Source organism: Natrix helvetica (assembly GCF_964273705.1).
Source record: "Natrix helvetica genome assembly, chromosome: 1".
Classification (NCBI taxonomy): Eukaryota; Metazoa; Chordata; class Lepidosauria; order Squamata; family Natricidae; genus Natrix; species Natrix helvetica.
The window spans coordinates 357,862,386-358,150,743 of record NC_138548.1 but is presented as its reverse complement, the minus strand read 5'-3'; the positions used below and the strand labels follow the sequence as shown (position 1 = coordinate 358,150,743).

The window sequence follows — 288,358 nt, the reverse complement described above, 5'->3', positions numbered from 1 at the left end:
GGAATCTGTGCTGTTATATCACAACAAATCTCAAGGACTGGAAACACAGCACCCCTCCAGGTAGCCCTCACTAAGTGGAGACAAGTCAATGTCTTTGTTCACTTCATAGAATATCAGGCGATTTGGAACAGACTCCTTACTTTCCACTTAATATTTATGCGTCTGCCAGGACCCATTGAAGGGAAAGTCTGGATCACAACAGTCATTGGATTAAATCCATTGAAACACAGACTTCTCAAATATGTGAAAACTGCCTTTACCCTTGGTTTTGAGACGAAGCAATTGGCAATAAAGGATTTCTATGAACCCAATTTCTTTATGTACCCACAATCATTTCACTGTTCTTTTTCAAAAAAGGCTGTTTCTGTCAAAGGACGGAGAAGATGCACTGAGAAAATACCACTGGAGACCAAACAGAAAAGAAACACAATTCGGAAGCACAATTTCCACCATTTTTACAGTGTCATTAAAACTCTGGCCTATGCCTTGAATGCGGCGTATTCCTCTAGAGCCAGGAGGAGAAGGAAGGAAGGCAAAAAGACATTGGGAGCTTCAAGGCTGCAGCCATGGCAGGTATGGATTCCCGACAAGTATCCATGCAACTTAATTTACTTTGAGAAGGAATCCAAAGGAGAAGGAGGGGTACCATCTCAAGCTTCTTGTGCTACAAGAGGCCAAAAGATTTGGCTAAAGCAATCACTCAGGTCATAATATTCCAAAGAGTGGGAACTATGCTGGATAAAGTTTGAACACAGTTGAATCTAAATAGGATATATGCATGATTAAAAAAAAATTCCTATCTGTGTGGTTTCACAACTAGCATCTTAGAATTTAATCTTCATAAATCTGAAGTAGTCTCTTAGACCATCCAGCTCCATGATGGCAAACCTATGGCACACATGCCAGATGTGGCACTCAGAGCCCTCTCTCTGGGCACACGTGCCGTTGCCAACTGGTCTTAATGCGCGCATGCGCACCGGAAACCGGACGACCAGCTGGTCGGCGCTCACATGCACACCAGGCAGCCGCTCTTCCGGTTTCCAGTGTACATTCTGATTTCAGCACTCAATGCCGAAAAGGTTCGCCAACACTGAACTAGCTCATCCCCTTCCTTCTGTAGGAATCCCAGTTAAAGCATTTTTGACTGGCGGCTGCTCAGTCTTTGCATTAAGACAATCAGTGAAGGGGAGACTGAACTTGTCTTGTACACTGACTTAGCACTTAAACTTAGCACTTAAAAATGTTCTCTTAATGTAGTCTTACAATAAAGTAGAATTAGCTAATTTGGTCATGGTTCCCACTTGGTCTACCTGAGAGAAAATTAGCCTGACAACTTTCTTCTTGACAAATCCATGCTTTCTGGCAATCACCCTGTCCCCCCCCCCCCAGGAGCTTATAAATATTCTCTTTGTTTCTTTGTCCAATTTATTTGAAACCTTCTCTACAATATTCCTTGCAACTGACAAATTTTGTCAGTTATATTTTTTTTTCAGAACATCTGAAGTGTTCAAGATCACGTGAAGTGTTAATACCACTTTATAATGCCTTGGTAAGGCCACACTTGGAATACTGCATTCAGTTCTGGTCGCCACGATGTAAAAAAGATGTGGAGACTCTAGAAAGAGTGCAGAGAAGAGCAACAAAGATGATTAGGGGACTGGAGACTAAAACATATGAAGAACGGTTGCAGGAACTGGGTATGTTTAGCTTAAGAGAAAGAAGGACTAGAGGAGAGATGATAGCATTGTTCCAATATCTCAGGGGTTGCCACAAAGAAGAGGGAGTCAAACTATTCTCCAAGGCACCTGAGGGCAGGACAAGAAGCAATGGGTGGAAACTAATCAAGGAGAGAAGCAACTTAGAACTGGGGAGAAACTTCCTGACAGTTAGAACAATTAATCAGTGGAACAGCTTGCCTCCAGAAGTTGTGAATGCCCCAACACTGGAAGTCTTTAAAAAGATGTTGGATAGCTATTTGTCTGAAACGGTATAGGGTTTCCTGCCTAGGCCGGGGGTTGGACTAGAAGACCTCCAAGGTCCCTTCCAACTCTACTATTGTATTGTATTGTATTGTATTCTATTGTATTGTATTGTATTGTATTGTATTGTATCTATTGTTGGTATGATTGAGAATTTTTTTTGAACCTTTCTTTCTCAGTTTGGAAGAGAAGTGTAAAGAGTGTTCTCCCATCTAAGAGTATTTGCAAGTTAGAAGAAAGATGAAAAAAGACAACAAAGGATAAGTTACTGACTACTGTTTTTAAAATTCCCATTGCAGTTCCACCCCTTCCTGAAGAAAAATGAGTTTCGCAATATTTCTGACATAAAACTGTACTTGAACCAAAATGGTGATTTAAGAGCTGATCTGAAGATCTCAAGCTGGATATTTTTCCCCAAGAATGACCCCATCATAGGGAAACTGGTAACTTTTGAAAAACAGAAGCTTATCATCATCCAAGATCATCTGTCACAGCTAAAATTTCACAATAAGGTAGAAGAAATATTGATGTTTCCCCCTCCCCCCTATTTTCCAAAGTTCTGACCCATTTTAATTGGGGTAAGGTCTATGTACCATGGCTTAATGTTGAAATGGAGAAGTTCTGGGAAAATGGTAAGAGAGACCTTCAGTGCAAGCTTTGCTTGCTCCCTGTCCTCTAATAGCAAAGAAGAAGGCAATTCTGTGGACCAGTCCTTGAGTTCAGGTTTGGACTGAATCCGATGAAATGGAATTCTGGATGGAAGTCCTTTTCTCTGTCAATGGTGTAGGAAGAAAAATCCATCTGATTCCATTCCAAGCTGGGAGAAAGGCACAGGAAATAAAATGGAGGCTAATTGAAAAGAAGGATTCCATTTATTGATGAGCAGAACCAGCATATGGTTCTGGGACAGCTGACAAATTGGTTTGATGAGTGCAAGGATTATTATACAGTTTCTGTGATGCTGCTGGGGTTGTGCAATGTAGTGAGCTCTGGGTCTTTTGCTATTCTGCTGTTGGGGTTTAATCCTATTATGTCCTAAAGGTCATGTCCTGTTCTTAGAATTTGGGTGGAGGAGAGGGATTTAAATTTTAATCCCATCAGTGGGGGGTGAAGGTGTTTTGTTTGTGAATAGGCTGGCCCAGTGTTTCTCAATGGGTACAAAATATCCATCTCTAAAGACTTCAGGCATCTGCTGGAGCCTGTTAAGAAAGACTGGAGCTGCTTTCTGCCTTTAAGAACATGTTTCCCCATTTTTCCTTTGGGGAAATATAATATTCTGCCTCTCTTAATATTTCCCAAAATATTTCATTCTCTAGGACTGGGTGTGTGTGCACATGATTACTTCTTACAATGGGAAATAAGCTTTGAAATTAGGATTCACCTAGTCTTGGTTGAGGCCAATGTCCCATGAAAGAGCAGGGCAAGATTCTTTTAACCAAAAGAGCAGAGCAAGATTCTTTTAACTAATCCGGACTTGGTCAGAGTTATCCCTGCCTCTCTTTCACCCTACTAGGATAAAAGGAATAGGTTTTCTGTTCTTTCAGATCATATGGAATCATAACAGTCTGATGTGTGTTAAAGCCCAGCCCCCGAAAACAGGAGCACTGAAATATAACTTTGACTTTGCATTAATACCTGAAATAAAGATCGACAATTTGCAATCTGCTTAGATTTGGCCTTTGACATTGTAGGAAGTTATCACCCAGCCCTCTACCAGAAAAATGAAATATCCTAGGAAATATTGAAAAGGCAGAATATTATATTTCCCTGGATGTAAAAAGGAAGAAACATGTTTTAAATTGAGAATAGCTCCCTGTATCTTCCTGCCTCCACCCACTTTGTCAATGGGCCATTAAGAAGGCCAAGCCAATCCCTTTACATAATAAAAGAGTTCTCCCCTTCAGCTCCAGGGAGATGGGAATGAAGGCATGATAATATAAGCCTTTACTCAACTGACCACATGGCATCTGAGAACTCTGAGAATTCAACCAAACCTGGACTCAGCCTAGAGAGTTGCCCCTGCATGGGCCCATGTGAGTCTGACAACCAATCAGAGTACATTTCTTACACAGGAACAGGAAGCAGAGAGGTGGGACTGAACAGGTTATAAAAAGCCTAGCAAGCCTCTTCTCTTCCCTTCTCTTCTTCTCCCCAACATTGAAGCACCTGATCTACCTTTTCTGTTCAGGACTCAAGCCATGCGGTCCTGTCCACCATTAAAACCATCTTTCCAAGCAGCCTCCATGTCTCCAGTGTCTTTTTCCCCACTTGGAGCCGAACCCAGAGTTACATTTATTTCAACGACATGTAAGGGGGCATCTCATCTGGAAAACCCCTGCATGCAATAGTTCATCTTGATTGTTAGCTGCCTCAAGCCTCGGGGGGGGGGGGGCTTCAAATGTAGCTAATAATAAATTTGGTGTTTTATTTCCATGCCTGCTAATGGGATCTAATTGCAGTTTTTCAACAGAAAGGATCTTTTCTTGGATACCTAAATGGGCCTTAGTAATATTGCTTTCCAGTGATGGGTTTCAAAATTTTTTAGAACCTCTTCTGTAGGTGTGGCCTGCTTTGTGGGAGTGGCTTGCCGGCCATGTGACTGGGTGGGAGTGGCTTGCTGGCCATGTGACTGCGTGGGAGTGGCTTGGCAGTCATGTGACTGGGTGGGTGTGGCCAACTTTTAAAATGTGGTGAAACTCACTTAACAATGCTCTTGCTTAGCAACCAAAATGTTGGCTCAGAAACTCTGGCATTTGAAGCACGCAAGTCTTAATGCTGTCAAGTTACAAGACCCTTGCATCCCTAACCCTTTAGAAAAAAAAACCCAGGGGTGTTCAAACTTGACAACTTTAAGACTTGTGGACAACTCCCAGAATTCCTCCTCTTGCTCTTCATCTTGATGATGGGCAGATGGGCAGGGGGGAGGGAGCTGGAACCGGTTCTAAATGGCACTGTATAATTTGTGGAACCTCTTCCATAGGAGAGGTTAGAACTGGCAGGAAACCATCCCTGTTGCTTTCCAATACAAGGTTGACATTCATGTCCCATGTGCTTCAGCAAAAGGTGCCTTTTTGAGGGACATGGACTCATGGTCTCACCTCCAGCTCACCTCAGTACAGTTCCAGAAACTGAGCAGTGACTTTTAGTCTTATTTCAAGAACATGCTAGTATAGCTAGCATGTTTTCTTTCAAATTCCTTGTTTCTCTGCTTAGTCTCTTCCTCAGTCCAAATGTGTGGAAAATTGTCATCCTGGATTCGTCAAGTGGAAGCGAGAAGGAGAGCCAATCTGCTGCTATGACTGTGTTCCTTGCCCAGAGGGGACCATCTCCACTCAGGAAAGTGGGTGAGACCAAAAAAAGGGGGCAGGCCTTGTAGAAGTGGATTCATCCAGAGCATTTTCATAGTGCAAGTTAAAAAACAGATGAACGCTCAACTGTTTTCTTGTTTATTTCCAAAATGCACAATTTCTTACCTAAAGCGAAGAATAGACCTTGAAGAAGACTGTAGTAAGACAAGACTCGCTAAGCTTTACTACTGCCAGAGAAAATATTTCTTCTGCTTTTTAGTTTGGATCTGTCCTTCCACATTTATCTTTCAAAAAACATCAGAGTTCTTTGAAACATAACAAATTGTCTTAGGTCCATTTTCTGGTAGGATTGTTGCAATCCATTCTACATAAGCTTCCCCTTCAATATCACTGGAAAATGTCACTGGTTCATAATGAGGTAGTGAGGAAAGTTATGAATGCAAATAATTATGCCCAATATTAACACTGGTTCCTGTAGTCATTCCATACTATTTGGAGGACTGCCTTTCTCTGCCAGCCAACTAAATTTCGCAGGATAGACTTCCTCTGAGTTCACTATAGAGTTTTAAGAAATGCCAGCTAGGACAGAGGAAGCATGCCTAGAAACATTAACTGTTTCATTTTTTTAACCTCTAATTATGTAGCTTCCTATGAAGGCTTTGCTCATAACAATGGAAATCTTTGTGTCCAAGAACTTTCCCCAATTTGAATGACCTTAGCAATGTACAGAGAGGCAGAGGCAGAGGCAGAGGCAAGGCAGAGAGAGACAGGGAGACAAACAAATGCACACATACGCACAAACATACACAGAGATTATATTCTTTGTTTTGGTTCAACTGTTAAAAAATGCTTCTTTGATAATACTTACAATACAATACAATACAATAGTAGAGTTGGAAGGGACCTTGGAGGTCTTCTAGTCCAACCCCCTGCCTAGGCAGGAAACCCTATACCGTTTCAGACAAATAGCTATCCAACATCTTCTTAAAGACTTCCAGTGTTGTTAACTTCTGTTATAACTTCTGTTATTAGCTGTTGTCACAAGAAGGTGTTTCTTGAAATATAAAAGGACAGAATGTTAAATAACTATTGCCTTTTCATTTTCTCAGATACAGAAAAATGTATCAAGTGTCTGAATGATAAATATCCAAATGTGGACAGGGTACAATGTATCCACAAAGTTATATCTTTCCTGTCTTATGAAGAACATCTGGGCATCATCCTTGTGTCTTTTGCCCTACTCTTATTCTTAACAACAGCCCTTGTTTTAATCATATTCATTAAATATAGAGAAACTCCCATTGTCAAAGCCAACAACCGGGACCTCTCCTACATCCTCCTGGTCTCCCTCCTGCTTTGTTTTTTGTCTTCTTTTCTCTTCATTGGTCACCCAAGGAAGGTCACCTGCTTTCTACGACAAACAGTGTTCAGCATTGTTTTCTCAGTTGCCGTTTCTTCACTCTTGGCCAAAACCATCATGGTGGTGCTGGCTTTCCTAGCCACAAAACCAGGAAATCAAGTGAAGAGATGGTTGGGGAAGAGCTTGGCCAACTCCATCATCTTTTCTTGTTCTTCCATCCAACTTATCACCTGCTCCATCTGGCTTGGAGTTTCTCCCCCATTCCCTGACTCTGATTTCCACTCCCAACCTGGAATGATCATCTTGCAATGCAATGAGGGCTCTGTGGTCATGTTCTACATCGCCCTCAGCTATCTAGGCTTTTTGGCTGCAATCTGTTTTACTGTGGCTTTCTTGGCCAGGAATCTGCCTGGGGCCTTCAATGAAGCCAAGCTGATCACTTTCAGCATGCTGCTCTTCTGCAGTGTCTGGGTGACTTTTGTGCCCACCTACCTGAGCACCAAAGGGAAATATATGGTGGCTGTGCAGGTCTTCTCCATCTTGGCCTCCAATGCTGGTCTGCTGGGCTGCATCTTCATCCCCAAGTGCTATATTATCATTCTGAGGCCAGACCTGAATACAAAGGAGCAACTTACAACCAGAAGAATTGTAGAAATGTGAGACAGGGAATGTCATCTCTCAATATGTTCCATCAGGTTAAACATAGAAAATAATCCAAAATGTTCTCCATACATGAGCCGGGCCAATGATTTTGCTTGAAATAATTAAAGGGAACCTAGAAAATATTTTCTCCATCCTAGTTCAGTAGAATTGCAAGATGGCCACTGGACTCTTTGGAGCAATCAAGGCAGTATATCTGTCCTCTGCCCTTAGCCCAGCTAATCCTGAAATTCCACCCCCAGGTTTTTGAAACATATCATTTCTATAATGGGGATTTTGTGGCTAAGCCAGCAATAATTTTTTTTGAACCAGGAGGACTCAAGAATTCAGCACCAGCAGCTTGAGGAGTTGCAAATAGAATATTCTGGATTATCCAACTGGCTTACAACTATTATGTAGAAGCTAAGCAAGGGAGGAATTAAAATACAGTGTCATAAGATTTCTAGAAAATAATTCCTAATCAATGTGATGGTTGAACATTCCAACCATGGTTTATGGGAAAGAAGTAAGATTTGAGCATAAAACCCAATCAGATGTTGCAATAATTCCCATATCTCCATGTTCTAATTGTGGCAGCCACCATTCCACTATATTTAAAATGAAATAGCCCTTTCTTCTTTCGACCCTTTGTATTCCTTTAAAATTTGCTGGTTTTTCTTATATCAATGAAATAAGTTATTTGAGAACGATATCCAGAATTAATGCAAACCTCAAGAACATACTTGAAACAGAAAACCCATGAGAGCATTCATAACGGAATTCTACCTGTGTCTTCTCCGAAGTGTTCCTTTTCTCTGAATACTGAAACTCTGAAGAATACCCAACTTCAAAAATTGCAACTTTATTTTCACCAACTTCTAACTGAAATGTAGCTTTCGTTGTTTTGGGTTAGTGGGTTAATAAAACAATATATTATTATGTTACCTATTTGTTATATTTTAACAGTGGTATTTGCATCAGGAAACTGCCTGTCTCGCAGCTTTGGCACTGCCTTCCCCACCCCCACCCCCAACCTCCTCCTTCAGGTGATGCCTCCTCCACAGGAGGTGGGATTATAACAGGTGATGATTGCAAGGTGTGCCACGTGGTCACCAAAAGAGTGATTGATGCACAAATGGATGGCGATGATGGGGTGCTCTGCAGTTGATGGCAGGGAAGCAGAGCAGGAGCTTTAGATCCAGTTTGAGGAGGGGGGGAAGATAAAAAGAGACAGAAGGGGAAAAAATTGAGAGCCCACCAGAGAGAGAGAGAGAGAGGGGGGGGGAACAAAAAAGAAGAAAGAGAGCCAATGGTGGCATGGCCTCTGCTCATTGGGGGAGGAAGTGGCCTGCTGCCTGGCAATGGGGTGGAGCTCCTGCACACCGAGTGGGGAGGGGAGCTGCCCACCACCTGGCCATCGGGTGAAGTGGCCTCTTGCTCTCTCCACACCAGCCTTTGGTGAATTATCTCATGCAGCTAGTTGTCCCTTATAGATAGCAGCCAGGGAGAGCTTTCCTGCAGGGAATCACAGGCAGCAGGGGATGGCGGGGGGACAAGGGTTGGGGTCGGGCCAGCAGTGTATGGATGCCTGGGTGTGTGTGGAGCCTATGGCAATGCAAGGCTGATGGTGGGTCAGCTGGGGTGGGGGGCCCACAGTGGGTTGGCTGGGGTGGGGTTTCCAAGGTGAAGTAGCCACGGCAATGTGACAGTGGGCAATTGTCCTCGATGTGGGTCAAAGTTGAATTTTCCCTTGCGTTCTGAACAACTCTAGTCATTGCCCAGTTAAAGTCACAAGAGGATCGTGGAAGATTGAGAAGTGGAGTGAATGACATAGATGCAACAAGCCTCCCAACCTAAAATAGACTTGCTACTTTACACACAATCCTAAAGGGTGCTCTTATTTAGAAGTGGGAAGGGACATGAGATCAGTCTCACAACATTTACTCTACAGAGGTGCGCTAGCTGTTTTCCCTGGTCACACATGGAAGATTGTGAATCCTATGGCTGAAACCAGTTTCTATGGACTTAAATGCAGGACCAGAAAATCAATAAACGAGGCTCACTGCAATTATTATTTATTCAGTGTACACTGGAGGAATTTCTCTCCAGAAAATAATGGGAGGGAATCCTACAGACAAAAGGATGCATTCATCTTTATACATTTAAGAAAAGGACGACAAATATATATATGAATATTTAATAGATCATGTAAGCATGAATATTCATAACTAGCAAGCCTTGGCTTATTTCCCAGCCCTACCATTTCCCAGCCCTACTATTATCCTGTTTCCCTGAAAATAAGACCTCCCCAGATAATAAGCCCAATTGGGCTTTTGAGCACGTGCACTAAAATAAGCCCTCCCCTGAAAATAAGTCCTCCCTGAAAATATTGCAACATAGCAACAGCCATGAGGTGACTTCACTTGCCGCATCCTGCACCTCCCCAAAAATAAGGGGAGGGGCCCCCCAAAATAAGGGGAGGAGACCCTCAAAATAAGGGGACCTCGCCAAAAATAAGGCCAAATGCTTATTTTTGGGGTCAAAAGAAAATAAGACCCTGTCGTATTTTCAGGAAAACGTGGTACTATCCTCAAGAAAGAGTTGTCTAAATCAAAAGAAACATATCACTTTCATTGCCATAGCGGATTTGAAACAATGTAGAGAGAAATGAGGGTTTCAAGATTGCCCCATGAATTCCTTCTATATTTCTAACTTGTAACATACTCCCACTCCTTTAAGAACTTGTTTTCCTCACAATCCTATCTTCCAGCTAACTTTTAATTATTTCACGCAAAATTGTTCGCCCCTCTAGTATGGAGTACAGCTTGGATCATTTTCTAGGTTTCACCTGCTGGGACATGTTAAGAATTGAAATTCCTCTGTCTTGCATTTATATATTTCTTTAAGCTGCTCCTTTGTATTCAGATCTGGCCTCAGACCGATGATGTAGCAAGTCCAGGCAAGTCCGAGCCGAGTGGGGCAGCAGGCAATGGCATGCACCTGTATGGCTGGTGCAAAGAACAGGGCAGCAACGGCAGCAGCTTTTTCGGCGTGTTTGACAGCTCCGGGAGTTTTCAGTGGCCTCCACCCCAGAGCTTCCATTCCTGTGCAAGAAATGAATTCTGATTGGTGGTCAGACTCCCAGGGGGCGGGGTGTGTGTGTGTCTTAGCTAATTTTGTAGGCTACATGTCTTTTGAGTCCCAAGCTTAAGAGGATGGACTTAACCTGTTTCTTGTCTCAAGGTGGTTATGAGAAATTTCTCTATCCTGGTGAAGTATAGCAATAGCAATAGCACTTAGACTTATATATTGCTCCATTTGTGTTTTACCGCAACCTCTGAGCAGTTTACAATGTCAGGATATTGCCCATGTCACGATGTTAAAAAGTTTGCTAGGCCTGAACTGCCTGAATTGACACTCAAGAGTTAAACTAAGAAAGCTTTATTGCGCAGGTCATAAAACAAAAAAAGGTTCTTATCTGAAAGTGATTTATTGCGCACGCGTTACACATTCCAAAATTCCTCCCTTCTTTGTTCGGCAGCCAACTTTTGGCTGAGGAGCTTTCATTATCAAAATGTAACCTTTAGTTATTTCTGTATCATTTATTTTTTTTATTTTATTATTAAAGTTTGTTTATTAATTAGAATATTTTCTTAAAGACTATTTCTTTTCTAAATATCTCAAAAGATATGCGGAAGGGAATCAGCCACGGTCCATCGATCTCCAACAGGGTGTTTTTCCCCTGACAACTTGGTAGCAGAGGATGGTTTTTGATGGTACAAGCTGAGATGACTACAATTTATGGCTGTATTTTCTCTTCGCGCTATCTTAAGATAACCGACTAAGCCTAATTAGCCATGTCGAAGAAGAGAAAGAAAAAGAAAGATGGGGCGAACACAGATGAATCAGCTTCCTCTGACAAAGAGGCTCCCTCGGACACAGAGAAGCAAGATCAAAACGTATTCCAGGAGCAACAAGGTGCCGAGCCAGAAATGGGGGAAGGAGTTACAGAAGGCAAGATCTACGGACTGAGGTCAGTAAATGTCCCTCATTATCAAGATACAATTAATGAACGGCAAAAGTCTAAACGGCAACTGCCGGCAGAGGAAAAATCCTCCCACGCAGAAAGCAAAGTTTATGAAATTCCCCCAGATGGTGAGCAAGAAATGCAAAGCTATCTTGATCAAATAGAACGTTTAGAAAGATATGCTAAGGAGGCGAGAGTGTGTTTTGAGGAGATAAGGCGAAGTAGAAGAAGCTCCCCCACTCCCAAAATGTCTGAGGACGCCATCTTGTCTTCTTCAAAACAACAGCCTAAGACACACCCCACAGAGTTCATTGGTCAATTAGAACAAAGAGACATGTACACGTCACCGAGGTCACGTGGTCCCTTTGAGTCAATTGAACTTCAGGCCATGTATAGAGGGCTGCAGCCAAGAAGTGAAGCTGCACTGCCATCTGCTGGCGGAGAAAAATCATTACAGCAAAAGATGATGAGTTTTAAAGAATTAGCTATGAGTTTTACAGAAGCCCAAACTTTGCCATCAAAGGTTAAGTCTTCAACACCCCCTGGCGGCGTTGAATCCTCCCTAGATGAAAAAAGGCAAAGCCAAAGGCGAATTCGAGGAAGCCAATTTGATGTTGCCACGCAAAGGCCAATGATGCAACCCCAGCATCCCCTGGTTCAACAACCAGCTTTGCAACCAGAGCAACAAATTGTTCCTCAGCAGGTATTCACAGTCACCCCCTTGACTGGTGAGTCCAAATTAAAGGAGTCAGGAGAGAATTATAAAGCCTGGGTCAGTGAAATTGCGCTCTTGCTTCGAAGAGAAGGCACATATTCCATGGTTTTTAATCCTCCTCCTCCACCGTGGATGCCTGCAATAAGAAACCTCGAAAACAGAGCAATCACGACTTTACTCATGTCAATGGAAATTGAGATCCAAGGTATCTTTCCACCTGATGCAACTGCCCAAGAAATATGGGCTATTTTGGAAGATTGCTACAGGCCCGTTTCAATTGAATCCTCATGTTTGCTCATGTCTGAGTTCCATGGTTCGAAGTTGAAACCTGGTGAACGAATTGGTAGACATTTGACCAAACTGAAAAGAATGAGAAATGAATTGAGACAAAATGGCCATGTAATCGATGATATCCAAATGATTAGCATCATCATTAACTCATTGAATTATGAATGGAAAGATGCTGTTGCAAAGATTAACTACGTGCCTATTGCTCAACGCACAGTTAACCACGTTTGCAGACTTTTAGTGGAAGACGAAGCTATCAGGTTAGCTACCCCACATCTGCAACGGCCTCCAGCACCAAAGGCTCCAGCCAGACGTCCCTTCCGAGGAAGAGGCTACGCTCCAAGGATGCCAAAATGCTACACCTGCAACCGTGTGGGACATGACACCCGGGATTGTCCCCAACGAGTTCCAGCTCCCGCCACGTACCAGCCCAGAGGAACAGATTCCAGAGGCAGAGGTAGAGGCGGAAGACAAGGTCGTCGTGGTCCAAGGCGTGATTCACAAGCTCCGCTTGCAACACTGGCCATAACCAACGTTCCACAACCTGATCCAAAGTTCGACAGACGTCTTTTGTGGACTTTAGATAGTGGAGCAGCTGTGCACGTTACCCACAGAAGGGAACTTTTCACAGAGATGGGCGAACCAGAGCCCGAGTATCGAGAATTGTATTCCTTCACCAACCACACTTGCAAGGTTATGGGAAAAGGAACTGTTTACATTGAAGAGCTCGATATACACATCCCTGATGTTTATTACATACCTTCAGCAACCAGTAATTTGCTTAGTCAAAGTCACTTGTCTAGAGAGTTAAAGTTCCAGGTTCACCACCTCGAAAAAGCAAGTTACTTAGTTAAAGATGGTGATATTGTTGCTGAAACCATGCTGATTGGTGGTGTTTATTACTTAAAGCCAAAGCCTAAAGGGCAAGCACAGGCAAGTATGCAAACTCCAAAAAGGCACAACGCAGACCCAGAGAGAGTTGTCCCAGAGAGAGAAAGCGTTACTGTGCCAAAGGCTCCTAAAGCCCAACAAACAAAGAAAACAGAAACAGATTGCTCAAAGCAAGCCTGAGGGTCCTCATGAAACTGTTAATGTTGAGAATTCACTAACTGGTAAACCTTTGCATTCCAGGTGTATTCACAAGTGGCACAGAAGATTGGGGCATGCCAGTTTCCGTGTTCTTAGAAAGATGCCGGAGTTCGCAAAAGGTTTGGATCTAAAGGGGTGTAAGGTGTTTTTGGATTGTGCCGTTTGCAAAAAGGCTAAATCCAAGGCGGCTCCAGTTCCAAAACACGCTACACGCCGGTCAACACGCATTTTTGATTTGGTACACACTGACATAGTGGGTCCTTTCCCACCAACACTTGGTGGCAGAAAGTATTTTTTAACAATTGTAGATAATCATTCTAGATATGGATTTGTATATCCTATGAGAGAGAAATCTGAGACCTTTCAGATCTTTAAAGACTTTGCAGCGTTTGTTTCTACACAATACCAAGTTCGCATCGCCAGAATCCAGAGTGACCGTGGTGCAGAATTCATGTCTCAGCGTTTCCAGGACTGGATGCATAAGAATGGAATTCTTCATCAGACATCTGCTCCATATACACCGGCTCATAACGGAGTCGTAGAAAGAAGACAAGGGGTTCTACAAACCATGATGCGTTGTCTTCTAGAAGATGCCAATCTCAGTAACGCATACTGGGGTGAAGCAATCAAATATGCAAATTACATTGTCAACCGTACTTGGAGCAGTGTAATCAATCAAACTCCTTTCTACATGCTGTATGGCTACAAGCCTGATCTCAAGAACCTCCACATTTTTGGTTCATATGCTATGGTGAACACTCCCTTAAGTCAAAGAAGAAAGGGAGGTACAGTAGCAAAGAGACTGAGATTTATGGGTATTGATGATAATTCAAAATGGTACAAATTCATTGATACTAAACATGTGATTGTCATTTCACAATCTGCTAATTTTGAGGAAGATATTGACTGGTCCAGGATTCATTCCAATGATCCTGAAGTTTATTTTCCTAGAGATGGTGTTCCAGATGCCACGCAGCCTGATGACAATTCGCAGGCAGATATTCCTTCTACCAGTTCTTCACAACCTGATGTTCCGTCTTCGCAACCCGCGGATGCTGATGCTAGCGACGAACGTGAGGACGAGGATGATGATGATGAAGAAGAAGAAGACTGGTCTGTTGTTCCTAGACGCTCCAAGAGGGCCACAAAAGGAATCCCTCCACAACGTTATTCATGGCAACTGACAAAAACACCAGTACCTTTGATTTGCAACGTTACTCTTCCTCCAGAGACATTCACACAAATCAAACAGCTTCCTGATTCAGAACAAGACAAATGGTATGATGCAATGCAGGATGAAATGGACAGTTTAAAGAAACTTAATGTATTCACACCTGCAAAACCTCCAGCAAACAAGAAAGTCATTGGCACCCGATGGGTCTACAGAATCAAGAAGAAACCGAATGGTGAGTCTTTATACAAAGCCAGACTGGTAGCTCAGGGTTTCGCTCAACGTTATCCTGAGGACTACACAAACACTTACTCACCAACAGTCAGAACTGAAAGTGTAAAAATTGCTTTAACCACTGCAACTATTCTTGGTTTAGAAGTTTTCCAATTTGATGTGGACACAGCTTATCTACATGCAGACCTAGATGAAGAGATCTACGTGAGAAGCCCTCCAGGATTCCGAAAGCAAGAAGGGGATACCTGGTTCCTGAACAAAAGTCTTTATGGTCTGAAACAGTCAGGTTTAATGTGGTATTTATGTCTTACTGACAAACTAAATTCAATGGGCTTTATTAAGTCCGAAACTGATGAATGCGTGTTCACAAAAAGATCTAACAATGCATATGAGATAATTCTTGTTTATGTTGATGATATTGTTTATATTGGTCCAAATAAGAAAATGAGTGAGATTTTTGCTAAAAGTTTGCAGAGATACTTCACACTAAAATCTTTAGGACACATTAGCACTTATTTAGGTGTTCAAATTGAAAAGACACAGAAGGGGTTTAGTCTTTCACAAGAGGAGAAAATTGACCACATTCTACATCATTGCAACATGAAAGATGCTAGCACAACAAAGACACCCATGCAAACAGATTTTCACAACTTAACACATGAACCAAGTCCTGAGTTCGAGGATCAAACACTTTATCGTTCAGTCATTGGTTCACTATTATACATTAGTAGTTGGACCAGACCTGACATCGCACTTAGTGTTAATCTTTTATCACGACACGTAGGTAAGGCAACACAATTTCATTGGTCATGCATTAAGAAGTTGTTGAAATACCTAAAACACACTAAACACATGAAGTTATTGCTAGAACCAACACACACTGATCAACCAAAGCTGATTTGTTTTGTTGATTCCGACTGGGCGAGCGACAAGAAGTCACGCAAAAGCACTTCTGGTTACATGATGTTCCTAAATGGTTGTCCTGTTTACTGGCAAGTGAGAAAACAGAGTTTTGTTTCATGTTCATCTACTGAAGCTGAATATGCTTGTGTTTCAGATGCTTGTAATTCTCTAACGTGGTTTGATGCTTTGATCACAGATATCTGGACACGTCCGATTCGACCAATCACCGTGATGGAAGATAATGTATCTGTGGTTTATATTTCTGAGTCACATTTTACAGGTTCTAGGTCCAGACACATTGACATTCGTTATCAAAACACAAAGCAATTAGTTAAGCAAGGTTTTGTTAAATTGCAATATGTTTCTACACATGATCAGATCGCAGACATGCTTAACAAACCACTTGCCGCAAATCAACACGAGTATCTGCGAAAGAAGATGTGCCTTAATTGATGATTTGATGACGTCAGCCCAGACTAGCAAAAGAAGGGGTGTCACGATGTTAAAAAGTTTGCTAGGCCTGAACTGCCTGAATTGACACTCAAGAGTTAAACTAAGAAAGCTTTATTGCGCAGGTCATAAAACAAAAAAAGGTTCTTATCTGAAAGTGATTTATTGCGCACGCGTTACACATTCCAAAATTCCTCCCTTCTTTGTTCGGCAGCCAACTTTTGGCTGAGGAGCTTTCATTATCAAAATGTAACCTTTAGTTATTTCTGTATCATTTTTTTTTATTTTATTATTAAAGTTTGTTTATTAATTAGAATATTTTCTTAAAGACTATTTCTTTTCTAAATATCTCAAAAGATATGCGGAAGGGAATCAGCCACGGTCCATCGATCTCCAACAGGGTGTTTTTCCCCTGACAGCCCACCCCTCCAATAATGTGGGTTCTAATTTTATTGACTTGGGAAGGATGGAAGGCTGTGTCAACCTTGAGCCAGCCTGGTTTGAACTCCGGACTGTGGTCACAGTTAGACTGCAATACTATTGCAGTGCAATACTGCATTCTAATCACTGTGCCAGCATAGCTCCGATATGTATGTTGTGTGAACATCGTTCTTGCGGGAGGAAAAGGAGCCCTAGCTTATTTCAGTGACAAGTTACTATTCAACCTCTCTCCACAGAATTCATGTACTTCAGGGTTCCAATAATTCACTGATCCATTGCCCAAGAAGTGCAACTTCAGAGAACAAATCAGGGTTAAATGTTACAAATGTCAATGCAGTCATTGGTGAAGTGACCAGGTTAAGTGGATTGTATGGATGTGATTCGGTATCCCAGAGTTTGGACTGATTATCAAATCCTTACCTAAGGCTGCCCAGGAAAAGAACTCAAGTTTTTTTGGTAGTTAAACTAAAGTTTGCAAATGGGAGTAAAGATAGAATATCAGGTAATTTGTTTGGTTTGGTGTTTTTGTTTTGATAAACATGTTCAAGAAAACAAAACTTTTCACACCACTGGACTTGGCAAATGTCTTTTTCTTTCTCCAACTATATGCAAGTTTTTACTAACTACTAGTTTTTATTTTGGGGCCCTCAATACACATATTTGCATGCCCCACAACCTTCAGATTTAAACCCAATCTGATTTTTAATGATTTACAAAAAGTGTGCTACATTTAGCATGTTTTTTTAACATAACAGAAATGTAAATAATGGAAGATTTAAAAGATATGTGTGTGTGTGTGTGTGTGTGTGTGTGTTTTGTATTTGTACTGATAAATAAATAAAGGGAGACTAGTATAGATCTATTTCAAGCTAATTAGCTCTCATCAGCTAGCCATACCCTTACTGGGATTTGAACCTGGGCTGTATTATATATTAGGCAGGAGTCTTAGCCACTAAGCCACAGGTTCTCCTCCTTATCAGTTGAGCCAGGGAAATAGGTATGTATTTGTGTTACAACCCCTGGTATGCCCAAATATGGGAGGAAGCTCACGATTCCCTCTTTCTGTCCTTCGGCTCATTACAGAAGACCATGGCAGGCAGAAAACCTGAAAAAAATAAGAAGGAGAGCCTGTGGCTTAGTGGCTAAGACTCCTGCCTAATATATAATACAGCCCAGGTTCAAATCCCAGTAAGGGTATGGCTAGCTGATGAGAGCTAATTAGCTCGAAATAGATCTATACTAGTCTCCCTTTATTTATTTATCAGTACAAATACAACACAAATATAAAAAGGCAACATTAAAAATAAAAAGATGGTTTTCTGCCTGCATGGTCTTCTGTAATGAGCCGAAGGACAGAAAGAGGGAGTAGAGAGCTTCCTCCCATATTTGGGCATACCAGGGGTTGTAACACAAATACACACACACACACACACACACACACACACACACACACACACACACACACACATATATATATATATATGGTCTAGAATTTTAAAAAGTGTATTATTTTAGGCAACACGTCTTTTTTTTCAGTTAAACACATGACTCTGGAAAGTAGGGGAGACAGATTTATTTGGTCACCTTATCCCAAATTTCAGGGCATTCTGAATTGACCTTGGAACTGATGGAAACCCTTGATAGAATATCAACAAACACATAGAGATGTCTTGTGTAAACCATCTGAATACTCAGACAAGCTTTATTCTGAATAAAGCTCCAGCTATGAGTAAAGTGGGAGAGATCTTTCAATTTCTCCCTTCTGCTGAGAGTTGTTTCTTGAAGGAAGTGAGGGAAGAATAGGGAATGTCCCACCAGCTTTCCTTCCTCCCCTGTTTGGGCTTTAGCACCCACTTTTTCCCTGCAATAGGATGTTGCAAAGAATCCTAGCCTCTAGGCAGCTTCCAGAGAAGTTGGGCTCTTCCTGCAGCTCCCCAGCTAAAATTGGATAGCAAAGCCTTTGAGATGACCTCCTGCCTTTTTCCTTCATAGATTCTTTCCCATTCACATGGCAGACTTCCCATTTGGAATCCAGCAGATCCTGTGGCTTATTTGGATGAGAGATTTGGTCTCTCATCCAAATGTGGTCTCAGGCTGTTTTCTACATTGTTTCCTGGATCAAGTTTTCATAGAGAGTGTTGAGTCTTCCAGGTGCTGTTTTGTGGTGGGGTCAGTCCTTTTGGGACATGTCCAGAAAGGGCGTCTAGTTTTGAAATAAACAATCACCAGCCAAAACTCCCAAGAGAAAACAATGGTAATTTTATTTACTACTTTGCAAAAAGGGTGCACCACGCACAGAGTGTACAATGGACATACCTTAAATCATCAATATATTTTCTTTATATTCCCTATTGCCATTACAAATTTACTCCCCACCTTTTCCTCATTGCTTGGTACTCAGGCCATCACAATCTATCCAAAATGTCTAAAGTGAATACATTATCTCCGCTTCTGATTACATCTCCCATTACTTCAGTTCTATTGCCCCCTGCCATTATTTACACATTACCTTTTATGGAACTGGTTCCTAGAGGTTGTCTCTAGCAAATTCTGGTTAAGACCAGTTTTTAGTGTAGCAAGGACCTCTGATCCTAGCTCCTACCTACAGTTCCCAAGTTTCAGCCTAGCTCATGAGATTAGAAATATATGGTATTTATTTTCTTCACAGGCTAGCATGTCTTCTGTAGTTTCTGTCCAGAAAGGGTATTGGGAGAGTGATAATTCAACACTGAAGTCATAGAATTCTGAGGCTCTACAAGGATTATGATGTCATCTAACATCTGCAGACATAACTGGGGAAGGTCCTTCAGAGTCTTGCCACAGGGGGTCATATGCATTTTCTTAACACCCAGCTCTACTACCCTCAACTAATTTCAACAATGTCATAAAGAGAAAGAGCATGTTCACACAGACTTAGATTTCCCTATCCATTCCACCTAAGGGGGGGAAAACTCCTTCCCCCTCCCTTTGGGGGAATCTCATCTCTTCTGCAGCTGTCTTATGCTAATATAACTATCTCGTTTCTTATCCTGTGCTTCACTAGTTGCATTGTAATTTTAATCATTAATTTCTTTATTTTACTGCTTGATGATTATGTTAGAATTTAATTTCATTAGTTCTGCACTATTCATAATTTATTTCATGTGATTTTAAATAATATATTTGTCAAACTGATGCAAAGGAAGCATTCAAGCCCAACAATAACTGCATTGAAAAAAGTAAATGTCGAGAACCCTAAGAAACAGTATTAATATTACTTCCTTATTTTTACTTTTAGATGTTCCTTGGTGTTTAGATCTGGCCTCAGGATGATAATGTAGCATTTGGGGAAGAAAATGCATCCCAGCAGTCCAGCACTGGAGGCCAAGATGGAGAAGACCTGCACAGCCACCATGGACTTTCCTTTGGTGCTCAGGTAGGTGGGCAGGAAGGAGATCCAGACACAGCAGAAGACCAACATGCTGAAGGTGATCAGCTTGGCTTCATTGAAGGCCCCAGGAAGGTTCCTGGCCAAGAAAGCTACAATGAAGCAAATGGAAGCTAAGAAACACATATAGCCAAGGACAACATAAAACATGGTGACAGAGCCTTCATTGCACTGAAGGATGATTACTCCAGGTTGAGAGTGGAGGTCAGAGTCAGGGAAAGGAGAAGAAACTGCAAGCCAGATGGAGCAGATTATAATTTGGGCAGCAGAACAAGAAAGGATGATGGCATTGGCCAAGCTCTTCCTCAACCATCTTCTCACCCTGTTCCCTGGTTTTGTGGCCAGGAAGGCCAATACCACTGTGATTGTTTTGGCCAACATAGAAGACACAGCTACTGAGAAGACAATGCTGAACACAGGTTGTTGGAGAAGACATGTAGTTTTTCTTGGTTGTCCAATGAATAAAAAGGTGGACAAAAAACAAAGCAAGAGGGAAACCAGCAAGATGTAGGAGAGGTCACAGTTGTTGGTTTTGACAATGGGAGTTTCTCGGTATTTAAGAAATATGATTAAAACAAAGCCTGTGGTTAGGAACAAGAAAAGGGCAAGGGAGGTCAAGATAAGGCCAAGATGTTCATCATAGGAAAGAAAGTTTCTTCTTTTGGGGACACATTGTATTTGGTTCTTGGTTGGAAATTGGTCATCTGGGCACTTGGTGCATTTTTCAGTATCTGAGAAAAAAATATTTCTTTTATATCTCTTTTCATATTTCAATTAAATCTTCTTTGGACAAGAGCTGATACTGAGAGACAGGAAAGCCATTGCAAAAGGTGTGTAAATAAATAAATAAATAAATAAATAAATAAATAAATAAATAAATAAATAAATAAATAAATAATAAACAAATAAATAAATAAATAAATAAATAAATAAATAAAGGGAGACTAGTATGGATCCATTTCAAGCTATTTAACTCTCATCAGCTAGCCATACCCTTACTGGGAATTGAACCTGGGATGTGTTACATATTAGGCAGATTTGTTAGCCACTAAGCCACAGGCTCTCCTCCTTATCAGCTAAGCCAGGGAAATAGGTATGTATTTGTGTTACAACCCCTAGTGGCTAACACAACCTGGGATGTGTTACATATTAGGCAGATTTGTAGTGGCTAACAAATCTGCCTAATATGTAACACATCCCAGGTTCAAATCCCAGTAAGGGTATGGCTAGCTGATGAGAGCTAAATAGCTTGAAATGGATCCATACTAGTCTCCCTTTATTTATTTATCAGCACAAATACAACACAAATATAAAAAGGCAACATTAAAAATAATAATATGGGTTTCTGCCTGGATGGTTTTCTCTGATGAGCCGAAGGACAGAAAGAGGGAGGAGTGAGCTCCCTGCCATATTTGGGCATACCAGGGGTTGTAACACAAATATGTGTGTGTGTGTGTGTGTGTGTGTGTGTGTTGTATTTGTGCTGATAAATAAATAAAGGGAGACTAGTATAGATCTATTTCAAGCTATTTAACTCTCATCAGCTAGCCATACCCTTACTGGGATTTGAACCTGGGCTGTGTTACATATTAGGCAGATTTGTTAGCCACTAAGCCACAGGCTCTCCTCCTTATCAGCTGAGCCAGGAAAATAGGTATGTATTTGTGTTACAACCCCTGGTATGCCCAAATCATATATTCAACAATAAAAACAAGAACAAAAAGGAAAACTCCCCAAAAGAGAGATTCCTAGCATCACACAACCATCCTTCACTTAGAAAACTCACCACAGGAAACAGGAAGTGACTACTGTATGAATAAGTCTCCTAAGTCCAGGAAACAGCAAGATGGTGCACAAGTAGAATCTGTTTAAAGATTCCTCTAGACAAGGCTGTGGGATCTGGCAGGTTGAGAGCTGTGAACCATAAACCCAAAGCTTTTGCTGTGACCCAGCAAAACAGATATAGTGCCCTTGCTGACCTTAATGGGGACACTAAAGAGATAGGTCAAGGCAGTTGTGATAATGATGACTCAAATAAGCAGGGGATCGTGGTCCAAAACGAAGAACTTTCTTCGGAAAGGCGAAAAGGGGAACCAGGTATCACACATCAGTCGCAGAAGAAGATCAAGGTATGTAAAAAGAGAAGTCACCTTCTGGTTGGTGATTCAATCGTAAGAGATGTTAATTTAGGAGAGGATAAGGAGGTTTTAAAAGAGGTCAGGTGTCTGCCAGGTGCTACTGCCAGCAGAGACAAGAGGCGTATTCTTAAGATAGTCAAGAATGCAAGTAAGGACTGTGACGTTGATGCTATTATACATCTTGGCACTAATGATCTATCCCAGAAAGATGTACTTTCTGTGCAGAATGATTTCCAGAACTTGGGGTATGAACTTAATAGTATAGGTTGTAGGCTTATCTTTTCAGAGGTTTTACCTGTATATAAGGAACAAAAAGGGAAGGGCCAGCGTGTAGCAGAGTTTAATGTTTGGCTAAAGGAGTGGTGTAAAAGGGAAGGCTTTGGTTTTATTAGTCATGAAGCCTGTAGCTGGTCCAATGAAAAACTGTACAAAAGAGATGGGTTGCACCCATCCAAGAAAGGAACTGAGTTACTTGGCATTAAATTCACAGATTTTCTTGATAAACATTTAAACTGAAGAGCGGGGACAGAGAATTAATAGATACAGAACATCTCTGTCCCCAGCAAACTAAAATTCATAGGGTTATAAATGCATGTAACATAGATGTGTGTGTGGGTAAGATTATCACTCCTGCTGTCAAGCAAAACCAAGCATGTAATAGTGATTGTCATACCATGTGCATGAATCACACAAGTGGCAAGAAAATAGGGGCAGTCAGGCATAATACAGGTTATGTAGACAGTAAACACAAGGTCAATCAAAATGGACTCAAATGTCTATATACCAATGCACAGAGTATGAGGAATAAACAGGGAGAATTAGAAATTCAAGTAAAAGAGGGCAGATATGATATTATTGCCATTACAGAAACTTGGTGGGATGAAACTGACAAATGGAACATACAGCTAGAAGGATTTAAATTATTTAAAAGAAATAGACCAAATAAAAGAGGAGGTGGAGTTGCACTATATATAAGAAATAACTATGTCTCTACAGAAATAGAGCACAACAATAATGAGAACTATCTTGAATGCATTTGGGTCAATATTAAAGGTTGTGGGGGAAATGACATTGCCATAGGTCTATACTACAGGCCACCCAACCAAGCAGAGGAAGAAGATGAACTTTTTGCTAGTCAGCTAACTAAGGTATGTAGGAAGCACACCACAATAGTAATGGGAGATTTTAACTACCCTGACATCAACTGGGAAACAAACTCTGCACCAAGTGGAAGATCCAACAGGTTCCTAACAAACCTAGCAGACAACTTTGTTTTCCAAAAAGTAGAGAAGGAAACAAGGGGATCAGCCATACTGGACTTAATTCTCACTAACAGAGAGGAAATGATAGAAGGTGTTGAAGCCATAGGAACCCTGGGGGCAAGCGACCATGCAATATTGGAATTCAACATTATCCAAACACAAGTAGTAGAACAAAGTCAAACTAGAGTCTTGGACTTTAAGAAAGCTAATTTCAATAAACTTAGAGAGAGCTTGGGAAAAATTCCATGGATGAGAATCCTCGAGGGGAAAACAACTCAAGAAGCTTGGGAAATTTTGAAAAATGAGATTAGAAAAGCCCAGTCTAACACAATACCAATGAAGAAGAAAAACAACAGCTCCCAAAAGAAACCAGCATGGCTGCATAAACAACTATCTGACAAACTGAAAGACAAAAAAAGTAAGTATAAAAAGTGGAAGGAGGGGGACATAACTAAGGCAGAATATCAGCAAATAGCCCGAGCCTGTAAAGATGAAGTGAGGAAAGCTAAGGCTCACAATGAAGAAAGGCTTGCCACAAAAGTAAAAATTAACAAAAAAAGCTTCTTCCAACATGTTAAAAACAAGAAAAAAGTTAAGGAAACAATTGGTCCATTGCTAGGAGAAAGTGGCAAGAAGGTGACAAGCAACAGGGAGAAAGCAGAACTATTTAACTCATGTTTTGCATCTGTCTTTACACAAAGGGATAAAACAGTCCAACCTATCAAAAGCAGCACCACAAAATTAGGAACACAAATTGAAATAGGGAAGAAAATGGTAAGTGAGCACCTGTCTACCCTAGATGAGTTCAAATCACCAGGACCGGATGGATTACACCCCAGAGTTCTGAAGGAACTAGCAGACGAGATCTCAGAACCACTGAATTATATCTTTCAGAGATCCTGGAACACCGGGGAACTACCAGAGGACTGGAAAAGAGCTGATGTGGTTCCCATCTTCAAAAAAGGGAAAAAATTAGATCCAGGAAACTACAGACCTATCAGCCTAACCTCAATACCAGGAAAGATTCTGGAAAAAATAATCAAGCAACGAATTTGCGAACACCTAGAAGCAAACAAAGTAATAGCCAAAAGCCAACATGGATTTGTCAAAAACAGATCATGCCAGACTAATCTTATTGCATTCTTTGATAATGTGACAAAATTAGTGGACCAGAGGAATGCCGTTGATATAGTTTACTTGGACTTCAGTAAGGCTTTTGATAAGGTAGACCATAACCTACTACTAGATAAAGTAGAAGAATGTGGGTTAGACAGCATCACCACCAGATGGATTGGTAACTGGCTGACCAACCGCACTCAACGTGTAGTTCTCAATGGAACTGCATCTACATGGAGGGAAGTATGCAGTGGAGTACCCCAAGGCTCTGTTTTAGGCCCAGTACTCTTCAACATCTTCATCAATGATTTGGATGAGGGAATAAATGGGGAACTCATCAAATTTGCAGATGATACCAAGCTGGCAGGAATAGCCAACACTCCAGAAGATAGGCTTAAGATACAGAAGGATCTTGACAAACTTGAACATTGGGCACTATCTAATAAAATGAAATTCAATGGTGAAAAGAGTAAGGTTCTACATTTAGGCAACAAAAACGGAATGCACAGGTACAGTATAGGTGATACCATACTCAGTAGTAGTAACTGTGAAAGGGATCTTGGAGTCCTAGTGGACAACCATTTAAATATGAGCCAGCAGTGTGCAGCAGCTGCCAAAAAAGCCAACACAGTTCTAGGCTGCATCAACAGAGGGATAGAATCAAGATCACGTGAAGTGTTAATACCACTTTATAATGCCTTGGTAAGGCCACACTTGGAATACTGCATTCAGTTCTGGTCGCCACGATGTAAAAAAGATGTGGAGACTCTAGAAAGAGTGCAGAGAAGAGCAACAAAGATGATTAGGGGACTGGAGACTAAAACATATGAAGAACGGTTGCAGGAACTGGGTATGTTTAGCTTAAGAGAAAGAAGGACTAGGGGAGACATGATAGCATTATTCCAATATCTCAGAGGTTGCCACAAAGAAGAGGGAGTCAAACTATTCTCCAAAGCACCTGAGGGTAGAACAAGAAGCAATGGGTGGAAACTAATCAAGGAGAGAAGCAATTTAGAACTGAGGAGGAATTTCCTGACAGTGAGAACAATTAATCAGTGGAACAGCTTGCCTCCAGAAGTTGTGAATGCCCCAACACTGGAAGTCTTTAAGAAGATGTTGGATAGCTATTTGTCTGAAACGGTATAGGGTTTCCTGCCTAGGCAGGGGGTTGGACTAGAAGACCTCCAAGGTCCCTTCCAACTCTACTATTGTAAATTGTAAAGGCTGCCCCCTGCATGTCAGGCTGAAGCTGAGAGTCTAGGAGGACACACCCACCCACCAAATTTTGCACCATTTCCATTCAGAAGAATGTTACATCCAGAATGAGAGATAGCTTATCACTAGTCCCTGCAGGGCCAAAAAGAGAAGGCCACTCCATCTTCCCAGAGTTGACTCAAAGTTGATTCCTCCTATCCAGATCCATACTACCTCAATGTGTTTGACCAGCATCACAACCATAACACTTGCCCAGTTATAGATGGTGTACTGATGCTACCACACCTCATGGTTCCAAATGACCTCATCTAGCAGTTCTTTGTCAATGATAAAGAAGAAAGGAGAGAGACCGAAGACCTAAGAGATGGTCCATTGCAGAAACCTAGGGCTTGTTCTCTGTCCTTCAATAATATGAAACCATCAATGAAGAAAGGAGAACTTTTGGAAACCACTGCCTCCCACTCCAATCCCCAATTATCCAGTTTGTTGTTCAGCTGACCCAGAAACAAACTCTGAATGTCACTTTTCAAACCTCCTTCTGAGCAGCTTTACAATTTAAAGCAAGAGTCTCCAAAGTTTGCAGCATTAAGACTTGTGGACTTCAACTCCCAGAATTCCACAGCCAGGCATGCCCAGTTTGGAGACTCCGATTGTTTTTCTCCTTTGCTGAATCTCCCGGCTGAAAAGTGAGTTTCCTTCTAAAGCCTCCCTCTTTCCTTCTTTTTCTTTCCCTTTCTTTCTCCCTTCCCTTCCTTCCTTCCTCCCTCTCTCCCTCCCTCTTTCTCTTTTACTTTTTAAAACCTTTTTTCCCTGCTGGTTTGCCTGAAGACTTTAATTTTTTTTTAAAAAAAGCTTCTGATGATCGCACGCCTCACAGCTGAGCCCTGCTATTGTCAGAAGCTTTAAAAAAAACTTTTTAAAGGCTTTTTTCCCCTGCCGGTTCAGGCAAACCAGCAGGAAAAAAAGGCTTTAAAAAGCTAGGCTAGTGCGAATGCTGCTTACCTGCGTATAGGCAGGACTGAGGAGGTGGCAGTTCTGTGGATCCACATGGCGAAGGTGAGGCAGGGCGAGCGTGGGAACGGGCAGGACAGGCCAATCAGTGTAATAAAAATTGCTCGGTGCATGCGCAGAAGCAAAACCCAAGATGGCGCCACCTACGGTGCCACTGGGAGAACAGGTTGGGGGCTTGGCCAAACTACCATTACTACCAGTTCGGTCCGGTGCGCCAGATTTCTAGTAGCTATTCGGCTTTACTGGACCGAATAGCTAGGAACCCACCTCTGGTTTTGTACCTTAGTACCAAGCATGCTTTCAAACAACCTCTGAAAAAGTTTGGAGACTAGATGAAAGTTGTCTAGCACAGTTTGGTCCACGTATGGACTTCTGAAAAAGGTGTGCACTGCCCCTGCATTCAAACCAGATGATTATACCACTCTTAGGAAAGAGGCATTTCTATTCCAAATGTGGATTTAGCCTGCCAGAAATCTTTCAAGAAGTCGGGGATCACCCAGTAAGAGGGACCCTTTTCACTGGTTACATCTTGTGTAACACCTTGATGTATTCCATTCCTACAATCTTGCTTTTTTTTAAAAAAAAAGTTTCATTACTGTAATCTAATTCTGGAACATTTAACTGCTTGTTTTATTGTAGTATGCTGCCAAAAAAAAACCCACTTTCTGTGAGTTGGGTGGCTGTATAAATTTGATAAATAAATAAATAAAATGTGTTATATAAACAAAAAGAACGTGAATTCCTAATGGAATGGAAGAAGATAAATCAAGTTTTTTAATCCATCTTTGCACAGTATTTAGTTTTTGGAAATGAGAAAATAAAACAATCTATCTCCAGTATTGATTTAGCAACAATTTTAAATATTGAATGATTTCCACATTGGTATAAAATGGATGAATCCAGTGTGTTTTTCTTTTGGTGTCACCCACCTTCCTGAGTGGAGATGGTCCCTTCTGGACAAGGAATGCAGTCATAGCAACAAATTGGCTCCCCTTCCCGAATCTGCTTGAAAAATCCAAGATGACAATTTTCCACACATTGGGACTGAGGCAGAGACTAAACAAAAAAACAAACAACAACAACAATGAATGCCAAAGAAATTGTATTATAACTCAACATCCAAGGAAATGCATGTAGACATGAACATTACCAAGCAGTTTCTGGGCTTTACTTAGGTAAATATAAAATCTCTAATTGCAAATTGTTGTAGGAAATACAGCAGATTCTTCATTTGGTTCTTGCCTTTTACTTCTGGCATATCAAATTGCAATAATGGACTTTTCTTCTTAATAAAGCCTGGCGTGATGGAATTGAGAAAACATTGAAACATTTAGTAAGTGAGTTCTTCCTTATGGCTGTACTAACATGAATTCCTCCATTCTTTAAAGTATGATGATCTATTTTTACTAAAGTTTGAAATAAACTTTATTCTAAATAACCTATTCATTTCTATGGTGTTAGACATTAAAAATACAGTGACATTTTTGATAAAGAAAGAAACTTCTCATCCGCACAAACTAGGAAAGGTTTCTTTTTTCCCCTTTGAAAGTTGTCCTAAAAAGTTTCCCAGTAAATATACAAAGGAAAAATTCCTTACAAATTAGGGTGGTCAATCTTAAAGGAGATGTTCTTTGTTTATTATTATTATATACTTTATTCATTAAACATGAAACTCCCCTAACTGAACATTCAAAAATAAATTACAAATACCAGTGACTGGTGCTAATGGTTGATACGGTTTGCTGCCAGCGTCATAGGTATCAACCAAGGACCTTCTTAAAATATAAGATGTTCCGAGTAGCACAGTTTTTTGTAGTTCCGCTGGTGTTATTGCAGGAAGCTGCAATTTGTTTTTGTTTTTTCCCCAAGTTTTATTGGTTTTAAAAGTTTTACAGGAACAAAGGGGGTTAAATGGTTATGGAACATTTTGACAGCTACATCATGCAGGGGAGGAGAACCCCCCCCAGGTCTCACAACTTTTACAAAAAAAAGTAAAAAATTATGAACATTTACATAGATATTAGCAGTTTTAAGTTTAACACAAAATCTTCAATATGTTTCAATTCACTTTTGTGATCTGAGTCTTCTTGTTGTCGCTCCCTCCCCGAAGCTGCAATTTGTTGATGTATCTTGTAAAATTCTTGGACATGGTGCCAAGTGCCCCGATGACAATGGGTATCACTGTTAAATGCTTCATCCATAGCCGTGTAGTTTCAATGGCCAGGTCACGATATTTTATTATTTTTTCTAGTTCTTTTTCTTCGACTCTGGCATCTCCAGGAACAGCGATATCAATAAACTGTACACTTCAGGCCTCTACAACCGTGATATCTGGCGTGTTGTGCTCCAAATGACGATCCATTTGTATTCGAAAGTCCCACAAGATCTTCATCTTCTTATTTTCGATAACTTTTTCCACTTTATGTTCCCATGACTTTCCGGATATAGGTAAATCATATTTTTTACATAATGACCAGTGGATTAATTTAGCAACTTGGTTATGTCTAGCTTTGTAATCAGTTTGTGCGATTTTGCTGCATTCGCTTATTAAATGTGAAACAGTTTAGACTTTATTATTGCAAAGTCGGCAGTTTGGGTTGTCAGTGGATTTTTGTACCTTCGCTTTCATGGCATTAGTTTGTAGTGCTTGTTCTTGAGCAGCCAGTATTAAACCTTCCATTTCTTTCTTGATAGTTCCCATCTTAAGCCATGTCCATGTCAAGTTGTCATCACATTTTCCTTCAATGTTTTTCAAGTGCTGTCCATGCAAAGCTTTGGTTTTCCATCTATTTAATCTGTCATCCAGCTGTTTTTCCTTATAGTCTGCCTATGTTTCTGTTGTTTTTATGCTGTTCTCCGTTTTCACAGCCTGCAGCAATTTTTTCTGTACGTTCACATAATCATTCAAACTTCGTTTTTCTTCTTCTACAGTTTGATGGATTTGCAATAGCCCCCTGCCCCCTATTTTTCTTGGCAGGTACAACCTGTCGATGTCACTTCGTGGATGTAAAGCGAGGTACATATTCAAAAGTTTGCATGTTTTCCGGTCCAAGTTTTCCTGTTCAGCCAGAGTCCAGTTGATGAATCCAGCTGAGTAGCGTATCACTGGAACTGCCCATGTCTTAATAGCTTTAATTATGTTTCCAGCACTCAGCTTTGATTTTAATATTTTGCGGACTCTCCTGATGTATTCCTTTTGCGTTGACTCTTTAACTTTTCCATTCAAGATGTTATCTGCTTCCAATATGCCTAGGTACTTGTATCCATCATCCTTTGCTAATGCTTTCACTATATTTCCATTTCCCAGTTCTATTCCTTCTGTTTTTTTTCATTTTTCCTCGCCATATGGATAATATAGCACATTTTTCAAGCCCAAAGTTCATTTTGATGTCACTGCTGAACAGTTAAATTGTGTTGAATTAAGTTCGGTGTGGCTTTTTGCATACATTTTTAAGTCATCCATGTATTGTAGATGGTTTATATTTCCATGTTGGCATGAGATTTGGTATCCCAGTTTTTTGTTTCGTAGGATTATTGTCAGTGGAATTAATGCAATGTTGAACAGTAGTGGTGAAAGTGAATCCCCTTGGAAGATTCTTCATCTGATGTTGACTTCACCAATGTTCACCCCATTTGTTGTTAGAACTGTTTTCCATTTTTGCATATTTGCTTTCAAAAATGTACAGATATTTTTGCTGATTCCAAAGTTTTCCAGACAGGTGTTAATCCAGCTGTGCGGTAATGAGTCAAAAGCCTTCTTGTAATCAAGCCACGCCATATTTAAATTTGTTTTTCTTTGTTTTGCATTTTTTAGTACCATTTTGTCTATGAGCAGCTGATCTTCTGTTCCTCTTGATTTTTTATAATTTCCTTTTTGTTCTACTGGATACAAACTGTTTTCCATCAGATGATTGAATACTGAATTTTTCAGTATCCTTGTAAAAAGTTTGACCGTTGTTGGCAGACAAGTAATTGGGCGATAGTTGCTTGGTTCTGTGCCTTTTTCTGGATCTTTCATTATCAAGTATGTTCGGTCAGCTGTTAACCATTCTTCACTTGTTTCATTTTGAAGCATTTGATCAAATTGAGTGGCCATGCGATGATGGAGGCTTGTCAGGTGTTTTAGCCAGTATCCATGCAGTTCATCCAGGCCAGGTGCACTCCAGTGAAATTTTGCTGCATCCACTGATCAAGTGATCAACTGTCTCATCGGCGACCGACAGCAAATGTCACAGAGATGACATTTGCTGTTGGTGGTAACATGTTGAATTTTTGCCTTCATGCAATTTGTGGCTAAGGCTTGTCCAATTTTCAGCTCGCTTCTCAATTACTTCTTTCTTATATTCAGCTTTTGACTTGGTTGTCTTCAAAAGGCCTTCTTTATTTACTTCCTTAATCATTGGTTCTTCAGTTTTCTGGATGTAATCATTCAAGCTGTGTCTTTCTTCTTCCACAGTCTGTTTTACTTGTAGGAGTCCTCGACCACCCTCTGCTCTTGGTAGATACAATCGGTCAACATCACTTTTAGGGTGCAAAGCATGATTCATTGTCATTAGCTTCCTTGTTTTTCTGTCCAGATTGTCCAACTCCATCTGGATACAGTCAATTATTCCTTCGGAGTATCGAATCACAGGTATAGCCCAGGTATTTGTGGCTTTTATGATGTTTCCTCCACTCAATTTGGATTTTAATATCTTGTGAATTCATTGAATGTAGTTGACTTCATTATGCATTAAGTCAGAGGCCTCTAAAATCCCCAAGTCCTTGTAGCCTTCTTCTGGCCTTCATCGTTTCTTTATTCTCGTTCTATTCCATCATCTTCTATGACCTTGCCTGGTTTGGTTGCCATTGTTGCACATTTGTCAATTCCAAACTGCCTACCAATGTCTTGGCTAAATTCTTTTGTGCTTTCAATTAATAAATTCAGTTCAGCTGTTGTTTTACCAAACAGCTTCAAATCATCCAGGTACACCAAGTGTGAGATTTTCAGTCCTGTTCGTATTCACAGTTCACTTTCTTCAAAATGGTTGTCAGTGGTAGCATTGAGAGTATAAAAAGTAGGCGTGAAAGGGAATCGATGATGATGATGATGATGATACTCTTTGGTGAGATTCACAGCCTTTGGGTCTGGTTGGTAGCTCAACAGCTCGAGTCCTAACCAAGGACCTAGGAACTGTTAAGGTAACGTCGGAGGATATAAGCTGTTCCAAGTAGGGCGGTTGTTTGTAGAGTCAGAATGTTCAAGTCCAATAAATATAGAATTTTCAAATAGTGAGGTAGTCCTTTGGGTATTGCTCCAAGGACTCCAATTACAATCAGGACAACACTCGATTTCTTTTTCCACAGTCGCTCAACTTCAATTTGCAAGTCCCGGTACTTTGTGATTTTTTTTCTTGCTGCTTATCTTCAATTCGCACATCACCAGGTATTGCAATGTCAATGAACCATATTTTTTTTTCTTTTCAACTATTGCTATGTCAGGTGTGTTGTAGGCCAAGTGCCTGTCAGTCTGGATTCTGAAATCCCACAAGATCTTGACTTTTTCATTCTCTAGAACAGAATTCCCTGGGAGTTGAAGTCCGGACATCTTCAAGTTGCCAAGGTTGAGAAACACTGCTCTAGAACCTTCTCAACCTGATGTACCCAGTGGTGTTTGCTGTACTCAAATCCAAACTTCTGGCACAATTTCCAGTGAATGGTCTTAGCAACGCGGTCATGGCGTTGTAGGTAGTCAGTTTGTGAACTTTTTTATTATTATTATTTTCATTTCCTCAATTTATACAGCTGCCATGCTGGTCAAATAAGAGCAAATCTAACTGCCACATTTCTAGGACAGGAGCAGAGGTAGTATTCTGCCAGTTCACCCCGGTTCAGATGAACCGATAGCGGCGGCAGTAGGTGGCTCCACCTATCTGCTCAGACGTCATCATGGACACTCTGTGCATGTGCAGTAGGGCCATGCGCAAGTGAAGCAAGCACACACACACACACACACACACTCCACGTTCCAAACTGGTAGCGAAGATAAGAGGATTTCATGCCTGGACAGGACTGGAGATGAGATGGAGATGACAAACTGAGGATAAAAGGGGAAATCAGGTATCCTTCACTGCAGCACATGGGACATGAATATGTCCCTCTGTGGGAAAGGGATGCTTCTAAGGCCCAATTAGGTGTTCCAACCCCCCCTCCATGCCTGTGAATAAACCAGAACACAGGCTTGGCTGTTTGCCACTGTTTAATTACTGAGATAACGAATCCTTTGGCTGAGAGCCCAGACAACTCACGTTCAATGGAGCAACCCAGATAATTCAAAATGGAGCAACGCAGATAGTCCAAACGAGCAGACACGGCTAGAATACATAAATTTTCTTAACTACTAATTCGAACAGTTGTTTCCTGCAAATGTCCCCTCCCAACGCCTCACCTATAATCTCTCTTGGGAGGGGCCAATCCACAACCACCTGTGCTTAATCATCTTCTGTGAGTCTGCCTACAGAGTTGCTGCTTCCGTTTCTCAGCCCTTCTCAATCTAGCATCAGGGACAAACTGCCTTTGATCCTCCCCACTGCTCCATGCCTCAGGCGCCTCCTGGTGGCCAACCAGCCTCTCTGGTCCCTGCTCTGAGTCTGAACCCTGCACAGGGTCCTCCGCATCGTCCAGGGCAGACTCATATGGTTCCTCGCTATCTGAGTCCATCAGCAGCTCAACCGGAACATGCTACACCACAACAGTTAGGTAGTGAATGCCCCAACACTGCAAGTCTTTAAGAAGATGTTGATAGCCATTTGTCTGAAATGGTATAGGGTTTCCTGCCTAGGCAGGGGGTTGGACTAGAAGACCTCCAAGGTCCCTTCCAACTCTACTATTGTATTATTGTATTGTATCCAAGAAAAGGTCATTTCTGGTGAAGGACTACAATTAGGTGACACTGACTAGCATGGAAAGGCAGATCCACATTTAATACTACTTAAATTTGGAACTCCCTTTTGCTCAGAGAGACTTAAGGTAGATAAAAATCAAGAGAAGCAACTAGATTTATGGGACTGTCACAAGAAGTGTCCTCTAACAGCCAAGGGCCAAATCTAAATTGCATTTTTTTTCCAAATTGCCCCAGATCACATATCAGGAAGGACTTTTCTTTAGGTCAAAATCATGTTACAATGACTTCAGTTTTTAGAGTCAGGTTATCATCTGACCAGCATTCTGATGTCATGTGGACTGAAATGATATCATGTGAACTGCAAGCATTGAGCCTCCTCCTTCCTAAGAGCAGATGACCTACTGCAGTATCCCTATTGCAGTATCACCCCAGTAGGTTGTAAAAAAGGCATGGAAAACTTTGACCCGATCCGGATTGCTTAAAACCATAAGAGAATATGGACCTGCCCTTGAAGGGATACTGCTTCCAACCAGGACAAGGGGAATCCTAATTCCAAAGCTTAATTCCCAATTGGCCCACAGGACCTCTCGCCAGGCTTAAATTCGGTTTCATTGTATGAAGTCCAAACATGAACTTGGGAACTCCTCAATTATTATTATTATTATTATTTTGCTAATTGTAAGCAAGGATGAATTGAGGCTATCGGAATCACAAACTTCAGCACTAGAAGGCTCTCTCACCAGTTTTATAGAGATACCAGTTTGCAAATTGAATCTCCCCAAAAAACCCTGATTTGAACCCTAAAGAATTGTCATCCAGCATTCCATGTTTGACATTGGTCAATATTACTGAAGTCATCCAAACAGTCTAAGACAGGGGTGTCCAAACTTGGGAACTTTAAGACTTGTGGACTTCAACTCCCAGAATTCCCCAGCCAGCATGCTGGCTGGGGAATTCTGGGAGTTGAAGTCCACAAGTCTTAAAGTTTCCAAGTTTGGACACCCCTGGTCTAAGATGACTATAAGTGTTATACTCCCACATTCAATCCTCAGTCATTCACCTTGGGGACTAGTCTTAGCCCAATTGAGATGGGTCCTAAGACACTGGAAAATAGAGAAAATACAGCAATACTTCACCCACCTTATTGAGCAGCTTCAGCTTTGACACAGTATCTTTGTCGATAATAAGTCTTCGTCTTTCAAAACTCCCCAGAATCTCTTCCAGAGGCTCTTTCTTGGGATGAACCACCCAGGTCATGAGGCTCAGATCTGCTGCTATCTCCCCATTTTGGTCCAAGTATAGTTTCTTCTGGGAAATATTGCAAAATTCGTTCTTGTTCAGAAAGGGATGAAACTAAGAATGGAACATGCATGAATTTTAAAAGCAAAAAACGTGGTTTCTTATCTAACCGCATGGTCTTCTCACATTCAAATCCTCCTTCTGCAGTTTGAAAATATGCTATCTTCAAAAATAAAAACACAAAAGTTCAGCAAAATATGTCAATCATATATTGACAAAATATGTATTAGAATAAATAACTGTCAAGGGAGGCAGGGGAGGCACAGCCTCACCACTGTCATCATGAAAAGAAAAAAAATGTAAAAGGAAAAAGGCGAGAGCTGAGGTCAGGCTGAGCTAGTTGCTGCCTCACCGTGGATGACTCTGCTTAACTGTTTAAAAAAACCTCTAAAAAAGCGCCCTCTACTCTGAGGCAGGAGAACTGCATGCCTCCTCTAGTCTGACTTTAGGCGTTTTATGATCACTTGAGCAGAGTTAAGCAAGGGTTAAAAGCCTAAAATTCCTGATGTAGGGGAGGCACGTAGTTCTCCTGCCTCATAGTAGAGGGCGCTCGTTTGGGTGGGGCTTCTTCAGAGGCAAGAGCAGAGTTGAAATCCTCTCTGAAACAGCTGGAAAAGGTACGTGTGGGTCAGAGGGAGGGGGAGGAATTTAAACTTCAAACTTCAAAGTGTAGTTTGATTGCAGGCAGAGTCACGTTGCCTTTTCAAACCTGTAATCAGTGAAGCTGGGCTGGATCCTTCCGGGGCTGGGGGAAAGTGTGTGTAGTCCAATCCAACGTGTGTGTGTGTGTGTGTGTGTGTGTGTGTGTGTGTGTTTGAGAGAGGGGGGAGGGAGGGAGAGAGAGAGGAAGGAGGGGAAGGGAGAAGAAAAAGAAAAAGAAAGAAGGAAATTTCTTTCGCAAAGGAGAAAAACAAATGCTGTCGCTTTAAATCGGAACTGAGCATGCCTGGCTATGGAATTCTGGGAGTTGAACTCCACAAGTCTAAAAAAATTTGAAACCCACCACTGGGTCAGTGCCTCACCAGTCATAAACCTCACCGCAAGTCACTGGTAATATCACAACCACAACTTTTTGCTTTCACACAACAGTATGCACAAGCCATTTCTGTAAGAATAATAATATCTAGTTAACAAAATCAAATTTTCCTTTCCTTTTTTTTTTTTTTTTTTTTTGTTCGTTGGAAGCACAAAATCCGGAACAAATTTCAGAATAGAAACAAGGTTAGATATATTCTCTTCTTTGGATAAAAGAACCGGTTTGACAAATCTCTGTTTCTTTGATGGGTTTCCTTTTCCTTTGGGTTCCTACTCAAAGTTTGATGGATCCTTGTCAGGACCTCATACCTGCCAGGGCTTCAGCCTTGGAGCCCCCAAACACTCTTTGCCCCCCTTTCTTCTCTTCCCACATCTGGAGAAATAGGCAGCATTTAAGGCATGGGCCAGAGCCTTAATGGCACTGTAAACATATTGGTTATTTGTGATCTGGATCCTGTTCCTTTTCTTTTGAGTCCCCAGTGGTGCTTCCTGGATGCACCTTCTCCGCCCTTTGACAGAAAAGACATGCTTTGAAAAAGAACAGCAAAAAGTCTGGTCCTGAAACTGAGGTTCCAGAAAGAAAACTGATTCATATGCATTCTCTTTTGCCCTTTTTTTTGCTTGCAAAGAAGAGGACCAAATGCTATGGACGTATTTGAAAACTTTCTGCTTTTTAATCGAATACATTCCCAAAGTTGTCGTGATCCATACTTTCCCTTCAATGGGTCCTGTCAAAACTTTAAATGTTAAATGGAAAGGAAGAATTCGGTCCACAAGGGAATCATAGTCCATGAAGTGAACAAAGACATTGACTTGTTTCCACTTAGAGATTGTGTCCCTAAATGTTGCTGTAGGTCTAGTTGTTGAGAATCGTCCAGATATAACAACACAAATTCCATTCCCAGCAACCAAAGGAGTAAAAGTCCTCATGAAATCCTCTCCATTCTCTGTGTCTGAAGCAAAGAGACCAATCAAGGTCCATCTGAAATGGAGGAGAACTTGGACAATCCCTGGATAGTGGAAGCCTTCTTTGGGCAGCATTTGGTGGAAAAAAGGGAACTGAATTTTATCACTCAGAGCCTCTGAAATAATTTTATAACGGATCTGAAAAAAGCAATGAAAATGCTGTTATATTTGGGGTCAAATCAAGTCCAAAATATTACCTTTTGATAAATCTGTCTTGATTCTCATGCAAATATATTGTTTGTTGTTCATTAACCCTTAGTCCGTATCAAGGTACAGAATATAAAACAAGATCTTATATAAAAATCAAATAAAGAAACGTATTAAGAAAAAAATAGGAATAAAGAATGCAAGTCATATTTTTTTTTCTCCAATTTATCAGAATCAGACCAACCTAGGAACATCTCAACTGAACTGTTTTGTTTAAATAAAGGATTGAATTGTATGCAATTTTTGAATCATTATAATGCAAGGAATGTTTTACTATAGGGATGCCAATAGATTGTTTGTTTAATGTGCAGTCCAAAATACAACTCTCTCTGTTTCTTATACAACTGACATTCAAATTAGAGGTGGTATTCAGCCAGTTCTGACTGGTTCTGGTGAACCGGTAACGGAAATTTTGAATAGTTCAAAGAACTGACAAATACCACCTCTGGCTGGCTCTACCCCCATCAGGGACGTGCGGTCAGGGGAGGCAGGGGAGGCAGAGCCTCACCGCTCTCATCATGAAAATAAAAAAAGGGAACAGGGAAAAGGCGCTGAGGAGCCTTCTGCACATGTGGGCCGGGAATGGGACCACGTGTGCAGGAGGCTCCTCTAGCCTCAGCCTCCCTCCTGCACACGTGGTCCCATTCCCCGCCTTCCTGAGTCAACATGAAGGGGACCGCAGAGCATGAGCCGCGGTCCCGTGGAGCACGCTCCGTGGTCCCCTTCATGTTGACTCAGGAGTCAGGAAGGAGGGAAATGGGACCACGTGTGCAGGAGACTGAGGCAGCTTCAGCCTCCTGCACATGTGGTCCCATTCCCCGCCTTCCTGAGTCAACATGAAGGGGACCGCCGCTCGCGCTGATGATGTCACCAGCCATAATCCTCACCGCACGTCACTGACTCCCATCTATTCGCTGCCTCCCAAGTTCCAACTGATCGGCATCCCAGCTGATCAGCTGGGCCTTCTTCTATTGCCCTGCACAGGAGAACGGAGCTGGAAAAGAGGTTAGTGGGGTAGGGAAGGAATGGGGATTTTACAGTATCTTTGCCCTGGAGTGGGGTGGGAAGGGAAGGGAGATTTTACAGTATCCTTCCCCCAGGAGTGAGGAGGGAATGAGGATTTTGCAATATCTTTCCCCTGCCATGCCCACCAAGCTACACCCACCAAGCCATGCCATGCCCACAGAACCAGTAGCACAAAAAAAAATGAATCCCAACCCTGATTCAAATAATACATTTGTTGCATCATTTATCTCTAGAGCTCCACAAATACAAGTTTGTTCATTATAAGGAACTTGGTTCAATCTTCTATATTTAACCATTGGGTCCAACTGCTCCAATCTTGCTTGAATAAATATTGGACTTAAATGTTTAGGCATTCCTGTGTTGAAATAGCCATCTGTCTGAAACGGTATAGGGTTTCCTGCCTAGGCAGGGGGTTGGACTAGAAGGCCTCCAAGGTCTCTTCCAACTCTACTATTGTATTGTATTGTAAATACTTAGCAATTTGGAAGGTACTTTTGTACTGTCTCATCCATTTCATTGTGCCAACTTTTCTGAGGGTGGCTATAACTTTCTCTGCTTTGATATTTTGGATTCTTTGTGCAGCAATATTTTAGCTTATTCCCCAGTGTGCAGTAGTAGCACCCAAAGCAATGGAGATGCTGTCAGGAGAGGATATGGCTGCTTTGATTCTTGCCTGCTCTCTACTGTGCATTCTGATTCCCAGCCATGACACCTCCAATGGCTATGGTGAAAAGCAATTCCATAGAAAAGTTATCGTTGAGTCTATCGCTCACCCACCACCAACCCATTCCCTTTACCAGATTGAAAACACAAACACAAACCTGGGGGACTTTGTAGGTGCCTATGAATGTTGACATCTGGATGGAGATGTCCCTTTTAGCTCCATCAACAAGAGCCAAAAGGTTGTCACTTACTCCACAGCTGTAGTTGGGAACATTGGCTTTACCAGTAGAGAGCATATCCATCAAGGCATCTGAAGTGCCAATTGCATTAAAACAGTTGTCATGGATGTTGTAGCCGAGAGTGAGATTGTGCAAGAGCTGTGAATTCTTGTTGACCAGTTGAATTGCAAAAATATATCAGAGGATTCTAGATTGATCAGTAGATAACTTACTGTAAAAAGATGTTCATTTTAATAACAATCAAAATTATCAACAGCAACAATGAAATGCTTTGTTTATTTATCCCTCTTTCTCTCCAGAAGCCTATTGAGTCTCAAACCAATACTGTCCAATAGTAAAAGGAAATGATAGTCACCAGTTACCATTTAATTTTTATCAGCATTTCGAAGATAAAATGGAAATTGTCCTCCACTAAGTCACACAGATATCATTATTGCAGTAGTGCTGATTTTCATTTGTCCGATAATTAGGATTCAAAATCATTAAAGTAAAACCACCGGAAAAGGAAGAGGATATTTCATAACTGACCCAGAAAAACAATTATTAAAAATATCATCCTCTGATCCTTTAAGTATCAGATATTCAATGTCAAGAAGCAGTTATAAAAAATATGGAAATGGACTGACCAAAGGCATCTACAACTATTTCTATAATTTTTATTTTCATGTATTTATTAAACGGTTATGACGCCCATCTTCCCCACCATAATTACTTTAAACAAAATGCTGTATTCAAGTAATGAATTTCACCGGGAAATTGAGGGAATGCAACTCCATCACACTGAACGGCTTACTAGATATGCTGACTATAAGGAGCCATGTTGAACAGCAATGTCACACGGGATATTTTTGAATCACTGGTGACTACACTAATGAGATGGTCTCCTGGCCTGTAATAACTCCATGGTTTTTTTCCGTTGTGGTGACCCAAACTCAGTGGGCACTTCATGCTAAGCTTCAAAGAGACTGGCGGACACATCAGCAACACCAAAAGCAGAAAGTTCAACTTCATAGGTCTGAATCAATCCCCTTTCTTCTTCTAAACAATAACGGAAGAGTTAAAAGAATTCCAAGCACTGTCACAAGATGGAAATGCCAGTGGCTTTCCTGATACAGATAGAGACGAACTGAGCTTCACCTGGAAAGGAGAGAAAGCATATTTAACAGCATAGTACCCGCCTGCCCTAAATATTGTGCCACACAGAGTGTAAACTGAGTCATTTATCTGTTTCTGATGCAAGATTCCTTCCATGTTGCATCAGTCAGATACTTATCTCAAAGGCAATCACTGGAGAAGTAGCAGAGGCCGTCTTAAAGACTGGAATTATGAAAATTACAATGAGGAAGCAACTTCTCTTGGGATCCTGAAGTTTGCCTAGGGCTCCATGTGCTAAGGGATAGCTGGAGAAAAACATGTTAGTGCAGAGTCATAGATACAACCCTGAGGGCAGTGTTCTGTAGTGGTTGGGGTCAGGGATGGTACACACCCACCTTCTCTAACAGTTTGCAAATGTGAGCATGCACGCATATTTGACAGTGGTCAGACTTCTGTGCTTGCACTTTTAGCTAAAAAAAAGGCCTAAATGGGATGCCATAGAGCCGGGGTGAGGGGGCGGGGCCAGCCACAATTTCCGCTACCAGTTCGGGTGAACCGATCCGAACTGGCAGAATACCCCCTCTGGTTATGGTCCTCCCTATAGGACGGTGATGGCGAGTGCCTTTTCAGCACTGAGTGCCCGAGTGCATGCGCATGCCGGAGCACTGGAAACCTGAAAACCAGTTGGCCACAGTGCATGCATGCTTGTTTTTTGGCCATGTTTTTGGCTGTTTTCAGGTTGATTTTCGGGCCATTATTCTGTTGTTTTCAAGCCAAAAACAGCCCGTAAAACAGCCAAAAAACAGCCCAGGAAACGGCCTGTTTTTGGGGGGCTGTTTTTCAGTGCTCCAGTGCCTGTGAATACCAGCTAAATGCTGAAGATACCTGGAACGCTGTTACCTTCCCACCAAAGGTGGTTCCTATTTTTCTACTTGCATTTTTTACATGCTTTTGAACTGCTCAATTGGCAGAAGCTGGGACAAATAACTGGAGCTCGCTCCGTTACACTGCGCTAGAGATTCAAACCGGTGAATTGCCAACCTTTCTGGTTGACGAGCTCAGCATCTTAGCCACTGAGCTACTGCGTCCCTCTGTGGTGCTAGTACCTCTTTATATTGCACTGGTTACATCACACTTGGAATACTGAATCCCGTTTTGGTCACTGGGATACAAAAAGAATGTTAAGACTCTAGAAACAGTCCAGAGAATTGCAACAAAGAGGTTTAGATGGCTGGAGGCTAAAACATATAAGGAATGGCAGCAACTTGGTGTCTAACAGAGAGAAAGATTAGGGGCTGCCACTATTTGAGGGGCTGCCACAAAGAAGATAGAGATCACCAATTCTCCAAAGCACTTAAGGGCAAGACAGAAGTATCAGTATTATTGTCTAGAGCAGTGGTTCTCAACCTGTGGGTCGGGACCCCTTTGGGTGTCAAATGACCCTTTCACAGGGGTCGCCTAAGACCATCGGAAAACACATATTTTTGATGGTCTTAGGAACCAAGACACCGCTCCTCTATGGTTGGGGGTCACCACAACAAGAGGAACTGTATTAAAGGGTCACGGCATTGGGAAGGTTGAGAACCACTGGTCTAGAGATTCTCAGTCATCCAAGTCATGGTTGTCCCAAAGGTGTTTTTTCAAGAGGCAACTGGACTTTCTGGTTTTACTTTGAAGATGTTTTCCTTCTCATCCAAGAAGCTTCTTCAGCTCTGACTGGATCAGTGGTGGGTTCCTACCAGTTCAGACCGGTTTGGACCAGTTCAGACAAACTGGTAGTGGTTTGGCAGCCTGTGTCACTGGAACCAGCAGCAACCCAGGCCTGCCATGCCCCCAAACCAGTTTCCCATCTTGTTTTGCAGTTCTGTGCATACACAGAACAATTTGAATTGCACTGCGCATGTGCACGCAGCATGCATCAAGCATGCGCATGCGCGAAGCACGCACATGAGCAAACCGCCAATTGTTTCTTAGCCTCATGACATTTAATTATTGATTGCAATTATTGTTGGTTTGTAGCAGTGGTGGGTTTCAAAAACTCTTCCATTGCATGCACTGCATTGGGATGAAACCAGCACACAAAACAATAAAGACAACTACTTACAGAGGGAAGATTACTGCCTTGCTGGTCTTCTGCACCACCACCTCACCAACTTGCTCCAATAACCCGCACAAAGGAGAGACACTGAAAGCAAGACTTTAATTGCATGGACTGCATTAGGATGAAACAAGCATATGAGCAAACCGCCAGTAGTGCCTGCCAGAACCCACCCCTGGACTGGATGGTGGGGAATGGAAGGATTGAAAGAGTATGAACAAGGAGTCTGCAAGGGGTATAAATTTCCAGAAGTGATGGGAAATGAAATTTCACTTCCATCATAAGGAATTTTAAAATCAGCTTCAATTTAGAATTGAAAAATGGAGATCTAATAGAAAAGAAAAATCACACCACCACCCCCAAAAAATCTTACTGTTAACGTTAGGGAGGGTTTGAGAATATTTGCATTAGAAGACAAGCAGGACTAAAGTTGTGTCATCAGTAGAGAGCTTAATCAAACTCTCCATAGCTCTGGGTGACCTTCCTCAGCAGTCTCTGGAGATGCCATAATGAAGTGCAGAAGAAGTCAATTACCTGGGTGTTGAACTATTTTCCTCCAGCAACACTTTCTGGACATGTCCTGAAAGGAGGGACCTCACCACTTCAACCTTAGACTGTCTACTGTGGACCTCACCCCATACCTAACAGGTCCATAAAGGGGGCGTTCATAAGCGCGCCTACCGTCTCTGTCCTACTGTCCTCATTTATTTGTACTCATTTCCTTTGTTCATGTCCATGTTTATACGTATGCCTGTTATCTCGTACACGTTTGACAAACTAAATAAATAAAATAAATGAACACCCTCAGGGGTGTATTTGTGATTTTTTTTTCACTTAAATGCTATTCTCCAGCTGACTCTCTGCACTTGGAATCTTGAAAGAACTTCGAGATCCCCAGTGGATAAATTATTTCTCACTGTATTTATCAGCACCCTGTCTTCGAGAGATCTTCTGCTACAGTGATTGCCTTTTGATGTGAACCTCAGACTGAAGGAACAAGAAAGCTATCTAACACCAGGAAAGGATAAATGCCACAGGCCACGCTTTGCGTGACACAAAGTTTCAGGGACAGCCAGAGACTGTGCTCTGGAATGTACTTTTTCTCTCCTTTCCAACCAAGTTGGGTTTGTCTCTGTCTGAATTGGGAAAGTTGTTTAGAAACAGGAAGGGGATTTTTTCAGTCCTATAAATTATGAAGCTTCTGCTTTTAATGCTGCTGGTGTCTCATGCAGTCTCTGAGAAGCTTAGAATGAAATGCCCGCTGAATTTTGATATCGGGGATGGGGAAAAACCGTGGAACTTTTACAGGCCAGGAGACCATTTCATTGGTATAGTCACCACAGAAACAACATCATCGCCTAGAATGTTGCCTTTCAATGTGGCTCCTTCTAGTCAGTCTCGCTCGTAAGTTATTCCGTGTGATGGGGTTGCATGCCCTCCGATTGAGGTCCTAATACCCTTTATTTCACTTACTTCAATATTGCCGGACCTGTCTAATTCCTTGAATCCATCCTGATTTTCATAGCTTTCCGCTTTTGTCTTCTTTTGTGGAAGAGACTCAAAAACCAAACGTGAGGCAAATAAAACCAGATTATTTATCCATTCTTAGTCAGTACTCACTTCATCTCTCGAATACTGAGTTTGGTTTAAAAGAATGATTGAAAGGGTTGTAGAGCCCTCTTCCCATCTCATTTCCATATTTATATAACTACTCATAGATGCAGTATTCAACATTTGATCCTTACAGGAATAGAGGATGACTTTATCGGTTACTTACGCAACATCCTCTTGGTTTCATGGTAGTTACTTTTATAACTGAATGGTTTTGAATACAGGTTACTGGGTAGAAGAATATTAGGACGGCATATGGTATATTTGTGATTCTTAACTGGGGTGGAGGACTCCCTCCATCCCATCTTCTCAATGATCATAAAAATTACCTGCGATTGAGTGGCTATCATTTGCCTTTAGCTTTGGATCTATATTGGCTTAAGGCATAGTAGGCTTGTGGAGACAAAGAGGAGTAAAACGGGAAAAATAGTTTTGTAGTTTCTCTTGATGATGAGGTTAATAACATGAACTTTTTTTTTTACAGTAGGACAAATTATTTTAAACAGCTAATCTTGATTTTGGCCATTCAAATGGTCAACCAGAACCCCCAGCTACTGCCCAATCTCACACTTGGCTACAACATCCATGACAACTATGCCAGCACCCTTGCCACTTCAGAAGCCTTGCTGGACATGCTCTCTACTGGACAAGCCAATGTCCCCAACTACAGCTGTGGAAAGAAGGAAAATCCTTTGGCTCTTCTTGATGGAGCTAAGAGGGAAACCTCCATGCAGATGTCAACTTTAGTAGGCACCTACAAAGTCCCACAGGTTTGTGTGTGTCTTTCTCTATCTGGTAAAGTGAGTAGGGACGTTGTGGGTGAGCGATAGACGCAACCATAGTTTGTCTATGGAATTCAAGGACTGATTTTCATCATGACCTTTATTGGTGTCAAGGCCATGGATTGAGATACACTGTGGGGAGGGCGGGGAAAGCATTCATGTCCTCTTATGACACCATCCCCATTGCCTTGGAGTTTCTGCTACACACTTGTGACAGGTGAGGAATATAAAGAAAGCATAGCAACTACTGGCCAATTCATCTAATAGATACTGTGGCTAAAATATATGCTAGATTCCTCTTGAACAGAATGGAGACTGGATTATTTGGAAAGCGTATTCCTTGCAAAAGAACAAGCAAGCTTTAGAGTCAATCCACTGTTCGCAATTGCTTTGTCTTGAAACACCCAATTGCAAAATATGTCAGTCCAGGAAAACACTGATTTGCTGCCTTTATATAACTCACTGCAGCATCCGACATACTAGACAGAGAAATATTATGCAGGATTGTCCTTAAAATAGAACTACAATGTTTGCCTTTGATCCAAGCTTGATCCAAGCATGTGTATGAGAGCTTGGTTTGGACTCATGAGAAGTAGGATTAATATTTTTCAAGAATGCACTCAAATGCGTTCTTCAATCACTGCTAGACTGGGGATCAGCAACTCTTGGTTTTGGAGCCGCATGTGGCTCTTTCATCCCTTTGCTGCGGCTCCCTGTCGCTGGTTGGCTCCACAATTGATAGGGCTTTTGGTTCGGACAGGTAGAGGAAAAAGGATACGCCACCAGAAGGAGATTCTATGGTGAGGGAACCAGACTTCTTGTCGGCTCCAGAATTGAATGGTGGGCTTCCAGTTAGGACCTTTGTAGCTCTTTGAGCATTTAAGGTTGCTGACCCCTGATCTAGACATTAATGACCATTACTTACCAGGGTGAAAGAAGGATTATGGAACACACTAAATACATATGGTAGCACCTTGTTATACTCTGAGAATATGATATGATGCCCAGAAGTTGGGTTCTGTAAATTATTGAGAAGATTTAGACAATACTCTCTAATAACTGCTCCGTGTCCAATCAAAGGGTCTTCTGACTAATAGTTGGTATTCATGGATACATTCTGCCAGTCTTCTGGCTGTTTGTCCTATGTAGTGTCTGTTGCAGTCCTTACACTCTACGTTCGACAGGACTCCTGTGTTTTCTTCTTCTGGGGCTGGTGGATATTTTGGAGGGCTTTACTTGATTTGTGTGCTGCAATAATAATAATACCATGTTGTTGTAATAGTTGGTTGGTGGTTTCTGAGATGTTGTTAATATACAGCAGTATTATCCTTTTCACAACTTGTGTTAATCGTGCTACATTAGGTTGGTTGGTCAGGGAGTTTTTGATGAAGCTGTATTGATATCTACTTTGCTGGAAGATGCTGTACAGATTATCTGTTTCCTTTTTTGTGATGTTCAGAGTTTATGTTCAGTGTTCTTTACCCTCCTATCATCAGGAAGGAGATACAGAAGCATAGGCAGCCGCACAAACAGGCTGAAGAACAGTTTCTATCTGTGGGCTGTCAGACTCCTGAATGTGAAATAACACTATAACTACTTGCAGGGCTGGCGCAATGTATAACATGTTCACATTGGTGCAATAGGACTGGGTGTTTGTTAATATGATTTACTGGATTATGGATTTTCTGTCTTCACTGTGAATTGTATAGTGTTGGTGAGGGAGGTGCACTGAGGGAGCGGAACACATCTCATTGTACATATGTTGTGCACTGACAAATAAATCATTATTATTATTTATTATTATTATTATTATTATTCAATTGTATCACAGCGGCCAGTTGTTTCGCTGGATTTGGCATTGATTACTAGTCGGGCCCCATCCAGGGGCCTAGGACGTCGTAATGTATTTTCGTAATATACGTGCAGATCCAAGCAGTGCAGCTTTTTGCATTTGACTGATGGTGATTTTGTCAAGTTTTAACTGTTTTAAATGTAATTCCAGTGCTTTTGGAATAGCACCCAGTGTGCCGATTACCACTGGAATTACCACTGCTGGTTTGTGCCATAATTGTTGAATTTCAATTTTTAGGTCCTGGTATTTCGCGATTTTTTCATGCTCCTTCTCGTCGACCCTGCTATCACCTGGTATTGCGATGTCTATGATTGTAAACTTATTTTTCTCAACCAGTGTGATGTCTGGTGTGTTATGCGCCAGTATTTTGTCCGTTTGTATATGAAAATCTCATAGGATCTTGACCATCTGATTTTCGGTGACTTTTTCAGGCTTATGTTCCCACCAGTTTGTTGTTGTTTTAATATTATAATTTTTGCATAAATTCCAGTGGATCATTTGTGCTACTGAATTGTGCAGCAATTTATAATCAGTCTGTGCGATTTTTTTACAGCAGCTGAGTATGTGGTCAACAGTTTCATCAACTTCTTTGCGGAGTCTGCATTTGGCATCATCAGAGGATTTTTCGATTTTGGCCTTAATGGCATTTGTTCAGATAGCTTGTTCTGCGCAGCCAGGATTAGTGACTCTGTTTCTTTCTTTAATGTACCTGCTGTTAACCATAACCAAGTTTTTTCACTGTCCACTTTATCTTTTATTTTTTCCAGAAATTGACCATGCAATGCTTTGTTCTGCCAACTCTCCATTCTTGATTTTATCACATCTTTTCTGTATTCTTGTTTCGTCTGTTGGGCCTTCAGTAGATTTTTGTTCTTTACTTCGATTAATAGATGTTCTTGACTTTCTTTTAAATAATCAGCCAGTGCGTGTTTTTCTTCTTCAACTATTTGCTTCACTTGTAATAATCCTCTACCACCTGATTTTCGGGGCAGGTATAATCTATCAGTGTCACCGCGTGGATGTAAACTGTAGTGCATTGTCATTAGTTTCCTGGTTTTTCGGTCCAAAATGTCCAAATCAGCTTGTGTCCAGTTAACTATACCAGCTGTGTATCTTATAACTGGTATTGCCCAAGTATTTATGGCCTTGATTGTATTTCCACCATTTAATTTAAATTTCAAAATTTTCCTAACTCTGTTGGTGTACTCTCTCCTGACAATAGTTTTTACTTTTCCATGTTTGATGTTATCCAACTGCAGAATGACTAAGTATTTGTAGGCTTCATTTTCATTGCATTGAATTAGTTGGCCATTGGGCATTTCAATTCCCTCACACGCAGTGATTTTGCCCCTTTTTATGGATACAGTGGCACATTTTTCCATGCCAAACTGCATTGAAATATTGGTGCTGAATACTCGTACTGTGTCAGTGATTGGATTTCTATTTCTGACTTACCATAGAGTTTCAAATCATCCATATATAATAAATGCGAAATTTTTTCAGCTTCTTGACTGTTTGGTAGCCTAATTTCACTTTTTTTAAGATTACCAATAGCGGGATCATCACGATGATGAAGAGAAGAGGTGAATAATAATAATAATAATAATAATAATAATAATAATAATAATAATAATAACAACAACAACAACAACAACAACAACAACAACAACTACAGTTTACATCCACGTGGTGACACTGAGAGACTATACCTGCCCCGAAAATCAGGTGGCAGAGGATTATTACAAGTGAAGCAAATAGTTGAAGAAGAAAAACACGCACTGGCTGATTATTTAAAAGAAAGTCAAGAACATCTATTAATCGAAGTAAAGAACAAAAATCTACTGAAGGCCCAACAGACGAAACAAGAATACAGAAAAGATGTGATAAAATCAAGAATGGAGAGTTGGCAGAACAAAGCATTGCATGGCCAATTTCTGGAAAAAATAAAAGATAAAGTGGACAGTGAAAAAACTTGGTTATGGTTAACAGCAGGTACATTAAAGAAAGAAACAGAGTCACTAATCCTGGCTGCGCAAGAACAAGCTATCCGAACAAATGCCATTAAGGCCAAAATTGAAAAATCCTCTGATGATGCCAAATGCAGACTCTGCAAAGAAGTTGATGAAACTGTTGACCACATACTCAGCTGCTGTAAAAAAATCGCACAGACTGACTATAAAATGCGGCACAATTCAGTGGCACAAATGATCCACTGGAATTTGTGCAAAAATTATAATATTAAAACAGCAGCAAACTGGTGGGAACATAAGCCTGAAAAAGTCGTTGAGAGTCAGATGGTAAAGACCTTGTGGGATTTTCGCATACAAACGGATAAAATACTGGCGCATAACACACCAGACATCACACTGGTTGAGAAAAATAAGGTTACAATCATAGACATCGCAATACCAGGTGATAGCAGGGTCGCCGAGAAGGAATATGAAAAAATCACGAAATACCAGGACTTAAAAATCGAAATCCAACGATTATGGCACAAACCAGCAGTGGTAATTCCAGTGGTAATCGGCACACTGGGTGCTATTCCAAAAGCACTGGAATTACATTTAAAACAGTTAAAACTTGACAAAATCACCATCAGTCAAATGCAAAAGGCTGCACTGCTTGGATCTGCACACATATTACGAAAATACGTTACGACGTCCTAGGCCCCTGGGTGGGGCCCGACTAGTAATTAATGCCAAATCCGGCGAAACAACTGGCCGCTGTGATACACTTCTGTTGATGCAATAATAATGATAATAATAATCAATTGTATCACAGCGGCCAGTTGTTTCCCCGGATTTGGCATTGATTACTAGTCAGGCCCCACCCGGGGGCCTAGGACGTCGTAACGTATTTTCGTAATATACCTGCAGATCCAAGCAGTGCAGCTTTTTGCATTTGACTGAAGGTGATTTTATCAAGTTTTAACTGTTTTAAATGTAATTCCAGTGCTTTTGGAATAGCTCCCAGTGTGCCGATTACCACTGGAATTCTTGTCTAAATAATACAATAATACAATAGTAGAGTTGGAAGGGACCTTGGAGGTCTTCTAGTCCAACCCCCTGCCTAGGCAGGAAACCCTATACCGTTTCAGACAAATGGCTATCCAACATCTTCTTAAAGACTTCCAGTGTTGGGGCATAATATCCAACCTTGAAACAAAAAGACCACTTCCACCCACAATGAGTAAGCAAGCCCCCAGAATAAAAAAATGTGAGCAAACCCCATTCCCTACTAGCGCTGATGAAGTTATCGAGTTTGGTAAGGAAACATCTGCAAGAAAACAACCAAGCTCAGAAAATACCAAGGAGCCTGCATTTCATCAATGATCTTTAAATATTCTCCTCCATCATAAAACTCAAATTTATGGTCTTTGAAAATGGCATCATAGCCATAAATGGCTGTTTTTGATGATGGGCCAATAGAGTGAATTGGCATCTTTCCTTATCTAGGGGAGATTTCTCTGAATCTAAGCCCCCCTCTTCATTAAAGGAAGGGATTTAGAACAAGGGCTTAAGTATTTTCTATGTGGTCAGAATTCAACAACAACATATAATAGAGGCATTTATTTGAACAAAACTATTCTTGGCAATTGCATGGGCCAGGTTTCTCCATATCATGCAATCTTGTAGTAATTTGTTGAGTTGTTCTGTGCTCTTGCTGGTGTCAGCTTTGATGCTGTCAGCTGTCCAGCCACCGTGTTCTTTCGTGGCCCGGTTTCCTTTTACTGCTAATGTGGCACAGAAATAAGATTTCAATTATTTATTCTTTTTTTCTTTTTAACTTATTTTTTGTACAGTCTTGCTAATCTTTTGTATTCTGTATTTTGTTATATACTGTATCTTGATACGGTTTGAGTAATTAACAGTATACTATTCTACTATGTTCATGAGTAGCAAGTTGGATTTATTAAAATCCAGTATTTTGGACTTGATCTGACCCCAAATACAGCATAGCATTCTTCATTGCTTTTGCAGATCAGTGATGTAATTCTTTCAGAGACTCTCAGTGCTAAAAGTCGATTTCCTTTTTCCTACCGGATTCTCCCCAAAAAAGGAATCACATATCCAGCAATGGTCCAACTGCACCTTCATTTCAAATGGACCTTGATTGGTCTCTTTGCTTCAGACACAGAGGAGGGAGAGAATTTTATGAGGACTTTTATTCCTATGCTTCCTGTGCAGGAAGGGGTGGGAGAATACGAAGAAAGCGCTGGAAGAAGCTGCTGAGGAATATAAGAAGAAAGTGGACCAACACCAATCTCTTCAACCCTCCTTCCATGTAGGAGATCCACTTTTTCTATCAACCAAATACATAAGACTGAAACTGCATAGCAAGAAGTTAGGACCTAAGTTTTTAGGGCCATTCCCAATAATGAAAGTAATTAACCCATTGACAATTCATCTTATCCAACTCAGCATTCTAGGGAAAATGCATCCTGTTTTCCATTGTAGCCTGCTGAAGCCAGTCCTCGGGTGTACATTGAGACGATAGGTGGTACCTTGCTCAACAGTAGTAACTGTGAAAGGGACCTTGGAGTCCTAGTGGACAACCATTTAAATATGAGCCAGCAGTGTGCAGCAGCTGCCAAAAAAGCCAACACAGTCCTAGGCTGCATCAACAGAGGGATAGAATCAAGATCACGTGAAGTGTTAATACCACTTTATAATGCCTTGGTAAGGCCACACTTGGAATACTGCGTTCAGTTCTGGTCGCCACGATGTAAAAAAGATGTGGAGACTCTAGAAAGAGTGCAGAGAAGAGCAACAAAGATGATTAGGGGACTGGAGGCTAAAACATATGAATAACGGTTGCAGGAACTGGGTATGTTTAGCTTAAGAGAAAGAAGGACTAGGGGAGACATGATAGCAGTGTTCCAATATCTCAGGGGTTGCCAGAAAGAAGAGGAAGTCAAACTATTTTCCAAGGCACCTGAGGGTAGAACAAGAAGCAATGGGTGGAAACTAATCAAGGAGAGAAGCAACTTAGAACTGAGGAGAAACTTCCTGACAGTTAGAACAATTAATCAGTGGAACAGCTTGCCTCCAGAAGTTGCGAATGCCCCAACACTGGAAGTTTTTAAGAAGATGTTGGATAACCATATGTATGAAGTAGTTTAGGGTTTCCTGCCTAAACAGGGGGTTGGACTAGAAGACCTCCAAGGTCCCTTCCAACTCTACTATTGTACTGTATAGAGACGGCAGACCCAGCCACCTCCCAAACCTATAGTGGTGCAAGGAGAAATCGATTATGAAGTAAAAAAGATTTTAGACTCTAGACTGTAGAGGTCAGTTGCAATATTTAGTTCATTGGAAAGGGTACGCTTTGTCTGAAGCTACCTGTGTGAAGAGTTGGGATGTGAAGACAGATAGACTAGTAAAATAATTCCATGATAAACACCCTGATAAGCCAAAGGGTCCCCCTGGGGGGGGGGGAGGTGGTTAAGGTTTTGATTTTAACCCCTTGTGTTAATCTCATTACAGGACGTGATCTTCTGATGGGGGGGGCAGTCTGTCAGGCCTGGAAGCCATCTTTCGCATTGGGCCTTCAGGCCTGCCACATTTAATGCTGTGGGGAAATGGGAGGAGGGATTATGTGGAGTATGGGATATATATAGTCACAATAACATTCTTTTCTCAGATAGTCAAGGACATCTTGTCCCGCACCTGGAGGGGTGTGATTGGGAGGCACCTCCAGTTGGGGAGGTGCCTGATTGGGCCATGTGACAGGCATGTGGGTTGCTGGGTAGGGGCTTGGACTTTCATTTGGGTGGGGAAAACCTGGAAGCTTTCAGATCCGGGTTTTCCCAGATGGGCCAATGTGACATCTCTAATAAAATGGAACTTTGAGGAACTTCAAGCCTCGGAGTCGTTTTTCATTGGGGGTGTTACTTGGAACCCTGACACAAAAATGATTAGATGGCTGGAGGCTAAAACATAAGAGGAATGGCAGGAACGTGGCATCTCTAACCTAACAGAGGGAAGGATTTGGGTCTGCCACTATTTGAGGGGCTGCCACAAGGAAGATACAGCTCACCAATTCTCCAAAGCATTTAAGGGCAAAACAGAAGTATCAGTATTATTGTCTACAGACATTCTCCAGGTCATGGTTATCCCAAAGGTGCTTCTTCAAGAGGCAACTGGACTTTCTGGTTTTTCTTTGAAGTTGTTTTGTTTCTCATCCAAGAGGCTTCTTCAGTTCTGAATGGATGGTGGGGAATGGAAGGATGTAAGGAGTATAAACAAGGAGTCTGCAAGGTATAAATTTTCAGAAATGATGGGAAAGGAAATTTCACTTCAGGCATAAGGAATTTTAAAATCAGCTTCAGTTTATAATTGGAAAAAAGGACAGCTAATAGAAAAGAAAAATCACCAAAAAAAAACCTCCTACTGTTAACGTTAGGGGGGGTTTGGGAATATTTGCATTAGAAGACAAGCAGGACTAAAGTTGTGTCATCAATAGAGAGTTTAATCAAACTCTCGATAGCTCTGGGTGACCTTCCCCAGCAGTCTCTGGAGACGCCATAATGAAGTGCAGAAGAAGTCAATTACCTGGGTGTTGAACTATTTTCCTCCAGCATCACTTTCTGGACATGTCCTGACCAGAGGGACCACAGGAGGGTGTATTTGTGATTTTTTTTCACTTAAAGGCTATTCTCCAGCTGACTCTCTGCACTTGGAGTCTCGGAAGAACTTAAGGATCCCCACAGGATAAATTATTTCTCTCTGTAATTATCACCATCCCATTCACATACGACTGAAGGAACAAGAAAGCTATCTAACACCAGGAAAGGATAAATGCCACAGGTCACTTTTGTGTGACAGAAAGTTTCAGGGACAGCCAGAGACTGTGCTCTGGAATGTACTCTTTCTCTCCTTTCCAATGAAGAACGGTTTCTCTCTGTCTGAATTGGGAAAGTGAGAGTGCTTTGAATTCATAGAATTCTTCTTGTTCTTGTTTAGAAACAGGAAGGGGATTTTTTCAGTTCTATAAATTATGAAGCTTCTGCTTTTAATGCTGCTGGTGTCTCATGCAGTCTCTGAGAAACTTAGAATGAAATGCCCACTGAATTTTGATATCTTAGATGGGAAAAAACCGTGGAACTTTTACAGGCCAGGAGACCATTTCATTGGTATAGTCACCACAGAAACAACATCATCGCCTAGAATGTTGCCTTTCAATGTGGCTCCTTCTAGTCAGTCTCGCTCGTAAGTTATTCCGTGTGATGGGGTTACATGCCCTCCAATTGAGGTCCTAATACCCTTTATTTCACTTACTTCAATATTATCAGGCCAGTCTAATTCCTTGAATCCATCCTGATTTTCATAGCTTTCCGCTTTTGTCTTCTTTTGTGGAAGAGACTCAAAAACCAAACGTGAGGCAAATAAAACCAGATTATTTATCCATTCTTAGTCAGTACTCACTTCATCTCTCGAATACTGAGTTTGGTTTAAAAGAATGATTGAAAGGGTTGTAGAGCCCTCTTCCCATCTCATTTCCATATTTATATAACTACTCATAGATGCAGTATTCAACATTTGATCCTTACAGGAATAGAGGATGACTTTATTGGTTACTTACGCAACATCCTCTTGATATCATGGTAGTTACTTTAATAACTGAATGATTTTGAATACAGGTTACTGGGTAGAAGACTATTAGGACGGCTACAAATAATGGTGTATTTGTGATTCTTCACTTCTTAATTGCTTAAGACACAGTACACTTTTGGAGGCAAAGATGATTAAATTGAAAAATAATGTTGTTGTTTCTGTTGATGATGAGGGTAATAACTTAAATATTTTTTAACAGTACGGGACATTATTTTAAACTGCTAATCATGGTTCTTGCCATTCAAATGGTCAACCAGAATCCCCAGCTACTGCCCAATCTCACACTTGGCTACAACATCCATGACAACTATGCCAGCACCCTTGCCACTTCAGAAGCCTTGCTGGATATGCTCTCTACTGGACAAGCCAATGTCCCCAACTACAGCTGTGGAAAGAAAGAAAACCTTTTGGTTCTTGTTGATGGAGCTAAGAGGGAAACCTCCATGCAAATGTCAACATTAGTAGGCACCTACAAAGTCCCACAGGTTTGTGTGTGTCTTTCTCTATCTGGTAAAGTGAGTAGGGAGGTTGTGGGTGAGCGATAGACGCAACCATATTTTGTCTATGGAATTCAAGAACTGCTTTTCACCATGACTTTTATTGATGTCATGGCCATGGATCGAGATACATAATTTTTTTTTGGGGGGGGGGGGGAGCATTCATATCCTCTTATGACACCATCCCCATTGCCTTGGGGTTTCTGCTACACACTTGTGACAGGTGAGGAATATAAAAAAAAGCATAGCAGCTACTGGCCAATTCATCTAATAGATACTGTGGCTAAAATATATGCTAGATTCCTCTTGAATCGAATGGAGACTGGATTATTTGGAAAGCGTATTCCTTACAGAAGAACAAGCAAGCTTTAGAGTCAATCCTCTGTTCACAATTGCTTTGTCTTGAAACATCCAATTGCAAAATATGTCAGTCAAGGAAAACACTGATTTGCTGCCTTTATATAATTCACTGCAGCATCCGACATACTAAACAGAGAAATATTATGCAGGATTGTCCTTAAAACAGAACTACAACAGTTGCCCTTGATCCAAGCTTGATCCAAGCACATGTATGAGAGTTTAGTTTGGACCCATGAGAAGTAGGATTAATATTTTCCAAGGGGTAGCTCAAATACATTCTTCAACCACTGCTATTTGGTTTAGACATTACTTACCAGGATTAAGGAAGGATTCTGGAATACACTAAGGAACTAAATACATATGGTAGCACCTTGTTATACTGTGAGAATATGATATGATGCCTAGAAGTTGGATTGTGTAGATTGTTGAGAAGATTTAGTTTCTACTCTCTAATGGCTATGTTGTACAGGACTCCTGTTTTTTCTTCTTCTGGCACTGCTGGATATTTTGGAGGGCTTGATTTGTTTGCTACAATGATACCATGTAGTTGTAATTGTTTGTTGGTGATTGTGGAGATGTTATTAATGTACAGCAGTATTATCCTTTTCACAACTTATGTTAGTTGTGCTATATTAAGTTAGTCAATCAGGGAGTTTTTGATGAAGCTGTGTCGATATCTACTTTGCTGGATGATGCTGTACAGATTATCTGTTTCCTTTTTTGTGATGTCCAGGGTTTATGTTCAGGGTTCTTTACCCTCCTACCATCGGGAAGGAGATACAGAAGCATAGGCAGCCGCACAAACAGGCTGAAGAACAGTTTCTATCTGTGGGCTGTCAGACTCCTGAATGTGAAATAACACTATAACTACGTAGTATGATGGAATTGCAGGGCTGGCACAACAATGTGTTTATGCTTGAACAAAACTATTCTTGGTGATTACATGGGCCAGATCTCTCCACATCATTCAATTCCTTGAGTTGTTCTATGTTCTAGCTGTTGTCAGCTTTGATGGTGTCATCTGTCCAGCCACCGTGTTCTCTCGTGGCCTGGTTTCCTTTTACTGATAATGTGGTACAGAAATAAGATTTACCTTATTTATTCTTTTTTCTTTTTAACTTATTTTTTGTACAGTCTTGCTAATATTCTGTATTTTGTTACATATTGTATCTTGACATGGTTTGAGTAATTAACAGTATATTATTCTACTATGTTCATGAGTAGCAAGTTGGATTTATTAAAATCTAACATTTTGGATTTGATCTGACCCCAAATACCACATAGCATTCTTCATTGCTTTTGCAGATCAGTGATGCAATTGTTTCGGAGACTCTCAGTGATAAAAGTCGATTTCCTTTTTTCTACCGGATTCTCCCCAAAAAAGGAATCACGTATCCAGCAATGGTCCAACTGCTCCTTCATTTCAGATGGACCTTGATTGGTCTCTTCGCTTCAGACACAGAGGAGGGAGAGAATTTCGTGAGGACTTTTCTTCCTATGCTTGTCCGCAATGGAATCTGTGTTGTTATCTCACAACGATTCTCAGCAACTGGACATACAACACCTCTCAGGGATCCCATCTCTAAATGGAGACAAGTCAATGTCTTTGTCAACTACATAGAGCACGTTAACGCTTGGGACAGAATTCATACTCTGCAGTTAACGTTTGAAGGTGTGCCAGGATCTATTGAAGGGAAGGTCTGGATACTGGAAAGCATCGACCATTTGGTATTGGGGCAGCAGAGACTTTACAAATATGTCCATAGTATTTGGAGCTTTGCTTTTCAGGAAAAGAAAAGACCAGAGGATGATCCCTTTGGGAACAAACTCTTTGTGCAATTGGACTATAGATATTTTCGCTGTTCTTTTTCCAAGCATGTTTTTTCTGTCAAAGGTCAGAAAAGATGCATCCAAAGAGCACTATTGAGGCCCGTAGAGGAAAGGAGAAGGATATGGATCCCATTTCACCTCCATCTACACAGTGTTATTAGGACTCTGGCTTATGCCTTGAAAGCTGCATATCTGTCCAGATCCAGAAGCAAGAAGAATGAAAGGACATTGGAGGCTCCGAGGCTGCAGCCGTGGCAGGTATGGAGTCCCTGCTAGGATCCATGAAACTTCAAGGGAGAAGGAGAGGAACCTTCTCACCCTGCTTATGCTACCAAAGTTCAACAGCTTGGCCAATCTCATCACTCAGAGAATAATATTGTGGGGATAGGGACAAGAGGTTTTGACTGAGCCAGGCAGGACCAAATAGCTTCTGCTTGCATGGATCTTCATCAAGAAGATCCAGTAATTTCACATCTTTAGTTCTGGGTGAGGCTGCTGCACTAACCTTGAGAAACCTGGTCCACATCCTTTCCTAAATAGACACCTCTTACAGTTGAGTCATCAACCAGAAGGTGTCTTCTCTTTTTTATATATATATAGATGCGGTGGCTCGGTGGCTAAGATGCTGAGCTTGCTGAATAGAAAGGTCGGCAGTTTGGTGGTTCAAATCCCTAGCACCATGTAACAGAGTGAGCTCCCGTTACTTGTCCCAGCATCTGCTAATCTAGCCATTTGAAAGCATGTAAAAATGCAAGTAGAAAAATAGGAACCACCTTTGGTGGGAAGGTAACAGCGTTCCGTACACCTTCAGCATTTAGTTATGCCGGCCACATGACCACGGAGACGTCTCCAGACAGTGCTGGTTCTTCGCCTTTGAAACGGAGATGAGCACCGCCCCCTAGAGTCGGGAATGACTAGCACAAATGAGTGAGGGGAACATTTACCTTTACATTTATTCCCCCCCTCATGGATGATTTGCAACACCTGATGCAGACCTTTCCTTCTCCAAGACAACATCTTCCTCGTGGGCCACAATCCCCTGCCCAGTTGTGTCATTATAATCACAAACAGCTGAACCTGCCACTTTAGAATCCCTGTTAAGTTCAGCAAGAACCCTACAACTATTATGCACAGACACCCCAAAAGCATCATGTTTATGGTCTACAGTTCTCGCTCTGCCAGATTCAACAATTTTGGTACCATCTTTCTCACGCGGGGTCTGTGTGGAAGTGGAGGTTGATAGCGTGGCAACTCAAAAGAACACACCAACTGAGTCAGACACCTAATTTCTGTCCAAAGAGCACAAACCAAAGACACTAGACCAGCAATCTGTCCATGTAAACTAGCAATCTGTAGCTCTTCGGTTTAGAAATGGAGGAGCACCGCCCCCTAGAGTTGGGAATGACTAGCACATATGTGCGAGGGGAACCTTTACCTTTATCTTAAAAGAAAGATCCAAATGTAAAAACCCTACCTGGGACAAGAAACCAAATTTCTGCTTTTAAACTTCTTGGAATTTTCTATTCTAGTTCCATCCATTTCTGGAGAAGAATGAGTTTTGCAATATTTCCCATAGGAAATTGTACTTGGACCAAAATGGAGATGTAGCTGCAGATCTGAACGTCATAAGCTGGGTGCTTCTTCCCAGGTTGGATCCCATTGATAAGCAACTGGGGACTTTTGAAAGGCAGAGATTTATTATCCGTAGAGATATTCTGTCATGGTTAAAGTTGCACAATAAGGTGGGAGAAATATTGATGCTCCTATGCGTTAACCAGTTTGCAATGTTTTTTATAGCCTTTAAGAAAACTTTGGGGATCCTACCAGTCATATGTTTCTTTCTTCATCACATTTATCCTATTTTTTAAGAAATCTAACAGAATGTAACTTTAATAACTCTTTTAGAAAAAAAATATTCTAACATTTAACCTGAATACACCATCATACTTTAAAGTCATGGATACATGATGAATGGAGGAATTAATGTTAATACAATCCAGTGGTGGGATTCAAATATTTTTACTACTGGATCTGTGGGTGTGGCTTGGGGGGGCGTGGCTTGGTGGGCGTGGCTTGGTGGGTATGGCAGGGGAAGGAATCTGTAAAATCCCCATTAGATCCCCACTCCAGGGGAAGGATACTGTAAAATCTCCATTCCCTTCCCACCCCACCAACCTGCTTTCCAGCTCCGTTCTCTTGTGCAGGGCAACAAAAGAAGACCAGCTGATCAGCTGGGACTCAGGAGGCAGCAAATAGATTGGGGGTGGGGCCAGCCAGAGGTGGTATTTGCTGGTTCTCCGAATTACTCAAAATTTCCAGTCAAAACTGGCTGATACAACCATGAAAAAAAACCCCACTGGTTGTCAATGCTTCAAACTTTTGTTAATTCCATCTTTCCAGACTTAATTAAGTAGAAAAGTCCTTTATTCCAAAAACAAAAGGGATTACTAAATGAAGAATCTGTCAGTGGTTGCATCTTCTACAGATATTTGTGACTAGTTAGAGAGTTCGTATTAACTATGTGAAGCTACTACTTAGCATCCTGGAACTAAGGAGAAACTTCCTAACAGTGAGGACAATTAACAAGTGGCCTTCAGAAGTTGCGGGTGCTTCATCACTGGATGTATTTAAGAAGAGACTGGACTGTCACTTGTCTGAAATGGTATAGCAGGCAGGTTGCCTGCTTGAACAGGGAGTTGGACTAGAAGACCTCCAAGATCCCTTCCAGCTTTATTCTGATTAATGTTCATGTTCACCTCCGTTTTCCAGGGATAGTGAATTCTAACATTTTTCTTTGGCATTCATTGTTTGTCTGCTTAGTCTCTGCCTCCGTCCAAATGTGTGGAAAATTGTCATCCTGGATTTGTCAAGCGGTCTCGAGAAGGAGAACCAGTTTGCTGCTATGACTGCATTCCTTGTCCAGAAGGGACGATCTCCACTCAGGAAGGTGGATGACTTCAAAGAAAAGAGCAGGTTTTGTGGAAGTAGATTCATCCAGAGTATTTTCTTGAAAGTCAAAGGTTAAAAGATGTGTTTTCCCATTGAGGATTTCCATCCATGGAAACCTCAGCAAGCACTCTCCAAGTTTGTTGAAATCAGCTCTCTTAAAGCCCAAGTCAGGATTTTATTTTATGTTTGTTTCCTTGTGATTAACTGATTAATTACTAACCACTAACACCGTAGATTCCTATTACCACTGCTCCAGTGATAAGTCCAGATTATTTTCATTGCAGCTTTTTCTACCAGGATCCTAAATTTTATTAGATAGACACCCTGAGTCCAGTATATTAAAAAGTGCTGTACTGCAGGCCTCAGAAAGTGTACCTAAAAAGATTAACTGATTCATTATTATCCTCTAGTACTGTGGTGTTAGTTTCAAAATGTTCCATGTATAAGTTTGCGATTGCGGGTGAGAGGGGTGATCCCATGGGTGCTCCTTCTATCTGTTTGTACCTGTTTGTATCTTTGTCCATTATGAATGAAATATGTGTTGGTTAGGCAGTGGTTGGTCAGGTCCAGGATGTGTTTAGGGGGGTTGTGTTTGTTCTGGATAGCTGTCAAGGCTTCTTTTATAGGCACTTGGGTGAAGAGGGATATTGAAGCTCATGAGTAGATCGCTGGGTTGTAGGTTTTGTTTCTTTATTGTTTCTATGAAGGGGAGTGAGTTTTGTGCGTGTGAGGTGATGGATTCTGAGTAGGGTTGGAGTTGTTTGGTGAGGAATTTGGCAAGATTCTGTAGAGGTGTACAGAATCCTCTACATATATATGATACCCAGATATATGCATATATTCTTATTATATTTATTTATTATATTTATTTTGGGAAAATGTTAAAAATGCATTTGGAAATGTCAACTGTTCTTAAACTGTGAATTGAGAGATTGTTAGAAAATAATCATTTTGTTATTCTCAGATATGGAAAAATGCACCAAGTGTCTGGATGATCAATATCCAAATGAGGACCGAGTCCAATGTATCCCCAAAAATATAGCCTTCCTTTCTTATGAAGAACATCTGGGCATCATCCTGGTCTCTTTTGCCTTAATTTTGTTCCTAAGCACAGGCCTTATTTTAATCATATTCATTAAATACCGAGAAACTCCCATTGTCAGAGCCAACAACCGGGACCTATCTTATATCCTCCTGGTCTCCCTCCTGCTTTGCTTCTTCTCTTCTTTTTTCTTTATTGGTCAACCAAGGAAAACCACCTGCCTTCTACGACAAACGGTGTTCAGCATCATCTTCTCAGTTGCAATTTCTTCTCTCCTGGCCAAAACGATTACTGTGGTGCTGGCTTTCCTGGCCACAAAGCCAGGCAACCGAGTGAAGAGATGGTTGGGGAAGACTTTGGCCAACTCCATCATCCTTTCTTGTTCTTCTGTTCAAATTATCATCGGCTCCATCTGGCTGGGAGTTTCTCCCCCATTCCCTGACTCTGACCTTCACTCCCAGCCTGGAGCGATCATCCTGCAATGCAACGAAGGGGCTGTTGTCATGTTCTACATCAGCCTTAGTTACATGGGCTTTCTGGCTGCCATCTGCTTCATTGTAGCTTTCCTGGCCAGGAATCTCCCTGGGACCTTCAATGAAGCCAAGCTGATCACCTTTAGCATGCTGGTTTTTTGCAGTGTCTGGGTGAGTTTTGTGCCCACTTACCTGAGCACCAAAGGGAAATATATGGTGGCTGTGCAGGTCTTCTCCATCTTGGCCTCTAGTGCTGGTCTGCTGGGCTGCATCTTCATCCCCAAGTGCTACATCATCATTCTGAGACCAAAACTGAATACAAAGGAGCAGCTTACGGCCAAAAGAAATGTAGAAATGTGAGACAGAGGAATTGTAAGTCTGAACATTTTCCAACAATCCACACCTAGAAAATGGCCCAAGTATGTTCTCTATGCATAATGGGCCAATGTTTTTGTTTGAAATAATTAAAGGGTGCTTGGAAGATAGTGATCTTTTTTAATCCTCAAGGCACTATATCTGTTCAGTGTCCTTAGCCTATCTTAAGTCTGAGATGCCTCTCCCAGGTTTTTGAAACATGACACTTCTGCAATGGGAATCTTGTTGATATGCCAAAAAGGTCACTTTGTCCATCTCAGCAGGTTCTGTCAATTTCAACAACCATTCCTTCCTAGTGGGTGGTGCTGAACCTTCACAACTTTCTCCCTATAGTAACCTTGTCACAATAATCATGAATTGAAACAATCTTACATTAATTGTTTATTCATCAATCCTCAAACAAAACATTTGGACTTAAATGGAATAGTTATCTTTAAAACCCTCTGTTATCATATATGGATACATAGAGTTTGATATACATACATAGATATATAGAGTTTGAAAGCATTTTTACAGCTTTTTACATATCTACCAAGGATGATATAATGCCTCTTTATGTTGTTCATCTTTACAACTCTACAAGGCTTTCCAGTAAAATGCCCATGACATAGTCTCCGGAAGTCTCAATTAAACTGACTTGAATTCTATAACCTTGATTGTCTTTTTTTGTATGCACCATGGCACACATTAGAACGAAATTCTGATGCACTGCTCTCAAAAATAAGAAAATTATGAGGGTGATAATAATGATAATAATGATTTATTTATTTATTTTTATTTATTTATTATTCGTATTTATAGACCGCCCCCTCTCCCGAAAGGGACTCGGGGCGGTGTACAGTCACTAAAATGCGTTATAAAATACATACATAAAACAGTTAAATAATTAAATACGTAGGTGGAGGAGGTTGCAAGACTGTATATAGAATAATAAATATAGTACATTAAAAACTCTAATAACCCAAAAGTTAAAATATTACCCAAAATTACCCATTAAAATATATCCATCGGGAGGTAAAAACTAAGAATGTGCCAGGCCAGCTAATCGAAACAGGTGAGTCTTTAATTTTTGACAGAAGGAACGGAAGTCAGTGGTAGTTCTAATGTTGGGGGGGAGGTCATTCCAGAGGGTTGGGCCCATCACAGAGAAGGTCCTACCCCTAGGCGTCGCCCGCTGGCACTGCCTAGTGGACAGCACCAGTAGTAGTCCCTCCCTGTGAGAGCGGATTGGTCGTAGGGATGTGTGCGCGAGGATAAAGTAAAGATTCTATTCTATTCCCGGTTGAGGAAAGTCTGCTCCAGATGTGAAATCCTCTATTTTAGAGGATAACAACAATACTAATATAATAATAGCAACAGCATCCAAAAATGCTAAATTATACAAAAGGACACCAAGACATATTCATATACATACACATACATACTGTCAGACCTGAAAGCCACCTTTTGCATTGGGCCTTCAGCCCTGCCACATTTTCTACTGTGGGAAAATGGGAGGGGGGATTATATAGAGCATGGGTGATATATAGTCAACATTTCTTCCTCAGAGAGTCAAGGACACCTTGCCCTGCAGCTACGATGGTGTGACTGGGAGGCATCTCCAGTTTTGGATGGTGTCTGATTGGGTCGTGGGATGGACATGTGGGTGCTGGGCAGGGACTTTGTTTGGGTGGAGAAATTCCCAGCTGTGCCAATATGACATCTCTAATAAAATGGAACTTTGAGGAACCTCAAGCCCTGGAGTCTTCTTCCATTGGGGGTGTTGCTTGGAACCCTGACACTTACACATACTGTTCTGTCCCGTGATTCCAATGAGTATGCAGACACAGGCTTGGCTGTCTGCCACGACTAATTACATAGATAAAGCTACCCCTTGGCTAGGAGCCTAGAAAGTTATCTTCAAGAACCCAAGATAAAAGTTACAGAATGCTTTCTCAACGGCTCGTCTAATGGACTGTTGTTTCCTGCAAAGATCCCCCCCCCCCGTCGCTCAACCTATAAACTTTTTTTTGGGGGGCACACCCTTAGCCAGCTGTCCTTACTTCCTTTTTTGACATCTTCTCCACAGCTGTTCCTTTCTCCTATCAATTCGATACCTACTCACATCTAGGACAACCTCTCTCTGTTCCTCCTCACTGCTCCCTGACTCAGATGCCTTCTGGTGGTCAACAGGTCTCTCTAGTTCCTGCTCTGACTCCAAACACCCTCCAGAGTCTTCCTCATCTTCCAGAGCAGTCCCATAATGGTCTGAGCTGTCAGAGTCCACCAACAGCTCAGCCGGCCGCTGCTGAGCCACAACACATACACATACACATCTCAGTACATCTTGAATTCATAGCAGAAAAAAACAGTCTTGAAAATTGAAAAGGTTGATACAAGGATGAGAAGATATGTGGGGAAGAGCTTGGCCAACCCCATCTTCCTTTCTTGTTCTGATGCCCAAGTTTTCATCTGTGCCATGTGGCTGGGAGTTTCTCCCCCATTCCCTGACTCTGGCAACCATGTTTTACGTTGTTCTAAGCTATTTGGGTTTCTTAACTGTCATTTACTTCACAGTGGCTTTTCTAGCCAGGAACCTGCCTGGGGCCTTCAATGAAGCCCAATTGATAACTTTCAGCATGCTGGCCTTCTGTGGTGTCTGGATCTCCTTCCTGCCCACCTATCTGAGCACCAAAGGAAAATCCATGTTGGCTGTGCAGAACTTCTCCGTTTTGATCTCCAGTGCTGGACTGCTGGGCTGCATCTTCTTCCTCAAATGCTACATTATTATCCTGACATCAAATCTAAACACTAAGAACATCTAATGATAAAAATAGGGACCTGATAATGAAATTGTTTCTTAGCCTCATGACATTTAATTATTGATTGCAATTATTGTTGGTTTGTAGCAGTGGTGGGTTTCAAAAAAATTTGGAACCTACTCTGTGGGTGTGGTCTGCTTTGTGGGAGTGGCTTGCCAGCCATGTGACTGGGTGGGAGTGGCTTGCCGGCCATGTGACTGGGTGGGAGTGGCTTGCCAGCCATGTGACCAGGTGGGAGTGGCTTGGCAGTCATGTGACTGGGTGGGAGTGGCCAAGACAATGTCACTGAATTCTTTGCTCCAATGGATGAACTACAATAAGATTAAAATAAGTACAAAAACAATAAAACAGCTACTTACAGAAGGAAGATGGCTGTTCTTGCCAGTTTTCAGTGTCACTGACTCCAATGAATGGGCTGCACAAAGAAGAGACACAGAAATGAACTCTCCCATGTGCTGCAGCAAAAAGTCCTCCCTTACCCTTTTTGAGGGACAGGTTCTCATGACCTCACCTCCATCTCTCCTCACTACAGTTCCAGAAACTAGGCAGTCAGTTTGAGTCTCATTTAATCCACACGAGACCCACGTGAATTGAACAAGCACAAAAACAAATACACAAAGAATATCCCCTGAAATACTGACAGCCCTAATTTGTAAGGAATATTTATTTTGTATTTTAACAGGGGGATTTGCTATGGACTTCCTTCAAAAGGGAGCTATTTTGCAATGTTTTATCTAGTTCTTAACAAGTTTCTCTAGGTCCTTATTACAATATGATATCTCAGAAACAAACAAGAGGAACTAAATGACGAATCTGCTAGTACCGTAGTTGTATTTACCACAACTGTTAGGAACTGATTGGAGATTTCACATTTATTGAAGTGAAGTCCAGAAACAACTTGACTAATGTTCATGTTGACCACAATTTTCCAAAGATGATGGGTCCTAACGTATTTTCTTTGGTGTGCCTTGTTTCTCTTCTTAGTCTCTGCCTCAGTCAAAATGTGTGGGAAATTGTCATCCTGGATTTGTCAAGTGAGCTCAGGAAGGAGAACCAGTTTGTTGCTATGACTACATTCCTTGTCCAGAGGGGACTATCTCCACTCAGGAAGGTGGGTGACACTGAAGGAGAGGATCCTACATTCATAAAGACCATTTTATACAATACAATAGTAGAGTTGGAAGGGACCTTGGAGGTCTTCTAGTCCAACCCCCTGCCTAGGCAGGAAACCCTATACCATTCCAGACAAATGGCTATCCAACATCTTCTTAAAGACTTCCAGTGTTGGGGCATTCACAACTTCTGGAGGCAACTTCTGTTCCACTGATTAATTGTTCTAACTGTCAGGAAGTTTCTCCTCAGTTCTAAGTTGCTTCTCTCCTTGATTAGTTTCCACCCATTGCTTCTTGTTCTACCCTCAGGTGCCTTGGAGAATAGTTTGACTCCCTCTTCTTTCTGGCAACCCCTGAGATATTGGAACACTGCTATCATGTCTCCCCTAGTCATTCTTTCTCTTAAGCTAAACATACCCAGTTCCTGCAACCGTTCTTCATATGTTTTAGTCTCCAGTCCCCTAATCATCTTTGTTGCTCTTCTCTGCATATTTTTGATAAATATGAATGTTAAAAACTCATCTAAACTTAACTATCTTGTTCTCGTTCTTTATTTTCAACATGCCCCAATTTCTTCAATAACAGGGGATGGGGAATAAAAACAGAATCTTAAAGAATGAGGTGAAAAGAAATAGTAGGACATGGTGGATTGGGCAAGATGATTTCTGCCAGAGAAAGTATCTCTTCCATTTGCCAGTTTGGAAGTGTCCTTCTATCTTTATCTTTCTCAGGGACATCTGAATCCTTTGTAACTTGAGAAATGCTTTCAGATCAATTGCTTTTGCTCACCTAAACCATTGCTGGCCAAGAGGTACACAAATCATTCAATGAATAAGTCGATCTTTATGAGGATCATAATGCTTTATCAGTAGAACTATCCAATTGGGAGGACCAATGGAGGGAGAGAGGTTGGTTTCAAGGAACAAATGTAAACCAAATGGATTGGCCATAAAAGCCATCAAGAGGCTATCAGTATAAAAGAGAAGGAATGTGAAATAAATAGAATATTTAGAATAAATAGAATATACTATTCCATTTACGGTAACATCCGTACACTATGCATGCTGGGCAGGTGGTTTTTTTTTTATTAATTATTTATTTATTTTTCTTTAAAAAGGACAAAACAACACATACAGAACAAGAGCAAGGGGGAAAAAAGAAAAACAATTTCATCAAGCATGTCGTTTGGTTACAAGTTTTTGTGCAGCAGTTTTTACAGTTAAGAATAAAGTCACTGGTTATCCATTAAACATAACTAAATATTTCATTGAGCATTGTGTGTTCAGATTACCATTAGTATTCTTTCATTGGTGACAGCCCTTATTTCCTTAAATCCATAATTATCTATTAGGTAACAGTAAGTCTTTATAGAATTATAGTATCACCAATCTCTAAGAAATAAGAATAAGGATTAAATAAAAAAATTCCCATTAATTCATATTACACATTTCTACTTTCAGTTAACCATAAAATTTTCAATCATCCGCAACTCCAAATATAATTTTCCATTGTTAATTATCAATCCATGTAGTCATCAAGTGTTTCAATTTACATATGTATCCATTGTTCATTACATCATCATTAATCCATTTTATATTATAAGATAGTCACTACCTACAATTATACCTAACGATTTAAATCATCCCACTCTTATACATTAAGTACATTATTATTCTTCATATATCGTATAAGTAAGTGTTGTGGCCCAGCAGGAGCCGTTGGAGTTGCCACCAGACTCCGACAGCGAGTGTCCCTCTGAGTCGGCTCAAGAGGAGGTGGGGGACCCTGGACAGGGTTCTGACGCTGAGCAGGGCGCAGAGAGGCTGGTTGGCCACCAGGGGACGCCTGAGGCATGGAGCAGTGGTGAAAGCCAAAGGAAGGGGGCTCCTGATGTCATGCCTTGGAGCAGTGGGGAGGAGTCACAGCACAGTGAGTCAGACATCAGCAGTGAGCTATTAGATGCTCGTTACTGAAGTGCTACCCGGCAAAAGGAGCAATTGAGCAATTACAGGAGGTAATGGCTCTCAGCTGCTGATAATTAGACACCTCTCCAGACTATAAAGGGACTGCTTGTGGACACACCCTTTGCAGGAATCAACTGATCATTGGAGTTGGAGAAGCTCAGATCTGTGTCATACTTTGGCAGGCTGGATTGCTGCCAAAGGGTTTACCTGGATTGCTGCCAATCTGTTCCCTGGACCTTGGCAGGCAGGAGGGCTGCTAAGGTGATTATTTGGAGCTTGGTAGCTGGATTGCTGCCAAGGGGTGTCGCTGTAGCTGGATTGCTGCCCAGAGTGCTATCTTGACCTTGGCAGGCTGGATTGCTGCCAAGGTGGAACCTGTATGTCAATAAACATCTGGAAGAGACTTTGTGTCGGAGTGACTTGGTATACCAGAGCGAGGGGGGGTCAGAATAAGTAAGTAATCTATTTCATAGTAAAAAATTAACATAGAAAAAAAGAAAAAAACTTTCACAACATTAAATATAGCTTTCTATTATTACATATAAGATAAGATAAAAAAAACTGCTGGGCAGGTGTTGTTGTTGTGCTGCATCCAGAAGCTGTATAGATCTGCATGGGGAGGAATAGGCTTGAACACAACCCTAGCAAGATGTAGTGACTTTCTGTTTTTGTTTCCCTAGGGCAGTGATGGCTAACCTTTTTCTAAAGGTGCGCCAAAACTGCACATGCAGGCTATCGCGCGGTCACATATGCCCAGCCACCTGTACATGTGTGGGTGACCCCACCCCCACCTGCGCATGCATGTGTGAACCCGCCCCCCACGCATGCATGCTCCATGCAGGGCGCGTTTTGTTTTGTTTTTTAAACAAAATTTAATTGGTTTTTTTATATTTTACGAAGTGAAAAGGTAAGGAAAAGGTTACAAATTTTGGCAGCTGCGAAATGCGGTAGGTGCACCCCCCCCTCCAAACTCATAGTATACATTTGCATAAAATTCAATATTAAGTAATAACATATAGTCAGTGTGGTAAATTCAATTGGTAATTTCGATCAGTTTATATCATGTGACTTTTCTTACTCATTTGTGTGATCTGAGCTTTCTTGATGTCGCCCCATCTCCCCCCGCTGGCAGAGCTCCGGCCCCTCTCGTGTCTTGTATGTCTGTTGAGGAGTCTTCTGGTTTTTCTAGGAGTAGTTTATTTTTCTCCATAAAGGCCTGCGCCTCTATGGGTGTATTAATTCTAACTCTTGTCTCCTCCCAGAATATTAACATATCTTCAGGCATCAACCATCTAAACCACACCCCCTTCTGGTATAATTTATTCGCCAATTGCGAATAATGTTTTCTTTTTTCCCTCACTTTCTTGGGGATCTGTTTCAGGATGGTTATCTCCTTATCTTTGTATGTCAAGGCTTGCCCCCTTTGTGCATTCAGAATTTCATCTCTTGTGCTTTTCCTAAGAAATTTAATGTGTACCTCCCTGGGGACATTGTGTGTTCTAGCGTAAGCTGAGTTCACTCTATAAGCCAGGTCTATTTCCCACCCCATCTGTTGTTTCTCCTTCTGAATATACTCAGCCAAAATGTTTGTCATGATGTCCTTCATCATCTGTCTCCATCACGTTTTGGAATCTAAGATAAAAGGACATTCTCTCAAACTCTATTTTCATTTGTTGGGTGTCAAGTTCTTTGTTTCCCTTCTGCACACCCTCTATCCCCCCCCTCATCTCAGCCGCCCCATCCTCCAAAAGATCCAGTCTCTGTGAGTTCTTATTAATTTTATCCTGGTTCTCTTTAATTTCTTCTTTCATCTCCTTCAGTTGTCTCTTTATTTCCTCTTGTCCCTGTAGAATTTGCTGAAACATTTGATGAAACTCCAAGTCCGTAGATTTAGGTTGCTTTAGGGCTGTTAACGTTGATTGTGTACTAGGACTGGAGGTTGCAGATGTCGGGGCAGAGGCAGCAAAGCCTGACTTTCCAGGAGGTGGTCTTTTAGATGCCATTGTTTATAAAGTAAAGAGTCCAGTCAGTATAGAAAAGGATCAGTCAGAAGGGTAGAACAGCCAGGAGAGTCCAGGAGACAGAGGATCCAGGCAAAGGGGAATTTTCTAATCACCCTGGCAGAAGAGCAAAAGTTTTTCACTCCAGGGAGTTCAAAAACAAGCAATCAACAAGAGAGTTGTCCGAGTAGCACGGAGACAAAGACCGGAAGCCTGAAGTTTGGAAGGTGGAGTCAAGTTTCACATTTCATAAAGACAACGGAAGTGTGCCATCTTGCCCTGCCAGCTTCGGGTTTTGAGGCAACAGATAAAGTTTTCAAAGTTCAAAATTCCCAAAGCTTCCAGATCTCATTATATTATAAGTTTAAGTCCGAAAATCCACTTAGTAAGGGTGTGGCATCTTTGGTTTGGCTCTTCTCCTCCTCCTTCCCTTGGGGCTGAGAGCACACTTGTTTCCAGCCGCTTGTCCAAGGGGGGGGAAATCCCCCTCCCCTCAAGCCGCGCCTCTCCAAGTCAAGCCGAAAAGTAAAGTTTGCACAACTGACAAATTTTAAAGTTAGTAATGGGAATGGAGGAAGTCTACGCCTCACCGCACTGCCGCCGCATCCTTCAGCTTTCTTTATCTCCGCACAGCCTCACAGCGAAGACGCTGGAGCATCTCCCCTTCGTGCTCCTCGGTGCCTGGAGTGAAGCGGGAGCCCCCCGCCGGCCGCCGCCGATCCAGGGGTCCCCCCGCCGCGAATGCAGGGCACGTTTTTGTCCTCCCCAGGCTCCGGAGGCTTACCTGAACCCTGGGGAGGGTGAAAACGGCCTCCCTTGGCCCTCCGGAGGAGCCATATTTGCTGGCATGGCAGCCCTCCGCTCCGGTGCGCATGAGCGTGCTGGCCAGTTGATTTTCAGCCTTCCGGAGGGCCGGGGAAAGCCATTTTCGCCCTTCCCAGGCTTCAGGAAAGCCTCCGGAGCCTGGGGAGGGTGAAAAACAGGCCCAATGGGCAAACCGGAAGTTTGGCAATAACCTGCTTTATGTTTCACCTCCTGCCCTAGTGAACATCCTCCCTTTGAATTCCAGTGCGGCCCAATTCTTCTAAAGGTCTGAAGACCCAGTTCTCCAAAGTGTTGGGATAAATTGCGGTCAATGCAGGATCAGAATGTGATGGGTTGTATATATTGAGGGGGGAGATTGCCAGCTGGGAAACTATCCAAGGTTTTTTTTTATGTTACAATACAATAGCAGAGTTGGAAGGAACCTTGGAGGTCTTCTAGACCAACGCCCTGCCTAGGCAGGAAACCCTATACCGTTTCAGACAAATAGCTATCCAACATCTTCTAAAAGACTTCCAGTGTTGGGGCATTCACAACTTCTGGAGGCAAGCTGTTCCATCGATTAATTGTTCTAACTGTCAGGAAATTTCTCCTTAATTCTAGGTTGCTTCTCACCTTGATTAGTTTCCACTCATTGCTTCTTGTTCTACCCTCAGGTGCCTTGGAGAATAGTTTGACTACCTCTTCTTTGTGGCAACCCCTGAGATATTGGAGCACTGCTATCATGTCTCCCCAGTCCTTCTTTCTATTAAACTAGACATACCCAGTTCCTGCAACTGTTCTTCATATGTTTTCGCCTCCAGTCCCCTAATCATCTTTGTTACTCTTCTCTGCACTCTTTCTAGAGTCTCCACATCTTTTCTTACATCGTGGTGACCAGAACTGAATGCAGTATTCCAAGTGTGGCCTTACCAAGGCGTTATAAAGTGGTATTAACACTTCACGTGATCTTGATTCTATCCCTCTATTTATGCAGCATAGAACTGTGTTGGCTTTTTTGCCAGCTGCTGCACACTGCTGGCTCATATTTAAATGATTGTCCACTAGGACTCCAAGATCCCTTTCACTGTTGAGCAAGGTACCACCTATACTGTACATTTCGTTTTTGTTGCCTAAATGTAGAACCTTACTCTTTTCACCATTGAATTTCATTTTATTAGATAGCTGAGAACAACATAAAACATGTAGCTGAGAACAACATAAAATATGGTGAAATAAATAAAAATATCAAAAGTGTTATAAAAACAAAGTAAAATCCAAGATAAACCTCAAACAATAAAATAAATGAAATAATAATTGATATCTTATGTTTTTTTTAACTGTTGGTAGTCCTGCATTTCTTCATCACACAGTTTAGCCAATATTTGACTTAAGCAATCCTTCAAGAGAAGACACATATGAGCTATGTATGGCCCTTAGGGTGCTGTAAGCTTTACATGTACCTTCAAAGTTAGTTAGGAAGAACTAAACCTCATCTCCTTTATGGTTCTTCAGGAATTAGTATTCCCATTCAACTGAGGTCTGGGTTATACTGGGTAGAGATGAGTTAGTGAGGATACTGTGATTTTGCGATTTCAACAGTTCTGATTGGTGTTGTGCTCCTCTTTCTCCTGATAAAATGGGATGAGGAAAGATAAGCTATGCTATGCTATGCTATGCTATGCTATGCTATGCTAGGCTAGGCTAGGCTAGGCTAGGATAGGATAGGATAGGATAGGCAGGGGGTTGGACTAGAAGACCTCCAAGGTCCCTTCCAACTCTACTATTGTATTGTTACTCTGACTTTTCAGGCTAGGATAGGCTAGGATAGGATAGGCTACGATAGGATAGGATAGGATAGGATAGGATAAGAAAAGATTAGATGAGATGAGAGACAAGACAATAAGATAAGATAAGGCAAGAAAAGGCAAGACAAGACACTGTGAAATAAAGAAACATTATGCTTCTATAACATCTAGGCAAGAGAACTAGAAGTTACAGCTGCTGACATAATTTCTTTGCAATTTCACCTCTAATGACTTTGAAGACCACCAAAATCTGCTAGTAAACCCTGAACAGTATTACAGAATGACACCCCATAATTTCATTTTATTCAAAAGATTAAAATACAAAATACAAAAGGAAAAAAATAAACAGCGTCAAAAAAACCCTAGACAAAAACATTTAAAAAGTGAATTTAAAAAAAAGGATAAAAACACATATTATCCCTTGTAGTTGAAGGCTGACTTGGAACAGCAATAGCTTCCTTCTGCTGCAAGCCAGGTCCAAAATTTATATGTTTGTGCAGTACACCTATTTGCAACCCAACTGACCTGTCCATACATTACATATCTGAAAGAAAAAATAGTTAGCAGGTTAAACAATGAAGTTAACATTCAAAGCACTCTGTTAGCAGTCTGTTATTGTAGTTCATTTGTAAAAAGTTTACAGTTTCTTATTTCTTATTTATCTCAGGTCACAAGTAGGCTAAGGGAAAAGGACAGATATATTCCTTTGAGGTTCAACAGAGCTCTGTGGATATTTTGAATTCCACTGGACAAATATCAGGGAACTTCCAGATGTCCTTTAATTATTTCAAGCAAAATTGTTGGCCCACTTATGTATGGAGAACAACTTGGGCCATTTTCTAGGCATGGCTTGTTAGAAAATGTTTAGACTTTAAATTCCTGTGTCAAATTTTTACATTTCTTCTGCTTGTAAGCTGCTCCTTTGTATTCAGATGTGGCCTCAGAATGATAATAAAGCACTTGGGGATGAAAATGCAGCCCAGTAGCCCAGCATTGGAGGCCAAGATGGAGAAGACCTGCACAGCCACCATATATTTCCCTTTGGTGCTTAAGTAAGTGGGCACAAAAGTCACCCAGACACTGCAGAAGACCAGCATGCTGAAGGTAATCAGCTTGGCTTCATTAAAGGCCCCAGGGAGATTCCTGGCTAAAAAAGCCACCATGAAGCAGATAGTAGCCAGGAGGCCCAGATAGCTTAGAGTGATGTAGAACATGACAACAGACCCTTCGTTGCATTGCAAGATAATCTCTCCAGGCTGGGAGTAGAAATCAGAGTCAGAGAATGGGGGAGAAAATCCCAGCCAGATGGAACAGATGATAATTTGGACAGCAGAAGAAGAAAGGATGATAGAGTTGGCCAAAGTCTTTCCCAACCACCTCTTCACTCGGTTTCCTGGTTTTGTGGCAATGAAAGCCAACACCACTGTGATGCTTTTAGCCAAGAGAGAACCAATAGATGTTGAGAAGATAATGCTGAAAAATGTTTGTCGGAGAAGACAAGTCATGTTCCTTGGTTGGCCAACAAAGAGAAAAGAGGACAAGATGCAAAGCAGGTGAGAGACCAGGAGAATGTAAGAGAGGTCCCGATTGTTGGCTTTGACAATGGGAGTTTCTCGGTATTTAATGAATATAATTAAAACAAGTCCTGTGATTAGGAACAAGGTTAGGGCAAAAGAAACCAGGATGATGCCCAGATGTTCCTCATAAGACAGGAAGGATCTAACTTTGGGAATACATTGGATTTGGTTCTCATTTGGATACTCATCATCTGGACATTTGCTGCATTTTTCCGTATCTGAGAAAACCAAAAAGCAAGAAATACGTTCTTAAGACAAAAAGTTATAACAGGAGCATTTTCCAAGGTGCATTTCTTTAAAATCTCCACAGAAGAAAGATAAGAAGAACACTATTTTTAGAATATCCATGTAGCTAAGATCTATAAACTTGGAGAAACTCCTAGCAGCTGAAGGATTTCCTGTGTAATGTGATGGACTTTCAAATGAAGCCACATTATTAAAGGTAAATAAAGAATCAGTTTAATTTCTAATTAATCAAGTAATCAATCAATCAACTAATCAAGGAGAGAAGCAACTTAGAACTGAGGAGAAATTTCCTGACAGTTAGAACAATTAATCAGAGGAACAGAATTTGCCTCCAGGAGTTGTGAATGCCCCAACACTGGAAGTCTTTAAGAAGATGTTGGATAGCCATCTGTCTGGAACGGTATAGGGTTTCCTGCCTAGGCAGGGGGTTGGACTAGAGGACCTCCAAGGTCCCTTCCAACTCTACTATTGTATTGTATTGTATTGCATTGTATCTTTCTAGGCATACTTCGTGAGTACTGCTAGATGACACTTCTTAATATGCCTATCTTGTGCAATTTGGCTGGCAGTGACAGCTAATCCTGAATGGCTTGAATGGATATCGAGAGCAATAGTAATATGAGTGTAATGAGATGCACCCACAACTGTGCACACCCTCTCACTATGGACCAGCAAAACACTCCTGTGATTGTCAAAGGGAGGACTATGTGGGAAATATTGCAATAATCCTTCCAGGAGTTGAACCTAAGACAATTCCTCAAGTTTGAAAGAACTCAGATGTTAGCAATAGCACTTAGACTTATATACCGCTTCATAGTGCTTTTACAGCCTTCTCTAAGTGGTTTAGAGAATCAGCATATTGCTCCCCCAACAATCTGGGTCCTCATTTTACCCACCTCGGAAGGCTGAGTCAACCTTGAGCCAGTGAGGTTTGAACTGCGAAAGTGCAACTAGCTGTCACCTGAAGTAGCCTGCAGTACTGCACTCTAACCACTATGCCTTTTTCTGTTCCTGGAAAGGTGAACAGGGGAGGATACATCCAAACTAAAAAGCAGAAAAGGTATTTGCTCTGTAGTAAAGGTTGCCCAATCCACCATACTCTCTTACTTCTATCCAGCTCCTCCTTCAATATTTCTTTGTCATTCCTCTCTTTAGATAAGAAATTTGGAAGAAAAAAAAACAATAAAACATTTAAGCTAAAATCTGTCTTTTAACCGGCATTTTCATGAAAATGCTTTGGATGAATCCACTTCTACAAAGGTTGCCTTTTTCCTATTTTTGTGACCAACCTTCTTGGGTGGAGATGGTCCCCTCTGGACAAGGAATGCAGTCATAGCAGCAATCTGGCTCTCCTTCTCGAACCCGCTTCAAAAATCCAGGATGACAATTTTCCACACATTTGGACTGAGGCAGAGACTAGGCAGAAAAAGCAAAGAATGCCCAACAAAATGTGTCAGGAATAACCATCCATGGAAAGAACATAAGGCAATTAGTCTCTGAGCTTCACTTAGGTAAATATTAAATTTCTAACTAGTTCCGAATGGTTGCAAGGGATGTAACTATTGGCAGATTGTTCATTTAATTACTCCCTTTTGCTTTTTGTCATCTAACATTCCATTAAAGGACTTTTTTTAAACATCTGTAAGGATGGACCTAATAAAGGATTTAAGCATTAATTGACAATTATACAATACAATACAATAGTAGAGTTGGAAGGGACCTTGGAGGTCTTCTAGTCCAACCCCCTGCCTAGGCAGGAAACCCTATACCGTTTCAGACAAATAGCTATCCAACATTTTCTTAAAAACTTCCAGTGTTGGGGCATTCACAACTTCTGCAGGCAAGCTGTTCCACTGATTAATTGTTCTAACTGTCAGGAAATTTCTCCTCAGTTCTAAATTGCTTCTCTCCTTGATTAGTTTCCACCCATTGCTTCTTGTTCTACCCTCAGGTGCCTTGGAGAATAGTTTGACTCCCTCTTCTTTGTGGCAACCCCTGAGGTATTGGAACAATGCTATCATGTCTCCCCTAGTCCTTCTTTCTCTTAAGCTAAACATACCCAGTTCCTGCAACCGTTCTTCATATGTTTTAGTCTCCAGTCCCCTAATCATCTTTGTTGCTCTTCTCTGCACTCTTTCTAGAATCTCCACATCTTTTTTACATCATGGCGATGTATTATGTGGTGTTCCTCCTCATGGCTGCATTAACATGCATTTCTCCAAGCTTCGTGTAGCCGTGATTTTAAAGTTTGATGATCTTATATTAAGTTTAAAATATTGTAATGGACTTTTACTTTTTTTTATTCTATTCAATTTATTAAAAGAAATAAAACTGTGATGAAGAAAGAAACTTGTAAGCAGTAAAATCTGCAAAGGTTTCTTCTAGAGCATATTAAAGATTGCAAACCCAATTTCCCCCCTTGAAAGTAATCCAAAACCATCTTCCAATTAAACCGTAATGGAAAAATTCCTTACAAATTACAGCTGTCAACATTAAAAGAGGTTTGTTTGTTTGTTTGGATGACACGCTGGTGAATTAAGACCAAAATTGACTGTCTGGTTTTTAGAATTGGAGCGAGAGGGAATGGAAGCGAGGTTATGAGAGCCTGTCCCTTAAAAAAGGGTAAATTAAGCACCTTTTACCACAACAAGTTGAACATGAGAATGAAATGGAGTACTTCTAAGGCCCAGTTTGGTATCCAAGAACAGCTTTTTAAAAATAAAAATAAAAACTTAGTTAATTTTTGGTGATTAATAAGTAGAACGTTGTAGCTGCTTATAGAATGTTTTTGTTTTTAAAATGTTTATTCATTAACAAATAACCCATCATGACAATAATAATGAAATAATAACTCTAACTGGTAAAAACAATTTGGATATAAACTATGATATGGGACCTGGGGAAAAGATTTACTAATTTTATTAATATATATTTTTTGTTTAGATTTTGTTATAAAGATGTAATCTCTCCTGGGTACTTATAAATTCTAGCAATAAATTTCTGTCTAGATTTATTATAATATAAATATAAATGATTCTAGACAAAAGCACGTTTAAACAAATATAGTTAAATGAGAATGATGGTATAAAGATTCTTGATTTTAAATGTACAATTCAATATGAATGAAATATAAAGAATGATTGTAGTAACGCACAAAATTTATTTGTAACCAATCGACATGCTTTCTGGAAGATGTAATGAAGAATGTTTTTGTGTGTGTGTTTTGCTTAATTAAAACAATAAAAAAGAAAAAAGAAAAGACAGATCTATACTCATTATTACATTTGTAGCCTCCTTTTTCCCCAGAGAGTCTTAAGGAAGCTAACAATCAAGATAAACAATTGCATTCAAGTGGTTTTCAGATGAAGTGCCTTCTAACAATCCATGGGACAAATCTAAGTAGCATTTCCTTTCAAATTTTCCCTTGTTACTTCTGATATGAGGAAGGGCATTTCTTTGGATCAAACTCCTATTTTATTGCTTCAGATTTCTGAGTCAGGGAACATCAGAACACACATTAGCCGTAGTGGCAGTCACTGTTCACTGCCAGGAGTTCAATTCTGAGCACCTTAAAGTTGACTCGGTCTTCTCGCCTTCCGAGGTCAGTAAATTGGGGACCCAGATTGTTGGGGGCAATATGCTGACTCTGTAAACTATTTAGAGAGGGCTGTAAAGCACTGTGAAGCGGTATATGAGTCTAAGTGCTATTGCTATTATTATGATTTCAAGTTAACTGAAAATCTTGAACCTTCTTCCTAGGAGCAGAAAGTCTATTATTCTATTTCAATGGGGTGATAGACAAGTATGCATAACTCTGGTCTGTTTAAGGACATCACAAGCTATGAACCTGCACTTTCATGGATCAGTTTTCCCCAGGCAGGACAATATGAAGCATATTTCCTACTTGGGCCAATGGAACCTCTAACCAGTCATGATTACATTCATCCAATTCAGTCCAAACCTTAATTCAGGCACTGGTTAAAAGAACCTGAGGCTATTAGCAATGCAAACACCAGCACCTGAGGATTTCTCACTAGTTGGACAGAGATTCTAAATTCTAAATTATAGAAGACATACAGAAGGACCATGGTCTGTACCCTAAAGAATAAGCATGCAGTATTATGCAGTGATAAAGGGACGTGGTGGTTCAGTGGCTAGGACGCTGAGCTTGTCGATCAGAAAGGTCAGCGGTTCAGCAGTTCAAATCCCTAGCACTGCGTATCGGAGTGAGCTCCCGTTACTTGTCCCAGCTTCTGCCAACCTAGCAGTTCGAAAGCATGTAAAAACGCAAGTAGAAAAATAGGGGCCACCTTTGGTGGGAAGGTAACCACGTTCTGTGTGCCTTCGGCGTTTAGTCATACCGGCCATATGATCACGGAGACATCTTCGGACAGCACTGGTTCTTCAGCTTTGAAACGGAAATGAGCACTGCCCCCTAGAGTCGGAAACGACTAGCACATATGTGCAAGGGGAACTTTTACCTTTACCGTTATCATGCAGTTAGACATGGTTGAATCAGTCTAAAACAGTGTTCCATAGTATAGCATCTGAAGGACACCTTCGTGACTAGTACTAACCCCACCCCTCAGCATTCTATGAAAACTACAGGTTTTCTCCTCCATGCGTCCAACTTTCAATGAAGGTCATCTACCATTTTAACTAGAGTTAACTCACTTGAAACAGTGAGTTAATCTTTAGGAAAAAAAACAGAAAACACAGCAATATTTTACACCACCTTGTTAAGCCACTTTAGATCTGAAAAAACATCTTGGCTAATAATAAGTTTCTGTCTTTCAAAACTCCCCAGTGGTGCTTGGATAGGATTCCTGTTAGAGAAAACCAATGAGACCATGATTGCCTGATCAGCTGTTACGTCTCCTTTTTGGTCCAAGTACAGTTTCTGCCATGAAAGATTGGAAAACTCATTCTTCTCCAGAAATGGGTGGAACTAGAATAGAAAGCAGAAACCTTGGTTTCTTATCACGCATGGTCTTTTCACATTTGAATATTTCTTCTATGACTTTTTAAACATGAGGATATCCTAGGAGAACAATTGTTAACCACTGTTTTCGTAAGTGAGTAAACACGTTTTTGGAAAATTGTCAATATATTGACAAAATATATAATTGGCAAAATTCAGTTGACACATTTGGTGAACTATAGGGAACATTCTAGAGCAGGTGTCAAATAAATTGAACAAAACAGCAACAGCAAAGATTATTCATAAAGTTCTTGAAAACAACAGGGTGATTACCACAAAAGATAGATTTTTTGTGATGAAAGTTACCAAGCTAATGTTCTCTAGAAATGAAAGCTAATGTTCTCTCAGACTTGAAAAATGACCACATGAGGGAATTCTACTTTTTGAGCACTACAAAGATAGTTTTGCAAAGATAGTCTCTCTCTAACTCTTTTTTCAGCCTGAAAAGTTTGGGAAGAACATAGGGAGCTGCCTGTTATGCAGCTACAAGTTCCCTGCCCCCTTATCTGATCATTCCCTAGAAAGCATCTCTTCTCTCCATCCCAAAAATTAGTCTCACACATCACTGCACTTCCTTAATAGATAATTTGAATGATGGTGATATACCCTGATTTCAGCAAAATATTAACTGTTTTGTGATGTGATGATTGAAGACGCAAGTGATATGAGGACTCGATGCTATGATAATTAAGTGGATAAAAAGTGTCTTAAAATTACCGAAATAATTTTAATCCTTCTAATCTTTCTCATAATACTAAGTAGTTACAAATAACAATTAGGCCTCAGTCATTTTCATCATCTATATTATCATTAATACAGTAGACTCAATAAATGACCATTTTGTGGCGCAAGATTTATACCAATTCTTAGATAAAGTTAATTTGAACTTGTTTTAAAAAATATCAAATTGCCAAAAGATATTTGTGACTTCCTGATAGAGAAAGGTGCATGAATAAAATTCAATAGAAAAATGTGACATTTTTAGCAAACCCCTGATACTGCATTAATATTACACTATAGTTAGAATTCAATATAGTTACTGCTCTGGGATAGAAGCTGTTTTTCAGCCTATTTGTCCTTGTTTTTATTGTCCTGTACCGTCTGCCAGATGGTAATAGTTTTAAAAAAAGGGTGCCCAGGATGAGATGGATCTTGATCTGGGAGCTAAAAATCAGAAAGCTAACACAATGTCTTAGTAGAAGGGAGGATACAGCACTCTTCCAATAACTGAGAGATGTTGCACAGAAGATTTAGATCTGTTCACTGCTATTCCATAAGGTCACATAGAGAAAAATTAATTCAGTCACAGGAGAGGATTACTGTATAAATGAACCATACATACAAGAATATTTCTAAAGTTGCAAAAATCCTTTAAAAATTAACAGTGTTTAATAGGAAACTATATCTGGTGCTGATTTGTTAGTAAAGTATCCCCTGAGCAATTAAATCTGTTGGTTTTTTGTAGCACAATGAGGTTGATATGGTTCTCCTCCTCTTCCTCCTTTGCTTTCCTTCTAAAAAGAATTTACTTTGATGGGTCCTTGTCTGGACTCCATACCTGCCATGGCTGAAGCCTTGTCACCTTCCTAGTCCATCTGGATCTGGAGTCATATGCAGCCTTCAAGACATGTGCCAGAGTCATAACCATAATGTAAATGTCGTCAATATTTGGGATCTTCAAACTGTTTCTTCTCTGTTGGGTATTCAATGGTGCTTTCTGGGTACATCTTCTCCGGCCTTTGACAGAAAAGACATGCTTTGAAAAAGAACAGTGAAAAGACTGATCTTCATACTGGGGATCTAGAAAGAAATAGGGTTTGAAGGCACCATAATTTGGCTTTCCTTTGGGCAGAAAAGCAAAGCTCCAAATACTATGGATGTATTTGAGAAGTCTGTTCTCTTTAATTGAATACACTCCCAAAGTTGTGGTGATCCAAACTTTCCCTTCAATGGGTCCCGGCAAACTTTCAAGTGTTAAATGGAAAGGACGAATTCTGTCCCAAAGATGAACATTTCCCATGAAGTGAACAAAGACATTGACTTGTCTCCACTTAGATAGGGCATCCCTGAGGGGTGCTCTATGTTCAATCATTGACAATTGTTGTGATATAACAACACAAATTCCATTCCTGACAAGCACAGACATAAAAGTCCTCATGAAATTCTCTCCATCTTCTGAGTCTGGAGAAAAAAGACCAATCAAGGTCCATCTGAAATAGAGGAGCAGTTGGATAATTACTGGGAACTGGATCCCCTCTTTGGGGAGCATCAGGTGAAAAAAAGGGAATTCGCTTTTATCAGACTGTGCCTCTGAAGCAATTTCATAACTGATCTGTAAAAGCAGTGAAAAATTCTGTGTTATATCTGAAGTCAGATCGAGGGCAAAATCTTAGCTCTTAATAAATCCAACTTTGTTCTGATATCTTTATTAGAATAGTTTTTTGATTACTGTATTTTTCGGAGTATAACTCACCTTTTTCCCTCAAAAAAGAGGGTGAAAATCTGGGTGCGTCTTATACACTGAATACAGCATTTTTTGGCCTCCTGAAACCCCACCACCTTTGCAAAAATGGCCGTGCATAGCCTTTAGGAGGCTTCCAGAGTGTTCCTGGGGGCTGGGGAGGGCAAAAATGAGTGAAAATGGGCCATTTTTATACAATACAATGCAATAGTAGAGTTGGAAGGGACCTTGGAGGTCTTCTAGTCCAACCCCCTGCCTAGGCAGGAAACCCTATACCGTTTCAGACAAATGGCTATCCAACATCTTCTTAAAGACTTCCAGTGTTGAGGCATTCACAACTTCTGGAGGCAACTTCTGTTCCACTGATTAATTGTTCTAACTGTCAGGAATTTTCTCCTCAGTTCTTTTGCTCATTTTTGCCCTCCAGCCCCCAGGAGCACTCTACAAGCCTCCTAAAGGCTATGCATGCCATTTTTTGACAAAAAAAATAGGCCCATTTTCACAAAAAGTGGGCCATTTTGGGGAGATCTGCCGAGTACAAAAGCTTTTTTTTTTTAATTTGCCCCTTCAAAATCTTGGTGCGTTTTATACTCTGGTGCGTCTTATACTCTGAAAAATATGGTAGTCATTGTTTAAAATATTAACCACATTAAGCAAATATAAGTGAGGCCATCTGTCCAACAGCTAAAGCTTGACCGACTGGGTCATGAAACAGGACAATGATTCTAAGCACACCAGCAAATCTATAACAGAATGGCTGAAAAAGAAGAATCAAGGTATTGCAATGGCCCAGTCAAAGTCCAGACCTCAACCCGATTGAAATGCTGTGGTGTGACCTCAAGAGAGTTGTGCCTAAACAAATTCCCAAAACCCTGAATGAACTGAAGCAATGTTGCAAAGAAGACTGGGCCAAAATTTCCCCACTTAAAGATGTGAGAATACTGATAGTCTTACAGAAAATGTTTACTTCAAGTTATTGCAGCTAAAGGTGGGTCTTACAAGCTATTAAATCATAAGGCGTACTTAGTTTTTCACACATGACTTCTCCATGTTTGCTTCCTTTTTGTAAAATAAGTGATGGTGTGGTATAATATGCCATGTTCATCTCAGGTTGTATTTACCTACTTCTTTTTTTATTAAATTTTTTTAAATAAATTTTACAATTATCACCCCCCTTACCCTTCCCTCTTCCCACCCTCCCTCCCCCCGACCTCCCAGAGCAAAATACAGGGTATAAACATTTAACAACCATATGCTAACATAAGCTAACTAATTTTAACATGTTACTATTCTTATGCTTTAACTCCCCCTTTATTAAACTAACTTTGAATAAATTGTAGTGTTCTTTATGCCTTCATTCATAAGCTAACTGAAATTTTTTAGTCCGGTATTTGTTTTGAATATAGTCAATCCATCTTCTCCAGTCCAGCTTGTACTTCTCATCCGAATGATCTTTCAAATACGCTTAAATTTTGGCCATCTCTGCTAAGTTTGCAACTTTTAACGTCCATTCTTGGATAGTGGGCAACTCTTCCTTCTTCCAGTATTGCGCCACCAACAATCTTGCTGCCGTCGTTAGGTTCAAGATCAGGTTAGTCTCTATGACAGTACAGTCTGCAACTATACCTAACAAAAACAACTGGGGTGCAAACTTTATCCTCTTTTTCAACATATTTTGAATAACCCACCATATTTAGATCGAAAAAGGCTAGCCTGTATGTATCCAAATTTACAATCTAAATGTTGGAGATGTTTGTGTTAATGCCACGTACTACCATATTTGGTGGACTTGTAAAAAAGTTAAAGCATTTTGGATAAAAATGTGGTCTTTACCTTCTTTTAAGAACGGCTAAGGACTACATGATTTTTTACAATGTCCTCATACATAAAACCATAGAATTCAAAGAGGGTGTGCTTTTAAAGGAGAATGTTTGTAGCTCAGAGTTGAAGTGAGATGAACTTCAGCTCTCTGAGCTTGATCGTTTTCTTGCAAATGTTTCATTCAACACTCATGAAGTTACTTAAATAAAATCAATAGTCTCCTAGAATCCTAGGATTGGAAGGGAGCTTGAAGGCCTTCCAGCCCAACTCTCTTCTTGAAGAGAATTTATAGCATTCAGGACAAATGGTTGTTCAATCTCTTCTTGAAAATATCCTATGATGGAGCACCTACAGCTTCACAGGGCAAGTTATTCCACTTCTTATTCTCAGTGTGGTTCCATGAGTTTCCACCCATTATTTTTCCTTGCCCTCAGGTTTGGAGAGTAAGTCTACCCCTCTTGTCTGTGACCACGTCTCAAATATTTGAAGATAGCTATCTTGTCACCCCTAGTCCTTCTCTTCCTTACACTAGACATACTCAGTTCCCTTAACTGTTCATTGTATGGTTTAGCAGCCAGATCCTTATCATATTTGTGGCTCTACTCTGTACTCTTTCTAAAATCTCAGCATCTTTTTTGTATTTTGTATTTTGGTGACCACCATGTAATATTTCACATCTGTCCTCACTAGTGCAGGATACAGCAGTGCCATCACATCACTTGACCTTGTACTATCTTTCTGTTGATGCAGCCTACAACTCCATTGGCATTTTGGACATCTGCAGCTCACTGCTGGCACATATTATAATGGTGATTCACTAGGACATCAAGATCCCTCTCACAGTTACTACTGTTGGCCGGGCACTATTGGTTCTATAACTGTGCATTTCGATTTTCTTGTGTAGGTCTAGGAAGTTACTTTTCTAACCACAGAATTCCAACTTGTTGAATAGGCTCCAGTGCTAAAAACTATCAAGATCCTTCTGAATCTTTAGTCCAACTTACAATACAATACAATACAATACAATAGTAGAGTTGGAAGGGACCTTGGAGGTCTTCTAGTCCAACCCCCTGCCTAGGCAGGAAACCCTATACCGTTTCAAATTACAGGCAATTCTTACAAATTACAGGCAATTCTCACCAGCTAGGTGTTCTCCAAATTTGATGAGATCCTTTCTTTCCCTTCATCTGGTCATGAAGATGTTGAAGAGAATTACCACTAAGATGGAACTTTGGTGTACCCCACTGTTGTATGCTTCCCTCCATGTAGTTCCATTGACGACTACATCCTGAGTATGGTTGGTCAATCAAACATCTGTCTAAAACCTGTTTCTTGTTTAGCAAGAAATTATTTCTTCATCTACCCATTCTGAACTCTACTTCAAGAAGAGCTTATTGTTTATTTTTTACAATATCTACTAGACCAGGGGCCAAAATTTTATTCAGATCAGATTAACAAAGTTGGAAGGGACCTTGTAGGTCATCTAGTCCAACCTCCCCATCCACCCAAGCAGGAGATCCTACACCATTTCTGACAAATGGCAATCTAATCTCTTCTTGAAAGTCTCAAGTGATGAAGCTCCCACAACTTCTGAAGGCAAAAGCTTTTCCGATTGTTGATTGTTCTCACTGCCAGAAAATTCCTCTTTATTTTTAGATTGAATCTCTCCTTGGCCAGTTTTCATCCATTATTCCTTGTCTGGCCGTCAGGTGCCTTGGAAAATAGTTTGACCCCCTCCTCTCTGTGGCAGCCCCTGAAATTTTGGAACACTGCTATCATGTCCCCCTTGGTCCTTCTCTTCACTAGACTAACCATGCCCAGTTCCTGCAACCATTGTTCATATCGGGGAGTCCCTTCGGGGAGAGGGGGCGGTCTATAAATTTAATTTAATTAAATTAAATATGTTTTAGTCTCCAGTCCCCTAATCATCTTGGTTGCTCTCCTCTGCACTTTTTTCTAAAGTCTCAACATCTTTTTTTAAAGTGTGGTGACCAAAACTGGATGCAGTACTCCAGGTGTGGTCTTACTATGGCTTTATAGAGTGGTATTAGTACCTCACTTGATCTTGATTGTTAATGCAATTTAGGATTGCATTGGCTTTTTTAGCTGCCACTGCACACTACACGTCCTTTTTTATATATAGAAAATATTATTGCCAATTTGCACCCAACCAGATATAGGAGGCCTTATTTATATATGTAAATCAGCTTGCCAATAAAGAGACCCACAAGTTAGGATATTGTTTGAATAATTCAGAAAGTAGAATATCCTCTTTTGGGGGTCTATAAATAATAAATATTTATTTCTTAGCCGCACCCTCTCCCGAAGGACTCGCACTTCAAGTCTTTTATGTCAAATGTCATCATGCCTACATTAGGATAAAAAAAAATATTTGACACGTTGGCTAATATGCTTGTACTTTTTAAAATAAAATGGTTAATTCAAGCTGGTGGCTACTAAGGATCTGTAAGCCATATAAGTTTATCAAAAAAGGTAAAGTAATCCATTGGGGCTCTACATGGATCTGGGATTTGGTCTACATTGAAACAATTATTATTTTGGCTAAGATGGTGTATAGAATGTAAGCTTTTCATCACTGCTTCAACTTCCTATTGCACAGAAGAACCTTTGATTGAAAACAGAGCCACTCCTCACTTCTCTCCTTCACAAGTGTGCTCCCTCCCCACTGTGGTTCCCAATCCCCTGTCATGAGACATACAACGTCCAGAATGAAAAGCAGCTTTTAAATTTCATAGAAAAGATATGGTTTTATTACTCACTCACTCACTCACTCATTCACTCCACTCGTTTTATCAGATATGGAAACACACACACACAAACCTGTGGGACTTTGTAGGGGCCTACTAATGTTGACATCTGAGTGGAAAGGTCTTCAAGAGCTCCATCAAGAAGAGCCAAAAGGTTGTCCTTCCTTCCACAGCTGTAGTTGGGAACGTTGGCTTCTCCAGGCGAGAGCATGTCCAGCAAGGCATCTGAAGTGCCAACTGTGTTAAAACAGTTGTCGTGGATGTTGTAGCCAAGTGTGAGATTCTGCAGGAGCTGGTGATTATTGTTTACCAGTTGAAAAGTGTAAATAAAGCGTTGTATTTCCAATTTACCCAAAGGTAAACTAGTGTAAAATAATGCTCATGTTAATATCAGCATCATGAACAGCAGTAATAAAAATACTGTTTTTATTTAATCCATGTTTTCTCTACTAGCCTACTTAAGACAATATTGTGCCAAAACCAGAGACAAATGATAGTCACCCTTAACTGTTTAATATGTGTAAGTGTTCAGTTAAAGGGGTGGAGATAGTCCTCCACCAAACTTAAAAAGCACAAATACACCATAATATGTAGCAGTTCTAATTTTCATCAGCCCAGTAACCAGGTTGCAAAATAACACAATCACTAAAGTAGAACCATCATAAAAGAAAGAGAAGGTTTCATAAGTGGCCCAGAAAAGCCATTTTTTTTAAAAAAATCATCCTCTATTCCTATAAGGATCACTATCAATGAGAGCTCGATCCATATAAAAATATGAATATGAGTTGGGCAGGAGAAGCTGCAATCAGTACTTTAAATAAAAGTCAATATTCAAGTCATAAATTCAGGATCAGAGGGCAGTAAGAAAGAAGTGTGGACTTCCTTCAAGTTTATTTTTTTCCTGGGCATCTATGAATTTGAGTTTCTTCCATAGAAGAAGACAGGAAATGTAAGCCATGAGAATCAAAACAATTCAGGAAATTAGGCAGATTCTACAATGTAGAAATAAATGGATCAAGAAGAGGAGAATGAGAGAGTTAGAATTGCAGATGGAGAGAATGCATTCCCATCGCACTAAATGACTTACAAGTGAGGCTGACTAAAAGGAGCATGGTTGAAACTCGGCATTATATGCAACATTTTTGTTATAGAGGTGACTATACTAATGAGATGGTCTCCTGGCCTGTAATAGCTCCAAGGCTTTTTTCCATCCCAATGCTCGAAATTCAGCAGGCACTTCTTCCTAAGCTTCCCCAAAACTGGCTGGGACCCTAGCAGCATCAGAAACAAAAACAGGAGGTCCATAATTCACGGGACTGAATCAATTCCCTTCCTGTTTCTGAAGAAGAGTTAGAAGAATTCAAAGCACTCTCGCAAGTGGGAAATGCCAGTGGCTTTTTCCTGATTCAAACAAAGACAAAACCAGCTTCATTTTGGAAAGCACAGAAAGTTACATGCAAGAGCTCAGCCCAGTTCATGCCCCAAAATTTGTGGAACACGGAGCATAACCTGAAGTATTTACCCTTTTTCTGATATAAAATCCCTTCCATGTTGCTTCAGTCTGATGTTTACATCAAAGGCAGTCACTGGAGAAGTGGGAGAAGAGGCCTCAAAGACCAGGATGATGATGTTTACAGTGAGAGGCAATTTGTCCTCTGGGGCTTCCGAATTTCTTCCTAGGCTCCCTGTAAGGAAAGGCAGCTGGAGATCGGCCTGTTATTGAAAAATCACATTTACACCCCTGGGGGCACCATTAAGTAGTGGTTGGGTACCTTCCTGTCAGGACATATCTAGAAAGCGATGCTGGAGGAAGTCACCCTTCTGCTGTCCTTCAATATGGTATCTTGTCTCCAGGGACTACTGTGGAAGGTCACCCAGAACTATGGAGCGTGATTGTTGGGGGGATTCAAATTTTTTTTGCTACTGATTCTGTGGGCATGGCATGTCTTTGTGGGCGTGGCAGGGGAAGGATACTGCAAAATCCCCATTCTCTCCCCATTTCACTAACCTGCTTTCCAGCTCCGTTCTCCTGTTCAGGGCAGCAGTGCGATCTCACAGAGTTGGCCTCCTCAGGGTGCTGTCGGCCAGACAATGTCGGCTAGCGACCCCCAGGGGGAGAGCCTTCTCTGTGGGAGCGCCTTCCCTCTGGAATGAGCTGCCCCCAGAGCTTCGCATAATCCCTGACCTCCGGTCCTTCCGACGCGCCCTAAAAAGTTGGCTTTTCCAGCAAGCCGGCCTGGCCTGTTAATTTTATCTAATTTTTAAAATGTTAGTGTTGTATTAATTGGGTTTGTTTTTTTGGATTGTTTCTAATTTCCTTTTTAACTCTTGTAATATGTGTTTTTTAATGCTGTACGCTGGCCTGAGTTCTTTGGGAGAAGGGCGGCATATAAATCCAATAAAACGAACAAAACAAACAAACAGCAAAAGAAGATCAGCTGGGAGGCAGCAAGGGCGGGGGCAGCCTATTTGCCGGTTCTCCGAACTACTCAAAATTTCCAGGTGTTGGCTCCTGCATGAGGCAATCTACATTATAATAATAATAATAATAATAATAATAATAATAATAATAATAATAATAATAATAATAATAATAATAATAATAATAAAAAAATTATTTCTTAGCCGCACCCTCTCCCGAAGGACTCGGGGCGGCGTACAATAAAACACATAAAAAACAATATGGACAATACACACACAGAATAAACGAACACGCGTACATGGAGGAGGTATGAAGATAAGAAAAGACAGTTAAAACATAGTTTAAAATCCCCTAATAAAAGTCTAAAAGTAACAAAAATTAAAAAACCCGTCAGGAACAGTGTGAACGAACTATGGTTGAGCCAGGCCAGCTACTTGAAATAGGTGCGTCTTGAGCTTTATCCGGAAGGCGTGGAGGTCAGAGGTAATCCTAATATCCGGGGGAAGGTCATTCCACAGGGCTGGGCCCGCAACGGAGAAGGCTCTACTCCTAGACGCCGACCCCCGACATTGTCTGGTGGACGGCACCTGGAGGAATCCCTCTCTGTGCGAGCGAATTGGTCGCAGGGATGTATGGGGCAGGATACGATCCCGCAAGTAGCTAGGTCCTGAGCCATGGAGCACTTTAAAGATTGTTATCAAGACCTTGAAACGCACCTGGTAGACCACAGGGAGCCAGTGCAGCTCGCGCAGGAAAGGTGTCACATGGGAGTACCTTGTACTCCCCATAATTACCCGCGCGGCCGCGTTCTGGACCAACTGTAGTCTACGAGTGCATTTCAAGGGAAGCCCCATGTAGAGAGCGTTACAGTAGTCCAGGCGAGACGTCACCAGCGCATGAGTGACTGTGCGCAAGGCATCCCGGTCCAATAGGGGGCGCAATTGGCGCACCAGGCGAACCTGGTGGAACGCCCCCCTTGCCACGGCTGTCACATGGTCATCCATGGACAGCCGAGCATCAAGGAGGACGCCCAAATTGCGCGCCCGCTCCACCGGGGCAAGTTGAACGCCCCCGATGGCCAGAGATGGAATTAACTGGTTGAACCGGGGGGCCGGAACCCACAGCCACTCAGTCTTGGAGGGGTTGAGCTTGAGTCGGTTGTCATCCATCCAGACCCGTACGGCTTCCATACACCGGGACATCATTTCGACGGCCTCGTTGGGGTGGTTCGGGGTGGAAATGTACAGCTGAGTATCATCAGCGTACAGATGGTATCCCACCCCGAAACCACGGATGATCTCACCCAGCGGCTTCATATATGTGTTGAACAGGAGCGGCGAGAGGACCAACCCCTGTGGCACCCCACAGGTAAGGGGGCACAGAGTCGACCTCTGCTCCCCTGCAACACACGTTGCGTCCGGCCGGAAAGGTAGGAGCCGAACCACCGTAAAACGGTGCCCCCGACCCCCAACCCCTCCAGTCGGCGCAACAAGATACCATGGTTATGATTGGTTGCTAGGTGTAAAAGGGGGAGTTTCCCTTTTTTCCCGCCTTTTATTTGTCTATGGTCTCTGTATGCTGCTCTGAGATTTACCTCAGGATGTAGTGATGTGCCTATTTTATTTGATGTAAATCTAGAGTAGAAGTTAAATTTATATAAAACTACACGTTCATTTCAGAGGCTCTGACTTCATTTGGATGCCGGCTGCACAATTCCCTGACAAAACAGCCAGAAAAGATAGGCCCAGAATACCTCTTGATGTACTAATGTGCCTATCTTATCAGAATAGAAATATTGAGGCATCAGAGGTATAAGATAACCTCTAATAAAATTGTGTTTTTGCCTAAACGATAGTTGACTAATGTGATAATTATGTTTGATATTTGAAACAATATAATGAAATGTGATAATTATGTTTGATATTTGAAACAATATAATGTGATAATTATGTTTGATATTTGAAACAATATAATGAAAACAAGCAGGAATGATATTTCCGGACATAATGATATTTCCGGACATAAGAGAAGGCCTTTGACAATTTGGATAGGCATTGTCCTTTCATGGCTATTTTTATTATCCATGGAACGCTGTTCCATATGTCTCATACATGTCACGTGATCCTATAACATCTGTTTATGACTTATTTAGGTTCTTATAATACAATACAATACAATAACAGAGTTGGAAGGGACCTTGGAAGTCTTCTAGTCCAACCCCTTGCCTAGGCAGGAAACCCTATACCGTTTCAGACAAATGGCTTTCCAACATCTTCTTAAAGACTTCCAGTGTTGGGGCATTCACAACTTCTGGAGGCAAGCTGTTCCCCTGATTAATTGTTCTAACTGTCAGGAAGTTTCCCCTCAGTTCTAAGTTGCTTCTCTCCTTGATTAGTTTCCACCCATTGCTTCTTGTTCTACCCTCAGTTGCCTTGGAGAATAGTTGGACTCCCTCTTCTTTGTGGCAACCCCTGAGATATTGGAACACTGCTATCATGTCTCCCCTAGTCCTTCTTTTTCTTAAACTAGACATACCCACTTCCTGACATTCTTCTTGAATGTTTGGCTAGATAAATCATTTTTCCCTTGATAGTTACTGACTGCTGGGCACAAGAAGGAATAAGTTTAAATATAAAGCTATTTCCAAACTTGATTTGTGGGGAAACTCCCGAGGGGAAAGGGAAATACATGCTGCCTAAAGAACTATGTGCTAAAAGGAGCAGCAGCCTACAGCTGCATAATAGGCCAAAAAGAAACTTAAAAACAATGTGTCCCAATGTATCAGGCTGTTATTTATTACTTATTAAATTTATACTGCATACTTCCCATCTCACAGTTGGAGGCAAATTCTTTAACTATATAACTGGAAATAAATCATATCAACTGTACTTCTTTAATTTAAATTAAGATGTACCAAAAAAAACCCACCCCGTTTTAGTTTTTGTCTGGGACCTTGTCATTCCATAGGGAAACAGAATTTGGCATCTTCACTAGAGAAATTTTTTTGCATGTAGGTTTATAGAACTCTTCATCTGAAGCTCCTTCCATAGAATATGTATGCATACAAATTTATGGTGAGGAACCAGGGACATAAACAATATTTTCAATATTTCTCAATATTGGGGAAAATACTTTCTCAATCCTATTGGGTTATCTCTAGTCACCATCTCACACAGTAGATCTAAATTCAGTTATTTCATCACCATGAAGTAGTAACTGTGATTCCTTTGTGAATTGCAGCACTTTCTAACGTGGCAGATACTTCCCAACCATTCCTGCAGTGATTGTACTAACTTTATTTCAGGCCCTGCAGTTTTCCAAAATCCCTTTCCTCAGTTGATACTTGACTGTTGTGGCCCAGCAGGATCCGGTTGAGCTGCTGATGGACTTGGATAGCGAGGAACCATATGAGTCTGCTCTAGACGATGTGGAGGACCCTGGGCAGGGTTCAGACTCAGAGCAGGGACCAGAGAGGCTGGTTGGCCACCAGGAGGCGCCTGAGGCATGGAGCAGTGGGAAGGATCAAAGGCAGTTTGTCCCTGATGCTAGATTGAGAAGGGCTGAGAAACGGAAGCAGCAACTCTGTAGGCAGACTCACAGACATTGATTAAGCACAGATGGTTGTGGATTGGCCCCTCCCGAGAGAGATTATAGGTGAGGCGTTGGGAGGGGACATTTGCAGGAAACAACAGTTCTAATTAGTAGTGAAGAACATCTGTCTGTGTATTCTAGTCGTGTCTGTTCGTTCGAAATATCTGCATTGCTTCATTTGAACTATCTGGGTTGCTGCCAAGACTCTATTGTACGTGAGTTGCCTGGGCCCTCAGCCAAAGGATTCTTTATCTCAGTAATTAAATAATGGCAAACAGCCAAGCCTGTGTTCTGGCTTATTCACAGGTGGAGGGGGGGTCAGAACACTTGACTATTTTTGATACCAAAATTATCCGTTTACTGTTTTATTTGGAGTAAGAACAAGGAAAGGGAAGGGAGGAGAACACCACACGTTTAATACATACAGCCTCTGTTTTATTTTTTTTCCAATTCAGCATCAGTGAAATCTCATTCTCTTTACAGATTTCTTCAACAGCTATTGCTGTTGTTTGCATTCCATTTAGAAGCAAGGGTGGAAGGTCAAATTGTAAAAAGAGTAAATAAAACAAGAAAATCTAATAAGAGATTCCTGCCTGTACATCTGCTCTACTGAAGGAATGCTGACCACGTTTTCTCTTGTTGAGACAAAGCAGTCGTATATTGATCAGATGGAGTTGCTTCAAATGATTGGGAAATCTGCATATGTTAAATAATAGGCTGGACAATTTACTGAAAGAGCAATTAATGCCCTTAATCTCCACTGAAACTTACTTTTTTGTTTTTAACCTCCTACTTAACCAAAACAACAGGATTTGGGATCCCCCTTTTTCCGGTTTGCACTAGAAAGCAATGTATGCATGCATATCTAATAAGGTCTAGCATTTATTTCATTATTGCTCAAATAGTCCTTGCATGAGATTTTAGACTACCGGTAGTCCTTGACTTACAACAGTTTATTTAGCGACTGTTCAAGGTTACAACATACCGTATTTATTCGAGTATAACGCGCACACGTGTATAACGCACACCCCCTAATTTTCGATTAAAAATCGGTATAAAATTTTGTTTCACACCAAGCATTGTCATTGACAAAAAAACGTTGTTGAACACGTGCGGCCATGATAAAAATCATTTATTGACAACGTAAACTGGTATAAACACAATACCGAAATAAAATTACCGGTAACAATATTTATTTAAAATGCTTCAAAGTCAGATTCATCATCAGATACACTAAAGAGTTGTTCCCATTCTTCTCGAGTTAATTTTTCATCAGTGTCCCAGTTGGAACATCTGTTTCTCCAGTTTCTTCGCTTTCTTCTGAGTCTGAATTCCACAGCAAGTCGTCTTCTGTGCCGTCCATTTTATTGCTGATGCCTGTCTTCAAAAAACTCTTGATGATCATTTCTTTTGGTATGTCTTCCCATGATGTTTTAACCCAGGATGTCACGAGAGATAGGCCAGGTTTCTTGAGGTTTCCTTTTGCAGTCAATTCTTTGTCGTCGGATTTCATCCAGGTAATCCACTTTTCCCTGACTCTGTCTTTGAAGGGTTTGTTTAAAACGACATCTAGTGGCTGAAGAATAGAGGTTAGTCCACCTGGAATCACAGCTTGAAATGTTTTTAGACTTTTCAGTTTGTCCTTCACAGTGTCTGTCAGGTGTGAGCGGAACTGGTCCCATACAAGCATGGATTTCTTCAGTAGTGCGCCTGGTCTAGTATTCCAAACTTTATTTAACCATAAAATGATGCCCTTTTCATCCATCCATCCTTTAGGATGACAATGGATCACGACACCTGGTGGAAATTTAACTCCTTTTGGAATAGTCTTTCTTTTAAAAATCACCATTGGTTTAAGTTTAAAACCGTCTGCCATACAGGATAACACAACGGTAAAATGAGTTTTCTCATGGCCTGTGGTTCTAATCTGGACTGTGTGCTTCCCTTTGCTGTCAATTGTCCTGTTGCCTGGTAGGTCAAAACACACGGGGGTCTCATCCATATTGCCTATCTGTGAAAGTTCAAAATTAATCTGCTTGCATTGGTTGATTATAAAGGTATGGAATGAAGCGATCTTCTCTTCTAAATCATTAGGCAGCTTCTGTGCTATCTTTGTTCTCTGGCGTATTGCAAGTCCATGCCTTTTCATAAACTTTTGTGTCCATCCATTAGAGGCTTTGAAGTTTGAATCTTTGCAAAACTTTTGGGCTTGAAGTCTAATGTGGAGTGATGTGACGATGTACCCACTACTTCTTTGGTCAATGATCCATTCATAAAGTTCCTTCTCCATGTCTGGGTCCATGGCTTGTCTCCCTCGTTGTGCTTTTTTTGTTTTATTCATATCTTTCAGGACGACTTTCTGTTTTCTCCATTCTCTAACATTCGTCTCTGGTACAGTGAATTCTCGGCTAGCTGCTCGATTTCCGTGAATTTCAGCATGATCAACAACTTTGAGCTTGAATGAAGCGTCATATGCAGAACGTTTTCTCTTGATAACCTGAGTTGCCATCTAACGGGTACCAGTATATCAATTAAAATATGAAGAACACTGAATTACTGTACGCAAAACACTGAATTGTACAAAAGCAATGCTTGCCGTAACGTGTGAGCGAGGCAAGGAAATGAAGCGGCGACCATACAGCGGATAGAGTTTGGGCCGCCCACTGTACGCGACGAGGGGACGTTTTTTTTTTCTTCACCCTCGCGTACAGTGAGCGGCTGCAGCCCGGAAAAGGCGCAGTACGAATTTACAATTCGCCTGCGCCCTCAATGGACCGGCCGCCACTGCCACCCCACCCCAGCCCTCGTTTATAACGCGCACCCAAACTTTGATTTCTTTTTTTGGTAGAAAATTTTGCACGTTATACTCGAATAAATACGGTAACTGGAAAAAAACTGATCATTTTTCACTTAGGTCCATTGAAGTATCCCCATGGTCACATGACCAAAATTCAGGTGCTAGGCAACTGACACATATTTATGAAGGTTGCAGTGTCTCAGGTCATTTTGTAACCTTACAATAACCAAAGCCAATAGGGAAGACAGAATCAATCAACAACTGTGTTACTAAGTCAACAACTGCAATGATTTGTTCAACAAATGTGGCAAGAAAAGTCATAAAATGGGCAAAACACATTTAATAAATGTTTCACTTACAATCATAATTGAGCTCAATCATGATCATAAATCGAGAACTATCTATAGTGGACTGGGATATGGGCCATCTTCTTTTACTCACCCTCAGTTTGGGCCTGCTTATCCTCTCAATTGCAGTCATAAGCTGAGGACTACCTGTATTTCTACTGTGTTGAAATACAGTAGAATACACTGTATTTCACATGCACGTACAATTTCATTTCAAATACACATTTCCTGTGTTGATATGGCTTCTCCTGTATTTGGATCTTTCTATGGCAAGTAAGAGTGTAACTCCTTACACAGCTCTTCACCCCATATGGATCCCTTTATGGGAAAAGATCACAATTCGTCTTGTGGTCAAATAAGACTACTACTACAATTTAAGCTCTTTCCACCCTCCATGCATTGATATGGCTTATCTCCTGTGTGGATGCTCTTATGGGAATTAAGATTACTGCTACAATGAAAGATCCTTCCAGACTACATACGTTGATATGGCTTCTCTGCTGTGTGGATCCTCTTGTGGGAATTAAGACCGTTACTACGAGCAAAGCTCTTTCCACACTCCATGCATTGAAATGGTTTCTCTCCTGTGTGGATCCTCTTGTGGGAATTAAGAGTACTGCTACAAGTAAAGGTCTTTCCACACTCCATACATTGATATGGCTTCTCTCCTGTGTGGACTCTCTTGTGGTAAGACAGACCACTACTACAACTAAAGCTCTTTCTGCACTCCATGCATTGATAAGGCTTCTCTCCTGTGTGGCACCTCTTGTGGCTATTAAGATAACTGTTACGAGTAAAGGTCTTTCCACACTCCATGCATTTATATGGTTTCTCTCCTGTATGGATCCTCTTGTGGATATTAAGAGCACCAGTACAAATAAAGGTCTTGCCACAGTCCATGCATTGACATGGCTTCTCTCCTGTGTGGATCCTCTTATGGATATTAAGAGTACTGCTACAAGTAAAGCTCTTTCCACATTCCATGCATTGAAATGGTTTCTCTCCTGTGTGGATCCTCTTGTGGGAATTAAGAGTACTGCTATAAGTAAAGGTCTTTCCACACTCCATGCATTGATATGGCTTCCCTCCTATATGAATTTTTTTATGGGAGGTAAGATTAGAATTCCACTTAAAGCTCTCTCCACATTCCACACATTTATACGGCTTCTCTGCTATGTGGATGATCTTGTGGGAATTAAGATTACTGCTACGAGTAAAGTTCCTTCCACACTCCATACATTGATAAGGCTTCTCTCCTGTGTGGATCCTCTTGTGGGTAGTAAGATTACTGTCATAACTAAATGTCTTTCCACACTCCATGCATCTATAAGGCCGTTCTCGTGTGTATTTCCTTTCATGAGTTCTAAGAGAGTGATTATCACGGAAGGTCTTTCCACACTCCCTGCAGGTATATTGTTTCTCTTCTGAATGTGTCTTTTTATGGGAAATGAGATGATCAGATTTATTAAAGTTCCTTCCAAACTCCATGCCTTTATATGGTTCTTTTCCTGTATTGTTGATTGTAAGGTTAGGAAGCAAACTGACCTGAGGAAAGCCTTTTTTAATTCCACTATGTGATCTCTTTGTTTCATCACTCTTTAGTTGCATCTGATCTGCAAACTTCCCTTTTTCCTTTTTCGGCTGGGTTGCTTGGCATTCTTCTTTGTCATTCTTATTCTCTTCCCCCTGTCCATTAAAGCCTTGAAAAAGAAAAATGAAAACTGTTGCAAGTCTAGGGGAATGATCAAACCTTTTCTTTTGAAATTTAGCAAAATATAGTTTGGCGGTTTTGCAGGAAAACATGAAGATTCCAATCTATGATGTTACAAAGATAGATTTCCAAGTGGGCTCTCACCAATTCTCACACACGTTGGAGGACATCCCAACAAAACTAAGACAAATGCCTGATCTAATCTTTGAGCGTCACTGTATGTGAGCCCTTTGGTGACCTGGGACAATTCCATGGGGCCACAAACTCCCAAAGGGCTTTGGATACTGTACAATGCTGGGGCAGCAGCATACCCACCAGCTGCCCAACTTCAAAGAAAAGCCTCCATCTGTCTGCAGAGCAGAATCTTTGAAAGTCAATAAAACTTCTGGATGGCAATAGCTTCCCACCCTCAACTTAGAATAATGCCAAACTCAGAACAAAACTGGGCACATTTCAGTCAGTTTAAAGCACCAGGCTAGAAACTGGGAGACTGTGAGTACAGGTAGTCCTCAACTTACAGCAGTTCATTTATTGACCATTCAAAGTTATAATGGGGCTAAAAAAACTGACTTAGGACATTTTTTTACACTTATGACCATTGCAGCAACTGCGTTGTCATGTGATTTAAATTCAGATGCTTGACAACTGGTTCAGATTTATGACGGTCTCAGGGTCCTGGGGTCGTGTGATCCCCTTTCGCGACCTTCTGACAAACAAAGTCAATGGAGGAGCCAGATCCACTTAACAACCGTGTTACTAACTTAACTACAGTGATTCACTTAACAACGGTGGCAAGAAAGGACATAAAATGGTGGAAAACACCCTTAACCAATTTCTTGCTTAGCAACATCAATTTTGGGGCTCAATTGTGGTCATAACTCGAGAACTGCCTGCACTAGTTCTGCCTTAAGCCTGAATTCTGGCTGGGTGACTTTGGGCCAGTCTCTCTCAGCCCAAACCATATCACAGCGTTGTTGTTGTTGGAGGACAATAGGAAGAGGGAGGAGTCCTGGATGTGTCCACTGCCTTAACTTACTTGCAATAAAGGCAGGATATAATTAAAAAGTGATATTTTTTATCAGAAATTTCTAAGCCCTCCACCCACCCATCCCTTCTCTATGTTACTGACGACAGATGGGATCTTACCCAGATAAGACAGATTCCTTGAATTCTCCAGCATCACTTCCCCATGGAGAGCTTTTTGGGCAGGATCCAGCTGAGACCACTCCTCCTTGGAGAAATACACAGCCACTTCCTCAAAAGACACGACATCCTGAACAAGGAAACAATTTTCCCTATTAACAGATAATCCCAAGCATAATTTGACAGTTTTCTTCCACCAATTGAAGCAGAGAAACCCTATGAACAAAATGGGCATCTTCTGCAGAATTCAGAATGGAATCACACGGCTTTTGGCTGATGGCACAACTGAAGCACATTTCATCGCACTGGGAGGATTGTGATGCCTTTCAGTGAAACCAATTAAACTTGGTTGATTGATACTTATCACTGCCTCCAATTCTTCCTAGAGTGGGTAGTAGGAAACACAGGGGAAATCAATGTGATATTTTTGCCAAAAGACTGCTTTATTCACTGAGGGATCAACTCTGTCCCCTACTCAACACCTTCATGGAAGAGTTTGACGAGCTTGTAATGTTGTAATGACTCTGGGAGACAGGAGGAAGATCTCAGGACAAGACAACATCTGGTCAATGAAATCTGAGCCTGAAGCAGGATGGTCGAAAAACCTTATCCGAACGGACAGGTAGGTTAAGCCAGGTGTGAATTTTCAACAATCTGATCTAAAATTTGTCTTGCTCTCAAAACAGCAATATTATAAATTGAATATTATACAGAATAAACTGAATCTTACCTGAGGCAGAAGTTCAGCTACTCTTTCAGCTCTATCACAAAGAGAAGGTGGTTCTAAAAATACTAAGGACAGATTTCTATTATCTGTGAGACAGAAAATGATAGAAGCAGACTGTTAAAAGAGAGAGAGAGAGATTCCGCTCAAGATGAACAAAACAATCAGATGGATGGATGTCCAAACTTCATATCCCATGGAAAGACCTTCTGTTACCTGATGTGATGTCCTGATTTTGACCTTCCTGGAAGCTCTCCCTGAATAGCAGCTCCTGAGAGGATTTCAATGAATCTTTCCACCCCTGGGGAAACTCGGTGATAGCTTGCAAGGACTTGTGGACAAGATGTGGCACGAGAAAGATAGGAAGAGTAGAGAGATAGTAATGAATTATCAATACTTAACACTCAGCCTAGCAGACACCAATATCCATCAGTTAAGCTGGAAAGCAGAATAGAAAAATTGACCCAAATTCAACCTCTGAAGAATAGAAGAAGAGATCTTAGCAGAATCCCAGAAACTTCTGCCAGAGAAACATTGACAAATTCAGAAAGATTCTCTATATACGTTCTCATACCTGCAACTCTCCTTGCATCTTCTCAGACTCCTGGGTCAGCAAGAAGCCTTCAGCCAGGGCCACCGCCTGGGAACTGGTCTCCGCTCCACACTCCCGCACCCATTGCTCCATCTCTGGGGGAAGGACAGCCAGGAACTGCTCCAGGAGCACCAGGTCCAGCATCTGAGCCTTCGTGTGTTTTTCTGGCTGCAGCCACTGACGGCAAAGGCGGTGAAGGTGACTGCAAACATCTCGGGGACTTTTCCCCTCCTGGAACTTCACTTTTCTGAAGTCACAGAATTGGACCTCTGAACTGCTGGCTTCTTCTTCTTGGCTCTTCTGCCCAGGACTTGCCCCATTCTTCCCACAGCTCCAAGGCTGAGCAGCTGGAGGACCTTTTCCAGCTCCTGCATCTCCTGGGCTTTGTCCCTCCATCTTCTCTCTGGTCTCTAATCCACCACCAAAATGGACCCATGCATCTCCCCAGGTCTTCCTAATCACGAGAGGTCTGGCCAAAGCTCCTAACGCCATTCAGCCCAATTCCTTCACAAGATACTTTGGTCTCCAGAGGAATCAGGAAAGATCTTCTGCTTACAGAACTGAAATGGAAAACACAAGGATGATCAACAGGGGAGGAAATCTGAATATTGAGCATCCTCTTCCACAAATAAATAACAAACAAACAAACAACCCAAATTCTTATGAACCTACCAAGTTCTGCAATGGGTTATTTTGGGGGGGAGGGATATTATTAGATATACTTATTTATGTTTGGAGAAAGTTTGCTAGCATCTTCTGCCTCAACTTGTATCAAGGGATCAAAATATTGGATAAATACATTCAAAATATGTTTGGGTTTCTATTTCCTAATTATTTATATCAAATCATTTCTGTTGCTGCCTACAACTCTTTGCACAATCCAGCTTATGTCTCCAGCCACACACACACACACAAAATCATGCCAGAAGCCAGAATTAAGAAGCCACCATCCAATGAATGGCCCTTCTTGTAACAGGTTCTTTGTTTGCCTGCCGGCAGAGACGCCAAAGAGAACGTGGGGAAAGGCAGGAAAGGAGGAAAGCGGGTTCCAGTCCTTACACGCCTTGCCCTCAACTCTTCACACACGGAACTGCAGCCTTGCATACAAAGGCAACCGGGGGGACTTTGGCCGGTGGCTTCTCTGGGCCCAGGAAAGGGGAGGCGAGGGAAAAACCCTTCTGGAAAAGGGCCGAGAAACCTGCAGGAAATTCTCCAGGAATCAAGACATTCTGCGTGTTTGGGGAAGGCAGCCTCTCCCTCTCCCCGCATGCAGAGGGTTGCCGGAGGAAACGGAGGGTCGATGGGTCCCCTCTTTCTGGCGACCCCGATTTCCTTCCTGGAGAAAACGCGGCAGGTGCTGCCCTGCGTGTCCCTTTCTTCCACGGGGTGGCAGGGGAACATGGGACCTCGAACTCTCCCTCCCTCCCTCCCTCCCTCCCCTTTTCGCCCCTTGGAGCTTGAGGAAGCTTTGCGTGCTCCAGGCTCCCCTCCAGCGTCAGAGGAAAGAGCCCCACTCACCCCGAGTCTCGCCTGGATCTCCACCCGAGAGAGACTCCCTTCCAGCCTCTCGGCCTCCTGGCTCAGCCGAAGCTTCTCAGCGGAGGGAAGAAGAATCGGACGCCGCAGAAAAAGCAGACACGCTCCCAGCCTTTCCCGGGAACTTTTGAGTTCCCGAAAGAGCCAGGCGCATGCTCAGTTCCCTCCGGATGGGGCTGCCCCTCCCTTCCAAGCGCTGACGAGGGAGACCCCTGGTGGACTCTGGGCGCTATTGCCAGGGGATCCCGCAAAGGCGCAGAAGACCAGAGCAGGTTCCACGGGGGCCAAGGATGATGGGCATGGGAGTGGAAGGAAAGCGGCTCTCCACAAGTCTTGCCTTTCCAAATAGGTGGCCGATTCTATGCAGTTTTACAACTTCCTCTTCTTAATGTCTGGGAACTATGTGTGGTTTGTGGGCATTGAGGAAACCTTTGTTGAAGCTCGTTTTCTTGAGTCAGAAATAAGCAAAATCATTAGTCGTTCCGAATGCACCTCAGGAGATCTCCTCCTCCCTTCTCTCGTCCTGTGCTGAAGGTGATCCAGGCAGGCTATGCGTGGGAAACCCTCCCTCTTCCCTCAGGCTCAGAATTATGGGAGTTGAAACTCAGACAGCTTTATTTTTTCACTGTCTGCTCACTTTGGATCAGCCTTCCTTGAAATCAGCCTCTCCTCATTCATTCCCTGACTAATAACATAGAAAATAGATTGGGTTCTTGCTTGACTTAGCAATACAGCCTTTCCCTGCCTTTTCTTTGAGCAAGGAATAGCTCAATTTTGGGGAGCACAATTTCACTTACTCTCAGACTGTTGGTTCAATCCTGGCTTTTGAGGGGTTTTCTTTGACTAAATGTCCCCACTGCAAGGTTTTGAAGGGCAAAATACAATGTGCTGTGTAACCCAATAAGATTAACTCTTCTAGGATATATAAAGATGATCTAAAGTAGTGGCTACCACCAACAGTGGAATGGTGCCAACTTGTGATATCACAAAGTAGAGTTGGATAAGCACGATAGCCCAGAAGAGGACCAGTCCCATATGTTTTCCTTTGAAAAAGCCACATCCTCACATTTACATGAAATCTCTACATTCTCCTGAACAGCTGAACTATTGGGAAGGTTCTGGGTTCAGGAGGTTGGGTTGGCCATGTTTCAAAATGTTGCTTCTGAGACATTTTCTCCCAATACTGCAGTATTGTGAAAAGGTCCATATTTAGAATGTCCTACAAGTCACGGCTTGTCATGTCCTTCTCTCTCCTTTGTCTGTAAATGAGGGAACAAACACCCTACAGGAACACATTTTTAGAGATTTTCTTTAAACCTTCCAACAGTTAAAATCTTACTTACAGCTGCATTTTAATCTCTACAACTTCCGTCTGTTAGAAAGGTGTCACAATATAATGGATCCCAGATCTTTTTTGATGACCGATTACATTTATGGTCTTGAGGCAAAGTCAAAACCTGTCCCACACAAGCTGGCAAGAGAGGCTTGATGCAGAACCCATCAGCCCCATTATTCTGGCTGGTGGATTCCAGAAGACCCTTCTCTGATGTTGTTCCTGCCTTCTGGAATGTCTCCCGCACCCATGTGACATCAGACCCATTGATGAGAAGCTGATGGAAAATCAATTTACCCAGATAACTCCCAGTAGGAGGTACACCTCCATGTATCAGATCCCATCTTGGGATCCACAAAAGGCAGCAAACTGCTTCAAAGAAGACCAACAGGTGATGCTCAGAGAAAGAGCTGCAGAAGGAAAAAACTCTGTGGCGCAAGGGGTTAGTGTATCTAGCCATCATGCAAAATGGAAGCTTTGCCTCCGGGCAGCATCCTGATTTCCCCCCCCCCAAAAAAAAATCCCAATTAATCTTTAAAAACAATTAAGCCACTCTTTACAGGACAATTAGAAGACACTATGGGGGAGTACTAGTGTCATTAGTAGTACGGAGCCTCAAGAAAAATAGCAATGGCATAGTAATAGCATTGCAATCAAAAGTTGCATGTGCCAGAAGACAGGAATCAGCACCCTGGATAGCTCCCCATGTGGGCTACTCCTGATTAGATTAATGGTCCCTAAGAAAGGCACCATTCCAGTGCTGGTCTGTGGCCAATAGAATTCTCAAGAGAGGTGATGAGTATTACTCTCCCATCTTACATTCCAGAGGGTAAAATTAATATTTAAATCCGAGCAAGAAAAAGAATTGAGTGTGGGAATTGAAGGCCTCATCTGAAGACCTCCATGCAATAATAATCCATTATCTTCACTTCTGGATTATGTCATGGAACAGGGCGTCCCTGGGTGGGTTCAAACCCCCAACCTTCCATTTAACAGCACCAACCTCTTACACCAGAGAGATTGGGCACGGGGCTTGGGGTCAGTCTCCCTCAGTCGGAAGATTCGTATCTGTGCTACAGCTGTTTCTTGGTTTTCGTAATGTAGCTACTTTTCTCCCACCAAAAACAAAAGCTGGGATGAAAACCTGGTCTGGTCATGTTGCCTGCCCATCTGATAATGGGAGAGAGGAACACCCTGGGTCTTCTAACTAGCGTATCTTATTGCTGTTCAGCCAGTCCCACCTATGGATGTTCAAGTTGAGGGAATTTAGGGGGAGGCCTGTGTTGGGTCTCTGTGGCGCAAGGGGTTAGCACATCTGGCTGTTAACCAGAAGGATGATGGTGTGAGCTCATCCAGGGATGGCCTGCTTGTTGATTCCAAGATGAAAGGGGTGGGATACATCAGGCTCTTCCTCAGAGGGCTCTGATTTTTCTCAGTGCTTTTTCTAACTAAATATTGGGTTACCTGCAGCATGAGCTTTCCCTTTCAGAATGCAAAGAGGATGAAGACACCCAATCAATTTAGGGTGGTTTCCCTTTCAGGCAAGGTTAAGGCAGCTCATAGGAACTTGTGCTGGGAGCTCTCCAGGGTCCTGAAACAGACACCCTTTCTCCCAAAACAACTATTCTTTGGTTTCTCTCATTGTAGAATAGGATAGGAGTTAGAAGGGACCTTGGAGGTCTTCTACTCCAACCCCTACTCAGGCAAGAAGCCCTATACCATTTCAGACAAATGGTTGTCCAACCTCTTCTTTAAAACTTCCAGTGTTCAAGAATTCACAACTTCCGGAGGCAAGTGAAAACCTTTTGTGATCTTCTGACCAACAAAATCAAGGGAGAAACCAGATTCATTGAACAAATGTCTTACTAATTTAACAACTGTAATGATTTGCTTAACAACCGTGGCAGGAAAAGTCATGAAATGGGCAGTGGAAAGAAGTAAATTTCCCCAACAAGGAATTGACAAGCAAGCTAACATTAAGCAGCCCAACAAAAGAACCTCTTATGATCAACCCCACCAAAAGTGAAAGGGCAAGCCACTAAAATGTAAACTGAGAGCAAACCCCACTCCTTACTAGCACTGTGATGTCACCTAGTTTGGGTAAAGAAATGCCTGCAAAACTACTAAACTCAAGAGAGCACCAGGGACCTCTCATCTCACTCAGCAAGAAATATTATCCATCTGTATTCTGTATGTCATACAGTCCTATAAAATCTGTTTATGACTCACCTACCTTCTTCTTGAATGCTTGGTTAGTCAGTCATTTTCCTCTAAAATAATCTTCCTTGACAGTTACTGCCTTTGGACAAAGCTAGTAGATTTAAAGGTACGGCTATTTGGGAATCCCCTTGAGGGACAAGGGAAATAGATGCTACTCAGAGAACTATCAATTAAAAGGTGGAGGAAAATGCAGTTGCGTAACAGGCAAGGAAGGAATCTTAAAAACAAGATATTGATTGTTTTTGATATATCAGACTGTTATTTATTATTTATTTATTCAATGCATATGCCCTCCAACTTGCAGTTAGAAGCAACTTTAAGGAACGGCAGATTTCTACCTTCAGACTTGCACGATTTTATTAATACAGCCTTACAACAGAACACAATCGCTTTACAAAAGAGTTAGCCTATCTGGTCATGATTCCGCTCTGGCTACCTCAGAGATCTGACAGCATATTGCTAAACCCTCTTTTCAGTAAATGATTTCAATCTGGCGTGAGATTCCAAAAAACAAAGTAGCAGTAATTCCTTAGTGAATTGCATCACATCCTAATGTAGCAGATCTCTACCGCCAATTCCTGCAGTGATTGCCCTAACTTTATTTCAGGCTCTGCGGTTTTCGAAAGTCCCTTTCCTCAGTTGATGCTCGACAGCTTCTGATGCCAGAATACTTTGAATTCCCCTTTTCCTTTGAGATATATCGACCGCCTGTTGTATGATGACACCAACTGTACTTCTTTAATTTAATCTAAGGCTACAGGTATATGTACACCACCACCACCCAAAAAACAAACAATTTTAGATTTTGTCTGGGACTTTGTCATTCCACAGGAAAACAAAATTTGGCACCTTCACTGGAGAAAAACCATGTGTGCTTATAGGACTTCCCACAGTTGTGGCTCCTTTTCAGAACTCTTCATCTGAACCTTCTTCCATAGAATGTGTATACGTTTCTATATGAAGAGGAGCCAATGACACAAACGTTGTTTTAGACTGAAAAATACTTTCTCGGTCCTTTTGTTTATCTCTAGTCACTGCCTCACAGTATATCTGAATTCAGATATTTTCATCAGCTATATTGATATGGCTTCTCCTGTTTGTGGACCTTTTTATGGCAAGTAAGAGTGTATCTTCTTCGAAAGCTCTTTCCACACTCCAGGCACTCATATGGCTTCTCTCCTGTGTGGATCCTTTTATGGGAAGTAAGATCACCATTCTTCCTAAAGCCCTTTCCACATTCCATACATTGATATGGCTTCTCTCCTGTGTGGATCCTTTTATGGGAGGTGAGAGCACAATTCCAACTAAAACTCTTTCCACATTCAAGACATTCATACGGTTTCTCTCCTGTGTGGATCCTCTTGTGGGAATTAAGACTACTGCTACAACTAAGGTTCTTTCCACACTCCATGCATTGATATCGTGTCTCTCCTGTGTGGATCCTCTTGTGGGAATTAAGACTATTGCTACAATTAAAGGCCTTTCCACACTCCGTGCATTTATAAGGCTTCTCTCCTGTGTGGATCCTCTTGTGGGAATTAAGATTACTGCTACAATTAAAGGCCTTTCCACACTCCGTGCATTTATAAGGCTTCTCTCCTGTGTGGATCCTCTTGTGGGAATAAAGATTACTGCTACAATTAAAAGCCTTTCCACACTCCATGCATTTATAAGGCTTCTCTCCAGTGTGGATCCTCTTGTGGGAATGAAGATTACTGCTACAATTAAAGGTCTTTCCACAATCCATGCATTGATATGGTTTCTCTCCTATGTGATTCCTTTGACAGATTGTAAGAGAGTCATAACAACAGATGGTCTTTCCGGATTCCATGCAGATATATTGTTTGTCTTCTGAATGTGTTTCTTTATGGGAAATGAGATGCTCGGATTTATTAAAGCTCTTTCCACAATCCATACTTTTATATGGTATTTCTTCCGTATCGATGATTGTATGGTTAAGGAGACGATTGGCCAAAGGAAAGCTTTTTTTAATTTCACTTTGTGATCGGTTTGTTTCATCAATCTTTGTTTGCATCTGATCTGCAAAATTCCTGTTTTTCTCTGTCAGATGGACCGGTTGACATTGTTCCTTACGATTCTTTTTCACTCGCTCATTATAGCCTTGAAAGAGAAAAATGCAAAATGTAGCAAACTACCCTGTTTCCCCGAAAATAAAACCTCCCCGGATAATAAGCCCAATCGGGCTTTTGAACGCATGCACTAAAATAAGCCCTCCCCCGAAAATAAGCCCTCCCTGAAAATATTGCAACACAGCAGCAGCCATGAGGTGACCGTGTTCACCGCCTCCTGCACCTCAAAAATAATAAGACCTCCCTGAAAATAAGGCCAAGTACTTATTTCAGGGGTCAAAAGAAAATAAGACCCTGTCTTATTTTCAGGTAAACATGGTAGGAAAATGATCAAATCTGAATTTTAGCAAAAGAATCATTAATATATTTTGGCTGTTTCGTTACAAACACAAACATTTCAAACTACGATGTTTCTAAAGACAGATTTCCAAGTGGGCTCCCACCAATTCTCATGTATCAAAATTGGATGATATCCCAAAGAAACTAAGACAAATTATTGATCTAATCTTTGAGAGCCAGTGTGGGCGAGCCCCTTGGCGACCCAGGACAATTCCATGGGGTCACAAACTCTCAGAGGGCTTTGGACACTGTATAACGATTGGGCGGCAATATACCCACCAGCCCCCCAACTTCTAGTGAAAAATCTCCATCTCACTGCAGAGTCAATAAAATTTCTGGATGGCGATAGCTTCCCACCCTCAACTTAGATTGATACCAAACTCAGAACACAAGTGGGCACATTTCAATCAGTTTGGTCCAATGGTTAAAGCACCAAGCTAGGAAATGGAAGATTCTGAGTTCTAGTTCCATCTTAAGCATGAAAGCTGGCTCGGTGACTTTGGGCCAGTGTCTCTAAACCCAACCCATATCAGAGCATTATTGTTGGGGGACAACAGGAAGAGAAAGGAGTATGGTTGTGTCCACTGCCTTGAGTTATTTGCAATCAATAATAAAGGCAGGATATAAATAAAAAGTGATATTTTTAATCAGAAATTTCTAAGCCTTCCACCCACCCATGCCTTCTGTAGGTTCCTGAGGACAGACAGGGGTTCTTACCCAGGTAAGCCAGATTCCTGGAATTCTCCAGCATGACTTCCCCATGGAGAGCTTTTTGGGCAGGATCCAACTGAGACCACTCCTCCTCTGAGAAATACACGGCCACTTCCTCAAAAGACACAACATCCTGAACAAGGAAACAAATTTCCCAAGAAACACATAATCCCAATGTGACAGTTTTCTTTCACCAATTGAAGCAGAGAAATCCTATGAACAAAATGGGAATCCTCTGCAGAATTCAGACTGGCTGATGGCACCATTGAAGCACATGTAATCACATTGGGAGGATTGTGATGCCTTTCAGTGAAACCAATTAAAATAGTTTCCTTGGTTAATTGATAGTTGGGCATTAAACCCACTACTTATCACTGGCTCCAATTCTTCCTAGAGTGGGCATTAGGAAACACAGGGGAAATCCATCTGATATTTTTGCCAAAACTGCTTTATCCGCTGAGGGATCAACTCTTTCCCCTACTCTACACCTTCATGGAAGTGTTGGGACAGATTGTAATGTTAGTGAGAATGACTCTGGAAGACAGGATCTCCAGTCCAGACAACATCCAGTCAATGAAATCTGAGGCTGTAACAGCAGGGCGGAGAAAGCTTATCCGAATGGACAGGTAGGTTAAGCCATGAATTGTCAACGATCTGATCTAAAATTTGTCTTGCTTGGAAACAGCAATATTATAAATTGAATATTATACAGAATATAATGAATCTTACCTGAGGCAGAAATTCAGCCACTCTTTCAGCTCTATCACAAAGAGAAAATGGTTCTAAAAAGAGTAAGGACAGATTTCTATTACCTGTGAGGCAGAAAATGGTAGAAGGAGACTGTTAAAAAAGAGAGAGAGAGAGAGATTCCACTCAAGATGAACAAAACAATCGGATGGATGTCCAAACTTCATATCCCATGGAAAGAGCTTTCGTTACCTGGTTTGATGTCCTGACTTTGACCTTCCTGGAAGCTCTCCCTGAATAGCAGCTTCTGACTGGATTGCGGTGAATCTTTCCACCCCTGGGGATATTCGGTGATAGCTTGCAAGGACTTGCAGACAAGATGTGGCACAAGAAAGAAAGGAAGAGTAGAGAGATAGACATGAATAATCAATATTGAACACTCAGCCTAGCAGACACCAAAGTCCTTCAGTTAAGCTGGAAAGCAAGAATAGAAAAATGGACTCAAATTCATCCTCTGGAAGAAGAGTAGAAGAAGAGATCTTAGCAGCTCATAATCCCAGAAAGTTCTGCCAGAGAGACATTGACAAATTCAGAAAGATCCTCTTTAGAACTGCCAAGATTACATTCTCATACCTGCAACTCTCCTTGCATCTTCTCAGTCTCCTGGTTCAGCAAGAAGCCTTCGGCCAGGGCCACCGCCTGGGAACTGGTCTCCGCTCCACACTCCCGCACCCATTGCTCCATCTCTGGGGGAAGGACAGACAGGAACTGCTCCAGGAGCACCAGGTCCAACATCTGAGCCTTGGTGTGTCTTTCCGGTTGCAGCCACTGATGGCAAAGGAGGTGAATCTGACTGCAAACATCTCGGGGACTCTTCCCCTCCTGGAACTGCACTTTGCTGAAGTCACAGAATTGGACCTCTGAACTGCTGGCTTCCTCTTCTTGGCTCTTCTGCCCAGGACTTCCCCCATTCTTCCCACAGCTCCAAGGCTGAGCAGCTGGAGGACCTTTTCCAGCTCCTGCATCTCCTGGGCTTTGTCCCTCCATCTTCTCTCTGCTCTCTAATCCAGCTCCAAAATCTCCCCAGGTCTTCCGAATCACGAGAGGTCTGGCCAAACTTCCTAACGCCATTCAGCCCAATTCCTTCACAAGATACTTTGGTCTCCAGAGGAATCAGGATAGATCTCCAGCCTACAGAATTGAAATGGAAAACACAAGGATGTTCAACAGGGGGGCAAATCTGAATACTGAGCATCCTCCTCCACAACCTCCTCCACAAATAAATAAAGCAACAAACAAATAAAACAAATCTTATGAACCTACCAATTTCTGCAAAGGTTTTCTTTGGGGGGGGGGGGGTATTATTAGATATACTGACTTATGTTTGAGGAAAGTTTGCTATCACTCTTATGTCTCAACTTCTATCAAGAAACCAAAATATTTGATAAATACAATTAAAATATGTTTTGGGTTGCTATTTCCTAATTATTTATATCAAATCATTTCTGTTGCTGCCTACAATCCTTTGCACAATCCAAATTTATGTCTCCAGTCACACACAAACAAAAATCATGCAAGAAGCTAGAATTAACAAGCCACCATCCAATGAATGGCCCTTCTTGTAACAGGTTCTTTGCCTGCCTGCAGGCAGAGACGCGAAAGAGAACGTGGGGAAAGGCAGGAAAGGAGGAAAGCGGGTTCCAGTCCTTACACGCCTCGCACTCAACTCTTCACACACGGAACTGCAGCCTTGCATACAAAGGCAACCGGGGGGACTTTGGCCGGTGGCTTCTCTGGGCCCAGGAAAGGGGAGGCGAGGGAAAAACCCTTCTGGAAAAGGGCCGAGAAACCTGCAGGAAATTCTCCAGGAATCAAGACATTCTGCGTGTTTGGGGAAGGCAGCCTCTCCCTCTCCCCGCATGCAGAGGGTTGCCGGAGGAAACGGAGGGTCGATGGGTCCCCTCTTTCTGGCGACCCCGATTTCCTTCCTGGAGAAAACGCGGCAGGTGCGGGGCTGCCCTGCGTGTCCCTTTCTTCCACGGGGTGGCAGGGGAACATGGGACCTCGAACTCTCCCTCCCTCCCTCCCCTTTCCGCCCCTTGGAGCTTGAGGAAGCTTTGCGTGCTCCAGGCTCCCCTCCAGCGTCAGAGGAAAGAGCCCCGCTCACTCTGAGTCTCGCCTGGATCTCCACCCGAGAGAGACTCCCTTCCAGCCTCTCGGCCTCCTGGCTCAGCCGAAGCTTCTCAGCGGAGGGAAGAAGAATCGGACGCCGCAGAAAAAGCAGACACGCTCCCAGCCTTTTCCGGGAACTTTTGAGAGCCAGGCGCATGCTCAGTTCCCTCCGGAAAGGGGCTGCCCATTTCTTCCAAGCGCTGACGAGGGAGACCCCTGGTGGACTCTGTGCGCTACGACAGGGGATCCCGCAAAGGCGTAGAAGACCAGAGCAGGTTCCACGGGGGCCAAGGATGATGGGCACGGGAGTGGAAGGAAAGCGTCTCTCTACAAGTCTTGCCTTTCCAAATAGGTGGCCGATTCTATACAGTTTTACAACTTCCTCTTCTTAATGTCTGGGAATTATGTGTGGTTTGTGGGCATTGAGGAAATCTTCGTTGAAGCTCGTTTTTCTCAATTTCTGATCAGCCTCAGAAGTTGGCAAAATCCCTTGTTGATGCACCTCAGGAGATCCCCTCCTCCCACCTCCTGCTCCCCCTGTGCTTAAGGTGATTCAGGCAGGCTATTTGTGGGAAATCCTCCCTCTTCCCTCATGCTCAGAATTCTGGGAGTTAATTTTTCACTGTCTGCTCACTTGGGATGACTAGAATTCCTTGACTGGTAGCTTGAAATCAGCCTCCCCTCATTCATTCCCTCACCAATAAAATAAAAAAATAAAATGAGGTTCTTGCTTGTTCCTGCCTTTTCTTTCCACAAGAAGTGGCTCCGATGCTGAGAAAAAGATGTGTTTTCTACCCGATTTCGAAACTTTTGTGTGTGAGGCAAATGTGGTAACCACTACATCATAGAAACGACAGGTATGACCTTATCACTTTCCGGCCATCTCAGTCTGGTGATTGCAGCATCACAAGAGTTAATTATATGTTATTCCTTATGCTTTGTCTCCTTCCAGAGCTGAGGAGGTAGAGTGACGAACCAGAGAGCACAACTTCACTTACTCTCAGACTTTTGGTTCAATCCTGGCTTTTGAGAGATTTTTTTTTTGATTAAATGTTCCCACTGCGAGATTTTGCAGAGGTGGAGGGGCAAAGTATAGGGTGCTGTGTAACTCAGTAGGATTAAACACTGCTAGGATATATAAATGATCTATAATAGTGGCCACCAATAGTGGAATAGAGTTGGATAAGCACGATAGCCCAGAACAGGATCAGTCCCAGGTCACATCCTCACATTTACATGAAATCTCTACATCCTCCTGAACAGCTAAACAATTGGGAAGGTTCTGGGTTCAGAGGGTTGGGTTGGCCATCTTTCAAAATGTTGCTTCTGAGACATTTTCTCCCAATACTGCAGAGTTGTGAGAAGGTCTGTATGTAGAATGTGCGTACAAGTTACGGCTTGCCATGTCCTTCTCTCTTTCGTCTCTAAATGAGGAGGAGCAAATCCTGCAGGTATACATTTCTTACAGATTTTTCTTAAAACCTTCCAACAGTTATAATCTTATTGACAGCTGCATTTTGATCCCTACAACGTCCATCTGTTTGAAATATGTCACAGTAAGGTAGATCCCAGATCTGTTTTGATGACTGATTACATTTGTGGTCTTGAGGGGAAGTCAAAGCCTGTCCCACACAAGCGGGCAAGAGAGGCATGATGCAGTAATCCCCATTATTCTGGCTGGTGGGGTCCAGGAGAAGACCCTGCTCTGATGTTGTTCCTGCCCTCTGGAACATCTCCCCCCCCCATGTGACATCAGCCCCAACCCTCCTGACCTTTCACAAGGGCCCAAAGATTTGGCTCAGCCAATTGAATAGAAGCCCCAATGGGGGAGCATCACAGTGGAAGTGGTTGATTGATCCCACCTCTGCCACATCCTGACCCCACCCTCTCCATAAGTATATATGTTCAATTTACTTTTACGATCATAAGCTCCCCAGAGTTATCATGTGATAAGTTGGGAGGCCAATAATTTGTATAAATAAGTCAGACGGTGGGACCTCCAGAAGATGACTGACACTCTGGCATCAGCCATGACAAATACATTCACTCCCTAGGAATATGAAATTGATTCACCCAGAGAATTCCCAATGGGAGGTACAGCTCCGTGCGTATAGATCCCATCTTGGGACCCACAAAAGGCAGCAAACTGCTTACTCCAAAGAAGACTAGCAGGTAATGCTCAGAGAAAGAGCTTCAGAAGGAAAGGACTCCATGGCGCAAAGAGTTAACGCACCTGACCATCATGCAAAGTGGAAGCTTTGCCCCCTGGCAGCATCCTGATTATTTTCCCCCAAAATCCCAATTAATCTTTAAAAACAATTAAACCACCCTTTACAGGACAATTAGAAGACACTATGGAAGAGTAGCAGTGTCATTAATGGTACTGAGGTCTAGCATGGAAAAATAGCATTGGATTGCATAATAGCACTGCAAACAATACTTCTATGTAGCAGAAGACAGGATTCAGCACCCTGGATAGCTCCCCGTGTGGGCTACTCCTGATTAGATTAACCGTCTCTAAGAAAATCACCATTCCGCTGCTGGTCTGTGGCCAATAGAATTCTCAAGAAGGGTGATGGGTATTCATTTCCCCATCTTACATTCCAGAGGGTAAAATTTATATTTAAGTTCTAGCAAGAAAAAGGATTGACAGTGTGAGAACTGAAGAAAAGCTCCATACAATAACAATCCATCACTTTCACTTCTGGATGATGTCATGATGTCATTATGTCAGACCATTCCTGGGTGGGTTCAACCCCCCCATCCTTCTAGTTAACCGCCACATGCATTAATACCTTGTACCACAGAGATTTGGCACAGAGCTTGGCATCAGCCTCCCTCAGTCGGGAGATTCATATCTGTGCTACACCAGTTCTTTAGTTTTCATAATGTAGCTACTTTTCTTCCACCAAAAACAAAGCCTGGGATGAAAACTTGGTCTGGTCATGTTGCCTGCCCATCAGAGAAGGGCAAAAGTTAAAAGGTATGGTGGCCACGTGTGCAAATACAATCAAGATATAAGAAAGATGCAAGAAAGTAAATATTTAATATTAAAATATTAAAATGGAAGAAGAGCAAGTGAAAGAAACAATGATAAGATGGGCTAGGAATTTTGGTTATCCAATTGAACTAGGTAAATGGCAGAAACTGTGGGATAAAAACTGTAAATTAACAATGTGAATGGCATATAAGGAAAATCTATACAAAATGATTTATAGGTGGCATCTTCCGCCAGCGAGACTCCCAAAAAGGTTTGGAATACTTTTTAAAATGGGACTTGTTTTACAAATAGCTAACTGACAGAAACAGAGCTTAGAAACTAAAAAGATTTAAAAGATAATAAAATTTTTGTATTGAAAATTTTTCCAAGATGGATAAACTAATTGTATTACTACTTTGTGATTAATGTTGATGTTTATTATTGTTGTTGTATCTTTACTTAAAACTAACCGTGCCCAGACAATATGCTGTTCAGATAGATATGGAACCTATCTATGTAGGTCTGAAAAACATCTAAATCAAGAGACCACAAAGGACCCCTCATCTCAACCCTGTTCTACAAATACTATCATATATATTCTGTATTTCATGTAGTCCTATAAAATCTGTTTATGACTCATCTAGGTTCTTCTTGAATGTTTGGCTAGTCAGACAGCCACACTTTCTATTATTCATTTTCTACTGTGGGAAAATGGGAGGGGGTGTTATATGGAGTTGGTTGATATGAAGCCATAACAACATTCTTCTTAGAAACTCAAAGTTGCCCTTCGTCTTCGCACCTGGCCGGAACTGGATGGGTGGAAGCTGCCAGCCTGGCAGTGAAAGATTGGACCATGTGATAGATCCGTGGGTATAGGGGCAGGATCTTGAACTTTCCACCGGGTGGGGAAACCTGGAAGCATTCAGATTCGGGGTTTCCCAAATGTGCCCACGTGGCTCTCTTAATAAATTTGAATTTTGAGGAATGCTTTGCCTCGGACTCTGATTTACTTTTGGATTGTATTTGGAACCCTGACATCTGAATTCAGTTATTTTCATCAGCTGTATTGATATGGCTTCTCCTGTGTATGGATCTTTCTATGGCAAGTAAGAGTATATCTTCTTGGGAAGCTCTTTCCACACTCCATGCATTGATATGGCTTCTCTCCTGTATGGATCCTTTTATGGGAAGCCAGACTACCATTCTGTTTAAAGCTTTTTCCACATTCCATACATTTATATGGCTTCTCTCCTGTATGGATCCTTTTATGGGAAGTAAGATCCCACTTCTTCCTAAAGCCCTTTCCACACTCCATACATTCATATGGCTTCTCTCCTGTGTGGATCCTTTTATGGGAGGTGAGAGCACAATTCCATCTAAAACTCTTTCCACATTCAAGACATTGATATGGCTTCTCTCCTGTGTGGATCCTCATGTGGGAATTAAGATGACTGTTACTAGTAAAAGTCTTTCCACACTCCATGCATTGATATGGTTTTTCTCCTATGTAGATTAAGTTCTGAGAATTAAGATAACTGCTACAGTTAAAGGCCTTTCCACACTCCATGCATTGATATGGTTTCTCTCCTTTGTGGATCCTGTTGTGGTAATTTAGACTAGTGCTACAGTTAAAGGCTTTTCCACCCTCCATGCATTTATAAGGTCTTTCTCCTGTGTGATTCCTTTGATGGATTGTAAGAGAGTCATAACAACCTAAGGTCTTTCCACATTCCATGCAGGTATATTGTTTGCCTTCTGAATGTGTGTTTTTATGAAAAACGAGATCCTCCAATTTATTAAAGCTTTTTTCACAATGCATGGACTTATATGGTATTTCTCCTGTATCGATGATTGTATGTCTAAGAAGCTGATTAGCCAAATGAAAGCTTTTTTTAATTTCACTCTGTGATCGGTTTGTTAAATCCATCTTTGTTTGCATCTGATCTGCAAAATTCCTGTTTTGCTCTGTCGGATGGACCGGTTGACATTGTTCCTTACGATTCTTATTCACTTGCTCATTATAGCCTTGAAAGAGAAAAAATGTAAAATGTAGCAAACTGGAAAAATGATCAAACCTTTTCTTTTGAAATTTAGCAAAAGAATAAACAATGTATTATGGCTGTTTTCTTGCAAATATGAAGATTCCAAATACAATGTTTCCAACGACAGGTTTTGAAGTGGGCTCCCACCAATTCTCATGTATCAGAATTGAGTGACAGCCCAACAAAACTAAGACAAAATGCCTGATCTAATCTTTGAGAGCCAGTGTGTGTGAGCCGCTGGGTGACCTGGGACAATTCCATGGGGCCACAAACTCCCAAAGGGCTTTGGACATTGTATAATGCTGGGGCAGAAACATACCCACCAACCCCCATTATCTTCAGTGAAAAATCTCCATCTGTCTGCGGAGCAGAATCTTTGAAAGTCAATAAAACTTCTGGCTGCTAATAGCTTCCCACCCTCAACTTAGAATGATGCCAAACTCAGAACACAATTGGGCACATTTCAGTCAGTTTTGGTCCAATGGTTAAGGCACCAGGATAGAAACTAGGAGACTGTGAGTACAGTCTCCAACTTATAGTAGTTCATTTAGTGACCATATAAAGTTACAATGGGACTGGAAAAAGACTTAAGACCATTTTTCACACTTATGACCACTGCAGCATCCTCCATGGACATGTGATTTATATTCTGATGCTTGACAACTGGTTCATATTTATGACTGTTACAGTGTCCCGGGGTCATGTGATCCCCTTTTGCGACCTTCTGACAAACAAAGTCAATGGAGAAGCCAGATTCACTTAACAACCATGTTAGTAACTTAACTGCATTGATTCACTTAACAACGGTGGCAAGGGCAAGAAAAGTCATAAAATAGGGCAAAACTCACTTAACAAATTTATTGCTTAGAAAGATTAAATTTGGGCTCAATTGTGGTCGAAACTTGAGGACAACCAGTCCAGTTCTATCTTAAGTATAAATGCTGTCTGGATGGTTTTGGGCCGGTCTCTCTCAGCCCAAACCATATCAGAGTGTTATCGTTGGGGGACAAGAGGAAGAGGAAGGAGTACTGGTTGTGTCCACTCCCTTAACTTACTTGCAAAAAAAGGTAGGATATAAATAAAAAGTGATCTTTTTATCAAAAAAAATTTAAGCTATCCACCCACCCACCCCTTCTCTACATTTCTGAGCACAGACAGAAGTTCTTACCTAGAGAAGCCAGATTTCTTGAATTCTCCAGCATGACTTCCCCATGGAGAGCTTTTTGGGCAGGATCCAGCTGAGACCACTCCTCCTCTGAGAAATACACGGCCACGTCCTCAAAAGACACAACATCCTGAACAAGGAAACAAGTTTCCCAAGTATAATGTGATAATTTTCTTTCCCCGATTGAAGCAGAGAATCCATATGAACAAAATGAGCAACTCGGCAGAATTCAGAATGCGAACACACCACTTTTGGGTGATGGCATAATTGAAGCACATTTCAACACACTGGGAGGATTGTGATGTCTTTCAGTGAAACCAATTAAAATAGTTTCCTTGGTCCATTGACAGTTGGGTATTAAACCCACTACTTATCACTGGCTCCAATTGGTCCTAGAGTGGGCAAAAGGAAATACAGGGAAACTCCATCTGATATTTTTGCCAATGGACTGCTTTATCCACTGAGGGATCAACTCTTTCCCCTACTCCACACCTTCATGGGAGTGTTTGAAGAGCTTGCAATGTTAGTGAGAATGACTCTGGGAGACAGGAGGAAGATCTCGGGACAAGACAACATCTGGTCAATGAAATCTGAGCCTGAAGCAGGAGGGTGGAGAAAGCTTATCAGATAAGACAGGTAGGTTATGCCAAGTGTGAATTTTCAATGATCTGATCTAAAATTTTCTTGCTTGGAAAAAGCTATATTACTCATTGAAAAAATATACAGAGTAAAATGGAACAATCCCAAGTTTCGTAGACCTTTCCAATATTTCTCCTCTTACCTGACACAGAAGTTCAGCCACTCTTTCAGTTCTATCACAAAGAGAAGGTGGTTCTAAAAATACTAAGGACAGATTTCGATTACCTGTGAGACAGAAAATGGTAGAAGCAGACTGTTAAAAGAAAGAGAGATTGATTCTACTCAAGACGAACAAAACAATCATATGGATGGATGTCCAAACTTCATATCCCATGGAAAGACCTTATGTTACCTGGTTTGATGTCCTGACTTTGATCTTCCTGGAAGCTCTCACTGAATAACAGCTCCTGAGAGGATTTCAATGAATCTTTCCACCCCTGGGGATACTCGGTGATAGGTTGCAAGGACTTCCGGACAAGATGTGGCACGAGAAAGAAAGGAAGAGTAGAGGGATAGAAATGAATTATCAATATTGAACATTTAGTCTAGCAGACACCAGTCCATCAGCTAAGCTCAAAGCAAGAATAGAATAATTGGTTCAAATTCATCATCCGGAAGAAGAATAGAACAAGAGGTCTTAGCAGCTCAAAATCCCAGAAAATTCTGCCAGAGAGATATTGACAAATTCAGATTCTCTTTAGAACTTCCAAGATTACATTCTCATACCTGCAACTCTCCTTGCATCTTCTCAGACTCCTGGGTCAGCAAGAAGCCTTCGGTCAGGGCCACCGCCTCGGAACTGGTCTCCGCTCCACACTCCCGCACCCATTGCTCCATCTCTGGGGGAAGGACAGCCAGGAACTGCTCCAGGAGCACCAGGTCCAACATCTGAGCCTTGGTGTGTCTTTCCGGTTGCAGCCACTGACGGCAAAGGCGGTGAAGCTGACTGCAAACATCTCGGGGACTCTTCCCCTCCTGGAACTGCACTTTTCTGAAGTCACAACATTGGACCTCTGAACTGCTGGCTTCCTCTTCTTGGCTCTTCTGCCCAGGACTTGCCCCATTCTTTCCACAACTCCAAGACTGAGCAGCTGGAGGGCCTTTTCCAGCTCCTGCATCTCCTGGGCTTTGTCCCTCCATCTTCTCTCTGGTCTCTAATCCAGCACCAAAATGGACCGATGCATCTCCCCAGGTCTTCCTAATCACGAGAGGTCTGGCCAAAGCTCCTAACGCCATTCAGCCCAATTCCTTCACAAGATACTTTGGTCTCCAGAGGAATCAGGAAAGATCTCCAGCCTTCAGAACTGAAATGGAAAACACAAAGATGTTCAACAGGGGGGCAAATCTGAATGTTTCCGGTTGCTTTTTCCTAATTATTTATATGAAATCATTTCTGTTGCTGCCTACAATCCTTTGCACAATCCAACTTATGTTTGTAGTCACGCGCACAAAAATTCATGTGAGTGCCTGTCTGAATCGATTCAGCAAGGAGCTCAACCAACATTTGAATTTCTAGTAAGACTCTTACTAGAAGGGTAGGCTTTTTAGGTTGCTTTTTAATTTTTATTATTGTACAGCCTAACATTTAATCTGTTTTTAGGGGTATTTAAGATTATTTATTTTGTACATGGTTTTTAGCTTGCTGTCTGTACACTGCCCCGAGTCCCTTCGGGGAGAGGGGGCGGTTTATAAATTCAATAAATTCAATTCAATTCAATTCTGGGCAACAGAACCCCATGAACCTCCTGGCCCAAACCCCTGGGTGAATTCCAGAAGCCAGAATTAAGAAGCCACCATCCAATGCATGGCCCTTCTTGTAACAGGTTCTTTGTTTGCCTGCAGGCAGAGACGCCAAAGAGAACGTGGGGAAAGGCAGGAAAGGAGGAAAGCGGGTTCCAGTCCTTACACGCCTTGCCCTCAACTCTTCACACACGGAACTGCAGCCTTGCATACAAAGGCAACCGGGGGGACTTTGGCCGGTGGCTTCTCTGGGCCCAGGAAAGGGGAGGCGAGGGAAAAACCCTTCTGGAAAAGGGCCGAGAAACCTGCAGGAAATTCTCCAGGAATCAAGACATTCTGCGTGTTTGGGGAAGGCAGCCTCTCCCTCTCCCCGCATGCAGAGGGTTGCCGGAGGAAACGGAGGGTCGATGGGTCCCCTCTTTCTGGCGACCCCGATTTCCTTCTTGGAGAAAACGGGGCAGGTGCGGGGCTGCCCTGCGTGTCCCTTTCTTCCACGGGGTGGCAGGGGAACATGGGACCTCGAACTCTCCCTCCCTCCCTCCCCTTTCCGCCCCTTGGAGCTTGGCGAAGCTTTGCGTGCTCCAGGCTCCCCTCCAGCGTCAGAGGAAAGAGCCCCACTCACTCCGAGTCTCGCCTGGATCTCCACCCGAGAGAGAATCCCTTCCAGCCTCTCGGCCTCCTGGCTCAGCCGAAGCTTCTCAGCGGAGGGAAGAAGAATCGGACGCCGCAGAAAAAGCAGACACGCTCCCAGGCTTTTCCGGGAACTTTTGAGAGCCAGGCGCATGCTCAGTTCCCTCCGGAAGGGGATTGCCGATCCCTTCCAAGCGCTGACGAGGGAGACCCCTGGTGGACTCTGGGCGCTACGTCAGGGGATCCCGCAAAGGCGCAGAAGACCAGAGCAGATTCCACGGGGGCCAAGGATGATGGGCATGGGAGTGGAAGGAAAGCGTCTCTCTACAAGTCTTGCCTTTCCAAATACGTGGCCATCATCTATGCAGTTTTACAACTTCCTCTTCTTAATGTCTGGGAACTAAACACAGAGGAAATCTTCGTTGAAGCTCCTTTTCTTTTATTTATTTATTTATTTATTTACCGTGCTTCTAGACCGCCCCCTCTCCCAAAAGGGACTCGGGGCGGTGTACAGTCCATGCAAAATATATCAAAATACAATAAAAATTGAATATGTACAGTTGGAATGGAGGAGGTTAAAAATGGAATTAAAAGAACTGTACAAAGCAATATATATAAATATAGGATTTTGAACCCCTAAAACACACACAATAAGTTAAAAACAATACCCCTAAAATAACCAGTTAATACATTTGCCAGGAGGGACAGTTGTAATTATGCCAGGCCTGCTAATCGGAACAGGTGAATCTTCAATTTTTGCCGGAAGGAGCGGAGGTCAGTAGTGGTTCTAATGTCGGGGGGGAGGTCATTCCAGAGGGTTGGGCCCATCACAGAGAAGGCCCTACTCCTTGGTGTCGCCCGTTGGCATTGCCTAGTGGACGGCACCAGGAGAAGTCCCTCTCTGTGTGAGCGAATTGGCCGCAGGGATGTATGTGGGAGGATGCGATCCCGCAAGTAACTAGGTCCTGAGCCATGGAGCGCTTTAAAGATGGTAATCAGCACCTTGAAACGCACCCGAAAAACCACAGGTAGCCAGTGCAGAAACTGGCAGAATCCTTGGCCGATGCACCTCAGGAGATCCCCTCCTCCCACCTCCCCCTCCTCCTCCTCCTGTGCTGAAGGTGATCCAGGCAGGCTATGCGTGGGAAACCCTCCCTCTTCCCTCAGGCTCACAATTCTGGGAGTTGAAACTCAGAATACTCCTGGGGTCCAACAAGGTCAGCAGTCATCGTAAAGGGTTGCCTGGCAAAGCGAATATCAAGCCAGCCATGCACAGAGAGTCCTCGACTGGCAACAATTCAGTGACCCTTCAAAATCACCATGAAAAAAAAAGGATTCATGACCATTATTCACACTTACGGACACTGCACCATCCCCATGGTCCTGTGGTCAAAATTCAGACGCTTGGCAACTGAGTCAGCTGTTCCGGAGGGAATGGGGATTTTGCAGTAACCTTCTCATGCCATGCCCACTCAGCCACATCCACCAAGCCACGACCACAGAACTGCTAGTAAATAATTTTGAATCCATCACTGGTAATGTCATAACCTTTTGCAATCTTCTAATAAATAAAATCAAAGGAGAAGCCAGATTCTCTGAAAAAACATCTTACTAATTTAACAATTGCAGTGATTCACTTAACAACTGGGCCAATAAAAATTGTGAAATGGGCCAAAATTCACTCAACAACTTTCTCCTCTACCAATTGAAATTTTGTGCTCAATTCTGGTCGTAGGTACGGCCCAAAAACAGGACCAAAACTGGCTGAACAATGGGCCCTAAATGGCTGAAATTTGGACCCAAAATGTCCTGGAAAACGGTCCCAAAGCAGACCAAAAATGGACCAAAAATGGACCCAAACTGAGCTGAAATCTGTCCAAAATGGCTGAAATGAGCTGAAAAACGGGCTGAGAAATAGGCCAATAATGGCTGAGAAAATGGCTCAAAAATGGTGAAAGTATTAGAGCGTACACAGAGTATAATTTAATTCCGCTTTTGTTAACCTAATGTGCTCCATTGTTAACCTAATGTGCGAACTGCAAAGATAAAGCCTCTAGGCAAATTGCCAAGCTTAGCCTAGCTAAAGTAACTTCTTGTGAAATGCAAAATGTAAATTCAGCCTGTGTGCTTGTAATTTAAAATGTGTATTCTCAGCAACCTAATGTGAGACAGCATTCCCCAACAAAGTTCTGGGCTACATGCCAGAAAATGTATTCTTTTCTTCCTTTCTAAGGTCCATTGTGTTCAAACCGCTGAGAAAATCATGAGGTTTGCATGATATGAAATAATGTTTCTAACACTATGACGATCTGTGCAAACTCTATGAACTATAAGAAGTTTGAGAAAGTTTTTTCGGGCCGCCTGATTTTTCTCTCTCTTCCTCCTCCGCATAAAGTGGGAGATTAAAGGTCACCCACTTTTGCTTTCTGCAGAAATAAAAGCTGGTTATCAGGAGGCTCGTCTTCAGAGCTTCATTGGATTCATTAGATTCTGAACTGAACTCAAAAACCTTACAACGGCAAAACTGTCAGAGTTTGTTGCAGAAAAATCAAATCCAGAAAGCACACACAGATAACTGATTCAGCTGGATTCTGTCACTTCTTTATATACATATTAACAGATGAATAAATGTACAATACCAACAGTAGATTCTTTCAACATGGTAAAAGTTACAAGCAGAACACAAGCAGGAGAGAACAGTTTCATTTCAGAGTTCAGAGCAGGCAGAGATCAGTCTTGTTTCAGTTTCAATTTTCAGCACAGGCTCAGATCTGTTTAAGCTCCCATTGGCTGACTTAGTTGATATGCCTATTCATTGACTCTCCCAATCATGAATACCATGTCTCTCCCAATCATGAATATTCTAACAAAAACTAAGCTCAGAGTCAACAAAGGACCTCTCATCTCAACCCTGAGATACAAATATTCTCCAATATGTATTCTCTATGTCATGTAGCCCTATAAAATCTGTCTATGACTCATCTAGCTTCTTCTTGAATGCTTGGCTAGTCAGTCATTTCCTCTAAAATAACTTTCCTTAATAGTTACTGTCTTTGTACACAGTTAATAGATTTAAGGGTATAGATACACTATATTGCCAAAAGTATTCGCTCCCCCATCCAAATAATCAGAATCAGGTGTTCCAATCACTTCTGTGGCCGCAGGTGTATAAAATCAAGTACCTAGGCATGCAGACTGTTTTTACAAACATTTGTGAAAGAAGGGGTCGCTCTCAGGAGCTCAGTGAATTCCAGCGTGGAACCGTGATAGGATGCCACCTGTGCAACAAATCCAGTCGTGAAATTTCCTCGCTCCTAAATATTCCAAGTCAACTGTCAGCTGTATTATAAGAAAGTGGAAGTGTTTGGGAACGACAGCAACTCAGCCACAAAGTGGTAGGCCACGTAAACTCGTCCAACATCAGTGTGTGTGACCTCACAAATGCACTTCTGGAAGAATGGTCAAAAATTCCCATAAACACACTCCTGAACCTTGTGGACAGCCTTCCCAGAAGAGTTGAAGCTGTTATAGCTGCAAAGGGTGGACCGACATCATATTGAACCTTATGGATTAGGAATGGGATGTCACTTACAGTAAGTTCATATGCGAGTAAAGGCAGGTGAGCGAAGACTTTTGGCAATATAGTGTATTTCCACAGCACTAGGAACTTGTAAAGGTTTCTGAGACTCACCTTGAAGGATAAGGGAAAAATATGCTACTCAAAGAAATATCAAATAAAAGGTGGAGGAGTATGCAGCTGCATAACTGGCAAGGAAGGAATCTTAAAAACAATCTATGAGATTGTTATTTATTATTTATTTATTAATTCAATGCATATGCCGTCCATCTCACAGTTAGAAGCAACTTTAAGGAACAGCAAGTTTGTACTTTCAGACTTGAAAAAAATGTATTAATACAGTTTTACAACAGAGTAGGAATAGTAGTAGTACAATAACCTTACAAAAGAGTTAGACTGTTTGGCCCTGATTCCTCTCTGGCTACCTCAGAAATCTGACAGCATATTGCTAAGCCCTCTCTTGAGTAAATGATTTCAAGCCGGAGTGAGATTCCTAACCCAAAGTAGTAGTAATTCCTTAGTGAATTGCATCACATCCTAATGTAGCAGATCTCTACCGCCAATTCCTGCAGCAATTGCCCTAACTTTATTTCAGGCTCTGCGGTTTTCAAAAGTCCCTTTCCTCAGTTGATGCTCGACAGCTTCTGATGCCGGAATACTTTGAATTCCCCTTTTCCTTTGGGATATATTGACCGCCTGTTAAATAATCACACCAACTATACTTCTTTCATTTAATCTAAGACTACAAGTACATGTACCCCAAAAAATCAATCTTAGCTTTTGTCTGAGACTTTCTCATTCCACAGGAAAACAGAATTTGGCACCTTCACTGGAGAAAAACCTTTGCATGTGTGTTTCTAAGACTAGCAACAGTTTTGGCTCCTTTCAGAGCTCTTCATCTGAACATTTTTCCACAGAAGTTGTATCTGTTCAGGTTTGTGGGGAGGAACCAGTGACACCGATAGTTTAGATTGAAAAATACTTTCTCAGTCCTATTGGTTATCATTAGTCACCATCTCACACAGTAAATCTGAATTCAGTTATTTTCATCAGCTGCATTGATATGGCTTCTCCTGTTTGTGGATCTTTCTATGGCAATTAAGAGTGTATCTTCTTCTAAAGCTTTTTCAACACTCCATGTATTCATAGTTTTTTTCCCTTTGTATGGATCATTTGATGATCCGTAAGATCACAATTCCTCCTAAATCCCTTTCCACACTCCATACATTTATATGGCTTCTCTCCTGTGTGGATCCTTTTATGGGAGGCGAGAACACCATTCCACCGAAAGCACTTTCCACATTCCATACATTGATATGGTTTCTCTCCTGTGTGGATCCTTTTATGGGAGGTGAGATCAAATTTCCACCTAAATTTTTTTCCACATTCAAGACATTGATATGGTTTCTCTTCAGTGTGAATTCTCTTGTGGGAATTAAGGTTACTGCTACAATGAAAGGCCTTTCCACACTCCATGCAGGTATAAGGTTTCTCTCCTGTGTGGATCCTCTTGTGAGAACTCAGATGACTGCTACAATGAAAGGTCTTTCCACACTCCATGCATTGATAAGGCTTCTCTCCTGTGTGGATCCTTTTGTGGGCATTAAGACGACAGCTCCAATTAAAGGCATTTCCACACTCAATGCATTTATAAGGTCGTTCTCCTGTGTGATTCCTTTGATGGATTGTAAGAGAGTCATAACAACAGAAGGTCTTTCCGCATTCCATGCAGGTATATTGTTTGTCTTCCGAATGTGTTTTTTTGTGGGAAATGAGATCCTCCGATTCATTAAAGCTCTTTCTGTAATCCATGCATTTACCGGTATATGGTATTTCTACCGTATCAATAATTGTACGGTTAAGAAGACAATTGGCCAAAGGAAAGCTTTTTTTAATTTCACTCTGTGATCGGTTTGTTTCATCCATCTTTGTTTGCATCTGATCTGCAAAATTCCTGTTTTGCTCTGTCGGATGGACCGGTTGACATTGTTCCTTACGATTCTTATTCACTTGCACATTATAGCCTTGAAAAAGAAAAAATGTAAAATGTAGCAAACTGGGGAAATGATCAAACCTTTTCTTTTGAAATTTAGCAAAAGAATAAACAATGTATTATGGCTGTTTTCTTGCAAATATGAAGATTCCAAATACAATGTTTCCAACGACAGGTTTTGAAGTGGGCTCCCACCAATTCTCATGTATCAGAATCCGAACAAAACTAAGACAAAATGCCTGATCTAATCTTTGAGAGCCAGTGTGTGTGAGCCGCTGGGTGACCTGGGACAATTCCATGGGGCCACAAACTCCCAAAGGGCTTTGGACATTGTATAATGCTGGGGCAGAAACATACCCACCAACCCCCGTGATCTTCAGTGAAAAGTCTCCATCTGCCTGAGGAGCAGAATCTTTGAAAGTCAATAAAACTTCTGGAGGGCAATAGCTTCCCACACTCAACTTCGAATGATGCCAAACTCAGAACACAACTGGGCACATTTCAGTCAGTTTGGTCCAATGGTTAAGGCACCAGGATAGAAACTAGGAGAGTGTGAGTTCTAGTTCCATCTCAAACATGAATGCTGGCTGGGTGACTTTGGGCCAGTCTCTCTCTCAGCCCAACCCATATGACAGCGTTGTTGTTTGGGGAAAACAGGAAGAAGAAGGAATATTGTTTGTCTCCAAAGCCTTAACTTATTTGCAAAAACCAATAAAGGCAGGATATTTTAAAAGTCAACTTTTTAATCAAAAATTTCTAAGCCCTCCACCCAGCCAAACCTCTAGGTTCCTGAGCACAAACAGAGGTTCTTACCCAGGTAAGCCAGATTCCTGGAATTCTCCAGCATGACTTCCCCATGGAGAGCTTTTTGGGCAGGATCCAGCTGAGACCACTCCTCCTCTGAGAAATACACGGCCACTTCCTCAAAAGACACAACATCCTGAACAAGGAAACAAGTTTCCAAAGTAATAATCCCAAGAATAATGTGAGAGTTTTCTTTCCCCAATTCAAGATGAGAAATCATATGAACAAAATGGGCATCCTCTGCAGAATTCAGACTGGCTGATGGCACAACTGAAGCACATTTCAACACACTGGGAGGATTGTGATGTCTTTCAGTGAAACCAATTAAAATAGTTTCCTTGGTCCATTGACAGTTGGGTATTAAACCCACTACTTATCACTGGCTCCAATTCGTCCTAGAGTGGGCAGAAGAAAATACAGGGAAACTCCATCTGATATTTTTGCCAATGGACTGCTTTATCCACTGAGGGATCAACTCTTTCCCCTACTCTACACCTTCATGGAAGTGTTTGAAGAGCTTGTAATGTTAGTGAGAATGACTCTGGGAGACAGGAGGAAGATCTCAGGACAAGACAACATCTGGTCAATGAAATCTGAGCATGAAGAAGGAGGGTGGAGAAAGTATATCAGATAGGACAGGTAGGTTATGCCAAGTGTGAATTTTCAATGATCTGATCTAAAATTTGTCTTACTTGGAAAAAGCTATATTACTCATTTAAAAATATACAGAGTAAAATGAAACCATGCCAAGTTTCGTAGACCTTTCCAATATTTCTCCTCTTACCTGAGGCAGAAGTTCAGCCATTCTTTCAGCTCTATCACAAAGAGAAGGTGGTTCTAAAAATACTAAGGACAGCTTTCTATTATCTGTGAGACAGAAAATGGTAGAAGCAGACTGTTAAAAGAGAGAGATTCCACTCAAGACGAACAAAACAATCATATGGGTGGATGTCCAAATTTCATATCCCATGGAAAGACCTTATGTTACCTGATTTGATGTCCTGACTTTGACATTCCTGGAAGCTCTCACTGAATAGAAGCTCCTGAGAGGATTTCAATGAATCTTTCCACCCCTGGGGATACTCGGTGATAGCTTGCAAGGACTTTCAGACAAGATGTGGCACGAGAAAGAAAGGAAGAGTAGAGGGATAGAAATGAATAATCAATATTGAACACTCAGCCTAGCAGACACCAATGTCCAAGCTGGAGAGCCAGAATAGAATAATTGCCCAAAATTCATCGTCTGGAAGAAGAATAGAACAATAGATCATAGCAGCTCATAATCCGAGAAAGTTCTGCCAGAGAGACTTTGACAAATTCAGAAAGATTCCCTTTAGAACTGCCAAGATTACATTCTCATACCTGCAACTCTCCTTGCATCTTCTCAGTCTCTTGGGTCAGCAAGAAGCCTTCGGCCAGGGACACCGCCTGGGAACTGGTCTCCGCTCCACACTCCCGCACCCATTGCTCCATCTCTGGGGGAAGGACAGCCAGGAACTGCTCCAGGAGCACCAGGTCCAACATCTGAGCCTTGGTGTGTCTTTCTGGCTGCAGCCACTGATGGCAAAGGCGGTGAAGCTGATTGCAAACATCTCGGGGACTTTTCCCCTCCTGGAACTTCACTTTTCTGAAGTCACAGAATTGGACCTCTGAACTGCTGGCTTCTTCTTCTTGGCTCTTCAGCCCAGAACTTCCCCCATTCTTCCCACAGCTCCAAGGCTGAGCAGCTGGAGGACCTTTTCCAGCTCCTGCATCTCCTGGGCTTTGTCCCTCCATCTTCTCTCTGGTCTCTAATCCACCACCAAAATGGACCCATGCATCTCCCCAGGTCTTCCTAATCACGAGAGGTCTGGCCAAAGCTCCTAACGCCATTCAGCCCAATTCCTTCACAAGATACTTTGGTCTCCAGAGGAATCAGGAAAGATCTTCTGCTTACAGAACTGAAATGGAAAACACAAGGATGATCAACAGGGGAGGAAATCTGAATATTGAGCATCCTCTTCCACAAATAAATAACAAACAAACAAACTAAATAAATTATTATGAACCCACCAAGTTCTGCAATGGGTTTTTTGGGGGGGGAGGGCGGAGGGATATTATTAGATATACTTATTTATGTTTGGAGAAAGTTTGCTAGCATCTTCTGCCTCAACTTGTATCAAGGGATCAAAATATTGGATAAATACATTCAAAATATGTTTGGGTTTCTATTTCCTAATTATTTATATCAAATCATTTCTGTTGCTGCCTACAACTCTTTGCACAATCCAGCTTATGTCTCCAGCCACACACACACACAAAATCATGCCAGAAGCCAGAATTAACAAGCGACCATCCAATGAACGGCTCTTCTTGTAACAGGTTCTTTGTTTGCCTGCAGGCAGAGACGCCAAAGAGAACGTGGGGAAAGGCAGGAAAGGAGGAAAGTGAGTTCCAGTCCTTGCACGCCTTGCCCTCAACTCTTCACACACGGAACTGCAGCCTTGCATACAAAGGCAACCGGGGGGACTTTGGCCGGTGGCTTCTCTGGGCCCAGGAAAGGGGAGGCGAGGGAAAAACCCTTCTGGAAAAGGGCCGAGAAACCTGCAGGAAATTCTCCAGGAATCAAGACATTCTGCGTGTTTGGGGAAGGCAGCCTCTCCCTCTCCCCGCATGCAGAGGGTTGCCGGAGGAAACGGAGGGTCGATGGGTCCCCTTTTTCTGGCGACCCCGATTTCCTTCCTGGAGAAAACGCGGCAGGTGCGGGGCTGCCCTGCGTGTCCCTTTCTTCCACGGGGTGGCAGGGGAACATGGGACCTCGAACTCTCCCTCCCTCCCTCCCCTTTCCGCCCCTTGGAGCTTGAGGAAGCTTTGCGTGCTCCAGGCTCCCCTCCAGCGTCAGAGGAAAGAGTCCCGCTCACTCCGAGTCTCGCCTGGATCTCCACCCGAGAGAGACTCCCTTCCAGCCTCTCGGCCTCCTGGCTCAGCCGAAGCTTCTCAGCGGAGGGAAGAAGAATCGGACGCCGCAGAAAAAGCAGACACGCTCCCAGCCTTTCCCGGGAAGTTTTGAGTTCCCGAAAGAGCCAGGCGCATGCTCAGTTCCCTCCGGATGGGGCTGCCCCTCCCTTCCAAGCGCTGACGAGGCAGACCCCTGGTGGACTCTGGGCGCTATTGCCAGGGGATCCCGCAAAGGCGCAGAAGACCAGAGCAGGTTCCACGGGGGCCAAGGATGATGGGCATGGGAGTGGAAGGAAAGCGGCTCTCCACAAGTCTTGCCTTTCCAAATAGGTGGCCGATTCTATGCAGTTTTACAACTTCCTCTTCTTAATGTCTGGGAACTATGTGTGGTTTGTGGGCATTGAGGAAACCTTTGTTGAAGCTCGTTTTCTTGAGTCAGAAATAAGCAAAATCATTAGTCGTTCCGAATGCACCTCAGGAGATCTCCTCCTCCCTTCTCTCGTCCTGTGCTGAAGGTGATCCAGGCAGGCTATGCGTGGGAAACCCTCCCTCTTCCCTCAGGCTCAGAATTATGGGAGTTGAAACTCAGACAGCTTTATTTTTTCACTGTCTGCTCACTTTGGATCAGCCTTCCTTGAAATCAGCCTCTCCTCATTCATTCCCTGACTAATAACATAGAAAATAGATTGGGTTCTTGCTTGACTTAGCAATACAGCCTTTCCCTGCCTTTTCTTTGAGCAAGGAATAGCTCAATTTTGGGGAGCACAATTTCACTTACTCTCAGACTGTTGGTTCAATCCTGGCTTTTGAGGGGTTTTCTTTGACTAAATGTCCCCACTGCAAGGTTTTGAAGGGCAAAATACAATGTGCTGTGTAACCCAATAAGATTAACTCTTCTAGGATATATAAAGATGATCTAAAGTAGTGGCTACCACCAACAGTGGAATGGTGCCAACTTGTGATATCACAAAGTAGAGTTGGATAAGCACGATAGCCCAGAAGAGGACCAGTCCCATATGTTTTCCTTTGAAAAAGCCACATCCTCACATTTACATGAAATCTCTACATTCTCCTGAACAGCTGAACTATTGGGAAGGTTCTGGGTTCAGGAGGTTGGGTTGGCCATGTTTCAAAATGTTGCTTCTGAGACATTTTCTCCCAATACTGCAGTATTGTGAAAAGGTCCATATTTAGAATGTCCTACAAGTCACGGCTTGTCATGTCCTTCTCTCTCCTTTGTCTGTAAATGAGGGAACAAACACCCTACAGGAACACATTTTTAGAGATTTTCTTGAAACCTTCCAACAGTTAAAATCTTACTTACAGCTGCATTTTAATCTCTACAACTTCCGTCTGTTAGAAAGGTGTCACAATATAATGGATCCCAGATCTTTTTTGATGACCGATTACATTTATGGTCTTGAGGCAAAGTCAAAACCTGTCCCACACAAGCTGGCAAGAGAGGCTTGATGCAGAACCCATCAGCCCCATTATTCTGGCTGGTGGATTCCAGAAGACCCTTCTCTGATGTTGTTCCTGCCTTCTGGAATGTCTCCCGCACCCATGTGACATCAGACCCATTGATGAGAAGCTGATGGAAAATCAATTTACCCAGATAACTCCCAGTAGGAGGTACACCTCCATGTATCAGATCCCATCTTGGGATCCACAAAAGGCAGCAAACTGCTTCAAAGAAGACCAACAGGTGATGCTCAGAGAAAGAGCTGCAGAAGGAAAAAACTCTGTGGCGCAAGGGGTTAGTGTATCTAGCCATCATGCAAAATGGAAGCTTTGCCTCTGGGCAGCATCCTGATTTCCCCCCCCCCCCCAAAAAAAATCCCAATTAATCTTTAAAAACAATTAAGCCACTCTTTACAGGACAATTAGAAGACACTATGGGGGAGTACTAGTGTCATTAGTAGTACGGAGCCTCAAGAAAAATAGCAATGGCATAGTAATAGCATTGCAATCAAAAGTTGCATGTGCCAGAAGACAGGAATCAGCACCCTGGATAGCTCCCCATGTGGGCTACTCCTGATTAGATTAATGGTCCCTAAGAAAGGCACCATTCCAGTGCTGGTCTGTGGCCAATAGAATTCTCAAGAGAGGTGATGAGTATTACTCTCCCATCTTACATTCCAGAGGGTAAAATTAATATTTAAATCCGAGCAAGAAAAAGAATTGAGTGTGGGAATTGAAGGCCTCATCTGAAGACCTCCATGCAATAATAATCCATTATCTTCACTTCTGGATTATGTCATGGAACAGGGTGTCCCTGGGTGGGTTCAAACCCCCAATCTTCCATTTAACAGCACCAACCTCTTACACCAGAGAGATTGGGCACGGGGCTTGGCGTCAGTCTCCCTCAGTCGGAAGATTCGTATCTGTGCTACAGCTGTTTCTTGGTTTTCGTAATGTAGCTACTTTTCTCCCACCAAAAACAAAAGCTGGGATGAAAACCTGGTCTGGTCATGTTGCCTGCCCATCTGATAATGGGAGAGAGGAACACCCTGGGTCTTCTAACTAGCGTATCTTATTGCTGTTCAGCCAGTCCCACCTATGGAGGTTCAAGTTGAGGGAATTTAGGGGGAGGCCTGTGTTGGGTCTCTGTGGCGCAAGGGGTTAGCACATCTGGCTGTTAACCAGAAGGATGATGGTGTGAGCTCATCCAGGGATGGCCTGCTTGTTGATTCCAAGATGAAAGGGGTGGGATACATCAGGCTCTTCCTCAGAGGGCTCTGATTTTTCTCAGTGCTTTTTCTAACTAAATATTGGGTTACCTGCAGCATGAGCTTTCCCTTTCAGAATGCAAAGAGGATGAAGACACCCAATCAATTTAGGGTGGTTTCCCTTTCAGGCAAGGTTAAGGCAGCTCATAGGAACTTGTGCTGGGAGCTCTCCAGGGTCCTGAAACAGACACCCTTTCTCCCAAAACAACTATTCTTTGGTTTCTCTCATTGTAGAATAGGATAGGAGTTAGAAGGTACCTTGGAGGTCTTCTGCTCCAACCCTCTACTCAGGCAAGAAGCCCTATACCATTTCAGACAAATGGTTGTCCAACCTCTTCTTTAAAACTTCCAGTGTTCAAGAATTCACAACTTCCGAAGGCAAGTGAAAACCTTTTGTGATCGTCTGACCAACAAAATCAAGGGAGAAACCAGATTCATTGAACAAATGTCTTACTAATTTAACAACTGTAATGATTTGCTTAACAACCGTGGCAGGAAAAGTCATGAAATGGGCAGTGGAAAGAAGTAAATTTCCCCAACAAGGAATTGACAAGCAAGCTAACATTAAGCAGCCCAACAAAAGAACCTCTTATGATCAACCCCACCAAAAGTGAAAGGGCAAGCCACTAAAATGTAAACTGAGAGCAAACCCCACTCCTTACTAGCACTGTGATGTCACCTAGTTTGGGTAAAGAAATGCCTGCAAAACTACTAAACTCAAGAGAGCACCAGGGACCTCTCATCTCACTCAGCAAGAAATATTATCCATCTGTATTCTGTATGTCATACAGTCCTATAAAATCTGTTTATGACTCACCTACCTTCTTCTTGAATGCTTGGTTAGTCAGTCATTTTCCTCTAAAATAATCTTCCTTGACAGTTACTGCCTTTGGACAAAGCTAGTAGATTTAAAGGTACGGCTATTTGGGAATCCCCTTGAGGGACAAGGGAAATAGATGCTACTCAGAGAACTATCAATTAAAAGGTGGAGGAAAATGCAGTTGCGTAACAGGCAAGGAAGGAATCTTAAAAACAATGTGCATTGATATATCAGACTGTTATTTATTATTTATTTATTCAATGCATATGCCCTCCAACTTGCAGTTAGAAGCAACTTTAAGGAACGGCAGATTTCTACCTTCAGACTTGCACGATTTTATTAATACAGCCTTACAACAGAACACAATCGCTTTACAAAAGAGTTAGCCTATCTGGTCATGATTCCGCTCTGGCTACCTCAGAGATCTGACAGCATATTGCTAAACCCTCTTTTCAGTAAATGATTTCAATCTGGCGTGAGATTCCAAAAAACAAAGTAGCAGTAATTCCTTAGTGAATTGCATCACATCCTAATGTAGCAGATCTCTACCGCCAATTCCTGCAGTGATTGCCCTAACTTTATTTCAGGCTCTGCGGTTTTCGAAAGTCCCTTTCCTCAGTTGATGCTCGACAGCTTCTGATGCCAGAATACTTTGAATTCCCCTTTTCCTTTGAGATATATCGACCGCCTGTTATATGATGACACCAACTGTACTTCTTTAATTTAATCTAAGGCTACAGGTATATGTACACCACCACCACCCAAAAAACAAACAATTTTAGATTTTGTCTGGGACTTTGTCATTCCACAGGAAAACAAAATTTGCCACCTTCACTGGAGAAAAACCATGTGTGCTTATAGGACTTCCCACAGTTGTGGCTCCTTTTCAGAACTCTTCATCTGAACCTTCTTCCATAGAATGTGTATACGTTTCTATATGAAGAGGAGCCAATGACACAAACGTTGTTTTAGACTGAAAAATACTTTCTCGGTCCTTTTGTTTATCTCTAGTCACTGCCTCACAGTATATCTGAATTCAGATATTTTCATCAGCTATATTGATATGGCTTCTCCTGTTTGTGGACCTTTTTATGGCAAGTAAGAGTGTATCTTCTTCGAAAGCTCTTTCCACACTCCAGGCACTCATATGGCTTCTCTCCTGTGTGGATCCTTTTATGGGAAGTAAGATCACCATTCTTCCTAAAGCCCTTTCCACATTCCATACATTGATATGGCTTCTCTCCTGTGTGGATCCTTTTATGGGAGGTGAGAGCACAATTCCAACTAAAACTCTTTCCACATTCAAGACATTCATACGGTTTCTCTCCTGTGTGGATCCTCTTGTGGGAATTAAGACTACTGCTACAACTAAGGTTCTTTCCACACTCCATGCATTGATATCGTGTCTCTCCTGTGTGGATCCTCTTGTGGGAATTAAGACTATTGCTACAATTAAAGGCCTTTCCACACTCCGTGCATTTATAAGGCTTCTCTCCTGTGTGGATCCTCTTGTGGGAATTAAGATTACTGCTACAATTAAAGGCCTTTCCACACTCCGTGCATTTATAAGGCTTCTCTCCTGTGTGGATCCTCTTGTGGGAATAAAGATTACTGCTACAATTAAAAGCCTTTCCACACTCCATGCATTTATAAGGCTTCTCTCCAGTGTGGATCCTCTTGTGGGAATGAAGATTACTGCTACAATTAAAGGTCTTTCCACAATCCATGCATTGATATGGTTTCTCTCCTATGTGATTCCTTTGATAGATTGTAAGAGAGTCATAACAACAGATGGTCTTTCCGGATTCCATGCAGATATATTGTTTGTCTTCTGAATGTGTTTCTTTATGGGAAATGAGATGCTCGGATTTATTAAAGCTCTTTCCACAATCCATACTTTTATATGGTATTTCTTCCGTATCGATGATTGTATGGTTAAGGAGACGATTGGCCAAAGGAAAGCTTTTTTTAATTTCACTTTGTGATCGGTTTGTTTCATCAATCTTTGTTTGCATCTGATCTGCAAAATTCCTGTTTTTCTCTGTCAGATGGACCGGTTGACATTGTTCCTTACGATTCTTTTTCACTCGCTCATTATAGCCTTGAAAGAGAAAAATGCAAAATGTAGCAAACTACCCTGTTTCCCCGAAAATAAAACCTCCCCGGATAATAAGCCCAATCGGGCTTTTGAACGCATGCACTAAAATAAGCCCTCCCCCGAAAATAAGCCCTCCCTGAAAATATTGCAACACAGCAGCAGCCATGAGGTGACCGTGTTCACCGCCTCCTGCACCTCAAAAATAATAAGACCTCCCTGAAAATAAGGCCAAGTACTTATTTCAGGGGTCAAAAGAAAATAAGACCCTGTCTTATTTTCAGGTAAACATGGTAGGAAAATGATCAAATCTGAATTTTAGCAAAAGAATCATTAATATATTTTGGCTGTTTCGTTACAAACACAAACATTTCAAACTACGATGTTTCTAAAGACAGATTTCCAAGTGGGCTCCCACCAATTCTCATGTATCAAAATTGGATGATATCCCAAAGAAACTAAGACAAATTATTGATCTAATCTTTGAGAGCCAGTGTGGGCGAGCCCCTTGGCGACCCAGGACAATTCCATGGGGTCACAAACTCTCAGAGGGCTTTGGACACTGTATAACGATTGGGCGGCAATATACCCACCAGCCCCCCAACTTCTAGTGAAAAATCTCCATCTCACTGCAGAGTCAATAAAATTTCTGGATGGCGATAGCTTCCCACCCTCAACTTAGATTGATACCAAACTCAGAACACAAGTGGGCACATTTCAATCAGTTTGGTCCAATGGTTAAAGCACCAAGCTAGGAAATGGAAGATTCTGAGTTCTAGTTCCATCTTAAGCATGAATGCTGGCTCGGTGACTTTGGGCCAGTGTCTCTAAACCCAACCCATATCAGAGCATTATTGTTGGGGGACAACAGGAAGAGAAAGGAGTATGGTTGTGTCCACTGCCTTGAGTTATTTGCAATCAATAATAAAGGCAGGATATAAATAAAAAGTGATATTTTTAATCAGAAATTTCTAAGCCTTCCACCCACCCATGCCTTCTGTAGGTTCCTGAGGACAGACAGGGGTTCTTACCCAGGTAAGCCAGATTCCTGGAATTCTCCAGCATGACTTCCCCATGGAGAGCTTTTTGGGCAGGATCCAACTGAGACCACTCCTCCTCTGAGAAATACACGGCCACTTCCTCAAAAGACACAACATCCTGAACAAGGAAACAAATTTCCCAAGAAACACATAATCCCAATGTGACAGTTTTCTTTCACCAATTGAAGCAGAGAAATCCTATGAACAAAATGGGAATCCTCTGCAGAATTCAGACTGGCTGATGGCACCATTGAAGCACATGTAATCACATTGGGAGGATTGTGATGCCTTTCAGTGAAACCAATTAAAATAGTTTCCTTGGTTAATTGATAGTTGGGCATTAAACCCACTACTTATCACTGGCTCCAATTCTTCCTAGAGTGGGCATTAGGAAACACAGGGGAAATCCATCTGATATTTTTGCCAAAACTGCTTTATCCGCTGAGGGATCAACTCTTTCCCCTACTCTACACCTTCATGGAAGTGTTGGGACAGATTGTAATGTTAGTGAGAATGACTCTGGAAGACAGGATCTCCAGTCCAGACAACATCCAGTCAATGAAATCTGAGGCTGTAACAGCAGGGCGGAGAAAGCTTATCCGAATGGACAGGTAGGTTAAGCCACGAATTGTCAACGATCTGATCTAAAATTTGTCTTGCTTGGAAACAGCAATATTATAAATTGAATATTATACAGAATATAATGAATCTTACCTGAGGCAGAAATTCAGCCACTCTTTCAGCTCTATCACAAAGAGAAAATGGTTCTAAAAAGAGTAAGGACAGATTTCTATTACCTGTGAGGCAGAAAATGGTAGAAGGAGACTGTTAAAAAAGAGAGAGAGAGAGAGATTCCACTCAAGATGAACAAAACAATCGGATGGATGTCCAAACTTCATATCCCATGGAAAGAGCTTTCGTTACCTGGTTTGATGTCCTGACTTTGACCTTCCTGGAAGCTCTCCCTGAATAGCAGCTTCTGACTGGATTGCGGTGAATCTTTCCACCCCTGGGGATATTCGGTGATAGCTTGCAAGGACTTGCAGACAAGATGTGGCACAAGAAAGAAAGGAAGAGTAGAGAGATAGACATGAATAATCAATATTGAACACTCAGCCTAGCAGACACCAAAGTCCTTCAGTTAAGCTGGAAAGCAAGAATAGAAAAATGGACTCAAATTCATCCTCTGGAAGAAGAGTAGAAGAAGAGATCTTAGCAGCTCATAATCCCAGAAAGTTCTGCCAGAGAGACATTGACAAATTCAGAAAGATCCTCTTTAGAACTGCCAAGATTACATTCTCATACCTGCAACTCTCCTTGCATCTTCTCAGTCTCCTGGTTCAGCAAGAAGCCTTCGGCCAGGGCCACCGCCTGGGAACTGGTCTCCGCTCCACACTCCCGCACCCATTGCTCCATCTCTGGGGGAAGGACAGACAGGAACTGCTCCAGGAGCACCAGGTCCAACATCTGAGCCTTGGTGTGTCTTTCCGGTTGCAGCCACTGATGGCAAAGGAGGTGAATCTGACTGCAAACATCTCGGGGACTCTTCCCCTCCTGGAACTGCACTTTGCTGAAGTCACAGAATTGGACCTCTGAACTGCTGGCTTCCTCTTCTTGGCTCTTCTGCCCAGGACTTCCCCCATTCTTCCCACAGCTCCAAGGCTGAGCAGCTGGAGGACCTTTTCCAGCTCCTGCATCTCCTGGGCTTTGTCCCTCCATCTTCTCTCTGCTCTCTAATCCAGCTCCAAAATCTCCCCAGGTCTTCCGAATCACGAGAGGTCTGGCCAAACTTCCTAACGCCATTCAGCCCAATTCCTTCACAAGATACTTTGGTCTCCAGAGGAATCAGGATAGATCTCCAGCCTACAGAATTGAAATGGAAAACACAAGGATGTTCAACAGGGGGGCAAATCTGAATACTGAGCATCCTCCTCCACAACCTCCTCCACAAATAAATAAAGCAACAAACAAATAAAACAAATCTTATGAACCTACCAATTTCTGCAAAGGTTTTCTTTGGGGGTGGGGGGGGGTATTATTAGATATACTGACTTATGTTTGAGGAAAGTTTGCTATCACTCTTATGTCTCAACTTCTATCAAGAAACCAAAATATTTGATAAATACAATTAAAATATGTTTTGGGTTGCTATTTCCTAATTATTTATATCAAATCATTTCTGTTGCTGCCTACAATCCTTTGCACAATCCAAATTTATGTCTCCAGTCACACACAAACAAAAATCATGCAAGAAGCTAGAATTAACAAGCCACCATCCAATGAATGGCCCTTCTTGTAACAGGTTCTTTGTTTGCCTGCAGGCAGAGACGCCAAAGAGAACGTGGGGAAAGGCAGGAAATGAGGAAAGCGGGTTCCAGTCCTTACACGCCTTGCCCTCAACTCTTCACACACGGAACTGCAGCCTTGCATACAAAGGCAACCGGGGGGACTTTGGCCGGTGGCTTCTCTGGGCCCAGGAAAGGGGAGGCGAGGGAAAAACCCTTCTGGAAAAGGGCCGAGAAACCTGCAGGAAATTCTCCAGGAATCAAGACATTCTGCGTGTTTGGGGAAGGCAGCCTCTCCCTCTCCCCGCATGCAGAGGGTTGCCGGAGGAAACGGAGGGTCGATGGGTCACCTCTTTCTGGCGACCCCGATTTCCTTCCTGGAGAAAACGGGGCAGGTGCGGGGCTGCCCTGCGTGTCCCTTTCTTCCACGGGGTGGCAGGGGAACATGGGACCTCGAACTCTCCCTCCCTCCCTCCCCTTTCCGCCCCTTGGAGCTTGAGGAAGCTTTGCGTGCTCCAGGCTCCCCTCCAGCGTCAGAGGAAAGAGCCCCGCTCACTCTGAGTCTCGCCTGGATCTCCACCCGAGAGAGAATCCCTTCCAGCCTCTCGGCCTCCTGGCTCAGCCGAAGCTTCTCAGCGGAGGGAAGAAGAATCGGACGCCGCAGAAAAAGCAGACACGCTCCCAGCCTTTTCCGGGAACTTTTGAGAGCCAGGCGCATGCTCAGTTCCCTCCGGAAAGGGGCTGCCCATTTCTTCCAAGCGCTGACGAGGGAGACCCCTGGTGGACTCTGTGCGCTACGACAGGGGATCCCGCAAAGGCGTAGAAGACCAGAGCAGGTTCCACGGGGGCCAAGGATGATGGGCACGGGAGTGGAAGGAAAGCGTCTCTCTACAAGTCTTGCCTTTCCAAATAGGTGGCCGATTCTATACAGTTTTACAACTTCCTCTTCTTAATGTCTGGGAATTATGTGTGGTTTGTGGGCATTGAGGAAATCTTCGTTGAAGCTCGTTTTTCTCAATTTCTGATCAGCCTCAGAAGTTGGCAAAATCCCTTGTTGATGCACCTCAGGAGATCCCCTCCTCCCACCTCCTGCTCCCCCTGTGCTTAAGGTGATTCAGGCAGGCTATTTGTGGGAAATCCTCCCTCTTCCCTCATGCTCAGAATTCTGGGAGTTAATTTTTCACTGTCTGCTCACTTGGGATGACTAGAATTCCTTGACTGGTAGCTTGAAATCAGCCTCCCCTCATTCATTCCCTCACCAATAAAATAAAAAAATAAAATGAGGTTCTTGCTTGTTCCTGCCTTTTCTTTCCACAAGAAGTGGCTCCGATGCTGAGAAAAAGATGTGTTTTCTACCCGATTTCGAAACTTTTGTGTGTGAGGCAAATGTGGTAACCACTACATCATAGAAACGACAGGTATGACCTTATCACTTTCCGGCCATCTCAGTCTGGTGATTGCAGCATCACAAGAGTTAATTATATGTTATTCCTTATGCTTTGTCTCCTTCCAGAGCTGAGGAGGTAGAGTGACGAACCAGAGAGCACAACTTCACTTACTCTCAGACTTTTGGTTCAATCCTGGCTTTTGAGAGATTTTTTTTTTTGATTAAATGTTCCCACTGCGAGATTTTGCAGAGGTGGAGGGGCAAAGTATAGTGTGCTGTGTAACTCAGTAGTTTTAAACACTGCTAGGATATATAAATGATCTATAATAGTGGCCACCAATAGTGGAATAGAGTTGGATAAGCACGATAGCCCAGAACAGGATCAGTCCCAGGTCACATCCTCACATTTACATGAAATCTCTACATCCTCCTGAACAGCTAAACAATTGGGAAGGTTCTGGGTTCAGAGGGTTGGGTTGGCCATCTTTCAAAATGTTGCTTCTGAGACATTTTCTCCCAATACTGCAGAGTTGTGAGAAGGTCTGTATGTAGAATGTGCGTACAAGTTACGGCTTGCCATGTCCTTCTCACTTTCGTCTCTAAATGAGGAGGAGCAAATCCTGCAGGTATACATTTCTTACAGATTTTTCTTAAAACCTTCCAACAGTTATAATCTTATTGACAGCTGCATTTTGATCCCTACAACGTCCATCTGTTTGAAATATGTCACAGTAAGGTAGATCCCAGATCTGTTTTGATGACTGATTACATTTGTGGTCTTGAGGGGAAGTCAAAGCCTGTCCCACACAAGCGGGCAAGAGAGGCATGATGCAGTAATCCCCATTATTCTGGCTGGTGGGGTCCAGGAGAAGACCCTGCTCTGATGTTGTTCCTGCCCTCTGGAACATCTCCCCCCCCCCATGTGACATCAGCCCCAACCCTCCTGACCTTTCACAAGGGCCCAAAGATTTGGCTCAGCCAATTGAATAGAAGCCCCAATGGGGGAGCATCACAGTGGAAGTGGTTGATTGATCCCACCTCTGCCACATCCTGACCCCACCCTCTCCATAAGTATATATGTTCAATTTACTTTTACGATCGTAAGCTCCCCAGAGTTATCATGTGATAAGTTGGGAGGCCAATCATTTGTATAAATAAGTCAGACGGTGGGACCTCCAGAAGATGACTGACACTCTGGCATCAGCCATGACAAATACATTCACTCCCTAGGAATAGGAAATTGATTCACCCAGAGAATTCCCAGTGGGAGGTACAGCTCCGTGCGTATAGATCCCATCTTGGGACCCACAAAAGGCAGCAAACTGCTTACTCCAAAGAAGACTAGCAGGTAATGCTCAGAGAAAGAGCTTCAGAAGGAAAGGACTCCATGGCGCAAAGAGTTAACGCACCTGACCATCATGCAAAGTGGAAGCTTTGCCCCCTGGCAGCATCCTGATTATTTTCCCCCAAAATCCCAATTAATCTTTAAAAACAATTAAACCACCCTTTACAGGACAATTAGAAGACACTATGGAAGAGTAGCAGTGTCATTAATGGTACTGAGGTCTAGCATGGAAAAATAGCATTGGATTGCATAATAGCACTGCAAACAATACTTCTATGTAGCAGAAGACAGGATTCAGCACCCTGGATAGCTCCCCGTGTGGGCTACTCCTGATTAGATTAACCGTCTCTAAGAAAAACACCATTCCGCTGCTGGTCTGTGGCCAATAGAATTCTCAAGAAGGGTGATGGGTATTCATTTCCCCATCTTACATTCCAGAGGGTAAAATTTATATTTAAGTTCTAGCAAGAAAAAGGATTGACAGTGTGAGAACTGAAGAAAAGCTCCATACAATAACAATCCATCACTTTCACTTCTGGATGATGTCATGATGTCATTATGTCAGACCATTCCTGGGTGGGTTCAACCCCCCATCCTTCTAGTTAACAGCCACATGCATTAATACCTTGTACCACAGAGATTTGGCACAGAGCTTGGCATCAGCCTCCCTCAGTCGGGAGATTCATATCTGTGCTACACCAGTTCTTTAGTTTTCATAATGTAGCTACTTTTCTTCCACCAAAAACAAAGCCTGGGATGAAAACTTGGTCTGGTCATGTTGCCTGCCCATCAGAGAAGGGCAAAAGTTAAAAGGTATGGTGGCCACGTGTGCAAATACAATCAAGATATGAGAAAGATGCAAGAAAGTAAATATTTAATATTAAAATATTAAAATGGAAGAAGAGCAAGTGAAAGAAACAATGATAAGATGGGCTAGGAATTTTGGTTATCCAATTGAACTAGGTAAATGGCAGAAACTGTGGGATAAAAACTGTAAATTAACAATGTGAATGGCATATAAGGAAAATCTATACAAAATGATTTATAGGTGGCATCTTCCGCCAGCGAGACTCCCAAAAAGGTTTGGAATACTTTTTAAAATGGGACTTGTTTTACAAATAGCTAACTGACAGAAACAGAGCTTAGAAACTAAAAAGATTTAAAAGATAATAAAATTTTTGTATTGAAAATTTTTCCAAGATGGATAAACTAATTGTATTACTACTTTGTGATTAATGTTGATGTTTATTATTGTTGTTGTATCTTTACTTAAAACTAACCGTGCCCAGACAATATGCTGTTCAGATAGATATGGAACCTATCTATGTAGGTCTGAAAAACATCTAAATCAAGAGACCACAAAGGACCCCTCATCTCAACCCTGTTCTACAAATACTATCATATATATTCTGTATTTCATGTAGTCCTATAAAATCTGTTTATGACTCATCTAGGTTCTTCTTGAATGTTTGGCTAGTCAGACAGCCACACTTTCTATTATTCATTTTCTACTGTGGGAAAATGGGAGGGGGTGTTATATGGAGTTGGTTGATATGAAGCCATAACAACATTCTTCTTAGAAACTCAAAGTTGCCCTTCGTCTTCGCACCTGGCCGGAACTGGATGGGTGGAAGCTGCCAGCCTGGCAGTGAAAGATTGGACCATGTGATAGATCCGTGGGTATAGGGGCAGGATCTTGAACTTTCCACCGGGTGGGGAAACCTGGAAGCATTCAGATTCGGGGTTTCCCAAATGTGCCCACGTGGCTCTCTTAATAAATTTGAATTTTGAGGAATGCTTTGCCTCGGACTCTGATTTACTTTTGGATTGTATTTGGAACCCTGACATCTGAATTCAGTTATTTTCATCAGCTGTATTGATATGGCTTCTCCTGTGTATGGATCTTTCTATGGCAAGTAAGAGTATATCTTCTTGGGAAGCTCTTTCCACACTCCATGCATTGATATGGCTTCTCTCCTGTATGGATCCTTTTATGGGAAGCCAGACTACCATTCTGTTTAAAGCTTTTTCCACATTCCATACATTTATATGGCTTCTCTCCTGTATGGATCCTTTTATGGGAAGTAAGATCCCACTTCTTCCTAAAGCCCTTTCCACACTCCATACATTCATATGGCTTCTCTCCTGTGTGGATCCTTTTATGGGAGGTGAGAGCACAATTCCATCTAAAACTCTTTCCACATTCAAGACATTGATATGGCTTCTCTCCTGTGTGGATCCTCATGTGGGAATTAAGATGACTGTTACTAGTAAAAGTCTTTCCACACTCCATGCATTGATATGGTTTTTCTCCTATGTAGATTAAGTTCTGAGAATTAAGATAACTGCTACAGTTAAAGGCCTTTCCACACTCCATGCATTGATATGGTTTCTCACCTTTGTGGATCCTGTTGTGGTAATTTAGACTAGTGCTACAGTTAAAGGCTTTTCCACCCTCCATGCATTTATAAGGTCTTTCTCCTGTGTGATTCCTTTGATGGATTGTAAGAGAGTCATAACAACCGAAGGTCTTTCCACATTCCATGCAGGTATATTGTTTGCCTTCTGAATGTGTGTTTTTATGAAAAACGAGATCCTCCAATTTATTAAAGCTTTTTTCACAATGCATGGACTTATATGGTATTTCTCCTGTATCGATGATTGTATGTCTAAGAAGCTGATTAGCCAAATGAAAGCTTTTTTTAATTTCACTCTGTGATCGGTTTGTTAAATCCATCTTTGTTTGCATCTGATCTGCAAAATTCCTGTTTTGCTCTGTCGGATGGACCGGTTGACATTGTTCCTTACGATTCTTATTCACTTGCTCATTATAGCCTTGAAAGAGAAAAAATGTAAAATGTAGCAAACTGGAAAAATGATCAAACCTTTTCTTTTGAAATTTAGCAAAAGAATAAACAATGTATTATGGCTGTTTTCTTGCAAATATGAAGATTCCAAATACAATGTTTCCAACGACAGGTTTTGAAGTGGGCTCCCACCAATTCTCATGTATCAGAATTGAGTGACAGCCCAACAAAACTAAGACAAAATGCCTGATCTAATCTTTGAGAGCCAGTGTGTGTGAGCCGCTGGGTGACCTGGGACAATTCCATGGGGCCACAAACTCCCAAAGGGCTTTGGACATTGTATAATGCTAGGGCAGAAACATACCCACCAACCCCCATTATCTTCAGTGAAAAATCTCCATCTGTCTGCGGAGCAGAATCTTTGAAAGTCAATAAAACTTCTGGCTGCTAATAGCTTCCCACCCTCAACTTAGAATGATGCCAAACTCAGAACACAATTGGGCACATTTCAGTCAGTTTTGGTCCAATGGTTAAGGCACCAGGATAGAAACTAGGAGACTGTGAGTACAGTCTCCAACTTATAGTAGTTCATTTAGTGACCATATAAAGTTACAATGGGACTGGAAAAAGTGACTTAAGACCATTTTTCACACTTATGACCACTGCAGCATCCTCCATGGACATGTGATTTATATTCTGATGCTTGACAACTGGTTCATATTTATGACTGTTACAGTGTCCCGGGGTCGTGTGATCCCCTTTTGCGACCTTCTGACAAACAAAGTCAATGGAGAAGCCAGATTCACTTAACAACCATGTTACTAACTTAACTGCATTGATTCACTTAACAACGGTGGCAAGAAAAGTCATAAAATAGGGCAAAACTCACTTAACAAATTTATTGCTTAGAAAGATTAAATTTGGGCTCAATTGTGGTCGAAACTTGAGGACAACCAGTCCAGTTCTATCTTAAGTATAAATGTTGTCTGGATGGTTTTGGGCCGGTCTCTCTCAGCCCAAACCATATCAGAGTGTTATCGTTGGGGGACAAGAGGAAGAGGAAGGAGTACTGGTTGTGTCCACTCCCTTAACTTACTTGCAAAAAAAGGTAGGATATAAATAAAAAGTGATCTTTTTATCAAAAAAAAATTAAGCCATCCACCCACCCACCCCTTCTCTACATTTCTGAGCACAGACAGAAGTTCTTACCTAGAGAAGCCAGATTTCTTGAATTCTCCAGCATGACTTCCCCATGGAGAGCTTTTTGGGCAGGATCCAGCTGAGACCACTCCTCCTCTGAGAAATACACGGCCACGTCCTCAAAAGACACAACATCCTGAACAAGGAAACAAGTTTCCCAAGTATAATGTGATAATTTTCTTTCCCCGATTGAAGCAGAGAATCCATATGAACAAAATGAGCAACTCGGCAGAATTCAGAATGCGAACACACCACTTTTGGGTGATGGCATAATTGAAGCACATTTCAACACACTGGGAGGATTGTGATGTCTTTCAGTGAAACCAATTAAAATAGTTTCCTTGGTCCATTGACAGTTGGGTATTAAACCCACTACTTATCACTGGCTCCAATTGGTCCTAGAGTGGGCAAAAGGAAATACAGGGAAACTCCATCTGATATTTTTGCCAATGGACTGCTTTATCCACTGAGGGATCAACTCTTTCCCCTACTCCACACCTTCATGGGAGTGTTTGAAGAGCTTGCAATGTTAGTGAGAATGACTCTGGGAGACAGGAGGAAGATCTCGGGACAAGACAACATCTGGTCAATGAAATCTGAGCCTGAAGCAGGAGGGTGGAGAAAGCTTATCAGATAAGACAGGTAGGTTATGCCAAGTGTGAATTTTCAATGATCTGATCTAAAATTTTCTTGCTTGGAAAAAGCTATATTACTCATTGAAAAAATATACAGAGTAAAATGGAACAATCCCAAGTTTCGTAGACCTTTCCAATATTTCTCCTCTTACCTGACGCAGAAGTTCAGCCACTCTTTCAGTTCTATCACAAAGAGAAGGTGGTTCTAAAAATACTAAGGACAGATTTCGATTACCTGTGAGACAGAAAATGGTAGAAGCAGACTGTTAAAAGAAAGAGAGATTGATTCTACTCAAGACGAATAAAACAATCATATGGATGGATGTCCAAACTTCATATCCCATGGAAAGACCTTATGTTACCTGGTTTGATGTCCTGACTTTGATCTTCCTGGAAGCTCTCACTGAATAACAGCTCCTGAGAGGATTTCAATGAATCTTTCCACCCCTGGGGATACTCGGTGATAGGTTGCAAGAACTTCCGGACAAGATGTGGCACGAGAAAGAAAGGAAGAGTAGAGGGATAGAAATGAATTATCAATATTGAACATTTAGTCTAGCAGACACCAGTCCATCAGCTAAGCTCAAAGCAAGAATAGAATAATTGGTTCAAATTCATCATCCGGAAGAAGAATAGAACAAGAGGTCTTAGCAGCTCAAAATCCCAGAAAATTCTGCCAGAGAGATATTGACAAATTCAGATTCTCTTTAGAACTTCCAAGATTACATTCTCATACCTGCAACTCTCCTTGCATCTTCTCAGACTCCTGGGTCAGCAAGAAGCCTTCGGTCAGGGCCACCGCCTCGGAACTGGTCTCCGCTCCACACTCCCGCACCCATTGCTCCATCTCTGGGGGAAGGACAGCCAGGAACTGCTCCAGGAGCACCAGGTCCAACATCTGAGCCTTGGTGTGTCTTTCCGGCTGCAGCCACTGACGGCAAAGGTGGTGAAGCTGACTGCAAACATCTCGGGGACTCTTCCCCTCCTGGAACTGCACTTTTCTGAAGTCACAACATTGGACCTCTGAACTGCTGGCTTCCTCTTCTTGGCTCTTCTGCCCAGGACTTCCCCCATTCTTTCCACAACTCCAAGACTGAGCAGCTGGAGGACCTTTTCCAGCTCCTGCATCTCCTGGGCTTTGTCCCTCCATCTTCTCTCTGCTCTCTAATCCAGCACCAAAATGGACCGATGCATCTCCCCAGGTCTTCCTAATCACGAGAGGTCTGGCCAAAGCTCCTAATGCCATTCAGCCCAATTCCTTCACAAGATACTTTGGTCTCCAGAGGAATCAGGAAAGATCTCCAGCCTTCAGAACTGAAATGGAAAACACAAAGATGTTCAACAGGGGGGCAAATCTGAATGTTTCCGGTTGCTTTTTCCTAATTATTTATATGAAATCATTTCTGTTGCTGCCTACAATCCTTTGCACAATCCAACTTATGTTTGTAGTCACGCGCACAAAAATTCATGTGAGTGCCTGTCTGAATCGATTCAGCAAGGAGCTCAACCAACATTTGAATTTCTAGTAAGACTCTTACTAGAAGGGTAGGCTTTTTAGGTTGCTTTTTAATTTTTATTATTGTACAGCCTAACATTTAATCTGTTTTTAGGGGTATTTAAGATTATTTATTTTGTACATGGTTTTTAGCTTGCTGTCTGTACACTGCCCCGAGTCCCTTCGGGGAGAGGGGGCGGTTTATAAATTCAATAAATTCAATTCAATTCAATTCTGGGCAACAGAACCCCATGAACCTCCTGGCCCAAACCCCTGGGTGAATTCCAGAAGCCAGAATTAAGAAGCCACCATCCAATGCATGGCCCTTCTTGTAACAGGTTCTTTGTTTGCCTGCAGGCAGAGACGCCAAAGAGAACGTGGGGAAAGGCAGGAAAGGAGGAAAGCGGGTTCCAGTCCTTACACGCCTTGCCCTCAACTCTTCACACACGGAACTGCAGCCTTGCATACAAAGGCAACCGGGGGGACTTTGGCCGGTGGCTTCTCTGGGCCCAGGAAAGGGGAGGCGAGGGAAAAACCCTTCTGGAAAAGGGCCGAGAAACCTGCAGGAAATTCTCCAGGAATCAAGACATTCTGCGTGTTTGGGGAAGGCAGCCTCTCCCTCTCCCCGCATGCAGAGGGTTGCCGGAGGAAACGGAGGGTCGATGGGTCCCCTCTTTCTGGCGACCCCGATTTCCTTCCTGGAGAAAACGGGGCAGGTGCGGGGCTGCCCTGCGTGTCCCTTTCTTCCACGGGGTGGCAGGGGAACATGGGACCTCGAACTCTCCCTCCCTCCCTCCCCTTTCCGCCCCTTGGAGCTTGAGGAAGCTTTGCGTGCTCCAGGCTCCCCTCCAGCGTCAGAGGAAAGAGCCCCACTCACTCCGAGTCTCGCCTGGATCTCCACCCGAGAGAGAATCCCTTCCAGCCTCTCGGCCTCCTGGCTCAGCCGAAGCTTCTCAGCGGAGGGAAGAAGAATCGGACGCCGCAGAAAAAGCAGACACGCTCCCAGGCTTTTCCGGGAACTTTTGAGAGCCAGGCGCATGCTCAGTTCCCTCCGGAAGGGGATTGCCGATCCCTTCCAAGCGCTGACGAGGGAGCCCCCTGGTGGACTCTGGGCGCTACGACAGGGGATCCTGCAAAGGCGCAGAAGACTAGAGCAGATTCCACCGGGGCCAAGGATGATGGGCATGGGAGTGGAAGGAAAGCGGCTCTCCCACAACTCTTGCCTTTCCAAATACGTGGCCATCATCTATGCAGTTTTACAACTTCCTCTTCTTAATGTCTGGGAACTAAACACAGAGGAAATCTTTGTTGAAGCTCCTTTTCTTGAAGATCAGAGTCAGAAACTGGCAGAATCCTTGGCTGATGCACCTCAGGAGATCCCCTCCTCCCACCTCCTCCTCCTCCTGTGCTGAAGGTGATCCAGGCAGGCTATGCGTGGGAAACCCTCCCTCTTCCCTCAGGCTCACAATTCTGGGAGCTGAAACTCAGAATACTCCTGGGGTCCAACAAGGTCAGCAGTCATCGTAAAGGGTTGCCTGGCAAAGCGAATATCAAGCCAGCCATGCACAGAGAGTCCTCGACTGGCAATAATTCAGTGACCCTTCAAAATCACTATGAAAAAAAAGGATTCATGACCATTATTCACACTTACGGACACTGCACCATCCCCATGGTCCTGTGGTCAAAATTCAGACGCTTGGCAACTGAGTCAGCTGTTCCGGAGGGAATGGGGATTTTGCAGTAACCTTCTCATGCCATGCCCACTCAGCCACATCCACCAAGCCACGACCACAGAACTGCTAGTAAATAATTTTGAATCCATCACTGGTAATGTCATAACCTTTTGCGATCTTCTAATAAATAAAATCAAGGGAGAAGCCAGATTCTCTGAAAAAACATCTTACTAATTTAACAATTGCAGTGATTCACTTAACAACTGGGCCAATAAAAATTGTGAAATGGGCCAAAATTCACTCAACAACTTTCTCCTCTACCAATTGAAATTTTGTGCTCAATTCTGGTCGTAGGTACGGCCCAAAAACAGGACCAAAACTGGCTGAACAATGGGCCCTAAATGGCTGAAATTTGGACCCAAAATGTCCTGGAAAACGGTCCCAAAGCAGACCAAAAATGGACCCAAACTGAGCTGAAATCTGTCCAAAATGGCTGAAATGAGCTGAAAAACGGGCTGAGAAATAGGCCAATAATGGCTGAGAAAATGGCTCAAAAATGGTGAAAGTATTAGAGCGTACACAGAGTATAATTTAATTCCGCTTTTGTTAACCTAATGTGCTCCATTGTTAACCTAATGTGCGAACTGCAAAGATAAAGCCTCTAGGCAAATTGCCAAGCTTAGCCTAGCTAAAGTAACTTCTTGTGAAATGCAAAATGTAAATTCAGCCTGTGTGCTTGTAATTTAAAATGTGTATTCTCAGCAACCTAATGTGAGACAGCATTCCCCAACAAAGTTCTGGGCTACATGCCAGAAAATGTATTCTTTTCTTCCTTTCTAAGGTCCATTGTGTTCAAACCGCTGAGAAAATCATGAGGTTTGCATGATATGAAATAATGTTTCTAACACTATGACGATCTGTGCAAACTCTATGAACTATAAGAAGTTTGAGAAAGTTTTTTCGGGCCGCCTGATTTTTCTCTCTCTTCCTCCTCCGCATAAAGTGGGAGATTAAAGGTCACCCACTTTTGCTTTCTGCAGAAATAAAAGCTGGTTATCAGGAGGCTCGTCTTCAGAGCTTCATTGGATTCATTAGATTCTGAACTGAACTCAAAAACCTTACAACGGCAAAACTGTCAGAGTTTGTTGCAGAAAAATCAAATCCAGAAAGCACACACAGATAACTGATTCAGCTGGATTCTGTCACTTCTTTATATACATATTAACAGATGAATAAATGTACAATACCAACAGTAGATTCTTTCAACATGGTAAAAGTTACAAGCAGAACACAAGCAGGAGAGAACAGTTTCATTTCAGAGTTCAGAGCAGGCAGAGATCAGTCTTGTTTCAGTTTCAATTTTCAGCACAGGCTCAGATCTGTTTAAGCTCCCATTGGCTGACTTAGTTGATATGCCTATTCATTGACTCTCCCAATCATGAATACCATGTCTCTCCCAATCATGAATATTCTAACAAAAACTAAGCTCAGAGTCAACAAAGGACCTCTCATCTCAACCCTGAGATACAAATATTCTCCAATATGTATTCTCTATGTCATGTAGCCCTATAAAATCTGTCTATGACTCATCTAGCTTCTTCTTGAATGCTTGGCTAGTCAGTCATTTCCTCTAAAATAACTTTCCTTAATAGTTACTGTCTTTGTACACAGTTAATAGATTTAAGGGTATAGATACACTATATTGCCAAAAGTATTCGCTCCCCCATCCAAATAATCAGAATCAGGTGTTCCAATCACTTCTGTGGCCGCAGGTGTATAAAATCAAGTACCTAGGCATGCAGACTGTTTTTACAAACATTTGTGAAAGAAGGGGTCGCTCTCAGGAGCTCAGTGAATTCCAGCGTGGAACCGTGATAGGATGCCACCTGTGCAACAAATCCAGTCGTGAAATTTCCTCGCTCCTAAATATTCCAAGTCAACTGTCAGCTGTATTATAAGAAAGTGGAAGTGTTTGGGAACGACAGCAACTCAGCCACAAAGTGGTAGGCCACGTAAACTCGTCCAACATCAGTGTGTGTGACCTCACAAATGCACTTCTGGAAGAATGGTCAAAAATTCCCATAAACACACTCCTGAACCTTGTGGACAGCCTTCCCAGAAGAGTTGAAGCTGTTATAGCTGCAAAGGGTGGACCGACATCATATTGAACCTTATGGATTAGGAATGGGATGTCACTTACAGTAAGTTCATATGCGAGTAAAGGCAGGTGAGCGAAGACTTTTGGCAATATAGTGTATTTCCACAGCACTAGGAACTTGTAAAGGTTTCTGAGACTCACCTTGAAGGATAAGGGAAAAATATGCTACTCAAAGAAATATCAAATAAAAGGTGGAGGAGTATGCAGCTGCATAACTGGCAAGGAAGGAATCTTAAAAACAATCTATGAGATTGTTATTTATTATTTATTTATTAATTCAATGCATATGCCGTCCATCTCACAGTTAGAAGCAACTTTAAGGAACAGCAAGTTTGTACTTTCAGACTTGAAAAAAATGTATTAATACAGTTTTACAACAGAGTAGGAATAGTAGTAGTACAATAACCTTACAAAAGAGTTAGACTGTTTGGCCCTGATTCCTCTCTGGCTACCTCAGAAATCTGACAGCATATTGCTAAGCCCTCTCTTGAGTAAATGATTTCAAGCCGGAGTGAGATTCCTAACCCAAAGTAGTAGTAATTCCTTAGTGAATTGCATCACATCCTAATGTAGCAGATCTCTACCGCCAATTCCTGCAGCAATTGCCCTAACTTTATTTCAGGCTCTGCGGTTTTCAAAAGTCCCTTTCCTCAGTTGATGCTCGACAGCTTCTGATGCCGGAATACTTTGAATTCCCCTTTTCCTTTGGGATATATTGACCGCCTGTTAAATAATCACACCAACTATACTTCTTTCATTTAATCTAAGACTACAAGTACATGTACCCCAAAAAATCAATCTTAGCTTTTGTCTGAGACTTTCTCATTCCACAGGAAAACAGAATTTGGCACCTTCACTGGAGAAAAACCTTTGCATGTGTGTTTCTAAGACTAGCAACAGTTTTGGCTCCTTTCAGAGCTCTTCATCTGAACATTTTTCCACAGAAGTTGTATCTGTTCAGGTTTGTGGGGAGGAACCAGTGACACCGATAGTTTAGATTGAAAAATACTTTCTCAGTCCTATTGGTTATCATTAGTCACCATCTCACACAGTAAATCTGAATTCAGTTATTTTCATCAGCTGCATTGATATGGCTTCTCCTGTTTGTGGATCTTTCTATGGCAATTAAGAGTGTATCTTCTTCTAAAGCTTTTTCAACACTCCATGTATTCATAGTTTTTTTCCCTTTGTATGGATCATTTGATGATCCGTAAGATCACAATTCCTCCTAAATCCCTTTCCACACTCCATACATTTATATGGCTTCTCTCCTGTGTGGATCCTTTTATGGGAGGCGAGAACACCATTCCACCGAAAGCACTTTCCACATTCCATACATTGATATGGTTTCTCTCCTGTGTGGATCCTTTTATGGGAGGTGAGATCAAATTTCCACCTAAATTTTTTTCCACATTCAAGACATTGATATGGTTTCTCTTCAGTGTGAATTCTCTTGTGGGAATTAAGGTTACTGCTACAATGAAAGGCCTTTCCACACTCCATGCAGGTATAAGGTTTCTCTCCTGTGTGGATCCTCTTGTGAGAACTCAGATGACTGCTACAATGAAAGGTCTTTCCACACTCCATGCATTGATAAGGCTTCTCTCCTGTGTGGATCCTTTTGTGGGCATTAAGACGACAGCTCCAATTAAAGGCATTTCCACACTCAATGCATTTATAAGGTCGTTCTCCTGTGTGATTCCTTTGATGGATTGTAAGAGAGTCATAACAACAGAAGGTCTTTCCGCATTCCATGCAGGTATATTGTTTGTCTTCCGAATGTGTTTTTTTGTGGGAAATGAGATCCTCCGATTCATTAAAGCTCTTTCTGTAATCCATGCATTTACCGGTATATGGTATTTCTACCGTATCAATAATTGTACGGTTAAGAAGACAATTGGCCAAAGGAAAGCTTTTTTTAATTTCACTCTGTGATCGGTTTGTTTCATCCATCTTTGTTTGCATCTGATCTGCAAAATTCCTGTTTTGCTCTGTCGGATGGACCGGTTGACATTGTTCCTTACGATTCTTATTCACTTGCACATTATAGCCTTGAAAAAGAAAAAATGTAAAATGTAGCAAACTGGGGAAATGATCAAACCTTTTCTTTTGAAATTTAGCAAAAGAATAAACAATGTATTATGGCTGTTTTCTTGCAAATATGAAGATTCCAAATACAATGTTTCCAACGACAGGTTTTGAAGTGGGCTCCCACCAATTCTCATGTATCAGAATCCGAACAAAACTAAGACAAAATGCCTGATCTAATCTTTGAGAGCCAGTGTGTGTGAGCCGCTGGGTGACCTGGGACAATTCCATGGGGCCACAAACTCCCAAAGGGCTTTGGACATTGTATAATGCTGGGGCAGAAACATACCCACCAACCCCCGTGATCTTCAGTGAAAAGTCTCCATCTGCCTGAGGAGCAGAATCTTTGAAAGTCAATAAAACTTCTGGAGGGCAATAGCTTCCCACACTCAACTTCGAATGATGCCAAACTCAGAACACAACTGGGCACATTTCAGTCAGTTTGGTCCAATGGTTAAGGCACCAGGATAGAAACTAGGAGAGTGTGAGTTCTAGTTCCATCTCAAACATGAATGCTGGCTGGGTGACTTTGGGCCAGTCTCTCTCTCAGCCCAACCCATATGACAGCGTTGTTGTTTGGGGAAAACAGGAAGAAGAAGGAATATTGTTTGTCTCCAAAGCCTTAACTTATTTGCAAAAACCAATAAAGGCAGGATATTTTAAAAGTCAACTTTTTAATCAAAAATTTCTAAGCCCTCCACCCAGCCAAACCTCTAGGTTCCTGAGCACAAACAGAGGTTCTTACCCAGGTAAGCCAGATTCCTGGAATTCTCCAGCATGACTTCCCCATGGAGAGCTTTTTGGGCAGGATCCAGCTGAGACCACTCCTCCTCTGAGAAATACACGGCCACTTCCTCAAAAGACACAACATCCTGAACAAGGAAACAAGTTTCCAAAGTAATAATCCCAAGAATAATGTGAGAGTTTTCTTTCCCCAATTCAAGATGAGAAATCATATGAACAAAATGGGCATCCTCTGCAGAATTCAGACTGGCTGATGGCACAACTGAAGCACATTTCAACACACTGGGAGGATTGTGATGTCTTTCAGTGAAACCAATTAAAATAGTTTCCTTGGTCCATTGACAGTTGGGTATTAAACCCACTACTTATCACTGGCTCCAATTCGTCCTAGAGTGGGCAGAAGAAAATACAGGGAAACTCCATCTGATATTTTTGCCAATGGACTGCTTTATCCACTGAGGGATCAACTCTTTCCCCTACTCTACACCTTCATGGAAGTGTTTGAAGAGCTTGTAATGTTAGTGAGAATGACTCTGGGAGACAGGAGGAAGATCTCAGGACAAGACAACATCTGGTCAATGAAATCTGAGCATGAAGAAGGAGGGTGGAGAAAGTATATCAGATAGGACAGGTAGGTTATGCCAAGTGTGAATTTTCAATGATCTGATCTAAAATTTGTCTTACTTGGAAAAAGCTATATTACTCATTTAAAAATATACAGAGTAAAATGAAACCATGCCAAGTTTCGTAGACCTTTCCAATATTTCTCCTCTTACCTGAGGCAGAAGTTCAGCCATTCTTTCAGCTCTATCACAAAGAGAAGGTGGTTCTAAAAATACTAAGGACAGCTTTCTATTATCTGTGAGACAGAAAATGGTAGAAGCAGACTGTTAAAAGAGAGAGATTCCACTCAAGACGAACAAAACAATCATATGGGTGGATGTCCAAATTTCATATCCCATGGAAAGACCTTATGTTACCTGATTTGATGTCCTGACTTTGACATTCCTGGAAGCTCTCACTGAATAGAAGCTCCTGAGAGGATTTCAATGAATCTTTCCACCCCTGGGGATACTCGGTGATAGCTTGCAAGGACTTTCAGACAAGATGTGGCACGAGAAAGAAAGGAAGAGTAGAGGGATAGAAATGAATAATCAATATTGAACACTCAGCCTAGCAGACACCAATGTCCAAGCTGGAGAGCCAGAATAGAATAATTGCCCAAAATTCATCGTCTGGAAGAAGAATAGAACAATAGATCATAGCAGCTCATAATCCGAGAAAGTTCTGCCAGAGAGACTTTGACAAATTCAGAAAGATTCCCTTTAGAACTGCCAAGATTACATTCTCATACCTGCAACTCTCCTTGCATCTTCTCAGTCTCTTGGGTCAGCAAGAAGCCTTCGGCCAGGGACACCGCCTGGGAACTGGTCTCCGCTCCACACTCCCGCACCCATTGCTCCATCTCTGGGGGAAGGACAGCCAGGAACTGCTCCAGGAGCACCAGGTCCAACATCTGAGCCTTGGTGTGTCTTTCTGGCTGCAGCCACTGATGGCAAAGGCGGTGAAGCTGATTGCAAACATCTCGGGGACTTTTCCCCTCCTGGAACTTCACTTTTCTGAAGTCACAGAATTGGACCTCTGAACTGCTGGCTTCTTCTTCTTGGCTCTTCAGCCCAGAACTTCCCCCATTCTTCCCACAGCTCCAAGGCTGAGCAGCTGGAGGACCTTTTCCAGCTCCTGCATCTCCTGGGCTTTGTCCCTCCATCTTCTCTCTGGTCTCTAATCCACCACCAAAATGGACCCATGCATCTCCCCAGGTCTTCCTAATCACGAGAGGTCTGGCCAAAGCTCCTAACGCCATTCAGCCCAATTCCTTCACAAGATACTTTGGTCTCCAGAGGAATCAGGAAAGATCTCCAGCCTTCAGAACTGAAATGGAAAACACAAGGATGTTCAACAGGGGGGCAAATCTGAATACTGAGCATCCTCCTCCATACATAAATAAACAAACAAAAAACAAACAAAGGAAATTAATTTGAACCCACCAACTTCTGCAATGGGTTATTTTGGGGGGGGGGGTATTATTAGATATATTTATTTATGTTTGGGGAAAGTCTGCTAACACTCTTCTGCCTCAACTTCTATCAAGGAATAAAAATATTGGATAATTGCATTTAATATGTTTCCGGTTGCTTTTTCCTAATTATTTATATCAAATAATTTCTGTTGGTGCCTACAATCATTTGCACAATCCAAATTTATGTCTCCAGTCACACACACACACAAATCATGCCAGAAGCCAGAATTAACAAGCGACCATCCAATGAATGGCCCTTCTTGTAACAGGTTCTTTGTTTGCCTGCAGGCAGAGACGCGAAAGAGAACGTGGGGAAAGGCAGGAAAGGAGGAAAGCGGGTTCCAGTCCTTACACGCCTTGCCCTCAACTCTTCACACACGGAACTGCAGCCTTGCATACAAAGGCAACCGGGGGGACTTTGGCCGGTGGCTTCTCTGGGCCCAGGAAAGGGGAGGCGAGGGAAAAACCCTTCTGGAAAAGGGCCGAGAAACCTGCAGGAAATTCTCCAGGAATCAAGACATTCTGCGTGTTTGGGGAAGGCAGCCTCTCCCTCTCCCCGCATGCAGAGGGTTGCCGGAGGAAACGGAGGGTCAATGGGTCCCCTCTTTCTGGCGACCCCGATTTCCTTCCTGGAGAAAACGCGGCAGGTGCGGGGCTGCCCTGCGTGTCCCTTTCTTCCACGGGGTGGCAGGGGAACATGGGACCTCGAACTCTCCCTCCCTCCCTCCCCTTTCCGCCCCTTGGAGCTTGGCGAAGCTTTGCGTGCTCCAGGCTCCCCTCCAGCGTCAGAGGAAAGAGCCCCACTCACTCCCGAGTCACGCCTGGATCTCCACCCGAGAGAGAATCCCTCCCAGCCTCTCCGCCTCCTGGCTCAGCCGAAGCTTCTCAGCGGAGGGAAGAAGAATCGGACGCCGCAGAAAAAGCAGACACGCTCCCAGCCTTTTCCGGGAACTTTTGAGAGCCAGGCGCATGCTCAGTTCCCTCCGGAAGGGGATTGCCGATCCCTTCCAAGCGCTGACGAGGGAGACCCCTGGTGGACTCTGTGCGCTACGTCAGGGGATCCCGCAAAGGGGCAGAAGACCAGAGAAGGTTCCACGGGGGCCAAGGATGATGGGCATGGGAGTGGAAGGAAAGCGGCTCTCCACAACTCTTGCCTTTCCAAATAGGTGGCCGATTCTATACAATTTTTCAACTTCTTCTTCTTAATGTCTGGGAATTATGTGTGGTTTGTGGGCATTGAGGAAATCTTTGTTGAAGCTCATTTTCCTCAAAATCAGCCTCAGAAATTGGCAAAATGCCTTGTTGATGCACCTCAGGAGATCCCCTCCTCCTCCTCCTCCTGTGCTGAAGGTGATCCAGGCAGGCTATTTGTGGGAAATCCTCCCTCTTCCCTCATGCTCACAATTATGGGGGTTGAAACTCAGAAAGGCCTTAATTTTTCACTGTCTGCTCACTTGGGATGACCGGCCTTCCTTGACTGGTGGCTTGAAATCAGCCTCCCCTCATTCATTCCCTCACCAATAAAATGGAAAATATAAACATGTGTTTTTTACCTGATTTTGAATCCTTTGTGTGTGAGGCAAATGTGATAACCACTACACCATAGAAACAACAGGTGTGGGCAGCTCTCAATCAGCATGCCCTTATCACTTGGCAGCTGTCTCACAATTGCAGCATTACAAGAGTTAATGAGATGTTATTCCTTATGCTTTGTGTCCTTCCAGAGCTCAGAGGGTAGAGTGAAGGACAGGGGAGCACAGTTTCACTCTCAAACTGTTGATTCAATCCCGCTGCAAGATTTTTGAGAGGGGAGGGCAAAATACAATGTGCTATGTAACATAATAAGATTAACACTCTTATATATATTAATGATCTAAAATAGTGGCCACCAACAGTGGAACATGAGATATCACAAAGGAGAGTTGGATAAGCATGATAGCCCAGAACATGATCAGTCCCTGGTCACATTCTCACATTTACGTGAAATATCTACATCCTCCTGAACAGCTAAATAATTGGGAAGGTTCTGGGTTCAGAGGGTTGGGTTGGCCATCTTTCAAAATGTTGCTTCTGAGACATTTTCTCTGCAGTGTTGTGAGAAAGTCTGTCTGTACAAGTCACGGCTTGTCATGTCCTTCTCTCTTTTGTCTCTAAATGAGGCGAAAAAATCCTGCAGGTATACATTTCTTACAGATTTTTTTAAACCTTCCAACAGTTATAATCTTACTGATAGCTGCATTTTGATCCCTACAACGTCCATCTGTTTGAAATATGTCACAGTATGGTAGATCCCAGTTCTTTTTTCATGACTGATTACATTTGTGGTCTTGAGGGGAAGTCAAAGCCTGTCCCACACAAGCTAGCAAGAGAGGCATGATGCAGTAATCCCCATTTTTTTCTGGCTGGTGGGGTCCAGGAGAAGACCCTTCTCTGATGTTGTTCCTGCCCTCTGGAACATCTCACTCCCCCCCCCATGTGACATCAGCCCCAACCCTCCTGACCTTTCACAAGGGCCTAAAGATTTGGCTCAGCCAATTGAATAGAAGCCCCAATGGGGGAGCATCACAGTGGAAGTGGTTGATTGATCCCACCTCTGCCACATCCTGACCCCACCCTCTCCATAAGTATATATATTTAATCTACTTTTACAATCGTAAGCTCCCCAGAGTTATCACGTGATAAGTTGGAAGGCCAATCATTTGTATAAATAAGTCAGACGGTGGGACCTCCAGAAGATGACTGACACTGTGGCATCAGCCATGACAAATACATTCAACTACCTGGGAATACGAAATTGATTCACCCAGAGAATTCCCAGTGGGAGGTACCGCTCCATGCGTATAGATCCCATCTTGGGACCCACAAAAGGCAGCAAACTGCTTACTCCAAAGAAGACTAGCAGGTTATGCTCAGAGAAAGAGCTTCAGAAGGAAAAGACTCCATGGCACAAAGGATTAACGCACCTGACCATCATGCAAAGTGGAAGCTTTGCCCCCTGGCAGCACCCTTTATTTTTCCCCCAAATCCCAGTTAATCTTTAAAAACAATTAAACCACCCTTTACAGGACAATTAGAAGACACTATGGAAGAGTAGTAGTGTCATTAATGGTACTGAGGTCTAGCATGGAGCCTCAAGAAAAATAACATTGGATTGCATAGTAATAGCACTGTAAAGAATACTTGCATGTGGCAGAAGACAAGATTCAGCACCCTGGATAGCTCCCAGTGTGGGCTACTCCTGGTTAGATTAAGGTTCCCTAAGAAAATCACCATTCCACTGCTGGTCTGTGGCCAATAGAATTCTCAAGAAGGGTGATGGGTATTCATCTCCCCATCTTACATTCCAGAGGGTAAAATTTATATTTAAGTTCTAGCAAGAAAAAGGATTGACAGTGTGGGAACTGAAGCCCTCAGTTGAAAAGCCCCATACAATAACAATCCATCACTTTCACTTCTGGTTGATGTCATGATATGTCATTATGTCAGACCATTCCTGGGTGGGTTCAACCCCCCATCCTTCTAGTTAACCGCCACATGCATTAATACCTTGTACCACAGAGATTTGGCACAGAGCTTGGCATCAGCCTCCCTCAGTCGGGAGATTCATATCTGTGCTACACCAGTTCTTTAGTTTTCATAATGTAGCTACTTTTCTTCCACCAAAAACAAAGCCTGGGATGAAAACTTGGTCTGGTCATGTTGCCTGCCCATCAGAGAAGGGCAAAAGTTAAAAGGTATGGTGGCCACGTGTGCAAATACAATCAAGATATGAGAAAGATGCAAGAAATTGTGGTTTTTATAAAGCACCAATGGAACTCGATCAGATATTACTAGGTACAGATGAAAAATTATATATACAGTATATATATATATATATATATATATATATATATATATATATATATATATATATATATATATATATATATATATATATACACACATACAGTATATATATATATATATATATACAGTATATATATATATATATATATATATATATATATATATATATATATACAGTGTATATATATATATATACAGTGTATATATATATATATACAGTGTATATATATATATATATATATATATATATATATATATATACACAGTGTGTATATATATATATATATATATATATATATATATATATATATATATATATATATATATATATATATATATATATATATATATATATATATATATATTTGTGTTACAACCCCTGGTATGCCTAAATATGGGAGGAAGGTCACTACTCCCTCTTTCTGTCCTTCGGCTTCATCACAGAAGACCATGCAGGCAGAAAACCATATTCTTATTTTTAATGTTGCCTTTTTTATATTTGTGTTGTATTTGTACTGATAAATAAATAAAGGGAGACTAGTATAGATCTATTTCGAGCTAATTAGCTCTCATCAGCTAGCCATACCCAGTATATATATATATTGTTAGCCACTAAGCCACAGGCTCTCCTCCTTTATCAGCTAGGCCAGGGAAACAGGTATGTATTGTGTCACAACCCCTGATATGCCCAAATATGGGAGGGAGCATACTGCTTCTCTTTTCTGTCTATCGGCCCACCCTAGGGGCCATCCAGACAGAAAGCCATTTTTTTAATGTTGCCTTGTTACATTTGTGTTGCATTTGTGCTGATAAATAAATAAAGGGAGACTAGTATAGATCTATACTAGTCTCCCTTTATTTATTTATCAGCACAAATGCAACATATGTGTGTGTATGTATGTGTGTGTATAGATATATATATATACACACACATACACCCACAGACACATATGTATCGAGAGAGAGGAGAGGAGAGAGAGAGAGAGAGAGAGAGAGAGAGGAGAGGTAGAAGGAGGGAGGGAGGGAGAGAGATTGAATATTAAAATGGAAGAAGAGCAAGTGAAAAAAACAATGATAAGATGGGCTACAAATTTTGGTTATCCAATTGAACTAGGTAAGTGGCAGAAACTGTAAACTAACAATGCCAATGGCATATAAGGAAACTCTATACAAAATGTTTTATAGGTGGCATCTTCCACCAGCGAGACTAGCAAAGATGTTTGGAAATTTGTCAGCTAAATGTTGGAAGTGTAATCAGATATACCAGGTTTATATTACCATATGTGGTGAAGATGCCCAAAGGCAAAACAATACTGGACATACCTGGTTAGAAAAAAATGATAAAACAACACATAGATTAGAAACCAGCAGTATTGTTGTTGGGTATATCACCAGAACAGTATAATAAAGGGAATAAATACTTAATTTTACATGTTAATGGCAGCAAGAATTGTGTTTGCACAACAATGGGAAAAAAGAAGAGATCCTTACAGAGGAAAGTGTTACAAAAAATTTTTAGAATATGCTGAGATGGATAGATTAACAATTTAAAAAAAGAAAAGAAAGAAACAGAATACTTTTTTAAATGGGGCTTGTTTTACAATGGCTAACTAACAGAAAGTGGTTAGAAACTAAAAAGATTTAAAAGATGATAAAAAAAATTGTATTGAAAATTTTTCAAGATGGATAATTGTATTACTACTTTGTGATTAATATTGATTTGTTTATTATGATTATTGTTGTTGTTATCTTTGCTTAAAACTAACTGTGCCCAGACACGTCACGATCGCCACGATGTAAAAAAGATGTGGAGACTCTAGAAAGAGTGCAGAGAAGAGCAACAAAGATGATTAGGGGACTGGAGACTAAAACATATGAAGAACGGTTGCAGGAACTGGGTATGTTTAGCCTAAGAGAAAGAAGGACTGGGGAGACATGATAGCAGTGTTCCAGTATCTCAGGGGTTGCCACAAAGAAGAGGGAGTCAAACTATTCTCCAAGGCACCTGAGGGTAGAACAAGAAGCAATGGGTGGAAACTAATCAAGGAGAGAAGCAACTTAGAACTGAGGAGAAATTTCCTGACAGTTAGAACAATTTATCAGTGGAACAGAAATTGCCTCCAGAAGTTGTGAATGCCCCAACACTGGAAGTCTTTAAGAAGATGTTGGATAGCCATTTGTCTGACACAGTATAGGGTTTCCTGCCTAGGCAGGGGGTTGGACTAGAAGGCCTCCAAGGTCCCTTCCAACTCTACTATTGTATTATTAACACGCTGTTCAGATAGATATGGAACTTTTTATGTTTATTTTTAAAAATATATCAATAAAGGGTATTTTTTTAAAAAAAAAACAAGTTAAAATGCATGTGCCAGCCAAGATTGGAACCTGAGTCCCAGATTCATGATGCATGATGCCCCTATATCACTGGCACAGCTGTTGAGATTCTGCCTCAAGATAAGAAATATTTATGTCCAAGATTTATTTTCACATGTAATAGTGGGAGAGAGGAACACTCTGGGTCTTCTGACTAGTGTATCTTATTGCTGTCTAGCCAGCCCCAGCTATGGATGTTCAAGCTGATGGAGCTTACGGGGAAGCTTGTGTTGGGTCTCTGTGGCGCAAGGCACGTCTGGCTGTTAACCAGAAGGATGATGGTGTGAGCTCAGCCAGGGATGGCCTGCTTGATGATTCCAAGATGAAAGAGGTGGGATACATCAGGCTCTTCCTCTGAGGGCTCTGATTTTTGTCAGTGCTTTTTCTAACTAAATATTGGGTTACCTGCAGCATGAGCTTTCCCTTTCAGAATGCAAAGAGGACGAAGACACCCAATCGATCTGGGATAGTTAATGCAACTCATAGGAACTTGTGCTGGGAGCTCTCCGGGGTCCTGAAACAGCCACCCTTTTCCCCAAACCAGCTATTCCTTGCTTTCCTCTCATAATATAGAATAGAATAACGGAGTTGGAAGGGACCTTCAAAGTCTTGTAGTCCAACCCCCCACCCAGGCAGGAAGCTTTACACCATTTCAGACAAATGGTTTTCCAATCTCTTCTTAAAAACCTCCAGTGTTCGAAATTCACAACTTCTGGAGGCAAGTGATTAAACTTTCGTGATCTTCTGACAAACGAAATCAATGGAGAAGCCAGATTCACTGAATAACCGTCTTGCTACTTGAGCAACTGCAGTGATTCGCTTAACAACTGTGGCAAGAAAAGTCGTAAAATGGGTAAAATTCACTTAACAACGGGAAATTTTGTGCCCAATTCTGGTCCTAAGTAGAGGACTATATGTATTCATTCTCTTTTTTCTGATCCCTACAAAAAGGGGGAGACGACCACAGAAGGCGGCAGGAGGTTGGTCTTGCTGGGAAGGTCACTGACATAGGAGAAGGGACAGAGAAAGTTCTTCTGGCTGAAACAAAGGGTCAGATGTTAAGTCATGTGTGTTTGGGAATCGTTCTTTTAAGTATTCGTAGCACCCCCTTGGAACCAATTATGGGACCACTGCTGTCTGTTGTGGTATCTGAAAGGCCCGCAAAGAAGAAACAGGAATCATCTACAACATAGAGTGTAAGGACTGCAACAACCACTATGTAGGATAAACAGGCAGAAAGCTGGCAGAACATCTCCATGAACACCAACTACCAGTCAGAAAACATGATGAAAACTCTTTCATTTTACAGCTTGTGGATAGATTTAACCATAATTTGAACTGGGAAACTGTGACCATCCTGGACAAAGCCAAGTCCAAACCTGCTTGGGAATCTCTAGAAGACTGGCACTCTAACAAATTAGCCATCAGTAGACCCATACAGTAGATATAAACAATGTCTACGTTCTATGCAAAGCAGATAATCCAGAAGCCAAAAGGGGAACAAAAGGACCAAAACACTTCCTCACCAGCAATCAGCACCTACATGATAACAGGAACTCCAAAATTAACAGAGAACAGCAATCAAAAACGAAATTCCCCAAGCAAGGAACTTCCAAGCAAGCAAAATATTAAGCAGCTCAACCAAAAAAACTCTTAGGACCAACCCCACCAAAAGTGACAGGGCAAGCCACTAAAATATAAACTGAGAACAAAAACAACTATTACACCACTGATGACACCTAGTTTGGCTAACGAAATGTCTGAAAAACAACTAAGGACCTCTCATCTCAACCCTGAGCTCCAAATATTCTCCCATATGTATTCTGTATGTCATATTCTGATATCATGTCATATTCTGTATGTCATATTCTGATATGTATTCTGTATGTCATATTCTGATATCAGAACAACTACAGATCTCCGCTTCTTCCGCAAGAAGCTAAAAACCCACCTGTTCAATTTAGCCGGCCTGGCCTAATTCCAGCTTCCCACCCCATGCCTGTATTTTTAAATTCGATGGGCTGGTTTTAGGTCGTGTCTTAATTTTTAATAACTTGTACAGGGCTCTAGGTTTATCTGGTTTTAAGAGTATTTATTATGTATATGGTTTTTTAATATGGTTCCTGTACACCGCCCCAAGTCCCTTCGGGGAGAGGGGGCGGTCTATAAATCAAATGAAACTTGAAACATGTAGTCCATCTAGAATGCTTGAATGCTTGGCTAATCAGTTATTTTTCCCTAAAAAAATCTACCTTGATAGTTACTGCCTTTGGACAAAGCTAGTAGATTGAAAGGTATAGATATCTCTTTGTATCACATCCCAACCCAAAGTGGCAGATCTTTACTGCCCATTCCTGCAGTGATTGCCCTAACTTTATTTCACGCTCTGCAGTTTTCAAAAGTCTCTTTTCTCAGTTGATGCTCGACAGCTTCTGATGCCAGAACACTTTGAATTCCCCTTTTCCTTTGGGATATATAGACCACCTGTTAAACAATCACACCAACTGTACTTCTTTAATTTAATCTAAAGATACAGGAACATGTACCAACAAGAAAAAAATCAATTTTAGCTTTTGTCTGAAACCTTGTCATTCCACAGGAAAACAGAATTTGGTGCCTTCACTTGAGTTTAATCTTTGTATGGCTCTCTACTACGCAAGCCCAAGATGGTGTCCTGTCACGTTTGAGGGGAACTTCGGGGAGATGATTGTCCTTCTTGGGGCTTGCCTATCCCATCGTTGGTTCCAGGTCCAGCTATGAGAACTTCCTGGGACCTTGGGGATACCCTTGAGCTGTGATGTCCTGCCTTATAGCCGGAACATTGTGAGTGAAATGGGGCGGTTGGTGGTGAAAGGAGAATGGAGAGCGTCGGCTGCCGGCGTGGGTGTGATCAGCAGCTGCAGCAAGACACCCGGCCTGGGGTCTCTGCAGCCGGCGTAGGTATGGTCGGCAGTGGTGGCGGGACGCCCGGTCTGGGGTCTCTACAGCTGCCGCTCCCCACGTCGTGGTGTTATCCCGGTTGCTCCCCCCCCTCCTCCTTGCTTAGAGCCCCAGTAAAGACATTACAACTATGGTTTCAGTGCCGTCATGCAGTGGAAAAATTTGGCTCTAAGGTTTTGGCAGAACAACAATTGACCACAGAGCCTCCACCTAATTGTGAGCAAGTAAAAATTCTTCCCCCAAAATCATCTTTAGTTGGACTTTCAGCTCCTGACGGGGAGGTTAATTCTTCTGCTTCTCCACAGTCAGAGGAGCAATTAGCAAAAGAGGAGGGGAAGAAAGAAGATATGTTTTCTGTCTGTCCACCTAAATTGATTCCACAAGATCATGAAGTAATTGGCTTAAAGGATTGTTTTTCTTCTATCCTTCTTTGCCCTGCTTTGCAAGAAAAGTTTGACTTTACTGCTGGTCAGGAAAAGTCCGTCTTCTGTGTGCCTGCCTCTTACCTCCCTCCACCTCCCCCTCTTCAGGAAGAGTCTGTGCCGGTTTATGGCAAGCAGCCCTTCTGTAATACCAGGCAAAAGGCTACTGAACTGTCTCCTGATTTTGTTAACAGATTGCAGGATGGTTTAAAACAACAAATAGCTAATTCTGAGGCTCAGATGAAGTTTTTGGTGAAATTAGCAAAGGAGAAAGCTACTTCCAAATGCCGGAGGGCAATTATTGGTCTTGGGAATGATCCTGATTTGGCAGAAATGATTAAAGCATGTCAAGATATAGGAACAGCCTCTCATCAGGCTAATTTATTGGCAGCCGCTTTCTCGCAAGGCAGCAAACCTCAAGGGATGAAGCTAAAAGCAAAATGCCCAAAGTATCAGATTTATGTTGCAGAATTGAATCCTTTTCGTAAGCGTCATCCATTGGCTTTAGTATATCACTATATGGATGATATTTTAATTGGAGCCCCAAAGATACCACCTAATTGGCTTTCAGAAATACAAAATGATTTGACTGTTTATGGGTTGCAATAATCTAATCCCTCGACTCTCCTGGCCGGTTATTTTAAATTTTGGGATATTTTAATTTGGTTTTAATCACTGATTAATTTTTGCACTATTGCACAGACTTATGTTTAATTTATTTTTATGGGGTTTTGTAATTGTTGTATATAATGTATTTTATTCTGCCTGTACACCGCCCCGAGTCCCCTTGGGGAGAGGGAGCGGTTGACAAATCCAATAAAATGAAATGAAATGAAATGAACTACACACTCCTTATCTGTATTTGGGTCATAAGATGTTGCATTCCTATTCTGCCCCGGCATTTCCTTGTTTGAAATTGCCTAACGTTATGTCACTAGTTAATTTACAACAGTTATTGGGTACTCTTAATTGGGTAAGGCCATATTTTTCTTTGCCGACACATTTATTGTTTGAATTACTGACCAAAGGAAAACAACCTGGAGATGTTATCGTGATTTCCTCAGCTGCATTTGCCGCAGTTGAGGAGATTAATGATCTTTTGAGGATTCAATTTGTGGATCGCATCCCTCATAAAAATTGTTAGCTAACTCTTTTAATGCTTTTAAGACAAAAAGACTCCGTTTCAAAATGTTTTGCCATTTTTTTTAGCCAGTTGTTGAATTAATAACCTTGGGTTTGTTGTAGAAATTGGACTGACTTAATTAATATTATTTTTCCTATTCCAAAATCTGATTTTCCATTTTATTTTCAGAAAAATGTATCTCTTCAGTGTGCTTTAACTGACTATGTGGTCTATATTTCATATCATTTGCCTAAAGATCTTCGGCTTGAGTGTTTAATGACTTTTCTTTTCCTGTTCGTCCCTTACTTTCATTTTCTCCTCTTTCACAAGCTATTACGGTGTTTTTCAAGTGGAGGGCGAATGAGAGGAGTAATTGCTTATAAGGACTCTCATGAAAGTTTCCTACCCTGCAAAACAGTTGTTTCTGCAACACTTAAAATTGTTTGTTGCTATTTTAGCTTTTCACATCTTTTCTCAACAAGCTTTTTAACTAAATTTCTGACTTTCATTATGTGTGTCAATTTATTTTTTTATTTTTTAGATATTTACATCATATCCGGGATAGATTCTAACCTTATGGCTTTGTTTTTAACCTTGCAGCAACTATTCTCATATATGCAGTAATTTGTTTTTTCTAGGACCTTTTCCTTAAAGCAACACGTCAAGCCATTGTGGAACGTGCTACTTGGTCCTTTAAGGACTGTCTTCTCAAACAAATAAAAAAGGAGGGATCTCGGGTACCTAACAATTTGGTGTACCCCAATTTGGCTAATTTGGCATAGGTAACATAATAAGATTTAAAAAGTTTGTTTGCCTCCCCCGCTAGGGGGACGATGATATGCTGTGCTTGCTTCTACAGGTCCTTGTGGATTCCGGCACGTGGTGTTTGTCTAGCTAAGGATATCGTGATACCAGTTCCCAAATCCAGTTCTAGAGATGACCAAAGTGACTTTACAGACAGCACAGTGGCCAATACGATCTTGTCGGACCAGCTATCCAGTGACCAAAGCGCAAGCAGTGCTGAAACATGTGGAACAAATCCCCGAGAACTTATGCGCTGCCATTTTTGTCAAGTCCTTAGTCATCATTTGTTTATGTTTACTTGTTAATTGCTTTCCTTTATCGATAGCTTCTGTCATCTCACCCAAAAACTCATTTGAACAATGACTGAAGTAAAAATCTATGGGTGCAGTTAGCTAACAGTACACACACTGATGTCTCTTGCTTATCTGAATTGTACATGGAACATTTACTTTCTACATGCTTGGATCCTGTTTGAATCCTGTCTGCAGTAATTCAACACTTCACTGGTTTGATGAAAACTTTAAGACTATATCTGGTTAGGAATTGATTGCCTATGATCTGCCCCCTGATGCAATTGCTTTGTATACACCGATCGCAGTTCCTGAGAATACAACGTGTGCAAAAGAAGTTAATTGTTCATCTTCAAGTAAAAAGCCTTACTGCCTTCATATTAGTTCACCTACTTTAAATTGTACAGCTTTTGAGGTTTCCTTTCACTTTGCTAATGTTTGGCTTCCACAAGCATGGTTTTTTACATGTGGTCACAAAACTTTTAATTACATTCCTGCTAATATTAGTGAAGCGCAATGTTGCTTTAGCTAGTTAAGTCCTGTGTTGCTTTCCAAACAGCAACTTCAGACAACACTTGTGACTCTGAGATAGCTTTACTTAATAAAGTAGAATATGTAGCATTGGCTATATTTATAGTGGGTATGCCAGCGCTTGTTGCTTGCGCTTATTTTAATATTAATGTGGTTGTATGTAATTTGGTAAAAATAATTAATGCTATTTTTTTAGCTATTTTAGCAATTAACCATGAGCTACAAGCTTTGCATAAAGCTATTTTGCAAAATCGTGCTGCTATCGACTATTTGCTTCTTTGCCAGCATATGGGTTGTGAAAGTTTTGATGGGATGTGTTGTTTTAATCTTTCCGATGAATCCAGAATTATTCAGCGTCAGCTCAATATTTTACATAAATTGGCCTCTGATTTGAAAATTGATACCCTAGGATCTTGGTGGGAAAGCTTTTGGGCTTGGTTACCCACAGGTCTGTTGGGAAATATCCTACGTTATTTAGTTATTATCTGTGCTATTTTAATTGGCGGGTGCTATTTTGTTCAATGCCTCCCCTCCCTTTGCAAAATGTGCATTACAGCTTGTTGCCCTAAACCCCGTCCTACATTGCCTCAGGGTCAGGTATATGCCCTGTATAAACAATTGCAGGGGTGTTCCTCTCCTGAAGGGTAGCCCCTCCAAACAAAATAAAAAAGAGTGAGATGTGGGAATGAGAGGTAAGGCTACGTAAAGGCATGCGTAGGAAATTACCATGATCTCAGTAGCTGGTTATCTTGGATACCTACAAGTTCACCTAATTAGCAGAACCAGATGCGGGAATAAGGGAAAGGTGATGCACAGCGGTTATCTTTAGCCCATTAATTCACCTTAGCAAAGGCATGAGTCAATTTTGGCTTGAGTAATCTTTCTGATTTCACTAGGGAAGATTTGGGGGAGGAAACCAAAGTAATGTGTTGTTGCTCTGTGCTTTGCTTGTAAAAACTTTATAAAAGCCAAATAAACTCTGCAAGAGGCAGACAGATATTTTGGACACAAACTGCGTGATTGATTTCTGAAACCTACAGTGACACCACTGGTTTTAGACTGAAAAATACTCTAATTGTTTATCTCTAATCACCGTCTCACACAGTACATCAGAATTCAGTGATTTTCATCACCAGTATTGATATGACTTCTCCCATTTGTGGATCTTTCTATGGCAGGTAAGTGTGTATCTTCTTGGAAAGCTTTTTCAACACTCCATTCATTCATAGGTTTTTTTTTTCCTTGTATGGATCTTTTTATGGGACGTAAGACGACATTTCTTCCTAAAGCCCTTTCCACACTCCATACATTGATAGGGCTTCTCTCCTGTGTGGATCATCTTGTGGTTTTTAAGACTACTGTTCAAAGTAAAAGTCTTTCCACACTCCAAGCATTCATATGGTTTATCCCCTGTATGGCTCCTTTTATGATAAGACAGATCACAATTCTTCCTAAAGCACTTTCCACATTCCATACATTTATATGGCTTCTCTCCTGTGTGGATCCTTTTATGGGAGATGAGAACACCAATCCACCTAAAACGCATTCCACATTCCATGCATTGATACGGCTTCTCTCCTGTGTGGATCCTGTTGTGGTAATTAAGACTATTACTACAAGTAAAGGCCTTTCCACATTCCATGCATTTATAAGGTTTCTCTCCTGTATGGATCCACATGTGGGTATTAAGTTGACTGCTAAGAGTAAAGCTCTTTCCACATTCCATGCATTGATATGGTTTCTCTCCTGTGTGGATCCACATGTGGGAATTAAGTTGACTGCTACAAGTAAAGCTCTTTCCACACTCCATGCATTTATATGGTTTCTCTCCTGTGTGGATCCACATGTGGGCATTAAGACCATTACTACGAGCATAGCTCTTTCCACACTCCTTGCATTTATATGGTTTCTCTCCTGTGTGGATCCTCTTGTGGGAACTAAGACCATTACGACGAGTAAAGCTCTTTCCACATTCCATGCATTGATATGGTTTCTCTCCTGTGTGGATCCTCTTGTGGGAATTAAGTTGACTGATATGAATAAAGGTCTTTCCACACTCCATGCATTCAAACGGTTTCTCTCCTGTGCGGATCCTCTTGTAAATATTAAGATAAGTGTTACTAGTAAAAGCCTTTCCACACTCCAGGAATTGATATGGGTTTTCTCCTGTATGGATCAAGTTGTGGTAATTATGTGTCTCTTCATGGGAAATGAGATGCTTGGATTTATTAAAGCTCTTTTCACAATACATGCACTTACATAGTATTTCTTCCGTATCAAGGATTGTATGGCTAAGGAGACGATTGGCTGAAGGAAAACTTTTTTTAATTTCACTTTGTGATTGGTTTGTTCCATCAACCTTTGCCTGCCTCTCATCTGCAAACGTCCTATTTTTCACCTTTGGATGGACCGGTTGACGTTGTTCCTTACAATTCTTATTCACTTGCTCATTATAGCCTTGAAAGAGAAAAATATAAAACGTAGCAATAGAAATTTGAAATTTAGCAATAGAATCATCAATACATTTTTGCTGTTTTGTTGCAAACATGAAGATTCGAAACTATGATGTTCCCAAAGACAGATTTTGAACTGGGCTCCCACCAATTCTCATGTATCAGAATTGGGTGACATCCCAATGAAACTAAGACAAAATGCCTGATCTAATCTTTGAGCGATAGTGTGTTTGAGCCGCTCAGGGACCTGGGATAAATCTTTGCGCCACAAGCTCCCAAACGGGTTTGGACACTGTATAATGCTGGGGCAGCAACACACCCACCAGTTCCCCAACTTCATTGCAAAATCTCCACCTGTCTTCAGAGCAGAATCTTTCAAAGCCAATAAAACTTCTGCTTGGCAGTATCTTCCCATCCTCAACTTAGAATGATGCCAAACTCAGAACACAAGTGGGCACATCTCAGTCAGTTTGGTCCAATGGTTAATGCACCAGGCTAGAAACTGGGAGACTGTGAGTTCTAGTTCTCTCTTAAGCTTGAATGCTGGCTGGGTTACTTTGGGACAATCTCTGTCAGCTGAGCCCATATCACAGCATTGTTGTTGGGGGACAAAAGGACAAGGAAGGAGTACTGGTTGTGTCCTCTGGATATTTTAAAAGTGTGATATTTTTTATCAGAGATAATATCTAAATTTCTGGATGGCAAAACCTCCCCACCCCCAGAACCCAAGCGGGCATATCTTGGTCAGTTTGGTCCAATGGTTAACAATATAAACATAATGATGAGAATAGCTGGGAATCATAACCAGGTGTACATCTCGGCCAAAAGTAGGCTGGGTGAGTGGGTGGGGGGGTTAAAAATACAATTATTATATAGGTATACTTTTTTCTTTTAAAAAAGGAGGAAGATATATGTTAAAATTAAATACGTATATTGAAATGGAATTATAAATACCATCAACATAAAATGGAGCTCACTCAGAGGCTGAAATACACCAAGTAAATGAGAGGAAGAGTGCGAAGTAGAGGAGAGAGGTAAGGGAAGAAGAGAGGGATAAGAGAGAGGGCAGGGGGGGGGAGAGGAGGAGAGAAAGAAGGAGTGGAAAGGGGAGAGAGGAGAAGGAGAGAGGAAGGGGAAGTAGAGAAGAAAAGGACGACAGAGGGAAGAAAAGAGGTAGGGAGTAGTAGAGAAGGAGAAGAAAGTAATGGATAGGGTACAAATACGGTGTATGGAGAACAAAAGAGCCAATAATCATTTTTGGGAAAGGATAGTAAGACGAATTGATGTAAACATTTAACAATATAATATAGTGTTGGTTATGTAATAGTATACATGCGGTTATTTGTTATGAAAATGGAAAAAAATAAAAAGAAACTTTATTTTTAAAATGTGGCAAAATTCGCTTAACTTTGAGCCAGTGTCTCTCAGCCCAACCCATATCAGAGAGTTGTCGTTGGGGGAAAATAGGAAGAGGAAGGAGTACTGGTTGTGTCCACTGCCTTGAGTTATTTGCAATCAATAATAAAGGCAGGATATAAATAAAAAGTGATCTTTTAATCACAAATTTCTAAGCTCTCCACCCACCCAGGCCTTCTCTAGGACCCTAAGCACAGGCAGAGGTTCTTACCCAGGTAAGCCAGATTCCTGGAATTCTCCAGCATGACTTCCCCATGGAGAGCTTTTTGGGCAGGATCCAGCTGAGACCACTCCTCCTCACAGAAATGCACGGCCACTTCCTCAAAAGACACAACATCCTGAACAAGGAAACAAGTTTCCCAAGAATAATGTGGCGGTTTCCTTTCACCAATTCAAGCAGAGAAACTCTATGCATAAATCATTAAAATCAAGCCTAAGTAGAATTCTGAACCCAGGGAAGCAGAGATCTAAAGAAGAATTTAAAGAAGAAGAAGGGGGGCAAGACAACGAAAGGGGAGAAACGGAGGGAAATAAAAAGCAGACAAAAAAAAACTCCATCAGTCTTAGCAGTGGTTTAGGGGAAACTGTAAAAAGAGGAGGTGTCCCAACAAAAGGGAACAAAAAGCAGACAAAAATGGTTTTGGAAGTTGTTAGTGGCATAAGGAAAATTGAACTAGGAGACTATGCCCCAACAAAGAGAAATATAAAATACTTTGGCTTGGGGAAAATTGATGGGAGTGCAGGTGTTAAAATAAAGAAAAGGGAGAAGACAGGAACAGAGAAGTGGGACAAAAGACTTACTAGGAAAAAATAAGATATCTAGATATGGGAAAATATAAAGCAAGATAAGGGTTTTATTCCTAAATATGACAATAAAATGGAGTTGCTAACTGGTTGAACATAATAATGGAAAGATAACTAAAAAAGACCAAAATATATGGAATATGGACAAATATGAAACTGATATCGGGAGGTTATAAAGCAGAGGTTTGTGTTTCACTTTTATACATAATGAAACTGAGTTGCAAATTGACTGAAAATGACAACAAAAGGATAACTAAACATGGGTTAAAATATATGAAACATTGATATATATATATAAACTTTTAAGATGATGAATAAAGTGAGATGTTTACTGTTTGTCATTTTACATAATAGATTAAGGGAATTGCAATGAACATTGAACAGTGAAGTTTGTCATTTAACGACAATTTAAGGGTAATCTAATCCAAGATATGGCAAAATGGAGAGGGAACATGGAATATATCTACAATGGGAAATTACTGAGATTTAAAGACCGAATCACAATTTGGGGGCACGTAAGGATGTATAATTATATAAAGATGATGATGAGAATAGCTGGGAATTGTAACCAGGTCTATATCTCGACCAAAATTAGGCTGGGAGGGGTTAAAAGGACAATGACTATATATGTATACTTAAAATTAAATACGTATATCAAAAAGGAACTAAAAATACCATCAACATAAAATGGAGCTTGCTCAGAAGCTGAAATGCACCAAGTAAATGAGATGAAGAGTGGGAAACAGAGGAGAAAGAGGGAAGAAGAGAGGGATAAGAGAGAGGGCAAAGGGGGGGGAGAGGAGGAGAGAAATGAGGAGTGGAAAGGGGGGAGAGGAGAGGAAGGGGAAGTAGAGTACGGAAGGATGACAGAGGGAAGAAAGGTAGGGAGGGGAAGGAGAGAGGGAGAAAAAAGTGATGGATAAGGACAAATATGGTGTATGGAGAGCAGAAGAGCTAATAATTGTGTTTTGGGAGTTGATGGTAAAATGAATTGATATAAAAATTTAATAATACAAAATGATGCTGGCTATGTAATAGTATACATGTGGTTATATGTTATGAAAATAAAAAAAAAATTACTAAAAAAAATGGGCATCTCTGCAGAATTCAGATTGGCTGATGGCACAACTGAAACACACTTCGTCACACTTGGAGAATTGTGATGCCTTTCAGTGAAACCAAATAAAATAGTTTCCTTGGTCAATTGATAGTTGGGTATTAAACCCACCAGTTATCACTAGTTCCAATTCTTCCTAGAGTGGGCAGAAGAAAACACAGGGAAAATCCATCTGATATTTTTGCCAATGGACTGCTTTATCCACTGAGGGATCAACCCTTTCCCCTACTCCACACCTTCATGGGAGTGTTTGAAGAGCTTGAAATGTTAGTGAGAATGACCCTGGGAGACAGGAGGAAGATCTCAGGTCAAGACAACATCTGGTCAATGAAATCTGAGCTTGAAGCAGGAGAGTTCAGAAAGCTTATCAGAAAAGACAGGTAGGTTATGCCAAGTGTGAATTTTCAATGATCTGATCTAAAATTTGTACTACTTGGAAACAGCAATGTTACTCATTAAAAATTATACAGAATAAAATGAAACCATGCCCAGTTTCGTAGACCTTTCCAATATTTCTCCTCTTACCTGAGGCAGAAATTCAGCCACTCTTTCAGCTCTATCACAAAGAGAAGGTGGTTCTAAAAATACTAAGGACAGATTTCTATTACCTGTAAGACAAAAAATGATAGAAGCAGACTGTAAAAGAGGGAGACAGAGATTCCACTCAAGATGAACAAAACAATCATGTGGCTGGATGTTAAAACTTCGTATCCCATGGAAAGAGCTTCTCTTACCTGGTTTGATGTCCTGACTTTGACCTTCCTGGAAGCTCTCCCTGAATAGAAGCTCCTGAGAGGATTTCAATGAATCTTTCCACCCCTGGGGATACTCGGTGAAACATTGCAAGGACTTGTGGAGAAGATGTAGCACGAGAAAGAAAGTAAGAGTAGAGAGATAAAAATGAATTATCAATATTGAACACTCAACCTAGAAGGCACCAATGTCCATCGGTTAAGCTCAAACCCAGAATAGAAAAATGGACCCAAATTCATCGTCTGGAAGAAAAATAGAACAAGAGATCTTAGCAGCTCAAAATCCCAGAAAATTCTACCAGAGAAACATTGACAAATTCAGAAAGATTCTCTTTAGAACTGCCAAGATTACTTTCTCATACCTGCAACTCTCCTTGCATCTTCTCAGACTCCTGGGTCAGCAAGAAGCCTTCGGCCAGGGCCACCGCCTGGGAACTGGTCTCCACTCCACACTCCCGCACCCATTGCTCCATCTCTGGGGGAAGGACAGCCAGGAACTGCTCCAGGAGCACCAGGTCCAACATCTGAGCCTTGGTGTTTTTTACCGGCTGCAGCCACTGACGGCAAAGGCGGTGAAGCTGACTGCAAACATCTCGGGGACTTTTCCCCTCCTGGAACTGCACTTTTCTGAAGTCACAACATTGGACCTCTGAACTGCAGGCTTCCTCTTCTTGGTTCTTCTGCCCAGGACTTGCCCCATTCTTCCCACAGCTCCAAGGCTGAGCAGCTGGATGGGCTTTTCCAGCTCCTGCATCTCCTAGGCTTTGTCCCTCCATCTTCTCTCTGCTCTCTAATCCAGCACCAAAATGGACCCATGCATCTCCCCAGGTCTTCCTAATCACGAGAGGTCTGGCCAAAGCTCCTAACGCCATTCAGCCCAATTCTTTCACAAGATACTTTGTTCTCCAGAGGAATCAGGAAAGATCTCCAGCCTTCAGAACTGTAAAGGAAAACACAAGGATGTTCAACAGGGGAGGGGCAAATCTGAATACTGAACATCCTCCTCCACAAATAAATAACTCAACAAAAAAAAAATTCATATGAACCCACCAAGTTCTGGAATGGAGTTTTTTTTTATGGGGGGGTGTATTGTCACGTTTACTTATACATGTTTGGGGAAAGTCTGTTAGCGTTCTTCTGCCTCAATTTCTATCAAGGAATCAAAATATTGGATAAATGCATTTAAAATGTTTTGGGTGGTTTTTTCCTAATTATTTATATCAAATCATTTCTGTTGCTGCCTACAACCCTTTGCATAATCATTATGTCTCTAGTATTAAAAAAAAAAAAAGAATTATGCCAGAAGCCAGAATTAACAAGCGACCATCCAATGAATGGCCCTTCTTGTAACAGGTTCTTTATTTGCCTGCCGGCAGAGACGCGAAAGAGAACGTGGGGAAAGGCAGGAAAGGAGGAAAGCGGGTTCCAGTCCTTACACGCCTTGCCCTCAACTCTTCACACACGGAACTGCAGCCTTGCATACAAAGGCAACCGGGGGGGACTTTGGCCGGTGGCTTCTCTGGGCCCAGGAAAGGGGAGGCGAGGGAAAAACCCTTCTGGAAAAGGGCCGAGAAACCTGCAGGAAATTCTCCAGGAATCAAGACATTCTGCGTGTTTGGGGAAGGCAGCCTCTCCCTCTCCCCGCATGCAGAGGGTTGCCGGAGGAAACGGAGGGTCGATGGGTCCCCTCTTTCTGGCGACCCCGATTTCCTTCCTGGAGAAAACGCGGCAGGTGCTGCCCTGCGTGTCCCTTTCTTCCACGGGGTGGCAGGGGAACATGGGACCTCGAACTCTCCCTCCCTCCCTCCCTCCCCTTTCCGCCCCTTGGAGCTTGGCGAAGCTTTGCGTGCTCCAGGCTCCCCTCCAGCGTCAGAGGAAACAGCCCCACTCACTCCCGAGTCTCGCCTGGATCTCCACCCGAGAGAGAATCCCTTCCAGCCTCTCGGCCTCCTGGCTCAGCCGAAGCTTCTCAGCGGAGGGAAGAAGAATCGGACGCCGCAGAAAAAGCAGACACGCTCCCAGCCTTTCCCGGGAAGTTTTGAGTTCCCGAAAGAGCCAGGCGCATGCTCAGTTCCCTCCGGATGGGGCTGCCCCTCCCTTCCAAGCGCTGACGAGGGAGACCCCTGGTGGACTCTGGGCGCTATTGCCAGGGGATCCCGCAAAGGGACAGAAGACCAGAGCAGGTTCCATGGGGGCCAGGGATGATGGGCATGGGAGTGGTGGAAGGAAAGCGTCTCTCTACAAGTCTTGCCTTTCCAAATAGGTGGCCGATTCTATACAGTTTTACAACTTCCTCTTCTTAATGTCTGGGAACTATGTGTGATTTGTGGACATTGAGGAAATCTTTCTTGAAGATCAGAGTCAGAAACTGGCAAAATCCTTGGCTGATGCACCTCAGGAGATCCCCTCCTCCCACCTCCTCCTCCTCCTGTGCTGAAGGTGATCCAGGCAGGCTATGCGTGGGAAACCCTCCCTCTTCCCTCAGGCTCACAATTCTGGGAGTTGAAACTCAGAATACTCCAGGGGTCCAACAAGGTCAGCAGTCATCGTAAAGGGTTGCCTGGCAAAGCGAATATCAAGCCAGCCATGCACAGAGAGTCCTCGACTGGCAATAATTCAGTGACCCTTCAAAATCACAATGAAAAAAAATGATTCGTGACCACTTACTGGAACCAATTAAGGCTGAATTGCTGTCTGTTGTGGTTTCTGAGATGCCCCCCCCCCAAAAAAACCAGAATCAATAGGGGTATCAAACTCAACACCTGCGGGGTTCTTAAATGCAGCCAGAGGTGCCGGCCTGGAAATTTGGCTGAAAACAGGCCAAAACCAATTAAAAAACAGGCCGAAAACTGCCGGAAATAATGCCACAAACCACCTGTACAATGTGGTTAACAATGGAGCTCAAAATGGCTGAAAATACTGGCTGAAAAATCAGGCCCAAAACAGGCCAAAAATGGACCGAAAACAGCAAAAGAACCAAGCTCAGAGACCATAAAGGACCCCTCATCCCAACCCTGAGCTCAATATTCTCCCATATGTATTCTATATTTCATGGAGTCCTATAAAATCTGTCCATGACTCATCTAGGTTCTTCTTGAATGCTTGGCTAGTGAGTCATTTTCCTCTAAAAGAACCTTCCTTGGTAGCTACTGCCTTTGGACAAAGCTAGTAGGTTGAAAGGTATAGATATTTCCACAGCACAGGGAGCTTGTAAAGGTTTGTGGAAATCCCCTTGAGGGTCAAGGAAAATACATGCTACTTAGTGAAATGACAAATAAAAGGGGTAGGAGTATGCAGTTGCATGACTGGCAAGGAAGCAATCTTAAAAACGATGTGCATTGATATATCAGACCGTTATTTAATTATTATTTATTCAATGCATATGCCCTGCCTCTCTCAGTTAGAAGCACATTTCGCAATGGCAGATTTCTACTATCAGATTTGCACAATTCTATTAATACAGTTTATTTCCTGTGTGCATCCTTTTATGGGAAGTAAGATAACAACTCTTCGTAAAGCCCTTTCCACATTCATTGCATTTATATGGCTTCTCTCCTGTGTGGACCCTTTTATGGGAGGTGAGAGCACCACTCCATCTAAAACTCTTTCCACATTCCATGCATTGATATGGCTTCTCTCCTGTGTGGATCCTCTTGTGGGAATTAAGACCATTACTACAAGTAAAGCTCTTTCCACATTCCATGCATTGATCTAGTTTCTCTCCTGTGTGGATCCTGTTGTGGTAATTAAGACTATTGCTACAATTAAAAGCCTTTCCACACTCCATGCATTGATACGGTTTCTCTCCTGTGTGGATCCATTTGTGGGTATTAAGATGACGGATACAAGTAAAGGTCTTTCCACAGTCCATGCATTGATATGGCTTTTCTCCTGTATGGATGAACTTGTGGTTTTTAAGACTATTTTTATATGTAAAAGTCTTTCCACACTCCAAGCATTCATATGGTTTATCCCCTGTATGGCTCCTTTTATGGTAAGACAGATCACAATTCTTCCTAAAGCTCTTTCCACATTCCATACATTTATATGGCTTCTCTCCTGTGTGGATCCTTTTATGGGAGCTGAGAACACCACTCCACCTAAAACACTTTCCACATTCCATGCATTGATATGGCTTCTCTCCTGTGTGGATCCTCTTGTGGGCATTAAGACCATTACTACGAGCATAGCTCTTTCCACACTCCTTGCATTGATATGGTTTCTCTCCTGTGTGGATCCGCTTGTGGGAATTAAGGCCATTACTACAAGTAAAGGTCTTTCCACACTCCGTGCACTGATATGGTTTCTCTCCTGTGTGGATCCTGTTGTGGGAATTAAAATTAGTGTAACAATTAAAGGCCTTTCCACACTCCATGCATTTATAAGGCTTCTCTCCTGTATGGATCCTCCTGTGGGAATTAAGACGAAAGATACGAGTAAAGGTCTTCCCACACTCCATGCATTGATATGGCTTTTCTCCTGTATGGATGAAGTTGGGGGAATTAAGATTATTACTACAGTTAAAGGCCTTTCCATACTCCATGCATTGATATGGTTTCTCTTCTGTGTGGATGCTCTTGTGGGAATTAAAACTAGTGCTACAATTAAAGGCCCTTCCACACTCCGTGCACTTATAAGGTCTTTCTCCTGTGTGATTCCTTTGATGGATTGTAAGAGAGTCATAAGAACAAACAGTCGTTCCGCATTCCACGCAGGTATATTGTTTGTCTTCCGAATGTGTCTCTTCAAAAGAAGTGAGATGCTCAGATTTTAAAAAGCTCTTTTCACAATCCATACATTTATATGATATTTCTTCCATATCGATGATTGTATGGCTGACCGAAGGAAAGCTTTTTTTAATTTCACCTTGTGATCGGTTTGTTTCATCAATCTTTGTTTGCATCTGATCTGCAAAATTCCTGTTTTTCTCTGTCGGATGGACCGGTTGACATTGTTCCTTACGATTCTTATTCACTTGCTCATTACAACCTTGAAAGAGAAAAATGTAAAATGTAGCAAACTCGGAGAATGATCAAATCTTTTCTTATCAGGTTTAGCAAAAGAATCGTCAATATATTTTGGCTGTAGATATAGTTTTCAAACTACGGTGTTTCCGAAGACAGATTTTGAAGTGGGCTCCCACCAATTCCCATGTATCAGAATTGGGTGACATCCAGGGGGGAGGTTCAATTTTTTTTACTACCGGTTCTGTGGGCGTGGCTATGTGGGGAGGACATGTGACTTAGTGGGTGTGGCCTGCTTGATGTCACTCACGCACATGCAGTCACATGCCCCCAACCTAGCCACGCCGACAGAACCGTGAAATTTTTTTTTGCCTGCTGGGAGGCTGGCAAAGAATCCTTGGTTTCCCCGCTGCCGCGGCTCTCAGCGCTCGCTTCCCTTACCGCTGACTGCCACTTGCCCCTTCGCCATTTTCCCAGCCAGCTGCCCAGCTAAGCAGGGCAGGCGTGGCCCAGGCTGCAGCCAGCGAGGAATGGGCGGTAACGCTCCATCCCACAGGGGCAGTGGTGGCAAGCGGTAAGGAAAGTGAGCACCGGCCAGCATCCCTTGCGTTCTGTCTTGAGAGCTGCGGCAGCAGGGAAACCAAGGATTCTTTGCCAGCCTCCCAACTGATCTGTCCCATCCAGCCCCTCTTACACACACACACACACACACCACTTGCGGTGGTGCGAGGCGAGTGCGGCCAGGGAGACATCTGGGAGAGGGAGGAGAAGGCCGTCCGTTGCAGAAGCTCGGCTTTCTCCTCCCCCTACCCAATTTCTCCCCGGCCACACTTGCCTTGCGCCGCGGCAAGCAAGGCGGCTCTCAAAGAGAACAAAGCGGGCACGGGCACTTCTTCCAACAGCCGAGGAAGGAAGAGGAGCCGAGGCCTCAGGTGCTGGAAGAAGCGCCCGCAGCTGCTTTGCTCTTGTTGAGAGCGGCCTTGCAAAGTGGGGAATTTTCTGACATTTTGTACGGCGGCTTTCAAAGAGAACCAAGTGGACGCAACCGCTTCTTCCAACAGCCAAGAGCAGAAGAGGAGGCAAGGCCTCAGCTGTTGGAAGAAGCGACCGCACACGCTTTGTTCTCTTTGTGAGCCACCTTGCAAAATGGGAAGTTTTCTGACATTTCGCAAGGCGGCTCTCAAAGAGAACCAAGTGGGCGCAACCGCTTCTTCCAACAGCCGAGGCCTCGGCTCCTATTCCTTCCTCGGCTGTTGGAAGAAGCACCCATGTCCGCTTCGTTCTCTTTCAGAGCCGCCTTGTTTGCCGCGGCGCGAGACAAGCATGGGAATTTTTTGACATTTTGCAAGGCGGCTCTTAAAAGAGAACGAAGCGGGCACAGCGCTTCTTCCAACAGCCAAAGACGACAGAGGAGGCTGTTGGAAGAAGCACCCGCAGACGCTCTGTTCTTTTTGAGAGAGGCGACAGGCGGATGTCCTGGGACTGCTGCACATGTGCACCGCCTACCCTCCTGGAGCACTTTCTTCCTTGTCCCACCGCCGAAAGGAAGAATTTCCCGTCATCCATTGGTGCCCCCACGGTTGATTTGGCTGGGGGAATGGGCCCCCGAAGGCAGGGTGTGCTCTGCCTGTGTTGTCTTCGCTACTGCTGCCAGGCTCTTCCATGCAGAATTCCCCAGCATGGCACAGTTCTGGGATGGCAGGTTATTCTTTCTTTCGGCAGCGGGAGAAGGAAGAAAGCACTCCAGGAGGGCAACCAAACATCCAGAGGCTGCTGCACATGTGCCCATCCCATTTCTGCAAAGGTACAGCCCCCTCCTGCTGCAGGCCGATCCAAAGAGGGGATGGGGATGCTGCAGAAAAGGCTGCCTTCCACCCCGGCTTGCGTGCCTCATGTGCAGGGTCCGCAGGACTTTGGGTTCCGAAACAGCCCACTGGTTTCGCACCCGGCCACCTGCCTGCTCTCTTTGCACATCAGTCCGTCCGACCACCTGCACAACTCCGGGAACTCGGTGACAATACGGAGATTATTATGAATCAGTTACAGCATCATTAGGAAACTTAATACTTGTGTAGTCCGGAGTTCTGCGGGGGGGAGGAGACTCGGCCACGGCCAGCTCCACGCATGAGGGGCTGCTTCCCACCCATTGGACAGCCTGGCTGGATGCCCTCAGAAGGCAAGCGGGCATGGCGGACCACAGGTAAGGCTACGTGGAAGGCAGGGAAGCATGACAAGGCCGCGGGGAATGGAGTAGGCTGCTTGCTTCTTTCCTCGCAATCCTGACATGCTCCCCTGCCTTCCACATACTCTTCCGCTTCCCTGCCTTCGCAAGCTGGCCACAGGGACGCTAGGAAGGCCAAGTGGAAGGCTGAGAAGAAGGCAGGGGCACCTAGCTAAGCCGCAACTTGCAGGCTTACCTGGCAGACAGATCAGGGGTGCAGCGCTTCAAGCAGGCAAGCTACAGAACAGAGACTGGGCGGGGTAGGGCGTGCGAGCAGTGACCGGGGAACAGGTTCGGGCGCGTGGCCAGACTGCCATTACTACTGGTTTGGAATGGTACACCAGATTTTTACCTCCTCTTCATGCGAACATCAGCCCACCTCTGGTGACATCCCAACAAAACTAAGTCAAATGCCTGATCTAATTTCTGAGCGCCTGTGTGTATGAGCCGCTTGGCGACCTGGGACAATTCCATGTGGCCACAAACTCCCAAAGGTCTTTGGACACTGTACAATGCTGGGGCAGCAACATACCCACCAGACCCTGCCAACTTCAAAGAAAAATCTCCATCTGTCTGCAGAGCAGAATCTTTGAAAGCCAATAAAACTTCTGGCTGGCAATAGCTTCCCATCCTCAACTTAGAATGAAGCCAAACTCAGAACACAATTGGGCACATCTCAGTCAGTTTGGTCCAATGGTTAAAGCACCAGGCTAGAAACTGGGAGACTGTGAGTACAGGGAGTCTTCAACTTACAGCAGTTCATTTCGTGACCTTACAAAGTTACAATGGGACTGGAAAAAGTGACTTAACACCGTTTTTCACACTTGTCACCATTGCAGAAACACTGTGGCCATGTGATTTACATTCAGAAGTTAGACAATGTATTTAGGACGGTTACAGTATCCCGGGGTCGTTTGATCCCTTTTTGCGACCTTCTCACAAGCAAAGTCAATGAAAAAGCCTGATTCCCTTAACAACCAAGTTACTAACTTAAACTGCAGTGACTCACTTAACAACAATAGAAAGAAAGGTGGTAAAATGGGGCAAAACTCGCTTAACAAATTTCTCGCTTAGCAACATTAATGTTGTGGTCATAACTCTGGACGTAACTCAAGGACTACCTGTACCTTAAGCATGAATGCTGGCTGGGTGACTTTGGGCCAGTCTCTCTCAGCCCAAACCGTATCAGAGTGTTATTGTTGGGGGAAAATGGGAAGAGGAAGGAGTACTGGTTGTGTCACTGCCTTAACTTACTTGCAAAAAATCATAAAGGCAGGATATAAATAAAAAGTTATCTTTCTATCAAAGATTTCTAAGCCCTCCACCCACCCATCCCTTTGCTACATTTCTGAGCACAGACAGGGGTTCTTACCCAGATAAGCCAGATTCCTTGAATTCTCCAGCATGACTTCCCCATGGAGCGCTTTTTGGGCAGGATCCAGCTGAGACCACTCCTCCTCAGAGAAATACACGGCCACTTCCTCAAAAGACACAACATCCTGAACAAGGAAACAAGTTTCCCTATTAACATTATTCCAAGAGTAATGTGACAGTTTTCTTTCCCCAATTGAAGCAGAGAAACCCTTTGAACAAAATGGGCATCCTCTGGAGAATTCAGAATGGGATCACACGGCTTTTGTCTGATGGCACAACTGAAGCACGTTTCATCGCACTGGGAGGATTGTGATGCCTTTCGGTGAAACCAATTAAAAAAGTTTCCCTAGTCGACTGATGGGTATTAAACCCACTACTTATCACTGCCTCCAATTCTTCCTACAGTGGGCAGAAGGAAACACAGGGGAAATCCATCTGTGTTGGAAGTGTTGATAAGAGCTTATCATGTTAGTGTAAAAGACCCTGGGAGACAGGAGGAAGACCTCAGGTCAAGACCAATGTTCCCTCTAATTTTTTTTCAGTGTGAGCGGAGAAATATAGTGTTTGAGTGGCACATTTTCATGCCTGAGCATCTGAATTTTTTTCATAGATGTCACCCAAGACAACAACGAAATCAGTGTTATTTGAAACTCAATTCTACCATGTAAATATCCATTAAGTAAAGAAATCTCCCTATACAGCTAGTCCTCAATCTACGACCATAACTGAGCCCAAAGTTTCGACTGCTAAATGAGACATTTGTTAAGTGAGTTTTGCCCCATTTTACCACCTTCCTTGCTACATACAGTTAAGTGAATCACTGCGGTTAAATCAGTAACCTGGTTGTTAAATCAATCTGACTTTCCTACTGACTTTGCTTGGCAGAAGGTTGCAAAAGGCGACCCCAGGACTCTGCAACCATCAAAAATATGAGGCAGTTGCAAAAGATCCAAATTTTGATCATGTGGCCATGGGGATGCTGCAGTGATCATAAGTGTGAAGAACAGTCCTAAGTCACTTTTTTCAGTGCTGATGTGACTTTAGTCATTAAGTGAACTGTTGTAAGTTGAGGACTACTTGTATTCAAGTTCAATGCATGACTTTCTATGGGAAAAGGATCAAAACTCCCCTCTATCCACATTTTCCATACTATGAATTACTTTATATGCTTTATACTTTCCCCCTTACTATCCAATAGTCTGCAGTGATATTAGCAAGTTATGAATAAATTACCAATTGATGTAGATTAGCAATTGGGGCACATAAAGAAACAAACAAAAAGGGGGGAGGAGGGAGGGGGAGGAAGGAAGGGAGACACACACACACACAAACACACACACACACACACACAGAGAGACAAAAAAGGAAAGAGAAGAAAGAGAAAAAGAAAGGTGAGAGGAGGGAGGGAGGATAAGAAAAAGAGGCAGAAAAAAGAAAGAGAGAGAAAGAGAAAGAAGAAAGGAAGGAAGAAAAAAGGAAGGAAAGAAAAAAGGAAGAAAGAAAAGAGGAGAAGGAATAGAGGCCAAAAAAGCAAACAAGGAAAAGTAGGAAAAACTTTCACTGGAAAACACTATTTTTCCATCAGCGCAAAACTTTCCTAAACAAGGTTAATTTTCCGGATTTTGAGTTTCTGGTCTAGGCGGACCAAGAAGCCTTTGTTTTCTTTTTCTTTCGAGCAATAAAATCAAATAAAATCCACGGAGCACCAGCTCGACTCCCCCTCCCTGCCAAAAAAACCTCGAGCCCCAATGCTCTGAACGCAGAGGCTGGATTCAGACAGGTGCCCACCCGGCGTGGGTTTCCACTTGCTTGCATGGCGAGCACCTCCCGCACATCCGCATCTCGGAAGCGGAGGAAACAGCGGGGAGCCCAGCCATGGGGACTTGGCCGACAAACCTCCACGGAAGCATCCTCCGCACGTCCCGCGGAGAGTTTGCTGTTGCCGCTGCTCCCCCCCCCCTCAATAACTTTGATCCAGGAGGGAATGGCCTCCCTGTCAATCAGCCACGCGCCGGCGGAGGGAGCCCAATCATAACCCTAGGCAGCCACATTTCTATTGACCAAATGCCCGCCTTCCTCTGGGTGTGTCCAGGCACTATAATATCCCGACCGAGCTGATAGAAGCCTCCTAGCCGCCTGCAGCTTGTCCATCATGCTAAAGATCCCTGCGCGGCAGTTGGAAACTGCTGCGCTGTGTTTTGTTGCCACCTGCGCATCCGCGCACCCGCGCAGCTTAGAGGGAACATAGGTCAAGACCACATCTGGTCAATGAAATCTGAGCATGAAATTGCAGGATGGAAAAAGCTTATCAAAATGGACGAGTAGGTTATACAGAATAAATTATACAGAATAAAATGAAATCATTTCAGGTTTTGTGGACCTTTCCAATATTTCTCCTCTTACCTGAGGCAGAAGTTCAGCCACTCTTTCAGCTCTATCACAAAGAGAAGGTGGTTCTAAAAATACGAAGGACAGATTTCTATTATCTGTGAGACAGAAAATGGTAGAAGCAGACTGTTAAAAGAGAGAGAGAGAGATTCCGCTCAAGATGAACAAAACAATTGAATGGACAGATGTCCAAACTTCATATCCCATGGAAAGAGCTTCTCTTACCTGGTTTGATGTCCTGACTTTGACCTTCCTGGAAGCTCTCCCTGAATAGAAACTCCTGAGAGGATTTCGATGAATCTTTCCACCCCTGTGGATACTCGGTGATAGGTTGCAAGGACTTCCGGACAAGATGTGGCACGAGAAAGAAAGGAAGAGTAGAGGGATAGAAATGAATTATCAATATTGAACACTCAGCCTAGCAGATACCAAAGTCCATCTGCTAAGCTTGTTAGCAAGAACAGAAAAATTGGCCCAAATTCATCATCTGGAAGAAGAATAGAACAAGGGATCTTCGCAGCTCATAATACCAGAAAATTCTGCCAGAGAGGTATCGACAAATTCATCAAGATTCTCTTGAGAACTGCAATGATTACTGTATTTTTCGGACTATAAGACGTTCTGAGGTATAAACCGCACCATGATTTTGAAGAGGTAAATTTAAAAAAAAATAGTTTTTCCACTCTGCAGGCCTCCCAAACCCTCTGCACGCCTAATTTGTTGCAAAGGGGAAAAAAGGGCAGGCAGAGCTTTGGGAGGGTTGTAGAGTGCTCCTGGGGCTAGGGGGGGTCAAAAATGGCACATTTTTTGCTCATTTTTGCCCTCCCCAGCACCCAGAAGCACTTTGCAAGACTCCCAAACCCTCTGCACGTCCATTTTTGCAAAGGGGGGGGGGTTTCCCAGGCCAAAAATACAGAACCTTTGGCACACGCACATTTTCACTCTCTTTTCTGGGAGGAAAAGGTGCATCTTATACTCTGAAAAATATGGTATATTTTCACACCTGCAACTCTCCTTGCATCTTCTCAGACTCCTGGGTCAGCAAGAAGCCTTCGGCCAGGGACACCGCCTGGGAACTGGTCTCTGCTCCACACTCCCGCACCCATTGCTCCATCTCTGGGGGAAGGACAGACAGGAACTGCTCCAGGAGCACCAGGTCCAACATCTGAGCCTTGGTGTGTCTTTCTGGCTGCAGCCACTGACGACAAAGGTAGTGAAGCTGTGTGCAAACATCTCGGGGACGGATCCCCTCCTGGAACTGCACTTTTCTGAAGTCACAGAATTGAACCTCTGAACTCCTGGCTTCCTCTTCTTGGCTCTTCTGCCCAAGACTTCCCCGATTCTCCCCATCGCTCCAAGGTTGAGCAGCTGGATGGGCTTTTCCAGCTCCTGCATCTCCTGGGCTTTGTCCCTCCATCTTCTCTCTGCTCTCTAATCCACCTCCAAAATGGACCCATGCATCTTCCCAGGTCTTCCTAATCACGAGAGGTCTGGCCAAACCTCCAAACGCCTCTTCCCTCACAAGATACTTTGGTCTCCAGAGGAATCAGGAAAGATCTCCAGCCTTCAGAACTGAAATGGAAAACACAAAGATGTTCAACAGGGGGGCAAATCTGAATATTGAGCATCCTCCTCCACAAATAAATAAATAAACAAACAAACAACCCAAACTCTTATGAACCAACCAAGTTCTGCAATAGGTTATTTTTAAGGGGGGGGGGGCGTCTTAATAGATATACTTGTTTATGTTTGGGGAAAGTCGGCTAGAACTCTTCTGCCTCAACTTCTATCAAGGAACCAAAATACTGGATAAATACATTTCAAACATGATTTCCTAATTATATCAAATCGTTTCTGTTGCTGCCTACAACCCTTTGCGCAATCCAAATTATGTCTCTAGTCAAAGAAAAAAAAACATACTAGAACCCAGAATTCACAAGCCACCATCCAATGAATGGCCCTTCTTGTAACAGGTTTTATTTTATTTATTTAGTTTATCTTTGTTTGCCTGCCGGCAGAGACGCCAAAGAGAACGTGGGGAAAGGCAGGAAAGGAGGAAAGCGGGTTCCAGTCCTTACACGCCTTGCACTAAACTCTTCACACACGGAACTGCAGCCTTGCATACAAAGGCAACCGGGGGGGACTTTGGCCGGTGGCTTCTCTGGGCCCAGGAAAGGGGAGGCGAGGGAAAAACCCTTCTGGAAAAGGGCCGAGAAACCTGCAGGAAATTCTCCAGGAATCAAGACATTCTGCGTGTTTGGGGAAGGCAGCCTCTCCCTCTCCCCGCATGCAGAGGGTTGCCGGAGGAAACGGAGGGTCGATGGGTCCCCTCTTTCTGGCGACCCCGATTTCCTTCCTGGAGAAAACGCGGCAGGTGCGGGGCTGCCCTGCGTGTCCCTTTCTTCCACGGGGTGGCAGGGGAACATGGGACCTCGAACTCTCCCTCCCTCCCTCCCCTTTCCGCCCCTTGGAGCTTGAGGAAGCTTTGCGTGCTCCAGGCTCCCCTCCAGCGTCAGAGGAAAGAGCCCCACTCACTCCGAGTCACGCCTGGATCTCCACCCGAGAGAGAATCCCTTCCAGCCTCTCGTCCTCCTGGCTCAGCCGAAGCTTCTCAGCGGAGGGAAGAAGAATCGGACGCCGCAGAAAAAACAGATACGATCCCAGCCTTTCCCGGGAAGTTTTGAGTTCCCGAAAGAGCCAGGCGCATGCTCAGTTCCCTCCGGAAGGGGATTGCCCATCCCTTCCAAGGGCTGACGAGGGAGACCCCTGGTGGACTCTGGGCGCTACGTCAGGGGATCCCGCAAAGGCGCAGAAGACCAAAGCAGATTCCACGGGGGCCAAGGATGATGGGCATGGGAGTGGAAGGAAAGCGTCTCTAAACAAGTCTTGCCTTTCCAAATAGGTGGCCGATTCTATACAGTTTTACAACTTCTTCTTTTTAATGTCTGGGAACTAAAAACAGAGGGAAACTTTTTTGATGCTCCTTTTCTTGAAGATCAGAATCAGAAACTGGCAGAATCCTTGGCTGATGCACCTCAGGAGATCCCCTCCTCCCACCTCCTCCCCCTCCTCCTGTGCTGAAGGTGATTCAGGCAGGCTATGCATGGGAAACCCTCCCTCTTCCCTCAGGCTCACAATTCTGGGAGCTGAAACTCAGAATACTCCTGGGGTCCAACAAGGTCAGCAGTCATCGTAAAGGGTTGCCTGACAAAGCGAATATCACGCCAGCCATGCACAGAGAGTCCTCGACTGGCAATAATTCAGTGACCCTTCAAAATCACAATGCAAAAAAAAGGATTCATGACCATTTTTCACACTTACGGAGGTTGCACCATCCCCATGGTCCTGTGGTCAAAATTCGGACGCTTGGCAACTGAGTCGTGTTTATGACAGTTACAGTGACCCATGGTCGTGTCATAACCTTTTGCGATCTTCTAATAAATAACGTCAATGGAGAAGCCAGATTCTCTGAAAAACCATCTTACTAATTTAACAACTGCAGTGATTCACTTAACAACTGGGGCAATAAAAATCCTGAAATGGGGGGGGGAATTCATCACATCCTTAGTGAATTGCATCACATCCCAATGTAGCAGATCTCTACCGCCAATTCCTGCAGCCATTGCCCTAACTTTATTTCAGGCTCTACAGTTTTCAAAAGTCCCTTTCCTCAGTTGATGCTCGACAGCTTCTGATGCCAGAATACTTTGAATTCCCCTTTTCCTTTGGGATATATCGACCGCCTGTTAAACAATCACATCAACTTTACTTCTTTAATTTAATCTGAGGCTACAGGTGGACAGATACAAAAAAAAAATCAATTTTAGCTTTTGTCTGGGACTTTCTCATTCCACAGGAAAAGAGAATTTGGCACCTTCACTGGAGAAAAACCTTTGCATATGTATTTATAGGACTTCCTACAGTTGAGGCTCCTTTTCAGAGCTCTTCATCTGAACCTTCGTCCACAGAATATAAACGTGTTCAGGTTTATAGAATAGAATAGAATAGAATAGAATAGAACAGAATAGAATTCTTTATTGGCCAAGTGGGATTGGACACACAAGGAATTTGTTTTGGTACATATGCTCTCATGGTACATAAAAGATACATTTGTCATGAATCATAAGATTTAATGATAGTCATAGGGTACAAATCAGCAATCAAATCATATTAGGAATCAATCAATATAAATCATAAAGATACAAGCAACAAAGTTACAGTCATACAGTCATAAGTGGGAGGAGATGGGTGATAGGAAAAATGAGAGGATTAATAGTAGTGCAGTCTTAGTAAATAGTTTGACAGTGTTGAGGGAATTATGTTTAGCAGAGAGATGGCCTGTGGAAAAAAACTGTCCTTTTCTGTAGTTGATCTGGGGTACCGTGCGCTTCAGCGTCGTTTTGAGGGTAGGAGTGGAAACAGTTTATGCTCATGATGTGACGGCTCAGTAGATATTTTCACAGCCCTCTTTTTCACTCGTGCATTGTACAGGTCTTCCATGGAAGGCAGGTTGGTAATAATCGTTTTTTCTGCAGATCTAATTATCCTCTGAAATCTGTGTCTGTCTTGTTGGGTTGCAGAACCAGTGACACGACTGGATTTAGACTAAATAATACTTACTTTCTACGCTTTAGCCAGTATGTTCCATCTCTGGCCATTGGGGGTGAACAATTGCCCCCGGTGGACAGAGCGCACAATTTGGGCGTCCTCCTAGATTCCCGGCTGTCGCTGGATGATCATGTGACAGCCGTGGCTAGGGGGGTGTTCCACCAGGTTCGCCTGGTGCGCCAATTGCGCCCCCTATTAGAGCGGGACGCCCTTCGCACAGTCACTCATGCCCTGGTGACTTCCCGCCTCGATTACTGCAATGCTCTCTACATGGGGCTCCCCTTGAGATGCACCCGAAGGCTACAGCTGGCCCAGAATGCAGCCGCGCGGACAATAATGGGGAGTACTAGGTACTCCCATGTAAAACCGCTCCTGCGCGAGCTGCACTGGCTGCCTGTGGCTTTTCGGGTGCGTTTCAAGGTGTTGATTGTCATCTTTAAAGCGCTCCATGGCTCAGGACTTAGTTATCTGCGGGATCGCATCCTACCCCACACATCCCTGCGGCCAATCCGCTCTCACAGAGAGGGACTCCTCCGGGTACCATCCGCTAAGCAATGCGGGCGGGCAGTGCCCAGGAGTAGGGCCTTCTCTGTGATGGGCCCAACCCTCTGGAACGACCTCCCCCCCCCCGATATTAGAACTACTGTTGATCTCCGCTCCTTCCGTAAGAAACTCAAGACCCACTTGTTCAAATTAGCTGGCCTGGCACAATTGTAATTGTAAATCAGAAATACAGTATAATCTAATCCTGACCCTCCTGGATGGCATTTTAAATTTTTAAATTTTGGGGTTTTAATTGGTTTTAATTGGAACTATTTTAACTATTGTTAGTTTGGTTATTGTACGGACTGTGTGTTTAAGTTGGTTTGTCTGGGTTTGGTGTTTTGCTTTGTTGTTTTATTGTATATTTATTGTCTGTACACCGCCCCGAGTCCCTTCGGGGAGAGGGTGCGGTTTATAAATTTAATAAACTAAACTAAACTCAACTTTCTGTCTTATTGATTATCTCTAGTCACCGTCTCACCCAGTATATCTGAATTCAGTTATTTTCATCACCTTTATTGATATGGCTTCTCCCATTTGTGAATCTTTCAATGGCAAGCAAGAGTGAATCTTCTTGGAAAGCTTTTTCCACACTCCATTCATTCATAGGAGTTGTTTTCCTTGTATGGATCATTTCATGGGACGTAAGACGATAATTATTCCTAAAGCCTTTTCCACACTCTATACATTGATAGGGCTTCTCTCCTGTGTGGATCATCTTGTGGGAATTTAGATGACTGCTACGAGTAAAGGTCCTTCCACACTCCATACATTCATATGGCTTCTCTCCTGTGTGGATCAATTTGTGGTTTTTAAGACTACTGTTACAAGTAAAAGTTTTTCCACATTCCAAGCATTCATATGGTTTATCCCCTGTATGGCTCCTTTTGTGGTAAGCCAGATCATAATTCTTCTTAAAACATTTCCCACATTCCATACATTTATATGGCTTCTCTCCTGTGTGGATCCTTTTATGGGAGGTGAGAGCACAATTCCATCTAAAACTCTTTCCACATTCAAGACATTGATATGGCTTCTCTTCTGTGTGGATCCTCTTGTGGGAACTAAGACCATTACGACGAGTAAAGCTCTTTCCACACTCCACGCATTGATATGGTTTCTCTCCTGTGTGGATCCTCTTGTGGGAATTAAGACTAGTACTACAATTAAAGCTCTTTCCACACTCCGTGCATTTATAAGGCTTTTCTCCTGTGTGGATCCTCTTGTGGGAATTAAGACGACTGATACGAATAAAGGTCTTTCCACACTCCATGCATTGATATGGTTTCTCTCCTGTGTGGATCCTCTTGTGAATATTAAGATAAGTGTTACTCGTAAAGCTCTTTCCACACTCCATGCATTTATAAGGCTTTTCTCCTGTATGGCTCCTCTCGTGGGAATTAATACGACAGATACAAGTAAAGCTCTTTCCACATTCCAGGCATTGAAATGGTTTCTCTCCTTCGTGGATTCTCTTGTGGGAATCAACACTAGTGCTACAAATAAAAGCCTTTCCACACTCCGTGCATTTATAGGGTCTTTCTCCTGTGTGATTCCTTTGATGGATTTTAAGGGAGTCATAACAACAGAAGATATTTCCGCATTCCATGGAATTATATTGTTCGTCTTCTGAATGTGTCTCTTTATGGGAAATGAGATACTCGGATGTGTTAAAGCTCTTTTTACAATCCATATGTTTATATGGTATTTCTCCTGTATTGATGATTGTATGGTTAAGCAGATGATTGGCCAAAGGAAAACTTTTTTTAATTTCACTTTGTAATCGGTTTATTTCATCAATCTTTGTTTGCATCTGATCGGCAAAATTCCTGTTTTTCTCTTTTGGATGGACCGGTTGACATTGTTCCTTACAATTCTTATTCACTTGCACATTACAACCTTGAAAGAGAAAAATGTAAAATGTAGCAAACTAGGAAAATGAACAAATCTGAAATTTAGCAAAAGAATCATCAATATATTTTGGCTCTTTTGCGACAAACATGAAGATCCCAAACTACGGTGCTTCCAAAGACAGATTTTGAAATGGGATCCCACCAATTCTCATGTATCAGAATTGGGTGACATCCCAACAAAACTAAGACAAAATGCCTGATCTAATCTTTGAGCGATAGTGTGTTTTAGCCGCTTGGGGACCTGGGATAATTCTTTGTGGCCACAAGCTCCCAAAAAGGGTTTGGACACTGTATAATGCTGGGGCAGCAACACACCCACCAGCTGCTAACTTTGGTGAAAAATCTCCATCTGTCTTCAGAGCAGAATCTTTCAAAGTCAATAAAACTTCTGCTTGGCAGTATCTTCCCATCCTCAACTTCGAATGATGCCAAACTCAGAACACAAGTGGGCACATCTCAGTCAGTTCGGTCCAATAGTTAAAGCACCAGGCTAGAAACTGGGAGACTGTGAGTTCTAGTTCTATCTTAAGCATGAATGCTGTCTGGGTGATTTTGGGCCGGTCTCTCTCAGCCAAAACCATATCAGAGTGTTATCGTTGGGGGACAAGAGGAAGAGGAAGGAGTACTGGTTGTGTCCACTCCCTTAACTTACTTGCAAAAAATAATAAAGGCAGGATATAAATAAAAAGTGATCTTTCTATCAAAGATTTCTAAGCCCTCCACCCACCCATCCCTTTGCTACATTTCTGAGCACAGACAGGGGTTCTTACCCAGGTAAGCCAGATTCCTGGAATTCTCCAGCATGATTTCCCCATGGAGAGCTTTTTGGGCAGGATCCAGCTGAGACCACTCCTCCTCAGAGAAATGCACGGCCACTTCCTCAAAAGACACAAGATCCTGAACAAGGAAACAAATTTCCCAAGAATAATGTGGCAGTTCTCTTTCACCAATTCAAGCAGAGAAACCCCATGAACAAAATGGGCATCCTTTGAGAATTCAGAATGGGATCACATGGCTTTTGGCTGATGGAACAACTGAAGCACATTTCATCACACTAGGAGGATTGTGATGCCTTTCATTGAAACCAAGTAAAATAGTTTCCCTAGTTGACTGATAGTTGGATATTAAACCCATTACTTATCACTGGCTCCAATTCTTCCTAGAGTGGGCAGAAGGAAACACAGGGGAAATCCATCAGATATTTTTTGCCAATAGACTGCTTTATCCACTGAGGGATCAACCCTTTCCCCTACTCCACACCTTCATGAAAGTGTTGGAAGAGCTTGTAATGGTAGTGAGAATGACCCTGGGAGACAGGAGGAAGATCTCAGGACAAGACAACATCTGACCAATGAGATCTGAGCCTGAAGAGGGAGAGTGGAGAAAGCTTATCAGATAAGACAGGTAGGTTATGCCAAGTGTGAATTTTCAATGATCTGTTCTAAAATTTCTCTTACTTGGAAAAGGCTATATTACTCATTGAAAAATATACAGAGTAAAATGAAACCATGCCAAGTTTCGTAGACCTTTCCAATATTTCTCCTCTTACCTGAGGCAGAAGTTCAGCCACTCTTTCAGCTGTATCACAAAGAGAAGGTGGTTCTAAAAATACTAAGGACAGCTTTCGATTATCTGTGAGACAGAAAATGGAAGAAGCAGACAGTTAAAAGATAGAGAGAGATTCCACTCAAGACGAACAAAACAATCATATGGATGGATATCCAAACTTCATATCCCATGGAAAGACCTTATGTTACCTGGTTTGATGTCCTGACTTTGACCTTCATGGAAGCTCTCCCTGAATAGCAGCTTCTGACCGGATTGCGGTGAATCTTTGCACCTCTGGGGATACTCGGTGATAGGTTGCAAGGACTTGTGGAGAAGATGTGGCACGAGAAAGAAAGGAGGAGTAGAGGGATAGAAGTGAATTATCAATATTGAATACTCAGCCTAGTATACACCAAAGTTCATCGGTTACTCTGGAAAGCCACAATAGAAAAATGGACCCAAATTCATCGTCTGGAAGAATGGAACAAGATATCTTTGCAGCTCATAATCCCAGAAAGTTCTGCCATAGAAACATTGACAAATTCAGAAAGATTCTCTTTAGAATCTCCAAGATTACATTCTCATACCTGCAACTCTTCTTGCATCTTCTCAGTCTCCTGAGTCAGCAAGAAGCCTTCAGCCAGGGCCACCGCCTGGGAACTGGTCTCTGCTCCACACTCCCGTACCCATTTCTCCATCTCTGGGGGAAGGACAGCCAGGAACTGCTCCAGGAGCACCAGGTCCAACATCTGAGCCTTGGTGTGTCTTTCTGGTTGCAGCCACTGATGGCAAAGGCGGTGAAGTTGACTGCAAACATCTCGGGGACTCTTCCCCTCCTGGAACTGCACTTTTCTGAAGTCACAGAATTGAACCTCTGAACTGCTGGCTTCCTCTTCTTGGCTCTTCTGCCCAGGACTTCCCTCATTCTTCCCACAGCTCCAAGGCTGAGCAGCTGGATGGGCTTTTCCAGCTCCTGCATCTCCTGGGCATTGTCCCTCCATCTTCTCTCTGCTCTCTAATCCAACTCCAAACTCTCCCCAGGTCTTCCTAATCACAAGAGGTCTGGCCAAAGCTCCTAACACCATTCAGCCCAATTCCTTCACAAGATACTTTGGTCTCCAGAGGAATCAAGAAAAAATTACGGCTACAGAATTGAAATGGAAAACACAAGGATGTTCAACATGGTGGGAAATTTGAATACTGACCATCCTCCTCCATACATAAATAAACAAACAAAGAAATAAGCAAACAATATTCTTATGAACCCACCAAGTTCTGCAATTGGGTTTTTTTTTTGGGGGGGGGGGATATTAGATATACTTGTTTATGTTTGGGGAAAGTCTGCTAGGACTCTTCTACCTCAACTTTTATCAAGGAATCAAAATACTGGATAAGTACATTTAAAATATGATTTGGGTTTCTATTCCCTAATTATTAATATCAAATCATTTCTGTTGCTGCCTACAACCCTTTGCATAACCCAAATTATGTCTCTAGTAAAAAAAAGAATTACGCCAGAAGCCAGAATTAAGAAGCCACCATCCAATGAATGGCCCTTCTTGTAACAGGTTCTTTGTTTGCCTGCCGGCAGAGACGCCAAAGAGAACGTGGGGAAAGGCAGGAAAGGAGGAAAGCGGGTTCCAGTCCTTACACGCCTTGCCCTCAACTCTTCACACACGGAACTGCAGCCTTGCATACAAAGGCAACCGGGGGGGGACTTTGGCCGGTGGCTTCTCTGGGCCCAGGAAAGGGGAGGCGAGGGAAAAACCCTTCTGGAAAAGGGCCGAGAAACCTGCAGGAAATTCTCCAGGAATCAAGACATTCTGCGTGTTTGGGGAAGGCAGCCTCTCCCTCTCCCCGCATGCAGAGGGTTGCCGGAGGAAACGGAGGGTCGATGGGTCCCCTCTTTCTGGCGACCCCGATTTCCTTCCTGGAGAAAACGCGGCAGGTGCTGCCCTGCGTGTCCCTTTCTTCCACGGGGTGGCAGGGGAACATGGGACCTCGAACTCTCCCTCCCTCCCTCCCCTTTCCGCCCCTTGGAGCTTGAGGAAGCTTTGCGTGCTCCAGGCTCCCCTCCAGCGTCAGAGGAAACAGCCCCACTCACTCCCGAGTCTCGCCTGGATCTCCACCCGAGAGAGACTCCCTTCCAGCCTCTCGGCCTCCTGGCTCAGCCGAAGCTTCTCAGCGGAGGGAAGAAGAATCGGACGCCGCAGAAAAAGCAGACACGCTCCCAGCCTTTCCCGGGAAGTTTTGAGTTCCCGAAAGAGCCAGGCGCATGCTCAGTTCCCTCCGGAAGGGGGCTGCCCTTCCCCTCCAAGCGCTGACGAGGGAGACCCCTCCTGCAAAGGAGCAGAACAGAGCAGGTTCCACGGGGGCCAGCGCTATGTTCCCTCTAAGCTGCGCGGGTGCGCGGATGCGCAGGTGGCAACAAAACACAGCGCAGCAGTTTCCAACTGCCGCGCAGGGATCTTTAGCATGATGGACAAGCTGCAGGCGGCTAGGAGGCTTCTATCAGCTCGGTCGGGATATTATAGTGTCTGGACACACCCAGAGGAAGGCGGGCATTTGGTCAATAGAAATGTGGCTGCCTAGGGTTATGATTGGGCTCCCTCCGCCGGCGCGTGGCTGATTGACAGGGAGGCCATTCCCTCCTGGATCAAAGTTATTGAGGGGGGGGGAGCAGCGGCAACAGCAAACTCTCCGCGGGACGTGCGGAGGATGCTTCCGTGGAGGTTTGTCGGCCAAGTCCCCATGGCTGGGCTCCCCGCTGTTTCCTCCGCTTCCGAGATGCGGATGTGCGGAAGGTGCTCGCCATGCAAGCAAGTGGAAACCCACGCCGGGTGGGCACCTGTCTGAATCCAGCCTCTGCGTTCAGAGCATTGGGGCTCGAGGTTTTTTTGGCAGGGAGGGGGAGTCGAGCTGGTGCTCCGTGGATTTTATTTGATTTTATTGCTCGAAAGAAAAAGAAAACAAAGGCTTCTTGGTCCGCCTAGACCAGAAACTCAAAATCCGGAAAATTAACCTTGTTTAGGAAAGTTTTGCGCTGATGGAAAAATAGTGTTTTCCAGTGAAAGTTTTTCCTACTTTTCCTTGTTTGCTTTTTTGGCCTCTATTCCTTCTCCTCTTTTCTTTCTTCCTTTTTTCTTTCCTTCCTTTTTTCTTCCTTCCTTTCTTCTTTCTCTTTCTCTCTCTTTCTTTTTTCTGCCTCTTTTTCTTATCCTCCCTCCCTCCTCTCACCTTTCTTTTTCTCTTTCTTCTCTTTCCTTTTTTGTCTCTGTGTGTGTGTGTGTGTGTGTGTGTGTGTGTGTGTGTGTCTCCCTTCCTTCCTCCCCCTCCCTCCTCCCCCCTTTTTGTTTGTTTCTTTATGTGCCCCAATTGCTAATCTACATCAATTGGTAATTTATTCATAACTTGCTAATATCACTGCAGACTATTGGATAGTAAGGGGGAAAGTATAAAGCATATAAAGTAATTCATAGTATGGAAAATGTGGATAGAGGGGAGTTTTGATCCTTTTCCCATAGAAAGTCATGCATTGAACTTGAATACAAGTAGTCCTCAACTTACAACAGTTCACTTAATGACTAAAGTCACATCAGCACTGAAAAAAGTGACTTAGGACTGTTCTTCACACTTATGATCACTGCAGCATCCCCATGGCCACATGATCAAAATTTGGATCTTTTGCAACTGCCTCATATTTAGGATGGTTGCAGTGTCCTGGGGTCTCCTTTTGCAACCTTCTGCCAAGCAAAGTCAGTAGGAAAGTCAGATTGATTTAACAACCAGGTTACTGATTTAACCGCAGTGATTCACTTAACTGTATGTAGCAAGGAAGGTGGTAAAATGGGGCAAAACTCACTTAACAAATGTCTCATTTAGCAGTCGAAACTTTGGGCTCAATTATGGTCGTAGATTGAAGACTACCTGTATAGGGAGATTTCTTTACTTAATGGATATTTACATGGTAGAATTGAGTTTCAAATAACACTGATTTCGTTGTTGTCTTGGGTGACATCTATGAAAAAAATTCAGATGCTCAGGCATGAAAATGTGCCGCTCAAACACTATATTTCTCCGCTCACACTGAAAAAAAATTAGAGGGAACATTGGGGCCAGGGATGATGGGCATGGGAGTGGAAGGAAACCGTCTCTCTACAAGTCTTGCCTTTCCAAATAGGTGGCCGATTCTATAGAGTTTTACAACTTTTTCTTCTTAATGTCTGGGAACTAAACACAGAGGAAATCTTTGTTGAAGCTCCTTTTCTTGAAGATCAGAGTCAGAAACTGGCAAAATCCTTGGCTGATGCACCTCAGGAGATCCCCTCCTCCCACCTCCTCCTCCTCCTCCTCCTGTGCTGAAGGTGATCCAGGCAGGCTATGCTTGAGAAACCCTCCCTCTTCCCTCAGGCTCACAATTCTGGGAGTTGAAACTCAGAATACTCCTGGGGTCCAACAAGGTCAGTAGTCATCGTAAAGGGTTGCCTGAGAAAGCGAATATCAAGCCAGCCATGCACAGATAGTCCTCGACTGGCAGTAATTCAGTGATCCTTCAAAATAACAATGGAAAAAAGGATTCATGACCATTTTTCACACTTACGGAGGTTGCACCATCCCCATGGTCCTGAGGTCAAAATTCAGACACTTGGCAACTGAGTCGTGTTTATGAAGTTACAGTGTCCCTGGGTCGTGTCATAACTTTTTGAGATCTAATAAAATCAATGGAGAAGCCAGATTCTCTGAAAAACCATCTTACTAATTTAACAACTGCAGTGATTCACTTAACAACTAGGGCAATAAAAATTCTGAAATGGGGAAAAATTCACTTAACAACTTTCTCCTCTAGCAATAGAATTTTGTATTCAATTCTGGTCGTAAGTAGAGGACTATGTCTATTCTTTTCCTTTTCTCTGGAGCCTGCAAAAGAAGGGAATGGCCACAGAAGGCGGACAGAAAGTTGGCCTTGCTGGGGAGATGGCTGACATAAGAGAAGGGACAGGAAAAGTTCTTCTGGCTGAAACAAAGGGTCTCATGGTTAAGTTAGGTGGTTTGTTTGGGAATCGTCCCTTTCAGTATTCATGGCACTTACTGGAATCAATAAAGGTAACATTGCTGTCTGATTTTTGTGGTTTCTAAGATGCTCCCAAAAAACAAGAATCATCTACAACAGGGGTGTCAAACTCAACACCCGCGGGATGCTTAAATCCAGCCGGCGGTGCCAGCCTGGACATTTGAAATGATTCGCCCACGGTGCCAAAACATCTAAAACAGGCCGCCTCTGCCACCTGTGCCTCATTTTTACCCTCCAGGGCTTCCTGCAGCACTCTACTGGCCTAAAAGAGCCTGAAAAACTAGCCTAAAATGGGCCATTTTGATCCCAAAACAGGACACAAATGCCTTGAAAAATGGCTGAAAAACAGACTGAAAACAGGTCAAACAATGGGCCAAAATGGCCAAAAAACAGGCTGAAAAAAAAGTGGCCCAGAACAGACTGAAAAAAGGCCCAAAACAGGGAGAACAATGGGGTAAAACTCAAAATGGTGGAAACAGGCTGGAAAAAACGCTCAAAATGGCTGAAATATGGGTCCGAAATGGCCTGAAAGAGAGGCCTAAAATGGCCTGAAAAACAAGCCCAAAACAGGGCGGAAAAAATGCCGCAAACAGCTATAGAATAGGGCGAACAATGGAGCTCAAAATGGCTGAAAAACGAGCCAAAAAAAACCCGATACCGGCTGAAAAATGAGCCCAAAACAGCCAAAAAAATGGGCCTAAAAAGAGCTGAAAACTAGGTCCAAAATGGGTGAAAATTGGCTGGAACATTAGGCCCAAAACAGGCCAAGAAATCGGCCAATAACAGCCAAATAACAGCCCCAAAATGGCAAAACAACCAAGCTCCGAGACCACAAAGTATCCCTCATCCCAACCCTAAACTTCAAATATTCTCCCGTATGTATTCTGTATTTCATGGAGTCCTATAAAATCTGTCTTTGACTCATCTAGGTTCTTCTTGAATGCTTGGCTAGTGAGTCATTTTCCTCTAGAAGAACCTTCCTTGGTAGCTACTGCCTTTGGACAAAGCTAGTAGATTGAAAGGAATAGATATTTCCACAGCACAGGGAGCTTGTAAAGGTTTGTGGAAATCCCTTTGAGGAACAAGGAGAATAGATGCTACTCAGGGTAATATCGAATAAAAGATGGAATCGGCAGTTGCATAACTGGCAAGGAAGGAATCTTAAAAACAATGTGCACTGATGTATCAGACCGTTATTTTTTATTATTTATTCAATGCATATGCCCTGCCTCTCTGTTAGAAGCAACTTTAAGAAATGGCAGATTTCTACTTTCAGACTTGCCCAATACTATTAATACAACCTTACAACAGAGTATGAATAGTAGTAGTACAATAGCCTTACAAAAGAGTTAGCCAATCCTTTCTGGCTACCTCAGAGATCTTAAAGCATATTGCTAAGCCCACTTTTGAATAAATGATTTCAAGCTGGAGTGAGATTCCCAAACCCAAAGTAATAGTAATTCCTTAGTAAATTTGAAGCACATCCCAATGTAGCAGATCTCTACCGCCAATTCCTGCAGCGATTCCCCTAACTTTATTTCAGGCTCTGCGGTTTTCGAAAGTCCCTTTCCTCAGTTGATGCTCGACAGCTTCTGATGCCAGAATACTTTGAATTCCCCTTTTCCTTTGGGATATATCGACCGCCTGTTAAACAGTCAAACCAACTTTACTTCTTTAATTTAATCTAAGGCTACAGGTGGACATATAGCAAAAAAAAAAAATCAATTTTAGCTTTTGTCTGGGACTTTCTCATTCCATAGGAAAAGAGAATTTGGCACCTTCACTGGAGAAAAACCTTTGCATATGTATTTATAGGACTTCCTACAGTTGAGGCTCCTTTTCAGAGCTCTTCATCTGAACCTTCATCCACAGAATATAAACGTGTTCAGGTTTATAGAATAGAACAGAACAGAATAGAATTCTTTATTGGCCAAGTGGGATTGGACACACAAGGAATTTGTTTTGGTAAATATGCTCTCATGGTACATAAAAGATACATTTGTCAAGAATCATAAGATTTAATGATAGTCAAAGGGTACAAATCAGCAATCAAATCATATTAGGAATCAATCAATATAAATCATAAAGATACAAGCAACAAAGTTACTGTCATACAGTCATAAGTGGAGGAGATGGGTGATAGGAAAAATGAGAGGATTAATAGTAGTGCAGACTTAGTAAATAGTTTGATAGTATTGAGGGAATTATGTTTAGCAGAGAGATGGCCTGTGGAAAAAAACTGTCCTTGTCTGTAGTTGTTCTGGGGTACAGTGCGCTTCATCGTTTTGAGGGTAGCAATGGAAACAGTTTATGCCCATGATGTGACGGCTCAGTAGATATTTTCACAGCCCTCTTTTTCACTCATGCATTGTACAGGTCTTCCATGGAAGGCAAGTTGGTAATAAATGTTTTTTCTGCAGATTTAATTATCCTCTGAAGTCTGTGTCTGTCTTGTTGGGTTGCAGAACCAGTGACACGACTGGATTTAGACTAAATAATACTTTCTGTCTTATTGATTATCTCTAGTCACCGTCTCACCCACTATATCTGAATTCAGTTATTTTCATCACCTTTATTGATATGGCTTCTCCCATTTGTCAATCTTTCAATGGCAAGCAAGAGTGAATCTTCCTGGAAAGCTTTTTCCACACTCCATTCATTCATAGGGTTTTTTTCCCTTGTATGGATCATTTCATGGGACGTAAGACGATAATTATTCCTAAAGCCCTTTCCACACTCTATACATTGATAGGGCTTCTCTCCTGTGTGGATCATCTTGTGGGAATTAAGATAACTGCTACGAGTAAAGGTCCTTCCACACTCCATGCATTGATATGGTTTCTCTCCAGTGTGGATCAATTTGTGGTTTTTAAGACTACTGTTACGAGAAAAAGTTTTTCCACATTCCAAGCATTCATATGGTCTATCCCCTGTATGGCTCCTTTTATGGTTAGCCAGATCATAATTCTTCTTAAAACATTTCCCACATTCCATACATTTATATGGCTTCTCTCCTGTGTGGATCCTTTTATGGGAAGTAAGATCACAATTCCACCTAAAACTCTTTCCACATTCAAGACATTGATATGGCTTCTCTCCTGTGTGTATCATCTTGTGGTTTTTAAGATTACTGTTCAAAGTAAAAGACTTTCCACACTCCATACATTGATATGGTTTATCCCCTGTATGGCTCCTTTTATGGTAAGCCAGATCATAATTCTTCTTAAAACATTTCCCACATTCCATACATTCATATGGCTTCTCTCCTGTGTGGATCCATTTATGGGAAGTAAAATCACAATTCCACCTAAAACTCTTTCCACATTCAAGACATTTATATGGCTTCTCTCCTGTGTGGATCCTTTTATGGGAGGTGAGAGCACAATTCCACCTAAAGCTCTTTCCACACTCCATGCATTGATATGGCTTCTCTCCTGTGTGGATCCTTTTATGGGAGGTGAGAGCACAATTCCACCTAAAGCTCTTTCGACACTCCATGCATTGATATGGTTTCTCTCCTGTGTGGATCCTCTTGTGAATACTAAAATAAGTGTTACTCGTAAAGTGGTTTTTTCCATCAATCTTTGTTTGCATCTGATCGGCAAAATTCCTGTTTTTCTCTTTTGGATGGACCGGTTGACATTCTTCCTTACTATTCTTATTCACTTGCTCATTATAGCCTTGAAAGAGAAAAATGAAAAATGTAGCAAAATAGGAAAATGTACAAATCTGAAATTTAGCAAAAGAATCATCAATATATTTTGGCTCTTTTGTGGCAAACATGAAGATTCCAAACTACGGTGCTTCCAAAGACAGATTTTGAAATGGGATCCCACCAATTCTCATGTATCAGAATTGGGTGACATCCCAACGAAACTAGGACAAAATGCCTGAACTAATCTTTGAGCGATAGTGTGTTTTAAGCCGCTTAGGGACCTGGGATAATTCTTTCCGCCACAAGCTCCCAAAAGGGTTTGGACACTGTATAATGCTGGGGCAGCAACACACCCACCAGTTCCCCAACTTCATTGCAAAATCTCTGCAGAGCAGAATCTTTGAAACTCAATAAAATTTCTGGCTGGTAATAGCTTCTCATCCTCCACTTAGAATGATGCCAAACGCAGAACACAAGTGGGCACATCTCAGTCAGTTTGTCCAATGGTTAAAGCACCAGGCTAGCAACTGGGAGACTGTGAGTTCTAGTTCTATCTTAAGTATGAATGCTGTCTGAGTGATTTTGGACCGGTCTCTCTCAGCCAAAACCATATCAGAGTGTTATCGTTGGGGGACAAGAGGAAGAGGAAGGAGTACTGGTTGTGTCCACTCCCTTAACTTACTTGCAAAAATAATAAAGGCAGGATATAAATAAAAATTGATCTTTCTATCAAAAATTTCTAAGCCCTCCACCCACCCATCCCTTTGCTACATTTCTGAGCACAGACAGGGGTTCTTACCCAGAGAAGCCAGATTCCTTGAATTGTCCAGCATGACTTCCCCATGGAGAGCTTTTTGGGCAGGATCCAGCTGAGACCACTCCTCCTCAGAGAAATACACGGCCACTTCCTCAAAAGACACAACATCCTGAACAAGGAAACAAGTTTACCAAGAATAATGTGGCTGTTCAAGCAGAGAAACCCTATGAATAAAATGGGCATTCTTTGCAGAATTCAGAATGGGATCACACGGCTTTTGGCTGATGGAACAACTGAAGCACATTTCATCACACTGGGAAGATTGTGATGCCTTTCAGTGAAACCAATTAAAATAGTTTCCTAGGTCGACTGATAGTTGGGTATTAAACCCACTACTTATCACTGGTTCCAATTCTTCCTAGAGTGGGCAGAAGGAAACACAGGGAAAATCCATCTGATATTTTTGCCAATAGACTGCTTTATCCACTGAGGGATCAACCCTTTCCCCTACTCCACACCTTCATGAAAGTGTTGGAAGAGCTTGTAATGGTAGTGAGAATAACCCTGGGAGACAGGAGGAAGACCTCAGGACAAGACAACATCTGACCAATGAGATCTGAGCCTGAAGCAGGAGGGTGGAGAAATCTTATCTGAAGAGACAGGTAGGTTAAGCTGGGTGTGAATTTTCAAACATCTGGTTTAAAATGTATCTTCCTTGGAAACAAAAATTCCATGATAATTATACAGAATAAAATGAAATGAAACCATTGCACGTTTTGTAGACCTTTCCAATATTTCTCCTCTTACCTGACGCAGAAGTTCAGCCACTCTTTCAGTTCTATCACAAAGAGAAGGTGGTTCTAAAAATACTAAGGACAGCTTTCGATTACCTGTGAGACAAAAAATGGTAGAAGCAGACTGTAAAAGAGGGAGAGAGAGATTCCACTCAAGATGAACAAAACAATCATGTGGCTGGATGTTAAAACTTCGTATCCCATGGAAAGACCTTATGTTACCTGGTTTGATGTCCTGACTTTGACCTTCCTGGAAGCTCTCCCTGAATAGCAGCTTCTGACCGGATTGCGGTGAATCTTTGCACCTCTGGGGATACTCGGTGATAGGTTGCAAGGACTTGTGGAGAAGATGTGGCACGAGAAAGAAAGGAGGAGTAGAGGGATAGAAATGAATTATCAATATTGAATACTCAGCCTAGTATGCACCAAAGTCCATCGGTTACTCTGGAAAGCCACAATAGAAAAATGGACCCAAATTCATCGTCTGGAAGAATGGAACAAGATATCTTTGCAGCTCATAATCCCAGAAAGTTCTGCCAGAGAGGCATTGACAAATTCAGAAAGATTCTCTTTAAAACTACCAAGATTACATTCTCATACCTGCAACTCTCCTTGCATCTTCTCAGTCTCCTGAGTCAGCAAGAAGCCTTCGGCCAGGGACACCGCCTGGGAACTGGTCTCCGCTCCACACTCCCGCACCCATTGCTCCATCTCTGGGGGAAGGACAGACAGGAACTGCTCCAGGAGCACCAGGTCCAACATCTGAGCCTTGGTGTGTCTTTCCGGCTGCAGCCACTGACGGCAAAGGTGGTGAAGCTGACTGCAAACTTCTCGGGGACTCTTCCCCTCCTGGAACTGCACTTTTCTGAAGTCACAACATTGGACCTCTGAACTGCTGGCTTCCTCTTCTTGGTTCTTCTGCCCAGGACTTGCCCCATTCTTCCCACAGCTCCAAGGCTGAGCAGCTGGATGGGCTTTTCCAGCTCCTGCATTTCCTGGGCTTTGTCCCTCCATCTTCTCTCTGGTCTCTAGTCCACCTCCAAACTCTCCCCAGGTCTTCCTAATCACAAGAGGTCTGGCCAAAGCTCCTAACACCATTCAGCCCAATTCCTTCACAAGATACTTTGGTCTCCAATGGAATCAAGAAAAAATTACGGCTACAGAATTGAAATGGAAAACACAAGGATGGTCAACATGGTGGGAAATTTGAATACTGAGCATCCTCCTCCATACATAAATAAACAAAGAAACATGCAAACAATATTCCTATGAACCAACCAAGTTCTGCAATTGGGTTTTTTTTGGGGGGGGGGGGGGATATTAGATATACTTGTTTATGTTTAGGGAAAGTTTGCTAGAATCTTTTGCCTCAACTTTTATCAAGGAATCAAAATATTGGATAAGTACATTTAAAATATGATTTGGGTTTCTATTCCCTAATTATTAATATCAAATCATTTCTGTTGCTGCCTACAACCCTTTGTACAATCCAAATTATGTCTCTAGTAAAAAAAAGAATTACGCCAGAAGCCAGAATTAACAAGCCACCATCCAATGCATGGCCCTTCTTGTAACAGGTTCTTTGTTTGCCTGCAGGCAGAGACGCCAAAGAGAACGTGGGGAAAGGCAGGAAAGGAGGAAAGCGGGTTCCAGTCCTTACACGCCTTGCCCTCAACTCTTCACACACGGAACTGCAGCCTTGCATACAAAGGCAACCGGGGGGACTTTGGCCGGTGGCTTCTCTGGGCCCAGGAAAGGGGAGGCGAGGGAAAAACCCTTCTGGAAAAGGGCCGAGAAACCTGCAGGAAATTCTCCAGGAATCAAGACATTCTGCGTGTTTGGGGAAAGCAGCCTCTCCCTCTCCCCGCATGCAGAGGGTTGCCGGAGGAAACGGAGGGTCGATGGGTCCCCTCTTTCTGGCGACCCCGATTTCCTTCCTGGAGAAAACGGGGCAGGTGCGGGGCTGCCCTGCGTGTCCCTTTCTTCCACGGGGTGGCAGGGGAACATGGGACCTCGAACTCTCCCTCCCTCCCTCCCCTTTCCGCCCCTTGGAGCTTGGCGAAGCTTTGCGTGCTCCAGGCTCCCCTCCAGCGTCAGAGGAAAGAGTCCCGCTCACTCCGAGTCTCGCCTGGATCTCCACCCGAGAGAGAATCCCTTCCAGCCTCTCGGCCTCCTGGCTCAGCCGAAGCTTCTCAGCGGAGGGAAGAAGAATCGGACGCCGCAGAAAAAGCAGACACGCTCCCAGCCTTTGCCGGGAAGTTTTGAGTTCCCGAAAGAGCCAGGCGCATGCTCAGTTCCCTCTGGAAGGGGGCTGCCCATCCCTTCCAAGGGCTGACGAGGGAGACCCCTGGTGGACTCTGGGCGCTACGACAGGGGATCCCGCAAAGGAGCAGAACACCAAAGCAGATTCCACGGGGGCCAAGGATGATGGGCATGGGAGTGGAAGGAAAGCGTCTCTCCACAAGTCTTGACTTTCCAAATAGGTGGCCGATTCTATACAGTTTTACAACTTCCTCTTCTTAATGTCTGGGAACTATGTGTGGTTTGTGGGCATTGAGGAAATCATACTTGAAGCTCCTTTTCTTGAAGATCAGAGTCAGAAACTGGCAAAATCCTTGGCTGATGCACCTCAGGAGATCCCCTCCTCCTCCCACTTCCTCCTCCTCCTCCTGTGCTGAAGGTGATCCAGGCAGGCTATGCGTGGGAAACCCTCCCTCTTCCCTCAGGCTCACAATTCTGGGAGTTGAAACTCAGAATACTCCAGGGGTCCAACAAGGTCAGCAGTCATCGTAAAGGGTTGCCTGGCAAAGCGAATATCAAGCCAGCCATGCACAGAGAGTCCTCGACTGGCAATAATTCAGTGACCATTGAAAATCACAATGAAAAAAAAAAGATTCATGACCATTTTTCACACTTACGGAGGTTGCACCATCCCCATGGTCCTGTGGTCAAAATTCAGACGCTTGGCAACTGAGTTGTGTTTATGAAGTTACAGTGACCCATGGTCGTGTCAATACCCTTTGCGATCTTCTAATAAAAACAATGGAGAAGCCAGATTCTCTGAAAAACCATCTTACTAATTTAACAACTGCAGTGATTCACTTAACAACTGGGGCAATAAAAATCCTGAAATGGGGAAAAATTCACTTAACAACCTTCTCCTCTAGCAATAGAAATTTTGTGTTCAATTCTGGTCGTAAGTAGAGGACTATGTCTATTCTTTTCCTTTTCTCTGGAGCCTGCAAAAGAAGGGAATGGCCACAGAAGGCAGACACAAAGTGGGCCTTGCTGGGGAGATCACTGACATAAGAGAAGGCACAGGAAAAGTTGTTCTGGCTGAAACAAAGGGTCTCATGGTTAAGTTATGTGGTTTGTTTGGGAATTGGCCTTTTAAGTATTCATGGCACTTACTGGAACCAATAAAGGTAACATTGCTGTCTGATTGTTGTGGTTTCTAAGATGCTCCCAAAAAACAAGAATCATCTACAACAGGGGTGTCAAACTCAACACCCGTGGGATGCTTAAATCCAGCCAGCGGTGCCAGCCTGGAAATTTGAAATGATTCGCCCACGGTGCCAAAACCTCTAAAACAGACCGCCTCTGCCACCTGTGCCTCATTTTTACCCTCCATGGCTTCCTGCAGCACTCTACTGGCCTAAAAGAGCCTGAAAAACTAGCCCAAAATGGGCCAAAACGGAATAAAATGGGCCATTTTGATCCCAAAACAGGACAAAACTGCCTTGAAAAATGGCTAAAAAACAGACTGAAAACAGGTCAAACAATGGGCCAAAATGGCCAAAAAACAGGCTGAAAAAGTGGCCCAGAACAGACTGAAAAAAGGCCCAAAACAGGGAGAACAATGGGGTAAAACTCAAAATGGTGGAAACAGGCTGGAAAAAATGCTCAAAATGGCTGAAAAATGGGTCCGAAATGGCCTGAAAGAGAGGCCTAAAATGGCCTGAAAAACAAGCCCAAAACAGGGCGGAAAAAATGCCGCAAACAGAGCTATAGAATAGGGCGAAAAATGGAGCTCAAAATGGCTGAAAAACGAGCCGAAAAACCCCCGATACCGGCTGAAAAATGGGCCCAAAACAGCCTAAAAATGGGCCTAAAAAGAGCTGAAAACTAGGTCCAAAATGGGTGAAAATTGGCTGGAACATTAGGCCCAAAACAGGCCAAGAAATCGGCCAATAACAGCCAAATAGCCCCAAAATGGCAAAACAACCAAGCTCCGAGACCACAAAGTATCCCTCATCCCAACCCTAAACTTCAAATATTCTCCCGTATGTATTCTGTATTTCATGGAGTCCTATAAAATCTCTCTATGACTCATCTAGGTTCTTCTTGAATGCTTGGCTAGTGAGTCATTTTCCTCTAGAAGAACCTTCCTTGGTAGCTACTGCCTTTGGACAAAGCTAGTAGATTGAAAGGAATAGATATTTCCACAGCACAAGGAACTTGTAAAGGTTTGTGGAAATCCCTTTGAGGGACAAGGAGAATAGATGCTACTTAGGGTAATATTGAATAAAAGATGGAGTCGGCAGTTGCATAACTGGCAAGGAAGGAATCTTAAAAACAATGAGCACTGATGTATCAGACTGTTATTGTTTTATTCTACGACCAATCCGCTCTCACAGAGAGGGACTTCTCCGGGTGCCGACCGCCAAACAGTGTCGGGGGGCGACACCCAGGAGCAGAGCCTTCTCTGTGATGGGCCCAGCCCTGTGGAATGACCTCCCCCGGGACATCAGGATTACTTCCGATCTCCGCTCCTTCCGTGTACAACTGAAAACCCACCTCTTCCAACTATCTGGCCTGGCTCAACCGTAATTTTCCCGTACTCCTCCTGACTGTCTGTTTTTTAACATTTTGAATTTGGATTGTACATGGGGTTTTGTAATTAGGGTATTTTAATGGTTTTTAATTGTCTATGTATTGTATCTGTTAACCTCCTCCGAACATGTGTGTCTTTGTACTTATGTATGTCATGGATTTATGTAAATGTTATATGTTTTTTACTCCATTGTACGCCGCCCCGAGTCCTTTTCGGAAAGGGAGCGGCTAATAAATTTAAATTATTATTATTATTATTATTTATTCAATGCATATGCGCTACCTCTCTGTTAGAAGCAACTTTAAGAAATGGCAGATTTCTACTTTCAGACTTGCCCAATTCTATTAATACAACCTTACAACAGAGTATGAATAGTAGTACAATAGCCTTACAAAAGAGTTAGCCAATCCTTTCTGGCTACCTCACAGATCTTAAAGCATATTGCTAAGCCCACTTTTGAAGAAATGATTTCAAGCTAGTGAGATTCCCAAACCCAAAGTAGTAGTAATTCCTTAGTGAATTGCATCACATCCTAATGTAGCAGATCTCTACCGCCAATTCCTGCAGCGATTGCCCTAACTTTATTTCAGGCTCTGCGGTTTTTGAAAGTCCCTTTCCTCAGTTGATGCTCGACAGCTTCTGATGCCAGAATACTTTGAATTCCCCTTTTCCTTTGAGATATATCAACCACCTGTTAAACAATCACACCAACTTTACTTCTTTAATTTAATCTAAGGCTACAGGTACATATAGCAAAAAAAAAATCAATGTTAGCTTTTGTCTGGGGCTTTGTCATTCCACAGGAAAAGAGAATTTGGCACCTTCACTGGAGAAAAACCTTTGCATATGTATTTATAGGACTTCCTACAGTTGAGGCTCCTTTTCAGAGCTCTTCATCTGAACCTTCTTCCATAGAATATAAACGTGTTCAGGTTTATAGAATAGAATAGAATAGAATAGAATAGAATAAAACAGAACAGAATTCTTTATTGGCCAAGTGGGATTGGACACACAAGGAATTTGTTTTGGTACATATGCTCTCATGGTACATAAAAGATACAATTGTCAAGAATCATAAGATTTAATGATAGTCATAGGGTACAAATCAGAATCAAATCATATTAGGAATCAATCAATATAAATCATAAAGATACAAGCAACAAAGTTACAGTCATACAGTCATAAGTGGGAGGAGATGAGTGATAGGAAAAATGAGAGGATTAATAGTAGTGCAGGCTTAGTAAATAGTTTGACAGTGTTGAGGGAATTATGTTTAGCAGAGTGATGGCATGTGGAAAAAAACTGTCCTTGTCTGTAGTTTTTCTGGGGTACAGTGCACTTCAGCGTCGTTTTGAGGGTAGGAGTGGAAACAGTTTATGCCCATGATGTGACGGCTCAGTAGATATTTTCACAGCCCTCTTTTTGACTCGTGCATTGTACGGGTCTTCAATGGAAGGCAGGTTGGTAATAAATGTTTTTTCTGCAGATCTAATTATCCTCTGAAATCTGTGTCTGTCTTGTTGGGTTGCAGAACCAGTGACACAACTGGATTATACTAAATAATACTTTCTGTCTTATTGATTATCTCTAGTCACCGTCTCACCCAGTATATCTGAATTCAGTTATTTTCATCACCTGTATTGATATGGCTTCTCCCATTTGTGAATCTTTCAATGGCAAGCAAGAGTGAATCTTCCTGGAAAGCTTTTTCCACACTCCATTCATTCATAGGGTTTTTTTCCCTTCTATGGATCATTTCATGGGACGTAAGACGATAATTATTCCTAAAGCCCTTTCCACACTCTATACATTGATAGGGCTTCTCTCCTGTGTGGATCATCTTGTGGGAATTAAGATAACTGCTACGAGTAAAGTTCCTTCCACACTCCATACATTCATATGGCTTCTCTCCTGTGTGGATCAATTTGTGGTTTTTAAGACTACTGTTATAAGTAAAGGTTTTTCCACATTCCAAGCATTCATATGGTCTATCCCCTGTATGGCTCCTTTTATGGTAAGACAGATCATAATTCTTCTTAAAACATTTCCCACATTCCATACATTTATATGGCTTCCCTCCTGTGTGGATCCTTTTATGGGAAGTAAGATTACCATTCTTCCCAAAGCCCTTTCCACACTCCATACATTTATATGGCTTCTCTCCTGTGTGGATCCTTTTATGAGAGGTGAGATCACAATTCCACCTAAAACTCTTTCCACATTCAAGACATTGATATAGCTTCTCTTCTGTGTGGATCCTCTTGTGGGAACTAAGACTGTTATGACGAGTAAAGCTCTTTCCACACTCCACGCATTGATATGGTTTCTCTCCTGTGTGGATCCTCTTGTGGGAATTAAGACTAGTGCTACAATTAAAGCTCTTTCCACACTCCGTGCATTTATAAGGCTTTTCTCCTGTGTGGATCCTCTTGTGGGAATTAAGATGACTGATACGAATAAAGGTCTTTCCACATTCCATGCATTGATATGGTTTCTCTCCTGTGTGGATCCTCTTGTGGGAATTAAGATGACTGATACAAATAAAGGTATTTCCACATTCCATGCATTGATATGGTTTCTCTCCTGTGTGGATCCTCTTGTGAATATTAAGGTAAGTGTTACTCGTAAAGCTCTTTCCACACTCCATGCATTTACAACGCTTTTCTCCTGTATGGCTCCTCTCGTGGGAATTAATACGACAGATACGAGTAAAGCTCTTTCCACACTCCAGGCATTGAAATGGTTTCTCTCCTTCGTGGATTCTCTTGTGGGAATCAACACTAGTGCTACAAATAAAGGCCTTTCCACACTCCATGCATTTATAGGGTCTTTCTCCTGTATGATTCATTTGATGGATTTTAAGAGGGTCATAACAAGAGAAGATATTTCCGCAATCCATGGAATTATATTGTTTGTCTTCTGAATGTGTCTCTTTATGGGAAATGAGATGCTCGGATTTATTAAAGCTCTTTTTACGAACCATACATTTACATGGTATTTCTCCTGTATCAATGATTGTATGGTTAAGCAGACGATTGACAGAAGGAAAGCTTTTTTTAATTTCATTTTGTGATTGTTTTTTTTCATCAATCTTTGTTTGCATCTGATCCGCAAAATTCCTGTTTTTCTCTTTTGGATGAACCGGTTGACATTGTTCCTTACGATTCTTATTCACTTGCACATAAGAACCTTGAAAGAGAAAAATGTAAAATGTAGCAAACTAGGAAAATGAACAAATCTGAAATTTAGCAAAAGAATCATCAACATATTTTGGCTCTTTTGTGGCAAACATGAAGATTCCAAACTACGGTGCTTCCAAAGACAGATTTTGAACTGGGCTCCCACCAATTCTCATGTATCAGAATTGGGTGACATCCCAACGAAACTAAGACAAAATGCCTGATCTAATCTTTGAGCGATAGTGTGTTTTAGCCGCTTGGGGACCTGGGATAAATCTTTCCGCCACAAGCTCCCAAAAGGGTTTGGACACTGTATAATGCTGGGGCAGCAACATACCCACCAGCTGCTAACTTTGGTGAAAAATCTCCATCTGTCTTCAGAGCAGAATCTTTCAAAGTCAATAAAACTTTTGCTTGGCAGTATCTTCCCATCCTCAACTTAGAATGATGCCAAACTCAGAACACAAGTGGGCACATCTCAGTCAGTTTGGTCCAATAGTTAAAGCACCAGGCTAGAAACTGGGAGACTGTGAGTTATAGTTCTATCTTAAGCATGAATGCTGTCTGGGTGATTTTGGGCCGGTCTCTCTCAGCCCAAACCATATCAGAGTGTTATCGTTGGGGGACAAGAGGAAGAGGAAGGAGTACTGGTTGTGTCCACTCCCTTAACTTACTTGCAAAAAATCATAAAGGCAGGATATAAATAAAAAGTGATCTTTCTATCAAAGATTTCTAAGCCCTCCACCCACCCATCCCTTTGCTACATTTCTGAGCACAGACAGGGGTTCTTACCCAGAGAAGCCAGATTCCTTGAATTCTCCAGCATGACTTCCCCATGGAGAGCTTTTTGGGCAGGATCCAGCTGAGACCACTCCTCCTCTGAGAAATGCACGGCCACTTCCTCAAAAGACACAACATCCTGAACAAGGAAACAAGGTTCCCAAGAATAATGTGGCAGTTCTTTCACCAATTTAAGCAGAGAAACCCTATGAACAAAATGGGCATCCTTTGAGAATTCAGAATGGGATCACATGGCTTTTGGCTGATGGAACAACTGAAGCACATTTCATCACACTAGGAGGATTGTGATGCCTTTCAGTGAAACCAAGTAACATAGTTTCCCTAGTCGACTGATAGTTCGGTATTAAACCCACTACTTGTCACTGCCTCCAATTCTTCCTACAGTGGGCTGATATTTTTTGCCAATACACTGTTTTATCCACTGAGGGATCAACCCTTTCCCCTACTCCACACCTTCATGAAAGTGTTGGAAGAGCTTGTAATGTTAGTGAGAATGACCCTGGGAGACAGGAGGAAGTTCTCAGATCAAGACAACATCTAACCAATGAGATCTGAGCCTGAAGAGGGAGAGTGGAGAAAGCTTATCAGATAGGACAGGTAGGTTATGCCAAGTGTGAATTTTCAATGATCTGATCTAAAATTTGTCTTACTTAGAAAAAGCTATATTACTCATTGAAAAATATACAGAGTAAAATGAAACCATGCCAAGTTTCGTAGACCTTTCCAATATTTCTCCTCTTACCTGAGGCAGAAGTTCAGCCACTCTTTCAGCTGTATCACAAAGAGAAGGTGGTTCTAAAAATACTAAGGACAGCTTTCTATTATCTGTGAGACAGAAAATGGAAGAAGCAGACAGTTAAAAGACAGAGAGAGATTCCACTCAAGACAAACAAAACAATCATATGGATGGATATCCAAACTTCGTATCCCATGGAAAGACCTTATGTTACCTGGTGTGATGTCCTGACTTTGACCTTCCTGGAAGCTCTCCCTGAATAGCAGCTGCTGACTGGATTGCGGTGAATCTTTGCACCTCTGGGGATACTCGGTGATAGGTTGCAAGGACTTGTGGAGAAGATGTGGCACGAGAAAGAAAGGAGGAGTAGAGGGATAGAAATGAATTATCAATATTGAATACTCAGCCTAGCATACACCAAAGTCCATCGGTTACTCTGGAAAGCCACAATAGAAAAATGGACCCAAATTCATCCTCTGGAAGAATAATAGAAGAGATCTTAGCAGCTCATAATCCCAGAAAGTTCTACCATAGAAACATTGACAAATTCAGAAAGATTCTCTTTAGAACTACCAAGATTACTTTCTCATACCTGCAACTCTCCTTGCATCTTCTCAGTCTCCTGAGTCAGCAAGAAACCTTCGGCCAGGGACACCGCCTGGGAACTGGTCTCCGCTCCACACTCCCGCACCCATTGCTGCATCTCTGGGGGAAGGACAGCCAGGAACTGCTCCAGGAGCACCAGGTCCAACATCTGAGCCTTGGTGTGTCTTTCCGGCTGCAGCCACTGACGGCAAAGGTGGTGAAGTTGACTGCAAACATCTCGGGGACTCTTCCCCTCCTGGAACTGCACTTTTCTGAAGTCACAACATTGGACCTCTGAACTGCTGGCTTCCTCTTCTTGGCTCTTCTGCCCAGGACTTCCCCCATTCTTCCCACAGCTCCAAGGCTGAGCAGCTGGATGGGCTTTTCCAGCTCCTGCATCTCCTGGGCTTTGTCCCTCCATCTTCTCTCTGGTCTCTAATCCAACTCCAAACTCTGCCCAGGTCTTCCTAATCACAAGAGGTCTGGCCAAACTTCCTAACGCCATTCAGCGCAATTCCTTCACAAGATACTTTGGTCTCCAGTGGAATAAAGAAAAAATTACGGCTACAGAATTGAAATGGAAAACACAAGAATGTTCAACATGGTGGGAAATTTGAATACTGACCATCCTCCTCCATACATAAATAAACAAACAAAGAAATATGCAAACAATATTCTTATGAACCCACCAAGTTCTGCAATTGGGGTTTTTTTTTGGGGGGGGGGGTTGGGGATATTAGATATACTTGTTTATGTTTGGGGAAAGTCTGCTAGGACTCTTCTGCCTCAACTTCTATCAAGGAATCAAAATATTGGATAAGTACATTTAAAATATGATTTGGGTTTCTATTCCCTAATTATTAATATCAAATCATTTCTGTTGCTGCCTACAACCCTTTGCACAATCCAAATTATGTCTCTAATATAAAAAAAATCATGCCAGAAGCCAGGATTAACAAGCGACCATCCAATGAACGGCCCTTCTTGTAACAGGTTCTTTGTTTGCCTGCAGGCAGAGACACCAAAGAGAACGTGGGGAAAGGCAGGAAAGGAGGAAAGCGGGTTCCAGTCCTTACACGCCTTGCCCTCAACTCTTCACACACGGAACTGCAGCCTTGCATACAAAGGCAACCGGGGGGACTTTGGCCGGTGGCTTCTCTGGGCCCAGGAAAGGGGAGGCGAGGGAAAAACCCTTCTGGAAAAGGGCCGAGAAACCTGCAGGAAATTCTCCAGGAATCAAGACATTCTGCGTGTTTGGGGAAGGCAGCCTCTCCCCGCATGCAGAGGGTTGCCGGAGGAAACGGAGGGTCGATGGGTCCCCTCTTTCTGGCGACCCCGATTTCCTTCCTGGAGAAAACGGGGAAGGTGCGGGGCTGCCCTGCGTGTCCCTTTCTTCCACGGGGTGGCAGGGGAACATGGGACCTCGAACTCTCCCTCCCTCCCTCCCTCCCCTTTCCGCCCCTTGGAGCTTGGCGAAGCAGCGTCAGAGGAAACAGCCCCACTCACTCCGAGTCTCCCCTGCATCTCCACCCGAGAGAGAATCCCTTCCAGCCTCTCGGCCTCCTGGCTCAGCCGAAGCTTCTCAGCGGAGGGAAGAAGAATCGGACGCCGCAGAAAAAGCAGACACGCTCCCAGCCTTTCCCGGGAACTTTTGAGTTCCCGAAAGAGCCAGGTGCATGCTCAGTTCCCTCTGGAAGGGGGCTGCCCATCCCTTCCAAGGGCTGACGAGGGAGACCCCTGGTGGACTCTGGGCGCTACGTCAGGGGACCCTGCAAAGCCGCAGAAGGACCAGAGCAGGTTCCACGGGGGCCAAGGATGATGGGCATGGGAGTGGAAGGAAAGCGTCTCTCCACAAGTCTTGCCTTTCCAAATAGGTGGCCGATTCTATACAGTTTTACAACTTCCTCTTCTTAATGTCTGGGAACTAAACACAAAATCCTTGGCTGATGCACCTCAGGAGATCCCCTCCTCCCACCTCCTCCTCCTCCTCCCACCTCCTGTGCTGAAGGTGATCCAGGCAGGCTATGCGTGGGAAACCCTCCCTCTTCCCTCAGGCTCACAATTCTGGGAGTTGAAACTCAGAATACTCCTGGGGTCCAACAAGGTCAGCAGTCATCGTAAAGGGTTGCCTGGCAAAGCGAATATCAAGCCAGCCATGCACAGAGAGTCCTCGACTGACAACAATTCAGTGACCCTTCAAAATCACAATGCAAAAAAAAAAGGATTCATGACCATTTTTCACACTTATGGACACTGCACCATCCCCATGGTCCTGTGGTCAAAATTCAGACGCTTGGCAACTGAGTCGTGTTTATGACAGATACAGAGTCCCTGGGTCGTGTCATAACCTTCTGCGACCTTCTAATAAATAGTCAATGGAGAAGCCAGATTCTCTGAAAAACCATCTTACTAATTAAACAACTGCAGTGATTCACTTAACAACTGGGGCAATAAAAATTCTGAAATTGAGAAAAATTCACTTAACAACTTTCTCCTCTAGCAATAGAAATTTTGTGTTCAATTCTGGTCGTAAGTAGAGGACTATGTCTATTCTTTTCCTTTTCTCTGGAGCCTGCAAAAGAAGGGAATGGCCACAGAAGGCGGACAGAAAGTGGGCCTTGCTGGGGAGATGGCTGACATAAGGGACAGGAAAAGTTGTTCTGGCTGAAACAAAGGGTCTCATTGTTAAGTCATGTGGTTTGTTGAGAATCTTCCTTTTAAGTATTCATGGCACTTACTGGAACCAATTAAGGTAAGATTGCTGCCTGATTGTTGTGGTTTCTAAGATGCTCCCAAAAAACAAGAATCATCTACAACAGGGGTGTCAAACTCAACACCCGCGGGATGCTTAAATCCAGCCAGCGGTGCCAGCCTGGACATTTGAAATGATTCGCCCACGGTGCCAAAACATCTAAAACAGGCCGCCTCTGCCACCCGTGCCTCATTTTTACCCTCCAGGGCTTCCTGCAGCACTCTACTGGCCTAAAAGAGCCTGAAAAACTAGCCCAAAATGGGCCAAAACGGAATAAAATGGGCCATTTTGATCCCAAAACAGGACACAAATGCCTTGAAAAATGGCTGAAAAACAGATTGAAAACAGGTCAAACCAATGGCCCAAAATGGCCAAAAAACAGGTCGAAAAAGTGGCCCAGAACAGACTGAAAAAAGGCCTAAGACAGGGGGAACAATGGGGTAAAACTCAAAATGGTGGAAACAGGCTGGAAAAAACGCTAAAAATGGCTGAAAAATGGGTCCGAAATGGCCTGAAAAAGAGGCCTAAAATGGCCTGAAAAACAAGCCCAAAACAGGGTGGAAAAATGCTGCAAACACAGCTATAGAATAGGGCGAACAATGGAGCTCAAAATGGCTGAAAAACGAGCCGAAAAACCCCCGATATTGGCTGAAAAATGGGACCAAAACAGCCCAAAAAATGGGCCTAGAAAGAGCTGAAAATTAGGTCCAAAATGGATGAAAATTGGCTGGAACATTAGGCCCAAAACAGGCCAAGAAATTGGCCAATAACAGCCAAATAACAGCCCCAAAAGGGCAAAACAACCAACTTCGGAGACCACAAAGTATCCCTCATCCCAACCCTAAACTTCAAATATTCTCCCATATGTATTCTGTATTTCATGGAGTCCTATAAAATCTGTCTATGACTCATCTAGGTTCTTCTTGAATGCTTGGCTAGTGAGTCATTTACCTCTAGAAGAACCTTCCTTGGTAGTTACTGCCTTTGGACAAAGCTAGTAGATTTAAAGGTATAGATATTTCCACAGCACAAGGAACTTTTAAAGGTTTGTGGAAATCCCCTTGAGGGACAAGGAAAATTGATGCTACTTAGGGTAATATCAAATAAAAGATGGAGTCGGCAGTTGCATAACTGGCAAGGAAGGAATCTTAAAAACAATGTGCACTGATGTATCAGACCGTTATTTTTTATTATTTATTCAATGCATATGCCCTGCCTCTCTGTTGGAAGCAACTTTAAGAAATGGCAGATTTCTACTTTCAGACTTGCCCAATTCGATTAATACAACCTTACAACAGAGTATGAATAGTAGTAGTACAATAGCCTTACAAAAGAGTTAGCCAATCCTTTCTGGCTACCTCAGAGATCTTAAAGCATATTGCTAAGCCCACTTTTGAATAAATGATTTCAAGCTGGAGTGAGATTGCCAAACCCGAAGTAGTAGTAATTCCTTAGTGAATTGCATCACATCCTAAAGTAGCAGATCTCTACCGCCAATTCCTGCAGCGATTGCCCTAACTTTATTTCAGGCTCTGCGGCTTTCGAAAGTCCCTTTCCTCAGTTGATGCTCGACAGCTTCTGATGCCAGAATACTTTGAATTCCCCTTTTCCTTTGAGATATATCGACCGCCTGTTAAACAATCACACAAACTTTACTTCTTTAATTTAATCTAAGGCTACAGGTACATATAGCAAAAAAAAAAATCAATTTTAGCTTTTGTCTGGGGCTTTCTCATTCCACAGGAAAAGAGAATTTGGCACCTTCAGTGGAGAAAAACCTTTGCATATGTATTTATAGGACTTCCTACAGTTGAGGCTCCTTTTCAGAGCTCTTCATCTGAACCTTCATCCACAGAATATAAACGTGTTCAGGTTTATAGAATAGAACAGAACAGAATAGAATTCTTTATTGGCCAAGTGGGATTGGACACACAAGGAATTTGTTTTGGTACATATGCCCTCACGGTACATAAAAGAAAAGATACGTTTGTCAAGAATCATAAGGTACAACATTTAATGATAGTCATAGGGTACAAATCAGCAATCAAATCATATTAGGACTCAATCAATATAAATCATACCGTTTCCCCGAAAATACGACCTGACCTGAAACTAAAGCCTTGCCACATATTTCAGGTGGGCATAAATATTACTCCCCCCCGAAAATAAGCCCCCTGGACAATCCCCCCCTCCGGCCAGGCAGAGCACCGCTCGCCGACCTAGCAGTATCCCCAAGGCGCCAAGCCATGGGAACGAGGTGGGGGGCAAAGGCACTCGCATTGCTTGGTGCTTTGCGGGTACTGCTAGGTCAGTCAGCGACGCTGTGCCCAGCTGAAGAGGGGAGGATGGATGGCCGCTCTGGGAGTACGCTCTATGGTTGTGGGCTGCAGAGTGTACAACCATAGAGCGTACTCCCAGAGCAGCATCCGTCCTCCGTTGCGGCTTCCAAAGTATGGAAGTAGGATACCACTCTGGGAGTACGCTCTATGGTTGTACGCTACTATAGAGCATACTCCCAGAGCGGCATCCGTCCTCCATGCTTTGAAAGCCGCAAAAAAAAAAAAGCGGCGGGCAGCACCATCAGCGGAGATGCCCTGGCTCTGCAGGTCTGTAGAGTCAGCCAAGGGCATCGTGAGCCTGTGAGTTGTGCGAGTGGGGAGTAGAAAAGCCGCTCGCGCAACCCCCCTCTCTAGCCATGCAGAGCCCCATCCACTCACCTAGGGGCATTCCGAAGGCGCCGAGCGGCGGGAGGCGGAGGGCAGCAAACAGGCGCTCGCATTGCTTGAGGCCTTCAGGGTACCACTAGGTCAGTCAGCAGTGCTGTGCCCGGCTGGAAAGGGGGGTTGCCAGGGTGCTGCTCGTGAGCATGGTCACTTCATGGCTGCTATGTTGCTGCTGCGAAAGCACAACACAGCCATTCCACCCTGAGGCTGTGCCCGGCTCTTCGGGAGACCGGTCGCAATGGAGCAGCCGCCTGGCAACCGAAAAACAATAAGCCCTCCCTTTTAATAAGCCCAAGGCCATATTTCGTGGGTCAAAAAAAATATAAGACCCTGTCGTATTTTCGGGGAAACACGGTAAGGATACAAGCAACAAAGTTACAGTCATACAGTCATAAGTGGGAGGAGATGGGTGATAGGAAAAATGAGAGGATTAATAGTAGTACAGGCTTAGTAAATAGTTTGACAGTGTTGAGGGAATTATGTTTAGCAGAGTGATGGCATGTGGAAAAAAACTGTCCTTGTCTGTAGTTGTTCTGGGGTACAGTGCACTTCAGCGTCGTTTTGAGGGTAGCAGTGGAAACAGTTTATGCCCATGATGTGACGGCTCAGTAGATATTTTCACAGCCCTCTTTTTCACTCATGCATTGTATAGGTCTTCCATGGAAGGCAGGTTGGTAATAAATGTTTTTTCTGCAGATCTAATTATCCTCTGAAGTCTGTGTCTGTCTTGTTGGGTTGCAGAACCAGTGACACGACTGGATTTAGACTAAATAACACTTTGTGTCTTATTGATTATCTCTAGACACCGTCTCACCCAGTATATCTTTAATTCAGTTATTTTCATCACCTTTATTGATATGGCTTCTCCCATTTGTCAATCTTTCAATGGCAAGCAAGAGTGAATCTTCCTGGAAAGCTTTTTCCACACTCCATTCATTCATAGGGTTTTTTTCCCTTCTATGGATCATTTCATGGGACGTAAGACGATAATTATTCCTAAAGCCCTTTCCACACTCTATACATTGATATGGCTTCTCTCCTGTGTGGATCAATTTGTGGTTTTTAAGACTACTGTTACAAGTAAAAGACTTTCCACACTCCAAGCATTCATATGGTCTATCCCCTGTATGGCTCCTTTTATGGTTAGCCAGATCATAATTCTTCTTAAAACATTTCCCACATTCCATACATTTATATGGCTTCTCTCCTGTGTGGATCCATTTATGGGAAGTAAGATCACAATTCTTCCTAAAACTCTTTCCACATTCCATACATTTATATGGCTTCTCTCCTGTGTGGATCCTTTTATGAGAGGTAAGATCACAATTCTGCCTAAAGCCCTTTCCACACTCCATACATTTATATGGCTTCTCTCCTGTGTGGATCCTTTTATGGGTGGTGAGAGCAGAATTCCACCTAAAACTCTTTCCACATTCAAGACATTCATATGGTTTCTCTCCTGTGTGGATCCTCTTGTGGGAACTAAGACTGTTACGACGAGTAAAGCTCTTTCCACATTCAAGACATTGATATGGTTTCTCCCCTGTGTGGATCCTCTTGTGGGAATTAAGACTAGTGCTACAATTAAAGCTCTTTCCACATTCCATGCATTTATAAGGCTTTTCTCCTGTGTGGATCCTCTTGTGGGTTTTAAGATCACTGTTACGAGTAAAACAATTTCCACATTCCAAGCATTCATATGGTTTATTCCCTGTATGGCTCCTTTTATGGTAAATCAGATTATAATTCTTCTTAAAACATTTCCCACATTCCATACATTTATATGGCTTCTCTCCTGTGTGGATCCTCTTGTGGGAATTAAGATGACTGATACAAGTAAAGGTCTTTCCACACTCCATGCATGTGTAAGCCTTCTCTCCTGTGTGGCTCCTCTTGTGCAAATTAAGATGACTGATACGAGTAAAGCTCTTTGCACACTCCAGGCATTGAAATGGTTTCTCTCCTTCGTGGATCCTCTTGCGGGAATCAACACTAGTGCTACAAATAAATGCCTTTCCACACTCCGTGCATTTATAGGGTCTTTCTCCTGTGTGATTCCTTTGATGGATTGTAAGAGAGTCATAACAACAGAAGATATTTCCGCATTCCATGGAATTATATTGCTCGTCTTCTGAATGTTTCTCTTTATGGGAAATGTGATACTCGGATTTATTAAAGCTCTTTTTACAATCCATACGTTTATATGGTATTTCTCCCGTATCAATGATTGTATGGTTAAGCAGACGATTGACAGAAGGAAAGCTTTTTTTAATTTCACTTTGTGATCGGTTTGTTTCATCAATCTTTGTTTGCATCTGATCTGCAAAATTCCTGTTTTTCTCTTTTGGATGGACCGGTTGACATTGTTCCTTACAGTTCTTATTCACTTGCACATTACAACCTTGAAAGGGAAAAATGTAAGATGTAGCAAACTAGGAAAATGAACAAATCTGAAATTTAGCAAAAGAATCATCAATATATTTTGGCTCTTTTGCGACAAACATGAAGATTCCAAACTACGGTGCTTCCAAAGACAGATTTTGAAGTGGGATCCCACCAATTCTCATGTATCAGAATTGGGTGACATCCCAACAAAACTAAGACAAAATGCCTGATCTAATCTTTGAGCGATAGTGTGTTTGTGCCGCTTGGGGACCTGGGACAATGGGAAGAAGAAGGAGTACTGGTTGTGTCCATTGCCTTAACTTATAAAGGCAGGATATAAATCAAAGTGATCTTTCTATTAAAAATTTCTAAGCACTCCACCCACCCATTCCTTTGCTACATTTCTGAGCACAGACAGGGGTTCTTACCCAGATAAGCCAGATTCCTGGAATTCTCCAGCATGACTTCCCCATGGAGAGCTTTTTGGGCAGGATCCAGCTGAGACCACTCCTCCTCAGAGAAATACACGGCCACTTCCTCAAAAGACACAACATCCTGAACAAGGAAACAAGTTTCCCAAGAATAATGTGGCTGTTCAAGCAGAGAAACCCTATGAATAAAATGGGCATTCTTTGCAGAATTCAGAATGGGATCACACGGCTTTTGGCTGATGGAACAACTGAAGCACATTTCATCACACTGGGAAGATTGTGATGCCTTTCAGTGAAACCAATTAAAATAGTTTCCTAGGTCGACTGATAGTTGGGTATTAAACCCACTACTTATCACTGGTTCCAATTCTTCCTAGAGTGGGCAGAAGGAAACACAGGGAAAATCCATCTGATATTTTTGCCAATAGACTGCTTTATCCACTGAGGGATCAACCCTTTCCCCTACTCCACACCTTCATGAAAGTGTTGGAAGAGCTTGTAATGGTAGTGAGAATGACCCTGGGAGACAGGAGGAAGACCTCAGGACAAGACAACATCTGACCAATGAGATCTGAGCCTGAAGCAGGAGGGTGGAGAAATCTTATCTGAAGAGACAGGTAGGTTAAGCTGGGTGTGAATTTTCAAACATCTGGTTTAAAATGTATCTTCCTTGGAAACAAAAATTCCATGATAATTATACAGAATAAAATGAAATGAAACCATTGCACATTTTGTAGACCTTTCCAATATTTCTCCTCTTACCTGACGCAGAAGTTCAGCCACTCTTTCAGTTCTATCACAAAGAGAAGGTGGTTCTAAAAATACTAAGGACAGCTTTCGATTACCTGTGAGACAAAAAATGGTAGAAGCAGACTGTAAAAGAGGGAGAGAGAGATTCCACTCAAGATGAACAAAACAATCATGTGGCTGGATGTTAAAACTTCGTATCCCATGGAAAGACCTTATGTTACCTGGTTTGATGTCCTGACTTTGACCTTCCTGGAAGCTCTCCCTGAATAGCAGCTTCTGACCGGATTGCGGTGAATCTTTGCACCTCTGGGGATACTCGGTGATAGGTTGCAAGGACTTGTGGAGAAGATGTGGCACGAGAAAGAAAGGAGGAGTAGAGGGATAGAAATGAATTATCAATATTGAATACTCAGCCTAGCATACACCAAAGTCCATCGGTTACTCTGGAAAGCCACAATAGAAAAATGGACCCAAATTCATCGTCTGGAAGAATGGAACAAGATATATTTGCAGCTCATAATCCCAGAAAGTTCTGCCATAGAAACATTGACAAATTCAGAAAGATTCTCTTTAAAACTACCAAGATTACATTCTCATACCTGCAACTCTTCTTGCATCTTCTCAGTCTCCTGAGTCAGCAAGAAGCCTTCAGCCAGGGACACCGCCTGGGAACTGGTCTCCGCTCCACACTCCCGCACCCATTGCTCCATCTCTGGGGGAAAGACAGCCAGGAACTGCTCCAGGAGCACCAGGTCCAACATCTGAGCCTTGGTGTGTCTTTCCGGCTGCAGCCACTGATGGCAAAGGCGGTGAAGTTGACTGCAAACATCTCGGGGACTCTTCCCCTCCTGGAACTGCACTTTTCTGAAGTCACAACATTGGACCTCTGAACTGCTGGCTTCCTCTTCTTGGCTCTTCTGCCCAGGACTTGCCCCATTCTTCCCACAGCTCCAAGGCTGAGCAGCTGGATGGGCTTTTCCAGCTCCTGCATTTCCTGGGCTTTGTCCCTCCATCTTCTCTCTGGTCTCTAGTCCACCTCCAAACTCTGCCCAGGTCTTCCTAATCACAAGAGGTCTGGCCAAACTTCCTAACGCCATTCAGCCCAATTCCTTCACAAGATACTTTGGTCTCCAGAGGAATCAGGAAAAAATTACGGCTACAGAATTGAAATAGAAAACACAAGGATGTTCAACATGGTGGGAAATTTGAATACTGAGCATCCTCCTCCATACATAAATAAAGAAACAAAGAAATATGCAAACAATATTCTTATGAACCCACCAAGTTCTGCAATTGGGTTTTTTGGGGGGGTTGGGGATATTAGATATACTTGTTTATGTTTGGGGAAAGTCTGCTAGGACTCTTCTGCCTCAACTTCTATCAAGGAATCAAAATATTGGATAAGTACATTTAAAATATGATTTGGGTTTCTATTCCCTAATTATTAATATCAAATCATTTTTGTTGTTGCCTACAACCGTTTGTACAATCCAAATTATGTCTCTAATATAAAAAAAATCATCCCAGAAGCCAGAATTAACAAGAGACCATCCAATGAATGGCCCTTCTTTTAACAGGTTCTTTGTTTGCCTGCAGGCAGAGACGCCAAAGAGAACGTGGGGAAAGGCAGGAAAGGAGGAAAGCGGGTTCCAGTCCTTATACGCCTTGCCCTCAACTCTTCACACACGGAACTGCAGCCTTGCATACAAAGGCAACCGGGGGGACTTTGGCCGGTGGCTTCTCTGGGCCCAGGAAAGGGGAGGCGAGGGAAAAACCCTTCTGGAAAAGGGCCGAGAAACCTGCAGGAAATTCTCCAGGAATCAAGACGTTCTGCGTGTTTGGGGAAGGCAGCCTCTCCCTCTCCCCGCATGCAGAGGGTTGCCGGAGGAAACGGAGGGCCGATGGGTCCCCTCTTTCTGGCGACCCCGATTTCCTTCCTGGAGAAAACGGGGCAGGTGCGGGGCTGCCCTGCGTGTCCCTTTCTTCCACGGGGTGGCAGGGGAACATGGGACCTCGAACTCTCCCTCCCTCCCTCCCCTTTCCGCCCCTTGGAGCTTGAGGAAGCTTTGCGTGCTCCAGGCTCCCCTCCAGCGTCAGAGGAAAGAGCCCCACTCACTCCGAGTCTTGCCTGGATCTCCAGTCGAGAGAGAATCCCTTCCAGCCTCTCGGCCTCCTGGCTCAGCCGAAGCTTCTCAGCGGAGGGAAGAAGAATCGGACGCCGCAGAAAAAGCAGACACGCTCCCAGCCTTTCCCGGGAGGTTTTGAATTCGCAAAAACTGAGCGCATGCTCAGTTCCCTCCGAAAGGGGATTGGCCATCCCTTCCAAGCGTTGACGAGGGAGACCCCTGGTGGATTCTGGGCGCTACTTCAGGGGATCCCGTAAAGGGGCAGAAGACCAAAGCAGATTCCACGGGGGCCAAGGATGATGGGCATGGGAGTGGAAGGAAAGCGTCTCTCTAAAAGACTTGCCTTTCCAAATAGGTGGCCTTCATCTATCCAGTTTTAGAACTTCCTCTTCTTAAGGGAACTATGTTTGATTTGTGGACATTGAGGAAATATTTGTTGAAGCTCATTTTCCTCAAGATCAGCCTCAGAAATTAGCATAATCCTTGGCTGATGCACCTCAGGAGATCTCCCCCTCCCACCTCCTCCTCCTGTGTTCAAGGTGATCCAGGCAGGCTATTTGTGGGAAATCCTCCCTCTTCCCTCATGCTCACAATTCTGGGAGCTGAAACTCAGACAGGCTTTAATTTTTCACTGTCTGCTCACTTGGGATGACTAGACTTCCTTGACTGGTGGCTTCAAATCAGCCTCCCCTCATTCATTCCCTCACCAATAAAATAGAAAAGAGAATGGGATTCTTGCTTGTCTTAGTGGTGAAGCCTTTTCCTGCCTTTTCTTTGAGCAAGGAATGGCTCCGATGCTGAGAGGATGAGCCTTTGCTTTGAACCTTTGGCATGTGAGGCAAATGTGATAACCACTACACCATAGAAACGACAGCAGAGGTGTTATTCAGCAGGTTCTGACCAGTTCTGGAGAACTGGTAACAGAAACCAGTAAATACCACCTCTGACTGGCCCTGCCCCCATCTATTCTCTGCCTCCAGAGTCCCAGCTGATCAGGAAGAAATGGGGATTTTGCAGTAACCTTCCCCTGGCACGCTCACCAAGCCACGCCCACAGAACCGGTAATAAAAAAAATTGAATCCCAGCACTGAACAACAGGTATGGGCATCTGTCAATCAGCATGGCCTTATTGCTTGCCAGCTGTCTCAGTCTGGCGATTACAACACCACAAGAGTTAATTAGATCTTATTCCTCATGCTTTGTCTCCTTCCTGAGCTGAGCAGGTAGAGTGAAAGATGGACGAGCACAACTTCACTTACTCACAGAGTTTTGATTCAATCCTGGCTTTTGAGAGATTTTCTTTGACTAAATGTCCCCACTGCAACATTTGGGGGCAACGGGAAAACAGTGTGCTGGGTAAAACCCAGTAAGATTAAACACTGCTAGGATATATAAATGATCTAAAATAGTGGCCACCAACTGTGGAATGGGGCCAACCTGAGATATCACAAAGGAGAGTTGGGTAAGCAAGATCGCCCAGAACAGAATCCGTCAATGGTGTTTTCCTTTGAAAAAATCACATCCTCATGATATCTCTGCATCCTTCTAAAAAGCTGAACAATTGGGAAGGGGCTGGGTTCAGAGGTTTGGGTTGGCCATCTTTCAAAGTGTTGCTTCTAAGGCATGGGTGCCAAACTCAAGGCCCACAGGCCGGATCCACCCTGCACGGTGTTTAGATTGGGCCCGTGGGGCCAGTCTGGAAATAGCAAAGGACCAGCCTGCAGTGCCACTGCTAGCAAAAATGGGGTGCAGGTGGTGTGCATAACCTCCCCATCAAGCGCTTATGGCCTCTGGAGATCTCTGGAAGGCCTTCCAGGCCCAAAACTAGGCGTCCGGAGTAGTCCAGGAGCATGCCTACCCAGCTGGTTATTAGGGCAGAGAACCAGTCGTTAAATTATTTGAATCCCACCACTAGTCCCAGGTTTATGATGCCCCTATATCACTGGCACGGCTGTTGAGACTCACTCGCAAGCTAAGAAATATTTATGTCCAAGATTTATTTTCACATGTAATAGTGGGAGAGAGGAACACCCTGGGTCTTCTGACTAGTGTATCTTATTGCTGTCTAGCCAGCCCCAGCTATGGATGTTCAAGCTGATGGAGCTTACGAGGAAGCTTGTGTTGGGTCTCTGTGGCGCAAGGCACGTCTGGCTGATAACCAGAAGGATGATGGTGTGAGCTCAGCCAGGGATGGCCTGCTTGATGATTCCAAGATGAAAGAGGTGGGATGCATCAGGCTCTTCCTCTGAGGGCTCTGATTTTTGTCAGTGCTTTTTCTAACTAATTATTGGGTTACGTGCAGCATGAGCTTTCCCTTTCAGAATGCAAAGAGGATGAAGACACCCAATCGATCTGTGATGGTTAATGCAACTCATAGGAACTTGCGCTGGGAGCTCTCCAGGGTCCTGAAACAGCCACCCTTACTCCTGAACTAGCTATTCCTTGCTTTCCTCATGGAGTAGTAATACTAATACGAATAGGAATAGTTGGAAGGGATTTTGTGTCAGGGGAAGTTTCACCCTGAATTAATGAGGCGTGGAGCATTGGCTCTCCTAGCAGCATACTTCCGAATAACCAGAAATAAAACACGAAACATGTTCTAATTAAAAACACTTTAATATAAAATAAAATAAAATACAAATCTTGCTAACTCAATTAACTACATTTTGGCAGAGTTATGTGCCTGCGTCCTCTTGGCAGGCGAACGGAAGATCAGAAGGAAAGTAAAGAATGTGTGACGTATTATGTGACATGCGCATTAATCATTGTCAGATAAGAAACAGTTCAGTCTACTGTATAACTCAGACTATAAGCACAAGTTGGCAAACCAATTAACGCAGTGACATTTTGGAAGTCTTCTAGTACAATCCCCTACTTTAGCCTAGGCCGTATACCATTTCAGACAAATGGCTGTCCACTGTCTTCTTTAAAACTTCCAGTGTTTGAGAATTCACAACTTCTGGAGGCAAGTGGTTAAACGTTTTCTCGATCTTTTGACAAATGAAATCAATGGGGCAGCCAGATTCATTGAACAGCCGTCTTGCTAATTGAACAACTGCAGTGATTCGCTTAACAACTGTAGCAAGAAAAGTCGTAAAATGGGCAAAATTCACTTAACAACTTCCTAATCTAGCACGGGAAACTTTGTGCCCAATTCTGGTCGTAAGTAGAGGATTCATTCTCTTTTTTCTGGTCCCTACAAAAAGGGGGAGATGACCACAGAAGGCAGACAGGAGGTTGGTCTTGCTGGGAAGGTCACTGACGTAGGAGAAGGGACAGAGAAAGTTCTTCTGGCTGAAACAAAACGTCAGATGTTAAGTCGTTTGTATTTGGGAATCGTTCTTTTAAGTATTCGTAGCATCTCCTGGAACCAATTAAGGGACCACTGCTGTCTGTTGTGGTTTCTGAAAGGCCCCCAAAGAAGAAACAGGAATCATCTATTCCAGTGATGGCTAAACTTTTTGTTGTTGGGTGTCAAAAATGCGAGGGCCCACGTGCGATAGCACGCATGCGTGCCAGCACTCATAATGCAAAGCACACCCCACACGCGCTTGCATGCACAACCCCCCCATGTGCCGCAGTGCTCACCTCCAAGCTGAGCTTGGTATTTCCTCTGAGGGGCCAGGGGAGGCTGTTTTTGCCCTCCCCAGGCTTTAGGAAAGCCTCCGGAGCCTGGAGAGGGCGAAAAATGGACATTGGGCCTGTTTTTTGCCCTCTCTAGACTCCGGAGGCTTTCCTGAAACAGCCTCCCCTGGCCTTCGGAAGGCGGAAAATCAGCTGGCCAGTGTGCGCATGCGGGCTGGAGCTGACGGCTTGTGTGCTGGCAGATATGGCTCCATGTCCTATCTGTGGCACACGTGCCATAGGTTCACCATCACGGATCTATTCTATAACATACAGTGTAAGGAATGCAACAGCTGCTATGTAGGACAAACAGGCAGAAAGCTGGCAGAACACATCCATGAATACCAACGACCAGTCAGAAAACATGATGAAAACGCTTTCATTTTACAGCTTGTGGATAGACTTAACCAGTTTGAACTGGGAAACTATGACCATCGTGGACCAAGCCAAGTCCAAAAGCAGTTGGGAATCTCTAGAAGACTGGCACTCTAACCAATTAGCCATCAGTAGACACATATCATAGATATAAACAATCTTTATTTACATTCTATGCAAAAGGGACAATCAACCATCCAAAAGGGGGGGGGGGAAGGACCAAAACACCTCCTCACCAGCAATCAGCACCTAGATGACTACAGATTAACTCCAAGATTAACCCAGATCAGCAATCAAGAAGTAAATTCCCCAAACAAGGAACTTCCAAAAAAGTTAACGTTGAACAGCTCAAGTAAGAAACCTCTTATGATCAACCCCACCAAAAGCGAAAGGGCAAGCCGCTAAAATATAAATTGAGAGCAAAGTCCACTCCTTACTAGCACTGATGCTGTCACCTAGTTTGGCTAACGAAATGTCTGCAAAACTACTAAACTCAGAGAGCACCGGGGACCTCTCATCTCACTCAGCAAGAAATATTTTCCCATCTGTATTCTGTATGTCATGTAGTCCTATAAAATCTGTTTATGACTCACCTACCTTCTTCTTGAATGCTTGGTTAGTCATTTTCCTCTAAAAGAACCTTCTAAGATGAGCAAAATAATCAGTTGAATGTCCACACCTCATATCCCATGGAAAGAATTTCTGTTACCTTGTGTGATGTACTGACTTTGACCTTTCTGGAAGCTCTCCCTTGAGAGCAGCTCTTGAGAGGATTTGGATGAGGTTTTCCACCCCTGGGGATAATCAGAGCCTGTTCCCACTGTGCCCATGTGCAGAGTTGCCAGACGAAGGGAACAATTAAAGAACAGGGGTCGACTTGGGAGTAAGGCTAGACGATGAATGACCTCCCGCAGAGGAAATAGAAGAGGAGTGAAAGGGGAGTGGAGTTTGCAGGAGACAATTAGTTCGTTAATTGGTTTGTGACTCTCTGAGACTCCTTGCCAAGTTCTGCAGATACCGCGCCTTCAGCTCTCCCAGCCAGATAAGGTCTATGACTGTAAATCCTCCTTTGAAAGACTTGGCCGGCTGTGTATGAACGGAATTCACAGCAAATTAATAAAAGGGGTTTTTGCCGGGAAAAGGAGTTTGTTTTATGCTTTTGGGAAGCCTCGGTCACAATAGGTGCCCCTTCCTCAGTGAGATGGTCAAGTTGTGAAATTGAGGGCCTGCCCATTTATTATGCTCTGGTTGCTTACCTTTTCCCAATAGAGATCGTAGAATAGACCATGGAAAAAGATCTGACACAGTTCACTGGCACAGGACCTAGCTATTTGCGGGATCGTATCCTGCCCCATACATCCCTGCGACCAATTGGCTCTCACAGGGAGGGACTTCTCCGGGTGCCGTCCACCAAGCAATGCCAGAGGGCGGCGCCGAGGGGCAGGGCCTTCTCTGTGATGGGCCCAGCCCTCTGGAATGACCTCCCCCCCCCCGACATTAGGACAACAACCGATCTCTGCTCCTTCCGCACGAAACTCAAGACCCACCTGTTCCAACTAGCCGGCCTGGCCTGAATTATAGCTATTCTAATCCCTCTGGATAAAATTTTAAATAAGGTTTGACTTTGGGTGTTTTAAGTGTTTTTTAATTGCTTTTTGCTGTTTTTAATTAATTGATTATTTATTTATTATGTGTTGTATAATGCTTTTTGTATATCTCCTCCTTGTTATTTATTTGTTATGTAGTAAATTGTACGCCGCCCCGAGTCCCTTGGTGGAGAGGGTGCGGCATATAAAATGGATTAATAAAATAAATAAAATAATAAATACAAAGGAACGTGCCTCTTTGTAGGTAGAAGGACAAGAGCTGCGTTGATGGCTGCAACATTCCAGCCCTTTCATCTCTTCAACAGATGGGTTATTCCAGCATCGACCTGTGGCCGGGGAAGCAAGGCGGCCAGGCGGCAGCTCCACGCCTGCCTCCCGCACATGGCAAGAGAGCTGCAGCCCCTGCCAGGATCTGAAGAGGATCGGGCTCAGCATAGATGTAAGCCCAGCGTCTTCAGCACCAAATAGGCATGCAGGCTGGCGCTCAGCAGTCCAAAGTCAGCAGTGGACGGTTTAGGCAGCATGGCTCCACCAGCTGCAGCTCATGAAAGGGCCCTGGCAGCCTGGTGGTTTTTGATCTGGGACAATTCAACCCAGCCAGGCAGGAGCAGTTCCGCAGCACTGCCAAGTCAACAGCAGGAGCAAGACCTGAGCTCCAGGTCTGGTGGAGCGCAAACCATGGTCGCCACCTGCTCCAGAGCCACAAGGTGAGCTGCAGAAAGAAGGGTCCCACAGTTGTGAGGTAGCCTGGTGCTGCGGCAGGGTCGGGGCTGTAAAGAGTGCGCCTGAAATACCTCCAAATACCTCTGAGAGACAGAACAAGAGGCAGCTTCCAGCCCTCGCTGGCTCAGCCAATCTGCAGGCTGCGATTCAGGGGCCGAGCCTCTATGAGGTGACTGGGGAAGGGAAGGGCTGCCTCCTGTGCTGTCCGTGCCCACCCCCTTACTAGGGCTTATTTTTTGGGTAGGGGTTATATTAGGCCTGTCCCCCAAAAAATCAGTCTAGGCTTATTTTTGCGGTAGGTCGTATTTTCAGGGAAAGACGGTATTTAAGAAGGTTGATACCGTCAACAATTGAAGAATTGGCAGAACAGAACATGAAAGTGGACTGGTTAACCTACCTGCAAATCAAAACTAAATACAACAATGATACCAAATTATATGACATTGAAACAGAATCACACGAATTGGATAAAATCATCCAAAGCCCAGATAGAAAAATGATAGGGAGGATATATAAATTTCTCCCGAAATATAAAATGGAAGAGGAAATTGTGAAAGAACAAATGATAAAATGGGCACAGAACTTTGGACACAATATTTAATTAGACAAATGGGAAAAATTTTGGGGAACAAACTTAAAAATGACACTCTCAGTTGCATATAAGGAAAACCAGTATAAAATGTTTTATAGATGGCACCTGGCACCAACAAGGTTAGCTAAAATATCGTCAAATACATCCTCAAAATGTTGGAAATGCGAATCGATACACGGAATGTATTACCACTTAGGGTGGACCTGTGAGGAGGCTAAAAAGTTTTGGAAAAAGATCAAAAACTGGCTGGAGGCAATAACGGGAGTTAAAATAAAATGGAAACCGGAAATCTTATTAGGATTACTGCCTACAAAATACAAAAAAGAAATCCAGTATTTAATACTACATATAATTATGGCGGCAAGGATTGCCTATGCCCAGAAATGGAAAAACAAGCTAACTCCAAGTCAGCGGTTCTCAAATAGTGGGGCGCGCCCCCCTAGGGGGGCGCGAGGCTCCGTAAAGGGGGGCGCGAAGGCTCCCTTTCCATCTGGGTGCAACGGCGGCGAAGGCGTGGGCGAGGCATAATATATGCCGCCTGGAAGTGGCAGCACTTCGGACTGTGGATTTTCATTGGAGCCGCGGGCTGGAGCTGTGCAAGAAGCCTGCTCGGGCGGGGGTGGGAGGGAGGGAAGCATGGGACCGCCCGTCTTCGCCACCGCGTAGCTCGCCTCCCCGCTAGCAGCTCCACCGCCAGCATTCCGTCTGGAAGCTCCACCGCAACAGCTGCTGTTGGGGAAGGGACAAAGGGGCGGCGGTCGCCCGATCTTGCCACCGCCACCCCTTCGCCCCTGGTAACGGCGACTGTTGTGCTGCTGCTTCCAGCTGGGATGCTGGAGGAGCTGCTGGCAGGGAGGGAGGGAAGAAGGGCAGAAGGGAGGTGGAAGGAAGGAAAGAAAAGCAGACACGCCGGAGGGAAAGAGGAAAGAAGGCAAGCAGGCAGGAAGGAGGCAGAAGGAAGGAGGGAAGAATGGAACTGGAAGGGAGGCAGGGAAGGAGGGAGGGAGAAAGGAAGGATAGGAGGATAGGGAAAGAGGAAAGAAGGCAGGCAGGCAGAAGGGAGGGAGGTGCAAGGAAGGAAGGAAGCATAGATAAGCAGGAGGGAAAGAAGGCAGGCAGGCAGGCAGGAGGAAAGAGGAAGGAGGGAACTGGAAGGGAGGCAGGGAAGGAGGGAGGGAGAAAGGAAGGATAGGAGGATAGGGAAAGAGGAAAGAAGGCAGGCAGGCAGAAGGGAGGGAGGTGCAAGGAAGGAAGGAAGCATAGATAAGCAGGAGGGAAAGAAGGCAGGCAGGCAGGCAGGAGGAAAGAGGAAGGAGGGAACTGGAAAGGAGGCAGGGAAGGAGGGAGGGAGAAAGGAAGGATAGGAGGATAGGGAAAGAGGAAAGAAGGCAGGCAGGCAGAAGGGAGGGAGGTGCAAGGAAGGAAGGAAGCATAGATAAGCAGGAGGGAAAGAAGGCAGGCAGGCAGGGGGAAAGAGGAAGGAGGGAACTGGAAGGGAGGCAGGAAGGAAGGGAAGGAGGAAGGGAGGGTGGAAGGAAGGATAGACAAGTAAGAGGGAAAGAGGAAAGAAAGCATGTGACTACGGTGGGAGACGAGGAAAGACCGGTGTGCTATGTTATGCAGAGGTGTACTTATAACAATTTTATAGACAAATGATACTATTTACAGTCGCGCGGGGGGGGCGCGAAATGTTTTCTTCTTCCTAGGGGGGGCATGACAGAAAATAATTGAGAAGCACTGCTCCAAGTGAAGAGGAAATAATAAGAAAGGTGATGGACTGTGCTGAAATGGACAAGCTAACTAAAGAGATTCAGGGAAAAGAAGAATCAGAATTCTATCAGATATGGGATAGATGGTATAGGTGGATGGAGGAAAGAAATAAGAATCCTAGGCGATAAATAAGCAGAATGTGGTAGCTCTTACAGATTGTTGTCAGTGTTAAAATGTTTATTCATTGGATAATATAAATACGAATGATTCTGGATAAAAGTACTTTCAAACAAATGCAGTTAAAGGAGAATGTTGGTATATTGACGGTATAAAGATCTTTGATTTAAAATGCACAATTCAATTTGAATGAAATATAAAGAATGATTGTAGTAATGCATGGAATTTAATTGTAACCAATCGATATGCTAGCTGGAAGATGTATTGAAGAGTATTGTGTGTGTGTGTTATCTGTCTAATTAAAACAATAAATTTTTTTTAAAAAGTTGATACCGTCAACAAAGAACTTGACTGAAAGTGTCATTTAATAACCAGTATCTTCCAGATTAAACAGTGCTGTCTATCTTCTTAGAGACAGTTTATATCGATGAAGGAAGCCATCCAGCCAACGATTGGATGCTTTGAATTCTTCTGGGAATATACCTAACTGCGCTGTCGTTGCAAGGGCAAATGCTTGAATATCAGCCCTGTGCACAACTAAACCCTTTGCTCTCCTGTCAGCAATCCATTCGCAGATGATGTCTTCCAGTTCAGGAAAGAATGGTGGCCGACCTGATCCACACTTGCGCTTCTTAGCATTTCCCTCGTCCACCTGTTGACTGAGGTTGTCGTACTCTGCTCGCCATTTTCGGACCATTCGGAGATCCAACTTGTTCTCTTTGCAGAAAACCGTCAGATTCTTGCCCTGAGAGTCCTCCACAATGCCTTTCTTGAACTCGATGGAATAGCTCTTTCTTTTTGCACTCATCTTGCCTAGGGCTAAACATATAATTTCATTTAAATCTACCATTAAATCAGGGGTGTCAAACTCCATTTCACTGAGGGCCGCATCAGCATTGGGGTTACCCTGGGGAGGGGGGGGGGCAGGTGGGTGTGGCCAGCTTGAAGTTACTCGCGTTCCGCTTGTGTGCAGAAGAACTGGGGGACAGGGTTGGACTGAGGGGGATAAGCCCATAAGGGTCGAGGAGTTGCAGTACTCCCACTTGCAGCCTGCCGTGACTTGCAGGCAGCGGCACCAGATCAAGTGGAGGCAAAGACACAGAGGTGAGGCATGTGATCTGGCCCGCCGAACACGCCATGTGGCTACTTGCCCCATCGTGGCCGTAAGCAGACTGATGGAGGAATGGAGTGGGCGGGTTGGCCACAAAGCGCATCCAGTGGCCAGATCGCGTGCCTCTTCCCCGCACTACTGTCTCCGTCTGCTGGTTGGAGGGCCAGCCCAGCAGTGGTTGGACTTACTTGCGCATGGGTTGAGCATACCCAGAGTGTACTGGCCAATGGGGAGGCAGTCTGCTCCCAGACACCCCAGTCCCCCCTGCGCTTGCTGCCTCTTGTGTGCACAAGGAATGCCCGGCAGGGCTTGGCCATGGACAGTGGGGACCAGTCCCTCACCATCACTGGACAAGCCCCGTGGGCCAGACATGGAGCCATCACAAGCCAGTTAACGTGCCTCCCACGCCATGCCTCTGCCTGCTGCTTTGAGAGCTGGGCTGGCGGTTGCAGCGCTACTCCACAATGCGCCAGCCAAGGGATAAGTGGGCTGAAGCTGCTGCCGGACATCATCCCCCCCCCCCCGGCCCGACACTCCTTTGTGCGTGTCAGGGGCACCCAGCCGGGTTGGCAGAGATCAGTGCCTTGCCATCTCCGGGGTGGCTTCACTTAATAGAATTGGGTCCATCGCGGGCCAGTTTTGGAATGCAGGCCTTGTGTTTGACATGTTTGGCCTGGGTGATGATTTAGGGTTTCTTTTTGGACCAGTCTCTCTCAGCCCAGCCCTTATCACAGGGTTTTATTGTAGGGAAAATAGAAAGGAATAATAATAATAATAATAATAATAATAATAATAATAATAATAATAATAATAATAATAATAATAATAATAGTAATAATCTTTAATTTATAGACCGCACCCTTTCCTAAACAGGACTCGGGGCGGTGTACAGTCATATTAAAACAGTGTAAATACAAAAATATAGGTAGATATACATAAATAGACGGAGGAGGTAAGTTGTACACTGTACAATAAATTAAAATTTGAATATAAATTAAAATTACCCTTAAAAATTACCCCAAAATAAGGTGTTTGCCAGGAGGTTGAAAGTGGGACTATAAATCAGCCAGGCCAGCTAATTGGAACAGGTGAGTCTTAAGTTTCTGTCGGAAGGAGCGGAGGTCGGTGGTAGTTCTAATATCGGGGGGGAGGTCATTCCAGAGGGTTGGGCCCATCACAGAGAAGGCTCTACTCCTGGGCGCCGTCCGTTGACACTGCTTAGTGGACGGCACCCGGAGGAGTCCCTCCCTGTGGGAGCGAATTGGTCGCAGGGATGTATGAGGTGAGATGCGATCCCGCAGGTAACTAGGTCTATTTGATATGTCTGCTGCTTTGTGTTATTTACAAAAAATGATAGAGGGAGATTATAAATAAAAAGTAATATAATATCTAAGCCCTCTCCCCATGTCTTCCTTATGATAGGGATTCTTACCTAGAGAAGCAAAATTCCTGGAAGTCTCTAGCATGACTTCTCCATGCAGTGCTTTTTGGTCATCATCCAGTTGAGACCACTCCTCCTCAGAGAAATACACGGCCACTTCCTCAAAGGACAAAAAATCCTAAACAAGGAGATAAGTTTTCCTATTAACATACAATTCCAGAAATAATTTGGCAGTTTTCTTTCCCCAATTCAGAGAGAGAGAGATCCAGTGAACAAAATGGGCAACTTCTGCAGAATTTAAAATGAGATCTCCCAGTTTCTGGCTGACGGCACAACTGAAACATACTTGATCAAGTTAGAATAATTTGGAATGTGAAGCCAACTAAAATAGTTTTCTTGGTCAATTAATAGTTGTATCTTAAACCTACTATTTACCAATGACTCCAATTCTTTATAGGGCGGGGAGAGGGACATATAGGAAACCCATCTGATATCTTTGCCAATGGATTAATTTATTCACTGAGGGGCCAACCCTTACCCCCACTCCACACCTTCATGTAAATGTTGGAGAGCTTGTAATGGTATCTGAGAATGACCCTGGGAGAGCAAAAAAGATCTGAGACAACATAAGAGCCAGCAGTGTGCAGCCAGCAGTGTGCAAATATGCGCCAGCAGTGTGCAGCAGCTGCCAAAAAAGCCAACACAGTTCTAGGCTGCATCAACAGAGGGATAGAATCAAGATCACGTGAAGTGTTAATACCACTTTATAATGCCTTGGTAAGGCCACACTTGGATTACTGCATTCAGTTCTGGTCGCCACGATGTAAAAAAAGATGTGGAGACTCTAGAAAGAGTGCAGAGAAGAGCAACCAAGATGATTAGGGGACTGGAGACTAAAACATATGAAGAACGGTTGCAGGAACTGGGTATGTTTAGCTTAAGAGAAAGAAGGACTAGGGGAGACATGATAGCATTGTTCCAATATCTCAGGGGTTGCCACAAAGAAGAGGGAGTCAAGCTATTCTCCAAGGCACCTGAGGGTAGAACAAGAAGCAATGGGTGGAAACTAATCAAGGAGAGAAGCAACTTAGAACTGAGGAGAAACTTCCTGACAGTTAGAACAATTAATCAGTGGAACAGAAGTTGCCTCCAGAAGTTGTGAATGCCCCAACACTGGAAATCTTTAAGAAGATGTTGGATAGCTATTTATCTGAAATGGTATAGGGTTTCCTGCCTAGGCAGGGGGTTGGACTAGAAGACCTCCAAGGTCCCTTCCAACTCTACTATTGTATTATTGTATTAACATCTGGTCAACTAAATCTGAGCCTGAAGCAGGAAGGTGAAGAAAGTTCCCTAGAAGGAACAGATAGCTTAATTTCAGTGTGAATTTACAATGACCTGCTCTAAAATTTGCCCTGCTGAGAAACAGCAATATTATACATTAAATTGCGGAACAAAATGAAACCCATTCAAGTTTCATACCCCTTTCCACTAGTTCTTCTCCTACCTGTGGTAGAGTTTCAGCCATTCTTTCAACTCCAACACAAAAAGGTGATTCTAAAAATATTGAAGACAGCTTTCTATTATCTGTGAAACAAAAAAAAAAATGGTAGAAGCAGATTGCTATCAAGAAACAGCCAGAAAACAGATTCCACTCAAGACAAGCAAAAGAATTGGCAGGACGTCCAACCCTCACATCCCATGGAAAGAGCCTCTCTTACCTGGCATCCCATCTTGACTTTGATCTTTCTGGAGGCTCTCCCTTAACTGCAGGTCTTGAGAGGGTTTGGATGAATCTATCCTCTCCTCGGGATACTCAGTCACCGCTTCCAAAGATTTCTAGAAATGATGTGGTATGATAAAGGAGGGAAGAGTACAGAGACGGACATTTATTTATTTATTTATTTATTTATTAAATTTGTTAGCCGCTCCCTCTCCACAAAGGGACTCGGGGCGACGTACAATAAATAAATGAATTATAATATTGCACTCTCAATCTATCAGACCCCAATGTCCATCACTGAATTTGGAAAGTGTGAATAGAGGTCTTAGGAGTTCGTAATCCCAGGAAATTCTACCAGAGAGATATTGACAAATTCAATTACAACTGCCACAATTACATTCTCACACCTGCAACTCTCCTTGCATCTTCTCAGTCTCCTGGGTCAGCAAGAAGCCTTCGGCCAGGGACACCGCCTGGGAACTGGTCTCCGCTCCACACTCCCGCACCCATTGCTCCATCTCTGGGGGAAGGACAGCCAGGAACTGCTCCAGGAGCACCAGGTCCAGCATCTGAGCCTTGGTGCGTTTTTCTGGCTGCAGCCATTGATGGCAAAGGTGGTGAAGCTGACTGCAAACATCTCGGGGACTCTTTCCCTCCTGGAACTGCACTTTGCTGAAGTCACAGCATTGGACCTCTGAACTGCTGGCTTCCTCTTCTTGGCTCTTCTGCCCAGGACTTCCCCCATTCTTTACATAGCTCCAAGGCTGAGCAGCTGGATGGGCTTTTCCAGCTCCTGCATCTCCTGGGCTTTGTCCCTCCATCTTCTCTCTGCTCTCTAATCCAGCACCAAAATGGACCCATGCATCTCCCCAAGTCTGACTAAACACAAGAGGTTTGGCTAAATTTCCTAAGGCCATTCAGCCCACTCCCCTCAGAAGATACTTGGCCTGACTAGGTGGCTCAGTGGCTAAGACTCTGAGCTTGCCGATCACAAAGGTTGCCAATACGGGAGGTTCGAATCCCTAGCACAGGTCTCCTGCATGAGCAGGGGGTTGGACTAGATGACCTCCAAAGGTCCCTTCCAACTCTTGTTACTGTTTACTTCGGCATCCAGAGGAACCAGGAAAGATTTCCAGCGTACAGATTTGAAATGGAAAACATTGTGTTCAAACAAACTTCCTTAAACAAACAAGCAAAAATCGATAAACTAGGAAATTCTTATGAACCCGCCAATGTCTGTGAAAGCAGGGAAATCTTAATGTGTTTGGGAAAAGTCTGCTAGGACTCTTCTGCCTCAACTTCTATCAAGGAACCAAAATATTGGATAAATACATTTAAAATATGTTTTGGGTTTCTATTTCTTAACTATTTATATCAAATCATTTCTACTGCTGCCTATAAAGAACTCCCCTTTGTGCAATCCAAATTGTAAACGTCTCCCGTTACAAACAAGTTCAAGTCAGAGTCCGTCTAAATCGATTTAATAAGTACATTGGGGTCTGCTAGATTAAGAGTAAAAAATAAATAAAAAAGCCCGAGGCAACACAATCCCATGAACCAACTGCCCCAAACTCCTGGATGAAATCCAGAAGCCAGAATTAGCAAGCCACCATCCAACGCACTGCCATTTTTGCAACAGGTTCCTTATTTACCAGCCGCCAGAGCCACCAAAGAGATCGTGGGGGAAGGCGGGAAAAGAGGAAACCGAGTTCAAGTCCTTGCACACCTTGCACGCAACGCCTTGCACGTGGACTTCCCGCCTTGCATGCAATGCCAGCCGGAGGGATTCCGATCGCTCACTTCTCTCGGCTAGGAAAGAGAAGGCGAGTGAAACCCCCTTCTGAAAACGGGCCAAGAAACTTGCAAGAAACTGTCCCGGAGTCAAGGCTGATTTGGAAGCACAACTCTCTCTTTTGCAAAGCCGACCTCTCCCTCTTCCACCCTGCAGAGGTTTTCCCGTGGAAACGGAGGGCAAACGGCTCTCTCCTTTCTGGCAATCCTCGTTTCTCCCAATGCGGCGGGTTTAGCTTAGCTTTGCTTCCCGCCCTACCTGGCTCGTGCACGCACAGGGACCGACCGCCGGAAAACCTGAGACCCCGGGCTCCCCTCTTCTCACAACTCCGAACCTGGTGAACTTTTCCTTCTCTCCATGCACGCTTCTACCGCCAGAGAAAAGCCCGCCGCTCGTTGAACTCAAAGTCAGGTGTGGATCTCTGCATCCATTAAAGGTCTCCCTGCAGCCTCTGCAAAGGCTCAGCCTAAGGCTCACAGCGAGGGGGAGCAGAGTAGGAGTATGGAAAGGGTTAGAGCCCTCCCCGTCTTTTGCCCCGGGCAGTACGTGTCTCCCTCCAGCTCTGAGAAAGAGCGCATCCTCAGTCCCCTCTGTCATTGGAAAAGGGGGGTGGGGGCTGGTCGATTTTTCCAACGGCTGCTGGCGTGGATCCTGCGAGCAATCCTGAGCAACGGAGGGGAGGGGGGCAGAGAGATATCCTGTTGCATGCGAGCCTGGGAGAACGGGCATTGGAGTAGAAGGAAAGATTCTCTCTAAGACTGCCTATCTAGAGAAGAAGTGGCATCTCCAGCAGGCATCAGTTTGTAGGTTTTCCTCTTTAATACCTGAAAACCACTTATGATCTTTGAGAAAAGTCAAAAGTCGCTTTCCTCAAGAGCAGCTTCTCTGAAGAGTCTGTAGACATTTGAAGAGGCTTCCAAAACGAGTCAAAATCCTGTCAAATCTTCTCTTTGAAACGCAGCTTGTGTCTTGTGGTTGTTGGCAGACTCAGCCGTGAAGTGATGGGGCATATGGGGTGTAGGAAGTTATCACCCAGCCCTCTCCCAGAAAAATGAAATATCCTAGGAAATATTGATAAGGCAGAATATTATATTTTCCTGGATGTGAAAAAGGGAGAAACACATTTTAAACACAGAGTAAATTCCTACAGCTTCCATCCCATCCCCACTTTATCAATGGGCCATTAAGAAGGCCAAGCTAGTCCACTTTACATAATAAAGAGTTCTCCCCTTCAGCTCCAGGGGGGATGGCAATGAAGGCAGGATAATATTGCCTTTTACTCAACTGACCACATGGCATCTAAACTCAATCAAACCTGGATTCAAAACAGCCTAGAGGGTTGCCCTTGCATGGGCCCATGTGAGTCTGGCAACCAATCAGAATACATTTCTTACACAGGAACAGGAAACAGATAGGTGGGGCAGAACAGATTATAAAAATCCCTGCAAGCCCTTCTTCAGCCTTTTCTCTTCCCTTCTCTTCTTCTCCACCAACATTGAAGCATGTGATCACCTTTGTTGTTCAGGACTCAAGCCATGTGGTCCTGTCCACCATTAAACCATCTTTCCAAGCAGCCTCCATGACTCCAGTGTCTTTTTCCCCACTTGGAGCCGAACCCAGAAGGACATTTCTCCCAACAATTGGCGACCCACAGATGGGACTCCAAGCTAGCCTAACAAATGGATATGGCCAAGGTAAGCCTCCCATGCCGGCACAGACCCCATTGAGTCTGTGGGTGGACTTTATCTTGGCCTTAACCATTTGGATCTAGGCTTTAAAGGGGTTTTGAGTTTGAGCTCAAAGGCTGCCTGGAAAGAAGGTGAGTACCTCTAAATTTTAATTCTCTAAAATTTAATGTTAAAGCATGGCAAAGCGTGGAAATGTGTGTATGCCTGCATGTGTGTGAGTGATGAAATCTTTCTCCCAATCACAGCTGGATCCTGGTTCCTCTGTGTGTTTTACCAAGAGAGCCTGGAAAACATTAGGGTCAGGCCAGAGCATGGACCTTCTGTTAGGGAAAGGAGAGTGTGTGTGAAAATGGATGGAAAAGTGAATGAATTTTGCTGTTGTTGTTGCTTTTGTCCTGTGAAAAAAAAGCAAAGGCCCATTGTGTGTAAAGAGAGAAGGAGGTGCTAGTACTAACTGCAGAGGGGCAGAGGTCCTCCCCAGATCACCTTTTTTGGATCTGGAAAACCTTAGCAGAATTCCCTACGAGGAAAGGGGCCGAATACTTCGTTGAGGGAATCGAAGTCCTTCCCGGAATTTTTTTATTTCCGAAAACTTACGGCGGGTGGCACCCGGCTAGGCCAAAGTGAGCCCTGCATGTAAAGGGTCATGGGAAGTGTTAGCTCGTGGGTGGCCAGAAGTGCCCTCGGAGATTTCCTTAGATGCCAAGATTTTGGCTGAGAGCAAGGAAATTGTGTGAGAAATGGGCTTTGCTGAAAGGGAAACTAATTTGGCTACATAAAGGTACTTAAAAGAAAAGGGAAATGTTGAAATGTTTCTTTTTTCTCTTGTCTGTCTCTTTCTCTGTCTTCTATGCAACCACGTGGTTTTTTGTTTTTTAAGATTTGTGCCTTCCCCAATTTAACTGAGATTTATGGCGGGAATGAGTTTTGTTATCTCCTCATGAGTTTTGTTGTTTCCTCTTTGTCTCTGTGTGTGTATGTCTAAGTCTTTGTGCACCCTCAAGGTAATTGTAACTAAGATGTCTCCAATCCAAAAGACAAGAATTTTAAAATGTTCAAAGAAGGTTCAAAGAAAGGAGTAAACTGGCAGAAATTGCCTTCGCTCAGTTTGTTGGGCCCACAAAACTGAGTGAAGGTGGAGGGAATCTTTGCTTTGCATCTGTTTTGGCCAGCAGAGACAGAGTAAAGATATTTTTTTTCTTCCTTCCTTCCTTGCCTATACCTTAAAGTAACAACCCAGGAAATGTTTGCAAGAAAAGTTTCATCCTTGCATTTATTGTGTGCTTAAATGATTTTACCTGTTCATTTCTTTCCTGAAGCATGTGAATCCAGACCCCATTTCTCATCTGTGATATCCCCATAATGTTTATCTGTTTATCTGCTGAGTAACTGATGGTTTTATTTTTTTCAAACTCTGCCTGCAAGCTATCTACCCCCCCCCACGCCCCTCCCTTACCTCTAATCTTCCAACAATGCCTTTTCTGTGGGGGAGGGAACCTTGTTCTCATGTTTTTCAGCCCTAGAAGATTGTACTCTTCAGGTGAGTATAGATTTTTTTTTTCCCTTTGGGGGGAGGAGGAGAGTGTTGCCTTGTGTGTGCATGTATGAAATGAAGGAAATTCCTACTAAAGGTTTGCCTTCAACCTGAGTAAAAAACCCTTTGCACATTTTTCTGACCAACCTACTCTATTAGTCCTAAAGTAAAAACCTGGCCTCCAGAAGGCAGTTTTGATTTAGATTTTGTCAACAAATTTGCTGATTTTCTGGCCACCATCAGATGAATCAAGGGCCCCACCCAGATGCAAATGATGTGTTAATGAAAGTCTCCATACATCTTGGATCTTTAAAAATATGCCAGCGTGTGCTGGGAGCGCCAACCTAGAACCCTGGCTGAATGCAAACAATGTGTGGACAAACATCTCTGTACATTGTTTCTATACACCTTGATATTTAAAAATGCCAGCGCGTGCTGGGATATCAAGATAGAATTTGGATCTTAAAAAAATTAGCCAGCACAGCTGGCAGGTCCAAATTAGAAATGAACACCCCAGGGCAGAGACAGGCATTAACTATCTAGTGCTTAAGGAGATAGAACAGCCAGGTCACTTCAAGCAAAAGTAAGAAATTTAGCAGGTAATAAGGTAAAGCCTGTCTGAATGGAAGACCTAGGTAATTGGACTTGATTAATTTGATGTAATGTCTGTTAAGAAATTCTTAGGTGTGCATCTAGGTGTGCACCTCCCCCAGGCCTGAAAGTGTTGTTTAATGGTATGTGTGTGTATGCATGTGTGTTATCATTTCCAAACCTGAAGGGAGGGTGAGATCCTCTAATAAAAGAAAATGAAGCTTGGTGGCTTGTGGAAAAAAAAAAGCTTCCTGAAATACCTATGATTGTTTGGCATGAGCAAGCATGAAGGTCTGATTGCAATATGAATGTATGTGTCCCTCATGCCCCAGGGAGTGATAAGTGAATGGATCCAGAGATCCACGTGATTGCCTGTGTGAATTCCCCCCCCCCCCCCCAATCTTGCTTCTGGGTCATTCTTTGGAGGGAAGCAGGAAAAGCGGGGAGAATGAGTGTCTGCTCATTTTTACCATGAGTGTGTGTATGAAACGCCCCAGTGATACCTGTGAATGCCTCTGGGCATTCCCCCCCTCCTTCTTTCCCTCCTTCCTTTTGGGTCATTAAAGGCTGAAATTTTTTCTCCTCACTTTAACCACTTTCCCCCCCCCCCCTCTCTTGAGAGAAATTTGGAGTAAATGGGTGATCTGCTCCCGCTTACCTTTCACTGTTGTGATCTTTTATCTGCATATAACAATTATGCAGTTACATTTCTTTGCTCTGAATACAATTTTGATTTTTTTTCTTGAAATTTTTGAGGTTTAAAATGCTTAATTAAACCTATAAAAAGGAATGATTTTGAGATATTTTGCTTACGTTTGTAAATGTTTTAACATACTTAATGAGAATTTGCTTCCATCTGAATGGAATTTGATATTTTGGAGTGTTGACTCAAAGTACCTTTTTTTTTTAAATTGCATTTTTTTTTAAAAGCTGTTCTTCTTACCTCCCTCTTTTACACCTGAGTGCATTTTTAAACGCTTATGAGTCAAGGTGCTCTACCCTATGAGATTTTGTTTGTTTGTTTGTTTGCAACACAAGTTGTTGTCCGTCTTGGAAATTTACTCATCTTACTGCAAAAGTGTTTCAATCATACAGGCAGTGGGAATGTCATGTTCCATGAAATTTACATCGTCTACCTCCTGAAATAATGTTTGGATTTCCACACTTGGACAGAATGGGTGATATTCCACAACATGAGACTAAAGATATGTCTGTAAAGAACTGTATTCTTGGCCTCTCCTCTTTTTTTTTACCTCAGAAACAAAGGACTGCTAGCTCAAACCATAACTCTCAATTTGCTGCTGGTGATTGCGTGCTGATAAAACCTGACATGAGGAAAAAAAACTTAGCCAAGCCTGGGACAGACTGCCAAGACTGACTGACCACTCTTACCAGCAAGCCAAGCCTAGTACCATCCAGCAGACATGAAAGAACCCTGAAGGAGATGAAGAAGTAAAGACCAAAAGACTTTTCAATTCCCAGAAGACAGCTGAAAAGATTATGGGGAGGGTGGAATTTGATAAGTTTTCTTTCTCTGTTTCATTCACAGAAATTTATTATGCTTTCTTCCTTGCCTCATTTATATTGTAATCAGTTTAATGTATTCATGTAAGAATTGTATTTGAGAATGGCTAGCACAGCAAGTTCTGAACACCTTAGATTTCTGGCTGGTGGGAGGGAAATTTTGTCCAAAATGTCTGTATTTTCTGTATTGTAGAAGCAGCTACACACACACACACACACACATACACACACACACACACAAAGAGAGAGGGAGAGAGAGAGTCCCCATTCAGAATTAGATTGAAACTATCTCCTTGACTTAACTCCACAAAGCTTTTCCTAGGTTGATTTTGCCCTTGCACAAAAGCAGATATCTCCCTTTTAATCCCATGGGGGAGGGTCAGTTCCCCTCAGGCAATTCCCCCACTTGAAGAGTAGCAGAAAGGATCTTCAAAACTCAAACCCTGACAGTGACTCACCCCCCCCCCCAAAAAAAAATGATGTTGCCCAGTAAAGCAGGACATGTTGCACTGGTGGTCTCTGATAGGAGTCCCTGGGCTCATTGTGTGTAACTTTAAAAAAAAAATACTAAATAGCTTGTATTGCACACTAGCTAAACTCAATTTGGCCTCACTAAAATAGGAGCCAGGGCAAGTTAAAGAAATCCCTTGGAAATGGGCAGCCTGTACTTCTTTAAAAGGAAGAATCCTTCAATGGCTGTGAAGTTTTTTTTGGGACTTCTGCTTGCTTGTAGTCTGGAAGCTCACAGAAAGTGATATCAAACACCTGAAAATAATTGGCATGGTAAATTGGATATTGTAAATTTCTTTCCAGAAATTGTGCCCTGGTTGCTAAGACCTTCATGGTTGAAAGCTCTCTGGGAGCCACTGAAGTGATCTTTCTGCTGTCTCTTTCAATGTCTTTCCATCAGAAAAAATTAAGCCTCCCTGATCTGACCAATTTTATCTTTTGTCAAAAACATGTGCGTTCCACTCACATGTTTTGGAAAAAAAAAAGGAGGGATTGTAGGAAGTTATCACCCAGCCCTCTCCCAGAAAAATGAAATATCCTAGGAAATATTGATAAGGCAGAATATTATATTTTCCTGGATGTGAAAAAGGGAGAAACACATTTTAAACACAGAGTAAATTCCTACAGCTTCCATCCCATCCCCACTTTATCAATGGGCCATTAAGAAGGCCAAGCTAGTCCACTTTACATAATAAAGAGTTCTCCCCTTCAGCTCCAGGGGGGATGGCAATGAAGGCAGGATAATATTGCCTTTTACTCAACTGACCACATGGCATCTAAACTCAATCAAACCTGGATTCAAAACAGCCTAGAGGGTTGCCCTTGCATGGGCCCATGTGAGTCTGGCAACCAATCAGAATACATTTCTTACACAGGAACAGGAAACAGATAGGTGGGGCAGAACAGATTATAAAAATCCCTGCAAGCCCTTCTTCAGCCTTTTCTCTTCCCTTCTCTTCTTCTCCACCAACATTGAAGCATGTGATCACCTTTGTTGTTCAGGACTCAAGCCATGTGGTCCTGTCCACCATTAAACCATCTTTCCAAGCAGCCTCCATGACTCCAGTGTCTTTTTCCCCACTTGGAGCCGAACCCAGAAGGACATTTCTCCCAACAGGGGGAATGGCAGAAATGCAGGGAGGAAATGGACAGGCGGGTGAAATTAAGGTTTGTATTTATTTTCCTTTAATGACTTCTTTTATTACAGCTGCCTTTGTCAAATCGATTACCTCTGGACGGCTAAGGAGGGTTGGAAGCACCAAAACGTAACTGGCAATAATAAAAATAATCCAGAGGAAATGATCCTGATGGAAAGGAGACACCAAAAGAAAACAAGTTCCAATATAGAGAGAAACCTGGGGGCCTTTTAGATATTTTACCTCAAAAGAAGGCACCAATGATGGAGAAATGAACAGTGGGAGAGCGAAGTGCCACATGTGACTGGAGAAAAAGTAGAATTATGCAATAAAGGAAGGCAAATACTGAAAACTAAATACAAAGCTCATACCATGAAGAAGAAAAAGACAAAATAGTTTTATTTACAATACAATACAATAGTAGAGTTGGAAGGGACCTTGGAGGCCTTCTAGTCCAACCCCGACTAGGCAGGAAACCCTATACCGTTTCAGACAAATGGCTATCCAACATCTTCTTAAAGAATTCCAGTGTTGGGGCATTCACAACTTCTTGAGGCAATTTCTATTCCACTGATTAATTGTTCTGTCAGGAAATTTCTCCTCAGTTCTAAGTTGCTTCTTTCCTTGATTAGTTTCCACCCATTGCTTCTTGTTCTACCCTCAGGTGCCTTGGAGAATAGTTTGACTCCCTCTTCTTTGTGGCAACCCCTGAGATATTGGAACACTGCTAACTGCGAACACTGCTATTGGAACATTTAGGTGCTGAGGAGGAAAAGGTTGCAGGAAATATGAGTTTTATGAGCTTAAGACCTTTGGTATAAAAGAAAATATGTTTTTATAGCCTAAAGAAATGAAGACTTTGCTGGTTTGAGATTAGTCTGCCTTTGGAGGTAACACTGTAAGAAAGAGATCTCGGAAGAATGGAAGGCTGAGTCAACCTTGAGCTGGGATGAATCGAACTGCTGGCAGTCAGCAGATTTGGTCTGCAATGCTGCATTCTAATCACTGCACCACCACATGGCTGTATATACAGCCAGAGGACAACTGTTAAGAGAGCATTGTGAGTCGATTTGTGGGAAAGCCTATTGAACAGCAACTCTGCAGAGATACTTCCAACTGAGATTTATGACTTTTGAGGAGTGAGATGTAACAATTTGGAAAGATCCCAGTTATAATGTCAAGAAAGTTTTTATTATCAAGAATCAATTCAGGATACAGGATTCTGGATGCATCAGAGATCATAATTGCAGTGGGCTTATGGCACTTTAGAAGGCCCACAGTGACTTCCTGAGTTAAATACAATAGACCAGGGGTGTCCAAACTTGGGAACTTTAAGACTTGTGGACTTCAACTCCCAGAATTCCCCAGCCAGCATGGCACTTTAGAAGGCATTTGGTGACTTCCTGAGTTAAATACAATAGACCAGGGGTGTCCAAACTTGGGAACTTTAAGACTTGTAGACTTCAACTCCCAGAATTCCCCAGCCAGCATGGCACTTTAGAAGGCATTTGGTGACTTCCTGAGTTAAATACAATAGACCAGGGGTGTCCAAACTTGGGAACTTTAAGACTTGTGGACTTCAACTCCCAGAATTCCCCAGCCAGCATGGCTGGCTGGGGAATTCTGGGAGTTGAAGTCCACAAGTCTTAAAGTTCCCAAGTTTGGACACCCCTGCAATAGACAGTTAATAGAAGACTTTGAACTTTAGCTTGTTTTGAGATTGCCTGTTAACTTCATTCTTGTAAAGTAGATAGATGGTAGGTCAAATTGGTGGATAATAAGATGTCATATTTGTAATACTTTAATGCCATATAGTAATTTAGCAAATAGTGATGTAGAGGTCATATAGTATGGGCCTGTTTTGCAAAGTGTGGGGAAGTATTACTGTTGAAATATATTTATCACTACTCAACTGGGGGACAATTTATGCGTAGGTATGTCATTTTACCTTTATGCATTTTTCTGGTTTTTGTATTATTTTGTTTTTGTCTTCTTTTTCTTTTCTCTTTGGGATTTTGTAATGTATTTACTTAGAAAATAATTTTAAGTACCCATGGGTATTTTAAAATGGGTATGGTGGGGAAAAAAACCACCATGACAAATTAGTGGCAGTGGTGATATTGGCTCAAACTCAAGAGTTCATTAATGTGTGAAAACAAATCTCGGCTGCTGAAGGAAGGGAATTTGGCCGTCAGAGATTGAAGGCTTTGCAAGCAACAGCTAACATTCTGGCTGCAGAAATTGGACCGCAGTGAAGCCTTCTTCAATGAAGCAGAGATGGAAAAGGGAGAACAGCCAGGATTGTCATTCCAGAGGAAAATAGAATTTGGAACCTGCGTCAGAGACTTGATATCTGCGTTTACAGGACTTCTCACCATTGTGGCTCCTTTTCAGAGACCTTCCTCTGAAGCTTGTTCCATACGATGTATATTTATTTATGGTGAGTATCCAGGGACACAAAGAGACATTCAAAACCACATTCATTCCTAATCACCGTTTCACAGTAGACATAAGTGTGAGTGCAGGCATTTTATTTTATGGTCATCATATTGTACCAGTTTTGTGGATTGCAGCACATGCCAATGGGGCAGACGTCTCCCACCTACAGTATCTGGCCTTTCTCCTTTGTGATTCTTTTGATGGACTATAAGGGAATTCTAATAATAGAAGGACTTTACATATTCCATGCATGGATACGGCTTCTCTTGTGTGCATCCTTTAATGGACTTAGAAATTAAGTGACTGTGAGTACTACCATGTTTCCCCGAAAATAAGCCCAGGTCTTATATTAATTTTTGCTCCAAAAGACGCATTAGAGCTTATTTTCAGGTGATGTCTTTTTTTTTCCCCATGTACAACAGACATGCTAAACACAAGGCCCGCAGGCCAGTTGGGCCCATATCTGGCCCCGCAGAGCTGCCCTGGAGCTTGGCCCATGCTGTGGGCCCTGCATGCCCAGACCCCGTTGCCCAGCCTTGCCCTCCAGCTCCACTGCACACGCGGAACAAGACTTCGACCCGCTGCCCCATCTGCGACAGCCTTAACAAATGGGAAGGGCGGGGAGCACCCATCCCCAAGAGGCAGCTGGGACTTCCCTCCCCACTCCAACTGGCTCAGGCGATCTCAATGTAAGGAACGTAAAGCTGGCCAAGCCCCCACAGGGCAACCACAATGGGCCCCCCAATGAAATGGAGTTTGACACCCATTTTGTACAACAATCTACATTTATTCAAATAGTCACATCATCTTCTGGAACATCGACATAACTCTCCAAACCCCAAATTTATCGCCATTCTATTTTCAGTGTAATCACTGATTTCCATGTGCAAATGGTCCTTGAATGGCTTGTTTATTGCAATATCAAGAGTCTGGAGATAGGCAGTCATTGCTGCAGGAATCATTATTTGATCTATTCTTCTCTCTGCCAGGAAGTTCTTCATATCTTTAGCACGGTGAGTGCTGGCTGAATCCCAGACTCACAGAGCTCTTTGGCCACCTCGCAAAACACGTGGCAGCATAAATTGACCTGCTTCCTTACAACTGCTTTTTCGATTTCAAGAACTTAAAATGCTTGAAACGTCCAATCTTCTGTTTCTTTGCCCTTAGTGACTAGAGGTGGGGCTTTCTTTTCATCCAGACAAATTGCCAAAATACGTGCACTTTCACAACCAGTAGAGTGAATGTAGATTGACGAGGCACCCCTCTCTGATCAATTATCATTTGAGATCCTTGGCCCATAAAAACTGCAGCTTCATCGACAGCAATCAAGTTGGAGAGTTGGTATTTAGAAAAGTTGATGCCATCAACGCAGGACTTGAATGCAGGTTCAGTATCTTCCAGCTTGAATGGTGCTATCTTCTTAGAGACAGTTTATATCGATGGAGGAAGTTATCCAGCCAGTGTTTCGAGGCTTTGAATTCTTCTGGGGATATTCCTAACTGCAGTGCCTTTGCAAGGGCAAATGCTTGAATATCAGCCCTGCGCACAACTAAACCATCTGCTCTCCTGTCAGCAATCCATTCACAGATGATGTCTTCCAGTTCAGGAAATAATGGTTGCCGACCTGATCCGCACTTACGCTTCTTAGCATTTCCCTGGAATACCTGTTGACTGAAATTATCATACTTTGTTCGCCATTTTCGGACTATCCGGAGATCCAACTTCTTCTCCTTGCAGAAAGTTGCAAGATTCTTGCCCCGAGAGTCCTCCACGATTCCTTTCTTGAACTCGATGGAATAGCTCTTTCTTTTTGCACGCATCTTGCCTAGGGGGTCAAAATATTATTCCATTTAAATCTACCATTAAATCAGGGGTGTCAAACTCCATTTCGTTGAGGGCTACATCAGCATTGTGGTTACCCTGGGGAGGGGGCAGGTGGGTGTGGCCAACTAGAAGTCACTCATGTCGGGGTCGCCTGCGGGAGCCCAGGTAGGATGGAGCAGGAAGTCCCAGCTCCCCCTTGGCAATGGGAGCTCCCTGCACTTTCCGTTTGCCAGGGCAGTCATAGGTGATACCTCCCCCAGCCCGGCACTTACAGGGTTCGGATTCACCTGCACTACGTTGGCTGTGCAGCCCCAGAGTGCGCCAGCCAAAGGATTGGCAGGCTGCGGCTGCACCAGACACCTGTGCACTCATCATATCCCCTGTGCGTGCCAGGGGGTGCCTGGCCAGGCTGGGCCAGTGGAGTCACCCTCTTGCCATCTCCGGGGCATCCCCGCTAGCCAGAAATGAGTCCATTGCGGGCCAGTTTTGTACCGCGGGCCTCGTGTTCGACATGTCTGGTCTGGCTGATTATCTTACTGTATCTTTGGAGTATAAGACGCGCCTTTCTCCCCCCCCCCCAGAGCATGGAAATGTTGGTGCATCTTATGCACCAAAACCAGTGGTGTTTTTGTCTTCCCCCACCCCCCAGAAGCACTGCAGGCTTCAGCAGGGCTGGGGGAAGGGAAAAATGGTCAATTTTTCACCAAAACAGAGGTGTTTTTGCCTTTTCCCACCCCACAGAAAGACCGTTGGCTTACCTGAACGGTCATTCTCTGGGCGCTGCGGGAGAGTCCAAGCATGGGTTAACACAGCCTAACTGCTCTAGGACTGACTGAGTTTTTTCCTTGACCACGCCCCCTTTGCCTCTGGCAGGTCAGTTTTAAAAACGAAAGGTTCAATAGGACGTCTTCAACCAGTCTCTGTAGATTCCTAGTTCTGGATTCTCGAACCCTGGGTGGGTTTGGACTCTCCCGCAGCGCCCAGAGAACGACCGTTCAGGTAAGCCAACGGTCTTTCTCCTGTGCGCTGCTTGGAGAGTCCAAGCATGGGACATACCCAAGCTATTGTGTCCCAGGGCGGGTCGAGTCATTGTCCTTTGTAGCCTCCACAACCCTTTGTAATATACGTCTTCCGAAGGAGGCTTCTGCCGAGGCAAAGGTGTCGATCTTATAATTCTTGATGAACGCCGTGGGCGAGGCCCACGTGGCCGCTCTGCAAATGTCTATGATAGACGCCTGGGTCGCCCATGCAGCTGAAGTTGCAGCGCTCCTCGTTGAGTGCGCGGTTACTCTGCGTGGTGCAGTCTTGCCTTGTGCCTCATAGGCCAGCTTGATGCAAGCCCTCAGCCAACGTCCAATTGTGTGGGACGAAACCTTGCGACCAAGGGACCCAGGGTGGAAGGAAACAAAAAGGGATTCGGAACGCCGAAATTCCTTTGAACGTTTGATGTAAATTTTGACTGTCCTTCTTACATCTAATTTATGCCAGATTTTTTCCTTCTGATGTACTGGATTTGGACAAAAATTAGGAAGGATCACTTCCTGGGCTCTATGAAATTGAGTATTCATCTTTGGGATGAAAGATGGATCAAGTCTCAGAATGATTCTGTCAGTATGAATAATGCAAAGGTCCTCCCTCACAGACAGCGCAGCCAATTCAGAAATTCTGCGAGCCGATGTTATAGCTATGAGGAAGGCCGTCTTAATAGTCAAGTGATGGAGGCTTGCCTTCCTGAGAGGTTCGAAGGGAGCCCCCGTTAAGGCCTTCAGGACATATGGCAAATCCCAGGAGGGATATCGATGAACCACCTGAGGAGAGATGTTCATCGCCCCCTTGAGGAAGCTCTTTACTTGTGGGTGCTGACTAAGTGATCTGGCAGATTTACAGGTAAGAATGGTGGATAGTGCCGCCACCTGCCTCTTGAGCTTGTTGGGCGCGAGGCCCTTGTCCAGACCCTCTTGGAGAAATTCCAGCAAATTTGGCACTGAAGCCGAAATGTCCTGCACACCCTTGTCCTGACACCAAGATGAAAAGGCGTTCCACGTATATTCGTATATCCTAGTAGTGGAAGGTCTCCTGGACGCTTGAATAGTTCTGATGACCTTGTCTGAAAACCTCTGCTTCCTCAGGAGTTCCCCCTCAAGCGCCAAACGGCTAGTTGTAGCCACTGGGGATCTGGATGCTTGATGCGACCTTGGCTGAGGGAGATCTGCTCCTGAGGAATCCTCCACGGTCTTTGGATGGAGAGGCTGACAAGGTCCGCGTACCAGGACCTCCTGGGCCAGTGAGGAGCCACTAGGATTAGATCGGCCCTTTCTGACAGTAATTTGGTCACTACTTGAGGTATGAGAGGGAGCGGCGGAAACGCGTACAGGAGTCCTGAGGGCCAAGTGCTCCTCAGCGCATCCGTCCCCTCCGCTAAGGGCGAGTGGTATCGAGTGAAGAAGCGGGGCAGATGTGTGTTGGTGCTTGTTGCAAACAGGTCTACTTGCAGTTTGCCGAACTTCTCCACGATCTGAGAGAAGATGTCCGGATGCAGCCGCCATTCTGAGTGGTCTATCGTCTGCTGACTCAGCCAATCCGCTTCTTGGTTGCTCGTCCCCGATATGTTATGGACGCCAGATGTCGCTCCGCCCATCTGCCCAATAGTTCCGCCTCCTGCATGAGATTTTTGGAGTGCGTGCCTCCCTGCCTGTTGATGTGGGCCTTTGTGGCAACATTGTCTGTTAACAACAGTACATGATGGCCCACAATCTGAGACGTAAAATGACGTAGAGCGAGGCGAGCGGCCCTCAGTTCTAGCCAGTTTATGCTGTGGGCCGCCTCCCTCTGTGTCCATTTGCCTTGCGCAAGATGTCCCTGGCAGTGCGCTCCCCATCCCTGTAGGCTGGCATCTGTTGTTACAACCAGCCTTTCGGGCTCCTTGAAGAGGCACCCTTTCCTGACCGCCGCTGTGCTCCACCAATTCAAGGAGCGAAGTACTTTTGGCGGTAGTTTCACGCGTCTTAGTGAGTTGCTGTCCCTTGACCTCTGCATTGGCAGAAGGAACCATTGCAGCTCCCTTGCGTGAAGCCGAGCCCAGGGAACTACCTTTAGGCAGGAGATCATGATGCCCAGGAGCTGGGATAATTGTAAAATCGGCACTGACCTGAGACTTTTGCATAGACGAAGTTTGTTCTGAAGGTTCGTCGTTCTGTCCGGAGACAGAAATACCTGGCAGGCGGCGGAGTCGATGATGGCGCCGAGATGTTGGATTCGAGTGGTCGGTTCTAGGTGACTCTTCTGTAGGTTCACTGAAAACCCGTGATGTTGTAGGGTCCTGATGGTCACCTGAACGTCCCTTCGGGCCTGTTTCTGGTTGGAAGAATGAATTATTATGTCGTCTAGATAACACTCTAGCCGAATTGGTCGGTTTCGGAGGTGGGCCGCCACCACTGCCAAGATCTTGGTGAAGGTCCTGGGAGCAGACGAGAGGCCGAATGGCAGGGCCCTGTATTGATAGTGCCTCCCGTCGTAGTGGAACCTCAGGAACCTTCTGTGGGCAGGGTGAATGGGGACATGGAGGTAAGCTTCCTTCAAATCTATCGATGTGAGGAGATCCCCCTGTCGAGTGCAAGCCAGGATGGAGTGGAGGGACTGCATCTTGAACCTTTTGTATGCCAGATGCTGATTTAGGCACTTTAGATCCAAGATGGCCCTCCACCCCCCTGAGTTCTTTGGAACTAGAAAGAGGATGGAATAATATCCTCGTCTTTCCTGTTCCTTGGGAACAGGTTCTATGGCCCTGATGTCGAGCAGATGGAGGATCTCCTTCTGCATGAGCTCTTTCTTTTGGGGATTCTTGGGGGTGGGACAACGAATAAATTTTTGTTGAGGGAAGGATAGAAATTCCAGCACTAGGCCCCTCCTGATTGTGTTGAGGACCCAAGTGTCTGATGTTATCTCCTCCCACCTGTCGGCGTATATCTGGAGCCGACCCCCTATGGGAGGATCCCTGTGATGGTCACTTCCCCCTACGAAACTGTCGGGAATTGGACCCCCCACGAAATGGCTTCCGAAAGGAATGCTGTTGTTGCTGCCTTCCTCTGGACCCGTAAGTTGTTCTGTCCTGCCCCCTGTCTCCTGTCTGGGGAAATGGCCTCTGATAAGAAGAATTAGAGCCAGAAGCTTGAGAGTTATCCTGCGCTCTAAAGGGCTGTCTCCTGAATGAACCTGAACCCTTACGTTCGGCTTTCTTCAGGGTGGCCGGGAGAATTTTGCGTTTGTCCTTAGTTTCTATGACAAACTTCTCCAAGGCCTCCCCGAAGAGTTGCCCTCCCTTAAATGGGGCGGAAGCAAGCTTCCATTTGGCCTTCATATCAGCCTGCCAGTGGCGGAGCCACAGCAGGCGACGTGATGTCACATTGGATGCCAAGGCCCTAGATGCGAATTTGGCCGCATTAAGGGAGGCATCCGCTGAGTACTCTACGGCAGTTATTATCTTATTGATGTCATGCCGCCATCTAGAACCCGCTGAGGGAGGTTTGGACCTGAGTTGTCTTAGCCAAAGAAGAGAAGCCCTGGTGAAGAATGATGCCGAGGTGGATGCTCTAATGGCCCAGGCAGCCGCCTGGTGCGTCTTGTGGCACGCCTTCTCTGAGCGTTTGTCCTCGGCCTTGAGCCCTTCGAGTAAATCTGCTGGAAGATTAGAAGAAGAAGTTAGAGAGACCACCGGGGCATCCACCTCAGGCAACTTCAGCACCTCATCCATTTTGTCTTCTACAGCGTAAAGGGATTTGTCCCCCCCGCTGGGATTGGTCAGGGTACCAGGTTGGACCCACTGCCTTTGGACTACGTCCAGGAATAAGTCCGGAACAGGAATCAGTTCCCGGGTTGGTGAAGGTTCCTGGAATAAACCTTCCTTGTGGTCCTTAGTGGGAGGAGGGGTGGCTGAGGCACTCTTGGGAGTGGGCCCAAGTTCAGTGGCTGCTATGGCCTTGTGAAGGATGGATTTAAACAGGGATGGTTTGAATAACCCTGTAAAGGCCGGTTTATTAGGAGGAAGATCCTCATCCTCCGATAATTCGAAGTCATCTATTTCCCCCTCCTAATCCTGTGTCCTCCGTGGCAATAGATGTGCCAGGCGAAGCAGGGTCTTGTTCTCCTATAGGGGCAGGGGTTGCCCTGGCTTTAGGAGTGCCAGAAGAACCAGTCTCTTTCTGTTTGAGGCCATCAGCTATTCCCTGGGAGATGGCTTTAGCTATGACCTCCTTCATCTCAGCTGATAGTGCGGGACGCTTGTCCTCTCTTGGGCGTCCCCTGGAGCCCTTGGAGGTTCTCCTTTCCTCTCTCTGGAATATATCTTGGTATGGTTCCAACTCCTCCCTAACAGAAGAACTGGGAGAGTCTGGGTAGCCCCAGGAGGCATCTGGGGAGGAGTCCCTTGAAATCCCCCCAGTTGATGGGGGTGAGCCATCCTGGAGGGGAGCGTCCTGATCCTGAACCTTCCCTTGGGGAGAATGGGGCCCTGCCCATGCCTCCTCTTGATCTGGGGACCTGCTGGCTTTTTGGGCCTGTGAGGTATGGCCTCTACGGGTTCCCTCCCTACTGGTGGGTAAATCCCCTGAGGCTCGGGAAGGGGATTTGTTGGGATTGCCTCTCCCTCCCTTGTTTCCTTTGGGGGGGGCTCCACTCTGGGCCTCTTGGAAGAGGGCCCAGCCTGCACCTCCAATCCTTCGTCTGCCATTGTTCTTCAGGAGTCACAGGAAGGCTGGATGGGTCTGGAGGGCACCGCTAGGACGAGCCAGACGGCCTCAAAACGTCCGCGGTAGCTGCAATAGGCAAGGGAAGCCAGCCGGCGAAATCCCTGCCTTGGAGTGCGATACGGCTGTTTTCGAGACGTTCGGCCTTGCCGGAGCCCCGGACAAGGCCTCTCAGTCACTAAGCGTTGCTGCTGCTGCTGCTACTGTCGAGGTCTGACTGCGAGGTCTGAAACTGCTGCCGTTTGAATCCGAGGCAATTTGGTGCTCTAAAATGGCCGCCGCTGCGCGCGCAGCCTCCGTAACCAAGGCAACCCTCTCCGAAGTGGAGAAAAGGGCGCGAAAGGTTTAAAATGGCCGCCGCTGTTGCCGGGCAGAATTTGGAAGCCGTTAGGACACCGAAAGGGTCCGAAAAAAGGCTTCCGCGGCTTCGTAGCAGGGATCCGCCAGCGCCAAACAGCTGGTCGTCCCTCGTAACGATTCCGCTCGCCGGCTGGAGCCGGACAAGCCTCAAGCCTACCTCGTTTGGCTTACATGCAGCAGATGGTGAATATCAGACCTCCTGAGCTGTCAAGAAAGGCTTTAGTTGATGCCAAAATGAAATGGTCAAGAATTCTTTTAATGCTGATGTGGGGAGTCCAAGCAAAAGGCCTAAACTGGAGAACTCCCCTGGAACAGTCCTATCGGGCGGACTGTTTTTAAAACTGACCTGCCAGAGGCAAAGGGGGCGTGGTCAAGGAAAAAACTCAGTCAGTCCTAGGGCAGTTAGGCTGTGTTAACCCATGCTTGGACTCTCCAAGCAGTGCACAGGAGAAGCACTCTGCAGGCTTCAGCAGGTCTGGGGGAAGGGAAAAATGCCCCATTTTGGTGAAAAACGGGGGCATTTTTCCCCAGCCCTGCTGATTCCTGCAAAGTGCTTCTGGGGGCCTGGGAGGACAAAATCTTTTTTTTCTTACCTCTTCGAAATCTTGGTGCGTCTTATACACCGATGCGCCTTATAGTCTGAAAAATACAGTATTTTTGGACCAGTCCTAGCTCAGCCCATGTCACAGGGTTTTGTTGTACAGAAAATACAGGAAGAGGAAAGAGTATTTGGGATGTCTGCTGCTTTGTGTTATTTACAAAAAAAAATAAAGGCAGGTTATAAATAAAAAGTGATATAATATCTAAGCCCCTTCCCCCATGTCTTCTCTACGTTTCTGACCCCAGATAGGGATTCTTACCCAGAGAAGCCAAATTCCGGATAGTCTCTAGCATGACTTCTCCATGCAGTGCTTTTTGGTCAGCATCCAGTTGAGACCACTCTTCCTCAGAGAAATACACGGCCACGTCCTCAAAGGACAAAACATCCTAAACAAGGAGACAAGTTTTCCTATTAACAGAAAATTAATTTGGCAGTTTTCTTTCCCCAATTCAGAGAGAGAGATCCAGTGAACAAAATGGGCATCTTGTTCAGAATTTAAAATGAGATCACCCAGTTTCTGGCTGACGGCATAACTGAAACATATTTGATCAAGTTAGAAGGACTTGAAATGTCTTTTTATGAAGCCAACTCAAATAGTTTTCTTGGTAAATTAATCGTTGACTTAAACCTAATACTTATCAATGGTTCCAATTCTTCCTAGGGTGGGGAGAAGGACATATAAGAAACCCCTCTGACATCTTTGCCAATCTCTTAGTTCCATGATGGCAAACCTATTGCACGCATGCCACAGGTGGCACTCGGAGCCATATCTGAAGGCACGCGAGGCCAGCTCATTTTCGGCCTTCCGGAGAGCGTGGGGAGGCCATTATCGCCCTCCCCAGGCTTTAGGAAAGCCTCCTGAAGCCTGTGGATGGTGAAAAACAGGCACAATGGAAGTTCGGAAATGAACATCCGGTAGGCCCGTTGGGCCGTTTTTCGTCCTCCCCAGGCTTCAGGAAAACCACCTTAGGCCTGGAGAAGGCAAAAAACGGACCAACTGAGCTGACCGGAAGTCGGAAAACAGGCCGTTTCAGCTTCCAGGACACTCTTTTCACCTCCTGAAGGCAAAAAATGGACCTACCAAGAGCACCGGAAGTTGGGAAACAGGCCGTTTCCAGCTTCCAGAGGGTCGGGGGGGGGGGGGGAGCTCATTTTCATCCTCCCCAGGATCCAAGAAAGCCATGTATGCAGGGGGGGGGGGAGAGTTGCGCACGCATGCGCAGGTGGACACACGGGGGGCATTTAATTATGGGTGTGGCCATGCACAAACACACTTTTGGCACTGGAGGGAAATAAGGTTTGCCATCACTGGCTCAGTTTATTCACTGAGGGGCCAACCCTTACCCCCACTCCACACCTTCATGTAAATGTTGGAGAGCTTGTAAAGGTATCTGAGAATGACCCTAGGAGAGCAAAAAAAAGATCTGAGACAACATCTGGTCAACTAAATCTGAGCCTGAAGCAGGAGGGTGAAGAAAGTTCACTCGAAGGAACAGATAGCTTAATTTCAGTGTGAATTTACAATGACCTGCTCTAAAATTTGCCCTGCTGAGAGACAGCAATATTATACATTAAATTCCGGAACAAAATGAAATTCACCCAAGTTTCATGGACCTTTCCAATATTTCTTCTCCTACCTGTGGTAGAGTTTCAGCCACTCTTTCAGCTCCAACAGAAAGAAGTGATTCTAAAAATATTGAGGACAGCTTTCTATTATCTGTGAAACAAAAAGAATGGTAGAAGCAGATTGCTATCAAGAAGCAGCCAGAAACAGATTCCACTCAAGACAAGCAAAAGAATTGGCAGGACGTCCAACCCTCACATCCCATGGAAAGAGCCTCTCTTACCTGGCATCCCATCTTGACTTTGATCTTTCTGGAGGCTCTCCCTTAACCGCAGGTCTTGAGGGGGTTTGGATGAATCTACCCTCTCCTCGGGATACTCAGTCACAGCTTCCAAAGACTTCTAGAAATGATGTGGCACGATAAAGGAGGGAAGAGTATAGAGACGGAAATGAATTATATTGCACTCTTAATCTAGCAGACCCCAATGTCCATCACTGAATTTGGAAAGTGTGAATAGAGGATTTAGGAGTTCATAAGCCCAGGAAGTTCTACCAGAGAGACACTGACAAATTCAATTACAACTGCCACATTCTCACACCTGCAACTCTCTTTGCATCTTCTCAGACTCCTGGGCCAGGAGGAAGCCTTCGGCCAGGGACACCGCCTGGGAACTGGTCTCCACTCCACACTCCCGCACCCATTGTTCCATCTCTGGGGGAAGGACAGCCAGGAACTGCTCCAGGAGCACCAACTCCATCATCTGAGCCTTGGTGTGTTTTTCTGGCTGCAGCCATTGATGGCAAAGGTGGTGAAGTTGATTGCAAACATCTCGGGGACTTTTCCCCTCCTGGAACTGGACTTTTCTGAAGTGAAAGAATTGGACCTCTGAACTGCTGGCTTCCTCCTCTTGGCTCTTCTGCTCAGGACTTGTCCCATTCTTCCCACAGCTCCAAAGCTGAGCAGCTGGATGGCCTTTTCCAGCTCCTGCATTTGCTGAGTGTTGCCTCTTCGTTTCCTCTCTGCTCTCTAATCCAGCACCAAAATGGATCCATGTATTTCCACAGGTCTTACTAATCACAGAAGGTCTGTCCAAATCTCCTGAGGCCATTCTGCTCTCTTTCCTCACAGGATACTTCAGTCTCCAAAGGAACCAGGTATGATTTCCAACTTATCTATCTGAAATGGGGAAAAAAATTGGTGTTCAATAGGACAACAGCTTTGAATATTGAGCATCCTCCCCCTCCAAAAAAAAAAAAATCAAAATAAGAAATTATGTTGTGCCCAGTAATGATTGGAAGAAGGGGAGGGGTCTTATTAGAAAGACTGGGTACTGCCAGAAAATTATGGAATGCCCTTCTAGATCAGCTTCTGTCGAGGACTCCAAATATTGGATAAATTCATTTAGAAATGTTTTGGATTTCTATGGCCTGCAATCTCTGCACAATCCAAATCATATATGTTTGAGGTTACAAAGAGAAATTGAGATGGGTGAACTGAATAATTAAATCCATCAACATTTGAATTTCTAGTAAAACTTTAGCCAGCAGAATCCCATGAACCTCTGACCCAAACCCTTAGGGAAACTCCAGATGCCAGAATCAATAAACTGTCATACCAATGCATTACTATGTAGGAAGTTAGCACTCCCCGCCTCCCCCGCCTAGAAAAATGAAATATCCTAGGAAATATTGAAAAGGCAGAATATTACATTTCTCTGGATTAGAAATGGAGAGACATATTTTTAGGCAGGAAACAGACACTCTTAATAGCCCCCACTTTTCTTAATGGGCCATTAAAATGCCCAAGCTAGTGTATTCTACATAACAAAGGGTTCCCTCCCTTCAACTCCAGGATGATGGGATTAAGGCATGGTAGTATTAACCTTTTACCGATCTCACCACAGGGCACCTGGGGAAAAGCAATGCTCAACCAAACTTGGACTCAAGACAGCCTACAGAGTTGCCCCTGCATGGCCCCGTGCGAGTCTGGCAACCAATCAGAATATTTTTTCTTACACAGGAACAGGAAATAGAGAGGTGGGGCCGAACAGAGTATACAAAATCCCAGCAAGCCCTTCTTAGCTCTCTTCTTCTTCAACCAACATTGAAGCACCTGATCTACCTTTTTTGTTCAGGACTCAAGCCATGTGGACCTGTCCACCATTAAACCATCTTTCCAAGCAGCCTCCATGTCTCCAGTGTCTTCCCCCCCACTTGGAGCTGAACCTAGGAGGACGTTTCTTCCAACAACTAACACCTAAATAAATAAACCAGCTATTAACATTATCTTTTGAATCAGGGACCTCCTGGAAACCCATTTCCCAGGTTTAGCCTAATGAATCCGGTATTTTTCAAACTTGGCCAATTTACGATGTCTGGATTCAGCTCCCAAACCTTAACAGTGGGCAAGCTTGACTAAAACGCTAGCCTAATCGAACACGTTGTGTGAATGATGGAATCTCATTCCTGGGCGCGCCTCCGTCCTGCAACATCTTCCTTATTTATCTGTCTGCAGAGCCACCAAAGAGATAGTGAGGAAAGGAGGAAACCGAGTTCAAGTCCTTGCACACCTTGCACGCAACGCTTTGCACGCGGACTTAAAGCCTTGCATGCAATGCCAGCCGGAGGGATTCCGATCGCTCACTTCTCTCGGCTAGGAAAGAGAAGGCGAGGGAAACCCCTTTCTGAAAACGGGGCCAAGGAATTTGCAAGAAACTGTCCCGGAGTCAAGGCTGATTTGGAAGCACAACTCTCTTGTCTTGCAAAGCCGACCTCTCTCTCTTCCTCCCTGCAGAGGTTTTCCCATGGAAACGGACGGCAAACGGCTCTCTCCTTTCTGGGAATCCTCGTTTCTCCCAATGCGGCGGATCCTTAGCTTTGCTTCCCGCCCTACCTGGCTCGTGCACGCACAGGGACCGACCGCCGGAAAACCTGGGACCCCGGGCTCCCCTCTCCTCACAACTCCGAACCTGATGAACTTTTCCTTCTCTCCATGCACGCTTCCACCGCCAGAGAAAAGCCCGCCACTCGTTGAACTCTTGAGTCAGATGTGGATCTGCTAAAGGTTTCCCTGCAGCCTCTGCAAAGGCTCAGCCTAAGGCTCACAGCGAGGGGAAGCAGAGTAGGACGCGGTATGGAAAGGGTTAATGCCCTCCCCGTCTTTTGCCCCGAGCAGCACGGGTCTCCCTCAAGCTGTGAGAAAGAGCGCATGCTCAATTCCCTCTGTCATGGGGTGGGGGGTGGCTACTCAGTTTTTCCAACGGCTGCTGGGGGGAGGGGGGCGCCCCTCCCCATGGGTCCTGGGAACAATCCTGGGGAACCTGGGGAGGCGGGGGGAGGAAGACATCCTGTTGCATGCGAGCCTGGGATAATGGGCATTGGAGTAGAAGGAAAGATTCTAAGATTGCCTATCTAGAAAGGAAGTGGCATCGCGTCAAGTTAGAATAGAATAGAATAGAATAGAATAGTAGAATAGAATAGAATACTTTATTGGCCAAGTGTGATTGGACACACAAGAAATTTGTCTTTGGATATATGCTCTCTGTGTACACAAAGAAAAATAAAAATACCTTCATCAAGAATAACAACATTCTTAGGGTTACTAATAGGGTTGTTGCACTTAGTGATAGTCATAGGTACTAATAAGCAATCAAATTATACTAGGAAACAAAACAATATAAATTTTATTTATATTTATATTCCTTTTTTTAAAACAACGTTTTTTTTTATTTTTTGGTTGCATATTTAAGATTCGTTTGTAAACAGAGTGCAGTCTGGTTCCCCCCTTTAACATTTTCATATGTACATAATTCATTTTACATTATATTTCCATTTCCCATTTTAGCCGCATTGTTTTCTTCCCATATTTTCCCAGCTTTTATTTTTTTTTAATATGCATAAAGCATTTCATTTTTATCCCTTTAGAAATAAACCAAATTTATCATTGCATTTCCGTCTATTTTTTATAACATATATCTTCAAATTCAGTATTGCATATAATCAACATTTTACTTAATAATTTACAGTTAATAATAATAGAGTTCAATCACATCTTAATTAGCTACATACCATTACCATGAATAACGTATTTTATTTTATTTTACTAATCTCCTGTTCCTGGTTTCTTTTTTTTTCTCTTTCTTTTTTTATATGTATTATTTCTTTTCTTCTGGCTTTTTCTCACTTTTCAATAGATTTTTTTGAATTATCCTCCCCAAGATTTTTCTTTTTCGCTTCCCACTATTTCTCTCTTTATTTTTGCCTAATTTCTTTTTGGGATTCCATTTTCCTTTTTTCCTCTCTTTCTATGCCTCTGTAAATCTCAATCATATTGTCTACCTGGTTTTTATTTTTTGTTTCTTTCTCTACACTGTTAACTTTTTGTTTCTCATTTGTGTTCCTTGCCAGTTCCTCTCCTAACTCCAGTTTTTTGTGCTTTAGCAATTTTTCTGACTCTTTATTACCTTTTAATGTTGCTCACACATCTTTTAGCATTTCAAGTAATTCCTCAAACATCCCACCCTCCATGTTCAAATTTAACACACTTTTAATATCTTTATAATTTTTCCACCGTTGATTAAACCCTTCTTCTTGATGCTTCCACCTTTCAATACCAGGTCCCAGAATAGTCCAATCCACTTCAAAAGTTTTTTTTTTAATTTTCTTCCTCAGCCGTAGACAAGTAAAGTCAGACAATAGAAAGGAACCGCACCCTCCTTCAGCATTCTCAGTATATCTCTTCTGTGGTCAAGGTCAAGTTTTAACTGCAAGGCTTTGTTTGAAATTGTTACTGTACTACTCCTTTCCAGTAGGTGCCTTTTAAAATCCCTCTATGCGATCGCGTCAATAATTTGTCAAAAATTACCACGAACCAAACCAAAAGCTCTTCGTCCATACACAAATTTTCCAAGTTTCTTCCTTTTTTTTTGTTTTCAGTTCCTCCATATCCTATTTTATTAATCAAAATCCTCTTGGGCTTGATATTTAATCACCGATGGGTTTTTTCCCCCTTTTCTTTTCCTCCCTCTGTGTTCTGGGTGACATTCAGCTGCTATTTTACGCTCCAGAAAAAAATTGTAAGCACCAAAAGGAAATTCTTTTACCCTTGCTTCGGCCATTCTTTCTCCAGTCCCAGCACTCCGTCTGTAACACCGCTCCTGCCCAAACTTATTCCGGCTGCCCCGGCTCCAAAGCAGTCATTTGCAAATGGCCGCCACCCCCACTGTCAATCTTTTAAAAGGTTGTTTCTGACCTGTCACGGAGCTTGCCTCACTCCTCGCAGTCGTCCAAAATGCCTCTTTTTGTACCCTGTCCCTTCAAGACAGTTATGGTCCGTGGACCTTTTGACGATGGTTTGCTGGCTGGGTTATCACGGACCTCTGTAGAGCTTGCTATTTCCCCAGCCGTTCTCACCGCAACGCTTCCGGGTTCCCAACTTCCATTGGGCCCATTTTTCACCCTCCCCAGGCTCCAGAGGCTTTCCTGATGCCTGGTGAGGGCGAAAACAGCCTCTCCCGACCCTCCGGAAGGCCGAAAATCAACTGGCCAGTGTGTGCATGCGTGCTGGAGCTTTTGGCTCTTGTTCTAGTGGATATGACTCCATAGGTCCGCCATCACGGATATGGGGGATGACAGAGATAAAGGGAAGAAATGGACAGGTTAGGGAAAGTAAAGCTTGTATTTATTTTCCTTTAATTACTTCTTTTCTTACAACTGTCTTTGTCAATTTTATACCTTTGGCCACCAAAGGAAGGTTGGAAACACCAAGAGGTAACTGGCAATAATAAAAATAATCCAGAGGAAATGGTCCTGATGAAAAGGAGACATCAAAAGAAACAAGTTCCAAAATGGAGAGAAAGCTGAAATCCTTATAGAAATGTTACCTCGAAAGAAGGCACCATGATGGAGAAATGAATAGTGAGAGAGCGGAGTGTCACATGTGACTGGAGAAAAAGTAGAATTACAAAATAAAGAAAGGTAAACATTGAAAACTAAATATAAAGCTCAGATCCATTAAGAAAAAAGAAAAAAGGCATAGTTTTATTCAGGTGTTCAGTAGGGAAAATGCTGCAGTAAATAAGAATACTGAACTCAAGAGCTTTGGTGTAAGCAAAAGTAATATAGCGAAACGAAATGAAGAGTATGCTGGTTCGAGATTAGTCTGCCTTTGGAGGTGACACTGCAAGAAAGAAATAGATTGGATTGCTTAATAAAAGCATTGTGATCAAATACACATCCACAGTTTCAGGATAGCTCCCAATACGGGCTGGTCCTGATTGGATTAACCATTCATAAGAGAGACACTATCCCTGTGCTTGTCAGTGGCCAATATAATTCTCAAGAAAGGTGATGAATTTCCCTCTTTTGCATTCTGAAGGGTAAAACTAATTCAGAAACTTGAGAAAAGGATTGACAGTGTGGGAACCTAAATCCTCAGATGAAGAATCCAATACAATAACAGCCTACCATCTTCAAACTGGAATCACCTCCTCAAGCAGGCTGTCCCTTGGTAGGTTCGAACTACCATCCTTCTGGTTCACAACCAGATTTACTAAGCCGCGTGCCATAGAGACTTGCCACAGGACTTGGCACGTCTCCCTCAGTCTGGACAGCCATACCTCAAGAGCTTTTGTTTGGTTTCCATAGTGTGGCTCCTTTCCCCCCACCAAAAACAAAAGCTGGGATGTAAACTCAGTCTGGTGATACTGCCTGAACATGCCAGAATGGTAAAAGTTAAAAAAGGGCATTTGACAGCCAGAATTCAAACCCAGGTCACAAGATTGGGAACCCTGCCTGATGCCCCTATACCACTGGCACAACTGTTGAGATTTTGTCTCAAGAGTTGTCAAATTTATGTACAAGGTTTTTTTCCCCATCTGATGGTGAGAAAAACTTTTCTGAAACCCAAGGTTCAACCAGCAGCCTGAAAATACCTTAAATTTTGCTCCCTCATCCTTCACTCTGAAGAATCAGAGCTCTTTAATCCATGGTAGAAGGAGTTGAAGTTGCTGGAACCTTGGGCGAGAATGACCATGTCATACTGGAATTCAATATAAAACAAACAAGCAACAGAATATAATCCAACCAGTGTCTTAAACTTTAAAAGAGCTGATTTTAACAAACTCAGAGCCTAAACACAATTTCATGGATAATAATCCTAAAGGGGAAAACAAGAAGTGTGGGAAACACTGAAAAATATCATAAAAGCCCAGTCCAACACAATGCCACTAAAAAAGAAATCCAAGAAGAAACCAGAATGGTTGCACAAAGATCTCTCTCACAAAGATAAACTGAAAGACAAAAAGGATAAGTACAAAAAAATGGAAAGTGAGAGACACATAAATGAGGCAGAATATCAGCAGATAGCCTGAAGCTACAAACATGAAGTCAGGAAAGCAAAGGCTCAGAATGAACACAACGAAACACATCCAGTAAAACTAATGGCACTAATCTTCTTAGATGCTCAGAAACCTTTTGACAACGTAACATGGCAAATTATGATACATCAATTAAACTGTATGAACTTCAGAAAAGAATTTATAAATGTAATTAAGATGATATATAATAAACAAACAACTAAAGTAATTGTAAATGGAGACTACACAGAGAATTTTAGTATAAAAAAAGGAACAAGATAAGGATGCCCACTATCACCTTTCTTATTTATGTTGACTTTGGAAGTTTTAAATAGGAATATCAGACAATGGAGATAAGACAGGAAAGATATAAACCACAAGTGTTTGCAGAAGACTTGGCCTTTATTGTAGAAGATCCACTAGAGACAATTCCCAAATTACTAAGGAGATAAGAGAAATTTGGAGAGGTAGCAGAACATTTGTTTCTCTTTTGTACCTTGGATATTTTTTTAAGAATAAAACATCTCCTCAACATCTATAAAGAGACAGAAAACTGTCTAAAATCCAGTACTTTTGATGAATGTTTTGAGCTCAATTCATTTCTGGAAGCAACTGGCTCACACACCCGCCACTCACACATATGGAGCTTTCCATGTGAGCCTGTCACTTACAGAAGTGGAGCTCCACACGCATGCCCACTTGCCGCTTCTGCAGCCCAGTTCTGAACAGGCCACGGCCCAGGGGTTGGTAACCCCTGGTTTAAAAAGAACCAATGACAAATTGGGGGCAATGGTGAGATCGGCTGAGACTCAAGAGACTCATTAAGTAACTGTGTATGAAAACAAATCTTAGCTGATAAACAAAAAGAATGTAGCCCTCACAAACTGAAAGACTTTACAAGCAACAGGCAACAATCTGGATGCAGAAATCAGACTTTTCACTTGAGCTTGCTCAAACAAGCAGGGATGGGAAGGATAGAATAACCAGAGAAGGGGTTCAGCCCAGAAACTTAGCCAAACAGAAGTATTGAGGCAACAATAAGAGGTATCAGATAACTTAACAACTACAGTGATTCGTTTTAAGAAATGTGGCAAGAAAAATGAGGGGGGAGGGAGATTTAATAACTGTCTCGCTTAACAACAGATTTGGGCTCAATTGCAATCATAAGGCAAGAACTATCTGGATTTCTCTGGAAGCTCTTCCCACAATTCCTTTATTGATATGGTTTCTCACACATGCGGATGCTTCTATGGCAAGTAAAAAGCATTACTCCTTCCAAAGCTCTTTCCTCACTCCATGCATCCATATGGTGTTTTCTCCCATATGGATTCTTTTATGGGAAGTGAGATCAAAACTCTCTAAAGCCATCTCCACCGTGCACACATTTATACGACTTCTCTTGTGTGGCTTCTCTTGTGGAAGTGAAGACCGTTAGTACGAACAAAGCTCTTGCCACACTCCATGCATTGATATGGTTTCTCTCCTGTGTGCATCCTTTTATGGATGGCAAGAGCAGAATTCCATATAAAGCCCTTTCCACATTCCACACATTTAAATGGTTTCTCTCCTGTGTGGCCACTCCTGTGGGACTTAAGATGACTGATACAACTAAAGGTCTTTCCACACTCCATGCATTGATACGGTTTCTCTCCTGTATGGATCCTCTTGTGGCGATTAAGATCACTGCTAAAAGTAAAGGTCTTTCCACACTCCGTGCATTTATAAGGTCTTTCTCCTGTATGAATCCTTTGATGTCTTATAAGAGAGGTATTACAAGAGAAGGTCTTTCCACACTCCATGCATTGATATGGTTTCTCTCCTGTGTGGATCCTCTTGTGGCGATTAAGATAACTGCTAAAAGTAAAGGTCTTTCCACACTCGGTGCATTTATAAGGTCTTTCTCCTGTATGAATCACCTTGTGAGAATTAAGACTACTGCTACAAGTAAAGGTCTTTCCGCACTCCGTGCATTTATAAGGTCTTTCTCCTGTATGAATCCCCTTGTGAGAATTAAGACTACTGCTACAAGTAAAGGTCTTTCCACACTCTGTGCATTTATAAGGTCTTTCTCCTGTATGAATCCCCTTGTGAGAATTAAGACTACTGCTACAAGTAAAGGTCTTTCCACACTCCGTGCATTTATAAGGTCTTTCTCCTGTATGAATCCCCTTGTGAGAATTAAGACTACTGCTACAAGTAAAGGTCTTTCCACACTTCATGCATTTATAAGGTCTATCTTCTGTGTGGATCCTTTGATGTCTTATAAGAGAGTTATTATAAGAGAAAGTCTTTCCACACTCCGTGCATTTATAAGGTCTTTCTCCTGTATGAATCCCCTTGTGAGAATTAAGACTACTGCTACAAGTAAAGGTCTTTCCACACTCTGTGCATTTATAAGGTCTTTCTCCTGTATGAATCCCCTTGTGAGAATTAAGACTACTGCTACAAGTAAAGGTCTTTCCACACTCCGTGCATTTATAAGGTCTTTCTCCTGTATGAATCCCCTTGTGAGAATTAAGACTACTGCTACAAGTAAAGGTCTTTCCACACTTCATGCATTTATAAGGTCTATCTTCTGTGTGGATCCTTTGATGTCTTATAAGAGAGTTATTATAAGAGAAGGTCTTTCCACACTCCATGCCGGTAAATCGGTTCTCTTCTGAATGTGCCCTTTTATGAAAAATGAGATGATCGGATTTATTAAATCTCTTTCCACACTCCATGGATTTATAGGGTCCTTCTCCTGTATCGATCACTGTATGGTTAGGAAGCCAACTGACCCGAGGAAGACTTTTTATAGCTCCACTTTGTGATTTCTTTGTTTCATCATTCTTTGGTTGCATCTGATTTACAAGTTTCCTTTTCCCCCTTTTCGAATGGATTGCTTGGCAAGGTTCCATTTGATCCTTGCAATTCTCATTCCCTTGCCCATTAAAGCCTTGAAAAAGAAAAATGAAAACTGTAACAATAATACAGGAACAATCAAAACTTTTCTTCTGAAATCTAGCCAAAGAATCGTCAATGTATTTCAGCTGTTTTGTTGGCAAAACTGAAGAGTCCACACTAAGATTATAGCAAAGACCCCTTTCCAAATGAAATGATCGCCGAATAACAGGATTGGATCACAGCCCTGATCTAATCTTGTCCACCATGGACAATTCCATGGTGTCACAACCTCCTGAAGTGTATTGGGACACTGGATCATTCTGGGGCAGCAACATACCCAGCACCTCCCAACTTCAATAACAGTCTCATCTCCACTTGTCTGCAGAGCAGAATCTTTGAAAGCCAAGAGGAATTTCTGGATGGCAATACCTCCCCACCCTAAACTTAGGCTAATGCCAAACTCGGTACACAAGTGGGCATATCTCTAAGGAGGGAACATCCCTCTGAGACGTCATCCGGTCTTGGTTATAGCAGCTCAGGGCCATCAAGAACCCAGTGACCAGGTTCAGGAGGGAGTCCCGAATCCTGGCAGGCAGAACACGGCTCAAGGGAGGCTACACCATCAGTACATTCAGGCTCTTCCTCAGAGTCTTGCTAGTCTCTTCTATGAAATGAGTATTTTGTATTTCATGAGCAGAAAGCTTTATACACACACACACACACACACACACACTTTCTTTTATGTAAAAAGCCAGGCTATGCAATTTTCCAATTTTTCTTCCAATAAATTTCCTTCTTCCATAAAATCAGTTTGACACCAGGCTAGGAGCTAATAAATTTAGAGACATTTGTAAAATTTTGTTTTCACTTTGCCATTATTGGGTACCAAATGTAGATGAATGAGAAAAAAAATAAATTTCAACAACTGTAGAATCATTCTGCAGCATAACAAAATTCTACAAAGTGAAGTTGCTGTGAATGCTTTCTGAATGAACTGTAAATAAATGATTTTATCCCCACAAATAACATTTAAGTCCCTTCTCTACATTCCTGAGCACAGAAAGGGGTTCTTACCCAAAGAAAGCAGATTCCTGGAATTCTCCAGCATGACTTCTCTATGGAGAGCTTTTTGGTCAGCATCCAGTTGAGACCACTCCTCCTCGGAGAAATACACGGCCACTTCCTCAAAAGACACAACATTCTGAACAAGGAAACAAGTTTCCCTATTAACAGATAATCCCAAGAATAATGGGATAATTTTCTTCCACCAATTCTAGGAAAGAGATCCAGTGAACAAAATGGGCATCTTCTGCAGAATTAAGAATAAGATCTCACCGCTTTTGGCTGACGGCACAACTAAATCAGGTTTGATCAAGCTGGAAGTGTTTGGAGTGCCTTACGGTATAGCCAACTAAAATATTCTTGGTCTATTGATAGCTGGGTCTTCAATCCACTACTTATCAGTGATTCCCATTCTTCCTAGAATGGGCAGAGGAAAATATTGGCAAAACCCACCTGACATATTTTCCAGTGCTCATTTTATCCACTGAGGGACCAACGTATCCCAACTCCACACCTTCATGAAGGAGATGGAAGAGCCGGTAATAGTAGTCTATATGTCTATGGAGATTCTCCATTATCAGTTCACGGTTGTCCCAAAGATGCTTTTCAAAAGGCAAAATAGAATATATTTTTTTCTAATGGTGTGTGAGAAAAACCCTGGTAGACAGAAGGAAGAGCTCTGATGCTGACCACAGTCTGGTCAATGAAACCTGATGGTGAAGCAGGAGGGTTGGAGAAGGCATCTCACAAAGGATCCCCTCAGAAGGAAGAGGGTAGATTAAGCTGAGTGTGAATGTTTAGTGACCTGAGGTCAAATTTGTATTGCTTAGAAGGAGCAATTTTATACATTGAACTCTAGAACAAAATGTAATCTAAGATTCATGGATCTTTTCCAGTCTTTCTTCTCCTTACCTGAAGAAGCGGTTCAGCTAATCCTTCAGCAGCTCCAGCACAAAGAGGTGATTCTAAAAAATCCAAGGACATCTTTCTACTCTCTATGAGAAAGTGAAAAATAGTAGGAGATTTCTTAAAGAGAGACACTCCAATGTAGAGGAGGAAAAGAATCAGCTAAATGTTGAAGTCTTGCATCACACATAAAGAGCTTTTCTTACCTTGCGTAGCATCTTGACTTTGATCTTTCTGGAAGTTCTCCCTGAAGAGCAGCTGTTGAGGAGATCTGAATGAATCTTTCCCCCCCTTGGGATACTCAGTCATAGCTTCCAAGTAGCTGCCATGATTCCATTCTTCCACCTGCAACTCTTCTTGCATGTTTTCCTCCTCCTGAGTCAGCAAGAAGCCTTCGGCCAGGGACACTGCCTGGGAACTGGTCTCCGCTCCACACTCCCGCACCCATTTTGACATCTCTGGGGGAAGGACAGCCAGGAACTGCTCCAGGAGCACCAGGTCCAGCATCTGAGCCTTTGTGTGTTTTTCTGGTTGCAGCCACTGACGACAAAGGTAGTGAAGCTGAGTGCAAACATCTCGAGGACGGCTCCCCTCCTGAAACCGCACTTTTCTGAAGGGACAGCACTGGACCTCTGAACTATTGGATGCCTCTTCTTGGCTTTTCTGCCTAGGACTTGCCCCATTCTTCCCACAGCTCCAGGGCTGAGCAGTTGGAGGGACTTTTCTAACTTCTGCATCTGCTGGGTGTTGTCCCTCCATCTTCTCTCTGGTCTCTAATACAGTTCCAAAATGGATCCAAGGATCTCCACAGGTCTTTCTGTTCACAAGAAGTCTGGCCGAGTTTTCCAAGGCCATTCCGCTCTCTTCCCAGACAAGATACTTAAGATTCCAGAAGAACCGGAAAATATTCCCAGCTTATATACCTGAAATGGAAAACAAACAATTCAGGGTGATTAATTGAACTACTGAGCATCCTTATCTAGAGAGGAAAGGAAAGGAAGGGAGGGGAAAGAGATTTGGATGAACCTACCAATGTCTGGGAAAGGGGAGTGGGATATCTTATTAATCAGCTTGATTTCTCTACATATGGGAAAATTGCAGAGAACCCTTCAGGATATCAACGTCTTATCAAAATGCTGGAAATATGTTTTTGATTTCTACATCCTAGCTTTTATTAACATTTAATTTCCATCTTTATGTCTTCTTTTAATTATTATTATTGTTGCTGTTGTTGTTGTTGCTATTGTTGTTATTATAAATTACTCTAGGCAGCAATTATACACAATTCTCCTTACTATTTTCCCAACAGCCCTGTGAAGTAGATTGGGCTAAGAGTTGGGATGGGCTCAAGGCTTTCATGCCAAAAATTGGACTAGAACTTAATCTCCTGGTTTCAAGCCTGAAGCTTTCATCAATGAGCCAAATACCTCCCTATGGCTAACCATAATTTTATTTCATATAATTTAATAGACAGTTTAGTGTCATTTCTATGGCTGCATAGTTAAGAGCAACTATTTGCACCATCCAAAGCATAAATGTCCCAGGTCACAAAGAGCAATTGACATGAAGGTGTCTCTAAATCCACTTAATAACTAAATAAACCAACTGAGGAGTTCAACATCCAGGCTTTACGAAGGCCAAGCTTGACAAAAAACACAGGCTTAATCGTAGTGTGTGAATGATGCATCTCTCTCAACCCAAGGAGCACCTCCTTCCTCCAACATCTTTCTTCTTTACCTGGAGGCAGAACCAAACTGGTGACAATGGGGAAAGGCGGGAAAGCAGGAAACCGAGTTCCAGTCTTTGCACACCTCGCACCCAACTCCTTTCACGCGCAGACGTACCCTTCGTGTAAAGGAGGGGCTCCGACGTCTTGCTTCTCTCGGCCTAAGAAGGGGGAGGCGAGGGAAACCCCTTCTGAAAACGGGGACAACAAACATGCAGGAAACTGTCCAGGAGTCAAGGCTGGCTTGGAGGCACAAATCTCTGTTTTGCAAAGACGGCCTCTCCTCTTCTTCCTCCCATACGAAGCTTTCCCCGTCGAAATGGAGCGTAAATCCTCTTTTCTGCGACCCTTCCCCCCCCCTGTGGGGGGCAAATCCATAGCCTTGCTTTCACCCCTGCCTTGCCCTTGTATGTACAGGGACGGCAGGGGAACATGGGACCACAGATTCCCCCCCTCCTCCCATGACTCCAAGTCTGATGGAAGTTTTGCATGTCTCCGTGGGAGCCTCCAGCATGGGAGAAAAGCCCCATCACTGAACCCTGAATTATGTCTGGATCTCGAACCATGGAAACATCATGACATCCAAGACAAAAGCCTCTTCCTTTGCTAGAAAGACTCACCCAAAGGCTAACAGCGAAGGGGGGGGGAGCAGACTCGGACCCCGTAGAAAGAGCGGACAACCTTTCAAACCTTGGCTGGAAAATGCCTCTAAAAACAAGCGTCTCTCTCTCGGCTTGCGAAAGAGACTGGCGCATGCTCAGTTCTCTTGTAACACAGGGGGGCGGGAGGAAATTGTCCCGCTCTTCCAGGGAGGCCCCTAGAGGATCCTATGCGCATTGCGCGAAGATCTTGCAAGGGCGTAGGTAGGACGTTATGTTCCATGTGGGTCTTGGATGATGGGCATTAAACTCAAAGGAAAGGTTCCGTCTAAAATTGCCTGTCTAGAAAGGAAGTGGCATCTCCAGTAGGCGTCAGTTTCTAGATTTTCCTTTTTTAATCTCTAAGAACCTTCTGTGATCTTGGGAAGATTGGGAAAATCTCTGTGGGGATACAAAAAATCCCTGTCCTGAACAGCAGCTTCTTAACATTTATCACAATCTTCTTACGGCTATAGAAAACACAGTTGGGGTCACTTTCTTGCCACCCCCGGGCCTCCATTTTGTTTTGCAACAACCCTACTCTTTCCTTCTTCTCAACCTCCATTCTCTGCCTTCTTCTTTCCTCTTCTCCTTCTTCTTCCCCTCCCTTCCCCCCACTCCTTCTACCATTTGATGACATGCTCATGGGGATGGATGGTGCAAAGCAGGATGTCAGACTCGATTTCCTTTAAAGCACTCCATGGCTTAGGCCCAGGGTACCTGCGAGACCACCTACTGCCACCAGTAGCCTCCCACCGTCCAGTACGATCCCACAGTTGGACTCCTCAGGGTGCCGTCGGCCAGACAGTGTCGGCTGGTGACCCCCAGGGGGAGAGCCTTCTCTGTGGGAGCCTCCTCTGGAATGAGCTGCCCCTGGAGCTTCGCATAATCCCTGACCTCCAGTCCTTCCGACGCGCCCTAAAAAGTTGGCTTCTCCAGCAAGCCGGCCTGGCCTGTTAATTTTAACTCATTTTTTAAATGTATTGTTCCATAAATTCGATTTGTTGTTTTTTTTTGGATATGGATTTAATTTTTTTTTAAACTTTTGGGATGTGTGTTTTTTAATGTTGTACGCCGCCCTAAGTCCTTTTGGAGAAGGGCGGCATCTAAATCCAAACAAACAAACAAACAAACAATTTCATTGAGGGCCGTATCAGCATTATCATTGCCCTCAAGGGGCCAGTTGCATGTAAGGCTATGACAACTCAGAGGCCAGGTGGGTGTGTGGCCAAGTGGACATGGTCGGTTCGATACCACTTACTGGGTGTGGCTGACTCAGCAATCCCCGGTCCTGCATGAGGGAGGCTGGCCCTTTTAGAAAGAAAATCCTCGTTTCCAGTCGTGCATGGTAAAGAAGCTGGCTTGTTGGGGCAGCCTTCCCTGACGCAGCTCCCTTGCCACCCTTTCTCCTCTTGAGATCTGTCAAGGCAAATGTTGGACCTGGAGGAAACTGCTTCCTGTAAACTTTCTCCTCCATGCTTCCACATGCAGCAGCATCGTCCTCCACCTCCTGGGAGGAGGGAGCAGGCAAGGCTGGGAGGGGGAGATCCAGAGGTCTCCAGCAGAGGAAGGTGAGACCAGGACAAGCACCAAAGTCTCATCCACCAGAGGAGCCTCGCTGTCCGTCAGACTACATGGAGGACTACTGGATAGATGTACAGGTTGTCCAGAGCCCTGGGCAATGGTGGGCAAGCACCCAGCCCGGCCCTCGAGCTCCCAGCGCACCAGGATCTTGCAGCCTAGCCTAGCCCAGTCCAGCTTTCTTGACGGGGTGCTCAGTGGCGCTTATCTCCTCAAGGTTGCTGCTGCTGTGCCCGCTCTCCTTGGCCAGGTTTCTCCTGGTGAGTGTAGGAGGGCAAATTGTGTGAGTAACAGGGAGGTCCACTCCCTTTCCATGCGATGAGCCCCAGGTTTCTAAGCAAAACATCCTCAGTGTTAGGATGGGAGACCACCAGGGGAGGTGAGGAGGAGGGGGGCAAGGAGATGGCAAGGCTAGCAGGGTTGCTGGCGGCCAAGTGCTAAGGTGGAAGTTCACTCAAATCCTCCCTCCCTCCCTCTTATTCCAATTTCCTTCCTTTCCTCATCCCTCACTCACTCATTCCCATCTCCTTCCTTCCATCCCTCCTTCCCACCCAGAAAGGGACAAGGGTGGCAGAGCTGCTGATTGGCTTTCCCACATGGGAGCAGGGGCCATCCCAGTGATAAGGAAAGTACCTGGGGGCACAAGGCCAGCTGCAAGGCTGGGCCAGCGAGCAGAGAGCCCCAGCAGCAGCGCACAGCTCGGCACCATGGCCACTGCCGCCTCCACTCCAGACCCTGGTGCCACCTCCTATGCACACACCCAGAGGTAGCATCCATCTGGGGAGAGGAGGGCCAAGGCAGCAGGGGACGCCCCCTCTCTGTCTCAGGATGGCCCCCCCCTAACCTGATAGTGGGCTGGTTCTCACTGACGGGACTTGTGTTTGACATGTCTGATTTAGTATAAAAAGCAAACATGAAAAGAACTCATTGTTTGCATATTTCTCTTTTGTATCTTCTATATTTTTTCAAAGTAAAACATCTCCATAACCCGTATCGGGAGAAACCATCTAGAATCCAGTACTACTGATAAATGTTTTGAGCTCAACTCAATCAAATTGGGTATGATTGATGATTTAAAACAACAGTCCCTAACCTTTTGGACTTTGTATCCTAGCGAGGGGGTGGGGAGAGAGACAGAGGACGGCTCTTTGCAATGTGTCCTGCCGCTTGCAAAGAGCCGTCCTCTGTCTCTCTCCCCACCCCCTCGCTAGGATACAAAGCTCCATTTGTGGGACTAGCTGACGTGCGCACCCGTCGCTCACACAAATGGGAGGTTTGCACATCACTACAAATGCCTGCCACTTGCACAAGTGGAGCTACCTGCGCACACGCCCACCCCTCTTGAAAGGGGGTAAACTGATGCTGCTGCGTATAGAGTTATTGTATGCCACCTCAGCGAAAGATAAAAATTCGACCCAATTGATTTGCTTATGGTTAAAATGACATCAAGGACTCCAGGACTGCATTTGGACATTCGCCGGCTCCATTTGTATGAGGGTGATGAGTGGAGCTAAGACTGTAAGACAGGCCTATCAAACTGGCGGTGCAGAGGCCGGATGCGTCACATGCAGGCCACACCCACCCGGGCTCGAGAAAGGCAAAAAAAATCACAATACGTCACAGTAAGCCCACATGACGCGACCGAGTTTGACACCGGCGCCCTAGGAGGAGCCTAACAAGCTCAGGAATTCACGCCAAAACTTTGATGTGAATGGCATTCCCCGATGTTTTGGAACGCAATGCAACCGGTACAAAGCAATAGTTAACAATATATTTGATGTACAACAGTGGGTCTCAACCTTCCTAATGCCGCGACTCTTTAATACAGTGTTTCTCAACCTTGGCAACTTGAAGATGTCTGGACTTCAACTCCCAGAATTCCCCAGCCAGCTGGCTGGGGAATTCTGAGAGTTGAAGTCCAGATATCTTCAAGTTGCCACGGTTGAGAAACACTGCTTTAATACAATTCCTCATGTTGTGATGACCCCCAACCATAAGATTATTTTATGCTTTCCGTATTTTTTTGAAAATATGTTGTTTCCAATGGTCTTTGGCGACCCCTGTGAGGGGGTCTTTTGACCCCCAAAGGGGTCGCGACCCACAGGTTGAGAACCACTGTTGTAGAAGTAGTATATCAGACATCAGCGAACCCCCAACATTTCCAGCCTGGCGGCCTGGCTGAGGAGAAGGGATGGTTATGCTTGAGTAGCAGATATGCGGGAACGCACACACAGCTCCATTTGTATGAGTAGCAGGCAGGCGAACGGAGCTTCATACGCTCATGAACTTGTCTGCAGCACATGCAAGGGGAGCTCCACATTCGTGCCCAACGGCTACCTGTGCGGCCCAGTTCTGAATGGCCCAGGGCTTGGGGACCAAGAATATAGATGGACGTCAGTATATACAAGTCATGAAATCTAAATTTCTTTCTTTCTCAGCACACCCCCACCCTGGCTTAGCAGGCTTCAGGGAAGTGTGCTGGGAACAAAAACGGACACCCCCCCACCCCCACATTTCCAGAGAACCTGTAGTAAAAAAAAATGCTTTAAAAGTTTTTTTTTTCAAAGTTCCAATGATCAGCTGTGCGATATGCGATGGTCGGAACTGTTTTTAAAAACTTTTTTTAGCATTTTTCACTACTGCCCGAACCCGTAGCATTTCACCCCTGGCATATACCGTAACAGTATCCTATAACTCCCCTTGCATGAGGTGGACGAGCGCGTGCATACGATGCTCAATTTATGCACCCGCCGCTTATGCAAATGGAGCTGCACGCACTTGTGTGCACCTGCCACCCACACAAAACCATCCCCCCTTTCCCATCCTCCCCTGGCCCGCCAAGCCATAAAGGGTGGGGACTGCTGTTGTATAATATAATTATACTGAAAAGAAGAAAAGGAAGGGGGGAAAAAACAGAAAGAACTTGCACATTGCATCTTTCTCTTTTGTACCTTGGATATTTTTTTCAAAATAAAATATCTGCACAACCCTTATTGGGAGAAAGAAAACTTAAGCTGTCTAGAATCCAGTACTTTCAATGAATGTTTGGGCTCAATTCAATCTAATTGGGTATGATTTAAAACAGCAGTGCCCAAACTTTCTGGCTTGGTAGCCCAGCGACCAGAGCGAGGGAGTGGAGAGGGGAAGAGGATGGCTCTGTACAAGCGGCACGTGTGTGTGTGCAGCTCCATTTGTGGAAGCAACTGGCTCACACTCTCACAAATGGAGCTTTCCGTGTGAGCCTGCCACTTGTACAAGTGGAACTATGCACGCGCACGCTCTCACACTACTTGCGCAGCTCACTTCCCAACACACCACAGCCCGGGGACGTCTAGTTTAAAAAGAACCTAACAAATTGGTGGCAATGGTGGGATTGGCTCATACTCAAGAGTAAGTACTGTGTATGAAAACAAATCTTAGCTGCTAAGCGAAAATAATGTGGCCCTCACATACTTAGCCCAACAGAAGTATTGAGGCAACAACAAGAGTTATCAGATAACCTCTAATAAAGTTGTTTGTTTTTTTAATCTAAAAAATACTTGAAGAATAATGTGATAATTGTGTATGATACTTGGAATATCAGGAACAATATAATTAAAAGCAACCAGGAATATTTCTACATGTAAAGAACATCTTTGAGTATTGGCAAAAACCACAAGCAGGATTAGGGATCCACCTTGTTCTGGTTATGCACTAGAAGGGCAATTGATGCATGCATATCTAAGAAGGTATACAATTTATTTGAATTATTACTCAAATGGTACTTGTATGAAATTTTAGACAACTATAGGCAGTTGGCAATTTACTACAGCTCATTTACTAATTGTTCAAATTTGCAGAAGCACTGAAAAAAGTAATTCATGGCCATTTCTCACACTTACGACCGTTGCAACATCTCAAAGGTCACCTGATCAAATTTCAGATACTTGGCAATTGATTCGTGACAGTTGCAGTGTCCCGGGATCATGTGATCCATCTTTTGTGAACCTTCTGACAAAGGGGAAGCCAGATTCACTTCACAAGTGTTACTAATTTAACAACTATAATGATTCGCTTAACAAATGTGGCAAGAAAGCTTGTAAAATGGGGGGAAAACATTTAATAACTGTCTCGCTTAGCAACACAAATTTTGGGCTGAATTGCAGTTGTACGCCGAGGACTACCTGGATTTCTCTTGAAGCTCTTTCCACAATTCCTTTATTGATATGGTTTATCCTGTGTGTGGATGTTTCTCTGGCGGGATCCTTTTACGGGAATTGAGATCACAACTTTTTCTAAAGCCCTCTCCACACTGCAAACATTTATATGACTTCCATCTTGTTTGGCTAAGATAATAAGCATAATCTTCTTATTCCTAAATATTACATGTCATTTCTATTCCAAGCAGCTGGCCTGGCTTAACTTTGATTTAACCATATCGCTCCTGACGGGTTTTTATTGGGTATTTTAATTATATTTAATTTAATTATCTAGGGGTTTTTAAATACTGTATTTTAATTGTTTTATTTGTCAGCCGACCTCCTCCTTGTGTATGTCTCGGTATATGTCTCTGTTATATGTTTGTTTTGTCCACATATTTATTTCATATGTTTCGTTGTACGCCGCCCCGAGTCCTTCGGGAGAGGGTGCGGCTAAGAAATAAATATTTATTATTATTATTATTATTATTATTATTATTATTGTTTCATATTATTTATAGATGTCTTTTATTATGACCCTTCATTTCTGAACCATCTTTCTGTCCTTTTGTATATCTTAACATATTAATATATAACTATTATTTTTCCCTATTATTTCCCCCCCCCTTTCTTATCACTATAATATTCAAAGACGTCTTTTCCACCTATTTTGTGATTCATTTTTCCATAGTTAAATCAAAGTTCCATCCTTCATTCTTCCATTTTTCAATCTCCTTATACAGTTTTAGTATCAATCACAATCATTTATACATTTAGGGTATTTCTCTTCATGTAATTTCCAGTTCTTCAATCCATATAATTCTATTATTAATAGACATGTTTAGATTAATATATATATTTATATATTTCCCCAATCGCCCATTAAAGTCTTACATTCCACTGTTATTCATATTTTTGCACATCTTTAATACTTCAGTCATTCAAAGTCTATTTTTCCCATTCTTTATATCCATTTATATTACAATATTATCCTGATATCTATCACACTGCTAAAATAATAATCCAGCCTGTATAATTCTGGTATTAATAAACATTATTGAAATATATTCATAAAAATATTCTTTTACTCTATTTTCCTTTATCCTTCATCTCTTACCCGCTTTGGAACCTTTAATATTATTTTCTTTTTAGTTTTCCTTCCATATGTGTCCTTTTTATTCCCTCTATTTGACTATGCAATCTAATTTTTCCTCCCACCTCTACCCTTTCAATATGGCTTCTCTTTTGTGTGGATCCTCTCGTGGCGATAAAGATGATTGTTACGAGTAAAGCTCTTTCCACACTCCATGCATTTATAAGGTCTTTCTCCTGTGTGGCTCCTCTTGTGGGAATTAAAATGACTGCTATTAGCAAAGCTCTTTCCACACTCCATGCATTGATATGGCTTCTCTCCCGTGTGGTTCCTCTTGTGGCGAAGAAGATGACTGCTCCAAGTGAAGCTCTTTTCACATTCCATGCACTTATAAGGTCTTTCTCCTGTGTGGATCCTCTTGTGGGCAGTAAGACGACTGCTACAACTAAACCTCTTTCCACACTCCATGCATTGATAAGGTCGTTCTCCTGAGTGAGACCTTTGATGAATTATAAGAGAGTACTTATAGGAGTAGGTACTTCCACACTCCATGCAGGTAAATCGTTTCTCTTCTGAATATGTCTTTTTATGAGAAATGGGATGATGGGACGTTTCTTCTGAAATTTAGTCAAAGAATCGTCAGTGTATTTCAGCTGTTTTGCTGGCCAACATGAAGAATCCAAACTAAGATTATAGCAAAGACCCATTTCCAAGTGAAATGATCCCCATATAACAGGATTGGATCACAGCCCTGATCTAATCTTTGACCTGGGACAATTCCATGATGCCACAACCTCCCTAAGTGTATTGGATCATTCTGGGGCAGCAACATACCCAGCACCTCCCAACTTCAATAACAGTCTCATCTCCACTTGTCTGCAGAGCAGAATCTTTGAAAGCCAAGAGGAATTTCTGGATGGCAATACCTCCCCACCCTAAACTTAGGCTAATGCCAAACTCGGAACACAAGTGGGCACATCTCTAAGGAGGGAACATCCCTCTGAGAGGTCATCCGGTCTTGGTTATAGCAGCTCAGGGCCATCAAGAACCCAGTGACCAGATTCGGGAGGGAAACTGAATCCTGGTAGCCAGAACTTTGATCAGTTCATTAAGGCTCTTCCTCAGCATCTCGCTAATACCTTCTATGAAATGAGTATTTTTTATTTCATGAGCAGAAAGCATTAATGATAACAATTTTCTTTATGTAAAGAGCCAGGCTATGCAGTTTTTCATTTTTTCTTTCAATAATTGGAATACTGCATTCAGTTCTGGTTGCCACGATGTAGAAAAGATGTGGAGACTCTAGAAAGAGTGCAGAGAAGAGCAACAAAGATGATTAGGGGACTGGAGACTAAAACATATGAAGAACGGTTGCAGGAACTGGGTATGTCTAGCTTAAGAGAAAGAAGGACTAGGGGAGACCTGATAGCAGTGTTCCAATATCTCAGGGGTTGGCCACAAAGAAGAGGGAGTCAAACTATTCTCCAAGGCACCTGAGGGTAGGACAAGAAGCAATGGGTGGAAGCTAATCAAGGAGAGAAGCAACTTAGAACTGAGGAGAAATTTCCTGACAGTTAGAACAATTAATCCGTGGAACAGAAATTGCCTCCAGAAGTTGTAAATGCCCCAACACTGGAAGTCTTTAAGAAGATGTTGGATAGCCATTTGTCTGGAATGGTATAGGGTTTCCTGCCTAGGCAGGGGGTTGGACTAGAAGACCTTCAAGGTCCCTTCCAACTCTACTATTGTATTGTATTGTATTGTAATTTTCCTTCTTCCATAGTCAGTTTGATCAAAAGGATAAGACAACAGGCTAGGAGCTAATAATTTACAGACATTTATAAAATTTTGTTTTCACTTTGCCATTATTGGGTACCAAATGTAGATGAATGAGAAAAAAAATAAGTTTCAACAACTGTAGAATCATTCTGCGGTATAACAAAATTCTACAAAGTGAAGTTGCTATGAATGCTTTCTGAATGCCCCACAAATAATATTCAAGCCCCTTCCCAGCCAACATTTATGCCTATGGCAGAATTGGTATCTTAACTATTTGACCAAATTGATTTTATGGAAGAAGGAAATATATTGAAAGAAAAATTGGAAACCTGCATAGGCTGGGCTTTTTACATGAAATAAATTGTTGTTTTTTTTTAATGCTTTCTGTTCATACAATACAAAATACTCATTTCAACAAGTGTAGAATGATGCTGCAGCATACAACATTGAAAATAGCCCTGAGCATAGAAAGGGGTTCTTACCCAGAGAAAGCAGATTCCTGGAATTCTCCAGCATGACTTCTCTATGGAGAGCTTTTTGGTCAGCATCCAGTTGAGACCACTCCTCTTTGGAGAAATACACGGCCACTTCCTCAAAAGACACGACATTCTAAAGAAGGAAACAAGTTTCCCTATTAACAGATAAATCCCCCAAATAATGGGATAATTTTCTTCCACCAATTCTAGGAAAGAGATCCAGTGAACAAAATGGGCATCTTCTGCAGAATTAAGAATAAGATCTCACCGCTTTTGGCTGACGGCACAACTAAATCAGGTTTGATCAAGCTGGAAGTGTTTGGAGTGCCTTACGGTATAGCCAACTAAAATATTCTTGGTCTATTGATAGCTGGGCCTTCAATCCACCACTTATCAGCGATTCCCATTCTTCCTAGAATGGGCAGAGGAAAATATTGGCAAAACCCACCTGACATATTTTCCAGAGCTCATTTTATCCACTGAGGGACCAACGTATCCCAACTCCACACCTTCATGAAGGAGATGGAAGAGCTGGTAACAGTAGCCTATATGTCTATGGAGATTCTCCATTATCAGGTCACGGTTGTCCCAAAGATGCTTTTCAAAAGGCAAAATAGAATATTTTTTTGTAATGGTGTGAGAAAAACCCTGGTAGACAGAAGGAAGAGCCCCGATGCTGACAACAGCCTGGTCAATGAAACCTGATGGTGAAGCAGGAGGGTTGGAGAAGGCATCTCACAAAGGATCCCCTCAGAAGGAAGAGGGTAGATTAAGCTGAGTGTGAATGTTCAGTGACCTGAGGTAAAATTCGTATTGCTTAGAAACATCAATTTTATACATTTAACTCTAGAACAAAATGAAATCCATCCAAGATCCATAAGAGCTTTTCTGGTCTTTCTCCTCCTTACCTGAAGAAGCGGTTCAGCTAATCCTTCAGCAGCTCCAGTACAAAGAGGTGATTCTAAAAACTCCAAGGACAGTTTTCTGCTCTCTATGAGAAAAACAATGGAAGCAGATTTGTTAAAGAAAGACACTTCAATCAAGAGCGAAAGAATCAACTAAATGTTGAAATCTCACATCACGCAGAAAGAGCTTTTCTTACCTTGCGTAGCATCTTGACTTTGATCTTTCTGGAAGTTCTCCCCGAAGAGCAGCTCTTGAGGAGATCTGAATGAATCTTTCCCCCCCTTGGGATACTCAGTCATAGCTTCGATGGATTTCTAGACATGATGTGATACGAGAAACAAAGGAAGAGTACAGAGATACAAATGAATTAACATAGTGTACCTTCAAACTAGCAGCCCCCAATGTCCATTTTTGAAACAGAATGGAAGAACTTCCCCAGTACATGGGAGAATAGAACAAATGTCCTTAGGAGTTAATAATCCCAGAAAATTCAGCCAGAGGGGAATTGACAAATTCAGAGAGATCCTCTTTAGAACTGCAATGATTCCATTCTCCTACCTGCAACTCTTCTTGCATGTTTTCCTCCTCCTGAGTCAGCAAGAAGCCTTCGGCCAGGGACACCGCCTGAGAACTGGTCTCTGCTCCACACTCCCGCACCCATTGCTCCATCTCTGGGGGAAGGACAGCCAGGAACTGCTCCAGGAGCACCAGGTCCAACATCTGAGCCTTTGTGTGTTTTTCTGGTTGCAGCCACTGACGACAAAGGTAGTGAAGCTGAGTGCAAACATCTCGGGGACGGATCCCTTCCTGAAACCGCACTTTTCTGAAGGGACAGCACTGGACCTCTGAACTATTAGATACCTCTTCGTGGCTCTTCTGCCCAGGACTTGCCCCATTCTTCCCACAGCTCCAAGGCTGAGCAGCTGGAGGGCCTTTCCTAATTTCTGCATCTGCTGGATGTTGTCCCTCCATCTTCTCTCTGGTCTCTAATGCAGCTCCAAAATGGATCCAAGGATCTCCACAGGATTTTCTGTTCACAAGAGGTCTGGCCAAATTTTCCAAGGCCATTCCGCTCTCTTCCCAGACAAGATACTTAAGATTCCAGAAGAACCGGAAAATATTTCCAGTTTATATACCTGAAATTGAAAATAAAATAATTTGGGGTGTTCAGTATTGTGATTAATTGAACTACGTGGCATCCTTATCAAGAGAGGGAAGGGAAGGTGGAAGGAATAATCAAAAAAAGAAATTCGGATGAACCTACCAATGTCGGGGGGGGGGATCTTATTAATTAGCTTAATCTCTCTAGATATGGGAAAAATTGCAGGGAGCACTTCAGGATGTCAATGTCTATCAAAATGCTGGAAAAATAAATATAAAGGTGTTTTTGATTTCTAGTTTCTATTAAGATTAAATTTTTATCTTGATGTCTTCTGTTATGTATTATTATTATTGTTATTGTTGTCATTGTTCTTTCTATTTTCCCAACAGCCCTGTGAAGTAGATTGGGCTAAGAGTTGGGATGAGCTCAAAGCTTTTATGTCAAAAATTGGACTAGAACTTAATCTCCTGGTTTCAAGCCTGAAGCTTTCATCAATGAGCCAAATAGCTCCCTATGGCTAACCATAATTTTATTTCATATAATTTAATAGAGAGTTTAGTGTCATTTCTATGGCTGCATAGTTAAGAGCAACACAATCCAAACCCTAAATGTTTCAGGTCACAAAGAGCAATTGACATGAAGGTCTCTCTAAATCTACTTAATAACTAAATAAAGCAACTAGGGAGTTCAAAAACCAAGCTTTACAAAGGGCAACTTGACAAAAAAACAGGCTTAATCGAAGTATGTGAATGATGCATCTCTCTCAACCCAAGGAGCACCTCCTTCCTCCAACATCTTCCTTCTTTACCTGGAGGCAGAACCAAACTGGTGACAATGGGGAAAGGCGGGAAAGCAGGAAAACCGAGTTCCAGTCTTTGCACACCTAGCACCCAACTCCTTGCACGCGCAGGTGCAGCCTTGCATGCGAAGCCAGCAGAAGGCTTCTCTCGGTCTAAAAAAAAAAACACCCCAGGATCGCAGGACGCTCCATTTCGATAGGAAAACCTCTGCCTGGGAGAGAGAGGAGGAGAGGTCGTCTTTGCAGAACGGATCTGCGTCTCCAAGTCAGCCTTAACTCCGGGACAGTTTTCTGCAAACTTCTTGGCCCCGTTTTCAGAAGGGATTTCGCTCTGAAAACGGGGCCAAGAAGTTTGCAAGAAAACTGTCCCGGAGTCAAAGCTGAGTTGGAGACGCAAATCCGTTCTGCAAAGACGACCTCTCCTCCTCTCTCTCCCAGGCAGAGGTTTTCCCATCGAAATGGAGCGTCCTCCGATCCTGGGTTTTTTTTTTCCCCCTGGGGGCAAAGCGAAGGGCGCGAAACTTTCTCCCCTGCCTGACTCGTGTCTGCACAGGGGCGGCAGGAAAACGTGGGATCACCGCCTTTCCCACCCCCCACCCCCGATCCCATGACTCCAAGCCCGATGAAGTTTTGCATGTCTCCAATGTGAGTCTCCAGCGTGGGAGAAAAGCCCCATCACTGAACCTTGAATCACGTCTGGATCTCGAACCATGAAAACCTTCCTGCAGCCTCTTCCTTTGCAAGACTCACCCAAAGGCTCACAGCGAAGGGGGCGGGAGCAGACTCGGACACCGTAAAAAAAGCGGACAACCTTTCAAACCTTTGCTGGAAAACGCTTCGCAAAGCATGCATCTCCCTTGGCTTGGGAAAGATCAGCGCATGCTCAGTTATCTTGTAACAAGAGGAAACTGCCCCGCTCTTCCAGGGAGCCCCCTGGAGGATCCTATGCGTATTGCGCGAAGTTCTTGCAAGGGCGCAAGACGTCATGCTCCATGTGGGTCTAGCATGATGGGCATTAGGTTCAAAGTAAAGATTCTCTCGAAAATTGTCTATCTAGAAAGGAAGTGGCCTCTCCGGCAAGCATCAGTTTCTAGATTTCCATTTTTAATCTCTAAGAACCACCTGTGATCTTGTGAAGATTGGGAAAATCTCTTGTGAAGACTGAAAAATCCCTTTCCTGAAGAGCAGCTAGTCTGAAGGATCTCTAAGGATTCCCAGGAGGCATCAAAAATGAGCAAAATCCTGTCAGAAATGGCAGGGCAGTCAAAAGACAAGGAACAAAGGTCTCTCTCTGAAATCCAGCCTGTGTCTTGTGGCTGATGGCAAACTCAGCCTTGAAGTGAGGGGACCAAAATGGAGAGAAAGCTCAAATTTGTTTTTTACCTCAGAACAAGCCGCCATGAGGGAGAAATGAAGATTGGGAGAATAAAGTCTCATATGTGACTGGAGAAAGTGGAATTACAAAATGAAGGAAGGCAAATACTGAAAAATAAATATAAAGCTCAAATACTACAAGGCCAAGAGAGAGAGAGAGAGAGAGAGAGAGACATGAATAGTTTTGTTTTGATGTTAAGTAAAGAATACACCTCAGGAAATTTGAGTAGGAACCTTAACACCTTTGGAGTAAAAGAATTTTTTTTCTAGCCAAAAGTAATGAATGTTTCACTGGTTTGAAAAGATTAATCAGGATTTGGAGCTGGATAGTGCAAGAAAAAAAGAAATTTAGCTACAATTAATGAAAGAAAGGATAGAGGGGAAATTGTGGTTAAGAAGCAATTTTAAAAGAATGACCTTAACTTTGCATTCTGGCTCCGTTCTTTCCAGTCCATTTATCTACATATCAAGGCTCCTTCTAAGTCCAAACTGTCTAATTTTGTCAGTCTTCCATTATGAAAAAATTGACATAATGATTAGGAAACCATAATCGATGCTTTTTCATCTGTTTGATGCAGAACCATCAATGAACAATATTTGAATGAATATTTTCAAAGAAGCCGGGTCCTCTGAAAGCCTGAAGTATT

General features: G+C 43.2%; 8 protein-coding genes across 21 annotated transcripts in view; all 8 read right to left on the bottom strand.

The window, feature by feature from the left end:
- LOC309397387 (uncharacterized protein) overlaps nt 1–100,969 on the bottom strand; it is a 275,961-nt gene extending 174,992 nt beyond the window's left edge. Inside the window, exons 1-2 of the mRNA XM_081963379.1 lie at nt 100,857–100,969; nt 99,321–99,889 (exon numbers count right to left, since the gene is read on the bottom strand). Coding sequence (XP_081819505.1) covers nt 99,321–99,830 — 510 coding nt within the window. The 5' untranslated portion in view covers nt 99,831–99,889; nt 100,857–100,969. The remainder of the gene's footprint in view (nt 1–99,320; nt 99,890–100,856) is intronic.
- A 12,484-nt stretch (nt 100,970–113,453) lies between these two features.
- Nucleotides 113,454–119,756, bottom strand: LOC309397965 (uncharacterized protein). Its single transcript, XM_081964421.1, has 6 exons — nt 119,615–119,756; nt 117,979–118,556; nt 117,605–117,719; nt 117,395–117,477; nt 116,617–116,743; nt 113,454–115,431 (listed from the first exon to the last, which is right to left on the bottom strand). The coding sequence occupies exons 2-6, from the start codon at nt 118,486–118,488 to the stop codon at nt 114,464–114,466; spliced, it is 1,803 nt and encodes a 600-aa protein (XP_081820547.1). The 5' UTR covers nt 118,489–118,556; nt 119,615–119,756; the 3' UTR covers nt 113,454–114,463.
- A 2,445-nt stretch (nt 119,757–122,201) lies between these two features.
- On the bottom strand, nt 122,202–147,792 carry LOC309397889 (uncharacterized protein). 3 transcript variants are annotated; one of them, XM_081964308.1, is made up of 7 exons: nt 147,649–147,792; nt 146,013–146,590; nt 145,639–145,753; nt 136,332–136,414; nt 135,609–135,735; nt 133,389–134,583; nt 122,202–123,840 (listed from the first exon to the last, which is right to left on the bottom strand). In XM_081964308.1, exons 2-6 carry the CDS (start codon nt 146,520–146,522, stop codon nt 133,532–133,534), a joined length of 1,887 nt encoding a protein of 628 aa, XP_081820434.1. In that variant the 5' UTR covers nt 146,523–146,590; nt 147,649–147,792; the 3' UTR covers nt 122,202–123,840; nt 133,389–133,531. The 3 variants fall into 3 exon arrangements, with proteins under 3 accessions (XP_081820434.1, XP_081820433.1, XP_081820435.1); XM_081964307.1 differs by lacking the exon at nt 122,202–123,840 and adding an exon at nt 133,001–133,115; XM_081964309.1 differs by lacking the exons at nt 122,202–123,840; nt 133,389–134,583; nt 135,609–135,735; nt 136,332–136,414 and adding exons at nt 141,492–143,469; nt 144,651–144,777; nt 145,429–145,511.
- Nucleotides 126,829–129,038, bottom strand: LOC309398412 (zinc finger and SCAN domain-containing protein 12-like). The gene is made up of 4 exons (XM_081965297.1): nt 128,897–129,038; nt 127,359–127,936; nt 126,985–127,239; nt 126,829–126,863 (listed from the first exon to the last, which is right to left on the bottom strand). The coding sequence occupies exons 2-3, from the start codon at nt 127,866–127,868 to the stop codon at nt 127,159–127,161; spliced, it is 591 nt and encodes a 196-aa protein (XP_081821423.1). The 5' UTR covers nt 127,869–127,936; nt 128,897–129,038; the 3' UTR covers nt 126,829–126,863; nt 126,985–127,158.
- LOC309397526 (uncharacterized protein) lies at nt 133,048–206,497 on the bottom strand. Of its 9 annotated transcripts, none has more exons than XR_014176277.1 (7): nt 187,868–187,945; nt 174,748–175,325; nt 174,368–174,482; nt 174,159–174,241; nt 153,436–153,562; nt 151,535–152,653; nt 133,048–133,150 (listed from the first exon to the last, which is right to left on the bottom strand). XR_014176277.1 is itself a non-coding variant. In XM_081963621.1 (6 exons), exons 2-6 carry the CDS (start codon nt 175,255–175,257, stop codon nt 151,773–151,775), a joined length of 1,716 nt encoding a protein of 571 aa, XP_081819747.1. In that variant the 5' UTR covers nt 175,258–175,325; nt 187,868–187,945; the 3' UTR covers nt 149,632–151,772. The 9 variants fall into 9 exon arrangements, 7 of the variants coding, with proteins under 7 accessions (XP_081819747.1, XP_081819745.1, XP_081819744.1 ...); XR_014176278.1 differs by lacking the exon at nt 133,048–133,150 and adding an exon at nt 149,632–151,305; XM_081963621.1 differs by lacking the exon at nt 133,048–133,150 and having other exon boundaries at nt 149,632–152,653.
- Nucleotides 202,266–216,006, bottom strand: LOC309382369 (putative zinc finger protein 75C; the record flags this gene model as incomplete). Its single annotated transcript, XM_081933909.1, has 7 exons — nt 215,863–216,006; nt 214,364–214,920; nt 213,986–214,100; nt 213,778–213,860; nt 203,470–203,596; nt 202,491–202,695; nt 202,266–202,281 (listed from the first exon to the last, which is right to left on the bottom strand). Exons 2-7 carry the CDS (start codon nt 214,859–214,861, stop codon nt 202,266–202,268), a joined length of 1,044 nt encoding a protein of 347 aa, XP_081790035.1. The 5' UTR covers nt 214,862–214,920; nt 215,863–216,006.
- Nucleotides 216,007–220,202: 4,196 nt separating this feature from the next.
- LOC309397699 (uncharacterized protein) lies at nt 220,203–225,655 on the bottom strand. Its single transcript, XM_081963955.1, has 7 exons — nt 225,514–225,655; nt 223,997–224,553; nt 223,619–223,733; nt 223,410–223,492; nt 222,645–222,771; nt 221,797–222,232; nt 220,203–221,460 (listed from the first exon to the last, which is right to left on the bottom strand). The coding sequence occupies exons 2-7, from the start codon at nt 224,492–224,494 to the stop codon at nt 220,662–220,664; spliced, it is 2,058 nt and encodes a 685-aa protein (XP_081820081.1). The 5' UTR covers nt 224,495–224,553; nt 225,514–225,655; the 3' UTR covers nt 220,203–220,661.
- An 8,735-nt stretch (nt 225,656–234,390) lies between these two features.
- LOC309398200 (zinc finger protein 197-like) lies at nt 234,391–287,249 on the bottom strand. 4 transcript variants are annotated; one of them, XM_081964863.1, is made up of 6 exons: nt 262,820–263,031; nt 260,450–260,562; nt 260,134–260,251; nt 259,924–260,003; nt 236,875–237,001; nt 234,391–235,150 (listed from the first exon to the last, which is right to left on the bottom strand). In XM_081964863.1, exons 1-6 carry the CDS (start codon nt 262,842–262,844, stop codon nt 234,732–234,734), a joined length of 882 nt encoding a protein of 293 aa, XP_081820989.1. In that variant the 5' UTR covers nt 262,845–263,031; the 3' UTR covers nt 234,391–234,731. The 4 variants fall into 4 exon arrangements, with proteins under 4 accessions (XP_081820989.1, XP_081820987.1, XP_081820988.1 ...); XM_081964861.1 differs by lacking the exons at nt 259,924–260,003; nt 260,134–260,251; nt 260,450–260,562; nt 262,820–263,031 and adding exons at nt 238,331–238,410; nt 238,545–238,662; nt 272,405–272,982; nt 274,406–274,547 and having other exon boundaries at nt 234,392–235,150; XM_081964862.1 differs by lacking the exons at nt 234,391–235,150; nt 236,875–237,001; nt 262,820–263,031 and adding exons at nt 250,550–251,585; nt 258,546–258,672; nt 283,537–283,613 and having other exon boundaries at nt 260,450–261,027.
- Between the last annotated feature and the right edge of the window lie 1,109 nt (nt 287,250–288,358).

Excerpts from the sequence above, each read along its gene's own strand:
- LOC309398412 (XM_081965297.1), bottom strand. The coding sequence starts at position 127,868 with ATGGCGTTAGGAGCTTTGGCCAGACCTCTCGTGATTAGGAAGACCTGG. Across the intron at positions 127,240-127,358 it reads AGATGCAAGGAGAGTTGCAG|ACGATGAATTTTGGGCAATT; the intron begins GTATGAGAATGT and ends TTCTTCTTCCAG.
- LOC309397699 (XM_081963955.1), bottom strand. The coding sequence starts at position 224,494 with ATGGCGTTAGGAAGTTTGGCCAGACCTCTTGTGATTAGGAAGACCTGG. Across the intron at positions 222,772-223,409 it reads TGGCTGAACTTCTGCGTCAG|GATGTTGTGTCTTTTGAGGA; the intron begins GTAAGAGGAGAA and ends TTCCTTGTTCAG. Across the intron at positions 221,461-221,796 it reads TCCCGCAAGAGGATCCACGA|AGGAGAAAAGCCTTATAAAT; the intron begins AGGAGAGAAACC and ends GAGGATCCACAC.
- LOC309398200 (XM_081964860.1), bottom strand. The coding sequence starts at position 285,504 with ATGGCCTTGGAAAATTTGGCCAGACCTCTTGTGAACAGAAAATCCTGT. Across the intron at positions 284,751-284,946 it reads AAGAGGATCTCTCTGAATTT|AAATCCATCGAAGCTATGAC; the intron begins GTCAATTCCCCT and ends CATCATGTCTAG. Across the intron at positions 284,522-284,632 it reads AAGTCAAGATGCTACGCAAG|AGAGCAGAAAACTGTCCTTG; the intron begins GTAAGAAAAGCT and ends TTTTTCTCATAG.
- LOC309397889 (XM_081964308.1), bottom strand. The coding sequence starts at position 146,522 with ATGGCATTAGGAGCTTTGGCCAGACCTCTCGTGATTAGGAAGACCTGG. Across the intron at positions 145,754-146,012 it reads AGATGCAAGGAGAGTTGCAG|TTCTTGCAACCTATCACCGA; the intron begins GTATGAGAATGT and ends CTTGTCCGGAAG. Across the intron at positions 134,584-135,608 it reads CAGGAATCTGGCTTACCTGG|GCTATAATGAGCGAGTGAAA; the intron begins GTAAGAACCCCT and ends TTCTCTTTCAAG.
- LOC309397526 (XM_081963616.1), bottom strand. The coding sequence starts at position 195,029 with ATGGTGTTAGGAGCTTTGGCCAGACCTCTTGTGATTAGGAAGACCTGG. Across the intron at positions 194,269-194,531 it reads AGATGCAAGAAGAGTTGCAG|TCCTTGCAACCTATCACCGA; the intron begins GTATGAGAATGT and ends CTTCTCCACAAG. Across the intron at positions 185,431-194,153 it reads AAGTCAGGACATCAAACCAG|ATAATAGAAATCTGTCCTTC; the intron begins GTAACATAAGGT and ends TCTGTCTCACAG.
- LOC309397965 (XM_081964421.1), bottom strand. The coding sequence starts at position 118,488 with ATGGCGTTAGGAGCTTTGGCCAGACCTCTCGTGATTAGGAAGACCTGG. Across the intron at positions 117,478-117,604 it reads AAGTCAGGACATCAAACCAG|GTAATCGAAATCTGTCCTTA; the intron begins GTAACATAAGGT and ends TCTGTCTCACAG. Across the intron at positions 115,432-116,616 it reads AAGAAATCTGGCTTCTCTAG|GCTATAATGAGCAAGTGAAT; the intron begins GTAAGAACTTCT and ends TTCTCTTTCAAG.